The 229,141-nt window shown below is 44.8% G+C and overlaps 4 protein-coding genes, 1 long non-coding RNA gene and 2 pseudogenes across 28 annotated transcripts; 4 read left to right on the top strand and 3 right to left on the bottom strand.

Annotated features, from left to right (window-relative positions):
• Nucleotides 1-36,007: 36,007 nt before the first annotated feature.
• On the bottom strand, nucleotides 36,008-119,944 carry RHOT1 (ras homolog family member T1). 12 transcript variants are annotated; one of them, XM_028836194.2, is made up of 22 exons: nucleotides 119,747-119,944; nucleotides 88,011-88,069; nucleotides 84,902-84,983; nucleotides 83,450-83,493; nucleotides 82,804-82,857; nucleotides 82,606-82,658; nucleotides 78,534-78,642; nucleotides 78,120-78,221; nucleotides 68,955-69,053; nucleotides 68,018-68,126; nucleotides 67,156-67,276; nucleotides 64,477-64,561; nucleotides 63,958-64,103; nucleotides 62,297-62,397; nucleotides 60,461-60,591; nucleotides 59,356-59,439; nucleotides 55,338-55,457; nucleotides 54,124-54,326; nucleotides 52,979-53,074; nucleotides 51,165-51,287; nucleotides 38,834-38,977; nucleotides 36,008-37,117 (listed from the first exon to the last, which is right to left on the bottom strand). In XM_028836194.2, exons 1-22 carry the CDS (start codon nucleotides 119,820-119,822, stop codon nucleotides 37,000-37,002), a joined length of 2,259 nt encoding a protein of 752 aa, XP_028692027.1. In that variant the 5' UTR covers nucleotides 119,823-119,944; the 3' UTR covers nucleotides 36,008-36,999. The 12 variants fall into 12 exon arrangements, with proteins under 12 accessions (XP_028692027.1, XP_028692023.1, XP_028692028.1 ...); XM_028836190.2 differs by lacking the exon at nucleotides 38,834-38,977; XM_028836195.2 differs by lacking the exon at nucleotides 52,979-53,074.
• On the top strand, nucleotides 56,573-57,123 carry LOC144335433 (intraflagellar transport protein 20 homolog). The gene has a single exon (XM_077970762.1). The coding sequence runs from the start codon at nucleotides 56,717-56,719 to the stop codon at nucleotides 57,113-57,115; it is 399 nt and encodes a 132-aa protein (XP_077826888.1). The 5' UTR covers nucleotides 56,573-56,716; the 3' UTR covers nucleotides 57,116-57,123.
• On the top strand, nucleotides 106,181-119,375 carry LOC144335206 (arginine-fifty homeobox pseudogene; annotated as a pseudogene).
• Nucleotides 119,945-120,864: 920 nt separating the features above from the next.
• Nucleotides 120,865-140,599, top strand: LOC114673091 (uncharacterized). Its single transcript, XR_003723690.2, has 3 exons — nucleotides 120,865-120,997; nucleotides 125,326-125,393; nucleotides 140,475-140,599. It is a non-coding gene; the product is annotated as an uncharacterized LOC114673091 (long non-coding RNA).
• A 1,717-nt stretch (nucleotides 140,600-142,316) lies between these two features.
• On the bottom strand, nucleotides 142,317-172,364 carry RNF135 (ring finger protein 135). 4 transcript variants are annotated; one of them, XM_077970758.1, is made up of 6 exons: nucleotides 171,949-172,364; nucleotides 159,829-159,972; nucleotides 155,692-155,854; nucleotides 149,008-149,072; nucleotides 145,634-145,723; nucleotides 142,342-142,868 (listed from the first exon to the last, which is right to left on the bottom strand). In XM_077970758.1, the coding sequence occupies exons 1-6, from the start codon at nucleotides 172,327-172,329 to the stop codon at nucleotides 142,842-142,844; spliced, it is 870 nt and encodes a 289-aa protein (XP_077826884.1). In that variant the 5' UTR covers nucleotides 172,330-172,364; the 3' UTR covers nucleotides 142,342-142,841. The 4 variants fall into 4 exon arrangements, with proteins under 4 accessions (XP_014974481.3, XP_014974482.3, XP_014974483.1 ...); XM_015118995.3 differs by lacking the exon at nucleotides 149,008-149,072 and having other exon boundaries at nucleotides 142,317-142,868; nucleotides 171,647-172,364; XM_015118996.3 differs by lacking the exon at nucleotides 149,008-149,072 and having other exon boundaries at nucleotides 142,317-142,868.
• Nucleotides 172,365-188,406: 16,042 nt separating this feature from the next.
• ADAP2 (ArfGAP with dual PH domains 2) lies at nucleotides 188,407-228,147 on the bottom strand. Of its 9 annotated transcripts, XM_001112623.5 has the most exons (11): nucleotides 227,735-228,147; nucleotides 226,774-226,904; nucleotides 222,458-222,549; nucleotides 217,398-217,477; nucleotides 215,036-215,148; nucleotides 202,695-202,841; nucleotides 198,255-198,338; nucleotides 194,290-194,352; nucleotides 193,078-193,155; nucleotides 191,151-191,379; nucleotides 188,407-189,785 (listed from the first exon to the last, which is right to left on the bottom strand). In XM_001112623.5, the coding sequence occupies exons 1-11, from the start codon at nucleotides 227,826-227,828 to the stop codon at nucleotides 189,751-189,753; spliced, it is 1,146 nt and encodes a 381-aa protein (XP_001112623.2). In that variant the 5' UTR covers nucleotides 227,829-228,147; the 3' UTR covers nucleotides 188,407-189,750. The 9 variants fall into 9 exon arrangements, with proteins under 9 accessions (XP_001112623.2, XP_028692022.1, XP_077826885.1 ...); XM_028836189.2 differs by lacking the exon at nucleotides 193,078-193,155 and having other exon boundaries at nucleotides 227,735-228,131; XM_077970759.1 differs by lacking the exon at nucleotides 194,290-194,352 and having other exon boundaries at nucleotides 227,735-228,131.
• On the top strand, nucleotides 201,858-202,387 carry LOC100425072 (small ribosomal subunit protein eS27 pseudogene; annotated as a pseudogene). Its single transcript, XR_013406286.1, has one exon. The product of XR_013406286.1 is annotated as a small ribosomal subunit protein eS27 pseudogene (transcript).
• Nucleotides 228,148-229,141: the final 994 nt, after the last annotated feature.

Below are 229,141 nucleotides of genomic sequence, written 5' to 3'. Positions count from 1 at the left end.
AGAGGCTCAGGGACTTCTCCAAGAGGCATCTCGCAGTCAGTCCCCAGCCCACACCAAGGCTGTGCCCTTCCACTCCTCTTCCTTTCCTCTTCCCACCACCCACTCACTCACTAGTCCTTGCCCTCTTCCTTCCTCTCGGAAACGAAGCAGGCTCCTTTCCATTAGCGAGAGCTGCAATTAATGCAGTCGTCTTCAGAAAGCAAGCACATAACCCTGTGCCCAGGATCCGATCTGTGACCATCTCACCCAGCAATGACTGCTCCCCTTAAACACCGAGAAGGGAATTAACTTGATTCTAATTAGGTGAGTTTGCTACAGACACCAATTTTCATCTCTGTTTCAGAAAGTGTGATCATTTCAACTATTTTTGTTTCTCACCACCCTCCTCCCCATCCCTACTCTACTAACAAGTCAAGATCCTGCCAAGATTTTCTTGTAAATAAAACTGTCTGCATGGGGTGTGATTTTGAAAACAGCCTTCAGGGGACAGAAGAGAGGCTGATTTCTTTGTGGAGAGGAGCCCAGAAGGACAAGTGACTGCTGGGGCCCTGGGGCCTGTGCCTCCTGCACCCCTTGCTGTCATTTGCATGGCCTGAATGGGTGTTGGCTCTGTTATACTTAGATCTCTGGGACTAGAGAAGTGGGCCAGGAAGCCTGGTTCCAGGGGAACTGGAAGGAGAAGGGCACAGAAAAGGGTTGGCCACTCTGCTGGGATGCCCAGCCGCCCTGGACAGTGTTCTGATACCAGCTACCCATGGGAGCTGCCTCTTCATCAGCCCAGGGACAGCTCTTATCAACGTATCCAACTCTATCATCCCTTCATGGGGAAGGGAGCTTAGCAGGCTCAGTTCTGTTCCTGAACATGTATTAAGCTCCTACTAAGTACCAATGACAGGGCTTTGAGAATACAGAGGTGGATAAGACCCAGACCCTGCCCTCTAGAAATGGATAATTGGGGGTGACAGTCACATTCAACGCAAGCGTGAGTCCTGGATTCAAGGGAAGCCCAGAGGGTGTAGAACTCCAAAGGAGAGGGTCCCTGTGGGTCCGGGAAGGCTTCCCAAAGGATAAGCCTCCAGAACTAGGCAACGTGGAAAAGGTGAAGGAGGTGTTCCAGGTAGAGGGGACAGCACGGCCAGGCTTGTGAAGCAGCATCCTATGGGAGGCAAACGACAAGTGGTTTGGCATGACTGGAAACCGGAGCACGATGACCAGTCTAAAGAGCCCAGCCTGGACGGGAAGGTTGTGAGGGGCTATGAGTTTCATGGGAAAAGAGCTTGGACTTTACCTAAGGGCAATGGGGAGCCATTGAAGGATTGTGAGCAGGAGAGTAATATTTAAAATCCCTCTGGCTGTAGTGTAGAGTCTAGACAGGAGGGAGGTTGGCCTGAGCAGAGGGACATGACAGGTGCTGTCCTCTCAAGGAAGCGGTCACAAGGTCAGTAGCAGTTAGAATAAAAGGGAGAGGGGAGATGGGAAACATCCGGAAGGCTATCCTGTTCCTCCTTCTGCCCCTAGGAACATTTACCCTGCCTTGGCAGAGTGAGTTCCCAAGAGTCTCCTAAGAAGGAATTCCTGATCGCTCACCAGGATTCTTGCTTCACAGGGCGGCTTCCCTCGCCTTGGCCCTTACTGGGAGGTGATGGGTGTCTGGACTTGGAGACTGTTAGGACAAGTTGTTACATCCATCATCCTCCATGAGCCTGAGGCCACCCTTCACCTGTTGTCCTCAATGTCACCTACACCCAGCTGGTCAGGCCACTCTGCCCCTCAGCCCCAGGTGAATCTGCAACCCAGTCCCCAGCAGGCAGTAGGATATGGGGCCTGGGGCCCAGGCCTAGAAAGCTCCAGAGGATAGGAGTAGCTGGGCTCCCTGACACCTTTTGTTCTACTCTCACCTGAGATAGCCCAAGGACTGGCATATTCTGCAGCGTTTTGGGAGCAGAGGAGGGAATGAGCATGGTGTCACTTTCACTGACCAGCTACAGCGGGCAGGCACTCGTCGATGGCTGGAGGTGTGCCATGCACGGGTCCCACCCTGGAAAAACCCTTGGCGCTAATGAGAAGTGACACCAAACTGGGCCTATTGGCACTTCTCTGCTCTTCATTTTGTAAGGGCGCCACACCATGGCCTCTTTTAAGGTTCCTAACAAGACACTCGAAATCAGCGCAGAGCAGGATAAAGGGCTGGGGAAGGGTGGATCAAACTCAGTTTAGAAGGGCAGGAGCATGATGTTGAGATGAGCCTTGAAAGGGGGCAAGCTTGTGGTAGAGAGTGTGGAAGGGTTTCTAGGTAAAGGGAACCGCTGAGGCAAAGACACAGAGATAGGAAAGCTGTTGACTATGTTGGGAACCATGAAGTGGCCGGGCACAAAGTGAGGATGGCCGAGCAGGTGAGGAGCACTGTGTCGCCAGAGTCCCTGAGTGCCAGTCTGAGGAGGTTGGACCTTGCCCAGTGGGAGATAGAGAAGCAGTGATGGCTTCTCACTGGAGCAGCGTTTTAGGAAGATTAAGTTGGCGACAGCTCAGCAGTGCCATTCAGCTCACACGTGCTGAGTGTCCATTATGTGCCAGACCCCGGCCGAGGTGCTGAGAATACAAAGGGGATGAGACCCAGGCCCTGGCCTCCTGGGGGAAAATGAGGTCATCCTCTAATGACAGTCCGGTGGGATAATTTGGAGAAGACAGGAAAGAGCCTTTTGGGGGCTGAGTCTCTCGAATGCGCTCTCCAAGAGAGAAAGGAGGTTTTTTAAGGACCCGATGTTCTGGTCCTGGGAGCTGGGACATCGGCTGCCACAGAAAAGCCAGGAGTAGCTGCTGGAAGCAGGGAGAGGAAGGCAAAGGGGGCTGAGCAGTTTGTGGACACCTTGAGCTAATGAGAAGCCAGGGAAGAAACATGAAGGGCTGTAATTATTGCTCAAAGCAATGGCAGTGCCCAGAAGCGGGGTAAACAGGGCTGACTTTTTCTCCAGAACCTCTTTCACTTGGGGTTCGTTCTGACATCTCCCTCGGTCAGACCCACACTCTCTGAGCCCCTTCTCTCTCTGCAGCCAACTTAAACCTAAACTGACCTTCGTGGCACCCTGTCCCCACCTGTAGCTCCAATCTTCTGAGAAACCGGCCCTGAGCTACCGCTGTTTGCCTACCTGAGATGAAGACGTAAGTTATTTTTGACTGAGATCCAAGCCCCGGCCCTGAATTCTTTTGTCTTCCAGGAATCCCCCAGCCATGTTTGAAGTCTGCAAGTCCAAACAGCAGACGTTGCTCAGGATGGTGGAATCCGACCACCCTCCACCTCCATCTCCAGCATTTTTCCATTATCACCCACTGTCTGCCAGATCAAACAGAGCAAGACTGCTACATGGATTTCTTTCCCTTTTGTCTCTTCCTTTCACTCCAGGGCCCCCAGTTTTCTGAGTAACTTAAATCATTACTGAAAGATGTCTAGGTTCACAGACCAAACCTTTTCAAAGCAAGGCGTGGGCACCCAGAAGTTGAACTCAGAAAAGCACAGAAAAAAACTTTCCCAGTTCCAAGATTTAGCCAATCACACATTCAGGGAAATAGTCAGCTACTTTGCCAGGTCTTACCTTCCTTTCCTGTCACCTTCTTGGGGCCTGGCTGGTCCTCAGGGTCCCATTTCTGAATTCTCTTTGGGCCCCAAGACCCGTATGACCTTCACTGTGCTATAGGCAGGTCCTATCCCCTCAGTAAACCCCCTGTTCCATCTTACCCATCAGCCAGTCACAGTGGCTTACACCTATAATCCCAGCACTTTGGGAGGCCGAGGCAGGAGGATCACTTGGGTCCAGGAGTTCAAAACCAGCCTGGGCAACATAGCAAGACCCTGCCTCTGCAAAAGAATTTAAAACCTAGCCAGGTGTGGTGGCATGGGACCTATAGCTACTTGGGAGGCTGAGGTGGGAAGATCCCTTGAGCCCAGGAGTACCAGGCTGCAGTGAGCTAGAATTTCATAGCTAGGAGACTTAAATAAACAAATAAATATAAATAAAGAAGAAAATCTTGGCCAGGTGCGGTGGCTCACACCTATAATCCCAGCACTTTGGGAGGCCGAAGCAGGTGGATGACAAGGTCAGGAGATCGAGACCATCCTGGCTAACATGGTGAAACCTCGTCTCTACTAAAAATACAAAAAATTAGCCGGGCATGGTGGCACACACCTGTAGTCCCAGCTGCTCGGGAGGCTGAGGCAGGAGAATGGCGTGAACCCAGGAGGCGGAGCTTGCAGAGAGTCGAGATGGCACCACTGCACTCCAGCCAGGGCGACAGAGTGAGACTCTGTCTCAAAAAAGAAAAAAAAAGAAAAAAAGAAAATCTTGCCCATCTCTCTGATGAATGCTCTCTCCTCCACGAAGCCTTTCCTCAACTCTCCAACCCAAATGAACCACTCCTTCCTCTGAATCCCTTTTTCCTTTTGACCTTGAGTGATATCTTCTAAGTTTTATATTCCTGACACTAGAACGTACATTCCTTGCAGGGGAGGATTATGGCTTATTCAGTTTTGCATCCTTCGCAGTGCACAACATTGCATACTGTAGAAACTGAACAAATGTCTGTTTAATGAAAAACAGAGGATGCCTCTCTTGATATGACACAAAGTCTAATTAAATAGTTATTACTCTCAGCCTGCAACAAGAGACAACTTTTATGGAGAAAAAAATTCTTTTTTTTTTTTTTTTTGAGACGGAGTCTCGCTGTGTCTCCCAGGCTGGAGTGCAGTGGCGTGATCTCGGCTCACTGCAAGCTCTGCCTCCCGGGTTCACGCCATTCTCCCGCCTCAGCCTCCCAAGTAGCTGAGACTACAGGCGCCCGCCACCACGCCCGGCTAGTTTTTTGTATTTTTAGTAGAGACGGGGTTTCACCATGTTAGCCAGGATAGTCTCGATCTCCTGACCTCGTGATCCACCCGCCTCGGCCTCCCAAAGTGCTGGGATTACAGGCTTGAGCCACCGCGCCCGGCCGGAAAAAATTCTTCTGCATAATAATAATGCGCCTGTATGCTTGCTGCCTTTATTTCAAAATACTTCCGCCTTTGCCATCGCATTTCGTCCTCAAAAAGCCAGCCTTTCTGAGGTCAGCAGAACAGATACAATTGCCTCCATTTTACAAAAGGGGACACTAAAATCCCTGGGCCCAAGGGAGGTTTGATTCTCCATGCCTGTCACCAAAGTTTTTATTTAAAGAGTGAAATACAAAAGCCCCTGATGGTAGTGAGTGCCCTTGGCCGCAGCTGCTGACCACTGCCTACAGAGACTGCTTTCCCGGGGCAATTGGACAAGGCTGATTCCCAGCGCACAAACAGGGCTTGTCCAGCTGCAGGCTTGCATGAGTCAGAAACTTTGGGGGTTGTCCCTGGCTTTGTAGCTAAAGCTTCCATCGGTCTATTTATCTGCTTTGTTTCTCTCAACCTATGTGTGCAATCAGTGTCCCCAGAAAAAGAGGGAATGATCTGATTTTCTTCCCCACTGCACAGAACCAGGCACCAGAGTGTCCGACAGACTGTGGAGGGAAAGAAATGATGTGAGTCTGGTAGAGCCAAGGGTAATGAGCTGCAAGACCTGTGGCAAACCTTGACATTAGAGCTCACTGTCTACAAGCGGCAAGGATTTGGTTTTGTTAGTTTGCAGTATTATCTTTGTTTTTTTTGGTTTTGTTTTGTTTTGTTTTGTTTTGTTTTTTGGAGATGGAGTCTGGCTCTGTCAGCCAGGCTGGAGTGCGGTGGCATGATCTCAACTCACTACCACCTCTGCCTCCCAGGTTCAAGCCATTCTCCTGCCTCAGCCTCCCGAGTAGCTGGAACTACATGCATGCGTCACCATGCCAAGCTAATTTTTGTATTTTTAGTAGAGACAGGATTTCACCATGTTGGCCAGGCTGGTCTCAAACTCCTGACCTGGAGTGATCCACCCACCTCAGACTCCCAAAGTGCTGGAATTACAGGCATGCATCGCACCCGGCCTGCAGTAGCATCTTTGACTCCTAGAATGATTCTTGGCACATAGAAGGTTCACAAAAAGTATTTGCTCAATGAATGAACCTGTCCTATTTATACTTCTCCAGGCCTAGAGAAGGCCTCCCTGAGGCCAGAATCCCTGGGAAGTCTGCCCAGCGTCTAGTTTCTTAGGACTTCGTTGGTCTCCTCTGGGGAAGAACATCAATTCAGCCCAGCACCTGCTCCAGCGAGGGGCTGCAGCGAAGAATGATGTGGGGTCCACGAGGCAGGCTTTTTGATGATGAGGCTGTGGCAGCAGCAGCAGCAGCAGCAACAGCAGCAGCAGCAGCAGCAGCAGCAAGACATCCTGGAGCTCCACATTCAGTTCGGCAAGAGGCAACGGGCGCGAGGCAAGCAGCCCCGAACAGAAATGCAGGAGCAGCGGTAACAGCAGCAGCCACTGCCTGCGAGCATCAGGCAGGGGAGTGAGACAGTGGGCACTCAAATCCGTTTCCTCCATATCTCAGCCACACAGCCCAAACGAGGCTGTGTGAGAACTTCTCAGTACACATTGTAAATACCATCTGTCACACTGCCTGCCCAGACGCGGCCTTCCTCCCTGCAAAGGAAGCATTCTTTATTATTTATGCAGAATGCACCCTACTTAAGTGTTGCACCACCAGGAGAGAGAAGAAAAAGCCTGGAAGAGTCAAGGACTCCAGGGATCTGCCCTTCGGATAGCAGCTGGCTGGGAGGGCTTGGTCATCCATCTTTCTGAGGTGGGAGGTTGATTCAGTCGGGCAAGAGCACAGCCCTAGGAATTAGGCGGTCTGCATTCTCAGCTTAGTTCTCTCACCAGCTTGCTGTGTGACCTTGGGGAGGCACCTCACCCCCATGGGCCTCCATTCTTTTTCCATCTGTAAATGCAGGGGTCAGACTAGGTGATCCATGACATCCCTTCCAGCTCTAAATTCAATTGGTGTCCCTCTAACCCTTCTCTATCCTGTGCGGGCCCAGAAGCCTGTTCATCACCATTAGTTCTCCTTCCCAGCTGGCAGAGGAAATACAGTTCAGGATCTGATTTCTTTCTTTCTTTCTTTCTTTCTTTCTTTCTTTCTTTCTTTCTTTCTTTATTTCTTTCTTTTTTTTTGAGACAGAGTTTCGCTCTTGTTGCCCAGGCAGTGGAGTATAATGGCGCGATCTTGGCTCACCGCAACCTCCGCCTCCTGGGTTCAAGTGATTCTCCTGCCTCAGCCTCCTGAGTAGCTAGGATTACAGGACTGCGTCACCATGCCCGGCTAATTTTGTATTTTTAATAGAGACGGGGTTTCTCCATGTTGGTCAGGCTGGTCTTGAACTTCTGACTTCAGGGGATCCGCCCGCCTCGGCCTCCCGAAGTGCTGGGATTACAGGCGTGAGCCACCGCTCCCAGCAGGATCTGATTTCTTAGTGCCTGAGAGCAGGACAAGGGGCCAGCAGACCTAGGCTCTGTCACTGTTTAGCCTTGTAGCCCTGGGGAAGGCAGTTTCCTAATCTCAGTTTTGTCTTTTGTGAAAACAGTGGGAGGGACTAAGAGATTTCTGCCACAGAATTCATCTCTAAATTCCGTAATCCCTGATTTTCCCTTCTAAAACACTGCTGAAAACGTGTTTACAGACTGAGTCTCTAGACAAGGAGATTAGTGAGACATAGTTCTCTGCCCTCAGTGAGCTCCAAGTCAGGTGGAAAAGGCATGCTAAAAACAACTGTAAGTGCAATGTGAGAGGTACTAAGTCGAGATGGGTGCAAAGGATGTGGTGGCATTAAGGGGTCCAAGTAGGTGATGCTGGAGCTGGATCTTAGAAGATTGAGGAGGAGTTCACCAGGTGGATGGGGCCTGATGTGTTCAAGACAGAAGGAACTGCATGTACTAAGGCAGGAAGGTGTGAATCTGCATTGGAACTGCCCACTTGTCCACTATTAGGCTGACAGTGACATTCTGGGAGTTTTTGCATTGACTGCTTCCTCTCCCACCCCCTTAGAACAATCCAGTACTCCCTGGGTTAGGGGAGAGGGGACTCATGGTTGATGGCTCCATATGGCTTCCCTGCCCATGAAGTGTATCACCAAGGAGATGAGTGACTTGAGTAAGTCTCGTCTTCCACCCCCCTGTATCTGTTCTCTGAATGAAAATCAGTGAAGCAGACTGAAACTGGGGGGCTGGTTCACAGGGTCTGAAGGTGACCCACAGCTCTCCAGCCTCGCCCACCATCAGGCCGAGTCAGAGGAGGAACGTGGCAATGTGCAAAATGGGGCCCAGTGGCTGACGTGAGCCATCTCGGTTTGTTGGGCATCCTCCCCTGGGCAGCCAAAGCACGTGATCTGTCCTACAGCTGGGGTGGCCTGTTGTGGCTCCTTGGGGAGCTGTCCAAGTCCTCTGCAGAGAGATGGAGTTAACCTGTCCCTTCTGCGTGAAGGACATCCTGCAACAGAAATGCACTTCCCCCCACGCCAGCTTCTCGATGTGGTCACTGCAGCTCTGGTCTGCAGCTCTGGGCTGCAACTCACATGCCTGGCTCTGCGCACTCCAAAATACACAAGAACGGCAGAGGGGAGACGCATGCATCCGAGACATCGTTAGCTATGAGCAGCCTCATAGGCTGTGAGCCATGGGGTTAGCCAGGCTCAGGGAAAGCCTGTGAAGCAGCAGTAAACATTCTTTTGGCTTGGCTTGCTGCAACGATTTATATCCCAGGAAAAAAAGGGGCCAGAAGTCATGGAAATAACAGAAATGCTGAAGGAACTGGCACATTTGCCAGATGGTTCCTGGGGCACAATCATATTTGCAGAGGGACAGTCTGCAGCGGAGGTCCTTTCATCAGAGAGCAAAGACGCTGGCTGACCGCTCATTCATTATCCCAGGACTCCTTTGGAGGAGGGTGGTGGCTGGAGCACACCCACGCTTGTCCTTCCTTCCCGGAACCTTGAAGCTGTGGTTGCCTGAAGCTGAAGTGGCATTCGGGATTGGGCCTCTCCAAACACTCACAGCTCTGCTTCTTTAGACACCTGCCACCTGTGTCTCTTTTTCCCAACTTACACCAGCCAGTCCGTTCTCCCAACTGCCAGCTGTCATTTTCTCCTTAGTGCAACTGGCCAGATTTTAGTAAATAACACAGCTTGGGCTCTGACAATATGAATTCAGTTGTGCTGCCAGGGCTGAACTATGAGGCAGTAGGGACAAGGCTGGGACAGGCTAAGTGGGCTTGAAAATATGTATAACTGGAAGGGCATTTAAAATGATTTGCTGCATTATCACAGAATTTTCAAGAACTCATTGCTTTGGTCCTGGTATTGCATATGTCTGTGTTTGTCTCCCTCCATTAAACTAGAGACTTTTTTTTTTTTTTTTTTGAGACAGACTCTCGCTCTGTCACCCAGGCTAGAGTGCAGTGGCGCTATCTCAGCTCCCTGCAACCTTCACCTCCCGGGTTCAAGCAATTCTCCTGCCTCAACCTCCCGAGTAGCTGGAACTACAGGAGCATGCTACCACATCTAGCTTTTTTTTTTTTTTTTTTTTTTTTTGTATTTTTAGTGGAGACGGGGATTTATCATGTTGGCCAGGCTGATCTCAAACTCCTGGCCTCAAATGATCCACCTGCTTCAGCCTCCCAAAGCTGGGATTGCAGGCATAAGCCACTGCACCCAACCTAAACTAGAGATTTTGAGCAGTAGGGACAATGTCTGTCTTGGCTTTGCTACATTCTCCAGGTGGATTGGTGGTTATAACCTGAATCATGCTGATGCCCCCACAAACCTTAGTCACGGGGGTGATGGGGTGAGGGTGAGTGGACAGTCAACACAAAGGCATCACTACAAGCAGAGGCCCTATTCTTGGTGGTCAGCACCTGCCTCTGCATAAGGACAGTGTCACAGCAGCAGAGTGAGGCTGTGTGTGGTCAGCTACGTATTGAGAGGGTGCCCACCTATTAGAAATTCTGTAATGGCTTATCCATTTATTGTGACTTCTGTGTTACATCATGACCTCCTTAAGGACAGGATGTCTCTGCAATCATCTTACTTTCTCTACATCCTAGTACCATGCTTGTCAGTGTGGCATTGAGGGGTTTGGTGGAAAACGTACATATTTATTCATTTAGACTTCCATTTGCATCTGGCAGGATAACCTTCAGCAGGTTGGTTAACCTCAATAAGCCTCAGTTTCCTTTGATTTAAATGAGGCTAACATTACCCATCTTGTGAGGATGTAGGTAAAAAGGATGGGACAGTACTTGGCACAGAGTAGCTCTCAGTAAGCATTCGCTCCCCATTTCTTCCCCGCCCAGGATACTCAATACATGGAGTTGAATAAATGAATAAATTATTTCAGAGATGAATACACTTTGGCATCTTTCTTGGATATATTCACACTCCCCAAAGCCCAAATATTGCAGTTAAAAAAAAAGCATCCAACGGCCGGGTGCGGTGGCTCATGCCTGTAATCTCAGCAATTTGGGAGGCCAAGGCGGGTGGATCATTTGAGGTCAGGAGTTTGAGACCAGCCTGGCCGACATGGTGAAGCCCTGTCTCTACTAAAAATACAAAAGTTAGCCAGGTGTAGTGGTGCGCACCTATAATCCCAGTTATTCAGGAGGCTGAGGCAGGAGAATCGCTTGAGCCTGGGAGGCGGAGGTTGCAATGAGCCAAGATTGTACCAGTGCACTCCAGTTTGGGCAACAGAGTGAGACCTTGTCTCAAAAAAAAAAAAATCAACTAGGTAACCAAATTTGCAGGAGGCAGCCATCCTATACCAGGGCCTAAAATGATTTCCAGCAGATGGAGAAGCACCTCTGTTGTTTTCTAAAGGGAAATACATGTCTGAAATCCCAGCACTTTGGGAGGCTGAGGAGAGGATCATTTGAGCCCAGGAGTTTGAGACCAGCCTGGGCAACATAGTGATACTCCATCCTGACATATAAAAAATTTAAAAATTAGCTGGGCACAGTGGCAGGCACCTGTAGTCCCAGCTACTCGGAAGGTGGAGATGGGAGGCTTGTCTGAGCCTGGGAGTTCAAGGCTGCAGTGAGCTGTGTTTGCACCCCAGCACTCCAGCCTGGGTAACACAGTAAGACCTTATCTCAAAAAATAAACAAACACATAAAATAAAATAATGCAAAGAAACTACGTCAGGAAACACGACCGGATGCGGTGGCTCATGCCTGTAATCCCAGCACTTTGGGGGACTGAGGCGGGTGGATCACCTGAGGTAAGATGTTTGAGACCAGCCTGGCCAACATGGGGAAACTCCGACTACTAAAAATACAAGTATCAGCTGGGCGTGGTCGCGGGTGCCTGTAATCCCAGCTACTTGGGAGGCTGAGTAATGAGAATCGCTTGCACCCAGGAGGCAGATGTTGCAGTGAGCTGAGATTGCGCCACTGCACTCCTGCCTGGGCGACAAGAGCGAGACTCCATCTCAAAAAAAAAAAAAAGAAACGACATCAGGAAACAATGCCACAGGACCTTGTGTTTGACCTCTTTTATTTCTCTCCTTGATACAGAAAGCACCCAATTGGTGCCTAATAAATGCACACTAAAGGCTTTGCCTCCTTTGAGGTGCTGGAGCAGCGAGACTGGCTGGGAGCCACATGAAGTCCTGGAGCCACAGTGTCCTCTAGTGGGAAACTGAGGCCACAGCACTCCACAGAGTTGAAGACACACAGTGCGGTGCCAGAGCTGGGCAGTTTCCCTAAAGTGACCCGGATTAGTCTCAGTGCAGGCGCCAGGGCAGACTTCCAGGGCTGTTTTCATGCCTGGAAAAAACAAACAAACAAACAACACACTTTACAAGACGTGTTTTTCTGCACGTATTACTCAGAAAGCCATTGCAGCCACATTTGTTCCTTAAAATTCATTGTCAGTCAATTTACGGGTCTAGGAGATGATTATAGGCTAACATCACAGAAAGAAACCAGATATTTGCTGCCTCTGATGGAAGTATACAGCACCCCCTAAGTATTTTTGCTGTAGAATAGAACCTGAATCTGTTTAAGTCTCTAGATCCAATTCACAGGAAATACATTGGTCATTAATGAATAAACACATTTAGAAGAATATGTTGAATGACACCACAGGGATATGATCAGGAAAATCCATACCATAGGAAACTACAGGACAAATCTCCTAGTTTCATCATATATATGTATGTATTCATATTTGATCCTGAGTTTAAAAAATCAAGTGAAAAAAAAAACTTATTTAAAAACTTGGGGTGATCCAAACACTGTATATTTGATTTTAAGGAATTGTGGTTTTTTTTGAGACAGGGTCTTGTTCTGTTGCCAAGGTTGGAGTGCAATGGTGTCATCGTGTCTCACTGCAGCCTCGACATCCCAGGCTCAATCAATCCTCCTACCTCAGCCTTCTGGGAATCTGTCACTACAGGCCTACACCACCACGCCCAGCTAATTTTTGTATTTCTTTGTCGACATCGGGTCTTGCCATGTTGCCCAGGCTGGTCTTGAGCTCCTGAGCTCAAGCGATCTGCCCACCTTGACCTCCCAAAGTGCCAGGATGAGCCAACATGCTTGGCCAGTAGTTATTTTTAAAGTGTGAAGATGGTATTGTGGTTTGGTTTGGTTTTAAGATTCTTTATACTTTAGAGGTACACACTGAAGTATTTTCAGATGAAATAATGGGCTATCTGGGATTTGTTCAGCATAATTCCAGAGGGGGTGGGGGAACAATGAAACAGATAGACCATGTTGGGAAGTGTTGAAGTTTGGTGGTGGGTACGTGACAGATCATTATACTAGTCTACTTTTGTTTTTATTTGAACATTTTAAAAATATATATTAAAAAAAAAATCCTTACTAAGGTTTTACTTTAATTCTCTTTGAGAGCCCATAGGTAACTCCTTTAAAAGCCTTATTTTGCTGCCTCTGTGAGAAAACTATTTGACAGCTTCTGTAGGATGGGGTGTTACAGATTGCTTTCACCAAGCACATCTGAGAAGTATGGTCAGAATCGGGTGAATCGCTATGCTTTAAAACTTGAGGGTCAGGTACAGTGGCTCATGCCTGTAATCCCAAGACTTTGAGAGGCAGAGGTGGGAGGATCGCCTGAGCTTAGTATGTTCAAGTCCAGCTTGGGCAATATAAGGAGACCTCACCTCTACAAAAAAATTTAAAAAGCTGGGGGCAGGGGTGTGGGCCTCTAGTCCCAGCTACTCAGGAGGCTGAGGCAGGAAGATTGCTTGAGCCCAGGAGATGGAGGCTGCAGTGAGCCGTGATGGCACCACTGAACTCCAGCTTGGGCGACAGAGACCCTGTCTCAAAAAAATAAATAAAACGGCACCATTTGAAAGAGCTTCTGTTCTTTTATTTACCCCTGGATCATAAGGTGGGAAGAGGCCAAGAACCAGTGGACAGGTGGTTTAAGGGCGGCTTTGACAAATGCTCTGACTCGAGGAAGCCAGTCGCACCTATGCTCCAGGCAATCTCCAGACTGTCTCCATGACCCTCTCTCCTGAACAGTAACTCCTGACCAGAACTTCCCAAGAAAACCTCAGCAAGTGTATAGGTGGATTAAGCACCTCCTGCGTCCTTTGCAACCATCATTCTCCCCTCTGCACCAGCTTATATAAACACAGCTGTATCAGCAGCCCGCCAGCTGCCAACTCTCCTAGAAGATATTCGGCATTTTCCTATTCTGGCTAAAAATAAGTCTCAGGCTCTCCTGGGCATCTGCAGGTGGAGTGCTCATTCTGCCATGCTGGAGTTTTCTTAAGATGCTGGAAGAAAGAAACATGGAATTACTTGTATCATGTTCATGGCAGAAGCTCTGCTCCTTCCTTTGGGAAATGGTCACAAGCATAATTGAAGCTGAAAGGAGCCCTTCTGCCTGTCCCTAAAGGTCTTCACTAACTGGGTACTAACCTCGAACACGGCATCTGCAGACAGAGGGCATGGGTTCAAATCCCAGTCCTGCTGCTTACCTAAGTCTAGCACAGGTTCCTTAAACTCCTTTAGCCTTAGTTCTTTTATAATGGGCATGATAGTAATATCTACCTCTAGGTTATGATAAATGATATGTGAAAAGGGCTTTGGAAACAGTTCTATAAATGTGCTAATTTTTTTCCTTCTTCTTCTTTTTTTTTTTTTTTTTTTGAGACGGAGTTTCACTCTTATTGCCCAGGTTGGAGTGCAATGGTGCGATCTAGGCTCATTGCAACCTCCGCCTCCCAGGTTCAAGTGATTCTCCCGCCTTAGCCTCTTGAGTGGCTGGGATTACAGACATGCGCCACCACACCTGGGTAATTTTGTATTTTTGGTAGAGACGGGGGTTTCTCCATGTTGGTCAACTCCCGACCTCAGGTGATCTGCTTGTCTCAGCCTCCCAAAGTGCTAAGATTACAGGTGTGAGCCACCGCACCCAGCCTATTTTTTCCTTCTTATTACACTCTCCCACCCACCCCCTTGGACCAACAGGCTCTCATTTATACACTCAACAAACACTTGAGACATTTTAAGAAAAGAAAACTTCAGACCAATATCCCTCGTGAACATAGGTTCAGACATTCTTAAAATGTTGGCAAGTCAACTCTAACATATATGAATAGAATAATACATCGTGACCAAATGGGGTTAATTTAGCACAGCAACTTGGTTTAACATTTGCAAATCCATGTTGGCTGGGCATGGTGGCTCATGCCTGTAATCCCAGCACTTTGGGAGGCTGAGGCAGCAAGATTGCTTGAGCTCGGGAATTTGAGACCAGCCTGGGCAACATTATGAGACCTTATAATGAGACTTTGTTTCTAAAATGTCAGCTAGGCATCGTGGCACATGCCCATTGTACCAGCTACTTGGGAGATTGAGGTGGGAGGATTGCTTTAGCCTGGGTGATCGAGGCTGCAGTGAGCCGAGATCAAGGCTGCAGTGAGCCATGATTGCACCACTGCACTCCCGCCTGGGAGGCAGAGATCCTACCTAAAACAAAACAAAACTGAAACTATGTTATTTACCATATTAACAGACTGAAGAAGAAAAAACATACGATAATTTCAATAGATGTGGAAAATCATCTGACAAAATTCAACATCTATTTATGATAGGAACTCTCAGGTGGTTGCTGTCCCAGCAACAGCCTGAAGGTGGGCAAAGGGGGAAGGAGGGAGACCAGTTAGAAGCCTATTCCATCAATCCCAGCTAGAGAAAGACTAGGGAGAGAATTGAATCATGACGGTGGTGAGAGGTGGTCACTCTCTGATTATCTTGAAGGTAGGCCCAATAGGATTTGCTAATAGAATGACTGTAGGGAGTGAGGGAAAGAAAGTGTCCAATAAGGATGACTCAAATATTTTTGGACTGATCAACTGAAAAGCTAAAGTTGTGGTTAATAATGATGGGGAAGATGGTGGGCACAGCAGATTTTGGTGGAATAGATCAAAAGTTTAATTTTGGACATGTTGAGTTTGAGATATACATTGAGCATCCAAGGTAAGACGTCTAATAGGCAGAGGATATATGAATCCAACGATAAAGAGAGAGACCATATTTGGGCTCTAAATTTGGGAGGCTTCAGCATATAGTTGGTGTTTAAAGTTAGGAGAGAAATAAAATTACCAAAAATCTGAGAAGAGACAGAAAAAAGGTGTCAAGTACTCAGCCCTGTGTCCCTTCACCATTAAGATATCTGATAGAGAAAGACAATACAGCAAAGAAGCCCAGAAAATAGTGGCCAGCGAGGCAGAAAAAAAAACAGGAGATTGTGGAGGCCAGAAGCAGACAGTGCTCTGAGGAGAAAGGAAATGTGTCAGACACTGTTGCTGAGGGTAAGACGACGGCTGAGATTAGATGCTGTTGTTGAGGGTAAGACGGTGGCTGAGATCAGACACTGTTGTTGAGGGTAAGACGGTGGCTGAGATCAGATGCTGTTGTTGAGGGTAAGACGGTGGCTGAGATCAGATGCTGTTGCTGAGGGTAAGACAGTGGCTGAGAACCGATTGTTGAATTTGGCAATGTGGAGGACATTGGAGACCTTTACAAGAGCAGTTTCGGTATGGTAGGGGAGGCAACAAGCTGGGAGGAGCGGCTCAAGACAGAATAGGAACATCAATCTCTTCAAAAACTCTTCCAAAAAATAGAAAAGGAGAGAACACTTCCCAACTCATTCTATGAGGCCAGTATTACCATGAAAAGTGTTACTTGGGGCCGGGCGCAGTGGCTCATGCCTGTAATCCCAGCATTTTGAGAGGCCGAGGTGGGCGGATCACAAGGTCAGGAGATTGAGACCACCCTGGCTAACACAGTGAAACCCCATCTCTACTAAAAATACAAAAAATTAGCCGGGCGTGGTGGTGGGCACCTATAGTCCCAGCTACTCGGGAGGCTGAGGCAGGAAAATGGCGTGAACCCGGGAGAGGGAGGTTGCAGTGAGCTGAGATCGTGCCATTGCACTCCAGCCTGGGCGATAGAGCGAGACTCTGTCTCAAAAAAAAAAAAAAAAAAAAAAGAAAAGTGTTACTTGGATAACAAAACTAGACAGAGACATCACAAGAAAACTATACAATGATACACCTTATGCTATAGATGCAAACGTCCTCAACAAAATACTAACAAACTGAATCCAACAACATATAAAAAGAAGTATATACCATGACCAAACAGGATTTTCCCAGAAATGCGAGATTGGTTCATCATACAAAAATCAATGTAATACATATACTCTATGAATAGAATAAAGGACAAAAAACAAATGATCATTTCAGTAAACAAAAAAAAGCACTTGATAAAATCCAATGTTGCTTCATTATAAAAACACTCAACAAACTAGGAGGAGAATTGGTTTAATCTGATGAAAGACATCTGTGAAAGACCCACAGCTCAGCCTGGGCAACATGGCGAAACCCTGTCTCTACTAAAACATACAAACATTAGCCGGAGGCTGGGTGTGGTGGCTCACCCCTATAATCCCAGCACTTAGGAAGGCTGAGGCAGGCAGATTGCTTGAGGTCAGGAGTTCAAGACCAGCCTGGCCAACATAGCAAAACCCCATCTGTACTAAAAATACAAAAATTAGCTGGGCATGGTGGCACGTGCCTGTAATCCCAGCCATTCGGGAGGCTGAGACAAGAGAATTGCTTGAACCCAGGAGGCAGAGGTTGCAGTGAGCTGAGATTGTGCCACTGTACTCCAGCCTGGGTGACACAGCAAGACTCTGTATCTGAAGAAAAAAAAAAAAAAGGCTGGGCGCAGTGGCTCACGTCTGTGATTCCAGCACTTTGGGAGGCTGAGGCAGGTGGATCACGAGGTCAGGAGATCGAGACCATCCTGGCTAACATGGTGAAACTCCGTCTCTACTAAAAATACAAAAATATTAGCTGGGCTTGGTGGTGGGCGCCTGTTGTCCCATCTGCTGGGGAGGCTGAAGCAGGAGAATGATGCGAACCCGGGAGGCGGAGCTTGCAGTGAGCCAAGATTGGGCCACTGCACTCCAGCCTGGGCGACTGAGCAAGACTCCGTCTCAAAACAAATAAACAAACAAACAAAACAGAATTAGCCAGGCATGGTGGTGTGTGCCTGTGATCCCAGTCACTTGGGGGCTGGGAGGCTTGCTTGAGCCCAGGAGGCGGAGGTTGCAGTGAACCAAGATCATGCCACTGCACTACAGGCTGGATAAAAGAGCAAGACCCTGTCTCAAAAAATAAAAAAAATAAAAAAGAGAAAACCCACAGCTAACCCGTAACTTACTCCTGAAAAGACTGAATGCTTTCCCCCCTAAGAACAAAACAAGGATGTCTGCTCTTGTCATTTGTACTTAACATTGTACTGAGAGGTCTAGGCCGGGCAATTAAGAAAGAAAAATAAGTAAAAGACATACACTTTGGAAAGGAAGGAATAAAACTATCTCTAATTGCAGATGACATGGTCTTATGCATAGAAAGTCCTAGGCCTGGTGTGGTGGCTCACGCCTAATTCCAGCACTTTGGGAGACCAAGGAGGGAGGATTGCTTGAACCCAGGAGTTGGAGATCAGGCTGGGCAACATGGCAAGACTGTGTTTCCACCAAAAAAAAAAAAAAAAAAAAGGGAAAGAAAGAGTAGCCAGGCACAGTGGCTCACGTCTGTAATCCCAGTACTTTGGGGGACTGAAGCGGGCCGATCACCTGAGGTCAGGAGTTCGAGACCAGCCTGACCAACATGGAGAAACCCTGTCTCTACTAAAAATACAAAAATAAATTAGCCTGGCATGGTGGCACATGCCTGTAATCCCAGCTACTCTGGAGGCTGAGGCAGGAGAATCACTTGAACTTGGGAGGCAGAAGTTTCCATGAGCCGAGATGGAGCCATTGCACTCCAGCCTGGGTAACGAGAGCAAAACTCTGAAAAAAAAAAAAAAAAAAGGCCGGGCGCGGTGGCTCAAGCCTGTAATCCCAGCACTTTGGGAGGCCGAGACGGGCGGATCACGAGCTCAGCAGATCGAGACCATCCTGGCTAACACGGTGAAACCCCGTCTCTACTAAAAAATACAAAAAACTAGCCGGGTGAGGTGGTGGGCGCCTGTAGTCCCAGCTACTCGGGAGGCTGAGGCCGGAGAATGGCGTGAACCCGGGAGGCGGAGCTTGCAGTGAGCTGAGATCCAGCCACTGCAGTCCAGCCTGGGGGACAGAGCGAGACTCTGTCTCAAAAAAAAAAAAAAAAAAAAAAAAAAAGAAAAGAAAAGAAAAGAAAGAAAGAAAGAGAAAAAAGCTGCGTGTGGTGGCATGTGCCTGTGGTCTCAGCTACCGGGGAGGCTGAAGTGGGAGGATCACATGAGCCTGGGAGGCAGAGGTTGCAGTGAGCCGAGATCATGCCACTGTACTCCAGCCTGGGCAACAGAATGAAACCCTGTCATAAAAAAAGAAAAGAAAATTGAAAACATATGCCCATACAAAACCTTGCATGTGAATGTTTGTAGCATTACTGATAATAATGAAAAGGAGGAAACAACCCAAAATATCCATAATTTTTTTTTTTTGAGACAGAGTCTTGTTCTGTTGCCCAGGTGATCTCGGCTCACTGCAACTTCCACCTCCTGGGTTCAAGTGATTCTCATGTCTCAACTTCCCCAGTAGCTAGAATCACAGGCATGCACCACCACGCCCAGCTAATTTTCATATTTTCAGTAGAGATGGGGTTTCGCCATGTTGGTCGGGCTGGTCTCGAACTCCAGCCTCAAGTGATCTGCCTGCCTTGGTGGATCCACATATTGTATGATTCCATTTACATAAAATATTTAGAAGAGGCAAATTCGTAGAGACAGAAAGTAGATTAGTGATTACCAGGGGTTCGGAGAAAGGACTGGGGAGGGACTGCTAATGGGTACAGTTTCTTTCTGGAGTGATGAAATGAGATAGTGGTGATGGTTGCACAAGTTTGTGACTATACTAAAAAGCCACTGAATTGTACATGCTAAAAAGGTGAATTTTATGGAGTGTGAGCTATATCTCAGGTTCTGAAAAGAGACAGAATAGGAGACACTGAGGAAACTCTTTCAAGCAAGTTATAAAGGGAACAGAGAAATATGGACGAAGAGATTTTTTTTTTCATATGGGGGAAATAACTTTGTTAGTAAATCCAGAGGAAAACAAATCAAAGATCCAAGAAAGACAGGGGGAACTGTTGAAGGATGCAGACGACAGAGGGAAGAATCTAGTGCTTAACCGAAGGAGCTGCCTAGGGACAGTTTCTCTGTAGTCACAGAAGGGAAAATACAGCAGATACGTGCAAGTCTAGGTAGGTGGGCGCGCACGGGATGAGAGCTGGATGAGATTCTCTTCCAAGTGCTCTCCTTCAGAGAGCTTGGTCTGTTTTCCTTCAACATCTTGCTTATAGCCTCCTATTTCAAAACGTGCCTGCCAAGAAAGCACACTTGCTTCCAAGAAAACAAGCAAGAAATCAAACAAACCAATCCCCTAAAATCATCTACCCTGAAAGCTTTATTCCTTTTCCTCAAGACAGGGTCTTGCTCTGTCATCCAGGCACAATTATAGCTCACTGCTGGCCCCAACAGCTTTAAAAAATGAATTCCAGCCAGGGACACAGTGGCTTATGCCTGTAATCCCAGCACTTTGGGAGGCCGAGGCAGGAGGACTGCTTTAACTCAGGAATTTGAGCCTGGGCAATCTAGCAAGACCTCACCTCTTCTAAAAATTTTTTTAAACTAGTCAGGTGTGGTGGCATGTGCCTGTAGTCCCAGGTTCTTGGGAGGTTGAGGTGGGAGGATTGCCTGAGCCCGAGAGGGCGAGGCTGCAGTGAACTATGATTGTCACTGTACTCCCTGATGGGCAAGAGTGAAACCCCAACTCAAAAAAAAAAAAAAAAAAAAAAAAATTCTATCTCAAACTGGTCATTCTGAATTCTTTCAACAATGTTATTTATTTCTATGTTATTTTAATCTATTTTTGAAATTAAATTTTATTATTAAAGACTGATACTTGCTCAAATGAAATCCAAAAGGTATAGAAAGCAAATCTCTTTCCCACCTGTCCCCAGCCCTCCTCCTTGAGGCCAGTTTATTGTATATCCTCTGAGAGGTAGTCTACGCACAATTGCGTATTTATCCCTCCTCCCTTTTTCATTTATTTATTTATTTATTTATTTATTTTTGAGATGGAGTCTCACTCTGTCGCATAGGCTGGAGTGCAGTGGCGCGATCTCAGCTCACTGCAAGCTCTGCCTCCTGAGTTCATGCCCTTCTGCCTCAGCCTCCTGAGTAGCTGGGACTACAGGTGCCCGCCACCACACCCAGCTAATTTTTGTATTTTTTTCCGTAGAGACGGGATTTCACCGTGTTAGCCAGGATGGTCTCAATCTCCTGACCTTGTGATCCACCCGCTTCAGCCTCCCAAAGTGCTGGGATTACAGGCGTGAGCCACCGCGTCCGGCTCTCTCTTCCCTTTTTAAAACCATAAATAGTATCCAGACTTACCTAGTATTCTGCATCATGCTGTTTTCACTGAAGATACATCTTGGAGACTGCTTCATATCAGTACATACAGCACTGATACATTCGTTTTCATAACTGCCATGACATGGTGGTCCTAAAACATGTTCACAGAGTCCTTGATACTTCTCCTTTCAAGAGGTGGCTTGATTCCCCTCCCCAAACATGTGTGCTGGACTTAGTGACATGCTTCTGTAGAACAGAATACAGCAGAAGCAATGATGTGTGCCCTCTGAGACTAGGTCAAACAAGACAGTGTAACTTCCTCCTGTTTTCTATCTCTTGGGTCACTTGCTCTGGGATCAGCCAACTGTCATGTCATTCAAGCAGCCGTGTGAAGAGAGGCCCATGTGGTGAGAAGCTGAGGCCTCCTGCCAATGGCTACTGTGCCATCTTGGAAAGGGATCTCCCAGCCCCAGTCAAGCCTTCAGGTGACTGCAGCCCTGGTTGACAGTCTGAATACAATCTAATTAGTGACCTGGAGCCAGAATCACCCAGCTAAATTGCTCCCAAATTCCTGACCCACAGAGACTGTGAGATAACACGTTTATTTTAAGCTGCCAAGTTTTGGGATAATTTGTTACACAGCTATATATATATATATATATATATATATATATATACACTTTTTTTTGAGATAGGGTCTTGCTGTGTCACTCAGGCTAGAGGGCAGTGGCACGATCTCAACTCACTGCAACCTCTGCTTCCTCAGCTCATGAGATCCTCTCACCTCAGCACCCTGAGTAGCTGGGACTACAGGCGTACAGTTCCATGCCTGGCAAATTTTTTAATTTTTTTTGTAGAGATGGGTAGAGACCACGTTGCTCAGGCTGGTCTCGAACTCCTGGACTCAAGCAATCCGCCTGCCTTGGCCTCCCAAAGTGCTGGGATTCCAGGTGTGAGCCATCACACCCCACCAGCAATAGATAATTAAGACACGTGTTTAAGATAAATGTGTCCTATCTCCTCCATCATCCCATTTCAATATGAAAAGCCCTTGGCCAGCCATAAAGCGTGTCATGAATGTGAGGTAAAATGCTTCCTATCCCATTTTCTCTCCCCAGCTTTCTGATGGCGACCAGCACATACCTCTGAGTTTATTCACACCTGTCGCTCTCCAGTAACACAGTATGGTCTGTGGGTCTTTGAGCCAAGTGTGTGCTGGCCCATCTCATGTGCTCCCAGTTGATGATTTCCCCCAGAGATGTTGGTGTTTTCATCAGTACTTCCACCAGCAATTCTCTGGGTCGGTGTCAGAACCATGTAATAAGAAGTTTTTGAAATGTTCAGGAAGTGAAGTCAGCTAAGAAACAAATTTGGCTTTCTGAGCCCTTTCCCATCTCGCTGATCTGGGCAGGCCTCCCTGCAGTGTGGAGAGGACCTGTCAACTGTACTCTGAGAAGAAAGATTTCTTTTTTTAAAAAATCTCATCTTTTCCCTGGAGTGGAAAGGCAGCTAATAGCATTCAGATATTTTGAGATGAAACTGTTACCATGGGAATGTTTCCATATCTCTCCCTTAATAATGATGGGTAGAAACAATGAACAGTACAGCTCTTAGAATTCTAGAAATAAAGGAAACAAGGGGAGAAAAATGAAAGCTGGAAAAACAGGTCCCCCTAAAGGACTGATTACCTCACTCAAAACTCTGCTCTGGCTGCATTCTAGGTGAATGTGGGGAGTCTGTAGGGTCAGCAGTTTTTCTCCAAGGGTCGGGGTTCCCATATAGGAGGGAGATCGGTGATCCCGAGGTGGGTGGGGGGTGATTCTTCAGTATTGCTGGTAAGGGGGTGAAGCTGGTCTCTCCTGAGGCTCTGTGTGTGGGGTGAGGAGTGAAGGAGGAAAATTGAAGAGCTAACAAATCCAGATGCTTCTAAATACTTCTCCATCTTTGTCCTGGCAAGAGGTCAAAGCACTTGAGGAACTCCTCCTCCCTAGGGCCTCAGACTGTACCCTGAAAGTAGAAGCATGCTGGCACACATTTTCATCTTGCAGTTCCAGAATTTCCTATGCTGGACTGTCCTCTACAAGGGCTCAGGAATAATTTCTTAACCAGGAAGGCACCTCCTCCTCCACCCACTGCTTGAAACACTGTAGGGGTCCCCTCAGGTCATTGTCAGCTGAGGTCCTGTTTCTCTAGGACTTTGAGAAATCAAAGGACAGATGACTCATTAATGAGCAAAATAATTTATCTCCTGTGACAGGCATTTTACCTTGTCTGCCATAACCCCATACTCTCTCTTGGAAGGATTTGTTTGCCTTTATTGTTTCTACTTTTGAGAAGGGTCATCCAAATAGAGCCATCCTGCCTATAAAATGAACGGGGATCCAACCCATTAGCTGGGAATTTAAGAACTCACGTTGAGGCCGGGCGCAGTGGCTCAAGCCTGTAATCCCAGCACTTTGGGAGGCCGAGACGGGTGGATCACGAGGTCAGGAGATCGAGACCATCCTGGCTAACACGGTGAAACCCCGTCTCTACTAAAAAATACAAAAAACTAGCCGGGCGTGGTGGCGGGCGCCTGTAGTCCCAGCTACTTGGGAGGCTGAGGCAGGAGAATGGCATAAACCCGGGAGGCGGAGCTTGCAGTGAGCTGAGATTTGGCCACTGCACTCCAGCCAGGGCGACAGAACGAGACTCTGTCTCAAAAAAAAAAAAAAGAACTCATGTTGAATGTGTCAAGATAGGCACATTGGGTATCCCCTTATTGTAGGCACCCCTTAAATATCTCAAAGATGAAAGAAGTGGATACCATCCCACCAAGCACCCCTGCACAGTGTGAACTCACCTAAGGTGAGAACCGCCTGTTCACCGAAATCTTTATCTGTCAATTCCCTGCCTCCACCCCTGACCTAAGTTTGCTTGGAATGTCAGCATCTAGGGATTTCTTTTTGTTCTTGAGATCTTTAGTTAAAATACAATGTAAGCAGCACTTGAACTATTTCTTGGCGGTAGCAACTGAAAGCTAATCTTTATAGGAATGTAGTTTAAGGAGCAGAAACCATATTGGGTTGGGTGAACAACTAGAGAACGAAGTGTCTTCTTTCTCTGAAGCATCTACTGAAGCAACACATATGGTTGTCCCTGTCTCTCACACCCTCCAGAACCCACATTTTCTGTTCTAAAATTTATGATCCACAAAGAGAAAAGCAGTTTAAACATTTGATCTAGCATAAATATAAGCTCAGCAGAGGGAGCGCGGCAAGAGGTTCTAAACATAGGTGGCTCCACAGCGCAGAGAAACCAGCCAGGAGACACCCAGGCAAGCGTCCTTGGCTGACTTCCCAGGTCCCTTGGCTTTGGGCTTTCCACGGTCCTGGCCACATAAGGAAGGCTCTCTCTGCGGGTAACAGGCATCTCCTAATTCTTTCTAGCTGCCTGCTGCCCTGGTAGGACCTCTTCATTTGGGCTTGGGAGGTAATTTTTGGCAAACAGTAACTGTTACTCCCAAAATGTGGATCCTAAAATGTGGAAGAATCCTGATAACAATGTAAGATGCTACAGCTGCACCTGGATGGCGGCAGAGTTATAATCTGGTACATGTTTCAGCTGCCACTTATACATAACAGGTGAGCACGGCGTTCCTGCTGCTTGAAATGAACACCCATTCTGTTCCAAGCACATTATTACATGGCATATTTTTTTAAATTCAGCTGCACTTTGACAGTTTTTACAGAAAGTATGTGTCTCAATTTTTATATACCAAACTGGAGGAAATTTATCCAGTGAGGTGATTACTGATCTCCAGCCCCAGAACCCAGAAGCGTGAGGCACACAGGCACCTGAACTCTTCCAGGCCAAATGAAACTAACTAAACGCTCTTTTGTTTTGTTTTGTTTTGTTTTGAGACGGAGTCTCGCTCTGTCGCCCAGGCTGGAGCGCAGTGGCAAGATCTCAGCTCACTGCAAGCTCCGCCTCCCAGGTTCACGCCATTCTCCTGCCTCAGCCTCCCGAGTAGCTGGGACTACAGGTGCCCGCCACCACGCCTGGCTAATTTTTTGTATTTTTAATAGAGACGGGGTTTCACCATGTTAGCCAGGATGGTCTTGATCTCCTGACCTTGTGATCCTCCCACCTTGGCCTCTCAAAGTGCTGGGATTACAGGTGTGAGCCACCGCACCCGGCCTAAATATTCTTTATGTATGAATTGTTATGGTGCAAGGTGAACACTACCTCCTCCATAAAAGCTTTCTGGGAGCTCCTTAACAGGAGAAAATCCCCCCTCTGCTCGAATTCCCACTGCACTTGATTTTTTTTTTTTTTTTTTGAGATGGAGTCTCGCTCTGTCACCCAAGCTGTAGTGCAGTGGTGCAATCTCAGCTCACTGCAAGCTCTGCCTCCTGGGTTCAAGCGATTCTCCCACCTCAGCCTCCCGAGTAGCTGGGATTACAGGCATCTGCCATCATGCCTGGCTAATCTTTGTATTTTTGTAGAGATGGGGTTTCACCATGTTGGACAGGCTGGTCTTGAACTCCAGACCTCAGGTGATCCACCTGCCTCAGCCTCCCAAGGTGCTGGGATTACAGGCGTGAGACACTGCACCCAGCCCGTACTTGATTTTATCTCTTATAGTTCTTATTTTTCTACCAAAATACTTATTTACGTATTACTTCTCCCTATTGTATCAGAAGATCTTTGAATCAGGCACCTCCCCCATAACTATTTCATCTCTATTTCTCACAACATACAGCCCAGCACTTTATACAAAGGAGGCTCCAAGTACATATTTCTGAAGGAAAGAATGACCAAGCAGAACAGAATCCCTTGTGATAAACTAAGTGTAGCAGTAGAAGAGAGATCACTGAGCCCCGGCCAAGAGGCCTAGTTGACCAGACGACTTGAAGAAAGGCTCAGACCCCAAGTCTGAGGCCTGTGACCCCTGGCTCTGAATTGTGCAAGTTCCTGACATTCTGTCGTTGATTTTGTGGAAGCCCTTCCCCACAGCTCAGTTGTTTGAGCCAGCTCTGCAGGAAATATTTTGGTTGTCCTTTAGCTTTATTTCCTCACTCAGTCCAACAAGCTGCACTGACTTTCATAGAATTTTAAGGCAAATGGCTTAAAGTTCATTTATTTGTCCATTTACTCATTGATTCAAAACATATTTATTGAGCATCGACTATGTACCAAGTATTGTTCTAGGCCCTGAATATAAAGTGGTGATTAAGACAGTCAAAGCCCTACTCTTATAGAGCCTACGTTGAAGCAGCAGGGAGACCCTCGACAAATGAAGGAACACATGTGGAAAAGGAAGGAAGGGAGGGAAAGAGGAGAGAGAAGGAGGGAGGGACAGAAGATAGTGGGGAGGGAGGGGGAGAGGGAATCAGAGAGGGAGGGAGGAAGAAGTAAGGGAGGGAGGGAGGGAAGATGGAATGGTGGGAGGGATGGAGGATGGGAATGAGACAGGGAGGGAGGATGGAAGGGAGGGAGGGATGGAGGATGGGAACGAGAGAGGGAGGGAGGGAGGATGGAAGGGAGGGAACGAGAGAGGATGAAAGGGAGGGAGGGAGGATGGCTGGTGGTGAGATGCTGACAATCAGGGTGATGTCAGATAGAGTTTTTGTTTATTTGTTTTGAGACAGAGTCTCGCTTTGTCACCCAGGCTGGAGTTCAATGGTGTGATCTCGGCTCACTGCAACCTCTGCCACCTGGATTCTCCTGCCTCAGCCTCCCAAGTGACTGGGATTACAGGCACCCACCACCATGCCCAGCTAATTTTTGTATTTTTAGTAGAGAAGGGGTTTCACCATGTTGGTCAGGCTGGTCTTGAACTCCTGGCCTCAAGTGATCCACCCCCCTCAGCCTCCCAACATGTTGGGATTACAGGTGTGAGCCACCACACCTGACCGTCAGATTGAGTTTCTAGATGGTTTCTTTACACAGTCTGGAAAGGCTCCACTTTGAGGAGGTAACATTTAAATTGAGATGTACGTGACAAGCATGAGGCAGCTTTGCAAAAAAAGAGGGAAAAGCATTTCAAGCAGAGAATAGCCGGTGCAAAGGCTCTGAAGGAAGCAGGCAATAGGTCTGCAAACTGAGATCAGAGAAGCAGGCAAGGAACAGTGCAGTCAGGCTTTAAAAAGCAGGACAAGGGCCAGGCGCGGTGGCTCATGCCTGTAATCCCAGCACTTTGAGAGGCCGAAGCAGGCAGATCACGAGGTCCGGAGATCGAGACCATCCTGGCTAACACGGTGAAACCCCGTCTCTACAAAAAATACAAAAAATTAGCTGGGCCCACGTGGAGGTGGGTGCCTGTAATCCCAGTTACTTGGGGGGCTGAGGCAGGAGAATCGCTTGAACCCAGGAGGCAGAGGTTGCAGTGAGCTGAGATAGCGCCATTGCACTCCAGCCTGGGCGACAAGAGTGAGACTCCATCTCAAAAAAAAAAAAAAAAAAAAAAAAAAAAGTAAGAGGAAGTCAGGAAAAAGTGTAGTGAATGTGTGAAAACATATTCAGCCACTCATTCTCTAGATGGTATATAGAAGTGGCTGGGCCGGGCGCGGTGGCTCAAGCCTGTAATCCCAGCACTTTGGGAGGCCGAGACGGGCGGATCACGAGGTCAGGAGATCGAGACCATCCTGGCTAACACGGTGAAACCCCGTCTCTACTAAAAATACAAAAAAATAAGCCGGGCGAGGTGGCGGGCGCCTGTAGTCCCAGCTGCTCGGGAGGCTGAGGCAGGAGAATTGCGCGAACCCGGGAGGCAGAGCTTGCAGTGAGCGGAGATCTGGCCACTGCACTCCAGCCTGGGCGACAGAGCGAGACTCCGTCTCAAAAAAAAAAAAAAAAAAAAAAAAAGAAGTGGCTGGATGGCACTGGAATTACGGAAATCCTGGAGGCAGATTACAGAAGCAGATATGAAAAATATTAGTGACAAAACTTTATTCTAGGAGGTTCCCCCCATTAAAGCCCCTGACACAAGTACTTTTCCATTTATAAAATGTGAATAAATTTTAAGAGCATTTTTTCAAAATTAACAACTTAAGAACAATTAAAAATCATAAAAAGTGCTTTTCAAAGAGTAGTTATAGCCTTACTTCCCCTCAGTTATCTGTACCTGAAATAAACCTAACCACGTGTCTGCACTCCTCTCAATAAACACATCAATTACCTAGTGACAGCTAGCAGAAATGAAAGCAGAATGCCTCAGAGGAAATGAAAGTCTTCCAGAAAATTTGCTTTGCCAACTTTAACCCTTTTTAGTTAAAGAGATGTCAAAACTGTTTAGTGGGGTTTTTCTTTCTCTTTTTCCCCTTAGGCCTGTTTCTTTTTGTTTTTTGTTTTCACAGAATATACTGCAAATTTACCAAAGGTAGGAAAAAAAGGCCAGTCATTAGGTTGGCTCCTACAGTGGAAGGAGTACCAAACTGGGAAACAAGATACCCGGTTTCAGTCCTAGCTCGAGGACAAACTAATACTGTGGCTTTGAGTAAGTCACTTCTTGCTGTCACCTAGGCTGGAGTTCAGGGATCTGGGCTCACTGCAAGCTCCACCTCCTGGGTTCAAGCAATTCTCCTGCCTCAGCCTCCCGAGTAGCTGGGACTACAGGCACCCACCACCATGCCTGGCTAATTTTTTGTATTTTTAGTAGGGACGTGATTTCACTGTGTTAGCCAGGATGGTCTCGATCTCCTGACCTCGTAATCTGCCCGCCTCGGCCTCCCAAAGTGCTGGGATTACAGGCGTGAGAAACCGCACCCGGCCATCACTTCTCGCCTTTTTGTGCTCCCTGTATGCTATGAAAGTATGGAGTTGGACAGATGACCTTTATACTATGTAAGCTATTTAAGCTTTGAAATATTGGCTTTAAAATTTAAAGAAATATAAGAAGGATGATCACACGTTCATGCGCACAAGGGGGTAAATTCCCCAGATAACTAGAGTTCAAACTAACCATTCTCATGGGATTCCTTTACTTTCCATGTATACCAGTTACACAACTGGACAACTGAAAACAAGCATGGATGAAGTGCCAAAAGAATAGTTCCACATGAGTCCTCAGAAGAAGTGGAACCGATGCTCCCTTTACCTTCTAAGCATCAAACTGCTCTTTGAGGTTAATCCCACGGTGGCGGGTGCACCGTGCTCTTATGAGCAATATGATCAGTAAAAGTGAAAAAAATCAAACACTCCTACATCTACTCTTAGTTTTCACACAAACAAAACATGACTACAGTATTTTTAAGTTCTTCCTAATATTGAACCTTTTCACATTCCAAAACAATCAGGTAACTTTTAAAAATCATTAGTAAATGCTGCTGTGCATTTACTACTATATTTTCATCAGTTACAGGGGGTGTTTATCAAATCTGGCTGTCAGCTTCTGTACAGCACGTGAATGGTTTCCACTTTTTTGTTGCTGTTGCTGTTGAGATGGAGTCTTGCTGGAGTGCAGTGATGTAATCTCGGCTAAGTGCAACCTCTGCCTCCTGGAGTCAAGCTATTCTCCTGCCTCAGGCTCCCGAGTAGCTGGGATTATAGGCATGCACCACCACATCTGGCTAATTTTTGTATTTTTAGTAAAGAAGGGGTTTCACCACATTGCACCGGCTGGTCTCAAACTCTTGACTTCAGGTGCCCGCCTTGGCCTCCCAAAGTGCTGGGATTACAGGCGTGAGCCACCACGCCTGGCTAGTTTCCACATTTTTAGATGGTTAAGAAAATCAAAATAAGAATATTTTCTGGTACATAAAACTGACACAAAACTCACATCTCTGTGTCCATAAATGAAGTTTCATTAGAACGAAATCACTCATTTGCTTATATATTGTCTATGATTGTTTTCATGCTACAACAGAGTTAAGTAGTTGTGAAAGTCTCAAATACTTCCAATCTGGCCCTTTGCAGAAAAAGTTTGCGACTTATAACTTAAACTGCAGCCTATACATTCATGTTATCCTAATAAAACTCCTAAGAGTTGATTATAATACACTTATATGGGCTGGGCATGATGGCTCCTGCCTGTAATCAATCCCAGCACTTTGAGAGGCCGAGGTGGCAGATCACCTGAGGTCAGGAGTTCGAGACCATCCTGGCCAACATGGTGAAACCCCATCTCTACTAAAAATACAAAAATTAGGTGAGCATGGTGGCAGGCACCTGTAATCCCAGCTACTCGGGAGGCTGAGGCAGGAGAATCGTTTGAACCTGGGAGGCAGAGGTTGCAGTGAGCCAAGATCATGCCATTGCACTCCAGCCTGGGCAACAAGAGCAAAACTCTGTCTCAAAAAAATAAAAAAAAAAACTTGTATATAAACTATAAATAGGAAAATGCTGAAAGAGAAACACTGTTCTTGTGGAATTTGGAATTTTCAATGTATAAAAATAATATTGGCAATTCCTCCTTATGTGTACACAGCTGACATTCAGCTTTCAAACCCAGAAGGACTAACAATCTCTCGATTTCACCATTGGACCTCTGCAACTATCTATGCTAAAGAAGATAAAATTGGCCGGGCGTGGTAACAAAAATTAGTTGGGCATGGTGGCACATGCCTGTAATCCCGGCTACTCAGGAGGCTGAGGCGGGAGAATCACATGAAGCCGGGAGGCAGAGGTTTCAGTGAGCCGAGTGGTGCCACTGTGAGACTGTCTCAAATAAAATAAAATCTTACCTTCTGGGTAAGATACTTTCTGAACCCAAAATATCTGGGACAAACGGTCTGACAAGTCTGAGTGCCATGGGAGCAAGAGGATATTTTATGAAACTGAGATGCACTAGAGAAACCTAAAATACACAGCTGTGATACTCACAGGTCAGACTTCCACAGAGCTGAGGGCCAAGCAGGTTAACAGACACTTGCTTTCACTGACAGCGACGTTTGATAAAAAGAGTTAAAAAGACACGAATTACTTGTAACCTTAGGGGTTTAAATAAGTGTGTTATTGGACTGTGAATCTGGTAATAAAGGCATTGGAGAGGTCAAGCTGCCTGCATGGATCATTCTCATACTGTGAACATTAAATTTAGCATCTTGACATGTGGTATTTCTCAAAAAGTACCTAGTCTCAAATCAGTTTCCTAAAAACACGTGGACTGTGAAAGTATGATTCAGGAATCTGGTATGTTGGTTAAAAAAACAAATAAAAAATAAGAAGTATTAAAGTATGAAGTCAAACATGTTAATGGAACTAGATCACACACTTATTTTTAGGATTTGCACATATATTTTAAAGGCATCTTTGTATTGACTTTTACTAGTGCAATTCAGACAAAAGGGACATCAAAGCTAACCTAACAGCCAATGATGGGCCAAAAAAAAAAAAAAAAAGCCAACCCAAGTTGCATTTTGAGGGCCTGTTTAGGAAAGATTTACGCTCTACCACACAGGTCAGGCACTTACCTCTGTTTCCCTCTCTTCATTATTCAGCTGCCTTCACAGATTGGGAAAGTTCTCATTTCATTCAAGACTGGCTCATCGGCTGGGCACGGTGGCTCAAGCCTGTAATCCCAGCACTTTGGGAGGCCGAGACGGGCGGATCACAAGGTCAGGAGATCAAGACCATCCTGGCTAATCCGGTGAAACTCCGTCTCTACTAAAAAATACAAAAAACTAGCCGGGCGAGGTGGCGGGCGCCTGTAGTCCCAGCTACTCCAGAGGCTGAGGCAGGAGAATGGCGTGAACCCGGGAGGCGGAGCTTGCAGTGAGCTGAGATCCAGCCACTGCACTCCAGCCTGGGTGACAGAGTGAGACTCCATCTCAAAAAAAAAAAAAAAAAAAAAAAAGACTGGCTCATCAGTATAGTTCTTTTTTCCTTTGTTTTTTTGAGATGAGGTCTCGCTCTGTTGCCCAGGCTGAAGAGCTGTGGCGTGATCTCAGCTCACTGCAACCTCCACCTCCTGAGTTCAAGCGATTCTCCTGCCTCAGCCCGCTGGGTACCTGAGATTACAGGTGTGTGCTACCACACCCGGGTGTTTTTTTGTTTTTGTGTTTTTTTTTTTTTTTTTTTTTTTTTTTTTTGAGACGGAATCTCGCTCTGTCACCCAGGCTGGAGTGCAGTGGCCGGATCTCAGCTCACTGCAAGCTCTGCCTCCCGGGTTCATGCCATTCTCCTGCCTCAGCCTCCCGAGTAGCTGGGACTACAGACGCCCGCCACCTCGCCCGGCTAGTTTTTTGTATTTTTTTAGTAGAGACGGGGTTTCACCGTGTTAGCCAGGATGGTCTCGATCTCCTGACCTCGTGATCCGCCCGTCTCGGCCTCCCAAAGTGCTGGGATTACAGGCTTGAGCCACCGCACCCGGCCTGTTCTTGTTTTTTTTTAAATTAGAGACAGTGTTTCATCATGTTGGTCAGGCTGGTCTGAAATTCCTGATCTCAAATGATCTGCCTGCCTTGGCCTCCCAAAGTGCTGGGATTACAGGCATGAGCCACTGTGCTCGGCCTCATCAGTATATTTCTTCTTTGATGCCTTTCCCTGGCAGGTGATGTGCATATATGCACTGATACCCAAAGTCCTACCACTTTCATAGGCCATTTCAGAATGGTCATGTGCTCCCCAAATTCCTAACATACAGTGCCCACTCCTACCGTAGCATTATTAGTGCCAACAATGCGGGAAATTGCTCATTTTTTGGTCAAATGTGAAAGAGAAAGACATGAATAGCAAGAAGCAACAGACGCCTGATATAATAAATAAGGCTAAGTTACTACATTATGCTAGGACTACACACCTTCAAAGCAATGTTTCTTCACACAACTGCCTTATTATTCATTAAGACATTGTAGTAAACGGCCTCGAATTGTCCATTTGAAAGACAATGCTGAGGAGCTAGTGGTGTCGACAGGTTCCAGGCGATTCGAGCTCCAGCTAGGACGATGGAGGTTGTTTGCAACGACCATCTGGGGAAGAAGGTCCATGCTAAATGCAACACGGATGATACCATTGGGGACCTTAAGAAACCGATTGCCGGCCGGGCGCGGTGGCTCATGTCTGTTATTCCAGCACTTTGGGAGGCCGAGGTGGGTGGATCACGAGGTCAGGAGATCGAGACCATCCTGGCTAACACGGTGAAACCCCGTCTCTACTAAAAATCAAAAAATTAGCTGGGCGTGGTGGTGAGCGCCTGTAATCCCAGCCACTGGGAGGCTGAGGCAGGAGAATGGCATGAACCCAGGAGGTGGAGCTTGCAGTGAGCCCAGATTGCACCACTGCACTCCAGCCTGGGCAACAAGGCGAGACTCCGTCTCAAAAAAAAAAAAAAGAAACCGATTGCAGCCTAAACTGGTACCCGTTGGAACAAGATTGTCCTGAAGAAGTGGTACACGATTTTTAAGGACAATGTGTCTCTGGGGGACTATGAAATCCATGATGGGATGAACCTGGAGCTTTATTATCAAAAAATGAGAATGCTCTTCTTCCTACTGCCCCACTCTCCTCTCCCATCCTCACCCCCACACTGGCATAGATGCTTGTTTGTATAAGCTCACCTTAATAAAGACTTAGATGTTGAAAAAAAATTTTAAAAAAAGACAATGCTTTGGGAAGCTGAAGCAGGCAGATCACTTGAGGTCAGGAGTTTGAGACCAGCCTGGCCAACATGGTGAAACTCCGTCTCTACTAAAAATTTAAAAAAAAAAATTAGCCGGGCACGGTGGCTCACACCTGTAATCCCAGCACTTTGGGAGGCCGAAATGGGTGGATCATCTGAAGTCAGGAGTTCAAGACCAGCCTAGCCAACATGGCAAAACCCCGTCTCTACTAAAAGTACAAAAATTCGCCAGGCATGGTGATGCGTGCCTGTAATCCCAGCTCCTCGGGTGGCTGAGGCAGAAGAATTGCTGGAACCTGGGAGGTGGAGGTTTCAGGGAGCCAACATTATGCCACTGCACCCCAGCCTATGGGTAACAGAGCAAGACTGTCTCAAAAAAAAAAAAAAAAAAAAAAAAATTAGCTGGGCATGGTGGTGGGCGCCTGTAGTCCCAGCTACTAGGAGGCTGAGGTTGCAGTGAGCCATGATCGTGCCACTGCACTCTAGCCTGGGTGACAGAGCAAGACTCTGTCTCAGAAAAAAAAAAAAAAGACAATGCAACTGGTGTAAAGTGAAAGATCTCCTTTCGACTCTCAAGTTTCTATTTTCTTCATTTCTCCTTAGTATTCTTAAAGCTTGCATCTCCTGAGCAAACTGTAAAAGCCAGAAGAAGCCTTTTCTTGTATTCACATTTTCTCACATTCACTAGTCTCTAAAGTAGATGCAAAATGAAGAAAAATAGGCCAGCTCTGGTGGCTCATACCTATAATCCCAGCACTTTGGGAGGCTGAGGCAGAAGGATCACTTGAGCTCTGGAGTTTGAGACCAGCCTGTGCAACAGAGTGAGACCTCATCTCTACTAAAAGTATTTTTTTTTAATTTGCCAGGTGTGGTGGCACATGTCTGCAGTCCCAGCTACTTGGAGGCTGAGGAGGGTGGATCACTTGAGCGCACAACGTCAAGGTTGCAGTGAGCTGTGATTACGCTCTTGCATTCCAGCCCTGGCAACAGAGCAAGACTCTGTCTCGAAAAGAAAGAAAAAACCGCTATGTGCCTGTAGGTTAAAGATGAGAAAACAGTGAGCATTCCCTCTACTAATCCACCCCACCTGGAGTGATTGACAAGCGAGGAAAGGGGCTAGCTTAGCAAGGGAGTGTGTCCAGAGCAAGTGCAAGATAGGGCAGCTGCTCCCTCCCTTCTTTTGAACCAAAGAAATGTTAAGTTCCCCAAATGAAAAGATGGAGAGAGAGTATCTAAATATATAAACACACCACTCATTAACTCTTGGTAAGCTAGCTTCTTTCCTCTGCTTCTCACAAACGCAACAACCTATAAAGCATTTAAAGCAGTATTTCAGACAAACTAGAAAAGAGCTTGGAAAAAATTAACTGTCATTGCAAACTATACAACTGACATAAATTTGGTAAGTGGGAAATTCTCAGAAAATAATAAAAATGAGGAGTCAGGCCGGGTGTGGGGGCTCACACCTGTAATCCCAGCACTTTGGGAGGCTGAGATGGGAGGACTGCTTGAGCCCAGGAGTTCAAGGATGCGGTGAGCTATGATCGTGCCATGATCGTGCCACTGCACTCCAGCCTGAGCAACAGAGTGAGACCTTGTCTTATAAAAAATAAATAAAAATAAAAAATGAAGTGTCTATGTTATTTTGCAAGCTAGTAAGTGATACTGTTACTAGTTGCTCAAGAGGTGTGATCTTGTAAGAAAATGTCCCTTAGAACGGCAAAGGGGAAAAATCATGTTAAAGGAGAAAATAAACATGCAAACAACAGTAGAAACCACATTAATTAGCTATGTGAAGGGGAAAACAATTGGCCTTTTACCAGAATAGACTTCTCTACAACTTTTAAATAAATATCCTCTTACATGTATACATCGTACTTGACCGTTTTCCTAATGATTTTTTTTTTTTTTTTTTTGAGATGAAGTCTTGCTCTGTTGCCCAGGCGGAGTGTAGTGGTATGATCTCGGTTGACTGCAACCTCTGCCTCCTGGGTTCAAGCAATTCTCCTGCCTCAGCCTCCCGAGTAGCTGAGATTACAGGCATGCGCCACCACACCTGGCTAATTTCTTGTATTTTTAATGGAGACGGGTTTTTGCCGTGTTGGCCAGGCTGGTCTTGAACTCCTGACCTCAAGTGATCTGCCTGCCTCAGCCTCCCAAAGTGCTGGGATTACAGGCGTGAGGCATCACAACTGACTCAGCATTTTTTTTTTTTTTTTTGAGATGTAGTTTCACTCTTGTTGCCCAGGCTGGAGTGCAATGGCGCGATCTCAGCTCACCGCAATCTACACCTCCCAGGTTCAAACGATCTCCTGCCTCAGCCTCCCAAGTAGCTGGGATTACAGGCATGTGCCACCATGCCCAGCTAATTTTTTGTATTTAGTAGAGACAGGTTTTCACCATGTTGGTCAGGCTAGTCTCGAACTCCTGATCTCAGGTGATCCACCCACCTCGGCCTCCCAAAGTGCCGGGATTACATGATTGAGCCACCACTCCCTACTGAGTATTCCTTTTACACAAACAATTCTCAATATGAGAGACAGAAACCAGAGGACTTCACTCACATCTGTACAGAAATACTTCAGAAGACAAAAGAACTCAAGATCACAGTACACAGCAGTTATTTATTTAAATACTTGAAAAGGCGGATGATGGAAAAAATAGGTTTATCATGAGAGTTTATATTCATTAGATTTATCATTTAAAAAATTACTGCCTCTAGGTTATCCTAGCCTGATATAGAACACTTGGTGACACATGCAGTTACTGTAATAGACTATAATAGACACAGCCATTATAGAATGATTTACACTTGGGAGGAAATTCAACAGTAGTAAGGGTGACTCTTTATTTAAACTAAAAACATTGGTAATATACAAATTGGTTTTTTTTTTCATTTCATTGAAAGGGCTATAAAATTCAACATACTGACAAAAGAAGCAACATAATCACATAGATAACGTCTCTGCTAATTGCTTTTACCTTACTTCACCCTTAAAGGTGAGCTGCACACTCAGCTACACAATTTTCTAGACTGTGCGATGGCTTCAAGGCTGGCCTACCACAACTGACTGAAAAAAAGTCATGTTGGTAAGCTGACACTGCTTATGTTTTTAAAAATGGAGAGAGAATGGCAAATTGTGCCTCATGTCCTTATAGAATCCAAAGGATCATTCTGAGTAAATGTGAAATAAATAAAGTGTTCCATGAGTAAATACAATCTCTGGGCTAACTTAAACCTAGGAGAGTGAGCCAAGTGAGCACTAACAATACCATTTAGAAATGTCTAGAAACACCATTTCTAGAACTCAGCTTGGGAGACCGTATCTTACCTGAATATGTACATATATTTACAAAATATTCCCTTTTGGCCTCTGGAATTTAGCCATTTTAGTTTGGCTGTTAGCTGTTTTCTTTCCATATGCTAGCCAATACTGCAGTTATAACTATCATTAAAATACTCTTATGCATGAATTACAAATATTAATAAAGTAACTCTGCATGTATAAATATCTCAATATTTCTAGCAGAACTTAAAGCATTCAGAATGTACATAAAAGTATTTGTTTTTGGTAGGGCCAGTATTTCTTTTTATATCATCGCTGTTTCAGTAATGCTTTGTACATAGCAAAGCCCAAAACTGCAAAAACAGTAGCACCAAAACTTGCTCGAAGCCAAAACGTGGAGCTCTTGAGGTCAGCTTGTGTCACGTGCCTGTAGTCAGAAAATATAATTATTACTTAAAACATGATTAGTATGAAAACCTATACCAGTTATTTAGCAGTCTACTTTTAGGTAAGTATTAGTACACTTGTCAAGCTAATTGCATACAGTAATGTTTATCAAAAACATTGATCAATATAGCCATGTATATAATTACTTAATCATTACTTTAAGAAAATGACATAATGTAGACACTAATAAAGACAATTAGCTACTTTGTGGGAGTAGACATCCAAATTTGTAAACGTTTTTTTCACACGGGAAATAAAGAAGTTAGACAAATCAATCTAGCATTTTGTAATACCATCATGGTCCTTCAAAATGAAAATTAAGGTGGTGTTCCCACAATTTTGAGGATCATATTCATGGTTAAATAATGTGCAATCTCCTATCCCCAGGAACTGAAAGCTATTTTGTAAGCAGTTAAGTGACAAGTGACAATACTTTTCTAAGAGAAATGATTAAAGTCAACTTTGGAAACACTGAGCCTCATAAAAATTTACAAAAAACACCACCCCAAAAAACCGAAAGGGGGAGGGGAAGATTTATCAGTTTGCATTAATTTGGTTACTGCTAATTAAAGAGAAAAAAAAACAATCCCTGGTGTTAGTCAGACAGGCAGTGATAATGGTACCAACTAACGGACATAATGTAACGTGATGGATTGAAAGGCAATGACATAAAGGAAGCCATAGTATGCATGACAAGGGACAGCCTGTACCACAAACTGAGTTGTGAGCATGCTTAGTAAGTACCCTCAAGAGTCTCAAGTATGACAGCTTACCATGAAGAGGATAAAGCTCTAAAGAAAAGGTCAGAACGTTTTATTTAAATGTCACTGAAGTCTTAGTTACTAAGTGAACACAATTGAGATGATGTAGAAAACTTTAAAAATTGGCCGGGTGCAGTGGCTCATGCCTGTAATCCCAGCACTCTGGGAGGCCAAGACGGGTGGATCACCTGAGGTCAGGAGTTCGAGACTGGCCTGGCCAACATGGTGAAACCCTGTCTCTACTAAAAATATAAAAATTAGCCGGGCATGGTGGTGGGTGCCTGTAATCCCAGCTACTTGGGAGGCTGAGGCAGGAAAATTGCTTGAACCTAGGAGACAGAGGCTGCAGTGAGCCGACATGATGCCACTGCACTCTAGCCTAGGTGACAGAGTGAGACTCCATCTCAAAAAAAAAAAAAAAAAAGAAAGAAAACTTACAAAATTAAGAGCTTAGAGAGACTGTCTAGTTTAGATTATTTTATAACTAAGTTAAACAGATTTGAAGCAAAAGTCAGATATCATTAAAAGACCAAGGTACTGACATATGCCAAAGAGTTAAGAGCCAAGAATTCAAACTGCACAAAACTACTTTGCCTCAGTAACAGTCAAAGTGAACAGATTAGTTATCACAAAATAGAGTCTGTACATCCCTAGGACAAAAGTCTACAACACAAGCTAGAGTGCTCCATGCTTAACACCACAACAAAGCAAGACACAACACTCCAATTCTCACCCTCACCAGTTTCTATTTTTAAAAAAATCACTCCTCACATAATTATTTCTTACAAAGCAAAGTGATATCACAGATTCATTCCAGCTTGCAAGTTAGTTTTTCCAACAGGCAGTGTTTCATTAAAAAAAAAGTCAGAGAAGAAAACGCTTAGGTTTTTCAAGTTGGAAAAATTCCAACTAGACCAACCCATTGGAAATGTTACCTGGCTTCAAGAAAAAGTGGACCATGAGATGACTCCATGAAGATGGAATCTTCTACAGAGCTGACAGCGTGCACCTGGTGAGTAATACTGCCTTCGTCGTCTGCTAACAGCATGGCACCCCACTCAGCTACCCGGGCTCTTAACCTTTTATATACATGCATACAGTTTGCAGTTCACAGCAGAGCTCACAAAAAAGGGGACTCAAAATAACATCTCTCAATTATGCATCCCACACATAAAATTGAGTTGCCACACTATATGATGGATCTCATGTTTTCTATATTTAAAATAAATGTATTCTATAGCAAATTGCCAAACTTAAAAAAAAATCTATCTGTATGTACTCTCTCAACAAACACACACACACCCACCCCAGACAAGGAAATCTAAAGCTGTTATATATATTCTCTAAACATCCCTATGAGTCTGGTCTTGGTACATCTGAAATACCAAGTCCTCTAAACCAACACCATAAGCAGTACCTGACAACATGTAGTAACCATAAGTATTCATCAGAAATGAGGTTAACGACTATTAGTCATGAAGTTTACAGATGATTATAACTTTGGATTATCAAAAACTACAAATATATATCTGTGAAAAAATTGAGTCCAACATCCCAAACTCATAGACCACCATGGATCTATGACAAGAGTAACAAAAGTTTACAACTCCTAGTCAATGCAGATGTATAGAATTTAAAGTCAGATCACAGGCTAAAGATGCATTAGAGGTTTCTCTTCATCTTTGGTCTCCCTGTGATTATCACGCATCTGCACTGACGGATTTATTTTATTTTATTTTAAAATTTTTACATTTATTTTTTAACTTAGGAGGGAAAAAGAATTAGGATTTAAGCTAACTATAATCACATTGAAATCAATCAAAACGATTTCTCATAAATAGTCTTCAAATATGGACATCTGTTTCACAGAGCTCCCTGTGGTTTTCTGTTTGTTTGTTTATAGAGATGAAGTCTCACTATGTTGTCCAGGCTGGTCTTGAACTCCTGAGCTCAAGCAATCCTTCCACCTTGACCTCTATAACTGTTGGAACTACAGGCTGGTCTCCCCTGTGTTTTAAGACACATGAAATAATATATTCTGACTGATCTTATTGCTTAGTTTTCTTTTGCATTTCAAGATTAATATAGATACATGTTCAAGATACAGCTAGTTTAAAACTTAAGGTAAATATTAACTTATAAAATATATTTCAATGGCTCCATCAATGTTACAGTAGCTATTTAAGACAATTTTAGACATGGAAAATTACTTACAGAACTATTTTACACCTTTACCACCTGCATGTAAAGGCTGCACTACCAGGTTCTATTTATAAAAGAGAAAGCATTTAAAATGCAGGGCACACTTATCATTGCTTAACTGATACCATTTCAATAGAGAATAGTGTGGTCTCCCATGTATTCCAAAAGTATCAAAAACTAACTCATGTTTGTCCTTTCAGTTCTCAAACAGAGGCAAGTAACAGTTTCATAAAGCTTCTGGCTCATTTCTTTCTTTCTTTCTTTTTCTTTTTATTTTTTTGGAGACAGACGAATTCTCACTCTGTCGCTAGGCTGGAGTGCAGTGGCGTGATCTCAGCTCACTGCAACCTCCGCCTCCCAGGTTCAAGTGATTCTCCTGCCTCAGCCTTCCGAGTAGCTGGGACTACAGGTGCATGCCACCACGCCCAACTAATTTTTGCATTTTTAGTAGAGACAGGGTTTCACCATGTTGGCCACGACGGTCTCGATCTCCCGAACTCAAGTGATCCACCCACCTTGGCTTCCCAAAGGGCTGAGATTACAGGCGTGAGCCACCATGCCCAGCTGCTTCTGGCTCATCTCTAAACTTAAGCAGAAACAATTCTTCCACAGTTCAAAAGCATAATTCTTTCAAAATGACTTACAGAAAATACCATCTTAGAATAACTTACAGTATCTTATTGCATAGTTTTCTTTCTTTCTAAAGTTTATTTTCAAAGATAAAAAAAGTTAATATACACTCATTAGAAAATAAGGCAAAGTAAGAAAAAAAATCATTTATGTTACCCAAGGCAACAAATTAAAATGTCAGGTATTTCCTTTTAGACTTTTTTTTTTTTTTTTTTTTTTTGAGACAGAGTCTCACAATCTCAGCTCACTGCAACCTCCACCTCCCGGCTTCAAGTCATTCTTGTGCCTCAGGCTCCCGAGTAGCTGGGATTACAGGTGTGTACCACCATGCCCAGCTAATTTTTGGTATTTTTAGTAGAGATGGGTTTTCACCATGTTGACCAGGCTGGTCTCAAACTCCTGACCTCAAGTGATCTGCCTGCCTCAGCTTCCCAAAGTGCTGGGATTACAGGTGTGAGCCACTGTGACCAGCCCCTTTTAGACTTTTTCTATGTATTTTTTACATAGCTGCAAACACAGTGTGTGTATAATTCTATATATTTTTCACACTTGTTATAAGGCATGGACTTCTTCACCAATTATGGAAACATTCTAAATAGCTGGATTATATTCTATTATCCTATTGCTGGCTATCTCCTTTTGTTTTATTATTTTACTTTTCAGAGACAGCGTCTTGCTGTGTCACCCAGGCTGGATAGTGCAGTGGTACAATCCTAGCTCACCGCAGCCTTGAACTGCTGAGCTCAAGTGATCTTCCTGCTTCAGCCACATAAGTAGCTGGGACTACAGGTGTATGCTATCATGCCTGGATAATTTTCATTTTTCTTGTAGAGATGGGGTCTTGCTATGTTACACAGGCTAGTCTTGAACTCCTGGCCTCAGCCTCCCAAAGTGCTGGGATTATAGGCATAAGCCACCATGCCCAACCTGGCTATCTCCATTTATTTGTGGCTACAAAAAAAAGACTATCTTTCTACATAAAATTTTTCTCCATATTTAGGATGTTTTCATTAAGATAGACTTCCCAGAATTAAATGTTACAAGGTCAAAAACGTGTATGTGTGTCTATGTAAAAAGGGTTTTTTCTAACCTAGTTATATATCAAAATCACCAAACTTTCCTACTCTATGTGGAATAAGATCATTTAGTTAAGCAGTATGTCTTTTTACAACATTAGAAATAATGACTAACTGTTGAATATAACCCTGACTAATCATTCACAGTTTGTTAGAGCTTTCAAGTTCTTAGTTGAAAATTACTGTGTCTGGGATGTTGGCTTTCTGGCTTAGAAGTGCTGAAGGCCCATAAATATATCAGACGTCAAGTTCTCCTTGACATAGGTGTAGGAGCCAACCAACACATCTGGACTTGGGTTTTATTAAGGCCGCTACTTAATAATGCAGAGAGAAGAAAATGTTGCAAAAATTCAGGTAATAAAGAGTTAAATGAATAACTGTGTGAACAGTCACACAAGGCATATGCAGACTGGCCAAAATTCCTATGTACCTTTGCACTGAATATCTTTAGTGCAAGGGCATACAAAATACTTTTAATTAACCCTGCAACTTAAGGTGAATATAAAAACATGAACTGGCTGGGCACAGAGGCTCACACTGTAATCCCAGATCTTTGGGGGGCTGAAGTTGGAGGACTGCTTGAGGCCAGGAGTTCAAGACCAGCCTGGGCAACACAGAGGAAGGGTAAGAATTCAGAAATTGTTACCCAGATATCAATTAACCTGGTCTTAGACTGTAAGCTGTGATGCAGATGAAAAGAAAAGTTCAGTAGAAAATACTCAAAGGAAGCAAAACTGAGAGACTTTACTCAGAGGCGCTCCAGAGAGTCATTTTTATCAGTCTTCCCCACAATTTCTCAGAAATGTATTTGAATTTCCTAGTTTTCACTCCTCATCTCACCATCTTATTCTTTCCAAAATACAACTAAGAGATGTACAAATGCACTAATGTGAATGGTCTTCTAATTTTACAACTCTATCCATATATATATCTCTCAGGTATAGATTTTTAACATAATACTCTAAAACAACCAACATAACTGTAATGTGAGTGTATCTAAAGTTACCAGGGCACAGAGATATCATATTTAGCTTTTTCTTATTTGTAATTACGTATCTCAAGTTGAAAACTATACTGAGGTCACCAAACTACAGTAAATTTTTCTGTCTTTATTTATTTATTTAAAGACAGGGTCTTGCTCTTATTCAGGCTGGAATGCAGTGGCATGAACACAGCTCACTGCAGCCTCAACCTCCTGGGCTCAGGTGATCCTTCTGCCTTAGCCTCCCATGTAGCTGGGACCCCAAAAGCATGCTACCACATCTGGCTAATTTATGATTTTTTGTAGAGATGGGGGGTCTTAATACAACTTTGTTGCCCAGACTGGTCTGGAACTCCTGGGTTCACATAATCCTACTGCCTCGATCTCCAAAACTGCTGAAATTATGAGTGTGAAACACTGTGCCCAGCTCTATTTTTTTTTTTTTTCAGACGGAATCTCATTGTGTCACCCAGGCTAGAGTACAGTGGCACAAACACAGCTCACTACAGCCTTGACCTCCTGGACTCAAGCAAACCTCTCACCTCAACCTCCTATATAGCTGGGACCACAGGTGTGAGCCATCACACCCAGCTTTTTTTTTTTTTTTTTTTTTTTTGAGACGGAGTCTCGCTCTGTCACCCAGGCTAGAGTGCAGTGGCCGGATCTCAGCTCACTGCAAGCTCCGCCTCCCGGGTTTACGCCATTCTCCTGCCTCAGCCTCCCAAGAGCTGGGACTACAGGCGCCCGCCACCTCGCCCCGCTAGTTTTTTGCATTTTTTAGTAGAGATGGGGTTTCACCGTGTTAGCCAGGATGGTCTCGATCTCCTGACCTCGTGATCTGCCCGTCTCGGCCTCCCAAAGTGCTGGGATTACAGGCGTGAACCACCGCGCCCGGCCTTTTTTTTTTTTTTTTTTACTTTTTGTAGAGACAGGATCTCACTTTGTGACCTAGGCTGGTCCCGAACTCCTGAGCTCAAGTGATCCTCCTGCCTTGACCTCCCAAAGTGCTGGGATTAGAAGCATGAGCCACTGCACTTGGCCCTTTTCTATTTTCAAATATTCCACTTAAAAAAAAGTCTTCTGAGGCCGGGCATGGTGGCCCATGCCTGTAATCTCAGCATTTGGGAGGCAGAAGAAGCCAGATCACTTGAGGTCAGGAGTTCAAGATCAGCCTGGCCAACATGGTGAAACCCATCTCTACTAAAAATACAAAAAATTAGCCAGGTGTGGTGGTGCATACCTGTAATCCCAGCTACTTGGGAGCTGAGGCAGGAGAATCGCTTGAACCTGGGAGGTGGGGGTTGCAGTGAGCCGAGATAGGGCCACTGCACTCCAGCCTGGGCAACAAAGTCAGACTCTATCATAAAATAAAATAAAAAAATAAAATTAAAAAAATAAAATAAAAAATAAAATAAAATAAAATATTAGAAATTAAAAAAAAAAAAAGTCTTCTGAACTCTCTGCTTTTATTTCTCCAAATGTTTCATTCTGGTGAAGTATTTTCTTTCTTTCTTTTTTTTTTTGAGATGGAGTCTTTGCTCTGTCACCAGGTTGGAATGCAGTGGTGCGATCTCAGCTCACTGCAACCTCCGCCTCCTGGGTTCAAGCAATTCTCCTGCCTCAGCCTCCTGAGTAGCTGGGACTACAGGTGCGCACCACCACGCCCAGCTAATTTTTGTATTTTTAGTAGAGACGGGGTTTCACCATGTTGGCCAGGATGGTCTCAATCTCTTGACCTCATGATCTGCCCTCCTTGGCCTCCCGAAGTGCTGGGATTACAGGCGTGAGCCACAGTGCCTGGCCATATTTTCTATATCTACTTTTAATAATAATGCCACTATAGCTAATAACAATTTTAATAAGGACAATTCTCCTAACTGAGCCAATAGGCATAAAATATTTCAATAGGATATTTATTAGGATAAATATTTAATAGGATAAATAGGTTAAGGAATCAATATACAGTGTCTAGCAGCTTCAACACAAACCATAAGCAAGCTGTTAACTGAGCATGCCTAAATAGTAACACACTTTGGGAAAGGACACGGGTGTGTACTAATGTCAAGAAATGCTTCACCAAGCATTAGAAGAATCTGAATTTACAGATGATCATGAATACAAAGGAAATGCTCCAATATCTATATGTTAACTAGTGATACTTAAAGATCACGTAAGACAAACTTCACCTTGTCATGTCCTTTAATATATTAACCAAATGACAAAAAATTTAAAAATTATAAGAAGCAGCAGCTTACTTAATGAAATCTATTAAACTCTTGTATAACTTTAAATATATAACTATGTATACAAATTCACGAACAATCTTATAAGGACCTTCATACAAGGGAATAAATAAGTTTCATAAGAAACTAACGGGCCGGGCGCGGTGGCTCAAGCCTGTAATCCCAGCACTTTGGGAGCCGAGACGGGCGGATCACGAGGTCAGGAGATCGAGACCATCCTGGCTAACACGGTGAAACCCCGTCTCTACTAAAAAAAATACAAAAAACTAGCCGGGCGAGGTGGCGGGTGCCTGTAGTCCCAGCTACTCGGGAGGCTGAGGCAGGAGAATGGCGTGAACCCGGGAGGCGGAGCTTGCAGTGAGCTGAGATCCGGCCACTGCACTCCAGCCTGGGCGACAGAGCGAGACTCCGAGACTCCGTCTCAAAAAAAAAAAAAAAAAAAAAAAAAAAGAAACTAACGCAGGACTTCCTTGGATAAAATATTTTACTATAACGTAATATTCCAAGGACTCTTAGATTTCCAACATTTAACAACATTAAGATTTTTAGAAACCTATCCTCTTCATAAGGCAATCCTATGAAAAAGCAGTTCATTTTTGTCTGACAATATTAAAATCCTTTTTTCAACAAAGGACTCCTATATTAAGTAATGAATTTCACGCTACATAAAGGAAGAACTTGGGTGATTATTAAAGCAATATGGGTGAATGAAGTCAGTCATTAATGAATGGCTTAAATGTCACACACATATTTAATCTAAAAATACATTATAAATAGGGTAAAAAATGCAATAGGTATGCTGTCCATCACGCTTTTGGGCCTCTGTAAATACTCAGTGTGAACTATGCGCTTGGTTGTCAAACTCTAATGCTGCCATTGAACTTAAGAAGTAGCACGAACCAACAATGTATATGGCTAATGCAAATAATAAAATAGAATGAAAGAAATCCTAAAACCAAAACATGCACAAAGGAAATCATGCCCAAATAACAAACTGTAAAATAAACAATATTTGATTAAATAACAGGTTAGAGGAAGTGATGGGATTATACACAAAAACTTAGCTGGGAAGGAGATTGAGAGTATTAAAAAATTACTAAGTGACACAAACAAACAAATGAAAACAAACATCTAAAAAAAGGACAAATTAAAGTTCACGACACACTACAATCTAGAAACATTCTCATGCAAAGCAGGAGTGTTCTCAAGTCAGAGTAATAAATACTTAACAAATAAAAATCCTGGGTAGTTCAAACCAACAATCAAGCTCATCTATATATAATCACTTTCAAATTTAAAAGATATTTAAAATATAAAATATATTCAAAAGATCTTTTTCTCCAGTAATGTAATTTATACCACTTGAAATGAAAGCAGTCCCAAAGATTAAAATCATCTGACCACATGTTAATCATTCTCCAAATGTATTTAAATTCAAATAGTTCCAGTTATTCATAAATTAGTCTAAAGGAAAACATAAACCTATCCAGATCTAAGAGTGAGATCATAATTACCAAGAGAAAGATTACATGTGAGATAGATGTGTGTTTAATACTACTCTCACATGTCAAAGTCAATATACGTTCAATTAAATTGGAAATAATTTTTTTATTTCTATATTTAAAATATATAATGTTAGTAAATAAGTTCAAGAAAAAAGACAATTTTTTTCTCATAAAAGAAAAAACACTTGCAGAAATTAACCTCTTGAAACTGCCTAATTCATTATCAGGTTATATAGCACTTTTCTTTTTAGCATGAAGGACTAACATCACTGAAAATATAAGCAAAGTTAAAAAATGTTTTTCTTAGAGACATAATATTTAGAAAGATGCGTAAAAGCAGGTTCCATATCTTCTTCATTTTCAAATTTTGCCCCAGTTCACAGCAGGTTCCTATTCAAAGCAGGTACTTAAATTAAGTACTCTGAATGAATAAACCAAATCAAGGTGGGGTTAGGAGAGAGTAGGGTAATAAGAGAATGTGGCCTCAATCAAACATGTATCATATCTGGTAGCAATTTGTATTTCAGTGACCAAAATTTTTACAAGCACTCTAAAACAATTGCTGATTTGAGACCCATACTTGTCTACTAATTTAATTCTTTGCAGACATTCAATGAAACTTTTTACTTAAATAAAAATGACGGCTGGGCGAGGTGGCGCACACCTGTAATCCCAGCACTTTGGGAGCCTGAGGCGGGCAGATCACCTGAGGTCAGGAGTTCGAGACCAGTTTGAAACACGGCGAAACTAAAAATACAAAAGTTAGCCGGGCAAGGTGGCACATGCCTGTGCTCCCAGCTACTCAGGAGGCTGAGGCACAAGAATCACTTGAACCTGGGAGGTGGAGGTTGCAGTGAGCTGAGATCATGCCACTGCACTCCAGCCTGGGTGGCAGAGTGAGACTCCATCTCAAAAAACAAACAAACAAACAAACAAAGACAAGCCTTTTAGAACTGCTCTTTTACAATTCTAAATCAAACACTAAGCATGGTAGTTCTGATATCTAAAAACAAAGACTTAGGACCTAGTGGTAAGTGAGAACCCTCCACCCTCCCTATGAATAAACTACAGTGAAAAAGTTTTAAATGACTTTTACTTAATCAGTCTTTTTTGTGCTTAACATTAGGATATGTCTAACACAGGAAACCAATAGTGACCAACTAATAACAGCTGCCAAAACCTGAGAAGTTAACAGGGAAAAGTGGTTCCATTCTCATCCCACCACCCAATAACTTTTTCCAATTTTTCATGGGAAAGGAGTAAAATGGTGGTGGTGGTGATGGGACCAGAGACATTTTCATTCTGTAGGTGTCCTTTTCCTGGGCCTCCATTTTCACAACTAGGCCATACCTTAAGACTGAGGTTGCAAGCTGGTGGACCATAAGCATGCTTTGCTCTGATTAGTACTTTAAAAATTTGTTAATTAATTGCTAATCTCTAAATATCAGGAAATTTCACACCAAAGCCTTGATTTCCAGTCTCTTGTAAAACCAGAAAATCTGGCAACACCAGACCTGTACAACAACAAATGGCCAGAGCTGAGTGGTGGCTGCCTCTTTTAGACAGTGCCTGTCACAGTCCCCACCTCTCCTTGTTTCTTATACTTGGCCACCTTCATTCTTTTACATTATCCATCCAGGACCTGTGGGCACTGAGTTTTTGGCCCCCACCTACCTATCTTACTTACCTTTCATAAAGTAGAAGAAACTCCAGTATGCAGCCCCTAAAATTCCACTGTACTTCTCTTAAATAATTGAAATACTAACGGGGATAAGGAAGGAGCTGTTTGAAAAGTACACTGGATCCTCTACTTGTTGTTTTCATTCTTTCCATTCTTGATTACCAGATGTCAGGATGTGTGCTGACATTACCATTAAATTACTACCAGTTTATAAACAGGTATGACCAAAACTTACTGATTTCTCTTTGAGGGTCACTATATAATTTACTATGTGCAATTGTATTCATTTAATGCACAATCTATCCTATTTCATTTGAAAGCTAACTAAACCAATTTTATTTGAAAGCTAACTAAACCAATCTAGGAATAAAATTGTCACCAGGGACACAGACGATGAATCAATCTGTAATTATGGACAATCAAGAGTTTCTAGAATAGGTAAAAAAAAAAAAAAAAAAAAAATAGGTGGTTTGTGATCAGCAATTATGGGGAGCCAAGGTGAGTCCACCAAAATAAGATATCAAATAGATGTTGCTTGATAATTAGATAAAATTATGATATTGGTAGATCAGAGGAATATGGAAGAAATTATATACTGATTTTAGAAAAATCTTTCATGAAATATCTGATAAGATAGGAAGATAAAATGTGGGCTGGATAATAGCATATTTTTCATTGACTGAAAAATCCTTTCCCAAGAATTTTGAACCTGTCATTATACTATAGGGCTTGCTCAGTTTAGTACTCTCCCTCTTTCCAACCTCTGCGTATTCAACATCTTTTTTTTTTTATCAGTAACTTGAAAGACAGTACATATCTACCAAATTTGCAAACAGCACAATGCTTAGAGAGATATATAATGGGACAAATGACAGAAATAATGTTCGAAATGATTGAACTAGAACAAATGGATCAAAAAGAAGAATATGACATTTAATAGAGATATGTATGTATCTGCATTTAGATTTAAAGCATCAACTAAAAAATGCCAAATACACAATTAGAAAGGAGGAGACATCTGTCTCTTCATATGAAAAACATCTGACTTTAATTAACCCCAAGATAATATATGTCAACAGTGGGATGGGACTGCCAAAAAGTTAATTCATGCCCTAGACAGATGCCGTCCTAATTGTGAAACACAGCTGCCCACTGTTCTGGACTACTCACACTAGAAGTGCAACACTGCTTTCTATTCTTGGTGGCACCTTTTAAGAGGTACTGTGAAAACCTAAGGGGCTTTCAGATGAAGACAACCAGGAATGATGAGTTCACTAAACCATCTAATTTAAGAAAAGGCTGAAAGAAATGGGGATGTTCTACCTGGAGAAGAGAAAATTAGGGGAGACATGATGGCCGTCTTCAAATGCCTGAAGGATTGCTATGTTGAAGAGGGAGTAGAATAGTCGTATGTTGTTCTAAAGGGCAGAACTAAAACTAAAGAGAGAAAGTTATAGGGAAAACATTTAGTTAAAAAAAAATAATAAAAGCAAAAGCAAAAACGCTTTCCAATGAGGCAAGCCATCAGCAGATAAACAGCACTCTCTCAGGAAGGCTTGCAGGAAGGCATTCTAACAGGAGGTCAGGCCAGATGAATTCCAGAATCTCTTCCAACTCAACGATTCCCAAAACTGGAGCACCTGAGTGTTGTTTGGTTTGAACTAGCCTTGCATTTTCTGTCAGTCATCATGAGAGAATCTGTCTATGTTACTACTTTACAAGGTGCTGAAGCACAGAAGCAGAACTTTGCCACCAAATGAGTGTGGTGATCCCTTCAAAGCAGTCACCTGAGATGGTTGCATTCTTATTCCAGAGCTGCTAGTGCTCGAAACATCACTGAAACTCTTAGAATGCCTTCAAAATCAGTTTCTGACTCATAGAAGAAATAAACTCACTGTTTCACAGACATATCCACTATATTGCTGGTGGATACAAACTATGGTCATTTGATATAAAGTCTAGCCCTCAGTGAGTGTCCGAATGGTGAGCCAAATAACTGACCCATTTCTAACCAAAACTGAATATTTAGGTTGACATCCATCTTAATCCAGCCCAGCTCCCAATGACTTTTAAATGATTTCAAAAACCTAATGCATATAAATATGACATCAGGTACAAGTTAGTATTCAGCTCCTAAATGCTCAAAAAATGTAAAACTGTTTTGAACAAAGGTAGCATGATCAGAATAAGAATACAACCTTCCAAGATTATTGCTTTGAGGGAATATATGCATCCTTTTTTTTTTTCTCTTTCTTTCTTAAAAGCATATTACTTTATAGGATTACTTCATGCTTTTGGTTCAATTATAAAGACCTAAAAAACCAGTACTACAGATCTTTTTCTCTTTTCCATATTCCTTTGAGTTCTTAAAGCTGGTTATTATCCTCATGTCTAGAAACCATGTTCTTTCAAATAAACACTCCAGGTGCTTAAAAGTAAAAGTAGATTATAATTATAAATGGTTTCAAGAATAGAATATTTTTTCAAACCCAAAATACTGTTTGCATTACTATGGTTTTAATGAGATATATTATTTCAATGTAAGCTGAGTACAGTATAATATAATATCTTTCATTTAGGATCAATGTGTCTTTTCTTTACTACAAAAGTCCTAATCTATTTCTATTATTTCTATAACTCACAGCCAAAAGATTTTAATTTCCCTATACATATTATCTTTTAATAGGAACGATAATTTATTTTCCTTATGAAAAAAATCATCCAAAATCTTATTTTACAGTCCTCTAAATATACCTATTAATTTTAAAACATTATTAAGGATGCTTCCAAAACTAAACATTGTCATCACAGTGAGAATTTTAGTGGAAGTTAGTTGGGCATCAGTCAGCTTGTCTTTGTAGTGAGTATCTGTATAATAAATAGTTATCCACTTTTTTCTTTTGTATTTTAACAGAATGCCTGGTACCCAGTAAATAAAGTTAAGAACCTGTTAAGAACTGCAGTGAAGATTTTGTTCTTTACAGATTGCAGCAAGTCTGAGTTGAGGAAGTTCTGACAGATGCAAAATGTACACCTGTTGCAGGTGCACATACAGCGTAACCGGGCATGGCTGCGAAAACACACAGAAGGACAGGAGTTGAGTTCTTACTTACAAATATGGCACAAGTCAGGGCGTGCCAACTTAAAAAAAAAAAAGACTTAGGCATAAGCAACACTCTTTGTAGAAAGGAAAAGGACAGTGTGGGGCATGCTAAAGTTGTGCAGAATTCCACATTTACCAAAAACATAATAAACAGTAATAGCTTCCTCCTCCCTCCCTGTAGAAAATCTAGGGAAAATTAGCTGACACTTTTGCTTTTTTTGGAGGGGGGATGGAATTATTATTACATGGATTTTTGTGGAATAAATATGCACAGCAATAGATGGCACCCTTGTCTAAATTAATAAAAAGAAAAACTGAGTAAGCCATAAGCACCCACCAAAAGGACAAAGTTTGCTAGCGTTTAAATAACCATTCCCTCCTCCTCCTCCCTCAGCATACACACATGCCTGAAAACCAGGAAGGAGAAGAATGATAAATACACAAATGAGTCAAAAGACAAGTATATTCAACCCTGAGAAGATGTGAACAACGTCTTTACTTCATCAAGCACCCTGGCTCTCAAAGGAACTAAATCAAGGTGCTTTATAAATTTCTACTCAAATAAAATATAGGGTTGATTTCATCTGCTACCCAAAAACAGCAGCTAAATATGACCGTATGAAACTCTGGGTAAGGATGTAAAAATCAACAATGGATCCAATTGAAATTAGATATGAAATTTAGGGAGGCTTTTTGACTCCTTTCTGGTTGAGTAGAGTTGTACTAGTTGGTGCAGGCACAGGGGACAACCCATTTCACCTCAGCTCTAACTACCAAAGTAGGGGGTCTCCAATGACTGTTCAGTGGTCAGAGCCACTCATTCATACAAAGCCATCACACCACCCATGAAGAGGTACTGGCTCAGAACCCACTCAGAAGAGCACCACCTGATGAATCAATGACATCAATTCCTGTAACACCTGAACATTTTTTTATAGGCTTCTCAGTCAAAGGACTGGCCCAATCTGACTTGGCTTAGCTTGTGAGATCTGATGAGACCACAGCACACGGTGGCATGGTTGTGGCGATTAGCAGCATTCCAATAATGCCTAATTCCCAACATGAAGAAAAACAAGAATTAATTTTTAAAAAAATCTGTATAGTCTCAAGACATTCCTTTTTCATTTTTTTTTTTCATTTTTTTTTTGACTTGTGATGATGAACAAATCACTGCTACTAAGTCACTGCCAGCTGTCATACTGGAATCCATCTGTTATTTTATAAATCAAATCTGATTCTTTAACATACACAAGGCTCCACCCACCAAAAAGGAGAGATGCAAAGTATGCTTAGCAACAGGGAGATGCTTCATGAGAAGTAGTTTGGGATTAACCGTATAAACAAGTGGTCCATGTATGTACATTTATCATATAACACACACACACACACACGCGCACACACACACACAGAATTACAATAACATGTTTTAAAAATGCAGATGTAAAAACACAGTTGCAGTTACTGTAACTACAAGATTAAAGAAGTACATTTATATAGTAAGGAAGACAACGTAATATACAGTTAGGCAGCAAGCCTGACCAAGCAGTGCGTTTCTACATAATTACTAAATGTTAATTATGGCAAGAAAGGAGATTTGGTCATTTTCTAAGAAAATATCAACAAAATCCCACAGAAGTCATAAAGAAAAAGTAACTTACAAAGCAGTTTTTAGAAAGACCCAGATTTTTCTCAAATTCTCTATTCTATCAGTGTGGCCCATGTCTCGGGAGAGTCTGTCTCTGTAATGATCCTCTCTGTAGATAACATACATGAGAGTTTTAAAGCAAAGGTAAAACATAAATAAGGTTTTGGTTATTCTATAATAATAGGAATGACTTGTCTTCGAATACAAATAGAAATTCAAGGGTTTGTTGCATCTAAAAAAAGTATTAGGTAATAAAATAGCAGTAAAGTTAACTCTGACTTTAAAAATCTGTACAAATCAACACCTTTTTGAAAAATGTCAGTCTTGGTTTATAGCAATGTTTGATTATTACTCTATTTTACACTACAGTTTTTATAAGAAGAAAAATAATTTAGAGACTAACATAAGAATAAGTAGAATAAGCTATAAAGTCCTGAGAAACGCACTGCCTGAAAAACTATTTTGTTACAAAACAGAATTTATACAAACACACTACTTGAGGGAAATGCCATTAAGAACCATGCAATTTTAAGGCAGTTAGTAAACTACAGAGATGACCACAGTTATGTGCTTGTGCATATGCATGTATATATATATAATAAATGTACATGAAATTTGTGGCTCATAACACTTAATGTAAAACATTTATACAGTAGAAATTCCAATTACAACTACTCTTTACAGCACTTAAAAAAGACATATCCTGAACTCAAGCATACCCATAATTTCAACATAAATTAATAAAAGATTTTAGAAAACTTCATATACCTAAGGTCAATAACAGAAAAATGTAAAAATAAACTTTGTTCATATGAAAATGCTTTATAAGCATAAAACAACATGATGCCAACCCCATTTTATTCCAGTAAAACTATTTTTTAATGCTGGGTAGGGCGTTGTGTTTTATTGTACTATCCTATTAAGATAGTTAGAGCCTGCTCAAAAATATACAAATATTGCCAGAAGTACTGTTTATATTGTTCTATTGAGGCATTCAAACCAAACTTGCATTTACTCACATTTGTACCTTCTCATTACAAAGTATCTTTCTGTTGCTGAACAATTCCTGTGTGACAAAGATATTCCCTTCATGGCTAATAATGGCATGCAATGTTATGAACCATGCAACATGAAAATGAAGACAGAGCAAGTACTTACGGATACATGGCCATTGTTGTCAATTTAACAAAGATATCCTTACTGGGGGCATCAGCAGTATTGCAAGTGAAGGCTTGGGGTGGAGGCATTTTGTGTTTCCTGCAGAAATCAGTAGGTGAAATACTATATTCTTGTTTAACTTCATGCAGGTCTGACTTTGCAGCTACGATTAAGCAGGGTATTCTGCTGTCCATAAAGTGTTGCTATGGAATAAAAAATGAAATCAAAATCTGATAATAAGTTCAAAAATTACTATTTAATTAAATGTGAACCACACATTTCCTCCAGAGAGGCAAAGCAACAGTAGTTTCAAAGCGAAAAAATGAACCAAAAGGCAAAGATTAGCAGTAGTCTAGGTAAATTTCATATAATAAATAAGACCCAGACCACTTTTCCAATGCGGATGACAAAACAGACCTATACTGATTCTTTAGATTACAATTAAAAAAAAATGTAATTAAAAACACACATTAAACACACATTATTTTGAAATATGAAGAAATCCACCTAAATTCTTCTATAAAAACTACTTTCATTTTTTCATATCACCTCTAGTCCTTGACCACATGTATTCATATGGTGTTTGTACAGTTGCAGTCATGCTGGACATAATCACTTAAAAATGTAATACTGTGTCCTCCATATTCTTCAGAATTCAAAACCATTTTTAATTTTCCATTTATTGTTTTTAATTTATTTTTTAAATATTGTCTAATATTCCACTAGATTATTTTATCTTCAGTAAATCATCGTCCATTGTCAGCCATCTTGATTATTTCCAGTTTTTTGCTATTTCATAATCTCTAAGTGACTGATAGACTTTCTAAGCTTCAGGTTTATCCTTTTCCTCTGGCTGTTATTCTTGGTATATTTGGCAATATATAATCCATACGTACTACTCTTTTTTTTTCATCAGAGAGAAGGCAGACATATGTAACTTTAACAGCCAGGAAGACCTTGCATTAATGCAAAAGTTCTCAATCAAGAAGCACCTCAGAATCACATGTAGAAAACTTTTAGAAATATATAGGTCTGAGACTCTACCACTTTAGAACAAAACCAGAACCTTTAGGGATAGGGTAAAGATGTATGTATTTTTAAAAAGCTCCACACATGATTTTGTTGCATTTTTGTGATTAGGAAACACCACACTGCAATTCCATAAAAACTCCATATGAAGTTACATTTAGTCACAGTCTGTAGGAGCAACAAACCTTAAAAATCCTGGCACAGTATTCAAAGGATTTGGGATTGCTGACATCATATACCAGGCACACAACATCACAAATGATCTCAGCTTCAGTTAGAAATTCCGATTCTGAGATATCATGCAACTTGTAAAAGAAAAAGACAATGAAATATATAAGTATCATAATATTGATATATTAAGTCATGATAGCTTATTACTTCCTCCCCTGGACTTCCTAGCTTTAAAAGTACTGGTTAAGCATAACTTTTCGGGCCATTTTTAAAAGTAGAAAGTATAGACAAATAAGTATCTTCTGTTTCTGTAGACTAAAAATGGTGATTAAGATTCTGTGGAAGCTTAGCCAAGCACACTGACATGTGCCTGTAGTCCCAGCTACTGGGGAGGCTAAGGCAGGAGAATCGCTTGAGCCTGGAAAGCAGAGGTTACAGTGAGCCAAGATCGTGCCACTGCACTCCAGCCTGGGTGACAGAAGTGAAACCCTGTCTCAAAAAAAAAAAAAAAAAAAAAAGATTCAATGGCAGCTAGTATTAGTGAGTGACTAATGTGTGGCAGCAGACCCTCTACATGCATTGTTTACATTCTACAGAAAAGGAGACGGGCTAGAAAGATTAAGTCAGCTGCCCATGGTACACATCTAGGAAGTTATCAAATCAAAATTTGAACTCAGATATGATTCTCAAATCTATTTTCTTTCTACCACACCACCTTTTCTCCCCCACTAATCAAAAACAAAAAGCAAATAACTCTTTACAGTAAGGTCATTTTGCTCTGTTTCACTGCCACTCTTTGGTGTTTATTATAAAATTTCTTAAATATTCCATCTATGATATAATGATCTCCAACAAGAGTAAAATTCAGGGATGGGCACTGTGGCTCACACCTGTAATCCCAGCACTTTGGAAGACTGAGGTGGGCAAACTGCTTGAGCCCAGGAGTTTGAGACCAGCCCGGGATAGGGTTTCTCCATGTTGGTCAGGCTGGGGTGATCCGCCTGCCTCGGCCTCCCAAAGTTTGCTGGGATTACAGGTGTGAGCCACCACACCCGGCCCATATAACTGTCCTTCTACTGTATTTCATGGTATCTTTTCAGCCCTTCTTTTGTACTTTTTTTATTGTTTGTTTGATTTTATTGCTACTTGCAGAGCAGGGCTAACCCACAGGCAGTGTGCCTAGAGTAGCCTATACATTTTTAAGGCTAACATATTTGTTAAATATTCCCTTCCCTGGGGTCAGGAAGGTAGTGACGTCATGGGTAAACAGGTTCTGTAGCCGTGGCAGCGGCCGTGGCAGGCTGACTGGGTACCGGCTGCCGCTGACCCGGGAGAAGCTGCCTGTCTACATCAGCCTAGGCTGCAGCGCGCTGCCGCCGCTGGGCCGGCAGCCATGGCCAAGGACATCCTGGGTGAAGCAGGGCTGCACTTTGATGAACTGAACAAGCTGCGGGTGTTGGACCCAGAGGTTACCCAGCAGACCATAGAGCTGAAGGAAGAGTGCAAAGACTTTGTGGACAAAATTGGCCAGTTTCAGAAAATAGTTGGTGGTTTAATTGAGCTTGTTGATCAACTTGCAAAAGAAGCAGAAAATGAAAAGATGAAGGCCATCGGTGCTCGGAACTTGCTCAAATCTATAGCAAAGCAGAGAGAAGCTCAACAGCAGCAACTTCAAGCACTAATAGCAGAAAAGAAAATGCAGCTAGAAAGGTATCGGGTTGAATATGAAGCTTTGTGTAAAGTAGAAGCAGAACAAAATGAATTTATTGACCAATTTATTTTTCAGAAATGAACTGAAAATTTCACTTTTATAGTAGGAAGGCAAAACAAAAAAAGCCCCTCAAAACCAAAAAAACCTCTGTAGCATTCCAGCGGCTTGACCAATGACCTGTCACAAGAGGTGGCGTGTAAGGAACGCAGCCCCCTGAAGACAGCACTACAAGTCTGGGGGAGCCAGTTTTAAACATCAGTGCACAGCTGCTGCTGGTGGCCCTACAGTGTACGTTCTCACTTCTTATGCTTAATTGGAACTAAGCAGTTTGTAAACTTTCATCCTTTTTTTGTAAATTCACAAAGCTTTGGAAGGAGAATACATTTTTGTTTTCAAATGGAAAAAAAAAAAAAAAAATATTCCCTTCCCTGCTAAATAAACTTGATTCAGATTATAGGTAAACTACCAAGCATTAGCAGGATTTTCATATTAATTTCTAGTCAATAGTACAGGAAATAATTTTTTAAAAAATAGAAGTATGCAGCCATAAATAAGGAGTTCATGTCCTTTGCAGAGACATGGATGAAGTTGGAAGCCATCATTCTCAGCAAACTAACACAGGAACAGAAAACCAAACACTGCATGTTCTCACTCATAAGTGGGAGTTGAACAATGAGAATACATGGATACAGGGAGGGGCACATCACACACCGGGGCCTGTCGGGGGCTGAGGGGCAAGGGAAGGGAGAGCATTAGGACAAATACCTAGTGCATGTGGGTCTGAAAACCTAGATGATGGGTTGACCTATGCAACAAACCTGCACAAGTATCCCAGAACTTAAAGTAAAAAAAAAAAAAAAAATAGAAGTAGAAGAAAGTAAAAGGGGAGTTCATTTTTTTCACCTTTTTTGTTTTTGTTTTTGAGGTGGAGTCTCACTTTGTCGCCCAGGCTGGGACGCAGTGGCGCAATCTTGGCTCACTGCAACCTCCGCCTCCCAGGTTCACGCAATTCTCCTGCCTCAGCCTCCTAAGTACCTGGGATTACAGGCACGTGCCACCATGCCCAGCTAATTTTTGCATTTTTAGTAGAGACAAGCTTTCACCATGTTGGCCAGGCTGGTCTCGAACTCCTGACCTCAGGTGATCCACCTGACTCAGCCTCCCAAAGTGTCGGGATTACAGGCATGAGCTACTGCGCCTGGCCTAAACCTCTTTTCCTTATAAATTACCCAGTCTTAGGTAGTGTGAGCCACCACACCTGGCCCGTTTTCTTCCACTTTCTTATTGTGGTATAGCTAATGTGCAATTAAGCGTACCAATAGATGAATTTTTATTTATATCTATACCTATGCAATTATCACATAGATAAAAAGACTTAAAATTCTTTTTTTTTCCCCCTGGAGATGGAGTTTCGCTCTTGCTGCCCAGGCAGGAGTGCAATGGCATTATCTCAGCTCACCACAACCTCTGCCTCCCGGGTTCAAGCGATTCTCCTGCCTCAGCCTCCCGAGTAGCTGGGATTACAGGCATGAGCCACCATGCCCGGCTAATTTTGTATTTTTAGTAGAGACGGGGTTTTTCCATGTTGGTCAGGCTGGTCTTGAACTCCTGACCTCAGGTGCTCCACCTGCCCTGGCCTCCCAAAGTGCTGGGATTACAGGCATGAGCCACCTCGCCCAGCCAAAAAGACTTAAAATTCTAATGAATAAACCAGATGAAAAAAAATAAAATCAAGCTTGGTAGCACATGCCTGTAGTCCCAGCTCCTTGGGAGGCTGAGGTGGGAGATCCCTTGAGCCCAAGAGCTAGCCAGGACAACATAGTTAAGACTGTGTCTCTAAAGAAATTATTAAAAAATTTTGCCAGGCGCGGTGGCTCACGCCTGTAATCCCAGCACTTTGGGAGGCCGAGACGGGCGGATCACGAGGTCAGGAGATCGAGACCATCCTGGCTAACATGGTGAAACCCCGTCTCTACTAAAAAAATACAAAAAACTAGCCGGGCGAGGCGGCGGGCGCCTGTAGTCCCAGCTACTCGGGAGGCTGAGGCAGGAGAATGGCGTGAACCCGGGAGGCGGAGCTTGCAGTGAGCTGAGATCCGGCCACTGCACTCCAGCCTGGGCGACAGAGTGAGACTCCGTCTCAAAAAAATAAAAAAATAAAAAAAAATAAAAAATTTTATAATTTTCTAAAGAAATATATAAAAAAAAATCACACACAAGTTCTATATAGAGTCATTCAATTGAAGCCAATTTGTTTTCAAAGAGCCATTTTAAAATGTACCCAATAATTAGAAATTTTTGTGTGCCACAGAATTTCTTACCAACAAGTATTTCTCTTGTCCATATACATAAACAGTGTTAATCGCATAGTAGGATTTATGATCTTCACGAATTTTCTTCTGCCTCTGAAAACAGAACACCGAAAATCTCAATATCTGCAGTAACTAGTTTTCAACAATACACAAACACCTCTGTGTATATGTGCAGGTGTGTTATAAATAAAAGGGCATTCTTCCCTACACTGTGTACTACTTATCAGTATAAAGGAGATACTGATTTTATGTTTCTTAGTTCTTAAGACCTAAAATAAAAAGATGTATTTGTTCTGCATAAAGTACAAGCAGTAGCTAAAAAGGAAGGAAACTATTCCTATTACTGCAAGTATATTCTAGAGCCACCTGCTGGCAATCTTCATTATACTATAATTTGGTCTGATCGAGATGAATACCCAACTAGAAATATGTCGGCAGGGTGTGGTGGCACATGCCTGTAATCTCAGCACTTTGGGAGGCCAAGGTGGGAGGATCACTTGAGCTCAGGAGTTCAAGACCACCCTGGGCAACATGGCAAAACCCCATCTCTACTAAAAATACAAAAATTAGCTGGGCCTGGTGGTTCACGCCTGTAGTCCCAGCTGCTCTGGGGGCTGAGCTGGGAGGATCACCTAAGCCCAGATGGTTGAGGCTGCAGTGAGCCATGATCACGTCACTGAACTCCAGTCTAGCCAACAGAACAACACCTTGCCTCAAAAAAAAAAAAAAAAAAAAAAAAAGAAGAAGAAGAAGAAAAGAAATATGTCGTCTTCTTCTTACTCAAGGGAGTAGTAAGAACTAGATAACAATATTCAATTCAAAATATTTACTGTGCATTTCCTTCATGCCAAGAACTGTGTTAGGTGCTTTCACATCTATAGTCGTTTAATGCCCATTTAAACACTGGTTAAAAAAAGACAAATGAACGAGCTAATATCAATGAAACAAAGATAAAGACAGTTCAACAGGATTATTGTTACATTTAGACTGTACTTGACTAATATAGGCCATTGAGTTCTACTAATTATCTAAAAATGTCAGTGGCTACGAAAACATATAAACTTGTAAATATAAAAATTTGTTAGATAAAATTGTATTTTACAAGAACTCTCACCATTAAGTTTCTTCCAAGAAGAGCCTGAAGAACTCCACTTTTCCCACAGTTTTTCACTCCAATTACATTACATCTGAACACATTTCTTTGAGTTTGTTTTTTCTGCAGGTCTATCTTTTTATCTCTTGTTACTAAAAAAAATAATAATAATAAAAACCCACTAAATATATACCACTTAGATTCAATGAGCCTCCATTCCACCTTTTGCAAAATAGGGCATTGCTGCTTATCATTTTTATGAAGTAGTTGATCTATAAACAAACATATTGTACGACAGTCAAGCTGTATGTGAATGAAGTACATAGAATGCAGAAGGGCCCCAGTTAGTGGAAAAATGCATTTCTGAAAGTTGACTGGAACGTGAATGTCATGTAACCAAACATTTATTTCATCATAAAATAGTGTATTTTCATAAGGAAAATATTCTACAAATGAATGAAAATTACTAAGAATATAGCCAACATTATATTCCATCTAATTTTTTCTGTGATAAACTGTCACATATTATAAACTAAAAGATGCTATTTCAAATCTGCACTCTCTTGGAGCTGGATCCATAAAAGGAAAAGGGACACACACTTTGGGGTTAGCCATCCTTTCAAATGTAAACTGTAAAAGAGGCATGCCAGAAAACAATGCTGTATCATCAGGACAGCAGGTAACCCTTCCTGAGGTAAAGAGACCTCCTTAGAGCCTGGCGCGGTGGCTCACACCTGTAATCCCAGAACGGTGGGAGGCCAGGGTGGGCAGATCGCAAGGTCAAGAGATTGAGACCATCCTGGCCAACATGGTGAAACCCCATCTCTACTAAAAATACAAAAATCAGCTGGGCATGGTGGCACATGCCTGTAGTCCCAGCTATTTGGGAGGCTGAGGCAAGTGAATCGCTTGAACCCAGGAGGCGGAGGTTGCAGTGAGCCAAGATCTCGTCACTGCACTCCAGCCTGGTGACAGAGAGAGACTCTGTCTCAAACAACAACAACAACAAAACCAACAACCTCCTTAGGCTATACCTGAAGACTGAACTACAGACCTCACCAGAGATACTAGTGATAGTAGAAAAAAACCAAAAATGATAAAAATATATAATTATGGGATAGTTAAATAAGTTACAGAACATCCATATTGTGACACATTATTAACATTAAGATATATAAAGTATACTTACTGATACAGAAAGATTGGTAAACAATGTGCTGAGTGAAAGAACCTCATGGCTGGCTAGTGACTATTTTCTTATTTTCTGGTGTTGAATTAAATACTGTCTAATTGGTGAAGTATTTTAAAGGGTACCTGCTCTGTCAATTTAAGAAAGGCTGTCTTCTTGTGCTAGGGCTTCCCGTAAGATATGGCACATTTTCCACCAACAGGGATATAAGAAACTCTTGAAATGATCAGTTCCTTAACTTGCTATTTCCATACATTTGGTTTACTTTAAGTGGTGCACATTCCTTGGCAAGAATGCCTGGCTTACATTACAAGATTTGTGAAAGCTGTATTAATACAGAAAACAGTTAATAGGCATTATTTTTAATGTTTAAAGAAAATTAAAATGCAAGATCAACTGGTAAATCCTTTAATGCCCGTAGCTCTTCTTCATTTTCATCAGTGGAGTAACCCCAGGGAGTAGACTTGAAGCTAAGTCTCTACTCTTCCTTTCTTTTCATAAACAGTAAAATCAAACACCTCAACACAAAAGAAATGATCAGATCACAAGGAAAACTAATCGAGTGTAGATGGAAGACTAATGAAGATGAATTTATTCTTACTCTTTGTTACGTTTGAAAATGGAGTGCAAATCTCTAATCATGAGCTGAACAGTATCTAGATACTTACCTGTAATAGCTGAAGCTTGAGACTCTTGCTCAGTCAATATTGAATAGCCAAGATAGCCCAAATACTCCAGGCACCGCTGTACATCTAAATAAGTTGTGAGCCTACAAAAGAAAAGAATTTAAAATGTGAAAATTCCTAAATGAATATTTATGGGAAAAAAATCCAATAGCTAAAAAACTTTATGCACCACACCTAGATAATTTTTGTCTAGACTACTTTAATTTCCTATGTGCCCAACCATAGTTTTTCCTACACTGCCATTCTTTTTTTTTTTGAAAGACAGAGTCTTACTTTGTCATCCACGCTAGAGTGCAATGGCACAAACACAGCTCCCTGTAGCCTCAACCCCCTGGGTGCAAGTGATCTTCCTGCATCAGCCCCCCAAGTAGCTGGGACTATAGGCATGTGCCCCCAAGCCTGGCTAATTTATTTTTTAATTTTTAAAAATGTTTTAGTAGAGACAGGGTTTCGCCACGTTGCCTAGGCTGGTCTCGAACTCCTGATCTCAAGTGATCCATCCCCCTTGGCCTCCCAAAGTGCTAGGATTATAGGTATGAGCCACGTTGCCTGGCCCTACACTGCCATTCTTAAAGCAGAGAAGAAAAGGGAGAAGAATGCAAGATGGCGGGAAATTCCTCTCTCTACTCCATCTGCCCAGAAACACCAAGGCCACAAAGATAAGCAGTGAGTGGCTGGTAAAATCGTGATAGAGTGGGGATATTTTACGTGATCTACTTTCCAAGTTAATATAAAGTTAATATATTTTCAAATATTAGCCAGTTGAGGAATTAATAAAACACACATGAAAAAGTGACAAAGGTGGCCAGGCACAGTGGCTCATGACTGTAATCCCAGCACTTTGGGAGGCTGAAGTGGGTAGATCACCTGAGGTCAGGAGTTCCAGACCAGCCTGACCAACATGGAGAAATCCCATCTCTACTAAAAATACACAATTAGCCAGGTGTGGTGGCGCATGCCTGTAATCCCAGCTACTCGGGAGGCTGAGGTAGGAGAATCGCTTGAATCCGGGAGGCTGAGGTTGCAGTGAGCTGAGATCACACCATTGCATTCCAGCCTGGGCAACAAGAGCGAAATTCTGTTTCAAAAAAAAAAAAAAAGTGACAAAGGTGCAAAAATAATCTGAAATTAGCCTTTCTTACATATTTGAAAAAAGAAAAGATCCTAATGTTGAGTCAGTTAAGGCTAAAGCAATTATGTCACTATGCAAGACCAGAAGATTCCCTTAATACCCTAGGTATAATATCAACCATGCTATAACTAGGTTGTAGACAAATCCTCACAAAATCTTACTAAGAGTTCATTAAAGGCTAGGCGTGGTAGCTCATGCCTGTAATCCCAGCACTTTGGGAGGCTGAAGCGGGCAGATCACTTGAGGCCAGAAGTTCGAGACCAGCCTGGCCAACATGGTGAAACCCTGTCTCTACTAAAAATACATCATCCAAAATAAAACAGTCCCTTCCTGATAAATTTATAGAACATTTATAGTTCATCTTAGAGATATCAGCAGCTAATCTTGCTTAGAGGCAATTATGATTGAAGCATTTCATAAGGTCTTACAAGCTTACAAAGTAACAAATGTAATACATAATAACTTTAAACTATTTGCAACTCTAGAGGAAAGAGGTGAGCTCTATACTCACGTCCACTGGGAAAGGAATCCCTGGTAGGTTATCCAGCCTCTCTCATTGGTACAAACTGTATTATTCACATCTGGCCCCCAAGGTATGTAAGGGAAAACTTTAAATAAATCTTTAAGCTCATCAGGTGACAAAGCACAGTCTCTATCCTGAAGAAACACAAGGATACATAATGTTTAGATAGCGAAGATACTAATTTCCAACACAAAAGTCCCCCAATCTAGTAAAGCTATGCTTTTTAAAACTACTTAACAAGTGACAAGAAATTTTACATTTTATCAAGAAAATTCCTCACGTGTATATAAGAAAACCGATAAGAGAGTCTATTAGAAATTAGACATTTTCATCTTGAGAAAACAACAAAGGTAAACAGCAGAAAATATTTTTGTGAATTTTACTTAGAGAGGTTAAGCAGTTTTTGGCTATGTGACATACACATCCCATAGCTCAGGGAACAGAGTTATATCATTCACTGAAAAATATTTTGCTATATATTATGGAAAATTACAGCTAAAGGCTTACCAAATCATGCTTGTCAAAGGTGCTTTGGAGAAACAAATATGCATGATGATTTAATTCAGTAGTGCAATCAGGAGGTATTTTTAGCCTGTTGAAAAAATTCAAGAGTAAAATAAATCATTACTCAAATTTTAAAATTTAAGAAATGAATATAAAACTGCAACAAGTCTTTTGTGAGGTAATACCATCTACAAGAATATCTTCACTTGGTATCATTTAGACTTCCCAAGGAAACTCTCTGGAGTGATTTTGCCACTCTTCAGAAAAGTCATAATAATTCTCATTCCAAAGTAACAACATTTTCTTTCTTTCCCATTTTTAAATTCAGACAGGGTCTCACTGTTGCCCAGGCTACAGTACAGTGGCACGATCACAGCTCACTGCAGTCTCGACCTCCTGGGCTCAATCAATCTGCCCATCTCAGCCTCTTGAGTAGCTGGGACCACAGGCGCACACTACCATGCCTGGCTAATTTTTGTATTTTTGTAGAGATGGGGTCTCACCCCGTTGCCCAGGCTGGCTTGAACTCCTGGGCTCAAACAATCCACCCACCTTGGCCTCCCAAAGTGTTGGGATTACAGGCATGAGCCACTGTACCAGGCCCATTTTCTTAAATATCAGAAAAGCAGGTTGAAGGGAAGTAACAGAGCCAAATTTTTATTTATTTATCCACTATTCTAGCAGCAATGTGAAGGAGAGAGGAAGAAGGTTCCATAAAGATAGAGAGATTCATGTAGTAGCTCCAGGAAGTTATTTTGCAGAAAATTAAAGGCAAAGAGGATAAAAAAAACTGAAAGAGATGATTAGTGTAAGCCACAATGCCATAAGACAGGGAATTTCCCAACTGTCATACTTAAAGCAATAAGCAACCTCCCATAGAATTCATCTATTCACATAAATGACACAAGAAAAGAAAACCTTATGAGAGAGTCCTATAACAAATTCATTCATTCAGTATATATTTATTGAAAAATCTAGGAAATTAACTTGAGCCAAGATTTAGTAACTTAGTCAAAGGAAGTTTCAGTTTAGAACTGATTAATGGACTAGGAATCTAATCAGAAAGAACTTTGCTTCCTCAAAAATGGAGAAGTAAAAAATAACAGTCTTTCTGAACCATTACATAGATAGCTGGAGGTGCTATGCTAAAATAACAGAGCACCATGAAGGTAATGTGCCAATGAAAAAATGAAGAATGACTGAAAACTCTGAGGCCAGATCCTGGGAAGTCACCATCCCTGAAAAGCTCGCTTCCCTGGGATATAGAAGAGGGATCCTGCAACAAGGCAGTCTCTTGTTTGGGGATGGCACTGGGTCTATTTTTAAACAAACAGAACTTAAACATAGTATTATCAAAGGAAAATAACGGGCCAGGCATGGTGGCTCAGGCCTGTAATCCCAGCACCTTAGGAGGCTGAGGCAAGAAGATCATTTGAGGCCCCAAGATGAGCCTAGGAAATATAGTGAAACAAAGAAAGAAAAGAAAGAAAAGAAAAGAAAAGAAAAAAGGAGGGGAGGGGACGGCATTGTGGTGCACACCTATAGTCCCAGCTATTCGGAAAGCTCAGGTGGGAGGATTGCTTGAGCCATGGAGCTCAAGGTTGCAGTGAGCTAGCCAAAATGAGACGTCTCTTTAAAAAAAAAAAAGGCCGGGTGCGGTGGCTCACATCTGTAATCCCAGCACTTTGGGAGGCCGAGGCAGGCGGATCATGAGATCAGGAGATCGAGACCATCCTGGCTAACACGGTGAAACCCTGCCTCTCTAAAAATACCAAAAATTAACCAGGTGTGGTGGCGGGCGCCTATAGTCCCAGCTACTCAGGAGGCTGAGGCAGGAGAATGGCGTGAACCCGGGAGGCAGAGCTTGCGCCACTGCACTCCAGCCTGGGCGACAGAACAAAATTCCCGTCTCAAAAAAAAAAGAAAGAAAGAAGAAGAAAAAGAACCACAAATAGACCAGTCGTTTAGGAAAATACCTACTTCAACTTAAGCTGTTTAGGAAAATACCGACTTCAACTTAAGCTAAGAAGAACAGGCTATAAAACTAAGGGAGAAGAACAACGTAAGAAAAATGTTAACCAGCATATTTCTGAGATCTCTTGACTCCCAAAACAAGTTTATTGTCTAGCATCTTATTTTTCCTTCCTCAGTAAAACGAACAAAAAAAGATACTTGTAGTCTCCACAAGAAGAGGAAAAGTTTGAGTCATGAGGGAATCAGTGGTTCTCAACTGGGGATAATTTCACTTCAGAGGGCACATTTGGCAATTTCTCAACAGTTCTGGTTGTCACAACTGGAGGTATCACTGACTTCTACAGATGTGATAAACATCCTATACTGCACAGGACATCCACAACAAAAAATTGTCTGGTCCAAAATAGTGCTGAGGTTGAGAAATCCTACTATAAAGCTCTGCTATAATTCTAAAATATTCCCAATTAGCTTAAAGCCCACCTCCCCATGTGTGCTAAATCAACCTTAAAAATATTTAGCAAGTAAAATCAATTACAAGACCAAAGGTGACTAGGCATGGCTCAATGCCTGTAATCACAGCAATTTGGGAGGCCGAGGTGGGAGGATCACTTGAGCCCAGGAGTTCAAAACCAGCCTGGGCAACATAGTGAGATCCTGTCTCAATAAAAAATTTAAAAAACAAAACAAAACAAAACCAAAAGTACATACAGGGGGAACAAATATTCAGGTGTCAAATCCAGATCATCATCATAACCAAATCGTCGAAGCACAGTCCAAGTAGTTTCGTGTCTCCCTCTCTGGATAAAAAGTGTGTGTAAAAAGAGAAAACCTGAAATAAAGTAAATTAGTAAATAAAGGATACAGAGTCACATAGGAGAAAAGCATGTAACATAATGGCAAGAACTAGATTCATGAACATATGGATGCTAGCTTTGCATTGTAAAGCTCAAAACAAAACAAAATTCACAAGTATCTCAATGAAACAGCTGATTTCAGAGTTGTTTCACATATACACCCAGCTCAGCAAGAGACAGCACAGGAGGAAATGGCCAACATTACATCTCAAGGAATATACTGACATGCACAAAGTTATACAAGAGTAGTGTTCTACAGATCTTTGAGTTTATTTTTGTCATGGAAAATTCTGGTTTTCAATCTCATTAACTTCACTGTGCCTCTATAATATATTCTCCAGGGAACATTCTATACTGGTGAATTTGACCCATAGACAAAATTCCCTAAAAATAATGACTATTTAAAGGCTGTTTATGAGTAGGAAGAATTTTAAGACACTTTTTTTTTTGTTCCAGATATCTCCTTCCCTCAGGTGGACCTCTGTATCCTTGAGATCCAACCAATTTCCCCACCTCTAATTTATACTGGTAGTAAAGATGATAATCCCCAACAATGGTCTGTCCCTCCCAACTCGTAAATATCCAAATCAGACTTTAGGCATACTAGTAAATATTAACGTTTCCTTAAAGTATAAATAATGCAATAAAGACCTTCACCTTCTGCCAAATTTTGAAAATATTAAGTTTCAAAAGGGGGAAAAATACCATTCACCTACCTTTCAGGGTCAACCCACTGTCAGCCACACCATCACTTATATGTTTTCTGACTACATTCTTGACATCCTCCAGAGCTTGAGGAGCTAATGGAGTGTTGAAACAAATCCTCTAGCAAAAAACATAAAAATATATTTAAAAACAAACCAGCATTAAAACCACAAATAATATAAAATGGTAATCTACAAAGCAACATTAAATCCAATAACTGCAACCAAAGAAACATATTCTACATTAGGAATAGTCTCCACTTTGTATTATTTAAGTAAAACATGGGCCGGGCACGGTGGCTCACGCCTGTAATCCCAGCACTTTGGGAGGCTGAGGCAGGTGGATCATGAGGTCAGGAGATCGAGTCCACCCTGGCCAACATGGTGAAACCTCATCTTCACTAAAAATACAAAAATTAGCTGGGTGTGGTGGCACATGCCTGTAGTCCCAGCTACCTGGGAGGCTGAGGCAGGAGAATCACTTGAACCCAGGAGGTGGAGGTTGCAGTGAGCCAAGATTACACCATTGCACTCCAGCCTGGGTGACAGAGCGAGACTCTATCTCAAAAAACAAAAGTAAAACATGTCATACTTAGAAAGAAATATTTCCAACTCCCTCCATCCTGTATCTAAAACACAGGGCTATTTGTGTAGCTATGTTATTCAAAACTAAGAAAGCAAAATGATTCAGAGTTCAGACTCCAAGTCATCCTTAACACACCCACTTTATACCATAAAATGAAGCTACCAAATCCCCTCAATTCCTGGGCATAAGAGAGTTTTATAGACTAAGTAAAGGCATATATAGGTTGATGTGATAGTTCTATGTGAAAGAAACTTATGTTTATAACATACTGTTCTTGTTGTTTAAGCTAATACATTTTATAGCTTTCAGCAAAAAAAAAAAAAAAAAAAAGATATGCAAATATCTGAAATAAAGGACCATTACCTGAAAGAAGTTGAGTTCAGCATCATTGAGAGTACCATCATTATCTTGATCAGATATTTTAAATATACGAGTAAGGGCTTTTATACAAGCTGGTTTCATCTATAAATCATTGAGAAAAGAAGTAATTATTTAAACTGTGATTTTCATAAGCAATGCTGAGAAAAATTCTGATTGTTTTTACACAGTATCAAATACCACCAACATGAAAAAATGAACTAAAGCAAAGCCATTTACTTTTATATGCAAACCTTTTTAAGTAAATGAGGCAATATTTGCTGGGACTGATAATTGGAATGGTCAAGCTCTCCCCCTATGACCACAAATCCTTTAAGAACAGGCAAAGGAGAAGTTCATCTTTAGGAGGGATTCATTTTTCTAGTCACATAAAGAAGAACTATTTATTTATCTATATCTTCTGTCATTCCATAGACAATATGAACTGACTTATAAAACTACTAAGGACTTTCCCCTCAACTTCCGATTTCTGACCATCCACCTTCTGGTAGCAGAATGAGATTTGTTTTGATCTGTCCCCTGTGTGTATGTTAAAGCTGGAAAATAAAATACGCTCATTCACAAACAAGTGGCAAAATTATCACTAGTTAGTAAGTGTAAAAAATTTTTACTAACTTCCTAGTATAAGAATTTATACTTTAAAAAGAACTTTGCCTTTTGTGACTCTAAAACTGTTATGACTAATGCTGCTGGAAATATATTCTGACAATTTCCTTCATTTTTGTTTTATGATTCATCATGGATAGAATAAATAAATGACTATTTTAAAATAAGGCCCACATGCTTCTTCACTGTATAACCACTATAGGGTAATCACTGTCAATAATTTTGAGAATAAAACTTCAAGGAGAGCTTCGAATTTTGTCTAAGCTTGGAAATAGATCTCCTATGGTTCTACCTAAATCAGAGAAATGACATGTCAAGCTGAGGAAATATAAACTTATTAACTTACAAAATGGTAATGATGACAGCTTTGATCATGCTATCAAACTCAAATGCAGAAAAGAAATTCTTTTAAAAATAGGAAAGAAAATAATTATCTTCCAAACATACACAGATAACCCCTTCTATTCTTGTTTTAAATGGGATCTTTGGGAGAGTAATTTGATATAGTGAGAAAAAGATAAAACTTAAGATACTAAGAGATTAGAAAGAAATGAGAAAAAGAAGTCAAACATTTAGAAAGCATTTGAGGCTGGGTGTGGTGGCTCACACTTGTAATCCCAGCACTTTGGGAGGCTGAGGAGTGCAGATCACCTGAGATCAGGAGTTCGAGACCAGCCTGGCCAACATGGCGAAACCCCATCTCTACTAAAAGTAGAAAAGTTAGCTGTGTGTGGTGGCGCATGCCTGTAGTCCCAGTACTTGGGATGCTAAGGCAGGAGAATCGCTTGAACCTGGGAGGCAGAGGTTGCAGTGAGCCAAGATGGTACCACTGCACTCCAGTCTGGGAGACAAAGAAAGACTCCGTCTCAAAAAAAAGAAAGCATCTAATGGGGCTTCCTTTATAAAAGAGTACTAAATGGACTATAACATCTACAATCACAGGTGATTTATTCTTTAAAATAATGAATGGTAAGATGATGCTTCTATAAATGTGATCCTAATGTTAGACATTAAAGATTAATAAAAACTACACTGTTATATTTCATTTACTCTCCTTTAAAATAAGTTGAATAATTTAAATGTTTCCAAAAGAAGCAACAGCAAGAATAATACACAAAACAGAACCTAAAGATAACCTTTTATTTTGTCTAAGTGATTTTTCCTCACATAATAAAGGGGTACATTTTCAAAAAGTAATTTTAAGAAAAATAAACAATGTACTTTTCTTCTTCTTTTTTTTTTTTGAGACGGAATCTTGCTCTGTTGCCCAGGCTGGAGTGCAGTGGTGCAATCTTGGCTCACTGCAACCTCCGCCTCCCAGGTTCAAGCGATTCTCCTGCCTCAGCCTCCCGAGTAGCTGGGACTACAGGCATGTGCCACCACACCCAGTTAATTTTTCGTATTTTTAGTAGAGACGGGGTTTCACCATGTTAGCCAGGATAGTCTCGCTCTCCCCACCTTGTGATCTGCCTGCCTCAGCCTTCCAAAGTGCTGGGATTACAGGCATGAGCCATCACACCCAGCCAACAATATACACACTTTTCATTAAAGCTTGAAAAGAACTCTAAGGTATTGGCCCAATGTCATATTTAAAAACTAACCACCTGAAAATGTAACATCAAAAAAAGGACTACTAAAAAGTATTAAAAATTCTACTTAATAAAGCTGTAAAAAATTATGGTATTTGGCTGGATATGGTAGCTCACACACTTTGGGAGGCCAAGGCAGGCAGATCACTTGAGGCTAGAAGTTTTAGATCAGACTAGCCCACATGATGAAACCCCATCTCTGCTAAAAATACAAAAATTAGCCAGGCATGGTGGTGCACGCCTGTAATCCCAGCTACTTGGGAGGCTGAGGCAGGAGAATCGTGTGAACCTGGGAGGCAGAGGCTGCAGAGAGCTGAGATCATGCCATTGCACTCCATCCTGGGAGACAGAGTGAGACTCCATCTCGAAAAGGGAAGGGGAGGGGAAGGGAGGGGAAGGGGAGGGGGAGGGGAGGGGGAGGGGAGGGGGAGGGGAGGCGGGGAGGGAAGGGGGAGGGGAGGCGGGGAGGGGAGGCGGGGAGGGGAGGGGAGGCGGGAAACGGGAAACGAAAAGATTGTTGTTTAAATAAAAGATTCTGTTATAGGCAATTTAAAGTTTGTACTTGTGTAAAACAAGGTATAGTCTAAAAGTTGAAATTTTTACCTCTCACTCAGGTCCACCTAAGAATTGAGTAACAGATGGTGGTAGATATTTTAACTCTTATGGGATGGGGATGGGGATGAGGGATTAACAGATTAGCAGAACAAATAACAGGCCTGAGAACAAAGTAGCAATTAAAAAATTGAGAACAAACTAATAGAGGGGATTTCATATACTGCTAGGCTAAGGCCTCAGAGGTAAATCCCTGTAACAGTTCCCACAGTATTAAGACTGTTTCCCAAATTTCCTTTATCATACATAAAATACCTAGCTGAATCAGAATGGAATCTATGTATTTTGTTTTTTTGTTTTGTTTTGTTTTGTTTTCTTGACACAGAGTCTTCTCACTCCGTCGCCCAGGCTGGAGTGCAGTGGCGCAATCCCGGCTCACTGCAAGCCTCGGCCTCCTGGGTTCACGCCATCCTCCTGCTTCAGCCTCCTGAGTAGCTGGGACTACAGGCGTCTGCCATCAGGCCCAGCTAATTTTTTTGTATTTTTAGTAGAGACAGGGTTTTACCATGTTAGCCAGGATAGTCTCAATCTCCTCACCTCGTGATCCGCCCACCTTGGCCTTCCAAAGTGCTGGGATTACAGGCGTGAGCCACCGCGCCCAGCCAGAATCTATGTTTTTAACAAGTAACACCTAGTGACTATTATGATGAGGTAAGTTTGGGAAATACTGGATTCAGAGTAAATTAGAGGCCGGGCGCGGTGGCTCACGCCTGTAATCCCAGCACTTTGGGAGGCCGAGACGGGCGGATCACGAGGTCAGGAGATCAAGACCATCCTGGCTAACACAGTGAAACCCCGTCTCTACTAAAAAAATACAAAAAACTAGCCGGGCGAGGTGGTGGGCGCCTGTAGTCCCAGCTACTCGGGAGGCTGAGGCGGGAGAATGGCGTAAACCCGGGAGGCGGAGCTTGTAGTGAGCTGAAATCCGGCCACTGCACTCCAGCCTGGGCGACAGAGCGAGACTCCGTCTCAAAAAAAAAAAAAAAAGAAAAGAAAAGAACAGAGTAAATTAGAAAGAAGAATCCTAACTAAGGAAAAGTAAACCAAGAATAAGAGTAAACTAGAATCAGATTAAGGGATAACTCGAATTAATTATTTATACTAGGAGTTGGCACTTTTTCTGTAAAGGGCCACACAGCAATTTTTTAAGCTTTGGGGCCAACAGGCAAAGTTAAGCATGTCATTTAGGTACTTACATCGTAAGAAAGAAATCAAACTTCTACCAAGTTTTTCTGATAAAACTCAAAATACAACTGAGTACAGTTTTGCAACACAAATTTATTAATGAGAAGAATGAAATTGTTTTTTGGAAGGAAAACATTTTGCTTTGTTAGGGTTCAAAGTTAGTGTTGTCTACCATGAAAATTAATTGCAAATGTTTATATGTTAATGCTGATCTGTACTGACATTTTACATGTCCCATCTTTGAAAATGTCTTTTTGCACAAATATATACTGCCAATACTGGTACATATCCACAAACCTATGACTTCAATAGAACACAAGGTATTTATAAAATTATATTTGATTCTTTTCTTGATGTTTGCCTTTTAGCGTGTCATTACAATGCAGATTAATCAATTCCAGTTGAAGGTTAATGGAAACTCAATTGCATAGTTAAATGGATTACGAAATATGGAAATTTCCTTTGCATTTGCACCGATGTCTAAAAAAATGATGCTGGAACTGTAATTCGAACCTGGAAAATTTATCTGCTTTCCCATCTAAAAAAATACTTTATTATTATTTTCATGTTTTGGCATGATGGGTATGCAATGAATATAAATAAAAGGTCCTGGTACAGTGATATACATAGTACTTGAAATGCTGTCTAGGTGTGTCAGCGCAATTAGTAGTACACTCAGCAGCAGTGAGAAGAGATGAGAGTAGCACATATAAACTCTATTGAAACTACTAAACTTTGCCTTTGTAGCACGCAAACAGCCACAGATAACATAAAAGAATGACCATGGCTATGTTACAGTCAAACTTTATTTTTATGAAATCATAAAATCTGAATGTAACATAATTTTCACCTATCACAAAATATTATTTGACTTTTTTTCAATCATTTAAAAATATATGGCCAGGCACAGTGGTTCATGCCTGTAATCCCTGCACTGAGAGGCAAAGGCAGGCAGATCACCTGAGGTCAGGAGTTCGAGACCAGCCTGGCCAATGTGGTGAAACCCCCTTCTCTACCAAAAATATAAAAATTAGCCAGATGTGGTGGCACATGCCTGTAGTCCCAACAACTTGGGAGGCTGAGGTGGGAGAATCGCCTGAACTCAGTGAGCTGAGATCATACCACTGCACTCCAACCTGGGCAACACAGCAAGACTCCATCTCAAAATATATATATATAAAAATATATATATAAAATGTTTCCTTAGTGTACAGACTGTGTGAAAACAGGTGGTAGGCCAAATATGGCCCATGAGTCAGTTTGCTAACCACTCACTTATACTATAAACTTTTCCTGAAAGAGATCTGCAACTTTTTATTCTTAAAAACAATACCTCTCTCGACAAACAGAACCAAAGCAACCACCTCAAGCTGGGTGTGGTGGTGTGGTGGCTCACACTTGTAATCCCAGCTACTCAGGAGGCTGAGGCAGGAGGAGGCCAGGAGTTCAAGACCAGCTTGGGGAATATAGCAAAGACTTTTTTTTTTTTTTTTTTGAGACAACGTCTCAATCCGTAGCCCAGGCTGGAGTGCAGTGGTGCAATCTCAGCTCTCTGCAACCTCCACCTCCCAGATTCAAGCGATTCTCATGAGTGGCTGGGATTACAGGTATGCGCCACTATGCCCAGCTAATTTTTGTATTTTTAGTAGAAACGGCGTTTTGCCACGTTGGCCACGCTGGTCTCGAACTCCTGGCCTCTAGTGATCCCCCTGCCTCAGCCTCCCAAAGTGCTGGGATTACAAGCATGAGTCACTGCACCTGGCCCCTGCTTCTTAAAAGAAAAATTAACTTAAAAAAAAAAAGACAACCCAACTAAACAATGGGCAACGGCAGCTACTCAGGAAGCTGGGGCAGGAGGACTGTTTGAGGCTAGAGGTTCAAGACCACCTTGGGCAACTCAGCAAGACCCCATCTTTACAAAAAAAAATTAAAAATTAGCTGTGTGTGGTGGCATACACCTACAGTCCCAGCTACTCAGGAGGCTGAGTGGGAGGACTGCTTGGGTCCAGGAGGTTGAGGCTGCAGTGAGCCATGATCATGCCACTGTACTCCAGCCTAGATGACAGTTAGACCCTGTCTCTTTAAAACAAAAATGGGAAAGGACTTTGAATAGGCAATAGACATTTCTCCAAAGAAGATGGCCAATGAGCACATGAAAAATTACACAACATCATTAGCCATCAGGGAAATGCAAATCAAAACAATGAGATCCCAACCACATCTACTAGGATGGCTATAATAAACCAAAAAAGAAAAGTAAAATAACAAATGTGGCAAAGATGTGGAGAAACTGGAACCTTCATACACTGCTGGTGGGAATGTAAAATGGTCCAGTCATTGTGTAAAGTAGCTGCTGGTTCCTCAATATGTTAAATATACAATTACCATGTGACTCAGCAATTCAACTACTAAATGTATGCAAAAGAATTTAAAACAGGCCAGGAGTGTTGGCTCAGGCCTGTACTCCCAGCACTTTGAGAGGCTAGATGGGAGAACTGTTTGAGGCCAGGAGTTTGAGACCAGTCTGGGCAACATAGTGAGATCTTGACTTTACAAGAAAATTTAAAAATTAGCTGGGCACGGTGGCATGTGCCTGTAGTCCCAACTACTCAGGAGGCTGAGGTGGGAGGATGGCCTGAGCCTTGGAGTTTGAGGCTGCAGTGAGTTATGATCACACCACTCTGCTCCAGCCTGGGCCACAAAGCAAGATCTTGTCTCTAAATTAAAAAAAAAAAAAAAAAAAAAAGGCCAGGTATGGTGGTTCACACCTGTAATCCCAACACTTTGGGAGGCCAAGGCAGGTGGATTGCTTGAGCCTAGGAGTTTAAGACCAACCTGGGCAACATGGTGAAACCCCATCTTCTTCTAAAAATACAAAAATTAGTTGGATGTGGTGGTACACACATGTAATCCCAACTATTTGGGAGGCTGAGGTGGGAGGATTGCTGAAGCCAGGAAGTTGAGGGGGCAGTGAGCTGTGAATGCGCTACTGCACTCTAGCCTGGGCAACACAGTAAGTCCTTGACCCCCAAAAAAAAGAACAGGCCAGGAGCAGTGGCTCGTGCCTGTAATTCCAGCACTTTGGGAGGCCGAGGAAGGAGGATCACCTGAGGGTGGGTGTTCAAGACCAGCCTGACCAACGTGGAGAAACCCCATAACTACTAAAAATACAAAATTAGTAGGGTGTAGTGGCCCTTGCCTGTAATTCCAGCTACTCGGGAGGCTGAGGCAGGAGAATCACCTGAACCCAGGAGGCGGAGGTTGTGGTGAGCCAAGATTGCACCATTGTACTCCAGCCTGGGTGACAAGAGCAAAACTCTGTCTCAAAAAAAAAAAAGAAAGAAAGAGAAAAACTAGTCAGGTATGGGTAGTGTGTGCCTATACTTCCAGCTACTTGAGAGGTTTAGGTGGGATGACTGCTTGAGCCAGGATTTTGAGGTTATAGTAAGCTGTAATCATGCCACTGCACCCCCCAGCCTGGGTGACAGCAAGACCCTGTCTTCAAAAAAAAAAAAAACCAAACAAGTGTTCAAACAAAAACTTGTATTGAATGTTTACAACAGTCTATTCATAATAGCCTGAAAGTAGAAACTACTCAATATCCATCAACAGATATGGGGATAAACTAAATATGATGTATCCAGCTAGGTGTGGTGGCTCACACCTGTAATCCCAGCACTCTTGGAGGCAAAGGTAGAGGCGGGAAGATTGTTTGAGCCCAGGAGTTTGAGACCAGCCTGGGCAACATGGCAAAATCCTGTCTTTACAAAAAATAAAATGAAAAAAAACAAATCAACTGGGCACAGTGGCGAACGCCTATAGTCCTAGCTACTCCGGAGGCTAAGGCGGGAGGATCACTTGAGCCCAGGAGCTTGCGGTTGCAGTGTGCTGTGATCACACCACTGCTCTCCAGCCTGGGTGACAGAATGAGACTCTGTCTCAAAAAATAATAAAAATAAAAATAAAATAAAACCCACCAAAGACTTGGTGTATCCATAAAATGATTATCGGGCCATAAAAAGAAATGAAATACTGACACATGCTATAACGTGGATATACCTTGAAAATATTATGCTAAGTAAAAGAAGCCAGAAACAAAAGACCACATATTGTATAAGTCCATTTATATAAAATGTCCAGAGAGGCAAATCCACAGAGACAGAAGGTAGATTGGTGCTGGCCAGGGGTTGAGTAAGGGGACAATGGGGAGTGACTGCTAATTAATGGGTACAGGGTTTCTCTTTGGGGTGATGAAAACTTCTGAAATTAGAGCGTGGTGATGATTGCATAACTTTGTGAATATACTAAAAACCACGGAATTGTATAACTTTAAAAGGATGAATTTTAAGGTACTTGAAATATATCTCAAAAAGATTTAGTTTTTCAATGTCTATGGCAAAATATTAAATTTTGGATATTTCAATAAGGAGTTACTGTGTTTCTTAGCTATAAAACAAAAGCAGCTGGGCGCAGTGGCTCACGCCTGTAATCCCAGCACTTTGGGAGGCCCAGGCAGGCAGATCACTTGAGGTCAGGAGTTCAAGATCAGCCTGGGCAACATGTGAAACCCTGTCTCTATTAAAAATACAAAAATTAGCTGAGTATGGTGGCGCATGCCTGTGATCCCAGCTACTTTGGCAGGCTGAAGCATGAGAATCACTTGAACCCCAGAGGTGGAGGTTGCAGTGAGCCGAGATCCAGATCGTGCCACTGCACTCCAGCCTGAGTGACAGAGTGAGACTCTGTCTCAAAAGAAAAAAAAACAAAAACAAAAGGAGTAGTCACATTGTATTACGTTGCGCCTATGTCAAAAAACTATATAAGATTTTTGTTTGTGTGTGTTTTTCAATTTGTAGATTTTATAGTAGCAAAACAAGAAGACCATTAGCTAAGTCTTTGGACTTTTTTGTTGTTACTGTTGCCAATTCTTCTGTTTTGGCACTTCCTGAAGCAGTACTTGATTAGATTCCATTGATGTGGAAAATACTATGAATATTTAATGTGAATGTCATTGAAGAAGAGTACCTGGTAAATGTAACCATTTAATAAGCAATAAATTTAAATTTTAGCAGTTTAATCTCTACACAAATACTGAAAATCACTACCTTACTCGAGTTACTACATACACATTCCAGCCCCTATAAACATAGCCTGTTACCTCCTTCTCCTCTGGGCAGTACAGGGGCCCTGTAGGATGAAGAACAGCTTTCTGTGCATAATAAAAGAGCTCTGATATGTTCTTCAGGTTTTTCGCTGAACACTGAAAAAAATAAAATTAAAATTTTACACTCTGAAATCAATTAGGAGAGCTAAAAACAATTTTCAAACTATCACCATATGGCAAAAGAAAGATTCCTTGAAAAAAAATGAAAAATGCATCTTTGTGGACATCACAATATGAATGTCTAGAAAGAGCTCAGAGGCCAACTCCAACTTCTCTGTTTTATTTGGTTTACATGACTTTACAAAGAGCAGGAAATTTATTCCATTCCACATTGTCCCCCCTATTTAAAACCCCAATTTAGTAAGAATTCATCAAAAATAAATTTTCAAATCAAATTATGAGGCATACCTCCACACAGGTTTCTATTTCTGTATACTGGTTCATAATAGGAAGGATGGTCTCCATACTACTATATTCCACCAGATCAGATTTGTTCCCAACCAATATTAAAGGCAACCTAAAATAAACAGGGCACATTGTAATAAGGAAGGCAAAAGACATTAGATTTATATTTTAATTTACATCATAACCCATTCTAACTAAAAAGTTTTTATTTAATCTTCTCAACAACATGAACCTTCCTCTACAGTCATGTCAAGCCCCCTAGATAACATGTATTTACTCAACATGTTATCTGTTGAGCACCTATTATAAGCCACATACTGCTCCAAGTATTAAGGACACAAGACAGAAGGTCTCTACCCATTCTGTTTTGTTTTTTGTTTTCTTGAGACGGGGTCTAGCTCTGTTGTCCAGGCTGGAGTGCAGTGGCAGGAACACAGCTCACTGCAACCTCAAATTCCTATGCTCAAGTGATCCACTTGCCCTAGCCTCCCTAGTAGCTAGGACTATAGGTACAAGCCACTACACTCAGCTAATTAAAAAAAATTTTTTTGTAGAGAAGGGTCTAGCTACATTGCCTAGGCTAGTCTCAAACTTCTGGCCTCCCAAAGTGTTGGGATTATAGGCATGAGCTACCATGCCTGGGCAGATCCAGAAACCTGACCATTCCAATAGTGAAAAACAGAAAATGAGCAATAAGCAAATAAAATAATTTCCAATTCAATAAGTACTATGCAAGAAATAAACAGGGCGATAGAGTAGTGGGAAGGAGCTAGTTATGTATAATAATTAAGGAAAACCCCCTATGTAAAGGTGACATTTGAGCCAAGGGGTGAAGGATAAGATGAAATCTGCCATGTAAAGAGTCAGGGAAGAGCAAGCCAGGAGGAAGGAACAGCATGTGCAAAGGCCCCAAACTGAAAAAACATCCTGATGGGGCCAAACAACAGGAAAATGCCAGAATGGCTACAGAGTACTGAGTAAAGAGAAAAAGGTATACAATGGGGTTAGAAAGAGGATCAAAGGTCAGACACATAAGAACTTAACAAGCTGCAGTAAGGAGTGTAGGTTTTATTGTTAGTGTAAAATGGGAAGCCACTGAATGGTTCTAAGAAGGGGGTTAACATTTTTAAGTGCAGTGATTTTTAGAGCTATATACTGAAATATTTACAACATGAAAATAATATCTCTATTTGCTTCAAAATAATCTCAGCGGGAGGGGTAATAGATGAAACAAGACTGGCCATGAGTTAATTGTTGAAGCTGGATAACAGGTATGTACCTCAGTATATGTTACATTTTTTCACTAACAAATTTTTAAAAATATAATAGTAACTTGGATTACAGCAGTGACAGTAAAGATGAAAAGGAAAATATTCAAATTTCAGATATATTTTATAAGACAGAAACAGCTGATAGGTTAGATATGAAGATTGAGGGAAAAGCAGAAACCAAGAAAAATACTTAGGTTTTGGCTGGAAAAAAATGGGTAGATCTCAAAAGATAGAGAAGATTGAGGATAATTTTTTGTTTCTGTTTTTGGCAGGGAGTAGACCGGGAATTAAAGATTCTGATCTTTAATTCCTTTTTTTTTTTTTTTTGAGACGGAGTCTCGCTCTGTCACCCAGGCTGGAGTGCAGTGGCCGGATCTCAGCTCACTACAAGCTACAATGTTGTGATCTTGGCTCACTGCAACCTCCGCCTCCCGGGTTCACGCCATTCTCCTGCCTCAGCCTCCCGAGTAGCTGGGACTACAGGCGCCTGCCACCTCGCCCGGCTAAGTTTTTTTTGTATTTTTAGTAGAGACGGGGTTTCACTGTGTTAGCCAGGATGGTCTCGATCTCCTGACCTTGTGATCCGCCCATCTCGGCCTCCCAAAGTGCTGGGATTATAGGCTTGAGCCACCGTGCCCGGCTCTGATCTTTAATTCCTAAAGATCTAAAGTTAAATCTGATAAGCCTATGGGGGAAAATCTTAATGGGGATATTAAGGAGGACCAACCTAGTGGAGAACTGTTGTGAATCCTGCAAGAGAGCTTGGAGGGAAAGCAAATCATCCTGCTGGAACTCTAGACTGCAACAGAAGCACTTGAAAGCATTTAGCTTACCTAACCCTTGGTGTGCCATTATGCTTGAAAAGACTGACCACCATATAGCCCAAATATAAATTCCTAACAGAACCAGGAGGGTTTCCAAAAATGTAGTGGTTTGTAACCAAAGGTGTGCATCAGAGTAATTTATGGAGCTTAAATATATATATATATATATATATATATATATATATGTCTGGTACAGCAGCTCACGCCTGTAATCTCATCACTTTGGGAGGCCAAGGCGGAAGGATTGCTTGAGTTCTGCCAGGAGCTTAAGACTATCCTGGATGACTTAGTGAGACCCTGTTTCTACAAAAGTTTTTTAAAAATTAGAAAGGTGTGGTGGCACACACTTGCAGTCCCAGCTACTTGGGAGGCTGTCATGGTAAAGCCAAAATTTTTTAATTCAGTGGTCCAAGGTGGTGCTTGATAGATCTTAGCAAAACTGCCCTCTCTTAAAGATTCCCTCCCAGAAATGGCTCAAGGAAGAGCAAGAAAAGCAGATATTAGGAGCATATGGGTATTGGATCCCCCAAGGCAGCTCTGTCCAATACAACATTCTATGATGGTGGAAATGCTCTTTATCTCTACTCTCCATTACTGTAACCACTAGTCACATGTGGCTATGTGCACCTGAAATGTGGCTAAGTGTATCCGAGGAACAAGTTTTAGTTTTATTAATTTTAATTAATTTAAAGTTAAATCACCACAACTGACGAGAGGTTACTACATTGGACAGCACAGTTGTAAAGGGTCATTCTTTCCTTTCCACCTTGTCAAATCATCACAAAGTTAAAACCATGATAAAAGACAAGCCATACAATGCCACAGCATTGTTCACAGCACATATAATGTCATCTGTCTCCCTTCCAAAATATGTAAGACAGAGGGTTAATGACCATAGTCATATGTTTAGAACCAGATCTTTAGAGTTTCAAGGCACGAAAATGGCCAACTAAAAGATAAATCTAAAAAATTGAGAAAAGGACCAAATGTGTACAATACATAGGTATTAGTCTGATTTTCCTATTTAAAAAGATTCAGGCTGGGCACAGTAGCTCATGCCTGTAATCCCAGCACTTTGGGAGACCAAGGTGAGCAGATCATTTGAGGTCATGAGTTCGAGACCAGACTGACCAATGTGCGAAACCCTCTCTACTAAATAATACAAAAATTAGGCAGGCGTTAGTGGTACGTGCCTGTAGTGCCAGTTACTCAGGAGGCTGAAGCATGAGAATCACTTGAATCCGGGCGGTGGAGGCTGCAAGGAGCCAAGATCACGCCCCTACACTCCAGCCTGGGTGATAAAGCAAGACTCTGCCTCAAAATTAATTAATTAATTAATTAATCTGAGACTTTTCAAGCAGCAGTTTGACAAAGAGAAATGTAAGATTTATGACCAAAATAATGTTTGTTTGTTTGTTTGTTTGAGACGGAGTCTCGCTCTGTCGTGGGGCTGGAGCGCAGTGGCCGGATCTCAGCTCACTGCAAGCTCCACCTCCCGGGTTTACGCCATTCTCCTGCCTCAGCCTCCCGAGTAGCTGGGACTACAGGCGCCCGCCACCTCACCCGGCTAGTTTTTTGTATTTTTTAGTAGAGACGGAGTTTCACCGTGTGAACCAGGATGGTCTCAATCTCCTGACCTCGTGATCCGCCCGTCTTGGCCTCGCAAAGTGCTAGGATTACAGGCTTGAGCCACCGCGCCCAGCCAAAAATAATCTGTCTGAAGTTGTGAATCATTATATCAGAGTTCTGTTTCTTGCTTTGCTCTCAAGTATATTTACTGCCTCAAATGAGTCCCCCCAGCAAAGGCATGTGGGTGTGTGTACGAACAGACAGAAAAACTGACAGATAAGGCAAATATGGCAAAATCTTAACTAGTAAATTTAAGTGACGGATTTAGGGAAGGTCAGTGTACTACTTCCCGTACCTTTACTGCAAGCTTTAAACTTTTTAACATAAAAAGTTTGAGAGAGGAAAACATACCTGCTGTCTTTGTCTGTTCTTTCATTTATGAGAGGAATCCATCGACTTGTTACCTAAAATGAAAATTAACAAGCGCTTAGCCATGATGAGGATCTTTACAAAACACTCTTACCTTAGACCCCTAAAATTCTAAACTGAGGATCAACTTTGGAAGCGCTCCACTGAAACCAACTATAGTGAAAAAAAGGTCACACCTACCTTATCAATAGAATGCTTGTTGTTAACGGCATACACTATACAGATGACATTAGCCTTGAAGAAAAATTAACAAATTAGCGGTATCTAAAAATAATAAAAATGGAGACAGCACTTAATTAGCAACTTGTTAATATATTTGGGAGAAAGGAAGAAAAAATTTAAAAGTTAAAACAAAAAAACAAAAAATGAATTAGCTGGCCTCTAAGAGAAAATGTTCCTAAGGACTTAAAGCAAAAACACATACTCAGTAACAGCCATAACAACAAAGAACTGAAAAAGAACTCTTGGTAATTAAGAGAATGAAGAAGGGATGGGGTGGATCACTTGAGGCCAGGAGTTTGAGACCAGCCTGGTTAACATGGCAAAACCCTATCTCTACTAAAATACAGAAATTAGCTGGGCATGGTGGTGCATGCCTGTAATCTCAGCTACTCAGGAGGCTGAGGCATGAGAATCGCTTGAGCCTGCAAGATGGAGGTTGCAGTAAGGCAAAAAATTGCACCACTGCATTCCAGCCTGGGTGACAGTGAGACACGGTCCCAAAAAAACAAAAACAAAAAACAAAAAGAGAATGAAAAAGGCAGGCTCATAAAATCATCACTGTTTTTCTACACAAAAACCCATACCTCTGTTTTTTAAAGCTCACCTGTGATATTTCTTGATGAAGTTGTTCATCACTCTGTTCTGCTTCTACAAACGACAAAAAGTCAATGTTTCATATTGCAAACACTTTCATAAAAGCTAATGGCCAAGCTAAATTCTATGCAACACCCATCTAACATCCCTCAAAATGACATGGTATAGCAAACACAAGGGAAAGCCAAGGGAAGTAAAGGTTGAACTATGATAAGGCAGCTGGCACTGAAAGACGAGTCTCTAAAAGGATAACTCAGGCATGGAACAGCAGAAGCACTGTGTAATAAATCTAGGCCAGCATCTGATTCAGAGTTGAAAAGGGTCAGGCAAAGGACCTCAGAAATCCAAGCTAGCAGACTGGGTGCTTAAGAGTTAAAAGCTCAGACAAAGCATCTATACACACAGGATCAAAACGCAGGTGAGATTCTGGGTAATACAAGCTTAAGATCTAGATAGCAAGTGGGAGTAATAATAACCAGGACCCAGAGGCAAAACTATAGCTTGATAGTGAAGTGATGAGAATTCCCTATCTAGCATGTATCTTTAGCTAGGACTGGTCTCAATGGGTAGGTGTGCCTGTAACTCCATGGATGTGGGGATATGAATGATACAGCTAGGATAGAAAGCAAATAATTAAAGAGCAAAGCAATTACTGACATATTGATTTAGACCACCTTAGGTTACATATATCTTCCCCTAAAAATGCCTGTTACTTCTGACATATAAACTAATACCATACATGAATTCAATGGTATTTTATACTATGCTAAATAACAGGCCATATTTTTAATATCTTTCCATGTTAAGTAATCAATGGGTTAAGGCTTCAATTCTAATACTGAAGTGAATCTAATTATATGGCTATACATATTGAAGAATAATTCTGTAAATAAATCTAGTTATGAGATTGATTGTAGCAGAAGGCATTCACCTCCCTCAGCTTCCAGTACAGTGCTGTCCAACATACAGACAACGCAAGTCACATATATAGTTTTCAATTTTTTAGTAGCAACCTTTAAAAAGGTAAGTAAAAAAAGGTAAAATTAAATTTGCATTTAACCCAAAATATCAAAAATATTTAAATTTCAACATGTACTCAACAGAAAAATTAATGAAATATTTTACATCCTTTTTTCATACTAAGTCTTCAAAATCCAGTTATATTTTACACTTAACAACACATTTTAATTTAGAACAGTCACATTTCAAGTGTTCAACAGCCACAGGTATTATGGAACCCAACTTAGTAATCTGGGGACGAAGAACTGTCAGATGGAGGCACCCAGTGGGATATGGGGTAGAGGCTGACAGAGAGACATAAATGAGGTAAGAATCGTAAAGGATCATTTACTGCTACAGAGAAAAGACCACCTCTCGCAACATTTGTAGAAGCTCAGTAAGTATCTTTTTTCAAGTCTATTAAATTAACCTACACCTTCACCTACAAGAGGATATTCATTACCTGAGTAATCTACAATGTGTGTTGGAACTCTCTCTGGGGTGACATCAGCTGGAATGGTGATCTCTTCTGCCCTGGGAGGAACCTTCATTTACAAACAAATATAGAAAGAAAAAAGAAAAAACCAACCTTTCAATATTATCACTCAAACTTGTAAGAGATGATATAAATTTATCTACACAGATTGAGTATTTCTTTTCTTTCTTTCTTTCTTTCGTTTTTTTTTGAGACGGAGTCTCGCTTTGTCGCCCAGGCTGGAGTGCAGTGGTCGGATCTCAGCTCACTGCAAGCTCCGCCTCCTGTGTTCACACCATTCTCCTGCCTCAGCCTCCCGAGTAGCTGGGACTACAGGCGCCCGCCACCTCGTCCGGCTAGTTTTTTGTATTTTTTAGTAGAGACGGGGTTTCACCGTGTTAGCCAGGATGGTCTCGATCTCCTGACCTCGTGATCCACCGGTCTCGGCCTCCCAAAGTGCTGGGATTACAGGCTTGAGCCACCGTGCCCGGCCTCTTTTTTTTTTTTAACAGAGTCTCACTCTATGGCCCAGGCTGGAATGCAGTGGTGCAATCTCAGCTCACTGCAACCTCTGCTGCCTGGGTTCAAGCGATTCTCCTGCCTCAGCCTCCCGAGTAGCTGGGATTACAGGCACCTGCCACTGCGCCCAGCTAATTATTGTATTTTTAGTAGAGATGGGGTTTCACCATCTTGGCCAGGCTGGTCTTGAACTCCTGACCTTGTGATCCACCCGCCTCGGCCTCCCAAAGTACTGGGATCACAGGCTGAGTATCTCTAAGCCCAAAATTTGAAATCTGAAATGTTCCAAAATTTGAAACTTTTTAGCACTAACATGGTACTCAAAGCAAATGCTCATTGGAGTATTTCTGATTTTCAGATTAGGGAAATGCTCAACTGGTAAGTATAATGCTCATATTCCAAAATCTGAACAAATCTGAAATCTGAAACACTTCTGGTCCCAAGCATTTCAGATAAGGGATGCTCAACTTGTATTAGTCCCTCTCACCAATACCCATTTGTTGTACATGCAAGTGTTTATTTTTGTGCTTTACCACAGATGCAAATATATATTAAAACTGTATGATAAAAACATTTTTAATGCATATTTCTAACTACATAGACACAACACATTCAGGATACTTCAGATCTGACACGGACTCAAATAATTATTGAATTAATTTGGTGTTTCAGTGTTACATATTTTAAATATGTTGTTTTCATTCTATTTTGTTGAAGGCTGAAGATACTCTGCAAATGAGGAGGTATTTTAATCCAAAACAATCTGCAAATAAACCAACAGGTTATCAACATTCATTTCCTCTAGAAAATAATTGACTGGCTACATAAACCTTATGTTTGTTTGTTTTTTATTTATTTTTTGAGACAGGGTTTCGCTCTTGTTGTCTAGGCTGGAGTGCAATGGGACGATCTCAGCTCACTGCAACCTCTGCCTCTGGGTTCAAGCTATTCTCCTGCCTCAGCCTTCCAAGTAGCTGGGATTATAGGCATGCACCACCACGCCTGGCTAATTTTGTATTTTACTAGAGACGGGGTTTCACCATGTTGGCCAGGCTGGTCTTGAACTCCTGACCTCAAGTGATCCGCCCACCTCAGCCCCCCAAAGTGCTGGGATTACTGGCATGAGCCACCACATCCAGCCAAGCCTTATGTTTAATGATTCCATCTTTCACAAGGACTGAATTTTTTTTAAATTAATTAAAAACCCTTCTAGATTACTTATAATCGCTAAAAAAGTGAAAAGATAAATTTAAAAAAACCAAAAACACAAAACCCTTATCCACAATCAAGAGGACTATGCTAAAACAATTCTAAACTAAAACTCTCACAGAAAACTTTTAGATGTTATATCCAGAGTAATTATAAATTAATGTTACTGATTCTACAAATAATACATGAAAATATACTTCATTTCTTAAATTAAGTAATTACTTATTTAACCACCTTGTCTAAGAGAAAAGAGGCAAAAAATAATAATAAATAGTCTTTTGGCAGCTGTAAATGTTGAAAACACTACCACATGATACATCAAATTCTTATTTGAACAATGAAATTATACAGATATTCCTATCTAAACTAGAGTAAAAGAAGGATAAATGTAAACTGTGACACTAATGATACCTATGCAAGAAAGAGGGTAATTTGAAATTATTTTCATCCCATTGTACAAATTTCATTCCCTCTAATTATATGTTAACTTTATGTAAAGTTTAGCCAATAGCTCCTCACTCTAGAACTTCCAAAATGTAAATTTATTGCCAGTAATAATAAAACCGCCTTACTACCTTTGGTGGCACTTCCCTGCTATTAAATTCATCTCATTGAGACCCATAACAATCCTTTGAGGTAGGCAAAGGTAGAATGAGGTCGTTTCATCATTTGTGAAATGAAGCAGGTAGATCATATTAAGGGTTTTCAAATATATGTATCATAATTCTAGTGGTTCCGACAAAAACACCTCACAGACCAGGGAGTGTCAGGCAGAAGGCAAGAAGGGATTCACACCTTTCCCCTTAACTTCAACTCATGGAATGCTCATTATCTTTTTTATATTTTGGGTTTATAAGCAACATTTTATTTTTAAGAAAGGGTTATAGAGCTTATATTATATCTATATCCCTTTCAGCTTCCATTTTATAGATGAGACAACTGAGACACAGAGAGTACAAAGGTCCTAGACAAAGTCAAAGGAAGAAAATGCAAAAGACTTAGGTGAACTTAGATATAGGTTGGTTATTTATTCTATACTGTACTTCATAGACATAACTGATAAACAAATAGTAGCTTTTTAAAAAGTCCCAACTGGCAGGGCACAGTGGTACATCCCAGCACTCTGGGAAGCTGAGACAGGAGGATTGCTTGAGTCCAACAGTTGGAGGTTGCAGTGGGCTATGATGGCACCACTGCACTCCAGCCTGGGCAATAGAGTGAGACCCTGTCTCTAAACAAGGAAGAAAAAAAGTCTCAACTGTCCAAAAGAAAGCACATAACACAGGCCAAAAGAGACAGAGTTCAGTTCATTTTAATTGGATTTTGATAATTTTTTTAAAAATTTAAATATGGAAATCAAAATGTTTACCTCTTCTGGAAATTCTTCACTGACCAGAGACATAATCAGTGATGTCTTCCCCACTCTAGCTGTGAAAAGAAAAATCGTTACTTTAATAAAGTGTTTAGGTTCTACATAAGCTCAATTCGGCAACCACATAAGGAAGTTTGTTACTCATTAGCTAAAATCTAAGGCATCCAAATTATCAAGTTTTAGTATAATACTTAAAAGTATATCTTTATGTTTAGAAAAGTCACACATACTCATTGTTTTTAAAAACTTGCCAAAATATATTCTGTAAAAGCACAAATCCCTCCTAACATCCTCTACTAACATTTTAATATTCTCCCAGATTTTTCCTATACTTATATTAACTTGCAATATTTTACCACAATGGAATCATAGTTATCACACTACTTTGCAATTTTCCTTTATCACTTAATTATGCATTTGGGCAGTATTTCATGTCAGTACATAAAAACTCCTAGGAGAAGAGAAGACAAAAGTTACTGGTTAATGGGTACATAGTTTTTGTTGAGGATAATAAAAAAAAGTTTTAAGTACAGATAGTGGTGATGGTTACACAACATTATGAATAAATTTAATGTTGCTGAATTGTATACTTACAGTTAATAAGTTATATATATTTTAAACAATTTTTAAAAGCAGCAATAATAAACCCATTTTATATTTATATTTCTTAAAATTTTTTTTTTTTTTTTTTTGAGATGGAGTCTCACTGTGTTGCCTAGGCTAGAGTGCAGTGGCGCAATCTTGGCTCACTGCAATCTCCACCTCATGGGTTCATTCAAGCGATTTTCGTGCCTTAGCCTCCCAAGTGGCTGGGATTATAGGCATGTGTCACCATGTCCAGCTAATTTTTGTATTTTTAGTAGAGACAGGGTTTCCCCATGTTGGCCAGGCTGGTCTCAAACTCCTGACCTCAGGTGATCTGCCTGCCTCGGCCTCCCAAAGTGCTGGGATTACAGGCGTGAGCTACCGCGCCCAGCCATCCTGCATTATTTTTGATAGTTGTATTAGAATCCACTGTATGATGTATTATAATTTATTAAGATAAACTCTTAACAAGGAACATTGGAATGGTTTCCAAGTTTTAACTTTTTTTTTTTTTTTTTTTTTTTTGATTCAGGGTCCCACTCTGATTGCCCAAGCTGGAGTGCAGTGGTATGATTTTTTTCACTCACTGCAGCCTCGACCTCCCCAGGCTCAGGTGATTCTCCCAGCTCAGCCTCCCGAGTAGCTGGGACTACAGGCAGATGCCACTACAATCAGATAATTTTTTTGTATTTTTAATAGAGACAGGGTTTCGTTATGTTGCCCAGGCTGGTCTCAAACTCCTGGACTCAAGCAATCCACCAACCTAAGCCTCCCAAAGTGCTGGGATTACAGGTGTGAGTCACTGCACCTAGCCCTAAGTTTTCACTTTTATAAACAATGCAACAATTAGTATTTCCACAGAATAAATTCCTAGAAGTAGAACTCAAGTTAGTGCACAAGATCTTTTTTATTTTTAACTGACATTGTTAAACTATCTCCAAAAACGAAAAAACCAATTTACATCCTCGTAAACAGAATATCAGAGTGCCCATTTCTATGCATCTCTACATTCTTTCTTCCATAGAGCATCATATTTAAAGGGTTAGTAACAAGGTAAAAGCAAAGAAAGTCTCCTATTACATTTTCTATTCTAGCAATTTTTTTATACACAAACTTTAAAATCTTAACTTTTATTATGAAATTTGACTTCTATTCCTGTCACTTTCTGATCATACTGTTAGACATTCAACTCATCAACTAAATCCTTTTGTGAATCTAGAGGAAAACAGTCCACATGCTTACTAATCTCTGCCATTATCAACAAATTATAGTTTCCAAAATTAAAGTCTAAATATAAAAGAAATGAAATTTTTTGAGTTAAGAAAAGTCCCATTCCCTTCTTAAACGATTAAAAGGAAGGATGAACACAAGCCAAGTCTCTGGGAAAATAGTGAATGTCTAGAACACAGGAAGGACAGTGAAAACAGCTTAGAGAATGCTATGAACAACTGAGTACCGCTGATAGAGGGATAGATTAGATGATTTAACAGGTGTCTTCTAGCTCTGATTTCTACAGGCCTTTTCAATTGACTTGTGTAAGGTTTGGGCCTTTTTCAAATGGCTGACCACAGGTCACATTTCACAGAGTTCTGATGATGTCCATGAATCCATCATCATAGAACCGCTAGAATCTAGTTAGCAATGTCAGTTTATTCAGCTCCCCAGAAAATTTTCAGATAAAGAACCTGGGATCCAGGACAGTCATTTTCTCCAAGTCTCACTAAAAGATTAGTTGCAGATTTAAGAGAATAACCCATCTCCTGATGGTCAAGTCAATGCTTTCTCTTTATTGTGCCATACTTAACATCAAAAGGGAATGGTGACCCCTAAAGCCATGTATCAGAATAATTTATGAGGCTTATATATATAATATATATAAATAAATATATTTTTATATATAAATATTATATATATTTGTGTGTGTGTGTGTGTGTGTGTGTGTGTGTGTGTGTATATGTCTGGTGCAGCAGCTCATGCCTGTAATCCCAGCACTTTGTGAGGCTGAAGTGGGAGGACTCTTTGAGGCCAGGAGTTCCAGACCAGCCTAGGTAACATAGTGAGACCCTGTCTCTACAAAACAGTTTTTAAAAAATTAGCCAGGTGTGGTGGCACACACTTGTAGTCCCAGCTATTTGGGAGGCTGAGGCGGGAGGACTGTTTGAGCACAGGAGTTGGAGAAGACAGTGCTCCATGATCCTACCATTGTACTCCAGCTGGGGTGACAGGGTGAAACTCTGTCTGAAGGAAAAAATATATGCGTGTGTATGTGAGAGTGTGTGTGTGTGCACTTTTCCTTTGTTTTCCTTTGAGATGGGGGTCTCTGTCACCTAGGTTGGAGCATAGTGGGATGATCATAGCTCACTGTAGCCTCGAACTCTTGGGCTCAAGCAATCCTCCTGCCTTAGCCTCCTGAATAGCTAGTACTACAGGCCACGCCGCCACATCCAGTGAATTTTTTTATTCTTTGTGGGGACAGGGTCTCACCATGTTGCCCAAGATGATCTTAAACTCCTAGCCTCAAGCAATCTTCCTGTCTTGGTCTCCCAAGTTGCTGGTATTATAGGACCCAACCAAGATTTTCAGTGTAGATGAAACAGCCTTATATCAGAAGAAGATGCCATCAATAGCTAGAGAGCAGACATCAATGCCTGGTTTCAAAGCTTAAACGGATAGGCTGACTCTTGTTAGGGGCTAATGCAGGTTGCCTTTAAATTGAAGCCAGTGGTCATTTGCCATTCTGAAAATCCTAGAGCCCTTAAAAATTATGATCAATCTGGCCGGGCATGGTGGCTCGCACCTGTAATCTCAGTTACTCAGGAGGCTCCACTAAAAATACAAAAATTAACCAGGCGTTGTGGCAGGCGCCTGTAGTCCCAGCTACTCAGGAGGCTGAGGCAGGAGAATGGCATGAACCCATGAGGTGGAGTTTGCAGTGAGCCGAGATTGCACCACTGCACTCCAGCCCGGGCAACACAGCGAGACTTCAACTCAAAACAAAAAAAAAAATTATGCTCAATCTATTCTGCCTGCACTCTATACATGGAATAACAAAGCCTGGATGACAATACATCTGTTTACAGAATGGTTTACTGAATATTTTAAGCCTACTACTGAGACCAACTCCTCAAAAAAAAGACTCCTTTCAAAATATTACTGCTCACTGACAATACACCTGTTCACCCAAGAGCACTGATGGAGACGTACGAGATTATTTTTGTGCCTGCTAACCAGACATCCGGTCTGCCGTCCATGGTTCAAGGAGTAATTATAACTTTCAAGACTTATTATTTAGGCTTACTATTTACATTTTGTAAGCCTATATATAGCTACCATAGACAGTGATTCCTCTGATGGATGTGGGCAAAGTAAACTAAAAACCTTCTGGAAATAATTCACTATTCTAGATGCCATTAAGAACATTCATGATTCATGGGAGGAGATCAAAGTAACATTATCAGGAGTTTGGAAGAAGTTGGTTCCAACCCTCACATGACTTTGAGGGATTCAAGACCTCAATGAAGGAATTGCAGATATGGTGGAAATAGCAAGAAAAGAGCTAGAATTAGAAGTGAAGCCTAAAAATGTGACTAAACTACTGCAATCTCATAATAAAACTTGAACAGATTAAGAGTTTATTATGGATGAGCAAAGAATGTGGTTTCTTGAGACAGAATCTAGTGGTGAAGATGCTGTGAGCAATACTGAAATGACAACAAACGACTTGGAATATTACAAACTTAGTTGATAAAGCAGCAGTAGGGTTTGAGGGGACTGACTCCAATTCTGAAAGAAGTTCCACTGTGGGTAAAATGCTATTAAATGGCATTACATGCTACAGAGAAACCTTTAGTGAAAGGAAGAGTCAATCGATGCAGCAAACATCATAGTTGTCTTATTTTAAGAAATTGCCACAGTCACCCCAGCCTTCAGCAATCACCACCCTAAACAGTCAGCAGCCATCAACCCTGAGGCAAGACTCTCCACCAGCAAAAAGGTTACAACTCATTGAAGGCTCAGATAATCATTAGCATTTTTTGACAATCAAGTATTTTTTAATTAAGGTATGTACATTTTTTAGACATTACATTACATACTTAACAGACTACTCATAGTATGAATATAACTTTTTTTTTTAAGATAGAGTCTCGCTCTGTCACCCAAGCTGGAGTGCAGTGGCACAATCTTGGCTCACTGCAACCTCTGCCACCCAGATTCAAGGAATTTTCATGCCTCAGCCACTTGAGTGGTTGGGATTCCAAGCATGTGCCACTACGTCTGGCTAAAGTTTTTTGTATTTTTAGTAGAGATGGGGTTTCACCTTGTTGGCCATGCAGGTCTTGAACTCCTGGTCTCAGGAGATCCGCCCATCTTGGCATCCCAAAGTGCTGGGATTACAGGCATGCACCACTGCACCCAGCCTGTCAACATAACTTTTATATGCACTGGGAAACCAAAAAAATTTGTAAGCCACTTTACTGTGGCAGTGTAGAACCAAACTCACAGTATCTCTGAAGTATGCCTGTTTATTTATTTATATATGAGTACAGAGTAACAGACTCCTGTATTATCCTATTATTTTATGGTTTGTCATTATTTGGAGGCCGAAGTTCCATTTCACTTCTAAAAATGACACTTATGCAGGTATAAGTCAACATGTGCAATATGATCCCATTTTAAAGATAAATATGTTTGTGCATAGAAAAAACCCTGGATGAATATATTATACTAACAGTGGTTATCTTGAAAAACAAACACAAAATTTTTGTAACTAGAAAAGATCAGTAACTTTTTTTTTTTTTTTTTTTTTGAGACAGGGTCTCTCTCGATCACTCAGGCTGGAGTGTAGCGGCACAATCTTGGTTCACTGCAACTTCCACCTCCCAGGTTCAAGCCATTCTTGTGCCTCAGCCTCCCAAGTAGCTAGGATTACAGGTGTGTGCCACCATGCCTGGCTAATTTTTGTATTGTTGTTTTTGTTTTTGTTGTTGTTGTTGTTGTTAGTAGAGAGGGAGTTTCACCATGTTGGCCAGGCTGGTCTTGAACTCCTGGCCTGAAGTGATCTACCCGCCTCGGCCTCCCTAAGTGCTGGGATTACAGGTGTGAGCCACCACGTCCAGCTTATTTATTTTTGAGACAGGGTCTCACTCTGTCACCCAGGTTGAAGTGCAATTGTATCATCACAGCTCACTGTAGTTTTGACCTTCCAGGCTCAAATGATCCTCCCACCTCAGCCTCCTGGGTAGCTAGGACTACAGGTGTGCACTACTATACCTGGCTAATTTTCTGTATTTTTAGTAGAGACAGGGTTTCACTATGTTGCCCAGGCTGGTCTTGAATTCCTGGGCTCAAGCCATCTACCTGCCTCAGCCTCCCAAAGTGCTGGGACTACAGGTGTGAGCCACCACGCCCAGCCTCAATAAGTATTATTTTTAAAGTCCATTTTTGGTATTAAAAATTGGGATGTTAGGCTGGGCACAGTGGCTCAAACCCATAATCCCAGCACTTTGGGAGGCCAAGGCAGACAGATCATGAGGTCAAGAGATCAAGACCATCCTGGTCAACATGGTGAAACCCATCTCTATTAAAAATACAAATTGGCCGGGCGCGGTGGCTCAAGCCAGCACTTTGGGAGGCCGAGACGGGCGGATCACGAGGTCAGGAGATCGAGACCATCCTGGCTAACACGGTGAAACCCCGTCTCTACTAAAAATACAAAAAAATAAGCCGGGCGAGGTGGCGGGCGCCTGTAGTCCCAGCTGCTCGGGAGGCTGAGGCAGGAGAATGGCGCAAACCCGGGAGGTGGAGCTTGCAGTGAGCGGAGATCTGGCCACTGCACTCCAGCCTGGGCGACAGAGCGAGACTCCGTCTCAAAAAAAAAAAAAAAAAAAAAAAAAACAAATTAGCTGGGCATGGTGGCACATGCCTGTAGTCCCAGCTGCTTGGGAGGCTGAGGCAGGAGAATCGCTTGAACCTGGGAGGTGGAGGCTGCAGTGAGCCAAGATCACACCACTGCACTCCAGCCTGGCAACAAAGCGAGACTTCGTAAAAAAAAAAAAAAAAAAAAAAAAAAAATTGGGATGTTAAAGATGACACATAAATTTACCCCAAAGTTGACAGGTTAAATGCATTCTTTCATCTTTTGATAAATACTTCTTCAGCAATTCTATAAGCCAGGCACTATTCTTGATCCTAGGGATACCACTGATCATGGCCACTAGGTGGTCCTCTCTACTTTTACATTACATTGTAACAGACTTAGATAGTTATCACCAATATAGTTAACATTCTTTTTTTTTTTTTTTTTCCCTTTCTTTTTCTTTAAGATGGAGTCTTGCTCTGTTGCCTAGACTGGAGTGCAGTGGCACAATCTCAGCTTATTGCAACCTCTGCCTCCCAGGTTCAAGTGATTCTCCTGCCTCAGCCTCCCAAGTAGCTGGGATTACAGGTGCACACCACCACGCCGGCTACTTTTTGTATTTTTAGTAGAGACAGGATTTTACCATATTGGCCAGGCTGGTCTCGAACTCTTGACCTTGTGATCTGCCCACCTCGGCCTCCCAAAGTGCTGGGATTACCAGGCGTGAGCCACTACGCCCAGCCTTGGCTAACATTCCTTTCACATATCTGGATAAAAAGAAAAATTTTTTAAATGTACCATCTCCAATTCATCATTCCTCTGTATTTAGCAGTCAAGATCTGTCAAATTTTCCTTTGACATTTTTAATATTCATTCCTTCCCTCGCTGTTCCCCTATTTCCCTAATTATGGTACTTTTACTGAAAAATCTCCCAGTCCCAAATTTCCTATCCCTTTCTCCAGTCTCTCTCCTCATTAATCTACCAACAATACAAATGCTGGTCCATTTTTCTTACATGCTTTTTTCATTTTCTAACTCACCTGACCAAACACTTTCTTTGACTCTCAATTATCTACCACATCAAAATGAAATCATTCTACTGGCCTTTGAATATCATAATCTATCCCCAGCTCACCTATCTAATCTCATTTCCCACTATCCCCCACTCAATTTGCTCAAATAAGGCCATTCTGCATTGTATAAGTCCAAACAAGCCACGATAAATCCTGCCCACCTCACAGTTTCCCTCATCTAAACATCATTCCCGCTCTCCTCTCTACTTTTCCAAATGTTATTAATAATTACCTTTCAAGGATGGTTCAAATTCTACCTATAGCTCTTATTTCCTCCACTTCCTCCTCTGAACTACTTCTGTGCCACATTTCTATTAAATTATAACTTAAATTTTTTTTTTTTTTTTTTGAGACGGAGTCTCGCTCTATCGCCCAGGCTGGAGTGCAGTGGCGCGATCTCGGCTCACTGCAAGCTCTGCCTCCCGGGTTCACGCCATTCTCCTGCCTCAGCCTCCCGAGTAGCTGGGACTACAGGCGCCACCACCTCGCCCGGCTAATTTTTTTTTTGTATTTTTAGTAGAGACGGGGTTTCATTGTGTTAGCCAGGATGGTCTTGATCTCCTGACCTCGTGATCCGCCCGTCTCGGCCTCCCAAAGTGCTGGGATTACAGGCTTGAGCCACCGCGCCCGGCCAAATTATAACTTAAATTTATACCCAAGATATATACTTAATATATATGAGTCTACATTGACACAATAACCAAATATTTGGAAACACTTGGATAGTGAACAAAATTTTCCAATTTTACATGAATGGGAAAAGGGCCTCTAGCACATCAACCAGACTGAATCATCTGATTTGACTTCACCTGGCCCAAGCACAGCAGTACTGCTGTATTTTCAGCATCATCACTAAGGAAATTAGTCCCACCTCCTGGAGATTCTGGAACTACCATTCAAATATTTTCTTAACAGCAACCGGAGAACTGGGAAAAACAGGTAACTGCTGAAGCAGTTAAAATATAAACATATGCTAAAATTACTTTGTTCAATTTGTTTTTAGTAAAAAATAAAATGTTAAAATTTCAAATAATATAAAGGAGGGTGTGATATAGAATACATCTGGTCTTTGTCCCCAGCTCCTGGCACAGAGCATCAGAATCCTTTGGAATTTCCTGAATGATAGGAGTGTCTTTTATTATGAATAATGAGTCCCTTTCAACCATACTTGAGTTCATCCTAATGAGGTGACTCATATGGGGAGAAGGAGGCAACAGAGCATGCTAGCAGGGTTTTCACCAGAAAAACCAACTACATGATTAGAGGGTCAGAACTCTCAGTCCCATCCCAAAACCTCCAATGGGGAAAGACCTGGAGTCAAGCACGTGGCCAATGACTTAATCGCGTCTACCTACTGAAAACCCATATAAAAACTCTGAACATCAAAGATCAGGAGAGCTTCCTGGTTAGTGAACAGGTCAATGTACCAGGAAGGTGGTGCACACTGACCATACAGGGAAAGAAGCTCCTGAGCTCAGGACCCTTCCAGACCTTTCCCCACATACCTCTTCAATCTGGTTGTTCATTTGTATAATCGTGAATATAGCACTTTCCCGAGTTTTGTGACGCGCTCTAGTCTGAGGGGGCAGTAGGAAGCCCTGAATTTGTAGTTGGTCAGGCCACAGTGCACACTGCTGAAGTAAGGGCAATGTTGTTGGGAACTTTGCTCTTTAACTGGTGGTGAAACTGCCTTTGTAAAATTATGAATGGCAGTAAGAGAAATCTGACATAGTTGACTCCATCTTGCCTCTTTTTTTTTTTTTCTTTTTTTGAGATGGAGTCTCGCTCTGTCACCCAGGCTGGAGTGCAGTGGCCAGATCTCCGCTCACTGCAAGCTCCGCCTCCCGGGTTCACGCCATTCTCCTGCCTCAGCCTCCCGAGCAGCTGGGATTACAGGCGCCCACCACACGCCCGGCTAATTTTTTGTATTTTTAGTATAGACAGGGTTTCACCGTGTTAGCCAGGATGGGCTAGATCTCCTGACCTCGTGATCTGACCGCCTTGGCCTCCCAAAGTGCTGGGATTACAGGCGTGAGCCACCGCGCCCGGCCTCCATCTTGCTTCTAACCTCCAAGCTGTCCTTGGTCATTCCTGGGAATAAGCCAAGATAACCTTGAGAGGAATTTAAGTTTACTGTTTAATCTTAAAGCAAGAATGATAACAGCACTTCCTAAACTAAACCACCTTTGTAAAACTAATGAAAGGCCACAAGGTTAGGATTATGTGAGGGACCTGAATTCTGCTAAGATATAGGTGTAAACAATACCAACCATTGTTCCGGAGGTCAGGAGATTTGTAACTTCCCCAGTGACTCCTGTGAATAACATCACTATAGCGGAGCCTACAACTGGCATTCTGAGATTTTTTTTTGCATTTCTGGTGAAGGACTGACTCTACCAGGACCCACAACTTGTGACTCAATCGATCCTGTGGCCCCTAATCAGTGGCTGACTGAGCACATGAGGAACGTTTTCCGCATCCCTATGATTTAATCCTCAACCAAAACACCCTCCATTCTCTAGCCCCCTGCCCACCAAACTATCCTTGAAAAACCCAAACCTCTGAGCCTTCTGGGAGACTAATTTGAGTGATACATCTAGTTCTCCTGCATGGCCAGCCTTGTGTTAATTAAGTTATTTCTTTACTACAATACTGTGGTCTCAGTGAATTGGTCTGTCTGTGTAGCAGGCAGAAGAACCCACTGGGCGACTATAGTGGATCTGAAGCTAACTCTGGGTGGTGTCAGTGTTACAGGATCCTTGGGGTGTCATTTCACCAACTGGAAACTTCTGTGGCCAGTGGTGCCTTTGCTCAAGTTTTGCTCTGGCCCACTGGGCTCGTTCCACCCACTCAGCCTTGCAGGCTGTGCTCAACTCACACGACCAGCCTGGATCCCATGCCTGCCAAAGGTGAGCCAGGCACAAAGTGGTGAGGGGTGTGTGAACAAGCAAGGGGTCTGACCACTGTGCACAGCCAGGCATGCCGGCTGCTGCTGTGGGGTGGGCAGCTCCAGGTGCCAGCTTGGGTACCATCTCCCTGCAAGGCTGCAGGTGGACCAGGCGCATCACAAGCAGCTTCCACAGCTGCAATGGAGAACACAGTGGTGCCCAGAAGCTTGGCAACTCCAGGAACCACAGGGCCCCAAAGAGGGAGTCACAGCCCTGGCTAAGGGAGTTCCCAGATCTGGGCTCCCTAAAGGGCTGCAGCTCTTCTCTCCTTCTCTACGCTCTCAAGGTAGCAAGCAAGGGGCATATTTCAGCCCTGTTTGTGTTACAGCTTTTTTAGCCCCACCATTCGGCAGGTCCTGAGTTCTTGTCCTGCATCTGGGAATAATGAGGTAACAGACAAGTGGAGGATGAGCAAGACAAACAGGAGCTTTACCAAGCAACAGAACAGCTCAAAGGAAACCTACAGCGAGTACCTCCTCTCTGTAGCCAGGGTGTCCCAACAAGTGTTCAGTTCTCAGCAGAGAGGATAGCTCCTCTCTGCTTAGCATGTTGTCCCGAAGAATGTTCAGCTCTCAGCAGAGAGGGTAGTTCCTCTCTGTAGGCAGGTCATCCCGTCGTCTCTCTTTTGGTCTGGCAGAGTCCAGGGGGGCTTTTTATGGGCCTCACAGGGGAGGAAGAGTGTGCCGATTGGTCCATGGGAAGCCATGGGAGGACCCGCGCCACAGGTTCCCACACTAGTCTGCGGGATCAGCAGCCTAGCCCCTGGGCTTCAGGCCGTCCCCAGCCTGAAGGTGCGGACCTGCCCCCTTCTGCCCAGGAGCCTGTCTGCCTCCTGCTGGCATTCAAGGCGCCAAGACAGTGCCAGGGGGTACCTGCAGGCCTGCGCCAAGCTGCCCTCGGCCTCCCTCCCATGCTCGCCAGCGCCCAAAGTCTGGAGCGGGCCAAAGTGGCAGGGGTCTGGCATGTCACCACTGCCCCAAGCACGTGCACACCTGGCCAGGCTGCAACAGCACCTAGGCTTGGCCCCAACCTCACTCTGAGATCAGAACGGGTGGCAGGAGCAAGGAGAGGCCAGGCAGCAGGAGCAGACACCTCCAAGTCCACAGGCTTCCCAGGCCCCTGAGACTGCAGAGATGCTTGGGTCCACAGCCACGGCTGGGCAGCTGCAGCTGCGACTGGGAGGTGGGGCTCCTGCCTGCTTCCAGCTCCTGCCAGCTCCACGGAGCGCGGCACCGCTCAGGACCCAGCTCCACCTCGGAGCCCCTCTCTGCCCACCCCTCCGTGCCTGACCAGACTGCTCCCCTGCCAGTGGGTGACTCGGCCCGGCCCCATCATGGTGGCTCTCAGGGTATCAGGCTCCAGGGGGCTCCCAGGGGTGGGCTCTGAGGACTGCACCTCTCCTCTCCACATTTCCCCTGCAACAGCAGCAGATGAGGTACAGGTGGTGTGGCGGCCCCGGCCAACGCCGCACAAACGAACCCGATGATCTTGAGGCTGGCCCCACGAGTCCCAGCTGCACCTTCAGCAGAGTGCTCATGGGCTCCTGAGACACAGTCGGGGGACAGGTTGAGGCCACAGTGGAGGCTCTGGGCCTGGAAGCAGGTCCTGCCCAGCCATGAGAGGTGGTAATGGTGCACTCAGTTGCCTCAGGGATGCAGAGCACAGGGGTCCCACCGCCACCACTGCTGCTCCAGCAGCTGCTCCTGCTGCCACCGCCTGCGCCTCCCTGCTGCAGCCAACGGCCACTCCGGATGGCTGCCACTGCCATCATTAGAATTGAATTGAATTGTATGACACTCAGTTGGTATAGGAAAATTGGTGTTGGAACTCAGAGGGTATGTGAGCTCTGTATTTATCAAAAGAACTTACAGCTAAAATACTCACGCCTGTAATCCCAGCACTTTGGGAGGCCAAGGTGGACAGATCATGAGGTCAAGAGATAGAGACCATCCTGGCCAACAAGGTGAAACCCCATCTCTACTAAAAATACAAAAATTAGCTGGGCGTGGTGGCATGCGCTTGTAGTTCCAGCTACTAGGGAGGCTGACGCAGGAGAATCGTTTGAAACCGGGAGGCAGAGGTTGCAGTGAGCCGAAATTGCATTGCGTCCCCTACAGGCATGAGCCACTGAGCCCAGCCAACACATGTATTCTTAACTCTGATTCATGTGTGTAATATCTAGGCAACCTCCCAACATATCACCAGTGATCCCCTGAAGGACTTCTTAAACCTCCTTGATGAAAATGTGACATTTCCTGCCAGCTACTGAAGATCTCCAGAAAGATTAAGAAACAAATATTTCATTATCACCCATAGGAAACTCCTCAACGGCAGAAAACATGTCTTTCTTGTTTACTGTTGATTAACAGTAGCTCCAGCTCCCATGGCACTTAATAAATGCAGCTGTATAGCTTGGTGGTTAGGAGAACAAATTTGAAACTCAGGAAAGTGGATGATTACTTCGGAGGGAAAGAGAGGACAATGTAATGGGAAGGGAGCTTCAAATGGTTGGTAATACTTTATTTCTTAAACTGGGTGTTGGGTATTTGTCATATTATTCTTTATTACCTTTTACATAAATATTTAATCAAAAAAGAAAAGAAGAAAAAAGAACACAGGCTTTGGAACTAGACAGAATTGGGCTGAAATCTTAGTTCCAGCACTTACTTGCTGTGCTTCCTCAAGCAAGTCATCAAGCCTGTTTATTCATCTATAAAGTACTGACCGGCCTCGTAGAATTGTTAAGAGGATTAATCAAGATGAGAGCTATATAATGCTTAGCACAAGACCTGGCACACATTAAGTACACAAATGGTAAATGTCATGATGATAATCAGTTTGAATTAAAGATGTTAAAATGAGCACTGGCCTGGGTCAGAAAATCTGGATTCAGGAACCGGTTTTTGCCATTACAGTATGATCCTGAGTTACAGCTCTCTGGGCCTCAATTTTTCTCACCAGTTAAATCAGTTAACAAAAGAAAAGGTGGGGATAGGTGGACTAGATGTTATCTACATGCTTACAGCATATGCTTAAACTTCCATGGAGCACACCTAGAAAACTGGTCTGTAACATGAGAAAAAGTGCACATTAACATTAAGGGCTAGGCATGGCAGCTCATGCCCATAATCCCAGCACTTTGGGAGGCTGAGGTGAGGGGAGCACTTGAGCCCAGGAGTTCAAAACCAGCCTGGGCAACACAGCGAGACCCCGTCTCTACCAAAAATAATTTTAAAAATTAGCCAGGCGTGGTGGCGTGTGCTTGTAGTCGCAGCTACTTGGGAGGCTGAGGTAGGAGGATCACCTGAGCCCAGGAGGTTGAGGCTGCAGTGAGCCATGATCACACCACTGCACACCAGGCTGGTCCAGGCTGGGTGACACAGTGAGACCCTGTCTCAAAACACACATTCACACAACACTAGGTAAGATATAGTACCCTAGAAATGGCAGAGAGATCTGCAAACTGTGTCTGTTTTAACTGTGTGTGGGAAAGTGATTTGGCAGAAACATTCGTCTAGCTACAAGAACAAAGTAAAACTCACCAAGCCAATGTTGGGTCCCGGAATTTTCAGGTCTTGCCAACTTACGTGCAACACTTCATAACCCTTTTTCCTTAAATAACTACATTCATCCTGCCCTTGCTTAAGGTTCCAGCAACCCCAAACCGTCAGCTAGCTCAAGGTAATATTGCTGTCAACATTCATAGTAGTTCATCCTGATTCCAGATGATTATGCACGATGGAAGCAAAACACAGATGCTCCTTCACTTATGATGGGATTTCTTCCCCATAAACCCATCACAAGTTGAAAATATAAGTTAAAAACACACTTAGACCAGATGCAGTGGCTCATGTCTCTAATCCCAGCAGTTTGGGCGGCTGAGGTGGGAGAATCACTTGAGCCCAAGAGTTCAAGATTAGCCTGAACAACAAAGTAAGACCCTATGTCTACAGAAAATAAAACATTAGCCAGGCATGGTGGTGCACACCCATAGTCTCAGGTATTTGGGAGGCTAAGGTGGGAGGATCCCTGGAGCCTGGGAAGTCGAAGCTGCAGTGAGCCATGATTGAGTCACTGCACTCCAGCTGGGGCAACAGAGTGAGACCTTGTCTCAAAAAAAATTTTTTTAATGTGTTAGGATCCTCCCTGGCAACCAAAACTAAAAAAAAAAAAAAAAGAAAAGAAAGAAAGAAAATTTATTTAATGCTAGCAACACAGAAAGATAGTCCCTGACTTACCATACTTCTGTTTTTCTTTTTCTTTTCTTTTTTGAGACAGGATCTTGTTCTGTTGTCCAGGCTGCAGTGCATAGCACAATCTCGGCTTACTGCAACCTCCGCTCCCAGGTTCAAGCAATTATCCTACCTCAGCCTCCCGAGTAGCTGGGATTACAGGCATGTGCCACCATGCCCGGCTAATTTTTTTGTATTTTTAGTAAAGACAGGGTTTCTCCATGTTGGCCAGGCTGGCCTCGAACTCCTAACCTCAACTGATCCACCCACCTCAGCCTCCCAAAGTACCAGGTTTACAAGCATGAGCCACTGCACCCAGCCAATTTTTTTTTTTTAATTTCTTGTAGAGATGGGGTCTCCCTATGTTGCCCAGGCTGGCCTCAAACCCCTGAGCTCAAGTGAGTCTCTTGCCTTGGCCTCTCAAGTGCTGGGGTTACAAGCATGAGCCATTGTGCCTGGCCTGTTTTCTTTTTTTTTTTTTTTTAAGAGACAAAGTCTCACTATGTTGTGCAGGCAAGAGTACAGTTGCATGATCATAGCTCACTGCAGCTTTGAACTCCTGGGTTCAAGTGATCCTCTCGCCTCAGCTTCCCAAGTAGCTGAGACTACAGGTGCATGCCACCATACCCAGCTAATTTTAAAAATTGTTTGTACAGATAGGTTCTCATTACATTTCCCAGACTGGTCTCAAACTTCTGGCCTCAAGTTATCCTCCTGCATTGGCCTCCCAAAGTGCTGGCATTATAGGCATGAGCCACAGAGCCCAGCTACCTGGATATTTTAAATATTTCTATATTCTCATCTTTCATCTACTATATTAAGGATGGCAAAAATGAAGCTGACATTCAATAATTCAGTCCCACTCTAGGTCCTTAAGAAATGTGCCTACCTTAATATGCTTAAGACCCTGATTCTTCTCATAATCCCCTTTTCAGAATTATCTTTTTAAAATTTTGCTCATGTTCTAGCACTCTAAGGCCCTCACCAGTTTTAGAAAGAAAAAAAAATCTACCTTTTAGTCCACAGTTCAAAAAACGTTAAACAGGCCAAGTGAGGTGGGTCTCACCTGTAATCCCAGCATGCTGGGAGGCTGAGGCAGGCACATCACTTGAGCCCAGGAGTTCTAGACCAGCCTGGACAACATGGTGAAACTCCATCTCTACAAAAAATTTAAAACTTAGCCAGGCATGGCGATGCATGCCTATATTCAGGTATTTGGAAGGTTGAGATAGGAGAATCACCTGAGCCCAGGAAGTCGAAGCCACAGTGAGCCACGATCATGCCACTGCACTCCAGCCTGGACAACAGGGTGAGGCCCTGTCTCAAAAAGAAAAAAAAAAAAAAAGATAAATAATGTGATCAAAATTAAGCTGATCCCCAAACACTGAAAGTCTACTGGTTTCCAAGAAAGCACTTGTTCCTTAATCCCAATCACACAGGATTTCTTAGCAAAATTCAGGCTTTTTTTTTTTTTTTGAGACAGAGTCTCGCTCTGTCACGCAGGCTGGAGTGCACTGGCGCAATCTCGGTTCACTGCACGCTCTGCCTCCCGGGTTCACGCCATTCTCCCGCCTCAGCCTCCCGAGTAGCTGGGACCACAGGCGCCCGCCACCACACCCGGTTAATTTATTTATTTTATTTTTTTTGTATTTTTAGTAGAGTCGGGGTTTCACCTTGTTAGCCAGGATGGTCTCCATCTCCTGACCTCGTGATCCGCCCACCTCGGTCTCCCAAAGTGCTGGGATTACAGGCATAAGCCACCACGCCCAGCCCAGGCTTTCAAGATATGTTTTGTTCCCTTTGAAGTTCCCTCCCTCACCATGGCCCTTAAAACTCATCCATTCTTCCTCAACTCTCTTCTTTTTTTTTTTTTTTCAGAGCAGGAGTGGAAATTTATTTTAAAAGGCTTTATAAGAGAAAATAAATGAAAAATTTGCTTGCTAGAAACCCAAGTGGGGGCCTGAAGGTCCAAGAGAGAAAAGACCCTCATCTCTTCTTAAAACTCATTAGAACAACCTTTTTCCCAGTCGCAGTCCCCTTCTGCTTTTCCCATGGACTCCCTATATCTGCAGTGATATTTTCAGAACAGACAACAAACATTATGAGGAAATTCAGATTTCTTCACAGCTCTGCTCATTAGTCTGAAGGGCAGTTCTGGCTGCCTGTGTAGCAGCAGGCTCTTGCCAAAGTACAAACCTGCCACCAGGTCTATTCCAGCAGGGCAGGCCTCAGAGACAGGAAAGAAAACACTTTGGCAGTCGTAAAGTCGACAACAATCAAGTAGCTTTACTCACGCTTGAACAGACAGACACACAACACAGTAGTAACAAAGAGTGGGGGCAATTCTGTTTATTTATATCAGTCACTATCTTTTAAAGTGTGATTTTAAAAAATTTATTCACATCCTGCCTCATCTAGAAAAGAATTTGAGGTAATTCAGCACTTAGTACATTATAAAAAATACCATCTAGTTTGTGAAGTAATTGTACAATAAAAGACCTTTTAAAAATCAAAGAACATGAATCTCTTCCACATTAAAATCCAAGAGTGATTTCCTTTTTTTTTTTTTTTTTTTTTTGAGTCAGAGTCTTGCACTGTCGCACAGGCTGGAGTGCAACGGCGTGATCTCGGCTCACTGCAACCTCCACCTCCCGGGTTCAAGCAATTCTCCTGCCTCAGCCTCCCATGTAGCTGGGATTACAGCCACCCACCACCATGCCCGGCTAATTTTTTGTATTTTTAGTAGGTACGGGGTTTCACTGTGTTGGCCAGGCTGGTCTTGAACTCCTGACCTTGTGATCTGCCCGCCTCGGCCTCCCAAAGTGCTGGGATTACAGGCACGAGGCACTGCGCCAGGCCGTGATTTCCTTTTTTAAAAAAGTTCATTGAGAGAGAGACACACCACGCAGGACTGAAAATGGTTCGTCTAAGGGGATTCATGACAGATTTCAGAAACCATGATGAACAGAATGGCCCCAGAGAATCCCCAGCCAGACCCTTTCATCAACAGGAATGATTCCAACATGAAGGTGATACCACCACAGGATCCAGATAGTCCCAGTTTCACTCTGTCATCTAAGCTGGAGTGCAGTGGTGCAGTCTTGGCTCACTGCAGCCTCAACCTCCCAGGTTCAAGTGATCCTCCCACCTTAGCCTCCAAGAAGGTGGGACTACAGCAATATGGAGAAAGCATCAAGAACATATTTAATTCACCCGCCAACAGTATGAAGAGCTTAGGAAGTTCTGTTTAGCCAGACCATGTTCCTAGATAGAAATTTTCAGGAGAAACTAGCTTTGAAACTCAACCTACCAGAGTCAAAAGTAAAGAACACAGTGTCATGGTGAATTGGAGAGGACATGAAGATGATAACCTGGTTGTTTTCACTCAGGAGAAGCCTGGAATGCCTTCTCCAAGAACAGACCACAATCTCCTCTCTTCCCCCACTCCCGGGTTTGGTTTAGGAACCGGTGATTCAAACTGAAGCAGCAGCAGCAATCAGCAAAGCAACCAAACCAGATACCTTCCATCCAAGAAGAATGTGCCCACCTCCCCCAGAACATCCCCCAATCCTTATGCTTTTTCTCCTGTGGTTTCAGATTTCTACAGCTCCCTTCCACCTCAGCCCTTAGACTCTTTCAACTGGGCATGGAACTCTACTTTCACTGAGAGTCCCACAAGTGACTTCTAAATGCAAGATACTCAATGGGAGAGGCTTGTGGCCTCAGTTCCTGCTTTGTACTCTGATGCCTATGACATATCCCAAATCATAGAACTGTACAATCTTCCTGATAAGAATGAGATATCCAGCTATTCTTTCCACTGTCTGTATCAGTATCTCTCACTCACAAAGTACCAGGTAGGAGGACAGGGTTCCTCTCTCGGCACCTTTGCTGGTCCAGCTGTAGGCCTATCTCCCACACAAACCTGGCCCAGTATGATAAAGCATCCAGAAAACCTCCAATATGGTAGACTTTGGATTTCTCTGACCAGAGTACTAATAAATATGGACCATTTAGAAAAGAGGTCTTCTTGCCTCTTATACATGGAAAAAAAAAAGTTCATTAGCAGCAAAAGTTCAAAATTGGAGCAAGAGAGACAGATGACAGTCAATTTAGCGAAAAAAAAAAATAGCACATTTTCATCAGTATCATTTTTGTATTTCCTTTTGGAAGGGCAGTGAAATAACAGCTACTTTAATAAAGGATCAGACAAATGTGACTTGGTTAAAAAATGCTTCAGTGAATCTAAACTAGGGCTTTTTGCTCTCCTTAGGGCCTGCCTACCTAACCCTATGTGAGACTATCAAAGGAATAATAGCCGGGCGCGGTGGCTCACGCCTGTAATCCCAGCACTTTGGGAGGCCGAGGCGGGCGGATCACAAGGTCAGGAGATCGAGACCACGGTGAAACCCCGTCTCTACTAAAAATACAAAAAATTAGCCGGGCGCGGTTGTGGGCGCCTGTAGTCCCAGCTACTCGGGAGGCTGAGGCAGGAGAATGGCGTGAACCCGGGAGGCGGAGCTTGCAGTGAGCCGAGATCGCGCCACTGCACTCCAGCCTGGGCGACAGAGCGAGACTCCGTCTCAAAAAAAAAAAAAAAAAAGGAATAATAAAGCAGCAAGTGTAAAAGCCACTTTTAAGCTATTTTTAAAAAAATTAATATTTTGGCCAGGTGCAGTAGCTCACACCTGTAATAACCAGCACTTTGGGAGGCTGAGGCCTCCCTGGATCAATTGAGGCCAGGAATTCAAGACCAGCTTGGCCAACATGGCAAAACCCATCTCTACTAAAAAAATACAAAAAATTAGCCAGGCCTGATGGCGCATGCCTATAATCCCAGCTACTAGGGAGGCTGAGGCAAGAGAATCACTTGAACCCAGTAGGTGGAGGTTACAGTGAGCCGAGATCATGCCACTGCACTCCAGCCTGGGCAACAAAGCAAGACACACACACACATACACACACTCTCTCTCTTTATACACACACACACACACATATATATACTTTAGAGACGAGATTTCACTCTGTTGCCCAGGTTGGTCTGGAACTCCTGGGCTCAAGCGATTCACCTGCCTTGGCCTCCCAAAGCGCTGAGATTACAGGCATGAGCCACCACACCCAGACTACGCTAATTTTAACTGAGAAATAAATAAGAGTGCCTTAAAGATAACGAAACATTTTAGAATATTAAATTCTAAAAACTATTTAAATATGCTTAAAATCAAAAAGGTATCTTAATAATGGCAAATATGATATAAACACTGTATTTTTAACTGCTTCAGAAAATAAAGATTGTTTATGAGGAGACAAAAATCCCAAGCTCTTCTTAAATTGTACTAATTAAACTTTATATTTATTATAAAAATTATAGGACAAATGCATATAAAACATTGTATTTTATAATAAAATTTGTAACAAATAATTACAAATAAAATTTATAATAAAATGTATAAAATGTAATATAAATACATTTGATGCAAACATTTAGTATGTTATTAATATAGAGGACACAAAAATTATCCTTTATTAGCCAACCGACTAATGGCCTCTATTTCTTCTATTTTGCCTGAGAAATATTGAAGTAATCTATAAAAACTAAAAGGAAGACCACAATTATCTGCAAGGACAGAAGGCCTTCTAATCCAGTTCAATAGAATATGCCACAGTTCTGAGACTCCATGCTTCTAAGTAGGTCATCCATGGAAAACATAATTCATCACTATAGAACAAATTATCTAGATTTATCCAGGCTACAAATTTGTCTTTTCATCACATCTTTTGAACATCTAGTTTCAAATGACAGCAAATTCCTAATATTCGTGAAGCAGAAATAACATTATCTGGTTCCAATTACCACTCTACCCCATACTGGCTATTTTTCTTGATAACAAACACCCCCTGCTTCAAGTGGCAAAGAGACCTACTCCTCATTTTTATGTTTCTTTAGTAAGAAGACTTGTTGGCTCTTCCTAAGTTATTGAAATTAGAATACACTGGGGGGAGGAGGGTAACTATGGAGTTATATTTTTAACTGGAAAACTTTAGCATTTGGCGAAATAGCTAAACACTGTTCCAGAGGACAATTTCATTGCCCATATGCAGATGATGTGGCCTGCAGAACAAAAGCTATTGCTCAGCTATCCCTCTCCTTCCAACGAGATCAACACTAGTAACCAACTGGTGCAGCAAAAAAAAGGCAGCAGAGAATAGGTTTCAATACATATGTGAGGATGATATAGAAAAGACTCTGTATGTACAGAACAGACTCTTTATGCAGAATGGACTCTATGGCCAGGGATGTTTGAACTTCGGCTTTCTCTGCATTTAAAGACAGCCTAACTTCTTTTATCTAAGCACTAAATACTCATTAAGCAATTTGCATTAAAGCCTGCATGCATCAGAAGTGGGCCCAGAAAAGATCCATTTCACCACAATGGGTGTTTGAATATCCTTGGCTATAGAATATTACCTAGGTAGTAAACACAGTATAATTGAAACTGGAGCAGTTTAATCTTTTTTTTTTTTTTTTGAGACGGAATCTCACTCTGTTGCCCAGGCTGGAGTGCAGTGGCACGATCTCAGCTCACCACAACCTCTGTCTCCTGGGTTCAAGTGATTTTCTGCCTCAGCCTCCTGAGTAGCTGGGATTACAGTTGCGCACCACCACGCCCAGCTAATTTTTGTATTTTTAGTAGAGACAGCTACTAGGGAGGCTGAGGCAAGAGAATCACTTGAACCCAGGAGGTGGAGGTTATAGTGAGCCGAGATCATGCCACTGCACTCCAGCCTGTTTCACCACGTCAGTTAGGCTGGTGTCGAACTCCTGACCTTGTGATCCACCCGCCTCGGCCTCCCAAAGTGCGGGATTACAGGTGTGAGCCACCGCACCTGGACAGTTTAATCTTTAAATATCATTCCAACAAAGACCAGAATGGAAAGCAATGTAATAGGTTAAAAAAAGGCCGGGCGCGGTGGCTCAAGCCTGTAATCCCAGCACTTTGGGAGGCCGAGACGGCCAGATCACGAGGTCAGGAGATCGAGACCATCCTGGCTAACACGGTGAAACCCCGTATCTACTAAAAAATACAAAAAACTAGCCGGGCGAGGTGGCGGGTGCCTGTAGTCCCAGCTACTCGGAAGGCTGAGGCAGGAGAATGGCGTAAACCCGGGAGGCGGAGCTTGCAGTGAGCTGAGATCCGGCCACTGCACTCCAGCCTGGGCCACAAAGCGAGACTCCGTCTCAAAAAAAAAAAAAAAAAAAAAAAAAAAGTAGAGGCAGGGTCTCACTATGTTGCCCAGGTCAATCTCAAACTCCTGGGCTCAAGCAAGTCTCCTGCCTTGACCTCGCAAGTGCTGGGATTAGCAATATGGCTTTAAAATGATCTTAGGCCAGGCACAGTGGCGCATGTCTATGATCCCAGCACTTCAGGAGGCCAAGGTGAGTGGATCACTTGAGGTCAGGAGTTCAAGACCAGCCTGGCCAACATGGTGTATTTTTGTATTCTACTAAAAATACAAAAATTAGCCAGGCATGGTGGCGTGTGCCTGTAATCCCAGTTACTTGGGAGGCTGAAGCAGGAGAATCACTTGAAACCAAGAGGCTGACGCTGTAATGAGCCGAGACTGCGCCACTGCACTGCAGCCTGGATGACAGGGTGAGACTGTCTCAAAAAAATGAAAAAAGAACAGGCCAGGCATGGTGGCTCACACCTATAATCCCAGCCTTTGGGAGGCCAAGGTGGGTGGATCACTTGAGGTTGACCAGCCTGGTCAACATAGTGAAACCCTGTCTCTACTAAGAAAAAACAACAACAACAACAAAAATTAGCCAGACATGGTGGCGCATGCCTGTCATTCCAGCTACTCGGGAGGCTGAGGTTACAGTGAGCCGAGATGGCACCACTGTACTCCAGCCTGGGAAACAAACAGCCTGGGAGCAAGACCCTGTCTCAAAAAAATAATAATAATAAAGAAAGAAAAATGATCCCATTTTTATGACAGAGAGGAATGGCTGGAAAACAAGGAAAGTCTAAACAAACTGAACTAGCTTGAACTCATTCATTCTTTCAAGAAATACCTGAGTGCCTCTTTTGTGCCAGGTCTACTCTAGCCGCTGGGGATACAGCAAGAAGGAAGACAAATCCCCTGCCTTCATGACGATTCTTTTCTAGCCCAAGAGTCAGGACAACAAATGTACAAATATACATGGTTATGGGGATAATGCCTAGGTCAGAGCCTTCTTATAGAGAGAGCAATGAAGGACAGAGTAGCATAAAAGGGAAGGGCCAGATTGTGGAGGGCCTTATAGGACTGCATTAAGAAGTTTGGACTTGAGGGGGGCGGGGAGAGATAGCATTAGGAGATATACCTAATGTAAATGATGAGTTAATGGGTACAGCACACCAACATGGCACATGTTTATATATGTAACAAACCTGCACATTGTGCACATGTACCCTAGAACTTAAAGTATAATAAAAAAAAGAAGAAGTTTGGACTTTATTCTAAGTGAAAGTAGAAATCATTGGATGATACATATATTTTTTGAGACAGATTCTCACCCTGTCACCTAGGCTGGAGTGCAGGGGTGCAGTCACGGCTCACAGCAGCCTCAAACTCCTGGGCTCAGGTGATTGTCCCACCTCAGCCTCTCAAGTAGCTGGAACTGCAGGTGCATGCTACCTCACCCAGCTAATTTTTTGTATTTTTTGTAGAGATGAGGTTTCATCATGTTGCCCAGGCTGGTTTCAAAATCCTGGGCTCAATCGATCCTCCTGCCTCGGCTTCCCAAAGTGCTGAGATAATAGGCATGAGCCACCACACCTGGCACATTAGATGATTTTTAGGGGGCATAGCAGAATCTGAGATATTTTCTAAATATGAATCTGGGAGTATATATTCAGGACAGCTTGAATCTATACTCCAGGGTAAAAAAATTAAAAATAAAAAAAATAAAGATGAATCTGCCTGCTCCGTAGAAAATGGAGGAAAGCAGGAGCAGAAAGACTGGTTAAGGGAGATATTGCAAAATTCAAAGCCAAAGCCAATGGAAGTTTGAACTAGTTTGGCAGAGGTTGCAATGATAATCAGAGTTAGACAAACCAGTTAAAGAGCTGCCAGATCCATTTTAAAAGAAGGTAACAGTTCCATTTTCTTAATGAACTTAACTAGTAGAAAACAAATATATCTCAATTTAATTTAAAAAGAAGACTCCATTAAAATGAAAACTATCCTGCTTACTATTTATTTTTATTTTTATATTTTGAGACAGAGTCTCGCTCTGTCACCCAGGTTGGAGTGCAGTGGTGTGATCTCACCTCACTGTGACCTCCACCTTCTGGGTGCAAGTCATTCTCCTGCCTTAGCCTCCTGAGTAGCTGGGATTACAGGCGCATGCCACCACAGCTGACTAATTATTGTATTGTTAGTAGAGACTGGGTTTCGTCATGTTGGTCAGGCTGGTCTCAAACTCCTGACCTCAGGTGATCTGCCCACCTTGGCCTCCCAAAGTGTTGGGGTTACAGGCATGAGCAACTGCGCCCAGCCATTAAAAATTATTATTATTTTTTTTAAGAGACAGAGTCTTGCTCTGTCACCCAGGCTGAAGTACAGTGGTGTGATCATGGCTCACTGCAACCTCGACCTTCTGGGTTCAAGCAATTGTCTCACCTCAGCCTCCGCAGTAGCTAGGACTACAGGTGCAAACCACCTTGCCTAGCTAACAGTGTTGTGGTTTTTTTTTTTTTTTTTTTGAGGCGGGGTCTCACTATGTTGCCCAGGCTGGTCTCAAACTCCTGTGTTCAAGCAATCCTCCTGCCTCAGCCTCCCAAAGTGCTGGGATTACAGGAGCAAGTCACTGTGCCCAACCATTAATATTTAAATTTTCTGTAGAGACAGGATCTCATTACATTGCCCAGGTTGGTCTCGAACTCCTTGGCCTCAAGTGATCCTCCTGCTTCAGCCTCCCGGAGTGCTTGGAATACAGGTATGAGCCACCTCAGCCAGCTGTGTGGGTGCACTATTAAAGTGTTTTTTTTTTTTTATTTTATTTATTTATTTTTTTTTTGAGGCAGAGTCTCGCTCTGCCGCCCAGGTTGGAGTGCAGTGGCCAGATCTCAGCTCACTGCAAGCTCCGCCTCCCGGGTTCACGCCATTCTCCGGCCTCAGCCTCCCGAGTAGCTGGGACTACAGGCGCCCGCCACCTCGCCTGGCTAGTTTTTTGTATTTTTAGTAGAGACGGGGTTTCACCGTGTTAGCCAGGATGGTCTCGATCTCCTGACCTCGTGATCCGCCCGTCTCGGCCTCCCAAAGTGCTGGGATTACAGGCTTGAGCCACCGCGCCCGGCCTAAGTGTTTTTTTTTTAGACAGAGTCTTGCTCTGTTGCCCAGGCCGGCACGTCTAGGCTCACTGCAACCTCCTCCTCCTCCTCCAGGGTTCAAGCGATTCTCCTGCTTCAGCCTCCAGAGTAGCTGGGACTACAGGTGTGTGCCACCACACCCGGCTAATTTTTGTATTTTTAGTAGAGGCGGGGTTTCACCATGTTGGCCAGGTTCGTCTCGAACTCCTGACCTCAAGTGATCTGCCTGCCTTGGCCTCCCAAAGTGCTGGGATTACAGGTATGAGCCACCATGTCCATCAGATTTTAAAAATTTTGTTTGTTTATTTATATTAGACAGAGTCTCACTCTGTCACTCAGGCTAGAGTCCAGTGGCATGATCTCAGTCACTGCAACCTCCACCTCCCGGGTTCAAGTAATTCTCCTGCCTCAGCCTCCCGAGTAGCTGGGATCACAGGCGCACACCACCATGCCTGGCTAATTTTTGTATTTTTAGTAAAGACAAGGTTTCACCATGTTGGCCAGGCTGGTCTCGAACTCCTGACCTCAGGTGATCCACCTGCCTCGGCCTCCCAAAGTGCTGGCAGTACAGGCATGAGCCACCATGCCCAGTCTGTTTTTATTTTTTTGAGAGAGGCTATTGTTCTATTACCTAGGCTAGAGCACCATGGCACAATCTCATCTCACTGTAGCCTTGACCTCCCAGGCTCAAGCAATCCTCCCATTTCAGCCTCCTAAGTAGCTGGGACTAGAGGCACGTGCCACCATGCCGAGCTAATTTTTTCTATTTTCTGTAAAGACGAGGTCTTGCTATGTTGTCCAGGCTGGTCTCAAACTCCTCGGGCTCAAGCTATCCTCCTGCCTTGGCCTCCTAAAGTGCTGGGATTACAAGTGTGAGCCACCGTGCCTGGCCTTGTTTTTTTTGTTGTTGTTGACACAGGGTCTTTACCCAGGCTGGAGTGTAGTGGCACAAACATGGCTCACCAAAGCCTCAACCTTCCGGGCCTAAGTAATCCTCTTGTCTCAACCTCCTAAGTAGCTGGAACCACAAGTGTGTGCCACCATGCCTAGCTAATTTTTTTAAATTTTATTTTATGTAGAGATGGAGAATCGCCATGTTGCCTAGGCTGATCTTTAACTCCCAGGCTCAAGCGATCCTCCCACCTTAGACTCCCAAAGTGTTAGGATAACAGGCGTTAGCCACTGCACCTGGCAAAATGTTGTTTTGTTTAAGGAATAGTAGCTGACTTTTGATTTGGCCTGATTTGTATTTGGTTTGTTCAATAATTAAGATGCGGGCCGGGCACGGTGGCTCATGCCTATAATCCCAGCACTTTGGGAGGCAGAGGTGGGCGGACCACCTGAGTTTGGGAGATCAAGACAATCCTGGCTACCATGGTGAAACCCCGTCTCTAGTAAAAATGCAAAAAATTAGCCAGGCGTGGTGAAACATGCCTGTGATCCCAGCTACTAAGGAGGCTGAGGCAGGAGAATCGCTTGAACCCAGGAGGTAGAGGTTGCGGTGAGCCCAGATCACGCCATTGCACTCCAGCCTGAGCAACAAGAGCGAAACTCCATCTAAAAATAAATAAATAAGTAAGATGCAGATAATATTTAAAACACTTTGGCTTTCTTTGCAAATAAATACCTTTATATATATATATATATAAATAGTAACTTCTTTGATCTAAGCACTAAACAATCATTAAGCAATTAGTTAGCATTAAAGCCTGGATAGATGAGAAGCGGGCCAAGAAAAGATCCATTTCACCTCAACAGTACAGCATAATGGTTTAGTCAACATAATGTTGAAACCATTCACAACTATTTCAGAGCTTTGGTGAATGATGCTGCTACTATGGTTCAGAGAAAGACACTGACAGCAACAAAATATCACTGTGCAACTACTGAAGTGATAGTGAATGAATGAACAGGCTTTACAACAATACTTCTTTTTCTTTGCTTTTCCTGTTCCTCTCAATTAACCATGTTAAAACTACATCTGAAAACTAGACTCGCTCAAACAGGTAAGTAATAACTCAAATCACCACTACTTTTTTCTAATGTCAAAAGATATTAGATATATTCCAGGTATACTAGAATATACCTAGCTTTTTTTTTTTTTTTTTTTTTTGAGACAGAGTCTCACTCTGTCGCCCAGGCTGGAGTGCAGTGGCACGATCTCGGCTCACTGAAACCTCCACCTCCTGGGTTCACATCATTCTCTTGCCTCAGCCTCCCAAGTAGCTGGGATTATAGGCATGGGAAACCACAACTGGCTAGTTTGGTATTTTTAGTAGAGATGGGGTTTCATCATGTTAGTCACACTGGTCTTGAACTCCTGACCTCAGGTGATCCACCTGTGTTGGCCTCCCAAAGTGCTGGGATTACAGGCGTGAACCACCGCGCCCCGCCAAGACCTAGCATTTAAAAGTGATACACCTAGGCTAACAGCTGCCAAATACTTACGTCAAATCTCACAAAGTAAAGCTTCTAACACTTCCTCCCAAAATATCAGCCTTTAAAATTAAAATTACATATTCTGATTAAGAGTAACTCTATTTCGGCCGGGCGCGGTGGCTCACGCCTGTAATCCCAGCACTTTGCGAGGCCAAGGCGGGTGGATCACAAGGTCAGGAGATCGAGACCAGGTGAAACCCCGTCTCTACTAAAAATACAAAAAATTAGCCGGGCGCGGTGGCAGGTGCCTGTAGTCCCAGCTACTTGGGAGGCTGAGGCAGGAGAATGGCAGGAACCCGGGAGGCGGAGCTTGCAGTGAGCCGAGATCGCACCACTGCACTCCAGCCAGGGGGACAGAGCGAGACTCCGTCTCAAAAAAAAAAAAAAAAAGAGTAACTCTATTTCTAATATTTTTAAATGTGAAAAATAACATGTATGATTGATGGCCTAAGGTTTTTGGTACCATTCTTTAAGAAAAGTGTCTTCGACCAGCCTGGCCAACATGGTGAAACCCCGTCTCTACTAAAAATACAAAAATTAGCCAAGCATGGTGGCACACACCTGTAATCCCAGCTACTCGGGAGGCTGAGGCAGGAGAATCGCTTGGACCTGGGAGGCAGAGGTTGCAGTGAGCCAAGATCACGCCACTGCACTCCAGCCTGGGCATCAGAGTGAGACTCGATCTCAAAAAAAGAAAAAACAAGTGTCTTCCTGTGGCTGACCATGGTGGCCATCACCTGTAGTCTCAACTACTCTGCAGGCTGAGGTAGGAGGAATCACTTGAGCCCAACAGGTCGAGGCTGTGGTACACTATGATCATTCCTGTGAACAGCTACTGAACTCTAGCCTGGGCAACATAGTGAGGACCCATCTCTTTAAAAACAAACAAACAAAAAAAGGGCTAGGCGCAGTGGCTCACGCCTGTAATCCCAGCACTGTGGGAGGCTGAGTCAGGGGGAACACGAGGTCAGGATTTCAAGAGCAGCCTGGCCAACATGGTGAAACTCTGTCTCAACTAAAGATATAAAAAATTAGCTGGGCGTGGTGGCACGCGCCTGTGTCCCCAGCTACTCGGGAGGTTGGGGCAGGAGAATCGCTTGAACCCAGGAGGCACAGGTTGCAGTGAGCCGAGATCACGCCACCACACTCCAGCCCAGAAGACAGACAGACAGACAGACAGAAATAAAGAAAGAAAGGAAGAAAGAAAGGAAGAAAGAAAGGAAGAAAGAAAGGAAGAAAGAAAGGAAGAAAGAAAAGAAAAAGGAAAGAAAGGTTTCTTTCTCAAAAACTAATGCTTTCTCTTGTGTCAAGTTGCTCACTATAATCAGAAAACTCTAGCACATACATATAGTTTTACCAACTTTCTTTTTTTTTTTTTTTTTTTTGAGACGGAGTCTCACGCTGTTGCCCAGGCTGGAGTGCAGTGGCGCGATCTCGGCTCACTGCAAGCTCCGCCTCCTGGGTTCACGCCATTCTCCTGCCTCAGCCTCCTGAGTAGCTAGGACTACAGGCGCCCGCCACCGCGCCCGGCTAATTTTTTGTATTTTTAGTAGAGACGGGGTTTAGTTTTACCAACTTTCTTATTGCTTTCTACAGAACGTGGATCATAAGTTTTCTAACAAATTTTGAATCCTTTCATGTATTCCTAAATAATACTGTTAATGTTTTTATTTATTTATTTATTTATTTTGAGACGGAGTCTCTCTCTGTTGTGCAGGCTGGAGTGCAGTGGCATGATCTTGGCTCACTGCAACCTCCGCCTCCCGGCTTTAAGCAATTCTCCTGCCTCAGCCTCCTGAGTAGCTGGGACTACAGGCGCGCACCACCATGCCCAAATAATTTTTGTATTTTTAGTAGAGACAGGGTTTCACCATGTTGGCCAGGATTGTCTCTATCTTGACATCGTGATCCTCCCGCCTCGGGCTCCCAAAGTGCTGGGATTACAGGCGTGAGTCAGAACACCCGGCCCAAGTAATACTGCTAATGATTTAACCTACACGTCCTAAGGATGACATATTATTTGTATGTATAACACTTCTATTTAGATTTGTGTGTGTGTGTGTGTGAGACAGTCTCACTCTGTCACCCAGGTTAGAGTGCAGTGGTGCGATCTCAGCTCACTGCAACTTCCATCTCCTGGATTCAAGTGATTCTCCTGCATTAGCCTCTCTAGCAGCTGGGATTACAGGAATCCACCACCACACCCAGCTAATATTTGTATTTTTAGTAGAGATGGGATTTCACCATGTTGGGCAGGCTGGTCTCCAACTCCTGACCTGAGGTGATCCACCTGCCTCAGTCTCCCAAAGTGCTGGGATTACAGATGTGAGCCACCATACCCAGCCTATTTAGATGTTTTACACACTAACGATATTCAAAATATTGATCCTATATTCAAAAATAAATCCAAAACATAGACTCTATTTTTTAAAAAATGAGTATTAAAAATTATTATACTATAAAACTATTTCATGGCCAAGTAAGGTGGCTCACACCTGTAATCCCTGCACTTTGGGAGGCTGAGACGGACAGATCACCTGAGGTCAGGAATTTGAGACCAGCTTGGCCAACATGGTAAAACCTCATCTCTACTAAAAATACAAAAAAAAAAAATTAGGCGTGGTGACATGTGCCTTTAGTCCCAGCTACTTGGGAGGCTGAAGTGGGAGAATCTCCTGAACCCGGGAGGCGGAAGTTGCAGTGAGCCAAGATCACGGCACTGAACTCCAGCCTCGGTGACAGAGCGAGGCGCTGTCTCAAAACAACAACAACAACAAACTATTTCATCATATATTTGAGGATCTGGTTTTTTAAGCAAGTCGTCTACTCACTTTCCCTACCTTGCTCCAAAAGCATAAGCAGGAATCATATATTAAATAACACCTTCCTGAACTTTGTCAAGGAAGTCCGTGAAAAATACAGATTAAGATATAGTTATAAATAAAAATTAAAATTTACAACTGCAAATCAAAAAGTAAACTATGGCTGGCTAAGCTTACCCCTAAATTCTAATTCTAAAGGAAGATTTCTCCAAACAGCAGGTGGATGAAATTTCAATGAACATCAAAGAACGCTACAGAAGAGGGTAAAAAATGTGTTAACTTTCCTTGGGAGTCCATCATGGTGACCCTGAGGGGTTACTAAGAATGAAATAATGATTTAGAATAGAATGCTTCGAAACAGCAATGGCAGAGTATTAACAAATGTATTAACACTTTAAAACAAACAATCCAGTTGTCCCCGGCCCACTTTCTTATTTTAGTCCTAGCACATGAGTCACATAACTTGCAGACTGATAACAAGAAGTCCCCGCTGCTGTGTCCTCATGTCAGTGACAGAGGCAACTCTCCTTTATTATATTTTCAAAAGGTGAAATGTATGAAATTTCTGGGTGGGGGGAGATACCAAATGTCTGTGTGCCTATAGTTATTAATAAGTTAACTACCAAGTAATTACGGAAAAAATAATGCTTAAAAAGAGGGCAAAGATTAGGCTTTAGGGTAACAATAATTGGACCCTCCCCAGATAATTCTAATTCATTGAACGCTTGCATAACTCGAAGTTGAGAAAAAATTTTTGAGGAAATATCTCGAGTACCAGAAGTTAGTCCAATGCAAAGTACAAGTGCTACTAAAAAGGATCCGGCCCTTTCCACTACTCACATCTTAATGTAATGCATAAAGGGAGCGAAGACTGCGAGTGCCCAAAAAGATGCAGAAACCTGACCTTGCCCACAAGTCGAATAGTTCTGCACCCCTCCCCCAGCTTCCCCGGGAGCCGGTTCACGCAATCCCAATTGGTCAGTCTGCTTATTCCAGCACCTGCCTGGCAGTGACAAGGGAATCTCCAGGGGAAGACGAGAAGCTCTGAAAGGAGGCGGCCTGGGAAACTGTGAGGCCCAGAAGTACAGGGTTTGAAAAGGAAAAGGAGAGAACCTTCGAAGGGATGAGGTCGGGCGGTTAGGGGCTAATGGGAACATGGCTTGCGAGGACGGCTGGGGAACAGGGAAAGGAGATCTCTGGAGGGCCCAGGTGAGGTGACAGGATGAGGGCCGCCGGCGGGCAGCCAAAAGAGAAGAGCGAAGGGGCTGGAAGGCCTAGAAACACACGCGGAGAGAGGCGAGAGGAGCTGTGAGGCGCGAGAAGGGCCCAGGCTGCAAAGGTTAGCGCTGCAGGGGCGACAGGGGCTGCAGGGGCAGGGAGGGCAGGGACTCAGGGGCCGGCCCTAGAGCGTGGACTCACGTTCTCCCACCAGCAGGATCCGCACGTCTTTCTTCATGTCGGCGGCTCTCGGGGGCCGGCCTCCGCCCGCACGCATGGAGTGGACTCCTCTCACCGGGAGCGCCCACCCCACGGCGCCACCTGCCAGCCTCTTCGGCCGCCGAGGCCCGCCGTGCCGCCCCCTCAGTTGCTTCCCTGCAAGAGAGCTGGGACAGCACCAGCTCCGCCTCCTCCGGCCCAGCGGGCGGCGGCGGCGGGGACGACGGCACGCGGCGAGGGACACGGGCTTTCGGAACGCGAACGCTCTCAGCGCCGGAACAGCGTTCCCGCGGCCACGCAGCCGCAGCGCAGGCCCAGGGAGCCTCACCCACCCTCCTCTGGGCACCGCGACCCGGGAGACGCTTGGGCCCGGAATTTGAATGGCGGATTCCCTGGTTTAACCCCATTTATTTTATAGACAGGGACAGAAATTCCCTGTTCAAAGTCACATAGCTAGAGCTTGGCAGTGACTCAGAGCAGGGATCTTCTCACCAGACTCTAAACTCTGGGAGAGCAGCAATCTGCTTGCATGGTTTTCGGTTGCGTCCCCACGTTATTGGACAGAGCCCTCAGAAAATGCTTTAGAATAGGGCGACTGGCTCCCAGGATCCGGCGCTTTCCACTTTCGAAAGCCCGTCACACTAGTTGCTTTTGCCTGTGATGCTTGTAAAATACGATTATAAGATTCGTTTTTATGCTGTGTGAACAGACTCCTTTCTTTATAACCAAACTAAGTGACTTTTTTTTCTGTCTCTGTAGTTTATTTTATGGCAGGGTTTTCGGATACTCTACTCAGGCTTACCCGGCGTAATGCTAGACACGGAGGTGGCACTGGATAATAAACTCTAAATGATTTTTCTAACATTGCCTTAATTTTCTCTTGACCCTCTCCATCTGGAGGAATTTGTTGCTACATGCTTAATGTTTGGTACACGATGAGAAAATACACACACACACACACGCGCGCGCGTGCGAATATGCGTCACATCCCTAATGCTTGGCACACAGTGGGAAATATAAAACACATAAATTAATGAGGAGGCACTATCTGTGCATAATGTACCTTTTTTCTATCTTAAATATTACATAATGAACATTTAAAGGGAATGAAATGTGCCTAATACCAATCTCCCTTTCGCGTAGAAGTCACGTGGTCTCTTGCAGCAGTTAAGAGTTGCTGGCAAATTTCCTGGGTTTGAATCTCGGCTCCACATAATAGCTCTGTGATCCTAAGTAAGTGCTTTTATTTTTACTTCTCTCAGCCACTGTTTCTTCTTCTGTAGCATGGAAATAATGATGATAATACCTTCCTCTTGAGATGGTTGTTAGTAATAAATACCATAATACTTGTCAAGCAGTTGATACAGTGCCAGACTCAAGAGTGTGTGCCCTACTGATCTCAGCTATCATTATTATCATATTAAAAAGTTATTAAAAAGTTTTAATCCACAGGTTTTTTTGTTTTTTGTTTTTTGTTTTTTTTGAAACTGAGTCTTGCTCTGTTGCCCAGACTGGTGTGCAGTGGCGCCATCTCGGCTCACTGCAAGCTCCGCCTCCTGGGTTCATGCCATTCTCCTGCCTCAGCCTCCCGAGTAGCTGGGACTGCCGGTGCCCGCCACCACACCCGGCTAATTTTTTTGTATTTTTAGTAGAGACGGGGTTTCACCATGTTAGCCAGGATGGTCTCGATCTCCTGAATGGAAATGTGAAGTTCAGGAGGCTTGGTTACCTGATCTTTCAGGGAAAAGTAGCCCTCAGAATTTTAGTGTTACAAAATGTTTGAGTTGGAAGAACCCTGATAGAGCTCCTATTCCAATCCCATTACTCTGTAGATAAGAAAAGCAAGGCCCACAGAGACACAGTGACCTGGCACAGATGGCATGGCTGAGGCTGAGCTTTGTTCTGCCATTCCTAGTGCATACTCTAGGGCAACTCATGTCACCTAGTTGTGCCTCAGTTTCCTCTCTACCAAGTGAAGGCTATGATCTCTTCCTTATGAAGTTGTTTGGAGGAGCTCATAAAATAATGTATTTTATGTGAATAATGTATTTCATATGAGTAATGTAATGAACTATAAATCTTTTTCCTTAAAAAAAAAAAGTTATACAAATATCAGAGCACAGAGGACAAAAGCCTTTTACAGAGGGGCAAATTATTTAGGGCACTGCTTGCACCACACAGCTTTGTGAAGAATCTCGGAGCTAGCCTAGGAGCTCTCAATCAGCGTTGCCAGTTAATGACAATGTTGTTTCATTGGGGCTTCTCCAGGAGGGTGAGCAGTAACAAGGTCTTCATGGGGTTGTAGATGTGTACTGGGTAATGTCTGGTAGGCAGGGGCTGGGAAAAAGCATTTATTTAGAGGGATATCACAGAGATAATATTGCAAAGAACTCCTTTGTAAATAAAACTTACTTAAAAATCCATATCCAGTCAGGTATGCTGTTTCAACACCTATAATCCCAAAGCTTGGGGTAGCTGAGGTGGGAGGAGCTCTTGAGGCCAGGAGTTCAAGACAAGAAACATCGAAACCCCATCTCTACAAAAAATAAACAAATTAGCTGGGCGTGGTGGCATGCACCTGTAGTTCTAGCTGGGAGGCTGAGGTGGGAGGATCACTGGAGACCAGGAGTTGGAGGCTGCAGTGGGCTATGATCGCACCATTGCACTCAAGCCTGGGTGACGGAGCCAGAGTCTGTCTCTAAATTAAAAAAAATAAAAATCTGACTAGGGCACAATAGCTCACACCTGTAATCCTAGCACTTTGGGAGGCCGAGGTGGGAGGATCACTTGCGCTCAGGAGTTTGAGAGCAGCCTGGCCAACATAGCGAAAACCCGCCTCTACTAAAAATACAAAAGTTAGCTGGGTGTGGTGGCGCATGCCTGTAATCCCAGCTATTCGGGAGGCTGAGGCAGGAGAATCGCTTGAACCCAGGAGGTGGAGGTTGTAGTGAGCTGAGATCACACCACTGCAGTCCAGCCTGGGTGACAGAGTGAGACTCCATCTCAGAAAAAAAAAAAAAAAAACCTAACTCAATAACTGCAGAAAAGAGGCAACATCAAGCACTTTCAGCGAGCAATGGATATGGTTTGGTACAAACTGAGGCCAGCACTTGCTAAAGTTGGGGAGAGGGAGTCTGGTATGCCAGGGTTTGCCTCCCCTGCAATGTAAGTTTCTTTATACAGTCCGCAGCCATCTCCTGATCATCTATACGTCTGCCAGTTTGACTCCCTAACTTGCCTTAAACCTTATGCCCTCCTTATGATGTTAACAAATGTCCACTAGGGGTCACTCTGATGTTCTCCTGGAGACAGCACAGGTCGGTGGTTAAAGCAGGGAAGCTTGGCTGGGGATGAGAGGATTGCTTGAGCCCAGGAGTTCGAGACCTGCCTGAATAACATAGGGAGACCCTGTCTCTACAAAAGAATTTTAAAGAATTAAGCCGGGCGCCGTGGCTCACGCCTGTAATCCCAGCACTTTGGGAGACCGAGGTGGACAGATCACCTGAGGCCAGGAGTTCGAAACTAGCCTGGCCAACATGGCGAAATCCTGTCTTCACTAAAAATACAAAACTTAGCTGGATGTGGTGGTGGGCGCCTGTAATCCCAGCTACTTGGAAGGCTGAAGCATGAGAATCTCTTGAACCCGGGAGGCGGAGTTGCAGTGAGCCGACATCGCATCACTGCACTCCAGCCTGGGGGATAAAGTGAGACTCTGTCTCAAAAACAGAAAAGAAAAGAAAAATTAAAGAATTAATTGGATGTGGTGGCACACATCTGTAGTCCCAGCCACATGGGAGGATTGCTTGAGCCTAGGAGGTCGAGACTGCAGTGAGTTGTGATCGTACCACTGCACTCCAGTCTGGGTGACAGAGTAAGACCCCATTTCTTAAAAACAACAACAACAAAGACTAAGGACGCTGCTAGGTCTGAACATCAATCGTGCCTGTTACTAGCTGTGCATCATTGGACAGATTATTTAACTTCTCTGTGCCTCAACTGCCAAATGGGAATAACAATAGGACATACCTCATGAGATTGTTATGAAGATTAAATTAGTTAATGTAATAGGAAAGGCCAGGCATGGTGGCTAACGCCTGTAATCCCGGCACTTGGGAGGACGAGGTGGAAGGATCGCCTGAGGTCAGGAGTTCGAGACCAGCCTGGCCAACATGGTGAAACCCCATCTCTTCTAAAAATACAAAAATTAGCCAGGCATGGTGGTGGGCACCTGTAATCCCAGCTACTCAGGAGCTGAGGCAGAGAATCACTTGAGCCCGGGAGGTAGAGGTTACAGTGAGCTGAGATCATGCCACTGCACTCCAGCCTGGGCAACACAGCGAAGACTCCATCTCAAAAAAAAAAAAAAAACTTATTAGCCAGGAGTAATGGCATGCACCTGTAGTCCCAGCTACCTGGGATGCTGAGGTGGTCGATCACTTGAGCCTAGGAGGTCAAGGCTGCAATGAGCTGTGATTGTGCCACTACACTCCAGATTGGGTGACAGAGCAAGACCCTGTCTCAAAAAAAAAAAAAAAAAAAAATAGCTGAGGTGGGAGGATCTCTTGAGGCCAGGAGTTCAAGACCAGCCTGAGAAACATCGAAACCCCATCTCTACAAAAAACAAATTAGCTGGGCATGGTGGCATGCACCTGTAGTTCCAGGTGGGAGGCTGAGGTGGGAGGATCACTGGAGACCAGGAGTTGGAGGCTGCAGTGAGCAATGATCGCACCACTGTACTCAAGCCTGGTGAGATATATATATATATATTAGGAAAACACTTAGATTTGTGCCTGGTGTGTGGTCAGTGATATATAAATGTTGGAAGAGGGAGATAGGAAAGACACACTCCTTGTTCATTGGCAGATAATGAAGAAATATTCCAGGGAGGATGCAAATAGGGAGGTTTAGTCTCCCCCTTCCCACCCACACATCAAATAAAATAAATTATAAGGGATGTAGCTTCTGTACACCTCTCTGAGCCTGAGGACAGAGCTTCATGATGACACATACTGCAGCAAATCATAAGCCAAAGAATGGAGTTGTTGGCAGTGAATTTACTGTTGGGATATTGCAGATTGATTACAATGTATTAAATAGATTGGATAAGGCCAAGAGGACAGATTGGTATCTAGAAGGCACTGATGGAATTTTCCTCTAGAATGCCAGGAAGGAGCTCTACCCTCACAATACAGGCTTCATGCCTCCTCAACTGTGCAGGGGAGGAGGTCAGAGCAAAGTACTTTCACCAGGAGATAAGAGGATCCATCTTTATGCCTAGCAGCACAGCCTCTCTCTGAGTTCCAGGACAGCAGAACACCCAGGGCCGTGGGTAGGCCTGCTGGGAGAAGATAAAGTATGTGTTAAATGACTGACATTGGGTGGGAACAGGCGCCCCACCTCTGATTGGTGAGTTAGACACAGTCCTGGGCAGGAGACCAAATAAGACTTGGCTTGGCATCGGTCCCATGCTTCAGATGCATCTATCTTTGGTCTTTCAAGTTAAACCCAAAGCAACATCCATCATCTGTGCTTTCTTCACTTTCGTGTCCCATTCCTTCCAGGATGCCTTCCTCCTTTTCCTGGCAGGCCCACTCTGGTGGAGTGGAAAAATCCAATGCTTTGATACCAGGTAAATGCTGTATTTTATCTTGCCTTTCAACACACTCGTTCTTGGTTCATTGTTCAAACATCCATGTCTTTGGCATAGTCAGTCACAAGGGTCGGTCTCTAGAGGACATGGATCCTGCCTGTTTGCTTGATTTGGCTTGAAGGTACATCACTCAGCACAATTACTTATTAAAAGGTATTTGATCATAACTGTCAGTGTTGAAAGGAAATTTCCAGACAAGAGCTTCATCTGTTAATGAAGCTGCATCCAGTCTTCTTTTTAATTTTCTTGAGCTCCTTTCAGATAAATTGGAAAACAAATACCCTCAATTAAGACAATTGATATTGCAGGGCGCAGTGGCTCACGCCTGTAATCCCAGCACTTGGGGAGGCCAAGGCGGGTGGATCATGAGGTCAGGAGATCAAGACCATCCTGGCTAACATGGTGAAACCCTGTCTCTACTAAAAATACAAAAAATTAGCCAAGTGTAGTTGTGGGCGCCTATAGTCCCAGCTACTCGGGAGGCTGAGGCAAGAGAATGGCACGAACCCGGAAGGCGGAGTTTGCAGTGAGCGGAGATAGCATCACTGTACTCCAGCCTGGGTGACAGAGCGAGACTCCATCTCAAAAAAAAAGAAAAAAAAAGACATAATTGATATTAAGAAGCCTACCCCCAAATGGCCTGAATTTCTATGGAGTGATTAAGAGCATGATTATCTCCAATACTTTACTAGCTGTGTAATACTGACTAACAATGTTGGGCAAGTGACTGACATCTCTTAAAAACATAAACCTCATCTGCAAAATGGAGCTATTTCATAGGACTCTTCTGAGGATTAAATAAAATGCTGCAGGTAAAGCATTCATCACATTGCTTAAAATGTAGTACATGCTCACATATCACCCTTAACAGCTACATTTTAAATTAGGAATTTATTTGCTGATTTACATCATCTTCCCAAGGGCAAATTGATTAGCCTGTCCACCAAATTGTAAACTCTGAAAGGCAAAAACGCATTTAATTTTTAATCACTTTAGAGACATTAAAAATTTCGCTGACTTCTTTTTTTGTTTGAGACAGAATCTCACTCTGTCACCCAGGATGGAGTACAGTGGTGCAATCTAGACTCACTGAAACCTCCACCCCACCCCCACTCTTCCATCCCCCACCCCTGGGCTCAAGCAATCCTCCCACCTCCGCCTCCTGAGTAGCTGGGACTACAGGCATGCACCACTATGCCCAGCTAATTTTTTCTTTTTTTGTATTTTTTGTAGAGACAGGGTTTTTATCATGTTGCCCAGGCTGATCCTGAACTGGGTTCAAGTGATCCACCTGCCTCGGCCTCCCAAAGTGCTGGCATTACAGACATCAGCCACCTGGCCTGCTGACTTTTTAAAAAATCTTTTATACATGCATACACACACAGAAATATATGTACATTCTCAAGATTTATTTAGACCACAATCCATTTCTGCCAAACAAAAAAATTCCATGGAATGGTACATTTATAATTTATTTTCTTGCTCTTCTGTAAAGCAAGAAACAAATTATCATCTCTGTTTACCTCTGCAAAGAAATCATCAGAATTAAATATAAGAAAATAATTCAAAAGAAAAAATATAAATAGATAAATATGTACAGTCAGCCCTCCATATCCATGAGTTCTACATCTGTGGATTCAACCAAATGGGGATGCAAAATACAATATTCTCAGAATGCAGAACCCATGGTTACAGAGGCTTACTTTTCACATCCAGGGTTTCAGCAGGGCCAACTACAGGACCTGAGCATCCTCAGATGTTGGTATTCAAGGGGATCCTGGAACTAATTCCCCTTCAGTATCGAGGGATGACCATGTATATATATAGTCATGCACCGCACAACATTTTGGTCAGTGATGGACCACATATATGAAAGTGGTCCCATTAGATTATAAACTGTATTTTTTACTGTATCTTTTCTGTGTTTAGATACGTTTTGATACACAAATGCTCACCATTGTGTTACTGTTGCCTACAGTAGTCAGTGTAGTAACATGCTGTACAGGTTCATATGGTTTTATGGCATTGAGCACTTAACCTGTGGGATCGCCAGGTGTCAGAATTAAATTGAATTATAAGACATCCAGCCAATGTCTGTTACAGAATTGCTTGTTTTGTGTGTGAGGGAAAAAACTCACACATATCTGGTATCAAAAGTGTTGTGCTGAATGACTGTGTCAAAGAATAGGAAAAAGACACTTTGGGCTGGGTGGGGTGGCTCATGCCTCCAATCCTAGCATTTTGGGAGACCGAGGAGGGCAGATCACTTGAGGCCTGGAACTTGCAACCAGCCTGGGCAATATGACGAAATCCTATCTCTATAAAAGATACGATAATTATCCAGGCATGGTGGCACATGCCTGTAGTCCCAGGTACTCAGGAGGCTGAGGCAGGAGGATCATTTGAGCCCAGGATGTGGAGGTTGCAGTGAGCTGAGATCGTGCCACTGCACTCCAGCCTGGGTGACAGAGTAAGACTTGTCTCCAAAAAAAAAAGACACTTTGGGTTTCTTTTTCCTTGATATCTCAAATACATATATTATGTTTGTTATCAACAGATATATATATAGATATAGATATTCTGTATAAGCAACACTACATGCTTTAAAAATGTTAAAAAATTGAAAAATGTACAATTTTAGAGGAATAGCTAAATTAAGTATGACATAACATGATTGGAATTTATGCAGTCATTTAAATTAGTGACTGTTAGAGAGATGGAAAAGTATTTACAAAATAAATGAGAATATAGAAATATAAAACTATATACAATTATGACTATGTAAAAACCATTTGATCTATTCATTTATGCAACTTTAACCTTCTAGACTTTTTAAATTTTGAACTTTTACAAGCATGCTCCTGTGTTACTCAGATAATAAAAACTAATGGATTTACATAAATATTAGATAAGAGCACAAATGAAGAAAAAAGTATGTTAAAGATCATAAATTAATTTTAGTACAACATCTTTTGTACAATTTCAAAGTTTATTGATTTATTTTTATTTATTATCTTTTTTTTTTTTTTGATGGAGTCTTGCTCTGTTGCCCACACTGGAGCGCAGTGGTGTGATCTCGGCTCACTGCAACCTCTGCCTCCTGGGTTCAAGCGATTCTCCTCCCTCAGCCTCCCAAGTAGCTGAGATTATAGGCATGCACCACCATGCCCGGCTAATTTTCATATTTTTTAGTAGAGACGGGGTTTCGCTATGTTGGCCAGGCTGGTCTTGAACACCTGACCTCAGGTGATCTGCCTGCCTCGGCCTCAGAAAGTGCTGGAATTACAGACGTGAGCCACTGCGTCCGGCCTTTTTTTTTTTTTTTTTTTTTGAGACGGAGTCTCTGTTGCCCAGGCTGGAGTGCAGTGGTGTGATCTTGGCTCACTGCAACCTCCACCTCCCAGGTTCAAGCGATTCTCCTGCCTCAGCCTCCCGAGTAGCTGGAATTACAGACGCCCACCACCACGCCCGGCTAATTTTTGCATTTTTAGTAGAGACGGGGTTTCACCATGTTGGCCAGGCTGGTCTCAAACTCCTGACCTCAGGTGATCTGCCCGCCTCAGCCTCCCAAAGTGCTGGGATTACAGGCATGAGCCACCATGCCCAGCCCAGCCTTTTTTCTGAGACAGAGTCTCAAGTCTTGCTCTGTTGCCCAAGTTGGAGTGCAGAGGCGCAATCTCAGCTCACTGCAGCCTCTGCCTCCCAGGTTCAAGTCATTCTCCTGTCTTGGCCTCCCTAGTAGCTGGGATTACAGGTGCGTGTTACCACACCTGGCTAATTTTTGTATTTTTAGTCTGGTCTCGAACTTCTAACCTCAAGTGATCCACCCGTCTCAGACTCCCAAAGTGCTGGGATTACAGGTGTGAGCCACCACACCCGGCCCAGAGTTAATTTAATAATTATGTTTTTTTTTTTTTTTTTTTTTTTTTTTTTTTTTTTTTGAGACGGAGTCTTGCTCTGTCGCCCAGGCTGGAGTGCAGTGGCCGGATCTCAGCTCACTGCAAGCCCCGCCTCCCGGGTTCACGCCATTCTCCTGCCTCAGCCTCCCGAGTAGCTGGGACTACAGGCGCCCGCCACCTCGCCCGGCTAGTTTTTTGTATTTTTTAGTAGAGACGGGGTTTCACCGTGTTAGCCAGGATGGTCTCGATTTTCTGACCTCGTGATCCACCCGTCTCGGCCTCCCAAAGTGCTGGGATTACAGGCTTGAGCCACCGCGCCCGGCCAATAATTATGTATTTTAAACTAAGTAGAAATATTTAGAAGGATAGCAATGCTTTAAGTGAAATATTAATGTAGGATATCATGTTTATTAAGTCATTCAACTAAGTTACTAAGTTCCAGTATGCTTAAGGCTCTGTGCTAGGTGCTAGGGACATAGTAATGAACAACATAGATTTATCGAGGCAGGCAAATTGTGAACAAGGAAGTTCATCTTTACACATCCATATTTCTTCTCACTAGAATCCTCCAAATCATTCCCTATTTGCCCTAACCACCCCTTCCAAAAACCTTCCCTAAGAGGTATATCTCATAATCTAAATCTCCTCTGCCTTCCTCCTCCCCACCCCATCGATAGCCCGTGCTAGCCTGGCCTGTGTGATTGTGTCCCATTCCTTCTAGCAATCTGCTGTCCCTGCTTGGCTGTGTTAATAGATCACCCCAGGTGACGTAATGCTTTAACTAAGCAGAACCACAAATATCCCCAGAAAGCTCTTAGGAAAATGAGTGGCTTTCCTGTCCCTATCCCTACTATTATGGGTCAGCTTTGATTTGATCTAAACTTGCTGTGCCCACGTCATGTTAGACTCAGTAAGTGAAAGATGCCAGTTCTCCTGGCGGAAACCAGATCTGTATATGCACTCTGGGAAAACATAGCTTTCAACTGTGTCTTCACTCTGGACAAGAGGAGGACACTCCAGGCAAAGCAAACTGCATGCAAAGGTACGTGGTGTGAGGCAAAGCAAGGGGGCTAGGGTGGAGGGTGTATGTGGGAGAATGGCAGGAAATGAGGGCTGGGGCAGATAAGAGTAGAGAGGTAGGGAAGTCGAACTGTAAGCACTGGTGGTCACAGTGGTGAATCTTAAGCAGAGAAGTGACATGATCTGATTTGTGTTTTGGAAAGCTCATAGTAGCAGAATTAGGAGGATGAATAGGGAAGGGGTTCTGACTGGAGTTACAAGGGCTCCATGATATCATGAAATATATATATTTGATCTTCCTCTTGTTTCCTGATATGGAGCTCCTAAAACCCTTGGCATCTCTGGACTGATGAGTGTCTTTTGGATACCAATTAAATGACTAGAGGCTGGGGGCCCTGAGAGAGCTTCAGGATGGGGACTGGTCACTGGAAAGATCAAGGCAAGATTAAAGTGTTGGGACTTTCAGCCCCACCTCTGGAGAGGAGAAGGGAGCTGAAGGTTAGTTGATCACCAGTGACCAATGATTTAATCAATTGTGCCTACAGAATGAAGCTTCCATAAACACTCCAAAGGAGTAAGTTTGGAGAGCTTCCAAATAGCTGAACATCTGGAGGTGCCTGGAGGGTGGTGAGCCGGGAGACAGCATGGGAACTCCGTGCCCTTCCCACATGCCTTGCCATATGCATCTCTTCTATTTGCCAGTTCATTTGTTTCCTTCTTTTTTTTTTTTTTTTTCTTTTTTTGTTGAGACGGAATCTCGCTCTGTCGCCCAGGCTGGAGTGCAGTGGCCGGATCTCAGCTCACTGCAAGCTCTGCCTCCCGGGTTTACACCATTCTCCTGCCTCAGCCTCCCAAGTAGCTGGGACTACAGGTGCCCGCCACCTCGCCTGGCTAGTTTTTTGTATTTTTTTTAGTAGAGACGGGGTTTCACTGTGTTAGCCAGGATGGTCTCGATCTCCTGACCTCGTGATCCGCCCGTCTCGGCCTCCCAAAGTGCTGGGATTACAGGCTTGAGCCACCGCGCCCGGCCCCTTCTTTTTTTTTTTTTTTTTGAGACAGGGTGTTGTTCTGTCACCCAGTCTGGAGTGCAGTGCTGCACTCACGGCTCACTAAGCATTCTTAACCTCCTGGGCTCAAGTGATCCTCCTACTTCAGCCTCCTGAAGAACTGGGACTACAGAACTGGGCACCACCATGCCTGGCTAATTCCTTAAAATTTTTTTGTAGAGATGATGTCTCACTGTGTTGCGCAAGCTGGTCTCAAACTCCTGTGCTCAAGTGACCTTCCTGCCTCAGCCTCCCAAAGTGCTGGGATTGCAGGTGTGAGCCACTGTGCCCAGCCCATCTGCATCTTTTGTAATATCCTTTATAATACATGGGTAAACATAAGCATTTTCCTGAGTTCTGTGAGCTGCTGTAGCAAATTAATCTAACACAAAGAAGGGGTTGTGGGAACGCCAATTTATAGCCGTCAATCACAAGCACAGACCACAACCTGGGGCTTGTGATTGGAATCTGAAGTAGGGACAGTCTTGCGGGACTGAGTCCTCAACCTATGGGATCTGACAGTATGTTCTGGTCGATAGTGTCAGAATTGAACTCAATTATAGGATACCTAGCTGGTCTCTGCTATAGAATTGCTTGCTTGGTGTGTGGGGAAATAATTCCCATACATCTGGGTTAACGGAAGCATTCTATGTTGAGAAGAGAGTACAGAATAGGAAACACAGCACTTTGGCCGGATGCGGTGGCTCACACCTATAATCCCAGCACTTTGGGAGGCTGAGGTGGGCGGATCACCTGAGGTCAGGAGTTCGAGACCAGCCTGGCCAACATGGCAAAACCCCGTCTCTACTAAAAATACAAAAAAATTAGCTGGGCATGGTGGTGTGTGCCTATAATCCCAGCCACCTAGGAGGCTGAGGCAGTAGAAGAATCGCTTGAACCCAGGACATGGAGGTTGCAGTGAGATGAGATCACGCCACTGCACTTCAGCCTGGCCAACACAGCAAGACTGTCTCCAAATAAAATAATCCAGGAGAGGCTGGGCGCAGTGGCTCATACCTGTAATCTCAGCAGTTTGGAAGGCTAAGGTGGGTGCATCGCTTGAATCCAGAAGTTTGAGACCAGCCTGAGCAACATGATGAAACCCCATCTCTATTAATACATACATACATATATACATAAAATCATCCAGGAGAGAAGAGATAAGAGTCTGAACCCAGAGTGTTGATAAACAGGGAAGAGCAGGGGCCAGAGCTGAGATGGTTTGAGGAGGTGGAATCAAGTGTCGGACCCTGTTGCCTAATTGATACGAAAAGCAGTCAAAGAAAAGAACCTACAGTTACTCCCAAACATTATATCCTGGAGACTGCCCCTGACTAAATCCATGAGGTTCTCTCCCACAGGGCATATTGATTTTGAAAAATAAAAGTGAAACACTTCAGTGGGGAAGGAGAGAAGACACAGTCCTTCATTGAGATAATACAGCCGTAAAAGAATGAGACCTCTGGTGAAAGTCATGTCTCTGGAGAGAAGAAGAAGGAACTATCGCTCCAGACCAATCTCTTAGAATCATGTTTCCCAAAGTGGTAAAACAAGAGATCACTGTAGATGGAGCGAGGACATTGAGAAACAGTGACTCTCGAGTGTAGGAAGTCTTTCCCTTTTCTCTTATCTTTGGATCCTAAGTCAAGATGAAAACAAGGGCTCCTGAGCAAGCCTCCGGTCCAGAGCCTCAGACAGAGGACAATAGTAAGCTAGTCACATTGTTGCCGTTTCCTGGAAACATGTTTAGAGTTGCCCCTGTACCTAAAACACATGACTCTGGTTTCCATCTATATAAGTTCAAATGTTTTTTGTGGGTTTTTTTGAGATGGAGTCTTGCTCTGTCTCCCAGGCTGGAGTGCGGTGACGCGATCTAGGCTCAGCAAGCTCCACCCTCCGGGTTCACGCCATTCTCCTGCCTCGGCCTCCTGAGTAGCTGGGACTACAGGCGCCTGCCACCATGCCTGGCTAATTTTTTTTGTATGTATTTTTAGTAGAGACGAGGTTTCACCATTTTAGCCAGGATGGTCTCAATCTCCTGACCTCGTGATCCGCCTGCCTCCGCCTCCCAAAGTGCTGGGATTACAGGCGTGAGCCACCGTGCCCGGCCTAAATGTTTATTTTTAAAATTGGCCGGACAGGGTAGCTTATGCCTGTAATCCTAGCACTTTGGGAGGCCTAGGCAGGTGGCTCAAGTGAGGTCAGGAGTTTGAGACCAGCCTAGCCAACATGGTAAAACCCTGTCTCTCCTAAAAATACAAAAATTAGCAAGGTGTGTTGGTGGGCACCTGTGATCCTAGCTACTTGGGAGGCTGAGGCAGGAGAATCGCTTGAACCTGGGAGGCGGAGGTTGCAGTGAGCCGAGATCACACCACTGCACTCCAATCTGGGCAACAGAGAGACTCTGTATCAAATAAATAAATAAAATAAAAGTATGTGAGGAGGGAAAAGTGAGTTGACTTAAGAAAAAATATTAAGTTGCCGGGCGCGGTGGCTCAAGCCTGTAATCCCAGCACTTTGGGAGGCCGAGGCGGGTGGATCACGAGGTCAGGAGATCGAGACTATCCTGGCTAACATGGTGAAACCCCGTCTCTACTAAAAATACAAAAAACTAGCCGGGCGTGGTGGCGGGCGCCTGTAGTCTCAGCTACTTGGGAGGCTGAGGCGGGAGAATGGCGTGAACCCGGGAAGCGGAGCTTGCAGTGAGCCGAGATCACGCCACTGCACTCCAGCCTGGGAGACACAGCAAGACTCCGTCTCAAAAAAAAAAGAAAAAATATTAAGTAAATTATGGTACAAGAGATCTGAAAAGCTGTTAAGAATCATCCAGTTGGCACATGAACAGCTGAAGACTGGGAAACGCTGTCCTTAAAAAAATCCTGTGGCTAATTAGGAAGGCAAATCCCAAATCAAAATAAACCTTCAGCATGACGTAAATACTACAATTAAAGAGGAAGTCTGCAGTCTTTGAAAGGACAGTCACGCAGCGGTTAGGGTTTTCAGGAGTCATGAATGAGGATGAATTTGGAGTCTGGGGCTAAGGGCTCAAGCAGAGTTAGGGGTGATGGAGCTAAGCATACACCAAGGAAGATCCTCGATTTCCTGTCAAAAGTCCCAAGTTCCCTGGGGAAGGCCTTTCTCCCTTAACCAGGGCAAGGGGGCCTGAGACGTCTCCTCAGATTTCTCAGGCATTGATTGATTTTGTGTTTTGTTGCTGAAATCAGCTGGAAAAAAAGGTCTTCAAATTAAACTTTTCCAGGAAAAAAAAAAGTAAGCCACACACAGTGGCTCACATCTATAAAAATCCAGCACTTTGGGAGGGTGAAGTGGAAGGATGGCTTCAGTCTAGGAGTTTGAGACCAGCCTGGGCAACATAGGGAGAACGTGTGTCTACAAAACATAAAAAATTTAGCTGGGTGTGGTGGCTCATGCCTGTAGTCCCAGCTACTCAGGAGGCTGAGGTAGGAGGATCACTTGAGCCCGGGAGGTCAAGGTTGCAGTGAGCCATAATGACACCACTGCACTCCAGCCTAGGTGACAGAGCAAGACACTGTCTCAAAAATAAAATAAAATAGGCTGGGTGCAGTGGCTCACACCTGTAATCCCTCCACTTTGGGAGGCCGAGGCAGGCACATCACCTGAGGTCAGGAGTTCGAGACCAGCCTGGCCAACATGGCGAAACCCCATCTCTACTAAAAATACAAAAAATAGCTGGGCATGGTGGCCCATGCCTGTAGTCCCAGCTACTTGGGAGGCTGAGGCAGGAGAATAGCTTGAACCCCGGAGGCAGAGGTCACAGTAAGCCGAGATCCTGCCACTGCACTCCAACCTGGGTGACAGAGCGAGACTCTGTCTCAAAAAAATAATAATAACATAAAATTGGCTGGGCGCGGTGGCTCATGCGGGTGGATCACAAGGTCAGGAGATTGAGACCATCCTGGCTAACATAATGAAACCCCATCTCTACTAAAAATACAAAAAATTAGGCAGGCATGGTGGTGGGTACCTGTAGTCCCAGCTACTCATGAGGCTGAAGCAGGAGAATGGCATGAACCCAGGAGACGGAGCTTGCAGTGAGCTGAGATTGCGCCACTGCACTCCAGCCAGGGTGACAGAGCAAGACTCTGTCTAAAAAATAAATAACATAAAATGAAATAAAAATAAGGCCAGCACAGTGGCTCACCCCTGTAATCCCAGCACTCTGGGAGACCAAGATGGGTGGATCACTTGAGGTCAGGAGTTCAAGACCAGCTTGGCCAACATTGCGAAACCCGGTCTCTACTAAAAGTATAAAAAATTAGGCAGGCGTGATGGCACGTGAGGCAGGAGAATCACTTCAACCTGAGAGATGGAGGTTGCAGTGAGCCAAGATTGTGCCACTGCACTCCAGCCTAGGCAACAGAGTGAGACTGTCTCAAAAACAAAACAAAACAGCATTTGAGAGAGAAGCAAGGAACAGATAGATATAACTATTTTAGAGGTTTCCTCAAGCCTAACAAGATGGTGGCTTCCTGCTTAGCAGGTGGTCTTCCAGGAACCCAAAGCCCCGGATCCAATAGTGGGTTCGACAGAACTATCCAGCAGCTGCCTCACCAGAGTGTGTGAGTGGAAGAGAAGAGAGAAAGAGAGAAGCAGCCCACAGCACTGATGAGGACACTCCATTCTCCCCAACCCCCAGGAGAAAAAGCACTTAAGAGAGACAAGGCCTCACAGAAAACAAATTTTTTAGAACAGTGTCCCCAGATAGCACAAGAAGCTGCCAAAGGAGTTCCTGGTGCTCTCCCATGAGGCTGTGTGTCTCTCCTACAGACTGAATGTTTGTGTTCTCCCAAAATTCATGTACTGAAATCCTAACCCCAAATGTGACGGTACTGGGAGGTGATTAGGTCATGAAGATAGAGGCTTCATGAATGAGATTAGTGACTGTAATCCCAGCACTTTGGGAGGCTGAGGTGGGTGGATCACCAGAGATCAGGAGTTCAAGACCAGCCTAGCCAACACCATGAAACCGTCTGTACTAAAAAATACAAAAATAAGCCAGGTGTGGTGGCGGGCACCTGTAATCCCAGCTACTCCGGAGGCTGTGGCAGAGAGAATTGCTTGAACCTGGGAGGCAGATGTTGCAGTAAGCCAAGATCACTTCACTCCGTCCTGGATGACAGAGTGAGACTCTGACTCAAAAAAAAAAAAAAAAAAAAAAAGGGAGGTGGGGGAACTCCTGAGTGCTCCCTCACTAGACACCAAATCTGCCAGCACCTTGATTTTGGACTCCCCAGCCTCCAGAACTGTGATAAATAAAATTCTTTTCTTTTCTTTCTTTCTTTTTATTTGCTTTTCTCTTTTTTCTTCTCCCCCCTCTCTCTTCCTCTCTCTTGCTCTCTCTCTCCCTCCCTCCTCTCTCTCTCTTTGTTTCTTTTAGACGGTCTTGCTCTGTCACCCAGGCTGGAGTGCAGTGGCATGATCACAGCTCACTACAGCCTTGACCTCCTGGGCCCATGCAGTCCTCCAGCCTCAGTCTCCGGAGTCGCTGAGACTCCAGGCACATGCCATCACACTCAGCCAATATAAAGATTTTGTGGAGATGGGGTCTGTTTGTTGTCCAGGCTGGTCTCAAACTCCTGGGCTCAAGTGTTGCTCCTGCTTTGGCCTCCCAGAGTGCTGGGATTGCAGGAGTGAGTCACCATACTCAGCTGAGAAATACATTTCTGGTTTTTGTAAGCCACCCAGTCTATGGCAGTCTGTTATAGTAGCCCGAATGGACTGAGACAGTCCCCAGGGAAAGTCTTTCTGGCTTGGTCCACGGGCAGATGATTTCCTCACCCCCACAGTGCAGACCCCAGTGACAGGTCCTCATCCACTGGCATTTCAGCTTTAGTTATTCTCCTTTGGAGATTTTACGTTTTGTTTGAGGGAAGGACACTATTTTCTACAGTGTCCTGGAAGAGATACGCTGACACAAAGTGCAAGCCAAAAGCAAAGGAATCAAAAGTGATAGCCTTCCTTCCTTTCCTATCTTTCTGATTCTAGTGCTCTGGCTCCAGTCTGGGGACATCATGTGGCCAGCAGATAAAACCAACACTCGCAGAGGCCTCATTGCAATACATACTGTCTGAGAGGACAATATTTAACCAAAGAACCTCAAGAGGCTAAAACCCTGCACTCCAAACTCTGAATCTTGACTCAAAAGGCAAACATCAAAGTAACTCTGGGTGAGAAGATAAAAGCTCCATGATGCAGAAAGTGAGGGCCCATAGCTTCTTTTTATTTATTTGTTTATTTATTTTTGAGACAGAGTCTCGCTCTGTCTGCCAGGCTGGAGTGCAGTTGTGTAATCTCGGCTCACTGCAACCTCCATCTCCTGGGTTCAAGCGGTTCTCCTGCCCCAGCCTCCCAAGTAGCTGGGACTACAGGTGCCCGCCATCATGCCCAGATAATTTTTGTATTTTTAGTAGAGATGGGGTTTCACCATATTGGCCAGGCTGGTCTTGAACTCTTGACCTTGTGGTCCGCCTGCCTCAGCCTCCCAAAGTGCTAGGATTACAGGCGTGAGCCACTGCGCCCAGCCTTATTTATTTATTTTTGAGACAGAGTCTCGATTATCACCCAGGCTGGAGTACAGTGGCACAATCATGGCTCACTGCAACCTCCGCCTCCCGGGCTCAAGCGGTTCTCCTGCCTCAGCGTCCAAATAGCTGGGATTACAGGTGCGTGCTACTATGCCCAGCTAATTTTTGTATTTTTAGTAGAGACAAGTTTTCACCATGTTAAGTAGGCTGGTCTCGAACTCCTGACCTCAGGTGAACCATCCACCTCAGCCTCCAAAAGTGCTGAGATTATAGGTGTGAGCCACCACACCCGGCCACGCATAGCTTCTTAGTGGTCACTTGGCACAAACAGGGAACCCCTGTCCCTGCTTAGACAACTCAAGGCCACTATATTAAGGACAACCACCAAAATCAGAAAGAAAGGGTACCTCATGACTTTAGGGCTAGCTGTGTCCCATCAAAGCGGAAGGCCAGGTCCTGGCCTTAGCATAGGACCTTATCGGAGAGTAACAAGGGGAGAGGCTTCAGAGTGAGAAAACCGGTCAGGCGTGGTGGCTCAAACCTGTAATCCCAGAACTTTGGGAGGCCGAGGCAGGTAGATCACTTGAGGTCAGGAATTCGAGACCAGGCTGGACAACATGGTAAAACCCTGTCTCTCCTAAAAATACAAAAATTAGCCGAGCATGGGGGTGCACACCTATAATCCCACCTACTTGGGAGGCTGAGGCACGAGAATCACTTGAACCCTGGAGGCGTAAGTTGCAGTGAGCCGAGATCACACCACTGCACTCCAGCCTGAGCGACAGAGCAAGACTTTAAAAAAAAAAGGAAAGAAAAAAAAGTGAGAAAACTAGGCCTGGTTTCAGCTCTGCCATGACTGGCTGATCAACCCTGGACAAACCACCACGCGTGTCCCAGCCTCTGCTTCCTTACGCATCAACAAGAAGGTAATAATGCCCATCACACAGGGCAGTGGTGAGGCTCAGAAAGCATATTAGTAGACCATGTGGAAGAATTCTGCTTGCCCCTGTTTTGAAGGAGCGATTAACCATGTATAGAAATTAGGCGTGAATCTCAGGATGATAAAGGCCAAGGTGGGTGATATTAAGATGCAATTCCGTCATTGCTGCTGTGATTATCATCACCCTTGTATTCTTCCGATTTCCTCACCTCCAACTTTATTTAATGCTTTCAGCAACCCTGTGAGGAAGGTAAGGACGGGCAAATAATTATGATGTCCATTTTAGAGGGGAAAGAAAGGCAAGAAGAGTTTATACTGTCAAATGCTGCCTGGCTGGTTTGCATGACAGGGCTTTCTCTTCAACCTAGTTCAGGAGCTGAACGTCCCCATCTTCAGAATAGGTACAAGTCAACAGCAGAGCTCTTATATGGATGAATTGTAAGACAAAAAAAAAAAAAAAAGAGAAAGAGAGACATGTATATTAGGAGATAAGAGACATCAAATAATGGGTATGAGGGTTCTTTCTGGGGGTGATGACAATATCCTAAAATTAGATTATGGTGATGGTTTTACAACTCTGTAAATACAGTAAAAAACATATATTTGTACACCTTAAGTGAATTTCATAGAATGTAAATTATATGTCAGCCAGGCGCAGTGGCTCGCGCCTGTAATCCTAGCACTTTGGGAGGCTGAGGTAGGCTGATTGCTTGAGCTCAGGAGTTCGAGACCAGCCTGGGCAACATGGTGAAACCCCATCTCTACTAAAAATGCAAAAATTAGCTGGGCGTGGTGGCGCATGCCTGTAATCCCAGCTGCTCGGGAGGCTGAGGATCACTTGAACCCGGGAGGCAGAGGTTGCAGTGAGCCAAGATTCACACCACTGTACTCCAGCTTGGGTGACAATGTGAGACCCTGTCTCCAAAATAAAATAAATAAATAAATAATATTCCCAACAAAGCTGTTAAAGGAAAGGACATACCATTTTTTTTAATGGGCAAGATGAAACTACTGTGGCTATGGATGCATATTTGAGTGATAAAACTCTAAAGAAATGCAAGGAAGTGATTGGTGTGAAAGTCAAGACTCCTTTCAGGCACAGGGAGGGTTTTGTGATTAGAATGGGGCACAGGAAGGAGCTTCTGGGGCGGGTAGTAGGTTCTATTTCTTGACGTGAATGATAGTTACAAGGGTATTTACCTTATAATAACTCATTAAGCTCCACATGTTTCATGTAGTTTTCTGTATCTGTTTTCTTATACAATAAAATGGTTGTTAAAAATAGGGGAAATCAAGTATGAAATAACACCCTGTGTCAGACATACTGTAGGGTGGCCCCCGTGAGCCCCACTTCCTGGCATTCATGTCCTTCTGTAATCCCCTCGCCTGGAGTGTGGGTGGTACCGTGACTTGCTTCTAATCAACAGAAGGCAAAGGCAATGGGATGTACATGATTACGTGTTTATGTGGTTATGCTATGTGAGATTTTTTTTTTAATTTATTTATTATTATTATACTTTAAGTTGTAGGGTACATGTGCATAACGTGCAGGTTTGTTAGCTATGTGAGATTTTGTGTCATCTGGCTAGGATACCCTCTCCCTTGTTGGCTTTGAGGAAGCAAGCAGCTGTGTTGCAAAGGCCTATGGAGTAAGGAACTGAGGGTGGTCTCCAGCCAACAACCAGAAAGAAACTGAGGCCCTCAGTCCGGCAACTCACAAGGAACTGAAGGCTGCCAACAACCATGTGAGTTTGGAGGCAGATCCTTCCTCATTCGAGCCTCTGATGACCCTGTGTCCCCAGATGACATGTTGACTGCAGCTTGTAAAACTCCGATGTAGGAGCTCAGCTAAGCTATGCCCTGACTCCTGACTCACAGAAAGTGTGAAATAATATATATGTGTTATTTTAAACCATTAAATTTGTGGCAATATTCTTCATAGCGATTGATAAGTAGCAAATTGTGTTTAGAGATCCTCTGAGACTGTCCTCAGGTTCAGTGATTCCCTAGAAGGACTCACAGAATTCAGCAAAGCTGTTGTACTCATGGTTACAGTTTATTACAGTGAAAGGCTACAGATTAAAATCAGCAATGAAGAAAGGCACAGGAGGCAAGGTCCAAGAGAACTTCCAATTATCCTCTCCTGGCAGAGTCTTCAGGATAATGCTTAATTCTCCCAGCAATGATGTGTGGACACAATGATGTGTGCACAGAGTATTACCAACCAGGGTAGCTCAGCCATACCTTGGTGTCTAGGGCTTTTACTGGAGATTGGTCACATAGGCATGCTTCACTGCCCACATGGCTGACTTAGTCTCCTCAGCTTGACCTTGCAAGGTCAAGCTAATACTTATTTATTTATTTATTTATTTTTTTGGAGACGGAGTCTCGCTCTGTCGCCCAGGCTGGAGTGCAGTGGCCGGATCTCAGCTCACTGCAAGCTCCGCCTCCCAGGTCTACGCCATTCTCCTGCCTCAGCCTCCCGAGTAGCTGGGACTACAGGCGCCCGTCACCTCGCCTGGCTAGTTTTTTGTATTTTTTAGTAGAGACGGGGTTTCACTGTGTTAGCCAGGATGGTCTCGATCTCCTGACCTCGTGATCCGCCCGTCTCGGCCTCCCAAAGTGCTGGGATTACAGGCTTGAGCCACCGCGCCCGGCTAGGTCAAGCTAATACTGCATGGCCCAAGGCCCACAGGTAAACAAAAACACTCTTATCAGGCAGGATATTCTAATGGCTTAGAGGTTATCTCCCAGGAGCCGGGCAGGGGCCTGTCCTTTATTTGGAATGTCCAGGGTTCAAACATCCCAAGTTCATCCTGTATCACACAAAAGGATTAACTTCAAAAGTGGTATTCTTGGCCAGGTGTTGTGGCTCACACCTGTAATCCAGCACCTTGGGAGGCTGAGGTGGGAGGACTGCTTAAGGCCAGGAATTCGACGCCAGCCTGGGCAACCTAGGGAGATCCAATCGCTATTGTAATTTTTCTTAAAAGTGGTATTCTTCGAGACTCTGTCTCAAAAAAAAAAAAACCAAAAAAAAAAAAACAAAAAAACGGCCGGGCGCGGTGGCTCACGCCTGTAATCCCAGCACTTTGGGAGGCCGAGGCGGGCGGATCACAAGGTCAGGAGATCGAGACCATCCTGGCTAACACGGTGAAACCCCGTCTCTACTAAAAATGCAAAAAATTAGCCGGGCGAGGCGGCGGGCGCCTGTAGTCCCAGCTACTCGGGAGGCTGAGGCAGGAGGAGAATGGCGTAAACCCGGGAGGCGGAGCTTGCAGTGAGCCGAGATCGCGCCACTGCACTCCAGCCTGGGCGACTAAGCGAGACTCTGTCTCAAAAAAAAAAATAAATAAATAAAATAAAATAAAAGTGGTATTCTGAAGTTACTACCCTGATTGATGACAGGGAGAGAGACCAGGAAACCACTGTGTTGTAATCCCTGAGGAAACCTTACACCTTTACTTGCTTTATTATCAGGTGGTTTCCAGGATGTAAGCCATACAGCCAGAAGGCAGGGTGCAGAGGAGAGGCGGCAGAGATGGTACACTCGTACAGAAGCTTCTCCTGATTGTCCACCGAATAGAAGGCAAGCTTCCCCTCCTCAAGGTTCAGCCAGATGCCCACCACCCCAGGTCTGTCTGAGCCAAGGACAGTTTCCTTGACCATGTGCCATGCAGAGAGCTGGTTAGTCCCCTTCCATTCCACACAACAAGAGTCCATAGTCCTTCCCAGGACCTGGTCACGGCTCATCTCCCAGGAAGCCACCCCAACTGCCCAGTGGCTGCAGTTCCTAGTGTCCACTTCCCAGTAATGCTTTCCAGAAAAGAGGGCCTGGGAACACAAGACCTGGCTGGTAGAAAACCTCTCACAGCTCCAGCGATAGGGTTGTGGGCGGTGAGACACAGTCACTGTACGGGAATCCGTGGACACCTCCAGGCTGCAGGAAAGGCTCTTCAAGTTAAAGGTTGGATGGATGGCCCCTTTGGGAAAAAAAAAAGAATACCAAGAACATGGCCAGTCATCTTTTGACCATCCATGCTAAGAAGTCTGGGAATAGCAAAAAGCAACTTTGTATCTTTTGGTGTGATGTTTCACTCACACTGGCATTAAAATTATTCGGTGGGATGTTTCACTCACACTGGCATTAAAATTATTTGGTGTGATGTTTCACTCACACTGGCATTAAAATTATTCGGTGTGATGTTTCACTCACACTGGCATTAAAATTATTCGGTGGGATGTTTCACTCACACTGGCATTAAAATTATTTGGTGTGACGTTTCACTCACACTGGCATTAAAATTGGTACATCACCCAACAGAAAGAAATGATAAATGTTTCAGATGATAGATAAGCTAACTACCTTGATCTGATCACTATGCATCATATGTATTAAAACATCACTATGTATCCCATAAATATGTACAATGACTACATTTATTTATTTTAAAAATTTATTTAGAAAAGAAGCAGGATTTTGCCATGTTTCCCAGGCTGGTGTTGAACTCCTGAGCTCCAGCAATCCTGCCATCTCAGCCTCCCAAAGTGCTGCGATTACAGGCATGAGCCACTGCACCCAGACTATACAATTATTATATGTCAATTTTAAAAATCAGGCCAGCCCGGCGCGGTGGCTCACGCCTCTAATCCCAGCACTTTGGGAGGCCGAGGCAGGCAGATCACAAGGTCAGGAGATCAAGACCATCCTGACTAACACGGTGAAACCCTGTCTCTACTAAAAACACAAAAAATTAGCCAGGCATGGTGGTAGGCTCCTGTAGCAGAGCTTGCAGTGAGCCGAGATCACGCCACTGCACTCTAGCCTGGGCGACAGAGCGAGGCTCCGTCTCAAAAAAAAAAAAAAAAAAAATTAGCTGGGCATAGTAGCTCATGCCTGTAATCCCAGCTACTCGGGAGGCTGAGGCAGGAAAATTGCTTGAGCCTGGGAGGCAGAGGTTGCAGTGAGCCAAGATGTGCCACTGCACTCCAGCCTGGGGAACAGAGAAGATTTTGTCTCAAAAACAAAACAAAACAAAACAAACAAACAAACAAACGGCGGCCCACGCCTATTATCCCAGCACTTTGGGAGGCTGAGGCGGGCAGATCACGAGGTCAGGAGTTTGAGACCAGCCATGGCTAACCTGGTGAAACCCCGTTTCTACTAAAAATACAAAAAATTAGCCAGGCATGGTAGCACATGCCTGTAATCCCAGCTACTCGGGAGGCTGAGGCAGGGGAATCATTTGAACCCAGGAGCCAGAGGTTGCAGTGAGCCGAGATCGTGCCATTGCACTCCAGCTTGGGCAACAAGAGCGAAACTCCTTCTCAAAAAAAAAAAAAAAAAAAAATTCAAGCCAGGCACAGTGGCTCATGCCTGGAATCCCAGCACTTTGAGAGGCTGAGGTGGGAGGATCACTTGAGGCGAGGAGTTCCAGACCAGCCTGGGCAACATAGAGAGACCCTGTCTCTACAAAAATAAGCAAGCAAACAACAAAAAATTGGTACATTGACTTGCAATTTTCTATACATACCTCTGATATTATTATATCAACAATACCCCTTTCCCATATTAATTTTTACTAACCCACTAGTCATCTTTTAGGAAGCCCTCTTGGCATCCCACCCAGCAAAGTCATCTCTTGCTTTTCTCAACACCTCTGGTGCTTTATGTGTTCTCTCATGATACTTACCAGCTTCTATCTATCTATCTATCTACCTACCTACCTACCTACCTACCTACCTATATATATATATTTTTTGAGACAGAGTTTTGCTCTTGTTGCCCAGGCTGGAGTGCAATGGCACGATCTCAGCTCACCACAACCTCTGCCTCCCAGGTTCAAGCAATTCTCCTGCGTTGGCCTCCAGAGAAGCTGTGATTACAGACATGCACCACCATGCCTGGCTAATTTTGTATTTTTAGTAGAGACGGGGTTTCTCCATGTTGGCCAGGCTGGTCTCGAACTCCCGACCTCAAGTGATCCACCTGCCTCGGCCTCCCAAAGTGCTGGGATTATAGGCATGAGCCACCGTGCCTGGCCCATCTTCTATCTATCTAGCTGTTTATACCTTCCCAGTTAAACTGAAACTTCCTGATGAAGGACCATATCTTATTCACTTTGTATATTTAATACGGTTTCCTATTGAGTGAATAAATTGCTAACTCTTATAAAACATGACTACTCTAGGTGTTTTACTCATACTCACTCACTTAACCCTCATAGCAATCCCGCAAGAGAAGTACTATATTATCTCCGTTTTACAGATGAGGAAACCCAGGCTCTAGGAGTTTAAGTGACTTGTTCAAGATCACACAGCTAGTTAGTGGAGCTGCTGGGCTTCAAACCCAAGCAGTCTGGCTCCGGGATCCATGCTCTTAAGGACTGTCCCAGACTGAGATGGCAGAAATATCTCAGCAGGTTTAGGAAAAGGCAGTTGGTTGTAGTTGGTGGCCACAGCACAGATGCAGAAATACCTCAGCAGGTTTGGGTATTTGGCTGTAGTTGGTGGCCACAGCAGAGAGGCTCAAAGGTTGGCTGGACTCTTGAGTGCTCTTGGATCTAGAGTCTCAACCTGCTTTGCCTTTGCAATCAGCTCCCCTCGTGGAGGGACCTAGTATAGGGAACACACTCATGTGCAGTAAGCCAAGGAGTGGCCCTAGCAGTAGGGAGATGGACATACGATGTTCTCGAAGCTCTGCTCCACAGCAAGCCAAACCCAGGTTTAAAGTGGACCACATACTTACACTGAGCAAACTGAGAAGCTCTCTTGAGTGCAGGGTGGCTCTGGTCAGGCAATGGGCATGAGGAGGAAGATGGGGCTTCCGGGAGTTCTCCTAAATAACAAAAAAATTAAGAGAGGAAAGTCCCATCAGAAAAAGGCAAACTGAAGGTATCCAAACATCATGATCAGGGCACATGGCTTGTCTTCTTATCATCTGCACATTTTTCAGTGTCAGGACCGGATCAGGCAGAGGCAGTGCCTGTAGCCCGGGTATGTGCACCTCCATGTTCTCACTGTGGACTTTTCACTCTTTCTTCACTAAGCTCTCAGCTCCTTGCTGGGAAAGATCTCGTCCATCTATGTGTTCTAAGCACCAAGCCCCATACCAGCCCCACAGATAGAAGGTATTTTATGCACACTCATAAAATAAAATTAACTAACACAGTTCCAGGGGATTGCAGCACCCTAACACCTAGAATATCCAGGATCCCCAAGTCAATGCTTTAAACAGGTGTTAAACTGGGTAACATGAGTTGGTGTGAAACTCATCACCACTGCTGACACCTCCTAATTCCCTCTCAATGTGCTAAAGTTTAATTATTAACTTAAAGCAGTCATCTGTGCTAGAGTGCAATGACCACGTCAGGCAGATAAGTAAGGGAAGTCCTAGAGTGCAGACTTTGAAGGCAAAATCTTGTCCTATTTGTATCTTGAAGTGACAGCAGCTGAAGTGAATCTAAGACTCTGCCTGAGAAGAGACAAAAGACCTTGTCTAGGGTGTGCTTGTGATAACTTAGGTCATGAGAGCAAGAGAGCTGCCTGTCAAGAGGTCATCCTCAAAGTTCAGGTGGGAACTGAAGCAATCCATGTGTCCATAGAAAGAGAAATGGATAAAGAAATGTGATGTATACATACAATGGAATATTATTTAACCTTAAAAAGTAACAAATTATGGCAGGGCGTGGTGGCTCACACCTGTAATCCCAGCACTTTGGGAGGCCAAGGCGGGCAGATCACAAGGTCAGGAGTTCAAGACCAGCCTGGCCAATATGGTGAAACCCCATCTCTACTAAAAATACAAAAATTAGCCAGGTGTGGTGGCACGCGGCTGTAGTTCCAGCTACTTGGGAAGCTGAGGCAGGAGAATCGCTTGAACCCGGGAGGCGGAGGTTGCAGTGAGCCGAGATCATGACACTGACTCCAGCCTGGGCGACAAAGCGAGACTCCATCTCAAAAAAAAGGTAATGAATTCTGGCTAGACACGGTGGCTCATGCCTGTAATCCCAGCACTTTGGGAGGCTGAGATGGGCAGATCACCTGAGGTCAGGAGTTCCAGACCTCCCTGGCCAACATGGCAAAACCCTGTTGCTACTAAAAATACACACACACAAACACACACACACACACACACAAAATTAGTCAGGGGTGGCAGCACATGCCTATAATCCCAGCTACTACTCAGGAGGCAGAGGTGGGAGAATCGCTTGAATCCAGGAGGCACAGGTTGCAGTGAGTTGAGATCGTGCCACTGCACTCCAGCCTGGATGATAGAGCAAGACTCCATCTCAAACAACAAAAAAAAAGTAACAAATTCTGATATATGCTACAACATAGGTGAGCTTGGGGAACATTACACTAAGTGAAGTAAACCTCTCACACACAAATATTGTATGATTCCACTCACATGAGGTATCTAGAATAGTCAAATTCATAGACAGAAAGTGGAATAGTGGTTGCTGGGTGTGAGGGGGTTGAGGGAATGTGGAATTGTTGCTTAATGGATATAGTTTCAATTCTGCAACATGAAGCAAGGCATGGTGGCCCATGCTTATAGTCCCAGCTAGTTAGGAGGCTGAGGCAGGAGGATCACTTGAGGCCAGGAGTTCCAGACCAGCCTGGGCAACATAATGAGACCCTGTCTCTACAAAACAATTCTTTTTTTTTTTTTTTTTTTTTTTTTGAGATGGACCGCTCTGTCGCCCAGGCTGGAGTGCAGTGGCGCAATCTCAGCTCACTGCAAGCTCCACCTCCAGGGTTCACACCATTCTCCTGCCTCAGCCGCCCGAGTAGCTGGGACTACGGACGCCTGCCACCACACCCGGCTAATTGTTTGTATTTTTAGTAGAGACAAGGTTTCACCATGTTAGCCAGGATGGTCTCGATCTCCTGATCTTGTGATCCGCCCACCTCGGCCTCCCAAAGTGCTGGGATTACAGGCCAAACAATTCTTTAAATAGCTGAACATGGCGGTGTGAGCCTACAGTCCTGGCTACTGGGGAGGCTGAAGCAGGAGGACTGAGGTTACAGTGAGCCATGGTTGTGCCACTGTACTCTAGCCTGGGCAACAAAGTAAGACCTATCCCTAAAATTAAAATTAAAGTTACAGGTCAGGCACAGTGGCTCACACCTGTAATCCCAGCACTTTGGGAGGCCAAGACAGGTGGATCACCTGAGCCCAGGAGTTCAAGACCAGCCTGGCCAACATGGCGTAACCCTGTCTCCACTAAAAATACAAAACGAATTAGCCAGGTGTGGTGGTGGATGCCTGTAATGCCAGCTACTCCGGAGGCTGAGGCAGGAGAATCGTTTGAACCCAGGAGGTGGAGGTTGCAGTGAGCCAAGATCGTGCCATTGCATTCCAGCCTGGGCAACAAGAGTGAAACTCCATATCAAAAAAAAAAAAAATTAAAGTTACAAAAAAGAAAATGATCTGGAGATTGGTTATATGATAATGTAAGCACACTTAACAGTACTGAGCTCTGAGCTGCCTACATTTTTGTTGTTGTAGCCAAGGCTGGAGTGCAGTGGCTCGATTTCCGCTCACTACAACTTCTGCCTCCCAGGCTCAAGTGATACTCCCACTTCAGCCTCCCAAGTAGCTGGGACTACAGGCGTGCGCCACCACAGCAGGCTAGTTTTTGTATTTTTGGTAGAGAAGTGGGTCTCACTGTTACCCAGGCTGCTCTTGAACTCCTGGACTCAGGTGATGTGCCCACCTCAACCTCCCAAAGTGCTGTGATTACAGGCGTGAGCCACTGCACCTGACTGAGCTGCCTACTTGAAAACAGTCAATTTTATGTTATATATATTTTCACCACAATTTAGAAAAACACAAACTTCAGATGAATATCACTGTTCTCCTATTTAGCTGATAGGATTGTTACTTATTGTTAATTAGTGTTTTTAAAATGTTTGACTGGGCACAGTGGCTCACGCCTGTAATCCCAACAATTTTGGGAAGTTGAGTCAGGAGGATCACTTGAGCCCAAGGGTGGGAGACCAGCCTGGGCAACATGGCAAAACCCCATCTCTACAAAAAGTACAAAAAAATTAGCTGAGTGTGGTGGCACACGCCTGTATTCCCAGCTACTTGGGAGTCTTCGGCGGGAAGATCACCTGAGCCTGGGAGATTGAGGCTGCAGTGACTGCGCCACTGCACTCCAGCCTGGGTAACAAAGAACCTGTCTCAAAATAAAAAAATTAATTAATTAATTAATTCAGCAGAATGCAGATTATAAACAAAAGAAAAAGAAAGGAAAAAAATTTTTATAAACGTTTGCAAGACCTACTGAAGTTATTTACTTTTTTTTTTTAATTAACACTCCCTAATACTTTTATCTCTATTGATGAGAGAAATAATCTACACTTAACCATGGAAAAACTGATAATTTTCCAAAGAATCATGGTTATCCAGTTAAGAGCAACATTTTAAGCAGAGCAATATCCTTAAACATGAAAATGCTATGAGATATGTCTATAAAGTGGCACTATGCAAATCTTATTTAAAATTCGCTAGGGGCTCAGTGTGGTGGTTCATGCCTATAATCCCAGCGCTTTGGGAGCCAAAGCACAAGGATTGCTGGAGGCTAGGAGATCAACACCAGCCTGGGCAATAAAGTGAGATCCCTGTCTCTATTTAAAAAACAAATAAGGCCAGGCGCAGTGGCTCACGCCTGTAATCCCAGCACTTTAGGAGGCTGAGGCAGGCAGATCACCTGAGGTCAGGAGTTTAAGACCAGCCCGGCCAACATGGTGAAACCCCGTCTCTACTAAAAATACAAAAATTAACCAGATGTGGTGGTGGCAGCTTGTAATCCCAGCTGCTCAGGAGGCTGAGGTAGGAGAATCGCTTGAACCCGGGAGGCAGAGGCTGTGGTGAGCCGAAATCATGCCACTGCACTCCAGCCTGGGCGACAGAGCGAAACTCTGTCTCAAAAATAATAACAATAATAATAAACAAATAAAACAAAATGCACTAGGATACATGCTGAGATATACTTGAAATGAGTCAAAGGTTTAAATGTAAAACATGAAACCACAGATTTAAATGTAAACTGTAAAAGTAAAAACACACACATATACCTGAGAAAATTCCTTTCTAAACTTCAGGGGGTTGAGTTTTCTAACTAAAACTTAAAATCTACAATGCATAAAAGAAAAAACGAATAAAATTTACTACACGAAAATAGAAGCAAGACCTCTTCTCCACAAAAAAATAAACAAAAAATTAACTGAGCGTGGTAGCGCCACCTGCAGTCCCACCTACTCAAGGAGCTAAGATGAACTAATTGCTTGAGCCCAGGAGTTCCAGGCCAGCCTAGGCAACATAGCAAAACCCTGTCTCTCCCCAAAACACAAGAATTAGCCGGGCGCGCTGACATGTGCCTGCGGTCCCAGCTACTCAGGAGGCTAAGGAGGGAGGATCACTTGAGCCTGGGAGGTCAAGGCTGGGGTGAGCCATGATCGCACCACTGCACTCCAGCCTGGGCAACAAAGTAAAACCTTGTCTCAAAAAAATAAAAAAGAAATATTTAGAGCCCAGGAATTGCCACAGCACTCTAGTCAACCAGTCTAGGCAACAGAACAAGACCCTGTCTCCTGTCTCTAAAAAAAAAAAATTGAGGCCAGGCATGGTGGTTCACACCTGTAATCCCAGCACTTTGGCAGGCAGAGATAGAAGGATTGCTTGAGCCTAGGAGTTTGAGACCAGCCTGGGCAAAACAGTGAGATTTCATCTCTATAAAAAATTATGTAAAGGCCAGGCGCGGTGGCTCATTCCTGTGTAATCCCAACACGTTGGGAGGCCAAAGCAGGTGGATCACCTGAGGTCAGGAGTTTGAGACCAGCCTGACCAACATGGAGAAACCCTGTCTCTACTAAAAATATAAAAATTAGCCAGGTGTGGTGCCACAGGCCTGTAATCTCAGCTACTTGGGAGACTAAGGCAGGAGAATCGTTTGAACCCGGGAGACAGATGTTGCAGTGAGCCAGGTCACACTTTTGCACTTTAGCCTGGGCAACAAGAGCGAAACTCCTTAAAAAAAAAAAAAAAAAATTATATAAATTTAAAAATGTCTATATGGCATTATAAAACCTGTAAAAGATACATAAAAAGACAAATGACATATTAAGAAACAAAATTTGCAATTCATATAACAAATAAAAGGTTAATCTCTTTAATTTACAAAGAGCTCCTAAATGTCAATTTTTAGAAGACCAATAACACAAGATATGAAAGACAATTCATGGAGAAACACAAATTAAAAGTGTAGTATAGGCCGGGCATGGTGGCTCATGCCTGTAATCCCAGCACTTTGGGAGACCAAGGGAAGCAGATCACCTGAGGTCAGGAGTTCGAGACCAGCCTGACCAACATGGCAAAACCCCGCCTCTACTAAAAGTACAAAAATTAGTCAGGCCTGGTGGCGGTGCCTGTAAGCCCAGCTACTCAGGAGGCTGAGGCAGGAGAATCACTTGAACCTGGGAGACAGAGGTCGCAGCGTGCTGAGATCGCCCCACTGTGCTCCAACCTGGATGACAAGAACAAGATTCAGTCTCAAAAAAAACAAAAAACAAAAAAAACCCAAAAACGTGCAGTATACTCTCACATCAATATATTTTCTTGAGTCACAGTTTCATTCTTATTGCCCAGGCTGGAGGACAATGGCACAGTCTTGGCTCACTACAACCTCTGCCTGCCGGGTTCAAGCGATTCTCCTGCCTCAACCTCCCAAGTATCTGGGATTACAGGCACCCACCACCAAGACTGGCTAATTTCACATCAATATTTTCACCCATGAGATTGGTTTAAAAAAAAAAAAGGAGGCCGGGCGCGGTGGCTCAAGCCTGTAATCCCAGCACTTTGGGAGGCCGAGGCGGGCGGATCACGAGGTCAGGAGATCAAGACCATCCTGGCTAACCCGGTGAAACCCTGTCTCTACTAAAAAATACAAAAAAACTAGCCGGGCGAGGTGGCGGGCGCCTGTAGTCCCAGCTGCTCGGGAGGCTGAGGCAGGAGAATGGCGTGAACCCGGGAGGCAGAGCTTGCAGTGAGCTGAGATCTGGCCACTGCACTCCAGCCTGGGCGACAGAGCGAGACTCCGTCTCAAAAAAAAAAAAAAAAGGCAAATGTCTGCCAACACACTCAGTTGGCAGGTTGGGGACACACACTTTTTCTGTGGGAGTAAAGACTGGTATAACCCAACAGGAGGGTGATTTAGCAATGTATATCAAAATGACAAATGAATTCACCCTATGACCCAGCTAGCTTCACTACAATTTGAGCTACAATTATATCTGCACCCATATGAAACAATGTACACGCAGTTATTGATTTTAGCATTATTTGTCACTGTAAACAATTGGAAACAATCATGCATTCACCTGTAGAGGACTGAGTAAATAAATATTGGCATACCCAGATATTAGAATACTGAGCAGCTGTAAAAGGGAAAATGCGGCCGGGCGCGGCGGCTCATGCCTGTAATCCCAGCACTTTGGGAGGCCAAGGCAGGTGGATCACAAGGTCAGGAGATCGAGACCATCTTGGCTAACACGGTGAAACCCCGTCTCTACTAAAAATACAAAAAATTAGCCAGGCGTGGTGGCGGGCGCCTGTAGTCCCAGCTACTCAGGAGGCCGAGGCAGGAGAATGAGTGATCCCAGGAGGCAAAGCTTGCAGTGAGCCAAGATCACACCACTGCACTCCAGCCTGGGCAACACAGCAAGACTCCGTCTCAAAAAAAAAAAGGGGGGGGCGCGGAAATGCTCTAGGTACTAAAAAAAGCAAAGAAAAAATGTCCTAAGTACTGTACTGTAAAATGAAGATTAAGTAAAAGACAAAAGCAAAATGCAGGATAATATACATAATGTGCTATCTTTTGTGTATAAAAAAAAGATTGGGAGAAAGAAGAATATAAATTCATATTCGCTGACATTTGCATAAATAACTTCTGAACACTCAAAAAACTGTAATAACAGTGGTACACTGAGATGAGAGAATGGGGCAATTGGCAAGGATGGAAGAGAGATTGGGCTGTGTGCCCTTTTTATACTGTTCGTTGTTTTGTTTTTTTTTGAGATGGAGCTTCGCTCTTGTCACCCATACTGGAGTGCAGTGGCTCACTGCAACCTCCGCCTTCCGGGTTCAAGTGATTTTCCTGCCTAAGCCTCTGGAGTAGCTGGCACTACTGGAGCGTGCCACCACATCTGGCTAATTTTTTGTAGTTTTAGTAGAGACGGGGTTTCACCATGTTGGCCAGGCTGGTCTCGAACTCCTGACCTCAGGTGATCCACCTGCCTCGGCCTCACAGTGCTGGGATTACAGGCATGAGCCACGGCGCCCAGTCCTGTTTTGATTTTTGAATGAGAAATTTTAAATGTAACCCCCCAAAATTTAAAAATTGATCTTAAATTTGTATAAATAAATAAAATCACTAAGGAACCCAACCTAAGTTTAGAAGCACACAGGATACAAAGGTGCTTCCTTCTCAGATAATTTTTGGAACAATAAACTGCTCTCTAATTGTTTTCCTTAAGAAACTTTTCCCAAGGAATCATGCTTCTCCATTTACATAAGAAATGATTCTTCTTCTTCTTCTTCTTTTTTTTTTTTTTTTTTGAGACAGAGTTTCATTCTTGTTGCCTAGGCTAGAGTACAATGGTGTAACCTCTGCCTCCCAGGTTCAAGTGATTCTTGTGCCTCCACCTCCTGAGTAGCTGGGATTACAGGCACCCGCCACCACGTCCAGCTAATTTTTGTGTTTTTAGTAGAGACAGGGTTTCGCCAGGTTGACCGGGCTGGTCTTGAACTCTTGGCCTCAGGTGATCCACCCGCCTCAGTCTCCCAAAGTGCTGGGATTACAGGCATGAGCCACTGCGCCGGCCAGAAATGATTTTTAAAGTAGCATAAGATTGTTTAAATATGAAAATATAAAGGATATAAAAGCTATCAGAAGAGGAAAAGCTATAGAAGAAATGCCTCTAAAGCATATGAAGCTAGCAGTGGCCAGAGCAGGAGGAAGAACCCTGGGAGACCAGATAGAGCTAACGTCTAATGTCTGACAAGAAGGTGTTAGTTATTTTTCAATAACTCTGGAAGAACAACAGAGAAACTACAGGACCAGGACAGAAAAGTTCTTTTCTATATTATACTATTTAATATTAACATTAACACACTCCCCAGAGATTATATCTTTTTTTTTTTTTTTTTTTTTTTGAGATGGAGTCTCGCTCTGTCGCCCAGGCTGGAGTGCAGTGGCGCGATCTCGGCTCACTGCAAGCTCCGCCTCCCGGGTTCACGCCATTCTCCTGCCTCAGCCTCCCGAGTAGCTGGGACTACAGGCGCCCACAACCGCGCCCGGCTAATTTTTTGTATTTTTAGTAGAGACGGGGTTTCACCGTGGTCTCGATCTCCTGACCTTGTGATCCGCCCGCCTCAGCCTCCCAAAGTGCTGGGATTACAGGCGTGAGCCACCGCGCCCGGCTGGAGATTATATCTTGATAGACTGTATCAAGAACTAGTTACAAAGTGGCATGCTGGTTTCATTTGTTTGTAGACAAGATCTCCCTCTGTTGCCCAGGATGGAATGCAGTGGCATAATCACTCAGCCTTGAACCCCTGGCTCAAGTGATCCTCCAGCCTTAGCCTACAGAGTAGCTGGGACTACAGGTGTGCACCAACACATCTGGTTATTTTTTATTTTTTGTAGAGACAGGATCTCTCTCCATTGTCCAGGCTGGTCTCGAACTCCTGGCCTCAAGAGATCCTCTCACCTCAGCCTCCCAAAGCACTGGGATTACAGGCATGAGCCACCGCACTTGGCCTATATGCTTTGTTAAGAAAGACATTTACAGCCAGGTGCGGTGGCTCACACCTGTAATCCTAGCACTTTGGGAGGCTGAGGCGAGCCTTGAGGTCAGGAGTTCGAGATCAGCCTGTCCAACATGGTGAAACTCTGTCTCTACTTTAAAATAAAAAAAAGAAAAGAAAAAAAAAAAAACCCCGTGAAAATTAGCCAGGCATGGTGGCGCACGCCTGTAATTCCAGCCAAGATCGCACCACTGCACTCAAGCCTGGGTGACGGAGTGAGACTCTGTCTCAAAATAAAACAAAAACAAAAACAAAATAATTTAAAAAAAAAAAAAAAAAGGTAGACATTTACTAGTTAAAAATTTAAGGCTGGGCACGGTGGCTCACGCCTGTAATCCCAGCACTGTGGGAGGCTGAGGAGGGCAGATCATGAGGTCAGGAGATCGAGACCAGCCTGGCCAACATGGTGAAACCCCATCTCTACCAAAAACACAAAAAATTAGCCAAGCATGGTGGCGGCGCCTGTAGTCCCAGCTACTCGCGAGGCTGAGGCAAGAGAATGGCCTGAACCAGGAGGCAGAGCTTGCAGTGAGCCGAGATGGCGCCACTGCCCTCCAGCCTGCGCGACACAGCGAGACTTCATCTCAAAAAAAAAAAAAAAAGAAAAAAAGAAAAAAAAAATTTTTAAGTGGCCTTTTCAGAATCTCTGCAGTAAGATAACACACTTGATCAGTAAGGACCTGGGTGCATGGATCTTCAAAAATGAGTTTCTATCTATTAAGGACTTGTGATACATCACACCTTCAGTCATTGCCAAAAACATTCAGCCACAAAATCACTTCAGCCCACCCCTACCTGATTCATGACACCACAGTGGTAATACAGTGGGACTCTGGGATCCTATCCCCAGAGAACAAAGCCATGGAGCACTTTGCCACTCCCTGCAACTTCCATATTTAATCATCCTCCAATAAGTAAGATCAGCTCACCCTGCGTTTGTGCTTCAGGAGCCTCTTTCCGGGCGACGTTTTCTCGTAATTTTTCCTGAATTTCTTCTAGGTCTTGGAGAATATCTCTGATTCTCCCTGCAGCTGTGTCGGAAATCAACAGCTTTGGAGAAGTAATGGAAAGATCCACCCCAGAAGAAAAAACCTATTGATGAATCATTTAAAACTGAATAAATGGAAGTCCCCTATGCAGTCTATCAACTATTATATTCAAGTTCTTTTATTCATCTATAATTTTCTATGTAATTCCCAGCAAGTTTTTTTTTGTTTTTTTGTTTTTTTGTTTTTTTTTTGAGACGGAGTCTCGCTCTGTTGCCCAGGCTGGAGTGCAGTGGCGCGATCTCGGCTCACTGCAAGCTCCGCCTCCTGGGTTTACGCCATTCTCCTGCCTCAGCCTCCGGAGTAGCTGGGACTACAGGCGCCCGCCACCGCGCCCGGCTAATTTTTTGTATTTTTAGTAGAGACGGGGTTTCACCATGGTCTCGATCTCCTGACCTTGTGATCCGCCCGCCTCGGCCTCCCAAAGTGCTGGGATTACAGGCGTGAGCCACCGCGCCCGGCCCAGCAAGTTTTTAAAAACAAAATTAGGCCCTCAAAAAATATGCCTTGAAAACAATCTGGAATAATACATAACTACAGCAAAAATATCAAAGAGTGGTTATTTCTGGGTGATGGGGTTATGGAGCATTTTAATTTGCTTTATTTAATGCTATGTGTTTTCTAATATTTTGCACAATAAACATGGATTTCTTAGGTAATACCAAAAAAGTTTTAACATTTTTAGGCACATCTTTTTTTTTTTTTTTTTTTTTTTTTTTGAGACGGAATCTCGCTCTGTCACCCAGGCTGGAGTGCAGTGGCCGGATCTCAGCTCACTGCAAGCTCCGCCTCCCAGGTTTACGCCATTCTCCTGCCTCAGCCTCCCAAGTAGCTGGGACTGCAGGCGCCCGCCACCTCGCCCGGCTAGTTTTTTATATATTTTAGTAGAGACGGGGTTTCATCGTGTTAGCCAGGATGGTCTCGATCTCCTGACCTCATGATCCGCCCGTCTCGGCCTCCCAAAGTGCTGGGATTACAGGCTTGAGCCACCGCGCCCGGCCTTTAGGCACATCTTGTAGGGGCTTTATAAAATAAATACTACAGATAGTTACTGAGATAAACCATGGAGGTCAGAATAAACTTTTCAGCTGGGTGTGGTGGCTCACACCTATAATCCCAGCTACATGGAGGGTGAGGCAGGAGAATCACTTGAATCTGGAAGGTAGAGGTTGTAGTGAGCTGAGAAGATCATGCCACTGCACTACAGCCTGAGTGACAGAGCGAGATTCCATTTCAAAAAAAAAAAAAAAGAACGTTTTCCCACCTCTATCATTATATCATGTCGCTTCCCAAGAGCTACCTCTCAAATTGCCTGCATCTAGGTCCTGCTTGCTGGGGCCTCCAACACATGCTCCCTGATTTTCTTTAGCCTCAGGTCCTGTTCTTCCCCAATACAGCCCTTTATCTACTTACCAACTTCAACCCCTGACTTTCCTTCCCACCTTTGCATAATCCACTCCCCATTCTTTCCACCAATCAAAATATGGTAGTATTACACTTATTGAGTGTCTTCTACATGCTAGGTATTGCCCTTCTCTCATTTGCATAACAACCTCACAAAGTAGGTTTAGCAACCTGTAAAGAATCTCCATTTTACAAAAGAAGATGAAGTTCATGAAGGTTAACTAAATTGCCACAGTTAATTATAACAGCCCACATTTTAACATTGCTTAAGCACTTTTTTATACCTCTTTTAATCCTCACAATAAACCAATGATGTGGCAGGCCCTGTATCATTATTTCTATATTACAGATAGGAACCTGAGATGCAGATGGATGAAGTGACTTGCCCAAGGTCCTAATACTAGTGAATGACAATGTCAAGTCTGAAAGTCAGACTTTCCTTTTTTTTTTCTGAGACGGAGTTTCACTCTGTTTCCCAGGCTGGAGGGCAGTGGCGCGATCTTGGCTCACTGTAAACTCCGCTTCCCAGGTTCACGCCATTCTCTTGCCTCAGCCTCCTTAGTAGCTGGGACTACAGGTGCCTACCACCAGCCCAGCTAATTTTTTGTATTTTTAGTAGAGTCAGAGTTTCACCACATTAGCCAGGATGGTCTCAATCTCCTGACCTTGTGATTTGCCCGTCTCGGCCTCCCAAAGTGCTGGGATTACAGGCGTGAGCCACCACACCCGGCCGGACTCTCAGACTTTCTATCCCAACACGTCGCATCTCTGAAGATGCATTTATTTATACATTCAGTGGGTATTTGTTGAGCCCCTACTATAAGTGGGTACTTGGGTACTGTGCTAGTGCCTGGGGACACAATGGTGGACAAAAGAACAAAAGCATCAGCCAGGCGCAGTGGCGCACACCTGTAATCCCAGCACTTTGAGAGGCTGAGGCAGGTGGATCACAAGATCGGGAGTTTGAGGCCAGCCTGGCCAATATGGTGAAACCCCATCTCTACTAAAAATACAAAAATTAGCCAGGCGTGGTGGCAGGCACCTGTAGTACAAGCTACTCAGGAGGCTGAGGCAAGAGAATCACTTGAAGCTGGGAGGCGGAGGTTGCAATGAGCTGAGATGGCACCACTGCACTCCAGCCTGGCAACAGAGCAAGACTCTGTCTCAAAAAAAAAAAAAAAAAAAATCAAAAGTCCCTATTCTCATGAAGTTGAGAGTCCAGTGCAGGAAAAGGGAGGGGGACAGACATTAATATAGAGTATGGCACAAGTCATTACAAAGGTGCAATGGTGATAACTACTACAAATGAAAGGTACATGGAGTCCTCAGAGCCTCTAATGGGGGGATTTGATTTGTTTAAGGAAATCAGTGAAGGCTTCTCTCTGAAGAAATGATGTTCTAGCTAGGATCTGAAGGATGAGCAAGTATTACCTAAGTGATGGAGGAAAAGGAGAGCATTCCATGAAGGGTGCCCTGTAGTGGGAAGACGCGAGACACATTGGAGGGACTGTGCAGAGAGTGCAGCTGGAGCTCACAGAGCCAGGCGGCATGAGCAGAGATGAGATTTGAGAGGCAGACAGAGATGGAATCCTACAGGGCTTTGTTGGTCCTGTGAGGATTTGGGTCTTACTCCTGAGCAAACTGATGTAATTTGAATGTTTTAAGCAGATGAGTTACATTTTCAGATTGATGTTTGTGGTAGTCACTGTGATGACCGTGAGGAAAACAGACTAGAAGAGGGAGAGTGGAGCATTTGGAAGGCTATGACAGCAATCCAGGCATAAAATTATCAGAGGCTGGGATTAGAGAAGTCTCAAAGGAGCTCGAGAATAAGTAAATAGATTTGAGAGGTAATTAGGCAGGTCTTAAAGCTACAATATGCTGCATATTAGGGTAAGGGAGAAGAAGGTAACATGATTTCCAGGTCTCTGGCTTGTGTACTTGGAAAGATAATGGGGCCAGTATTGAGACAAAAATCCCAGAAAAGGAGCAGCTTAGGACACGTTAAGTGTGATGCTTTGAGATACCCAAGAAGAAAAGATGAGAAGGAAGACATAGCAGCCTAGTGCTCAGAGAAGGCTCCAGCCTGGAGCTATTATTTGTGCACAGAGGTGGTCATTACAGCCATGGATACAGGGAAGACTACCTGGAGGGGAGATAAAGGGACTTACAACTCAGCCTTGAGGAAGTCCAGCATTTAATTCCTGAGCAGAGGAGAGACAGCCTGTAAACAGACTGAGAAGGATCAGCCAGAGAGAGGTGGGGGAAAGCCAAAAGACTCCTGTCCCAAAAGCTAAGAATGAAGGTGTGGTCCACTGTGTCAAAGGCTACTGAAAGGTCAATGAAGACAGGCACCAGAATGTCTATAGGATTTACACAGAGGTCATTGGTGATCTTAGAGATAGCTGGTTAGGTGGAGTGACCCTAGCCCACTTGAAGCTTCCCAACATTACCTCAAGCATCCCAAATGTCCAATCATCCATGTCTGGTAGTAAAGAGAACAATAAAAGATTGAGACTTGTTGCTTCAGCTTCAAACATATTCATGTTGTTCCAGTTGAAAGCAATCCCTAGCCCTATTCCCTCCCACATCCTTTCCTTTCCCAGTGGAGCCTACCTTGCCCAGGATGCTCAGTTCATTGTCTGGTCCAGATTCTGATAGGGGCCTCTGATTCTGCAGGCTCCTGACAATGTCTACAAGATGTTCCACCAGCTCTGTCAGCTCCTGACCAACTTCTGTGATGCTCTTCTCTACTGCCACCTTTAAAACAGCAAAGTTCAGGTCCTGGGTTCTATAAAACTGGACCCAGGAACCACCACTAGACAGAGGGAGTCATAAATACTGTAGTAATGACATAAAAACAGACATACAGACCAATGGAATAGAACAGAGTACCCAGAAATAAACTCTCACATATACAGTTAAATGATTTTTGACAAAGGTGCCAAGACCATTCAACGGGGAAAGGACAGTTTTTTCAACAAATTGTACTGTGAAAATTGGATATATCTATATGCAAAAGAATATGGTTGGACCCTTACGTAACATCATATACGAAAACTAACTCAAAATGGATCAAAGACCTAAATGTAAGACCTAAAATAATACAAGTCTTAGAAAAAAAATAGGGCAAAATTTATGACATTGGATTTGGCAATGATTTATTGTACATGACACTAAAAGCACACACAATGAAAGAAAAAAGGAGGCTGGGTGCGGTGGCTCACGCCGGTAATCCCAGCACTTTGGGAGGCCGAGGTGGGTAGATAATGAGGTCAGGAGATCGAGACCATCCTGGCTAACACGGTGAAACCCGTCTCTACTAAAAATACAAAACACTAGCCGGGCGTGGTGGCGGGCTCCTGTAGTCCCAGCTACTCAGGAGGCTGAGGCAGGAGAATGGTGTGAACCCGGAAGGCGGAGCTTTCAGTGAGCTGAGATGGAGCCGCTGCACTCTAGCCTGGGAGACAGCAAGGCTCCGTCTCAAAAAAAAAAGAAAGAAAAAAAGAGACAAACTGGACTGCATGAAATGTTTAAACATTTGTGCATCAAAAGACACTAACAAAAGAGTAAAAAGGCAATCCACAAAATGGAGAAAATATTTGCAAATCATACATCTGATAAGGCATTAATACCGAGAATATACAGAGAATTTCTAAAACCAACAATGAAAACATATCACTGCCGCTTGCTTGGTTGGTAAAACAAACAAACAAGCAAAAACCCATAAACAACTGAATTTTGAAATGGGCAAAGAACTTGAATAGACATTTCTCCAAAGAAGATATACAAATCACCAATAAGCACATGAATAGACACTCAAGATCACTAATCAGTAGGGAAATGCAAATCAAAACATACAGTGAGATACCACTTCACACTCATTAGGTTGGCTACTATAAAAAAAAAAAAAAAAAAAAAAAAAAAAACAGAAAATAACAAATGTTGATGGTGTGGGAAGATTGGAACCCTCTGCACTGTTGGTGGGAATGATATATGGTACAGCCACTATGGAAGACAGAATGGTGGTTGCTCAAAATATTAAAAATAGGCTGGGTGCAGTAGCTCATGGCTGTAATCCCAGCACTTTGGGAGGCTGAGGCGGGTGGATCACCTGAGGTCAAGAGTTCAAGCTCATCCTGGCCAACTTAGTGAAACCCCATCTCTACTAAAAATACAAAAATTAGCCAGGCGTGGTGGTGGGCATCTGTAATCCCAGCTACTTGGGAGGCTGAAGCAAGAAAATCGCTTGAACCCAGGAGATGGAGGTTGTAGTGAGCCGAGTTCATGCCACTGCACTCAGGACTGCGTGACAGAGCCATCTCAAAAATACATATACATATATATATTTTTTTTTATTATTATTATTTATATATATATTTTCTAGGTCACATTAAGTGTGATGCTTTGAGATACCGAAGAAGAAAAGATGAGAAGGAAGACATAGCAGCCTAGTGCTCAGAGAAGGCTCTAGCCTGGAGCTATTATTTGTGCATAGAGATGGTCATTAAAGCCATGGATACAGGGAAGACTACCTGGAGGGGAGATAAAGGGACTTACAACTCAGCCTTGAGGAAGTCCAGCATTTAATTCCTGAGCAGAGGAGAGACAGCCTGTAAACTGAGAAGGATCAGCCAGAGAGAGGTGGGGGAAAGCCAAAAGACTCCTGTCCCAAAAGCTAAGAATGAAGGTGTGGTCCACTGTGTCAAAGGCTACTGAAAGGTCAATGAAGACAGGCACCAGAATGTCCATAGGATTTACATAGAGTTTACATAGAGGTCACTGGTGATCTTAGAGATAGCTGGCTAGGTGGAATGATCCTATATATAGTGATCCCATATATATATATATATATATAAGAATTACCATACGATTTAGCAATTCAACTTCTGGATATATAAGAATTGAAAACAGGATCTCAAAGAGCTTCATAAACTGATGTCCATAGCAGCATTATTCCCAATAGCTAAAACATGGAAGCAACCCAAGTGTCTGCAGACAAATGAATAAGCAAAAAGTGGCATACACGTACAATAGAATATTACTCAGCCTTAAAAAGGAAGGGAACTCTGACATATGCTACAACATAAATAACCCTCGAAGACATTATGCTAAGTGAAATAAGCCAGTCACAAAAACACAGATACTGTATGATTCAACTTATATGAGGTATTTAGAGTAGTACAAATCAGAGACAGAAATTAGAATGATGGTTGCCACAGGCTGGGGGAAGAGGAAATGGAGAATTTTAATGTGCTCCTAGAATTCCACTTTTGCAAGATGAAAAGAGTTATGGTACCCTGAAGAGCCAGTCATGTTAATTTAACATTTTTTAGTTATGGAAATGATGGTAGTGATGGTTTCACAACATTATGAATGCATTTCATATCACCCAACTGTATACTTAAAAATGGTTTAGGGCCAGAGAGAAGTGGGGGAAAGCCAGGAGACTTAAGGGTGGAAAGAGGCAGAGCAAGATAGCCAAATAGAAGGCTCCATTGAGCATCCCTCCCACAAGAACACCAAATTTAACAACTACACAAAAAAGCACCTTCATAAGAACCAGAAATCAGGGGTACTCACAGTACCTGGTTTTAACTTTACATATAGAAAGAGGCACTGAAGAGGGTAGGAAAAACAGTCTTGAATTACCAATGCCATCCATATCCCATGTGGCAGGGGCAACACGGCACAGAGAATCTGTGCACTCGGGAAAGGGAGAGCATGGTGATAAAGAGAATAGAGAAACTTTGCCTTGTCACATCACAAAGCAAAACTGGGCTGAACTCCGCTGACGCCTACCCACAGCGGGAGCATTTAGATCAGTCCTAGCCAGAGAGGAATCAAATCACCCACTCCAGTGATTGGAACCTGAGTTCTGGCAAGCTTCTCCACTGTCGGCTGAAGTGCTCTGGGGCTCTAAATAAACTTGAATGGCAGGCTAGGCCACAAGGACTGCAACTCCTAGGCAAGTCCCTAGTGTTGAGATGGGTCTCTGGACCCACCCAGAGCCTGGGTGAATGTGCCACCATGAAGGGAAGGACACAAGCCTGGCTGGCTTTGCCATCTGCTGATTATAGAGCCCTAGGTCCTTAAGTGAATATAGGTGGTAGCCAGATAGTGGTTACAAAGGGGATTGGGTGAGACACAGTGCTGTGCTGGCTTTAGGTCTGACCCCGTGCAGTCCTAGTGGTCATGGCCACAAGGTGCTTGCGTCAGCCCACCTCCAGCTCCAGGCAGCTTAGCACACACACACACTGTTGTGGAGAAGTACGAGAAGAGAACAAGAATCTCTGCCTGGTAATCCAGAGAATTCTTCTGGATCTTATACAAGACCACCAAGGTGGCACCTCTAGTAGTCTGCAAGAGTCACAGCTTTACTGGGCTTGGGGTGCCCCCTAATGCAGATACAGATCACAACACTGAAGTCCTTTCAAATACCTGGAAAGCCTTCCCAAGAAGGACAGGTACAAACAAGCCCAGACTGTGAAGACTACAATAAATAACTAACTCTTCAATGCCCAGGCACTGACAAACATCCACAAGCATCAAGACCATTCAGGAAAACATGACCCCACCGAACTAAGTCAGTCACCAAGAACCAATTTGGGAGAAACAGAGATATGTGACCTTTCAGACAGATAATTCAAAATAGCTGTTTTAAGAAAACTCGAAGAATTTCAAGATAACAGAGAAGGAATTCAGAATTCTATCAGATAAATTTTAAATAATTGAAATAATTAAAAAGAATCAAGCAGAAATTCTGGAATCCGGAAATGCAACTGACATACTGAAGAATGCATCAGAGTCTGCATCAATAGCAAAATTGATCAAGTATTAGAAAGAATTGGTGAGCTTGAATTCAGGCTATTTGAAAATACACAGTAAGGGCTGGCGCAGTGGCTCACACCTGTAATCCCAGCACTTTGGGAGGCCAAGGCAGGCGGATCACAAGGTCAGGAGATCGAGACCACAGTGAAACCCCGTCTCTACTAAAAATACAAAAAATTAGCTGGGCGCAGTGGCAGGTGCCTGTAGTCCCAGCTACTCAGGAGGCTGAGGCAGGAGAATGGCATGAAACCAGGAGGCGGAGCTTGCAGTGAGCCGAGATTGCGCCACTGCACTCCAGCCTAGGCAACAGAGCAAGACTCCGTCTCAAAAATAAATACATAAATAAAATAAAAATAATAAAAAAAGAAAATACACTGTAAGAGGAGACAAAAGAAACAAGAAAAAAAAAAAAAAAGAGAATGAAACATGCCTACAAGATCTAGAAAATAGCCTCAAAGGGGCAAATCTAAAAATTATTGGCCTTAAGAGGAGGTAGAGAAAGAAATAGTGGTAGAAAGTTTATTCAAAGAAATAATAGCACAGAACTTCCCAAATCTAGAGAAAGACATCCATATCTACATACAAGAAAGTTATAGAACACCAAGCAGATTCAACCCAAAGAAGACTACATGAAGGCATTTAATAATAAAACTCCCAAAGGTTAAGGATAACGAAAGGGTCCTAAAGCAGCAAGAGAAAATAAATAACATATAATGGAGTTCCAACACATCTGAAGGTAGACCTTTCAGTGGAAACCTTATAGGCCAGGAGAGAGTGGCATGACATGTAAAGTGCTGAAGGAAAAAACTTTTACCCTAGAAAACTATAATTTGTGAAACTAGCTTTGAAACATGAAGGAGAAATACTCTCCCAGACAAACAAAAGCTGAGGGATTTTATCAACACCAGACCTGTCCTACAAGAAATGGTAAAGGGAATACTTCAATCAAATAGAAAAAGCCAGGCGCAGTGTCTCACACTTGTAATCCCAGCACTTTGGGAGGCCGAGGCGGGATCACCTGCGGTCAGGAGTTCCAGACTAGCCTTGCCAACATGGTGAAACCCCATCTCTACTAAAAATACAAAAATTAGCCGGGTGTGGTGGTGGGCACCTGTAATCCCAGCTACTCTAGAGGCTGCAGAGGGAGAATCACTTGAACCCAGGAGGTGGCCTGTAATCCCAGCACTTTGGGAGGCTAAGGTGGGCAGATCACTTGAGGTCAGGAGTTCAAGACCAGCCTGGCCAACATGGTGAAATGCTGTCTCTACTAAAAATACAAAATTTAGCTGGGCATGACGGCGCATGCCTGTAGTCCCAGCTACTCGGGAGGCTGAGGCAGGAGAATTGCTTGAACCCAGGAGGTGGAGGCTGCAGTGAGCCGAGATCATGCCACTGCACTCCAGCCTGGGCAACAGAGTAAAACTCTGTCTCAAAACAAAACAAAACAAAAACCTCACTAGTAATAGTAAGGTCACAGAAAACCAATCAAAAATAATAACTACAACTTTCAAAGATATAGATAGTATAATAAGATATACACAGAAATAACAAAAAGTTAAATAGCAGGGGATGAATTTAAAGTGTAGAGCTTTTATTAGTTTTCTTTTTGCTTGTTAGGTAGTTTATGCAAGCAGTATCAAGTTGTTATCAGCTTAAAACAATAGGTTATAAGATACTACTTGCAAGCCTCATGGTAATCTCAAATCAAAAATCATATAATGGATACACAAAAAATAAAAAGCAAGAAATTAAATCATAGCACCAGAGAAAATCATATTCATTTAAAGGAAGACAGAAAAGAAGGGAAGAAGGAAGAGAAGACCATAAAACAAAACAACCAAAGAACAAACAACAAAATGGCAAGAATTATTACCAATAATAACATTGAATATAAACGGTCAAAAATCTTCAATCAAAAGACATAGAGTGGTTGACTGGATTAAAAAAACAAGATCCAATGGTCTATTCCCTACAAGAAACACACTTCATCTATAGACATATATAGACTGAAAATAAAGGGATGGAAAAATATATCCCATGGCAATGGAAGCCAAAAAAGAGCAGGATTAGCTATACGTATATCAGACAAATAGGTTTCAAAACAAAATCTATAAGAAGAGACAAAGAAAGTCATTTTATAATGATGGAGTCAATTCAGTAAGAAGATATAACAACTGTAAATATATATGCACCAACACTAGAGCACCCAGACATATAAAGCAAATATGACTAGAGCTAAAGAGAAGATAGACTCCAATACAATAACAGCTGTAGACTTCAACAACCCACTTTCAGCACTGAACAAATTATTCAGACAGAAAAGTAACAAGGAAATATTGGACTTAATCTGTACTATAGATCAAATGGACCTAATAGATATTTACAGAACATTTACATTCATGCTGCAGAATACACATGGATCTTTTCCTCAGCTCATGATCATTCTCAAGGATAGGTCACAAAACCTAAGACCTAACATATGTCAGGTCAGAAAACAAGTCTTAAAACATTCAAAAACATTGAAATAGGCCGGGTACGGTGGCTCATGCCTGTAATCCCAGCACTTTGGGAGGCCGAGGTGGGTGGATCACGAGATCAAGACCATCCTGGCCAACATGGTGAAACCCTGTCTCTACTAAAAATACAAAAATTAGCCAGGTGTGGTGGCGTGTGCCTGTAATCCCAGTTGCTGAGGAGACTGAGGCAGGAGAATCACTTGAACCCAGGAGGCAGAGGTTGCAAAGACTAGAGATGATGCTACTGCACTCCAGCCTGGCGACAGAGCAAGACTCCATCTCAAAAAAAAAAAAAAAAAATTGAAATAATACCAAGTATCTTCTCTGACTATGGAGAAAACTAGTCAATGGAGTAAAACTAGAAATCAATAATGAGGAATTTTGAAAACTATACAAACCCAAGGAAATTAAACAATATGCTCCTGAATGACCAGTGGGTCAATGAAAAAATTAAGAAGGAAATTTAAAAATTTCTTTTAAAACGGGTGCAGTGGCTCATGCCTGTAATCCCAGCACTTTGGGAGGCCGAGGCCAGTGGATCAGAAGGTCAAGAGATCTAGACCATCCTGGCTAACATGGTGAAACCCCGTCTCTACTAAAAATACAAAAATTAGCTGGGCATGGTGGCGGGCACCTGTAGTCCCAGCTAATCGGAAGGCTGAGCCAGGAGAATCACTTGAACCCAGGAGGTGTAGGTTGCCGTGAGCCAAGATCGCGCCACTGCACTCCAGCCTGGCAACAGAGTGAGACTCTGTGTGAAAAACACAAAAATTTTTTTAGTATTCATTTTTTTTTACATGTGACTTTTTATATTTATCATCTCTCAACTTTGTAGGTATGAACAGGCAGAAGAGCCAGAATTGAAGCTTGGAGCCCAAACTTGGGATTCCAAAATGGGGTAGAAGTCATATATGTTAGGATCTCGGCAGCAGCCAAAATGGACTATTCTGTGGCCCACGAGGTCATTTGCAGGGACCTTGAGGGTACAGGATGAGTTGGAATGAGGGTACCCGATGACCCGTGTACACCAAGCCAATCAGACGAGCAGTGTTGGGCAATCTGGGTAGTGTGTCTGCATTTCTCAGGCCGACACTGGTGGTGACTCCACCCTCCAGTATTGGCGGTTGTGGAGTTTTTGCTTGTTTTTGCTGAATATGCTTTTATTTGGCTTTCTTGAGGTTTGCTCTGTGGTTCTTGATCCATACCTGGAGTAGTATTGGGCGTATGTCTATTTTTGAGGCCATTTATTTCTGAGGGCTGGGGTTTGGGTATGGGTTCTCATCGAACAAGATGTTCAGATCTTCCAGTTGCTTCTCAGTGAACATGGTTCGTTTCCTGTGTGAATGCATCTGGTCCTTGCCGTTAGAAAGATCCTCTGAGCCTGGCATCTTCTAATCCAGATGTGTGCCTGGGCTCAGGTCCAGGGATAAGTAGTATCCTTTTTTTAAGGGGAGACAGGATGTTGCTCTGTTGCCCATGCTGGAGTGCAGTGACATGAAAACAGCTCACAGCAGCCTCAGCCTCCTGGGTTCAAGTGTTCCTCCCACCTCAGCCTCGAAAGTGGCTGGGATCACAGCCATGTGTCATCACACCTAGCTACTTTTTTCTTTTTTTTTTCAGCGGGTCTCATAGTTTCTCTTTTCTTTTTTTTTTTTTTATTGGGTCTGACCATGCTGCCCAGGCTGGTCTTGAACTCCTGGGCTTAAGCAATCCTCCTGCTTCTGCCTCCCAAAGTGCTAGGATTATAAGTGTGAGCCACAACAATCAGCCTGAAAAATTTCTTAAAATAAATTATAATGGGCCTAGTGCAGTGGCTCACACCTGTAATCCCAGCACTTTGGGAGGCCGAGGCAGGTGGATCACCTGAGGTCAGGAGTTTGAGACCAGCCTAGCCAACATGGTGAAACCTTGTCTCTAAAAAATACAAAAATAAGCCAGGGGTGGTGTTGGGCGCCGGTAACCCCAGCTACTCAGGAGGCTGAGGTAGGAGAATCGCTTGAACCCGGGAGATGGAGGTTGCAGTGAGCTGAGATCGTGCCACTGTACTCTAGCCTAGGTGACAGAACAAGAGTCTGTCTCAAAAAATATAATAATAATAATAATAATAATAATAATAAAGGAATAACATAGCTAGGAATAAATTTAATGAAAGAGGTGAAAGACTTACACACTTAAAACTACAAAAAAATCACTGAAGGAATTATAGACCCAAATAAAAATAAATAAAAACACATTCTGTGTTTTAGGGAAAGAAGACTTAATATTGTTAAGATGTCAATACTACCCAAAGTGATCTACAGATTCAACATAATCCCTATCAAAATTCCAACAGCCTATTTTGTAGAAATGGAAAAGCCAATCTTCAAATTCAGATGGAATTGCAAGGAGTTCTGAATAACAAAAACAATCCTGGAAAAAAAAAAAAAAGTCAAAGAACTCACACTTCCCAATTTTCTAAATTTACTAAAAAGTTGTAGTAATCAAAATAGTGTGGTACTAGCGTAAGTACAGACATATAGACCAATGGAATAAAATGGAATGTCCAGAAGTAAAACTATACATTTATTTTGAGACAGGGTCTCACTCCATCGCCCAGGCTAGAGTGCAGTGGTACAATCATGGCTCACTGCAGCCTCAAACTCTCAGCTTGGGTGATTTCTCCTACCTCAGCCTCCCAGATACCTGGGACTACAGGCACATGCCACCATGCCCTGATACTTTTTTGTATTTTTCTTTTTTTTTTTTTTTTTTTGAGACGGAGTCTCGCTCTGTCGCCCAGGCTGGAGTGCAGTGGCGCGATCTCGGCTCACTGCAAGCTCCGCCTCCTGGGTTTACGCCATTCTCCTGCCTCAGCCTCCTGAGTAGCTGGGACTACAGGCGCCCGCCACCGCGCCCGGCTAATTTTTTGTATTTTTAGTAGAGACGGGGTTTCACCGTGGTCTCGATCTCCTGACCTTGTGATCCGCCCGCCTCGGCCTCCCAAAGTGCTGGGATTACAGGCGTGAGCCACCGCGCCCGGCCACTTTTTTGTATTTTTCTAGAGATGGGGTTTCACCATGTTGCCTAGGCTGGTCTGGAACTTCTGGGCTCAAGCAATCCTCCCACCTTGGCCTCCCAAAGTGCTGGGATTACAGGTGTGAACCACACGCCTGGCCTGGCCAAATGATTTGTTGACAAGGATGCCAAGTCTAATCACTGGAGAATAGACTCTTCAACAAATGGTACCAAGACAATTGGATTTCCACTACAAAAGAATGAAGTTGGACCCCTAATTCACATCATATACAAAAATTAACTTAAAATTGACCAATTACCTAAATGTAAGCTAAAACCATAAAACTCTTAGAAGAGGCTGGCACGGTGGCTCATGCCTGTAATCCCAGCACTTTGGGAGGCCAAGGCGGGCAGATCACTTGAGGTCAGGAGTTCAAGACCAGCCTGGCCAAAATGGTGAAACCTCATCTCTACTAAAACTACAAAAAGTAGCCAGGTGTGGTGGCAGGCGCCTGTAATCCCAGGTACTTGGGAGGCTGAAGCAGGAGAATTGCTTGAACCTTGGAGGTGGAGGCTGCAGTGAGCTGAGATCGTGCCACTGCACTCCATCCCTGGGAACTGAGCGAGACACTGACTCAATTAAAAAAAAAAAAAAAAAAAAAAAAAAAAAAACCAAACCAAACCAAAACAAAAAAACTCTTAGGAGAAAACATAGGGGTAAATCTTCATGAACTGAGATTTGGCAATGAATCTGTAAATATGACAACAGAAGCACAAGCAACAACAACAACAAAAAACAACAAATAAAAATTAAATTTAAAACTTTTGCGCATCAAAGGATACCACTGAGAAAGTGACAACTCTTAGAATGGGAGAATATATATTTGATAATATATCTGTGAGTCATATCTAATTCGATATCCAGAATATAGAAGGAATCTCTAAAACTCAACAACAAAAAGATAAACCCAATTTTACAATGGTCAAAGGACTTGAATGGACATTTCTGCAATGAAGATCTACAAATGACCAACAAGAACAAGAAAAGATAGGCAACATCATTAGTCATTAAGGAAATCCAGATCAAAATCACAATGAGGCAGGGTGCAGTGGCTCACGCCTGTAATTCCAGCACTTTGGGAGGCCAAGGAGGGCAGATCACAAGGTCAAGAGATCGAGACCATCCTGGCCAACATGGTGAAAACCCATCTCTACTGAAAATACAAAAATTACCTGAGTGGGGTGGTGAGCACCTGTAGTCCCAGCTACTCCAGACACTGAGGCAGGAGAATCACTTGAACCTGGGAGGCGGAGTCTGCATTGAGCAGAGATCGCCCCACTGCACTCCAGCCTGGCCACAGAGCAAGACTTCAGCTCAAAAAAGGAAATATATGTATGTGTATATATATGTGGCACATCCACCCAATGGAATATGATTCAGCCCCATAAAAGGAATAATGTTCTAACACATGCTACAACATGAATGAACCTTGAAAACACTATGCTAAGTGAAAGAAACCTGGCACAAAGGGACAAACATTGAACGATTCCAGTTATATGAAATATCTAGAACAGGCAAACTCAGAAACAGAAAGTAGCTTAGATGTGAGCAGGGGCTAGCGGGAGGGGAAATAAGGAGTTACTGCTTAACGAGTACAGAGTTTCTGTTTATGATGATTAAAGAGTTCTGGAAACAGCAGGGATAGTTGCACAACAGGAAATGTATCTGTCACTGAATTGTACACTTTAAAATGGTTAAAATGAGGTTGGACGCGGTGGCTCACGCCTGTAATCCCAGCACTTTGGGAGGCCGAGGCGGGTGGATCACCTGAGGTCAGGAGTTCGAGACCAGCCTGGCCAACACGAAGAAACCCCGTCTCTACTAAAAATACAAAAATTAGCCAGGTGTGATGGTTCACGCCCGTAGTACCAGCTACTCCGGAAGCTGAGGCAGGAGAATCGCTTGAACCTGGGAGGCGGAGGTTGCAGTGAGACGATCACGCCACTACACTCCATCCAGACAGAGCGAGATTCTGTCTCAAAAAAAAAAAAGAAGGTTAAAATTACAAGTTTTAATGTTATACACATCTTACCACAATTTTACAACTGTCAGAGAAAGAGACCGAAGATCGATTGGGAAGAAGTTGAAATATGCCAAGGCGTGTAGCAGCTAGGTTGACAGGCTTTCGGGAGATGGGGAATTTGGTTTTTTCCCGCTTCTTCATACTTTTATGAACTTTCCAAAGTTCCTCCCAAAAGCGGGAGTCGACTTTTAGACTGAGAAAAGGAACGTAAAAGTAGAACGGCTGGGGAAAGGGATTCGAGCCACAGGGGAAGAGGGCAGGCTGCGGGCAGCCGGGGGGCGCGAGGGGAGCTGCGGGACCGGCCTCCCTACCCGCGGCAGTGCCGGGCGGCGCCGGGGCCTGGGGGTCAGGCTGGAGCCGGGACTGGAGCCGGGGCCGGGGCAAGCGGCAGAGTTGGAGCCCGCCTCCAGCTCGCGTGCGGCGCGGCGGTACTTGTCGGCCAGGTCCTGCAGTAGCGTGTTCTTCCGCAGCCGAGGCTGCTGCGCGGCGCCCTCCCGGCAGGTGGGGCAGGCCCAGCGGCGCCCGGCGCCGCGCGCGCCCCACAGGCCCTCCAGGCAGTGGCGGCAGAAGCTGTGGCCGCAGGGCAGCGTGGCGGGCCAGTCCAGCAGCTCCTGGCAGATGATGCAGCCCAGGTCGTCCTCGGCTAGCCATACGGGGACAGCGGAGCCCGGGCCCTTGCCCAAGCCCGCCATGGCGACCAGGCGGCCGGGGCGCAGATGTCAGGGTTGAGCCGAGTCCGCCCGCGACCGCGTCTCCTCAGGCTCCTCCCTCGCCCTGCCTCTTCCCCTTTCCCTCCTCCTCTTCTCAGCAGCCTTTTCCCCTCCTTCCTTGGGGCCACCCAGTCTCCTTCCTCCAGTCCTGCTGAAAGCGGACTTAGAGCCTCCACTGCCCAGCTCGAAAGGCAGAGCTGATCTTAAGTGGCGGCCTCTTGCCCTGGGAAACCAACTTGCCGCGAGCCACTGGGAACCCGCGGATGTCTCCAAGATTCCCTTTAGCTGGATGTCCCCCCATTAAGATGCAGCACCGTTGGACGTCTTCTAACGTTGGCTAATAAATAAATAAATAAACAACAAATAGATGCAACACCGACAACTCTTGGGAGGAGAGGACTGCATTCAGGAGCTCATTTATGAGAATGAGCCCACGAGGCGTCATTCAGCTCCTCTAACAAGTAGCAGGGGATTAAAGATCACCGATGCACAGCCACAGGGAGCGTCTTCAAAAATGTTGATGTTCGGGCCCCGCTCGCAGGGAGTCTGATTTCATTGTCTTGGGTGGAGCACGGATGTTTTATAAAACCTCCCTCAGATGATTCTGACGTGCCTTCAAGGTTGAGTGAGCGACCCCTGGACTTTTAAACTCGCGGTTATAATTCGCGCTGTGTCCTTACTGCCCTCTGCGGGATGTAAGAGCATTCCCCAATAGACACGCGGACAAAATACTAGAAAGTGTTTTCCTGATATGGCACGCCTGGCACTTGTGGGGCTTGCGTTCTCTCCCAACTCATTCACTTCGCATCCCAGTCCTAAGCGCATTGCAACCAGAAAATGTTAGAGCTAAAAGAGCACCACGTCGTCCCGGATGACCTAAAGAGGTTAAAAAAAAAAAAAAAAGAATTTCTAGGCTCTCATGGTAACAATGAAGCGTCAGAGACTAAAACCCACAATTCCCCATCTGTTGAAATGAACTAACAATGTCTCATGCTTTACTTTATCCTTCCTTTCTCGCCTGGGCTCAAAGTAGGTATCAGATAATACAAGTTTGTAGCTGACCTTTGGATCACTTGAGGTCAGGAGTTCAAGACCAGCCTGGCCAACATGGTGAACCCCCATCTCTACTAAAAATACAAAAAAAAAAAAACAAAAAAACAGAAAAAACAGAAAGAAACAAGCCAGGCGTCGTGGCGCATGCCTGTAATCCCAGCTACTCGGGAGGCTGAGGCAGGATAATCACTTGAACCTGGGAGGCGGAGGTTTCAGTAAGCCAAGATTGCGCCACTGCATCCCCAGCCTGGGCGACATAGGGAGACTCTGTCTCACAAAAAAAAAAAAAAAAGAAAGAAAAAGAAAAAAAAATAGATGAAGGGTTTGTGGTTATTTTCTTTTTTTTTTTTTTTTTTTTGAGACGGAGTCTGGCTCTGTTGCCCGGGCTGGAGTGCAGTGGCTGGATCTTAGCTCACTGCAAGCTCCGCCTCCCGGGTTTACGCCATTCTCCTGTCTCAGCCTCCCAAGTACCTGGGACTACAGGCACCGCCACCTCGCCCGGCTAGTTTTTTGTATTTTTAGTAGAGACAGGGTTTCACCGTGTTAGCCAGGATGGTCTCGATCTCCTGACCTCGTGATCCGCCCGTCTCGGCCTCCCAAAGTGCTGGGATTACAGGCTTGAGCCACCGCGCAGGGCCTGTGGTTATTTTCAATACCGGAAGTGTCATGGAGTAGGCAGCACAGCTCATCAACGTTTCCAGTGCTTTCCCTTTCTGGGGACATGGTAGGACTGGCACTTACCTGACCCACTTGAAACACACAGCGGTAATAACATGTTACTTCCCACCAGCTTTAAAGGCGACTGAGCCAGCCATTGTATCGCTTTCTGCCAGCTGCCCCAACTATGGAGATGAAACCATCATCCAGTGACCCGGGTCACTGATTGGCTAAGATGAGCAGACTCCTTGCCGACGCACCCTAGGATACATAGTAAGGGGAGAAGAAAATTAGGATGTATTCAGGTTACTGAGATTTAATGGGCGTGTGCTGCTGCAGCATAACCTAGCCTGTCCTGACCTGGATCTTGTTCCAGAGTCTGCGCATTGAAGTAACATTGTAGCTTCTAAGAGCCTCTCTTTTTTTTTCTGTAAAACGGGCATGATACTAAACAATTAAACATGCTCAGATCTTCCAACTTAAAAAATAAAATCACTGGTGGGGCGTGGTGGCTCATGCCTGTAATCCCAGCACTTTGGGAGGCTGAGGCAGGTGGATTGCCTGAGCTCAGGAGTTCGAGACCTGCCTGAACAACATGGTAAAACCCTGTCTCTACAAAAAAATATATATATACAAAAATTACCCAGACATGGTGGTGCAGGCCTGTGGTCCCAGCTACTCAGGGGACTGAGGTGGGAGGATTGCTTGAGCTGGGGAGGTGGAGGCTGTAGTGAGCCATGAGAGCTCAGGAGGTCAAGACTGTGGTTAGCTGTGATCGCACCACTTCACTCCAGCCTGAGGAAGGAGCTAGACATAGTCTCAAAAAAATAAAAATTAAAACATAAAATAAAATCACCTTTCACCTAAGCCTCCCTGGAGCCAGCTCTCCTCTTTTCCATTTCACAGCCAAGTTCCTGTAAAGAATGGGTTAACCGGTAGTTTTCAAACTTTTTTTCTTGGACACTCCCTAAAAGTTTTATGCAAAATCATGCAATGGTTATAAGAAAGGGGGAAGGGGCAGAGTGGTCAGCTCTGGTAGTAAAAATATATTAGCAAATTCTTCATTTACAGATTTTTTTTTTTTTTTTTTTTTTTTTTTTTTTTTTTTTTGAGATGGAGTCTCACTTTGTTGCCCAGGCTGGAGTGGAGTGGAGTGGCGCAATCTTGTCTCACTGCAACCTCCACCACACAGGTTCAAACCATTCTCCTGCCTCAGCCTCCGGAGTAGCTGGGATTACCGGCACTCACCACCATGCCCGGCTAATTTTGTATTTTTAGTAGAGATGGGGTTTCCCCATGTTGATGGGGTTTCTCCATGTTGGCCAGGCTTGTCTCGAACTCCTGACCTCAGGTGGTCCACCCACCTCATCCTCCCAAGTACTAGGATTACAGGCGTGAGCCATCGCACCCAGCCTACATCAGAAATTTTGTCATTTTTGGCCGGGTGCGGTGGCTCACGCCTGTAATCACAGGACTTTGGGAGGCCGAGGCAGGCAGATCATGAGGTCAGGAGTTCTAAAAATACAAAAAAAAAAAAAAAATTAGCTGGGCATGGTTGCGGGCACCTGTAATCTCAGCTATTCAGGAGGCTGAGGCAGGAGAATCGTTTGAACCCGGGAGCCGGAAGTTGCCATGAGCCGAGATGGCGCCAATACACTCCAACCTGGGCAACAGGGCGAGACTCTGTCTCAAAAAAAAACACAAAGAAATGTTGTCAATCTTTTATCTTTCTGAACTTGTATTTCCATTCCATTTTCTCCACAGAATTACATTCCAAAGCAATATATTTCATGCATGAAAGTGTTTTTATCACTTCTCTGCAACAAAAGTATGTATATGTGCCGGGCGCGGTGGCTCACGCCAGTAATCCCAGCGCTTTGGGAGGCCGAGGCGGGCGGATCACAAGGTCAGGAGATCGAGACCACGGTGAAACCCCGTCTCTACTAAAAATACAAAAAATTAGCCGGGCGCGGTTGTGGGCGCCTGTAGTTCCAGCTACTCGGGAGGCTGAGGCAGGAGAATGGCGTGAACCCGGGAGGCGGAGCTTGCAGTGAGCCGAGATCGCGCCACTGCACTCTAGCCTGGGCGACAGAGCGAGACTCCGTCTCAAAAAAAAAAAAAAAAAAAAGTATGTATATGTATTAAACTTCTAATTCTTTTTAACTTCCTATGACAAAAAGCCTCTCGTTAAATTTTTTCCCCTGGATTGAATTATCAATATAATTACTATTAGCAGTCAAACAAAAGAAAACTATGCTGCAATTTATATAAATAACTTTTTTTTTTTTTTTTTTTTTTTTTTGAGACGGAGTCTCGCTCTGTCGCCCACGCTGGAGTGCAGTGGCCGGATCTCAGCTCACTGCAAGCTCCGCCTCGCGGGTTTACGCCATTCTCCTGCCTCAGCCTCCCGAGTAGCTGGGACTACAGGCGCCCACCACCTCGCCCGGCTAGTTTTTTGCATTTTTTAGTAGAGACGGGGTTTCACCGTGTTAGCCAGGATGGTCTGGATCTCCTGACCCAGTGATCCGCCTCTCTCGGCCTCCCAAAGTGCTGGGATTACAGGCTTGAGCCACCGTGCCCGGCTATAAATAACTTTTAAAGAGAGTAAACATTTTATTGGAATGATAGCTATTAATAAGACAGATGGGCTCGTTTCTTTCAAAAATGCATTTATGCCCAGGCACGGTGGCTCAAATCTGTAATCCCAACACTTTGAGAGGCCAAGGCGAGCGGATCACTTGAGGTCAGCAGTTTGAAACCAGCCTGGCCAACCTGGTGAAACCCTGCCTCTACCAAAAAATACAAAAATTAGCTGGGCATGGTGGCCTGAGGTCCCAGCTACTCCGGAGGCTGAGGCAGAATGGCTGGAACCCAGGAGATGGAGGTTGTAGTAAGCTGAGATGGCACCATTGCACTCCAGTCTGGGCCACAGAGCAAGACTCTGTCAAAAAAAAGCATTTATCTGGGAATGAACATTATTTAATGATAGAATTAGACAAGGTTTCGCAATAAATTCTATTTCCTTTATGTTTTTATGAGTGTGCTGAGAAACTTTGTTCACATGTAAAAATCGATGACAAAATTGTCACTCATTTTCATATTTTTTGAGATATCTGCAAAAAAGTCACATAGTGATAATCTCTCAACTGACAACTTGATTTGATTTTTCTTTAATTTTTTGTTTAAAGCAAGAATTTGAAACACTTGTGTTACAAAAGTCATTAGAAGTATTCCCTTTCTCATTTTCTGGGTGGTGGTGTAACGTGGCTGACTCCATCTTGCTGCTAGCCTCACAGGCTGGCTGTCTTCGCTCATTCTTAGGGTAGGCCATGCTAACCGTGGAAGGAATTTAGTTTACAGTTTAACTTAGAAGTCAGGATGATAATAGTCCCTCCCTAAAACTAATCCTCTCCTTATTGAGGGGGCTGAAACCACCTTTGTAAAACTATTGAGAGGCCACAAAATTAAGTTTATGGGAGGGGCCTGAATTCTGCTGACATGTTGACATAATTTCTATAATCCCTGACATTCAGGAGTTATGTAGCCAGAAGTCACAAGATTTGTGGCTTCTTCCATTGCCCCTATAGATAACATCACTATTGTAGAATCTAAGATTGGTCATTGGAGATGTTTTCCAGACTTACACCACCAGGACTGGTGGCTTGTGACTCAGTTGGCCCTGCAGCCTCACCCAGAGGTGGACTCAGTTCATGAGGACTATTCTCCACATCCCTAATGACTGCATCCCCAGTCAATCAGCAGCATCCATCCCCTAGTCCCCTGCCCACCAAACTGAAAAACCATGACCTCCAGCCTTTGGGGAGACTGATAACTCCACTTCTCCCACAAGGCCAACCTCACCTTAATGTTAATTAAACTCTTTCTTTACTGTTCTGCCTGTGCAGTGGGCAGGAAGAACCCGTTGGGTGCTTACAATATGCCAAAAAGACTGCCAAGGTTTAGCAAATGACTATCAATTAAAAGTAATTACACTTTAACTTAAGAGACACTGTGTTTACTGATATACTCAGAAAGGACTGGGAAAATTAGAATATTGTTTATTTTAATACATCATTGTCAATCTAATATTTTTTGGAAAGGTGTTTGTTTTTTTGTTTTTTTTTTGAGACGGAGTCTCGCTCTGTCGCCCAGGCTGGAGTGCAGTGGCCGGATCTCAGCTCACTGCAAGCTCCGCCTCCCGGGTTTACGCCATTCTCCTGCCTCAGCCTCCCGAGTAGCTGGGACTACAGGCGCCCACCACCTCGCCCGGCTAGTTTTTTGCATTTTTTAGTAGAGACGGGGTTTCACCGTGTTAGCCAGGATGGTCTCAATCTCCTGACCTCGTGATCCGCCCGTCTCGGCCTCCCAAAGTGCTGGGATTACAGGCTTGAGCCACCGCGCCCGGCCTGGAAAGGTGTTTTTATGTTATGTATTTGAAATATATATACACACATACATATATGTATACGTATATATATGTATTTTTTTGTTTTGTTTTGTTGGGTTTTTTTTTGTTTTTTGAGACAGGGTCTCTGTTGCCCAGGCTGGAGTGCAGTGGTGTGATCTCTGATTACTGCAGCCTGGAGCTCCCAGGCTCAAGCCATCACTTCAGTCCCACAAATAGCTGGGACTACAAGCATATGCCACCATGCCCTGTTATTGTTTTTTTTTTTGAGACGGAGTTTCGCTCTTGTTGCCCAGGCTGGAGTGCAACAGTGCGATCTCTGGCTCACTGCAACCTCCGCCTCCTGGGTTCAAGCAAGTCTCCTGCCTCAGCCTCCTGAGCAGCTGGGATTACAGGCATGTGCCACCATACCCGGCTAATTTTGTATTTTTAGTAGAGACGGGGTTTCTCCATGTTGGTAAGCGTGGTCTCGAACTCCCAACCTCAGGTGATCCGCCCGCCTCGGCCTCCCAAATTGCTGGGATTACAGGCGTGAGCCACCGCGCCTGGCTCTGTTATTGTATTTTTTTTGTAAAGGCCAGGTTTTACCATGTTGCCCAGGCTGATCTCAAACTCCATACTCAAGCAATTCTCCCACCTTGGCCTCCCAAAGGGCTGGGATTACAGGCTTGAGTCACCATGCCTAGCCCTGAAATTTTTCTATTCAAGTACATGTGTTAACACCCATCCCTGTGACACTAGGTTCCAATGCTAAATTAGATTAAAAAATTCAGAGCCAGGGGCAATGCCTCACACCTGTAATCCCAGCATTTTGGGAGGCTGAAGCGGACAGATCACCTGAGGCCAGGAGTTTAAGACCAGCCTGGCCAACATAGTGAAACCTCATCTCTACTAAAAACAGAAAAATTAGCCGGGCGTGGTGGCACACACCTGTAATCCCAGCTACTTGGGAGGCTGAGGCAGGAGAACTGCTTGAACCTGGGAAGTGGAGGTTGCAGTGAGCCAAGACTGCACCACTGTACTCGAACCTGGGTGACAAAGCAAGACTCTGTCTAAAAAAATAATAATAAGAAGAAGAAGAAGAAATGATGAGGCGCTTGAGTTTGTGTGCTGGATGAAATAAGGCACACTGCCATTAACATGTGTTTGTTTGTTTGTTTGTTTTGAGACAGTCTTGCTCTGTTGCCCAGGCTGGAGTGCACTGGCACAATATTGGCTCACTGCAAACTCTGCCTCTTGGGCTTAAGCGGTCTTGTGCCTCAACTTTCCAAAGTGCTGGGATTACAGGCGTGGACCACCACACTCAGCCTAACATGTCCTATCAGTTTATTTTCTCTGTTTTTACTAAATATTTTCAGGGACAAAGCACTTTTTGTCAAGGGACAGAAGAGATCATTAACCTTCCATCATTCTTACTTCCACGCCACATCATAATAAATGAATTCAAATGCCCAAACATAAGCCGAAACACCACTTAAAACAATTTTTTTTGTAGAGACGATCTTGAATGCTATGCTGTCCAGGCTGGCCTCAAACTCCTGGCCTCAAGCGATCCTCCTTTCGTGGCCTACAAAGTGCTGGGATTATAGATGTGAACCATCACATCTGGCCTCACCCCATTTTTTTCTCACACCATTATTAATGCCAAACTTTGTCAGCAACAAAAGTCAGCAAAAAACAAAGAAAGTCATAAACCCTAACCTTTTTTTTTTTTTTTTTTTTTGAGACGGAGTCTCGCTCTGTCACCCAGGCTGGAGTGCAGTGGCCGGATCTCAGCTCACTGCAAGCTCCGCCTCCCGGGTTTACACCGTTCTCCTGCCTCAGCGTCCCGAGTAGCTGGGACTACAGGCGCCTGCCACCTCGCCCGGCTAAGTTTTTGTATTTTTAGTAGAGACGGGGTTTCACTGTGTTAGCCAGGATGGTCTCGATCTCCTGACCTCGTGATCCGCCCATCTCGGCCTCCCAAAGTGCTGGGATTACAGGCTTGAGCCACCGCGCCCGGCTTTTTTTTTTTTTTTTTTTTTTTTTTGAGACGGAGTCTCGCTCTGTTGCCCAGGCTGGAGTGCAGTGGCCGGATCTCAGCTCACTGTAAGCTCTGCCTCCCGGATTTAGGTGATTCTCCTGCCTCAGCCTCTGCAGTAGCTGGGACTACAGGCGCCTGCCACCTCGCCCGGCTAGTTTTTTTTTTTTTGTATTTTTTAGTAGAGACGGAGTTTCACCGTGTTAGCCAGGATGGTCTCGATCTCCTGACCTCGTGATCCGCCCGTCTCGGCCTCCCAAAGTGCTAGGATTACAGGCTTGAGCCACCGCGCCCGGCCATAAACCCTAACCTTAATGCCTTGATTAAAGAAGCCTTCACTGACACTGTTACAGAATGAAAAACTATGGACTGGCAGAAAATATTTCCAAATCCATGTCTGTATTCATAGTATCCAGGATATATGAAGAACTCTCAAAATTCAACAATAGAAAAAACAAACCATCCAATTCTTTTTTTTTTTTTTTTTTGAGACAGAGTCTCTCTGTGTCACCCAGGCTGAAGTGCAGTGGTGCGATCTCGGCTCACTGTAAGCTCTGCCTCTCAGGTTCATGCCATTCTCCTGCCTCAGCCTCCCGAGTAGCTGAAACTACAGGCGCACACCACTACGCCCGGCTAATTTTTTGCATTCTTAGTAGAGACGGTGTTTCACCATGTTAGCCAGGATGGTCTCAATCTCCTGACCTCATGATCCTCCCGCCTCAGCCTCCCAAAGTGCTGGGATTACAGGCATAAGCCACCGCGCCTGACTCAAACCACCCAATTTTTTAAAAAGGCAAGCAGGGCACTGTGTCACACGCCTGTAGTTCCAGCTATTCAGGAGGCTGAGGCAGAAGGATCTGTTGAGGTGAGGGGTCTGTGGATGTAGTATGCCATGATCACATCTGTGAATAGCCACTGTGCTCCAACCTGGGCAACATAGTGAGACCAGATCTCAAAAAAAGAAAAAAAAAAGTTAGAGAATTGAATGGTCACTTCATCAAAGAAGATATAAGATTGGCCAATAAGCACATAATAGGTCTTCGAGATTATCAGTCACTAGGGAAATGCATATTAGAACCATAATAAAATACTACTCCATACCTATCAGAACAGTTAAAATAAAAAATGCTGACAACACCAACTGTTGGTGATAGAGTAACTGGAACTCTCATACATTGCTAGTGAAATGTAAAGTAGTACAGCCACCAGGAACGTTTGTAATAAAATTAAGCATGTATCTAACCAAATGTTGATACCTATTGTGATACCTCGGTTCTTTTTTTTTTTTTTTTTTTTTTTTTTTTGAGACAGAGTCTCGTTCTGTCGCCCAGGCTGGAGTGCAATGGCCGGATCTCAGCTCACTGCAAGCTCCGCCTCCCGGGTTTACACCATTCTCCTGCCTCAGCCTCCCAAGTAGCTGGGACTACAGGCACCCGCCACCTCGCCCGGCTAGTTTTCTGCATTTTTTTTAGTAGAGACGGGGTTTTACCGTGTTAGCCAGGATGGTCTCGATCTCCTGACCTCGTGATCCACCCGTCTCGGCCTCCCAAAGTGCTGGGATTACAGGCTTGAGCCACCGCGCCCAGCCTTAGATACCTAGGTTCTTATCTTCTTAGTTTAAAATAATTTAGACCAGACACGGTGGCTCATGCCTGTAATCCCAGCACTTTGGGAGGCCGAGGCGGGCGGATCACGAGGTCAGGAGATCAAGACCATCCTGGCTAACACGGTGAAACCTCATCTCTACTAAAAATACAATAAATTAGCCGGGCATGGTGGCGGGCGCCTGTAGTCCCAACTACACAGGGGGCTGAGGCAGAAGAATGGCATGAACCCAGGAGGCGGAGCTTGCAGTGAGCTGAGATTGTGCCACTGCATTCCAGCCTGGGTGACAGAGCGAGACTAGACTCTGTCTCAAAAAAAAAAAAAAAAAAAAAAAGAAAAAGAAAAAGAATTTAAACAAGAGACACACAGCAAAAGAAGTGCAGCATAGGCCGGGCGCAGTGGCTCATGCCTGTAATCCCAGCACTTTGGGAGGCCAAGGCGGGCGGATCATGAGGTCAGGAGTTCAAGATCATCCTGGCCAACGTGGTGAAACCCCGTCTCTACTAAAAACACAAAAAATTAGCTGGACATGGTGGTGGGCGCCTGTAGTCCCAGCTACTTGGGAGGCTGAGGCAGGAGAATGGCATGAACCTCGGGGGAAAAAAAAAGTGCAGCATAGAGTAAGAGTAATTTACTGTAAAGGAGAAAGAGTATTTTGAAAGTTAAGGGCAGAATGGACAGCACACTGAGAGAGAGAGGATTCAGGGCAGGCTGCTTGTTTAAGGATGAGACAGCAAAAACTGGCACTAAGGACACTCCCTTTATGGGAGTCTTACGTGATTATTCCTAAGGAAGTGGAAAGAGGCGTAAGCATGTTCTGGGTGGTCTTCTGGGTGCACATGCACAGTAGTTTACACGCTTGTCCGTACATCACATGTTTCATTACCATCTTAAATGTCCACCTGGGGGTGTATTTTTTACGATTAAAATGAGCAAAGGGTCAGTTTGAGACCAGGTAAAATCAAAGTGTGCATGCTCTCAGGGCCGAGCGCGGTGGCTCACACCTGTAATTCCAGCACTTTGGGAGGCCGAGGTGGGTGGATCACACAAGGTCAGGAGTTTGAGACCAGCCCAGCCAACGTGATGAAACCCCGTCTCTACTAAAAATACAAAAATTATCTGGACATGGTGGTGTGCGTCTGTGGACCCAGCTACCCAGGAGGCTGAGGCAGAAGAATTGCTTGAACCTGGGAGGCAGAGGTTGCAGTGAGCCGCACTCCAGTCTAGGTGACAGAGCAAGACTCCATCTCAGAAAAAGAAAAGAAAAGAAACACACAAAAAAAACCCCAAAGTGTGCATGCTGTCTACATGAGAAATTCCCTACTGCAGATAGCTTTGTTTGAATAAGCTCAATTACATTGCGAATGCTGAGGCTTATTGCATTGACTGAATAGTCACCACAATTGCTATGTCCCGAGAACAAGATTACTTCCTTGACTACCTACCCCACATCAATATGAACCAGAAGTCCCATACCTGGAGACTGTGGTATGTATGAATAATTTGTTCCTTTTTAGTGCTAAGCAGCATTCCATTGGATAAACAAGCTATAGTACATTCATACAGTGGAATACTACTTAGCAATAAGGAAAGATGTATTGACACATGCAGTGACTTGGATGAATCTCTTTTTTTTTTTTTTTTTTTTTTTTTTTTTTGAGACGGAGTCTCGCTCTGTAGCCCAGGCTGGAGTGCAGTGGCCGGATCTCAGCTCACTGCAAGCTCCGCCTCCCGGGTTCCCACCATTCTCCTGCCTCAGCCTCCCGAGTAGCTGGGACTACAGGCGCCCGCCACCTCGCCCGGCTAGGTTTTTGTATTTCTTAGTAGAGACAGGGTTTCACCGTGTTATCCAGGATGGTCTCGATCTCCTGACCTCGTGATCCACCCGTCTCGGCCTCCCAAAGTGCTGGGATTACAGGCTTGAGCCACCGCGCCCGGCCACTTGGATGAATCTCAAAGGTATCATGTGCTGTGAAAGAATCCAGTCTTTAAAAATTACATATTAAATGATTCCATGTATATGGAATTTTCGAAAATACAGTCTATAATGATGAACAGATCAATGGTTGCCACGGGGCAGGGGAAGGGTGTGGCTATAAGGGAGTTTTTGGGTGTGAAATAAACTGGTCTTTGCTGAAGCAGGGTCTCACTTTGTCACCCAGGCTGGAGTGCAGTGGTGAGACCATAGCTCACTGCAGCCTTGAATTCCCAGGCTTAAGTGGGAGTTCAGCCTCTTGAGTAGCTGGGACTACAGGCACATGCCACCATGCCTGGCTATTTTTGTTTTCTATTTTTTTGAGACAGAGTCTCGTTCTGTCGCCAGGCTGGAGTGCAGTGGTGCAATCTCGGCTCACTGCAACCTCCGCCTCCTGGGTTCAAGTGATTCTCCTCCCTCAGCTTCCTGAGTAGCTGGGACTACAGGCATGCGCCACCACGCTCAGCTAATTTTTGTATTTTTAGTAGAGATGGGGTTTCACCATGTTGGCCAGGATAGTCTTGATTTCCTGACCTCGTGATCGCCACCACACCTGGCCTTTTTTTGTTTTTTGTAGAGACAGGATCTCATTACATTACATTGCCCAGGCTGGTCTTAGCCTCAAGTGATCCTCCTGCCTTGGCCTCCCAAAGTGTTGGGATTACAGGTGTGAGCCACCACGTCTGGCCTGTTCTTTACTCTGTGGTGGTGATTATATGGATCCATATATATGTTAAAACACAGAACAGTACAAAGAAAGAGAAACTCGCCGGGCGCGGTGGCTCAAGCCTGTAATCCCAGCACTTTGGGAGGTCGAGACGGGCGGATCACGAGGTCAGGAGATCGAGACCATCCTGGCTAACCCGGTGAAACCCCGTCTCTACTAAAAAATACAAAAAAAACTAGGCGGGCGAGGCGGCGGACGCCTGTAGTCCCAGCTACTCGGGAGGCTGAGGCAGGAGAATGGCGTGAACCCGGGAGGCGGAGCTTGCAGTGAGCTGAGATCCGGCCACTGCACTCCAGCCTGGGCGACAGAGCGAGACTCCGTCTCAAAAAAAAAAAAAAAAAAAAAAGAAAGAGAAACTCAACTTCACTATATAACTTAAAAATAAAAATTTAAAAAGAAGGCTTAATTGTCATTAATATTTCAAATTACTTATTTACTTGACATGCCAGATATTTTTACGTCCTAATGTGATTTGAGATGGGTGAGAAGTATGCCTTTTTCTTCTAAATAGTTGAAGAATGTGTAGGAAAGCAATGGGAAAGGAGAGCTGGTATGATGCCTCTGACATGGGCCTACAATTACATATTACTATGGCGTCTGTGAGTTATTGAAATGACCTATCAATTGGTATGTTTCATACTTATACTCTAGATTGCTGTTTTTTTAAAAAAAAAAATTCAAACCTGATTATGTCCCTCCCCCGTTTACTGCCTTCGTGCTGGAAATCTAAATACCTTAAAATAGTTTATAAAGGCGCAGTGGCTCACGCCTGTAATCCCAACACTTTGGGAGGCTGAGGCGGGCAGATCACCTGAGGCCAGGAGTTCAAGACAAGCCTGGCCAACATGGCAAAACCTTGTCTCTACTGAAAATACAAAAAATTAGCTGAGCATAGTGGTGGGCACCTGTAATCCCAGCTACTCGGGAAGCTGAGGCAGGAGAATTGCTTGAACCTGGGAGGCAGAGGTTGCAGTGAGCCGAGATCGCACCATTGCACTCCAGCCTGGGGGACAAGAGCGAAACTCTGTCTCAAAAAAAAAAAAAAAAAAAAAAAGTTTATAAAGTCCTGCATGATCTGCTGCCAGCCACTTCAAAGTCATCTGGGCCAGGCGCGGTGGCTCAAGCCTGTAATCCCAGCACTTTGGGAGGCCGAGGTGGGTGGATCATGAGGTCAGGAGATCGAGACCATCCTGGCTAACACGTGAAACCCCGTCTCTACTAAAAAAATACAAAAATTAGCCGGGAGCGGTGGCGGGCGCCTGTAGTCCCAGCTACTCGGGAGGCTGAGGCAGGAGAATGGCGTGAACCCGGGAGGTGGAGCTTGCAGTGAGCTGAGATCCGGCCACTGCACTCCAGCCTGGGAGACAGAGCGAGACTCCGCCTCAAAAAAAAAAAAAAAAAAAAAAAAAGAGTATAGAAGTATACTCTTCCTTGAGGAAGAAATCATCCAAAACTAAGCACTCCATTTCGTTGGGACTTTATCTCTTGTGTCTGTTCTTTCCCACCCTTAGAATCCCAGTTTGCCTCTTCAAGTAGCTTTGTTACTGCCTGTCTACCTCTCATTCTTCTCCTCTAGACCATAAGTTCCTTGAGGGCAGGACCGTGCCTTTATTAATTTCCTCATCCCCAGAACTTAGCAGAGTACACCCAACAGAGTTTACAGGTGGTGAAAGAGGAAGACAAGTAAACCGGCCCTTAATGCACAACCCAGCAAGTGTCCTTGAAAATGCAGATTTTCAAGGTGCATCCAGAGCCAGAGGAGATAGAGAGGACTCACCTCCCTATCTGGGCAGTCGAGAAGCTTCAGGAAGGACACAGGCTGATGCATTGCTTATCCTTTGATTGGGGGATCCAAAGGGAAGTCCCATAAAATGCATATTTATTTATTTATTTATTTTGAGACAGGGTCTCACTCTGTCACCCAGGCTGAGTGCAGTGGTGCAATCAGGGGTCACAGTAGCCATGACCTCCCTGGCTGAAGTGATCCTCTCACATCAGTGTCCTGAGTAGCTGGGATTACAGGCATGCACTACCATGTCCAGCTAATTTTTTTTTCTTTGTAGAGATGGGATCTCACTATGTTGCCCAGGCTGCTCTTGAACTCTGGGTCTCAATCCTCTTGCCTCAGCCTCCCAAAGGGCTGGGATTATGGGCATAAACCATCACACCCAGCCACAGAGAGTCTCTTAGAGACCCTCCCAGCTCCTTAGGTCTCCATTGAAGCGAAGAGAGAACATCCAGTGTATTTCTGCGTGTTGCTTGAAGACAGAGGAAAGGAACAACAAGTCACAGCGCAGGGGCCTTGGCACTCTGTTTCTCTAACATTTCAGCCATTTCAGATTTCAATCAGTTCCTTTTTTTTTTTTTTTTTTGATATGGAGTCTCGCTCTGTCACCCAAGCTGGAGTGCCATGGCACAATCTCGGCTCACTGCAACCTCTGCCTCCCACATTCAAGCGATTCTCCTGCCTCAGCCTCCTGAGTAGCTGGGATTACAGGCACCCACCACCACGCCCAGCTAATTTTTGTGTTTTTAGTAGAAACGGGGTTTCACCATGTTGGTCAGGCTGGTCTTGAACTTCTGACCTCATGATCCGCCTGCATTGGCCTCCCAAAGTGCTGGGATTACAGGTGTGAGCCACCGCACCGGGCCTCACTCAGTTCCTTTTTTCCATCTTGGGACCTTTGAGCATTCCATTTCCTCTGCTTAGAGTGCTTCCTCACCCTCTTCCTTTAGACTAACCTCTAAGCAGCTTGAAGGTTTCAACTTACATGTCACTTTCGGGAGAGGAAGGAGGCTTCCCTCGCCCCCGAACTAGGCTAAGCCCCATCACCACACAGCCCCACAGCAGCCTGCTCTTCCCCTTTCTGAACACTCACTTCACTGTGCTGCCTGTTAAGAGGCTGCCTCTCCAGCGCTCTGCGATCTGTCACAGCAGGGACCATGTCATCTTTGCCTATTCACAGGGCCTAGCACAGAGCCTGGCACCTGAGAGGTAGTCAGAAATACTTGTTATTACTTTGAATTTCAATAGTTAGTGTAACTTCATTTTAAATAGAAAAATCAAGGCACAGAGGTGGGGAAGTGAATATTCCAGTGGCTTCGGGTTGGTTGCAGGGCCGCACTCAGAGCCTGGGCTGGATCTGCCTCTGCCTCCAATAGCACTGTGTCTCTTCAGTTTTTTGTTTTTGTTTTTGAGACAGGGTCTTGCTCTGTCACTTAGGTTGGAGTGCAGTGGCACGATCACAGTTCACTTTTTTTTTGTTTTTTTTCAGATGGAGTCTAGTTCTGTCACCGAGGCTGGAGTGAAGTGGCGTGATCTTGACTCACCACAACCTCCGTCTCCTCGGTTCAAGCAATTCTTCTGCCTCAGCCTCCCGAGTACCTGGGACTACAGGTGCGCGCCACCATGCCTGGCTAATTTTTGTATTTTTTTAGTAGAGATGAGGTTTCACCATATTGGCCAGGCTGGTCTGGAACTCCTGTCCTCAAGTGATCCACCCGCCTCGGCCTCCCAAAGTGCTGGGATTACAGGAATGAACCTCCACACCCAGCCATTTCGCCCGCCTGGGCGAAAGAGCAAGACTCCATCTCAAAACAAACAAACAAAAAAAGAATCAATTGCATTCACATTTTATCCCTAAATATTTCAGTGTGTATCTCCTAAGAAAAAGAACATTCCGCTATACAAATACAGCACAATTATCACAACATTACAATACTATTAATATACACATTCATATTCAAATTTCCCAGTTATCTCAATTATGTCCTTTTCAGCTATTTTTTTTTTCCAGGACCAATCAAGAACCATGAATTGCTTTTGGTTGCCATATCTTATTCTCCTTTTTTTCTTTTCTTGAGGCAGAGTCTCAAAAAAAGTACAGTGGCGTGATCTTGGCTCACTGCAACCTCGGCCTCCTAAGCTCCAACGATTCTCCTGCCTCAGCCTCCTGAGTAGCTGGGATTACAGGCATGCGCCACCAAGCCCAGCTAATTTTTGTATTTTTAGTAGAGACAGGGTTTCACCATGTTGGCCAGGCTGGTCTCAAACTCCTGACCTCAAGTGATTTGCCCAGCTAGGCCTCCCAAAATGCTGGGATTACAGGCTTGAGTCACTGCGCCTGGCCTAGCCTCCTTTAATATAGAACAGTTCTCAGACTACTTTATCTTTCACAATATTGACTACTTTCTCTTTTTTTTTTTGAGATAGAGTCTTGCTGTGTTACCAGGCTGGAGTGTAGTGGTGCAATTTTGGCTCACTGCAATCTCCACCCCCGGGTTCAAGCGATTCTCCTGCCTCAGCCTCCCAAGTAGCTGGGACTACAGGAGTGCACCACCACATCCAGCTAATTTTTGTATTTTCAGTAAGGATGGGGTTTCACCATGTTGGCCAGGATGGTCTTGATATCCTGACTTCACGATCCGTCCACCTTGGCCTCCCAAAGTGCTGGGATTGCAGATGTGAGCCATTGCACCTAGCCGTTGAGTATTTTATCTTTCACTCTTCATTTTTGAAGAGTCCGGGTCAGATGTTTAGCAGAATGCCCCTAATGTGGATTTGTCTGATTATTTCCTCATGGTTAGATTCAGATTAAACTTTTTTTTTTTTAACAAGATGCCACTTGCATGATGCTGTGGGTGCCTTTTCATTGCAATGCCTCCATTCCAGATGTGAGAAAGTTCTGGGCCTGTAGGCATTTCAAGCCTGGGTGTATATGGGGGAGGAGGGGATAGATGTTCGTTTATGTACCAGATCCTCAGATCCCTGGGGTGTGTTGGGGGGAAGGCTCAGGGAGCTGATGGATAAAGCCACAGCTTCAGTCCTGGCAGAGTTCACTGCCAGGGATGGCTGCTGACTGCGGGGCACTGATGGTGGGCAGCCAGGGTCGAGGTGCGAACTTCTCCTTCCTACAAGGCGCTCCAGGTGTTCAGTGGCAGCCAGTCCCTCAGTTAATGGGTCACCTGCTGCTGCGGCCACTCTCTGTTGATGCAGCTACAAGGGAAATGAAGAGGGCTGAGGGAGGTGGCCATGCCAATGCTGTTCTGTGGAGGAGAGGGACAGCAAAGGGACAGGTGTACAAAGACAGAGGAAGCCATGGCCGGGCGCAGTGGCTCACGCCTGTAATCCCAGCACTTTGGGAGGCCGAGGCAGGTGGATCACTTGAGCTCAGGAGTTCGAGACCAGCCTGGGCAACATGGTGAAACTCTGTCTCTACCAAAAATACAAAATAAATTAGCTGGATGTGGTGTCACGAGCCTGTAGTCCCAGCTACTTGGGAGGCTGAGGTGAGAGGATTGCCTGAGCCCAGGAAGAGGAGATTGCAGTGAGCTGAGATCGCACCACTGTACTTCAGCCTGGGTGACAGTGCAAGATCCCGTCTCGAAAAATGAAAATTAAAAAAAAATAACACGAAAACAGAGGGAGCCTCTGAATAAAAAACAGAATGAAAGAGTAAGGGCCAGGGCATCAGAGGGGATGCACACACCAGCAAAGGAGAGAAAAGTGGAGGGACAGAGACAGAGAGAAACCAAGAGACTCATAAATGGCAGCCCATAGAGAAAAGAAAGCACCAGCTGATATGCCTCACTCACAATTTGCAAGTCCCTTTCTGAGGTTCTCTGGCTTTGGCCTTTGTGGGACAGTCAAGAGAGTCTGTGTTTATATCGGTCAGACTCAAAGGGCACAAGTGTTTCCCCCAAGGGGCTGTGCGGGGGTCACCTGCTCAGTCTGTATTTTTCCAAACACAGAAATTCTCCTTTGTGCCCCAGAAGCCAGGCCCTGGGCCAGCAGTTTCCTGCCGGAGCTTGGCATGTCTCCTCCTTTTTCACAGGGCTGTCAGCACTGAGGAAGGCCTACTGGTAAAGAGGAGCAGGAGACAGGCAGACAGAAGGGAGGACTCGGAGAAAAGAAGCCACTAGAAATAGCCTTCCCTCTGGAGTGGGGAGGAATCCAAAAATCCCAGGAGCTGCCCAGCGGGTATGACCTTAGCTAATAATAACAGGCCAGGGTTTTCTCACGAGAAAAAGGATCAGCATAGAGGAGGGTGGAGGGAAAGAGAAGCTGCTCAGCCCCCACACTGCGAGGGGTACAGACGGTACCCGGGGGTTCTGCCAGGGCCAAACTCCTCTAAAAGCTCCTGGGGAAGGGCTTTGTTACGGGAACCCAGGGTGGACAGAGTAGACTTTTTGGCAATAATGGTATGTCTGTGCTTTTCTTTCTCAGGAAGAAAAGACAGTGAAAAGAGCATAGTCAGGAATCAAGACTCTTTTGTGGCATCACAGCTGAACCTAAGTGAAAAAGCACCTTTCTGCCCTCTGCCCTTGGCCAAAAGAACACCCTTCAGTTCCTGCTTCTTACTGAGGCGGTTGAGGAGCGTCAAGGGGCTGGACAGGACACCCCGCAAACTTTCCAGCCATTCCTGCTGCTCCTTCTCGTTGGGGCAAGTGAGGACATATCTCCGCTCTGGGGTGACAATGGTGAGTCCAGCTTTCCAGCGATTTCCTCGGATGCCCTTGGGCAGGTCTTCATAGACTTCATATCCCTGCTCCTTGTTCCCCAGAAAAACCTGGCCCTGCTCGAAGGCATCCTGAAAATGGAGGGTACGGGGTCATCAGAGGGTGCCCCCAGGGCAGAGGGGCCCTGCAGCCCTGACAGCCTCCAAGCTCTATTTTGGGAAGGGGGTATGAGGTCCCTGCTGGGATTTCTGCTGAGTGGGACCCAGAATGTGAAAGATCAAAACCCTAAAATAAATCATACACGTCATCTGTTGAAAAGATACTGAGGGTGGGCCTGATAGTTCATGCCTATAATCCTAGCACTTTGGGAAGCCAAGGCAGAGAATTGTTTGAGGCCAGGAATATGAGACCAACCTGGGCAATATAGTGAGACCCCTTCTCTGCAAAAAAAAATTTATTAATTATTATTATGAATTGTTTTTGGAGACAGGGTCTCACTCTGTCACCCAGGCTGGAAGTGCAGTGGCACAATCATGGTTCATCCCAGCCTCAACCTCCCAGGCTCAGGCGATCCTCCCACCTCAGCCTCCCAAGCAGCTAGGACTACAGGCATGCGCCACCACACCTGGCTAATTTTAAAGATTCTTTCCTTTTCTTTTTCTTTTTTTTTTTTTGAGACGGAGTCTCGCTCTGCGCCCAGGCTGGAGTGCAATGGTGTGATCTCGGCTCCCTGCACCCTCTGCTTCCAGGTTCAAGTGATTCTCCTGCCTCAGCCTCCTGAGTAACTGGGATTACAGGCACGCACCACCATGTCCGACTAATTTTTGTATTTTTAGTAGAGACGGGGTTTCACCATGTTGGTCAGGCTGGTCTTGAACTCCTGACCTCATGATCTGCCCGCCTCGGCCTCCCAAAGTGCTGGGTTTACAGACGTGAGCCACCATGCCCGGCCTTAAGTTTCTTGTAGAGATGGGATCTCATTATATTGCGCAGGCTGGTCTCGAACTTCTGGGCTCAAGTGATCCTCCTGCCTCAGCCTCCCAAAGTACTGGGATTACAGGCAAGAGCCAGAGCACCCAGCCCTACCTTTTTTTTTTTTTTTTTTTAAATTAGCTGGGCATGGTGGTACATGCCTGTATTCTGAGCTACTCGGGAGGCTGAGGCAGGAAGATAACTTGGGCCCAGAAGTTCAAGGTTGCAATGAGCTGTGATTGTGCCACTGCATTCCAGCCTGGGTGACAGAGAGAGACTCTGTCTCTAAAAAAATAAATAAGTGATACCTAACATTTATGGAGCACCTATTAAAATCAGCATCAGGAATTACAATGCTTTATAGTAACTTAAATAGCCATCATGGCAACCTCTGGGGAAGGCATTCTTATTAAGCCTGTTTTTCAGAGGAGGAAACTAAGGCACAGAGGGCTAAGTACTCGGCTCAAGGCAACACTACTACAAGTAGCAGGGCTGAGACCAGAGCCCAGACAGCCAGGTTCTAGAGTCCACCACACTCCTAACCACTACACATCACGGCCTCTTGGTTAGAAGTGAGCCCTGGAGACTAGAGGAAGAAATACACCTCATTTAACTACCATGGGCAGCATTTTGGATACTCATAATGGACTTCCTGAAAGCGAGGGGAAAGAAGCTTCATGCCACAGGAGATTACTTCAAGAGCAACAAAAACAAGGGGTAGAAGTTTTCCTCTCAGGGTTTCTCTAGCTCTGGGGCTCTGGGAGATGTGTTTATCCATAGCTTTCACATAGTTTCAGACAAGCACTACCCAGTTCTGTCTGAGGAAGCCCTGGGGAGGGAGCAGGAGTGGCTCTTACCAGTGGGTTCTTGTAATAGAGCAGCCTCCGCTCATGGCAATCCAGGGCGAACCACCTTTTCTTGAAAGGTTCTCTCTGCTGCAAAAGAGGGAACCTCTTACCATGGATGACCAAGTCAGTTTCTGAGGATAGAGATCAGGGGCCAGCCCAGGCCAGACCAAGGGAGCTGGCCAGTCCCACTGGTTCTCCAGCCCAGCCTCCTCAGTCAGACATCCTAGTGCTTCTCCCTGGGGCCTGGAGAGGAGCCCTCAGGCACTGAAGGTTCTGCCCATTACTCTTCCAACCCCACCATACCCTCTACCAGCTTCACCCTGCTGCCTCCAGGTGCCGCCTTGACTTGGAAGAGGTACTTTCCTCTTTCTCAGGCGGTGGACAAAGAAGCCGGAGAAAAAGGAAGTTGGGGAAAATCAGAAGTGGCTACTGCTTGGCAAGGCTGAAAGTGCTGGCCTTGGCCAAATTGTAACCTAGGTCAGGGAGAGAAAGCCCGGCAACAAGAACCACGCGGAGGGGCTGCGCCTCTCTGAAAACAACGCTTTGACTGCTTTTTCCGCCTGCCCAAGGCTTGCTTTCACGATTGCCTAACACAGGGGTATCCAATCTTTTGCCTTCCCTGGGCCACATTGGAAGAATTGTCTTGGGCCACACATAAAATACACTAAACTAATGATAGCTGGTGAGCTTAAAACAAAAAAATCGCAAAAATATCTCATAATGTTTTAAGAAAGTTCACGAATTTGGCTGGGCGTGGTGACTCATGCCTGTAATCCCAGCACTTTGGGAGGCTGAGGTGGGCAGAGGTCGGGAGTTTGAGACCAGCCTGGCCAACATGGTGAAATCCCGTCTCTACTAAAATTACAAAAATTAGCCAGTCATGGCGGTGGGCACCTGTAATCCCAGCTACTCAGGAGTCTGAGGCAGGAGAATCGCTTGAATCCGGGAGGTGGAGGTTGCAGTGAGCCAAGATCACACCACTGCACTCCGCCTGGGTGACAGTGCAAGACTCTGTCTCAAAAAAATTTAAAAAAGAAAGTTTACGAAGTTGTGTTGGGCCTCATTCCAAGCTGTCCTGGGCAGCATGCGGCCCGTGGGCTGTCGGTTGGACAAACTTGGCCTAACACCTTTCACTGTTCTCTTAACTGTCATCCCATAAACACATTAAACCTTTTGTGTACATTAAGCCACGTAAGTCCCCCAGGGAGTGGTAGAAGGTACCTTTGGCCCAGTCTTTTCCATGAAGCCTTGTTTGAGGTAGTTCCTGGTGAGGAATGGCACGAGCTGTGGAAGAGACAGACACTGACCCCCAACTCACACCCCAGAGCTCCAGGTTCCCGCCTGGCTCCCGACAAAGGGGAAGTTTGAAATGGGGAAGGGTGTATGCTCATGGCTCATGGTACTATATTTGGAAAGTGCAATGGACATAATATTAATATTTCACAGAGCCAGTCGACAGCACCCCAGATGTTTGCAGAACTTAGTGGCACGGCCAAGTTTTGGTTTAAGGACTCCTTCAGTAACCCCAGGACATAGGCAAGGCTCTGCAGAGACCCTCTTGGTGTCAGGGAACATGTTCTAAGGGTCCACTTTGCGTCAGGCTCCGGTTGCAATTCTCAATCACCCTGCGAGGTGGGTATCACCAGCCTCATTACACATCTGAAGAAACCAGGCCACAGAGAAGGGGCTGGGGATTTTCCTAAAGTCACAGCACTGGTAGCGCGAAGAGCTGAGATTCATGCCCAGGGCCGATGACACTAGACTGTACTCCTACCACTACACTAGGGTGCTAAAGTATAAACATGCCAGGGCCCTCTGAGCAGGACCCTGGGAAAGGCGTGGTCATTGGTCAGAGTTCTGACACAGAGCAACAAGAAAATGACGCGAGAGGCTGGGCGCGGTGGCTCACGTCTGTAATCCCAGCACTTTGGGAGGCCCAGGCAGGTGGATCACTTGAAGCCAGGAGTTTGAGACTAGCCTGGCCAACATGGTGAAACCCCATCTCTACTATAAATACAAAAATTAGCTGGGCATGGTGGTGTGCACTTGTAATCCCAGCTACTCAGTAGGCTGAGGCAAAAGGATCCCTTGAACCCGGGAGGCAGAGGTTGCTGTGAGCTGAGATGGTGCCATTGCACTCCAGTCTGGGTGACAGAGGGAGACTCCGTCTCAAAAAAAAAAAAAAAGAAAAAAAGAAAGAAAAGAAAATGATGCCAGAGTGGACAGAGAAAGTTCTGAAGCAGAAGTCGGGAGACCTGGTTCTAACTCCAGTTCTGGCCTCCACCAGCTGCATTACCTTTGTAAGACCTTCTGTCTCATGAGGCCTTATGTCTCCCCTGTGTGATAAACAACCTGGATCATGTGATCCCCAGAATCCCTTCCAGCCTGTCAGCCTATACTCAGAGATGTTTCCAGGGGTTGATGATGGCCTCCTATGCTCCCAGGCATCAACCTGGAAAGTCTAGAGCTTCAAATGACAGTCCAGGCTTCAAAGAACAGAGAGGCTCCTCCAGAGCTCCAGGGCCCAGGGCAGAGGCACAGGGGAAGTGAGGTCTGGGGAACAGCTACGGGAAGTTTAAAAGGGGGAAAGTTGTGAGCCAAAAATGAAAATATAGGTCAGATGCAGTGGCTCACACCTGTAGTCCCAGCACTTTGGGAGGCCGAGGTAGGAGGATTGCTTGAGGCCAGAAGTTCGAGACCAGCCCGGGCAACATAAGTGAGATACCATCTCTACAAAAAATAAAAAATTTTTTTAAATGTAAGAAAGAAAATATAAACTGTACTACTCTCCTCATCCTAAAATACATTCACTAGGCTTTAATTCTTCCATTTGGAGAAAACAGATGGAGTCCCGAACTGCTCAGTATTCTGAATTTGAGTCAGCACAGAGCAAGCAGAGGCCTAGGGAAATCATTGGGAGAAAAAGGAAAATCACATGGCTGGAGCACTGCTTCCTATACTTCAGATGCTTGGCTCGCTGGAGTCTCACAACAGCCCTAGAAAGTAGGTACTATCACCTAGGCAAGTCACCTCACCTCTCTGGGCCTGGATCATCTGTCACCATGGCAACAATACCTACTTTCTCCGAAGTCCAAAAGACCATATGCACTTATTACAGGACCACAGACCCCACTGGGATGCCCTGGATTTCCAACATGTGGATCCTAAAGCCTGAGCCAGGCCTGGTGATTGCTCAGAACCTCACACCATACACAGACATTAAATGGGAAGAAAGACACGGGATGGATATCGGGTACTGACAGTGGATGAGAGCGGCAGGGGAACATTGAGGATGTTGACTGAAGAGCAATTTCTTTTACACATGTCAGCAAAGATGGGCAACTTGCCCAGATTAAATAAGGCTGAGCATCTGCACTTTGTCCTCCTTCCTCATAGTCAGCAGTCAGCACCCTCCACTCCCCACCCATGGGAGCCAGCATTAACCAGTTCTGGGTGCAAACTCAGCAGACTGACTCAAGGGCTCTGACTCGGGCCTTACTGGAATTGCTCCCAGACAGCTGCCATCTCAGCATATCCTTGGGCCTGGAGGGGACCCTATTCCAAACAACTGGCTCCCTACAAACCTTGGAATTAAGGAGTATTTAGGCTTTCAAGGACGCTCTAGGCCAGGCGTGGTGGCTCACGCCTGTAATCCCAGCACTTTGGGAGGCCGAGGCGGGCGGATCATGAGGTCAGGAGATCGAGACCATCCTGGCGAACATGGTGAAACCCCGTTTCTACTAAAAATACAAAAAAATTAGCTGGGCGTGATGGTGGGTGCCTGTAGTCCCAGCTTCTAGGGAGGCTGAGGCAGGAGAATGGTAGGAACCCGGGAGGCAGCGGAGCTTGCAGTGAGCGGAGATCGTGCCACTGCACTCCAGCCTGGGCGACACAGCGAGACTCCGTCTCAAAAAAAAAAAAAAAAAAAAAAAAAGGAAGCTCTAATGGTTGAGATTAAGAAAATCCCAGCATTAAAATGGTTTTCCACCCCCATCACTTATAAAATCCTCTTAGAGGGGAGCCTCTTGAAGAGGACCAGAGTATAGAATCTCAGAGCCGGAAGGGACCCTGAAGATGACCTGGACTAACTGCCATCTTACCAATCTGGAAACAGAAGCTCAGAGAGGTGCCAGGATCTGCAGGGGTCACACAGAAAGTGAGCAATAGAGCACCCCTGGGAGCCCAGGCTTCCTGGCTCAAGGCAGCATCCTCTGCCCCACACCATGCGGGCCTCCCTGGCCCAGCCTGAAATAGGGAGATGAAGGCCCCAGAAGTCTGGAGACAACCAAAATGAGGTTCTCGGCTCCCCATCATGTTGGCCACGAAGGGCATACCTGCTCCTGTTGCAATTGTAATGGGGAGGATCCCAGGCTTTCCCAAGCCCAGAGCATCACAGGGCAAAGCGGGGATGTTACAAAGGGAAGCGCACCTTTGGTTATTCACCTGCCCTTCCTGGGACTGTGTATCACATCAGTGAAATGGAAATAATCACCCCTGCCCGGCTGCCATTTCACAAGACAAAACGGGCTCAAAGCACTCTGTAAGCAGTATGTTAGGGATCATTTGTACATTTTAGAGGGAGAAGGGGTCAGAAAGAGATGACCAAATGCTGAGCCCCTTGACACTCCTCTGAAGGCGAGAAACTGACCTGCTTTTGGGAGGCTGCCTTGTCATATGTGAGGCTGTAACCCCCCAGGCTCCCCTGGAGAATGCCTTGGGTTTCCCTCTGAGCTACCCAGCCCTCAACCTCGAGGTCTTACCTGCAAACAAACCTAGTCTGGCTTCTTTGGTTTCTTTTTTTTTTTTTTGAGATGGAGTCTTGCTCTGTCACCCAGGCTGGAGTGTAGTGGCGCCATCTCGGCTCACTGCAAGCTCCGCCTCCCGGTTTCATGCCATTCTCCTGCCTCAGCCTCCCAAGTAGCTGGAATTACAGGTGCCCGCCACCACATCCAGCTAATTTTTTTGTATTTTTAGTAGAGATGGGGTTTCACCATGCTAGCCAGGATGGTCTCGATCTCCTGACCTCGTGATCCGCCCGCCTCGGCCTCCCAAAGTGCTGGGATTACAGGCGTGAGCCACCATGCCCAGCCCTAGTCTGGCTTCTGAGTGTCTTCGAGGTCAACAGACAAGGAAAGAAGGAGATGGCCGAGAGGAGATTCAGAAATTGGGGTCCACATTTAGCTCACCTCAGACTCCGGGAGTTCAGGAAAAGCCAATTTTAGATACTGCAGACGGGCTGCACGCAGGGCATTGAACCAGTCCACTATCTCCTGCCGAGAGAAGTGCACAGGACACACACACAGCAGTGAGATGGGGTGGGTGGGAGGCTGCGTCTGGTGGCGGGAAGCTAGCTGGGCATTGCGTGTGGAGCGCATGTATTCAGCGCCTGCACACACCCCACAGCTTGGCTCAGGGGCATCCAGGCAGGACTGTCTCAGAGCCTGGTGGGCTAACCCGAGCAAACAGGAAGCCTCTGACAGGGATAACCCCAGAGCCCCAGAAAAGGATCGGGTGAACTGCACAGGAGTTCTGCAATGGCCTCAGACAGTGCTTTTCACTTTCTAATGCGTACAAAATCTCCTGAGGCTCTTGTTAAAATGCAGAGGCATGTGCAGTAGGTTTGGAATGGGGCCCAAGACTCTGCATTCCTAACACGCTCTCAGGTGATATGATGCTGCTAGTCAGTGGAATACACTCTAAGGAGAAAGGTTCTAGGAAATCATTGTCCTCAGATGTCAAAGATTGGCATTTGGGTGGGGAGCAGGTGTGCCTGGGGATGCTCCTCTGATGAGGATGCTTATGGCAACTTAGGCCAAAGCTGGCTTGGTCCCTTCTGCTGTCACTCTGAAAGAACATGTCCCTCAGCAGCCTGGGCCACCTTCATCTCCCACCTAGACAACCATGTACCTAGCTGGCCTTGATCAGCTGTTCTCCAATTGACCCTCTCATGGCAACCAGAGTGATTTTTTTTCTTTTTTTTTAGACGGAGTCTCGCTCTGTTGCCCAGGCTGGAGTGCAGTGGCGTGATCTCGGCTCACTGTGACCTCTGCCTCCCAGGTTCACGCCATTCTCCTGCCTCAGCCTCCTGAGTAGCTGGGACTACAGGCACCTGCCACCATGTCCAGCTAATTTTTGTATTTTTAGTAGAGACGGGGTTTCACTGTGTTAGCCAGGATGGTCTCAATCTCCTGACCTCATGATCCGCCTGCCTTGGCCTCCCAAAGTGCTGGGATTACAGGCGTGAGCCACCACGCCTGGCCTGCAGATTTTCTAATTACAAATCTAATCAGTCTGACTTGGAGTCCTGTCTACTACCCTCAGAAAAAAAAAAAGTCTTAAGTTCTTTACTATGACTGCTGTCTGAGCTCCTTCCATGCAAAACTATATGCAATTCTCCCAACACCTACTGCTCCTTCGTCTTGGGACATTCTGCTTAGCCCGCTCCATCCCACACACACCTTTTACGTAAAACATTCTACTTCTCCCACAGGTTAGTTCTGATGTTGTAATAGATAGATTTTTGGTGCTTGCTCAGCCCAAGTCCTGCTTCTGTGAGAACTACCCCACCTATCTTCACCCAACCCCAGTTGCAGCCCCATTTACTGCTGTGATCCTGCCCCTGCTTAACAGCAGCTGGACCAGGCCTGGACCAATACAGAGGCTGGACTGGGCTTATCAGATTCCTTCTCCCAGGAATTTGGAATTGGAAGAGACTAAAAGGCTTGTTCAAATAGTGGTAGTTTGTGATTTTGATACAATATGATGACTGAGAAAGTCATTTGAATATGGTTTCAAAGGAATGAAACCATTTCCCTTTCTCTCTCATAGGCGAAGCACACAGGCCTAGGATTCCAGGGGTCTGTGCTCTCTTGTCCTGGGGTTCACTAAGGACCCTCTGGCCAGGTGCGGTGACTCATGCCTGTAATCCCAGCAGTCTGGGAGGCTGAGGCGGGTGGATCACCTGAGGTCAGGAGTTTGAGACCAGCCTGACCAACATGGTGAAACCCCATCTCTACTAAAAATACAAAATTAGCCAGGTATGGTGGTGCATGCCTGTAATCCCAGCTACTCAAGAGGCTGAGGCTGGAGAATTGCTTGAACCTGGGAGGCAGAGGTTGCAGCGAGCTGAGATTGTGCCACTGCACTCCAGTCTGGGCAACAGAGCAAGACTCCTTCTCCAAAAAAAAAAAAAAAAAAAGAACCTTCTTAGGTGTCAGGCACTAAGGGAATGGGGCCAGCCCAGAAAAGGCATGCCTAGGCCTTCACGTTGGAAGGTCTCTCCAGTCACAATCTGGTGATCCTGGTGCCAAGTCCAACCTGCATACCTGTTTGTTTGGCTCCTGAAGTTTTGTTTGTTTCAATCCTCCATGCAGGTTTTCCTGTTTGCCACAGCCCCCTCCCCACCCCTTATGCCCGTCTACTTAGTTTTTAAATCACCCCCTGACTCCTGCAGGCAGGAATCTGGAGTCCTCATTTATGCCCATCTAACAGACAGGCTGGGGCATCCAGCACAAGAGAAGAACGGCCAGACCCAGGTTGTCAGAGGCACCATACTGGGCAGATAGGAGGGAGCTGGGTATCCTAAGTGCCAGAGACCTTGGGTGCCTCCGTAAAAGTCCTTGTGGCAGTGGTTGGCATGGAGAGGGGGCTAGGGGGGCCGTGGTGCTACGGCCCCTTGGGAAGGTCTAGTCCCTGCATCTGGTTCCTGCCTCCTGCTGCCAAGGGTCCTCCCTACAGCAGAGGCACATGGCGGGTAAAGTGGGTGCAGGGCTCGGGAACCATTGGCTGTGGCCCCGAGCAAGTTACTAACATGTCCATGACTCAGTAACGGGGGCTTATTTTGAGGATTAAGAAATGATGGACAGCAATCACCAAAAGCAGTGCCCAGGGGAGTTAATACATGGTCACAAAATGTCAGCACCCACCTTCATCCACCCCCACTTAGTATCTCTGTCCCCTGCCTAGTCCTGAGACCCTGCTCAGGACCTGACCCAGCTTATTCTCTTATATTGGTCTGCTCATCTCTGACTGGGCTGATTTCCTGGACTATTAAATAGTGCTTCTCAGTGGCTCACCCCTGTAATTCCAGCACTTTGGGAGGCCGAGGTGGGCAGATCACTTGAGGTCAGGAATTCAAGACCAGCCCGGCCAACATGGTGAAACCCTGTGTCTACTAAAAATAAAAAAAAATTAAAAAAAAAAATTGCTGAGTGTGATCTCAGCTACTCAGGAGGCTGAGGCAGGAGGATCGCTTGAACCCTGAAGGTGGAGTTTGCAGTGAGCCGAAATCGCGCCACTGCACTCCAGCCTGGGCAACAGAGCGAGTTTTGTCTCCAAAGGAAAAAAAATAGTGCTTCTCAAACTTAAATGTGCACAAGACTCACCTGGGATCCTGTTAAAATGCAGTTTCTTTTTCTTTTTTCTTTTTTCTTTTTTTTTTTTTTGAGGCGGAGTCTTGCTCTGTCACCCAGGCTGGAGTGCAGTGGCGCCATCTCGGCTCACTGCAAGCTCCATCTCCTGGGTTCATTGCCATTCTCCTGCCTCAGCCTCCCGAGTAGCTGGGACTACAGGCGCCCGCCCCCACGCCCAGCTAATTTTTTGGTATTTTTAGTAGAGACTCGGTTTCACCATGTTAGCCAGGATGGTCTCGATCTCCTGACCTCATGATCCGCCCACCTCGGCCTCCCAAAGTGCTGGGATTACAGCGCCCTCCCCACCAGTTGAGGCTGGTCTCAAACTCCTGGGTTCAAGTGATCCACCTGCCTTGGCCTCCCAAAGTTCTGGGATTACAGGCAAAAGCTACCATGCTCAGCCTTGAGACTATTTTTAACAAGCTCCTGGGTGATGCCAATGCTGTTGGACCAGGACCACATGTTGAGAAGCAGCGTCCTGGGGCGCACTGCCGCTTGACTGTCTATCAGTTCCTCCCCTGTATTCAAAACCTCTGGCCTGCCTTTCCGGCGGTGACGACCGACCCACATGAGAACATGCCTCTCGCAAAGGATCTCCTTCATCCCTCCCCAGAAGAGGAGAAGAGGAAACACAAGAAGAAACGCCTGGTGCAGAGCCCCAATTCCTACTTCATGGATGTGAAATGCCCAGGATGCTATAAAATCACCATGGTCTTTAGCCATGCACAAACCGTAGTTTTGTGTGTTGGCTGCTCCACTGTCCTCTGCCAGCCTACAGGAGGAAAAGCAAGGCTTACAGAAGGATGTTCCTTTAGGAGGAAGCAGCACTAAAGGCACTCTGAATCAAGATGAGTGGGAAACCATCTCAATAAACACATTTTGGATAAAAAATAAATAAATAAATAAAATAATCTCTGGCCCTACCTGGCTTTGCATTCCTGGGCATAGTCACTTCTGTAACTGGACTTTCATTGGTGGCTGTGCACTGTTCAGATACAGCCATGGTACTTGCCAGGTTCCTCTCTCTGATCTCACCCTGCCCTCCTCATATCTGCGTCTCAGACTGGGAAGTGACGATAGATTAAGGCAAATGGTAGCAGAAAATCTCTAGAGGCAGCTGAGCACAGCACCAGTGAGCAGGGAAGGTGGTGAGCTGCACCTGCCAAGTCCTGGGGTGCGAGCTGGAGGTGGAGGTGGCAACTCCAGTCGTCTCACCTTCCCACTTTCATGATACACAAACAGGTTCCTGATGTGGCCATCTCTCCTGTAGGTGATCTGCAGCCCGTGGGGGTGCCCTATCTTCTCTGTCTGGAAGGTGGCATTCAAGTCCTTAATGCTGATGACAGCTTTGGGGTTTTTACCCTGAAAGAGAGAGAGAGAAAGAAAGATGCTGACAGTCCACAGGGTGACTTTTGGTCAACTTTCACCAAGGCCTTCATGCAAACAAACATCAATTTGTAAATATAAGGGTTTTAAATGTTCTTGCTCTCATATCAAAATTCACAGATACTGGCCGGATGCGGTGGCTCACGCCTGTAATCCCAGTACTTTGGGAGACCAAGGCGGGTGGATCACGAGGTCAGGAGTTCGAGACCAGCCTGGCCAACTTGGTAAAACCCTGTCTCTGCTAAAAATACAGAAATTAGCTAGGCATGGTGGTAGGCGCCTGCAATCCCAGTGACTCGGGAGACTGAGGCAAGAGAGTGGTTTGAACCTGGGAGGCGGAGGTTGCAGTGAGCTGAGATTGTGCCACTGCACTCTAGCCACCACACCTGGCTAATTTTTGTATTTTTAAGTAGAGACGGGTTTTCGCTATGTTGGCCAGACTGCTCATGAACTCCTGACCTCAGGTGATCCACCCGCCTTGGCCTACCAAAGTGCTGGAATCATAGGTATGAGCCACTGCGCCTAGTCTATCGTTCTCTTCTTTGTGTCCCTGGGTACTCAACGTTTAGCTTCCATTTATAAGTTAGAACATTTGGTTTTCTGTCCCTTTGTTAGTTACTTAAGATAATATTCTCCAGATCAATCCATGTTGCTGCAAAGAACATGATCTCATTCTTTTCTTTGTTTTTATCTTTGTTTTGTTTCGCTTTTGTTGCCCAGGCTGGAGTGCAGTGGGATGATCTTGGCTCACTGCAACCTCTGTCTCCCAGGTTCAAGGGATTCTCCTGCCTCAGCCTCCCAAGTAGCTGGGATTACAGACACGTGCCACCACATCCAGCTAATTTTTTGTATTTTTAGTAGAAACGGGGTTTCACTATGTTAGCCAGGCTGGTCTCAAACTCCTGATCTCAGGTGATCTGCCCGCCTCAGCCTCCCAAAGTGCTGGGATTACCGGCGTGAGCCATCACCCCTAACCAATCTCGTTCTTTTTATTTATTTTTGAGATAGAGTCTCGCTCTGTTGCCCGGGTTGAAGTGCAAAGGCGTGATCTCGGCTCATTGCAACCTCCACCTCCCAGATTCTAACCATTCTCCTGCCTCAGCCTCCTGAGTAGCTGGGATTATAGGCGTGCGCCACCACATCTGGCTAATTTTTGTATTTTTAATAGAGATGGGGTTTGACCATGTTGGTCAGGCTGGTCTCGAACTCCTGACCTTGTGATCTACCTGCCTCGTCTCCCAAATGCTGGGATTACAGGCATGACCCACCGTGCCCGGCCAATCTCCTTCTTTTTTATGGCTGTGTAGTATTCTATGTACCACATTTCCATTATCCAGTCCACCACTGATGGGCACCTAGGCTGATTCCATGTTTTTGTTATTGTAAATAGTGCTGCGATGAGCATATGTGTACATGTGTCTTTATAGTAGAATTATCTCTTTTTTCTTTTCTTTCTTTTTTTTTGAGACGGAGTTTCACTGTTGTTGCCCAGGCTGGAGTACAATGGAGCAATCTTGGCTCACTGCAACCTCCACCTCCCGGGTTCAAGCGATTCTCCTGCCTCAGCCTCCCAAGTCACTGAGATTACAGAGATGTGCCACCATGCCTGGCTAATTTTGTATTTTTAGTAGAGACAGGGTTTCTCCATGTTGGTCAGGCTGATCTCGAACTCCTGACCTCAGGTGATCCACTGGCCTCTGCCTCCCAAATTGCTAGGATTACAGGCGTGAGCCACCGCATCTGGCCTATAGTAGAATTATTTCTGTTGCTTTGGGTATATACCCAGTAATGGGATTGCTGGGTCAAATGTTAGTTCTGTTTTAAGTTCTTTGAGAAGTCTCCAAACTGCTTTCCACAGTGGCTGAACTAATTTACATCCTTGCCACAAGTGTGTAAACATTTCCTTTTCTCTACAACCTCACCAGTATCTGTTACTTTTTTACTTTTTGATAATAGTCATTCTGACTGGTATAAATGGTATCTCAGTGTGGTTTTGACTTACATTTCTCTGATTAGTGATGTTGAACATTTTTTCATTTGCTTGTTGGCCACGTGTATGTCTTCTTGGAAGAAGTGTCTGTACACATCTTTTGCCCATTTTAATGAGGTTGTTTTTTGCTTTCAACATTATATTTTTGAGGTCTACCCGTGCTGTGATACAGCAGTCTAGTTTTCTCTTATAAATGACTATACCAGGCCGGGCGCGGTGGCTCACGCCTGTAATCCCAGCACTTTGGGAGGCCGAGGCGGGCGGATCACAAGGTCAGGAGATCGAGACCACGGTGAAACCCCGTCTCTACTAAAAATACAAAAAATTAGCCGGGCGTGGTGGTGGGCGCCTGTAGTCCCAGCTACTCAGGAGGCTGAGGCAGGAGAATGGCGTAAACCCAGGAGGCGGAGCTTGCAGTGAGACGAGATCGCGCCACTGCACTCCAGCCTGGGCGACAGAGGGAGACTCCGTCTCAAAAAAAAAAAAAAAAAAAAAAAAAAAAATGACTATACCAAAAGTTATCAATCTATCTTCTGTTAATAGATACATTGAGATTGTTCCTGATTTTTTGCTATCATAAGTAATGTTGCAGTCAGTTTGTGCCCTGGTACACATATGTGAGTGTATCTGTGGGTCACAGTGTATGCTTAGAAATGGAATTGCTGCCGGGCGCGGTGGCTCAAGCCTGTAATCCCAGCACTTTGGGAGGCCGAGGCGGGTGGATCACGAGGTCAGGAGATCGAGACTATCCTGGCTAACATGGTGAAACCCCGTCTCTACTAAAAATACAAAAAAAAAAAAACTAGCCGGGCGTGGTGGCGGGCGCCTGTAGTCTCAGCTACTTGGGAGGCTGAGGCGGGAGAATGGCGTGAACCCGGGAGGTGGAGCTTGCAGTGAGCCGAGATCACGCCACTGCACTCCAGCCTGGGAGACACAGCGAGACTCCGTCTCAAAAAAAAAAAAAAAAAAAATGAAATGGAATTGCTAGATTACAGTTATATACATCTTCACTTACTAGAGACTGACAAATTATTCTGCTGAATGGCTCAACAGTGATTGTACCAATATTTGCTTCCATCAATGAAATAGAATAATTCCCCTTTCCCCATACACTCACCAACACTTGACACTACCAGATTACAAAATTTTTGCCAATATGATAGGTATGGAATTGTATCTCATTATTAATTTTCACTTAATCAACATTTATTGAGGTGTAGTTTAGAAACAATAAACTGTATTCATATTAAGAATATAGTTTGGGCTGGGCACGGTGGCTCAAGCCTGTAATCCCAGCACTTTTGGAGGCCGAGACGGGTGGATCACGAGGTCAGGAGATCGAGACCATCCTGGCTAACACAGTGAAACCCCATCTCTACTAAAAATACAAAAAATTAGCTGGGCATGGTGGCGGGCACCTGTAGTCCCATCCACTCGGGAGGCTGGGGCAGGAGAACGGCGTGAACCCAGGAGGTGGAGCTTGCAGTGAGCCAAGATCATGCCACTGTACTCCAGCCTGGGTGACAGAGCAAGACTCCATCTCAAAAAAGAAAAAAAAGAAAGAGTATAGTTTGAGCCAGGCACAGTGGCTCACACCTGTTATCCCAGCACTTTGGGAGTCTGAGGTGAGTGAATCATGAGGTTAAGAGATCGAGACCATCCTGGCCAACAGGGTGAAACTCTGTCTCTACTAAAAATACAAAAATTCGCTGGGTGTGGTGGCACATGCCTGTAGTCCCAGCTACTAGTGAGGCTGAGGAAGGAGAATCCTTGAACCCGGAAGGCAGAGGTTGCAGTGAGCCAAGATCGTTCCACTGCACTCTAGCCTGGTGACAGAGCAAGACTCCGTCTCGGGGAAAAAAAATATATATATAGAGAGAGAGAGTTTGATTTTTGACAAATGTATATACCCATGTATCCACCACAACAATCAAGATATAAAACATAATTAATCATCCTAAATATCACCCCAAAATAGTTCACTCATCCCCCTTCACAGAATCTCTACCCCATTCCAACACCAGATAACCACTTACTTGTCTTCTATCAGTATAGTTTTGCCTGTTCTAAAATTTCATATAAATGAGATCATATAATACTCTTAAACAAGGGGACTTAGAAAAGTTCATAGAAAACACATAGTATGAAAACACTATGCATGAATTTCAAATTGTTTTGCACCAAAATAAACTCATACTAACTTGTTATAACATGTCTGAATGGGATTTCGTTTGCGGCACTAAGAAGCGTAAGACATCAACTTGAAAACAGTCCCTTTCAGAGCAATGTGAATTCTGCTAAAATTGAAGCAAGAAGAAACATCAACATTTATGGTGAAGCTTGGATGTAAGAATGGTGAAATCACTGATGCTTTCAGAAAAGTTTATGGGGACAAATCCCCAAAGAAATTAGCAGCTTACAAATGGATAACTTGTTAAGGAGGGACAAGATGATGTGGAAGATGGCGCCTGCAGCAGCAGACCATCTACATCAATTTGCAAGGAAAAAAATCATATTGTTCATGCCCTAATTGCAGCAGACCATCTACATCAATTTGCAAGGAAAAAAATCATCTTGTTCATGCCCTAATTGAAGAGAAGCAAAAATTAACAGCACAAACAATAGCTAACACCACAGATACCTCAATTGGTGCAGCTCACACAAATCTGACTGAAAAATTAAAGTTGGACAAACTTTCCACTCAATGGGTGCCAATGCCATCACACCCAGATCAGTTGCAGACAAGAGCAGAGTTTTCAATGGAAATTTTAAACAAGTGAGATCAAGATCCTGAGGCATTTCTTTGAAGAATTATAACAGGAGATGAAAAATGGCTTTACCAGTATGATCCTGAAGACAAAGCACAATCAAAGCAATGGTTACTGAGAGGTGGAAGTGGTCCTGTCATAGCAAAAGCAGACCAGTCAAGAACAAAGGCCATGGCAACAGTTTTCTGGGGGATGCTCAAGGCATTTTGCTTGTTGACTTTCTTTTTTTTTTTTTTTTTTTTTTTGAGACGGAGTCTCGCTGTGTCTCCCAGGCTGGAGTGCAGTGGCGTGATCTCGGCTCACTGCAAGCTCCGCCTCCCAGGTTCACGCCATTCTCCCGCCTCAGCCTCCCAAGTAGCTGAGACTACAGGCGCCCGCCACCACGCCCGGCTAGTTTTTTTTTTTTTTGTATTTTTTAGTAGAGACGGGGTTTCACCATGTTAGCCAGGATAGTCTCGATCTCCTGACCTCGTGATCCACCCGCCTCGGCCTCCCAAAGTGCTGGGATTACAGGCTTGAGCCACCGCGCCCGGCCTGCTTGTTGACTTTCTAGAGGGCCAAAGAACAATAACATCTGCTCATTATGAGAGTGTTTTGAGAAAGTTAGCCAAAGCTTCAGCAGAAAAACATCTGAGAAAGCTTCACCAGAGAGTCCTTCTCCCCCACGACAATGCTTCAGCTACATTTCTCTCATCAAACCAGGGCAATTTTGTGAGAGCTTCAATGGGAAGTCATTATGCATCCATCTTACCGTCCAAATTCGGCTTCTTCTAACTTTTTTTCGTTTTCTAGTCTTAAAAAATCTGTAAAGGCGGCCGAGTGTGGTGGCTCATGCCTATAATCCCAGCACTCTGGGAGACCAAGGTGGGTGAATCACTTGAGGTCAGGAGTTCAAGTCCAGCCTGGCCAACGTGGTGAAACCCCATCTCTACTAAAAATACAAAAATTAGCCCAGCGTGGTGGTGGATGCCTGTAATCCCCGCTGCTGGGGAGGCTGAGGCAGGACAATCACTTGAACCTGGGAGGCAAAGGTTGCAGTAAGCCAAGATCGTGCCACTGTACTCCAGCCTGGGTGACGAAGTGAGACCCCATCTCAAAAAAAAAAAAAAATCTGTAAAGGGTACCCACCTTTCTTCAGTTAATAGTGTAAAAAAAAAAGGCCAGGCGTGGTGGCTCATGTCTGTTATCCTAGCACTTCGGGAGGCTAAGGCTGGTAGATTAGATTGCTTGAGTTCAGGAGTTCAAGACTAACCTGGGCAACATGACGAAACCCTGTCTCTGCCAAAAAATACAAAAATTAGCCAGGCATGGTGGTGTGTGCCTGAAATCCCAGCTACTCAGGAGGCTGAGGTGGAAGGATCGCTTGAGCCTGGGAGGTTGAGGCTGCAGTGAGCTAGAATTGTACCACTGCACTCCAGCCTTGGTGAAAGAGCAAGACCCTGTCTCAAACAACGGCAGAAAAAACAAAATGTAAAAAAGACTGCATTGTCATGGTTAAATTTCCAGGACCCTCAATTGCTTGGGGATGGACTAAATGGCTGGTGTCATCACTTATAAAAGTGTCTTGACCTTGATGGAGCTTATGTTAAGAAATAAAGTTTATATATTTATTTATTTATTTTTATTATTATTTTTATTTATTTATTTATTTATTTTGAGACGGAGTCTTGCTCTGTCACCCAGGCTGAGTGCAGTGGTGCGATCTCTGCTCACTGCAAGCTCCGCCTCCCGGGTTCATGCCATTCTCCTGCCTCAGCCTCCAGAGTACCTGGCTAATTTTTTTGTATTTTTAGTAGAGACGGGGTTTCATCATGTTAGCCAAGATGGTCTCGATCTCCTGACCTTGTGATCTGCCCACCTTGACCTCCCAAAGTGCTGGGATTACAGGTGTGAGCCACCGCGCCCGGCCAATTTTTTTTTTTTTTTTTTAGATGGAATCTTGCTCTTTCACCCAGGCTGGAGTGCAGTGGCGCAATCTTAGCTCACTGCAACCTCCAGCCTCCCAGGTTCAAGCAATTCTTGTGCCTCAGCTTCTCCAGTAGCTGGGATTACAGACATGCACCACCACACCCAGCAAAGCTTTGTATTTTTAGTAGAGATGGGGTTTCACCATGTTGGCCAGGCTGCTCATGAACTCTGGACCTCAATTGATCCAACTGACTCGGTCTCTCAAAGTGCTGGGATTACAGGCGTGAGCCACCAAGCCCGGCCTCCAAAGACTTTTTTAAGCGCTTTGTATAGAGCTTCAGGCATTTTTTTTTTTTTTGAGTTTCACTCTCTTTATACTTCATTTCCTTTTTTGTATTACCCAAAAGTTTTACCTTAAAATTAGTTACCTTTATGATTTTAAAATATCCACTCTGGGAAGTAAATAAATAAGAACACAGGGAGCCTATCCTATTTTTGGACTATTCTGGACTGAACTGGTGTAGGACTGAAAACCAGATCAACTTTTTTCAACCAGTGATGAGGCCCTGTCCGAGAGGCCAGCTCACAGCAGCTGCTGGGGTTTGGTGACCTTTCCTAACTGCAGTAGCGCTTTCTCTTCCTGCCTTTTGTACCATTTCAGCAAAAATGTTGAAAAAGCCACATTCTTCAGTGCTTTACACTGAAGACTGAGAAAAAATTCTTCCTCTAACTTGGAAGGTAAAGATTCTTCATCCCTTAACATTTTTCACTTGGTCCTAGACTGTGGCCACATTGGACAGATTTTTTTTTTATTATTTGTGCAAATTTATGGGGTACATGTGAAATTTTGCTACATGTATATAATGTGTAGTGATCAAGTCAGGATATTTAGGGTGTTGGTCACCTGAGTATTTTTGTTAAGTATAGTTATCCCACTCTGGCATCAAATACTAAATTTATTCCTTCCACCTTACAATATGTTTGTACCCTTTAACCCACTTCTCTTCATCCTCCCTTCTCCTCCCCATAAACAGACCTTTTAGCATTACTCTGGTCTGCCTAGAAAAGCAACAGGGGAAATACATAATAATTCTACATATAGGAAATAGAGTAAGGTGAAGGCTAAAGTGCTCAGAGCTTATCCTTCACTTACTTTGTTGGCCACAATTTCACATTCTCTTTGCTGAAAACTTCTTATCTTTCTGTCCTTTAAATACTGGAATGCCCCAGGGCTCAATGGGCTAGATGGTCTCCAAAGATGGCGTTCACCAAGTCTTTCCCTCCCAGTGTGTACATGACACTCTATCCATGAAGAGCTTGAATCTATTTCCCCTCCCCCTGAATCAGGGCTTGTTGCATGACTTGCTTTGACCAATAGAATGAAGCTCCTGGTTAGCCTTCCAGAGGTCTGGTAGCATTTACTTTTGTTTAGGGAAGTCAGCAGCCAAACCACAAGAAAGCTTGAGCTAGACTCCTGAATGAGGAAGAGAAAGCAACCATATAGAGCACACCAAGGCACCAGACATTAGTGAAAGCTTTGGATCTCTGGCCAGCTAAGGGCAGCAGAGTAGCCCAGCTGATGCCACATGGAGTACACTAGAACAGCCGAGGCCTGCTCAAATTCCTGACCCATAGGATTGTGAGAAATAGTAAATTGATATTTTAAGCCATTAAGTTTTAGGATGGTTTGTTACTCAGCAACAAATAACCAAAATACTCAGTCCTTGAACACCTTTTTCCTGCTTAGGTGATCCTAGCCAGTCCCATTACTAAACCAGTCTACATGCTGACGACTCCAGTTCCAAACTCTCTCCAAGCCTCCAAATCATACATCCAACTTCTGTCACTTGGATTTAGAATTCAGGAAACATACATCCAACTTCTTTCCCCATGTCTCTACTGGATGACTAATAGGCATCTCAAAATAAAAAGGACTTTTGAGCATCTCCTTAGGGGTCTAAGTCTTTGCCACCTTAGTAAATAGCAAATCTATTCCTGTAGTTTTGTAGAGCAAAAATCTGGGAATCATCCTTGATTCCTCTTACTCTCACACCCCACATCCAATCCTTCAATAAATTCTATTGCCTCTACTTCCAAAATATATCCAGAATCTGACCACTTCTAACCATCCTGGTCAGATCCACCACTCTTCTTCATGTTGGGTTATTGCAACAGCTTCCTGACTAATTTCTCTGCCTCCACTCTGGCCTCCTTCCTTCCTACTCACCCTAGCAGCAGCCAGCGTGCTGCTTTTAAAAAGCTTAAGTCAGGCTGGGTGCAGTGGCTCATGCCTGTAATCCTAGCATTTTGGGAGGCTGAGGCAGGCAGATCACATGAGGTCAGGAGTTCTAAATCAGCCTGGTAAACATGGTGAAACTCTGTCTCTACCAAAAATACAAAAATTAGCCAGGTGTGGTGGTGCACGCCTGTAGTCCCAGCTACTGGGGAGGTTGAGGCAGGAGAATCGCTTGAACCCAGGAGGCGGAGGTCACAGTGAGCAGAGATCACACCATTGCACTCCAATCTGAGCGACAGAGTGAAATCCCATCTCAAAAAATAAATAAATAGGCCGGGCGCGGCAGCTCACGCCTGTAATCCCAGCACTTTGGGAGGGTAAGGCGGGTGGATCACGAGGTCAAGAATTCAAGACCAGCCTGGCCAAGATGGTGGAACCCTGTGTACTAAAAATACAAAAACTAGCTTGGCATAGTGGCAGGCGCCTGTAATCCCAGCTACTCGAGAGGCTGAGGCAAAGAATTGCTTGAACCCGGGAGGCACAGGTTGCAGTGAGCTGAGATCGCGCCACTGCACTCTGCACTAGGCGACAAAGCGAGACTCCATCTCAAATCAATCAGTCAATCAAAAGCTTAAGTCAAATAATATCACTTCTCAGCTCAAAATCCTCCAATTGTTTCCCATCTCACTCAGTAAAATCCAAAAGCCCAAATTTTTGCAAATCATACATGTGTAAGTGACTTGTATCTAGAATATATGAAGAACTATTACAATTTAATAATAAAGAGGCAAATAACCTAATTAAAATATGGGGAAAGGATCTGTGTTGGCTAGGATGGTCTCGATCTCTTGACCTCGTGATCCGCCCACTTCGGACTCCAAAAGTGCTGGAATTACAGGCGTGAGCCACCGTGCCCAACCAATATGGGGAAAGGATCTGAATAGACATTTCTTTTTTTTTTTTTTTTTTTTTTTTGAGACGGAGTCTCGCTCTGTCGCCCAGGCTGGAGTGCAGTGGCCGGATCTCAGCTCACTGCAAGCTCCGCCTCCCGGGTTCACGCCATTCTCCTGCCTCAGCCTCCCGAGTAGCTGGGACTACAGGCGCCCGCCACCTCGCCCGGCTAGTTTTTTGTATTTTTTAGTAGAGACAGAGTTTCACCGGGTTAGCCAGGATGGTCTCGATCTCCTGACCTCATGATCCGCCCGTCTCGGCCTCCCAAAGTGCTGGGATTACAGGCTTGAGCCACCGCGCCCGGCCCTGAATAGACATTTCTACAAATAAGATATACAAATGGCCAATAAGCACATTAAAAAGATGCTCAACATCATTTGCCATGTGGGAAACACCAATCAAAACCACAGTGAAATACGACTTCATACCAACAAAGATGGCTATAATAAAAAAAAACAGATAGGGGCCTGGTGCAGCAGCTCACATCTATAATCCTAGTACTTTGGGAGGCTGAGGCGGAGGATTGCTTGAAGCCAGGAGTTTGAGAACAGCCTAGGCAACAAGGCAAAACCCTATCTCTACAAAAATAAATAAGTAAATAAAAATTAGCTGGGTGGAGTGGTATGCATCTGCAATCCCAGTGCTTTGAGAGCCCAGAGCAGGAGGAGAGCTTGAGGCCAATAATTTAAGGTTGCAGTGAGCTATGATTGCACCACTGCACTCCAGCCTGGCCAACAGAGGAAGACCCTGTCCCTAAAAAAATAAATAAAATAAAATAATAAAATAAAATAAAATGAAAAAAACCAGATTAGGCAAATCCATAGAGACAGAAAGCAGGTTGTTGGTTGCCTAGGGCTAGTGGTGGGGTGAGGCAAGGGATTACAGCTAAGGGATAAGGGGTTTAAAGTTTTTAACTGACTTGTGGTGATAGTTGCACTACTCTGTGAATATACTAAAAGTCAATTGACTGCATACTTTAAATGGGTGAATTATATGGTATGTGAATTATATCTCAATAAACTGTTACCAAAAGAAATCCCGTCTTGCTGTGACCTACAAGGCCCTCCACCATGTGACTTCATCTCCCTCCACCCTTTTCCTTGCTCACTCTGCACAAGTTACTCTGCCCTCCTTGATGCCCTATACCCAACAAACACACTTCTAGCTCAGGGCTGGGGCTGCAGCTTATGGTTAGGTAGTTTGTGCACTGTGTAAAAAGCTCCTAGCTGGCTGGTCACTGCAAACCAGGCTTCTGATTTTTGAGACTGGGCCCCAGGGGCTGCACCCTCTTACAGGGATCATCTTTCTCAAATCGGTGCAAAGGTGTAGGTGTTTGACCATACCCGTGCTCAGGGCTTCTGCACACACTGTTGCTCCCACTTCTACTCCTCCCCCACATAGCCATGTCACTCAATGCTCACATTTGTTCAGTTATCTGTTCAAATGTCACCAGAGAGGCCTTCCGTGATCACTCTGCCGCAGCACTCCCTAACTCCCTGACACACTCTCATTGTTCTCTATCTTCTCACTCTCTGCTTTTTTACCTTTTTTTTTTTTTCTTTTTGAGACAGGGTGTCACTCTGTCACCCAAGCTAGAGTACAGTGGCACAGCCTCAGCTCAATGCAGCCTCGACTTCCCATGCTCAAGCAATTCTCCCACCTCAGACTCCCTAGTAGCTGGGACTACAGGCATGCGCCACCATGCAAAAGGGCATGTGCTTGACCCAGCTAATGTTTGTATTTTTTGTAGAGATGGGGTTTCACCATGTTGCCCAGGCTGATCTCAAACTCCTGAACTCAAGCAATCCCCCTGCCTCAACCTCTTCCTAAAGTGCTGGGATTACAGGTGTGAGCTACTGTGCGCAGCCGCTTCTATTTTACTTTATAAAACTATTGCCTCCTGGTATATTATATATTGACGTGTTGATTGTGGAGTTCTTTCCTTTCACTAGACTGAAAGCTCCCTGCGAACAAGAGTTTTGTTTAGTTCCCTGCTGTATCCTCAGTGCCTAGAATAATGTCTAGCACACAATAGATACTCAATAAATGTTTCTTAAGTGAATGAATAAATGAAGCAAAACCAAGTGGTCATCAAAGGCTTAAACATGGACCTGTCTAAGCCGATTCTAGGTGGACAGAAATTGTGATTTTTAGTGGGCTGGTTTACTGTATAACCAAGGAAAAGTAGCCAAATGTTGTGCCTAACTCTCAGGGGCTGAGATTATCTACAAGAAAAGGCACCACTGATTAGAATGTAGACCTTAGTTGAGTGAGAGTGCTCAGGAAGGCACCTGCTCTCGTTGGTCTGGCATCTTACCCCTTCTTTTGTGTAGTACTTCAGGAGGCCTTCTCTTGCCAGAAGTACAAACCTCCTTCTCAGAAACTGTGAGTTGTCCCTTCCTCGCTTCCACAGGAATCCTTCTCGGTTACCTTAAGCAGCAAGGATGACAAAGAGTGAACACATGTGACCTTAAGATGCACAAGCAGCTCAGGAATCTCTGAGGTTCTCAAGGGTGGAATGAGCCTTCCATCTGCTGCCAAAATATCTCCACTCAAACTTCCCTATTTCAGCTGCAGTACACGAGGATCCCATCTGGGGCCAATTTTGTGATGTCTTCTCACTTCAGGGGCACTTCCCACTGCCTAAAACCTTCCTTCCTTGACCTTCTGTGTATCAGGCTGTCTCATAAGAAGACCCTTAAGAAGGCAAAGTCCTGAGATACTGGACTGATTCTGAAAGACACCTAAATACATAATCAATACATATGGTCCTGCCCAACTTCTTGTTGACATCAACCTAATGAGACTTTAGAAATAAGGCCGGGCAGTGGCTCACGTCTGTAATCCCAGCACTTTGGGAGGCCGAGGCGGGCGGATCACGAAGTCAGGAGTTCAAGACCAGCCTGACCAACATGGTGAAACCCCGTCTCTACTAAAAATACAAAATTTAGCTGGGGATGGTGGCACATGCCTGTAATCCCAGCTACTCAGGAGACTGAGGCAGGAGAATCACTTGAACCTGGGAGGGGGAGATTGCAGTGAGCCAAGATTGCGCCACTGTACTCCAGTCTGGGTGCCAGAGTGAGACTCCATCTCGGGGGGAAAAAAAAAAGAAAAGAAAGAAACAGTGAGTGCCCTCCAGGCATCTGCTGGTTTGAAGAATAATTTATGGGCTGGGTGCAATGGCTCACGCCTGTAATCTTGACACTTTGGGAGGCCAAGTCAGACAGATCATTTGAGGTTGGAGTTCGAGATCAGCCTGGCCAACATGGCAAAACCCTGTCTCTCCTAAAAATATAAAAATTAGCCAGGTGTGGTGGTGCATGCCTGTAATCCCAGCTACTCGGGAGACTGAGGCACGAGAATCACTTGAACCTGGGATGTGGAAGTTGCAGTGAGCCGAGATCATGCCACTGCACTCCAGCCTGGGTAACAGAGTGAGACTCTGACTCGATAAATAAATACATAATAAATAGAATCATTTGTGGTCCTGGTAGCCAGGAGAGCTGAGCACTGCCTTTGGCCCTCTAAGAATGGTTTTGTCTACTTTACTGTCTGGGTCAGAGTCAGCTTGGACTCAGGACAGGAGGGGTGAAACTGCCACAGATCCAGGGCCACAGAAGAGGTTGTACCCTGCACAATGGTCGAAAGGGAGGCTGAATTTAAGCCCATGCTCCTCACCAAGCCTTGAATTTAAGCCTGTGAATTTAAGCACATGGAACAAAGTTCACCAGGAGCAGGGACATCTTTTCCTAATTGGTTTATCCAGTGGAGGAGTCTTCCTGCAATTTATATTAAGAGTCTGACGCTGGGCGCGGTGGCTCACACCTGTAATCCCAGAACTTTGGGAGGCTGAGGTGGGCAGATCATGAGGTCAGGAGTTCAAGACCAGCCTGGCCAACATGGTGAAACCCCGTCTCTACTAAAAATACAAAAACTAGCCAAGCATGATGCTGTAATCCCAGCTACTCAGGAGGTTGAGGCAGGAGAATCGCTTGAATCCGGGAGGCAGAGGCTGCAGTGAGCTGAGATCATGCCACTGCACTCCACCCTGGGCAACAAGAGCATGACTCCATCTCAAAAAAAAAAAAAAAAAGAAAGAAAGAAAAGAAAAAGAGTCTGGCTGGGCACAGTGGCTCACGCCTGTAATCTCAGCACTTTGGGAGGCCAAAGTGGGAGGATCACTTGAGTTCAGGAGTTCAAGACCAGCTTAGGCAACATGGTGAAACCCCATCTCTACCAAAAAAAAAAAAAAAATACCCACAATAATTTGCCAGGTATGGTGGCATGTGCCTGTAGACCCAGCTAGTTGGGAGGCTGAGATGGGAGGATCATGTGAGCCTGGGAGACTGAAGCTGCAGTGAGCTGTGATCGTGCCACTGCACTCCAAGCTGGACAACAGAGTAAGACCCTGTCTCAAAAAAAAAAAAAGAGTCTGTACACACTTGTGACCCTGCAAAGACCTGAGACAAATATGCTTCTCTGCTACTCAGAGCATAAAGCCCCATGAGCTGATGTGTTGTTATTTCAAATTCAGAAGAACCCACACTTTGGCCTCTGCGGCCAGAGTGAGAACAGCAGGCATCTCTTGGATGGATCCTGCTCCTAATATTGAGGCACTTTGTCTTTCTAGAGCTCATTAAAACATAGATTTCAAAAGATGATGGAAATAACTTTACCTGGGAGTGAGATGGTTTCCCCGTCAGCCATAAATTCCCGTCTCTCATACTTAGCTCGAATCCATTGTTCCTTTAAGACCCTAAAAAGAGAGAGCCTGTGGTCAGCTGCGTTTGATGCATTCTCTTTTTTTTTTTTTTTTTTGAGACAGGGTCTCACTCTGTTGCCCAGGCTGGAGTAGAGTGGTGTGATCATGGCTCACTGTAGCCTAGACCTCCTAGGCCCAGGCGATCCTCCCACCTCAGCCTCTTAAGTAGCTGGGAACACAAGCATGCACCACCACACCCGGCTAATTTTTAAATTTTTGTAGAGATGGGGGTCTCCCTATATTGCCTAAGCTGGTCTTGTACTCCAGGGCTCAAGCGATCCTCCTGCTTCAGCCTCCCAAAGTGCTGGGATTACCATCATGCCTGGACTGATGCATTCTTTTCCAAGACCTTGCAGTTGAGTGTGGGTACATCACAGCAGTGCCGCACTGCCTGCTCCAGCTACCTAGGATTCCTCAGTCTCCGTACTATTAATATTCGGGGTTGGAGAATTCCTTGTTGTGCTGTCCTGTGGGTTGCCCCATGCTCCATAGAATGTTTAGCAGCATTTCTGGCCTCCACCCGTTGGATGCCAGTAGAACCCCTCCCCAGCTGTGGTACCCAAAAATGTCTTCAGGCATTGCCAAATGTCCTCTGGGGGAATTATTTCTCCCAGTGGGCTATTTGAGAACCACTGAGCTGTTCCAACCCCAGTGTCAGCTCTCTAGGTCAATGAAACAGATACTGGCTCCCCTGGACCATCGACACCGCCTGCTCCCGCTGCGTGTTCATGAGCTTCGGCAGGAGAGTCCAGGAGCCTCTTCCTGTGCCTGCCCATGAAGTCTGGGCAGGCTACACTGGACAGAGTAGTCATCTTAGGATCTGACCACCTGCGACCTGGTCTCACTCTATCATTTATCCACCATGTGACCATAAGCAAGTTACCCAACTCCTCTGAATTTGGGGAATGGGCCACTATTGTTATACTCACTTAGCCCTCCGGGTTGTTGAGAGGTTTAAATGTATATAAAGGGCCTAGCACCTACTCAGCACATAGTAGGTGTTTAATGTGACCTCAATCTGAAATTGTCATCCACGAGTCCTGCAGAAAAATCATGCAGCCGAGAGTGGAGTTATGTTCATTGTTTGGTTCCCGCTCACTTTTTCCAGGGAAATGTTCCAAGGTGTATATGACCTTACCCCATAACCACAAGAATGACTAGAGCTGGGCATCTGGCCCAACCTGGTAGGTCAGAGCTCTTTGCTGCTCTGGGCTGTGTGGACCGACAGGGGCAAAAGTGAAGGAGACACTGATGGAGCTTTCTCCAGAGCCACGCTGGAAGGTATAGCCTGGCACCTGCTTGTGGCCTTGCTGCCAGCTGTGTGAAGGAAGCCTGGCTGAGAGAAGGAGGGGAGAGAGCCAGAGACAGTGTGAGAGACCTGAAGGTGTTTGAGCTCCTGGCTCGGTCCTTCCTGAGGCCAGCTCCACCACTGTCCTTCTGGTGGTCTCATCCCCAGAACCCATAAAATCATCTTTTTCTTATGCTGGTTTAAATTGGGTTTCTGGCCAGGTGCAGTGGCTCACACTTGTAATCCCAGCACTTTGGGAGGCCAAGGCAGGCAGATCACTTGAGGTCAGGAGTTCAAGACCAGCCTGGCCAACATAGTGAAACCCCGGCTCTACCAAAAATATAAAAATTAGCTGGGCATGGTGGCACGTGCCTGTAATCCCAGCTACTTGGGAAGCTGACACAGGACAATCGCTTGAACCCACAAGGCAGAGGTTGCAGTAAGCTGAGACTGTGCTACTGTACTCCAGCCTGGGTGAAAGAGCAAGACTTTGTCTCAAAAATAAATAAATACATAAATAAATACAGTTTCTGATACTTATAATCAAGAGTCCAGGCTGGGCATGGTAACTCATGCCTGTAATCCCAGCACTTTGGGAGGCCAAGGCAGGCAGATGGCTTGAGCTCAGCTCAGGAGTTTGAGACCAGCCTGGGCAACATGATGAAACCTCATCTCTACAAAAATAAAAACAAACAAAAATACAAAAATTAACCGGGCGTGGTGGCATGCACCTGTAGTCCTGGCTACTTGGGTGGTTGAGGTGGGAGGAGCACTTGAGCCGAGGAGGTCGGGGCTGCAGTGAGCCACGATTGTGCCACTGAACTCCAGCCTGGGCAACAGAGTGAAACCTTATCTCTATATAGGAAGAAAGAAAGAAAGAGAGAAAGAGAGAAAGAGAAAGAAAGCGAGAGAGTCCTTCCTAGTGCACAGCCCACATATCATTGAGGAGAATCACCTGGCCCACCATGAGGGTGGAAACCTGGACACCAGATCAGAGCTGAGAGAAGGAATGGAGACCAAGGGCCACCCATCTTGGTCCTGGAGGTGGCCATTAGTACTCAGATAAAAAGGGTTAAAGTGCAGGGCTGCTGCTGGAGTCATGGCGAGTAATGTCTGTGTAGTGCCGGCAGGAAGCCTAGCACAGAGCAGGTGTTTACTGAGCGGTTGGAGCAAAGGGCAGAGTGGCAGCAGCGAGCCAAGATGAGACAGGCCCTCTCAAGTTGAGCCAGCACACCCCAAAACTGGCCATGGACAGGTAGCATTCTGAAGCAGACACGGTGAAATGGATTCAAACCAGTGTGTCGGGTGGCATGTGAAAGGTTCTGTGTAAGTTATCTCATGTAATCTCTACAACTATGCTATGATGCAGGCATCATTGTCTACATTTCAGAGATGAGGATGTCGACAATCAGAGAGATTTGCTGACTTGCCCACGTCCTCACAGCTAGGTCACAGTAGAGCTGGGAAACAAAACTGAGGTCTTCCAGGTAGAAAGCTGTTCTTCTCCAGCCACTCCAGAGTACGTTACTAGCTCTTAATTGTCCAAGCACTGAGAAATTACAAGACCACTAGGTATGGCTATATAGTCTGTGTGCTGCCCAAAAGCACCTTGCTGAGGCTCGGCAGCTGAAATGCAGCTGCTTTCTGTTTGCCAGACATACCCCCTATGAGGCTGGGTCAGCCTAAAGGGATTCCTTCTCCCCATTTACACAAGGCACTGTCTAGCAGCCCTGGTGGCGAGTCTAAGTCCCTGGGAAGGAGTCTCAGGCTCAGGCAGTCAGATCTGCAGAGGTCCAGGGCGACTAGGTACCAGTACCACACTAACCCTCACCTCCAGGGGACCTGAAACCTCTTGCTGCTTCAAAGTGCCCCTCTTATATTGAATTCTCCCAATGCCATGACACAGTCACCCAGGCCCTGGTGTCAGACAGGCTAGACCAGTTCTGCCTCCACAAACCTCAGGTTTTTTCATCTATAGCATAAGGATAATAGCAGTACTTGTAGGGTTGTTGAGAGAATTAAACAAACACATGCACATAAGCATTTTGCACAGGACCTAGTACTTAAGCAAAGCTCAATAATATTAGTAGCTTTTTTTTCTTTTGAGACAAAGTCTTACTCTGTTGCCCAAGCTAGAGGGCAGTGGAGTGATCTCTGCTCACTGCAACCTCCATCTCCCGAATTCAAGCGATTCTCCTGCCTTAGCCTCCCGAGTAGCTAGGACTATAGGCACACACCACCATGCCCAGTTAATTTTTTTATTTTTAGTAGAGACGGGGTTTCACTATGTTGGCCAGGCTGGTCTTGAACTCCTGGCCTCAAGCGATCCGCCCGCCTTGGCCTCCCAAAGTGCTGGGATTACAGGCGTGAGCCACCACACCTGGCCTTTTTTTTTTTTTTTTTCCTGAGACAGAGTCTTGTTCTGTTGCCCAGGCTGGAGTGCAGTGGAGCGATCTTGGCTCAATGCACCCTCTGCCCCCGGGTTCAAACAATTCTCGTGCCTTAGCCTCCCAAGTAGCTGGGACTACAGGCATGAGCCACTGCATCCAGCCAGTAGCTACTTTTTTTTTTTTTTTTTTTTTTAATGCTAGGTCTCACTCTGTCACTCATACTAGAGGGCAGTGACACATGTGATCCTAGCTCACTGCAATCTGGGCTCAAGCAATCCCCCTACCTCAGTCTTCTTAGTAGCTCAGACTATAGGCACGTGCCACTATGCCCCGGCTAAGTTTATTTTATTTTATTTTTTGTAGAGACAGGGTCTTGTTATGTTGCTCAGGCTGGCATTGAACTCCTGTCTTCAAGCGATCCTCCCACCTCAGCCTCCCAAAGTGCTAGGATTACAGGCACTGGCCATTGTGCATGGCTATTATTCTTATTTTTTGGTTATTATTTAGGGATCTGCAGCTCAGGCAAGTTGTTCAGAGCCAACCCGAGCTGAGGTGGTAGAGCCCTGGACATATTTCTCACCTTTTTTTTTTTTTTTTTTTTGAGACGGGGTCTCGCTGTGTTGCCCAGACTGGAGTGCAGTGGTGCTATCTCGGCTCACTGCAAGCTCTGCCTCCTGGGTTCACACTATTCTCCTGCCTCAGCCTCCCAGTAGCTGGGACTATGGGCGCCTGCCACCACACCCAGCTAAAATTTTTTTGTATTTTTAGTAGAGACAGGGTTTCACCGTGTTAGCCAGGATGGTCTCTATCCCCTGACCTTGTGATCTGCCCGCCTCGGCCTCCCAAAGTGCTGGGATTACAGGCTTGAGCCACCGTGCCTGACCAGCCCTAGACATATTTCTCTAAAGAAAGTAGCTGAAACACACTTGGTCTAGTAAGATATTAGTGTTTATCCCCTCTACCAAGTTAGCCACCATCTGTAAGCTATAAGAATGTCACCGGCAGAGATCATAGAGAAAAATCATAGAGATCATAGAGAAAAATCCTCCGTTTAAGAGCTGTGGAAACTGAGACCCAGAGAAAGGAAGAGACACGCCCAAGCAATAGAGGCAGAAAGAGGCTTATATCAGTCTTCCTATGTGCTCTTTGTGATGGTATCCAGTGCTTTCCTGCATCTACCTGCGCACCAGGCCCATAGAAGAGACCACCACAGATGAAGACATCAAAGATGGAGAGGGGGAGGAGGTGGAACCAGGACAGCCCCCTCACCCAGTCCCTAAGGAATCACCCACTCACAGGCAGTCGTTGGCCTGGGGGATATAGTAGAAAGCTGGGACTCTGGCTTCGAACTTGGCCTTCACACGGAGGTTCCCATTGTGGGTCATAAACTGCAAGACAACAGCAACTTGAGGTAATATTAGACCTTGAAAAAACGTGAAATGAAACTATGAGGCTGCTGACTTAGGCTGAGTCAGAAGAAACTGCCTCCAAGAAGGAGATGTCCCACTGGGCTTGGTCATCCATACTGCCGGGAAGCCCCAGCCTGTAACAATCACGGGCAGATATAACCATGCCTCATATGGGCAGGACTCCACAGTGCTCACACATCAGCTCACTGGGTCCTCTCAGCCGTTTTCATATCACTGTACCCATTTTACAGATGAGTCAACTGAGGCTCAGACAGGTTCGGTTACTTGTTCAAGGAAACACAGCTATAAGTGGAGAACTGGGATTTGAACCCAGACCTGACTCCAAAGCTCACATTCTTCCTATCATGCCTTCCACAGATGGCTAGGACCCATAGCAGCCCTGAAAGTCTACAGGAGATAAATGTACCTGGAGGATGGAAGAAGTGGGTGCTGGGTTCACGGAGTGCATAGGTCAGGATGATTAGTAGGGCCCTTTGGCACCCAAGAGACCCAGAGGCTGATGCACCAAAAGTGACCCTGGCAGCAGTGGCATAGCTAGTATGAGGGCAGAAGTGGGAAGAAACACCAGGTGTTTAATTCACATGGCTTGGGCATCTCCTTTGCAGGAGAGGAGCATTGCTCCTCTTTTCCTCTGCAGGGGCTGCTAGGCTGTATCGCCAGCTTTGGATCCCAACAGAGCAGGATTCAAATCCTGACTGCCATTTATTTGATAAGTGACCCTGAGAGTCTCACCTGTAAAAATGAAGAAAATGGCCAGGTAGAGTGGCTCACACCTGTAATCCCAGCACTGTGGGAGGCCAAGGCTGGGGATCACTTGAGGTCAGCAGTTTGAGACTAGCCTGACCAACATGGTGAAACCTTGTCTCTACTAAAAAATTACAAAAATTAGCCAAGACACAGAAGGGTGAGGCAGGATACTTGCTTGAACCTGGGAGGCAGAGGTTGCAATGAGCCAAAACTGTGGCACTGCCCTCAAGCCTAGGCATGTCGCTGCCCTCAAGCCGAGATTCTGTCTCAAATAAATAAATAAATTAGCCAGGTGTGGTGGTGCACACCTGTAATCCTAGCTATTTGGGAGGCTGAGGCACAAGAATTGCTTGAACCTGGGAGGAGGAGGTTGCAGTGAGCCAAGATCACACCACTGCACTCCAACCTGGGCAACAGAGTGAGTAAGACTCCATCTCAAAAAAAAAAAAAGAAAAAAAGAAAAAAGAAAGAAAGAGAGAAAGAAAGAAAGAAAGAAAGAAAGAAAGAAAGAAAGAAAGAAAGAAAGAAAGAAAGAAAGAAAGAGAGAGAGAGAGAAAGAAAGAAAGAAAAAGAAAGAAAGAAAGAAAGAAAGAAAGAAAGAAAGAAAGAAAGAAAGAAAGAAAGAAAGAAAGAGAAAGAGAAGAAGAAGGAGGAGGAGGAGGAGGAGGAAGAAGAAGAAAATATAACAGGGAGTTGGGTGCTGTGGCTCACACCTGTAATCCCAGCACTTTGGGAGGCTGAGGCAGGTCGATCACCTCAGGTCAGGAGTTCGAGACCAGCCTGGTCAACATGGTGAAACCCTATCTCTACTAAAAATACAAAAAATTAGCTGGGCATGGTGGCAGGCGCCTGTAATCCCAGCTACTCAGGAGGCTGAGGCAGGAGAATCGCTTGAACCAAGGAGGTGGAGATTGCAGTGAGCTGAGATTGAGCCACGCACTGCACTCCAGCCTGGGTGACAGAGTGAGACGCCATCTCAAAAAACAAAACAAAACAAAACAAAACAAAATGCTGAGCGCGGTGGCTCACGCCTGTAATCCCAGCACTTTGGGAGGCCAAAGCAGGCGGATCACCTAAGGTCATGAGTTTGAGACCAGCCTGACCAACAGGGTGAAACCCTGTCTCTAGTAAAAATTCTACGAAAAATACAAAATTAGCCAAGCGTGGTGGTGCATGCCTATAATCCTAGCTACTCGGGAGACTGAGGCACAACAATCACTTGAACCCCAGAGGCAGAGGTTGCAGTGAGCCAAGATCGCACCATTGCACTCCAGCCTGGGCAACAAGAGTGAAATTCCGTCTCGAAAAAAAAAAAAAGAAAGAAAGAAAAAAGAAAATATAACATGGGAGTTATAAGGTGCAAATAAAATCCTTCAGGTTTATGTGCTGGTTTACTGGTTTCCAGCCTTTCTCCCACACTAGAATGTAAGCTCTGTATGGCCAGGGACCTTATCTTGTTCATTGTTCTCTCCTAAGACCCAGTACATAGTAAGGTCACACTAAAGCCTCCAGTCCAGTGCTGTCTAGCACAGTACCTGGCACAGAGTGGGCACTCAGTAAACGTCAGCCTGCTTCCCCAATAGTCCTGGAAACCCTCAGCCAGCCCGCACAGTGCAAAACTGCCTGCTCTCTGGAGGTTTTCTGACCAAAATGGAATTCCCATGCAGGGTGAGGGTATCTTCCACCCCCAGAGGGCAGAAGAGCAAAGTGGTCCTCTTTCTGCCTAGGGGGAAAGGAGGAGGACTTTAGACCACAAATCAGGTTATTTCCCTTCCCCCAGTGCAAGACTTCACTAATCATAACTTTTTTGTTTGTTTGTTTGTTTTGAGGCAGGGTCTCACTCTCACCCAGGCTGGAGTGCAGTGGTGCGATCCTGGCTCATTGCAGCCACACCCTTATAGGCTCAGGTGATGTTCCCACCCCAGCCTCCCAAGTATCTGGGATGACAGGCACATGCCACCACACCCAGCTAGTTTTTATATTTTTTGTAAAGACAAGGTTTCACCATGTTGCCCAGGCTGCCCTTGAACTTCTGGGCTCAAGCGATCAACCAGCCTCAGCCTCCAAAATGCTGGGATTATAGGTGTGAGCCACCACACTCGTCCAACAGCAACTGTTAACTGACTACTTTTTTTTTTTTTTTTTTTTTTTTTTTGAGACGGAGTCTCGCTCTGTCACCCAGGCTGGAGTGCTGTGGCCGGATCTCAGCTCACTGCAAGCTCCGCCTCCCGGGTTCCCGCCATTCTCCTGCCTCAGCCTCCTGAGTAGCTGGGACTACAGGCGCCCGCCACCTCACCCGGCTAGTTTTTTTGTATTTTTTAGTAGAGACGGGGTTTCACCGTGTTAGCCAGGATGGTCTCGATCTCCTGACCTCGTGATCCGCCCGTCTCGGCCTCCCAAAGTGCTGGGATTACAGGCTTGAGCCACCGCGCCCGGCCGACTGACTACTTTTTTTGTGTCTGGACTGAGGTTACAATCATCTTCACAGCAGTGTTGTGAAATTGGTGGTGGTGGCCAGGCGCAGTGGCTCATGCCTGTAATCCCAGCACTTTGGGAGGCCGAGGTGGGTGGATTACCCAAGGTCAGGAGTTCGAGACCAGCCTGACCAACATGGCAAAACCCCCATCTCTACTAAAAATTAATACAAAAATTAGCTGGGCGTGGTGGTGGGTGCCTGTAATCCCAGCTACTCAGGGGGCTGAGGCAGGAGAATTGCTTGAACCCCAGAGGCAGAGGTTGCATTGAGCCGAGATTGCGCCATTGCACTCCAGCCTGGGCGACAAGAGCAAAACTCCGTCTCAAAAAAAAAAAAAAAAAGGAAGAAAGAAAAAAAAGAGAAATGGTGGTATCCCTTGAATACAGATGTGGAAACTGAGGGTCCACAGCTAGGTCTAAGTGCCTAGCTCAGGGCCTCCCAGTTTATAGGTAAGCAAATGATGGCCAGGAGCAGTGGCTCAGGCCTGTAATCCCTGCACTTTCGGAGGCCGGGGTGGTGGATCACCTGAGGTCAGGAGTTCCAGACCAGCATGACCAACATGGTGAAACCTCGTCTCTACTAAATACAAAAAAATTAGCCGGGCGTGGTGGCACGCGCCTGTAATCCCAGCTGCTTGAGAAGCTGAGGCAGGAGAATTACTTGAACCCGGGAGGCGGCAGTTGCAGGCAGCCAAGATTGCTCCACTGCACTCCAGCCTGGACAACACAGCAAAACTCCGTCTCAAAAAAAAAAAAGAAAAAAAAAGTCAGCACATGATGGAGCCAGAATTTGAACTCAGGGCCTCTGTCTAAGCTGCCATCATATAGGCTGTGTTTCCTCTGGCTAGATTTGCCCCTATCTGGGTCTCAGTTTCCCCCTCTGTAGAACGGGAGCCCCCTGCCCATTGGCTCCACTCCAGCTCCGCAGTTCCACGGCTCTCCACGGGCATGCCTTTCTACCTCCACAATACTGTCGTCCCAGAAGTCAAGACGCACGGATTTAACTCTGCTGATGTCAGGGAAGTTACGGTGGACACCGCAGCAGTTGAGACAGATGAAGATCCCCAGCTTGTAAGAGGCCCAGTCGGGATCTGCAGGGGGAGAGGTAGGAGAGGAGCTGAGCAGAAAGCGCGGCGAAGAAACCAGGGCTGGGCTTGGGGCGCTGGGGCAGGCGGGTGCCCCTTCTCCCACCTAAGGCGAACTAAGCGGCCAGCCTGACACTTTCTGGTTAGACCACCGGCCGCTGCGCGGCGACCGGGGTGAAGATCCTGGAAGCAGTCCAGGGTGCGGGGAGAGAGTCTGAGGTGGCGCGACGTGGAAGTGACGGGACTCAGAGGGAACCGAGAGGAGGGCGCTGGGGGCACACCGCGGGACTCGGCGCGGAGCTGCAGGTTGGGAAGCTGAGTCAGGGGGCCCTCGGCGTCAGCGGGGTGGGGCGCTGGGGAGTCCTTCGGGGGGCGTCCGGGAGCGGGCAGGGGGGTACAGGACGATAGGGGGCCTGGGCCCGACCTCTAGCTCTAGCTGGGATGTCTGAGTCTGAGGGCTGGGGGCGCGCCTGGAAGCGCAGACACGGAGAGCCCGGACCCAGGTGGTCGGGTGCCTGGCCAGGGAAGAGAGCGGGACCAGCAGGGCTCCCGGCTGCCGGCTGTCGTGTCGGGGTCCAAGCACGTGGGAAGATCCGCGTCTGGTCCCGCAAGGGGAGCGGAGCCTGGGCTCGGAGGGGCCGGGGCCGGGTGCGGAGAAGGCCCTCGGGGCTCGGGTGAGAGGTTCACGATGTGGGTGGGAGGGGTCCGGGCCCGCAGGTCCCACGTCTGGGTCCAGCGGGGGCCGAGGGCGGGACCCGGTAGTGCGGAGGGGAGGAGTCGGGTGGGCCAGGGGTCCGGCCGGGGGTCTCGCGCTGCCCGCGCTGCCGCGCCCTTACCTGCCGCCCCGCAGTCGGCGCAGTACGCGTTGCCTGTGTCGGGCGCCCGCAGCAGCTCCAGCAGCCGCTTCTTGTTGGGCTCGCGGTCGCCCATGGCCGGCCCGGCGGGCTCAGCGGGGCTCAGCCCATGGCCCGTGCGCTCGGCCCGGCAGGTGGAGAGGGACCCGGTCGCAGCGCCTCAGCCAGGTCCGGGAGGCCGCCAGCCCCGCCCCGCCCCGCCCCGCCCCGTCAGGACTGTCCGCCCCTCCCTCGGCGGGTCCAGTCCGGCCCCGAGCTCCGCCGACGCGCGGGGAGGGACAGGAGCACGCAACTTGGAGTCTAACACACTGGCCCGAGATCAAACCGTGGCTTGTCACTTGGTAGCTGCGAGACTGTGCACAACCTATTCAACCTCTCTGGGTCTCAGTTTCCACGTCTAGGAAAGAGGAACAAGGGCATATGTCTGCATCTCAGCGCTTCTTGGAAACCAGAATCTAACTTCTGGTAAAACGTTCTGTTAATGTAAGATCTTACATCTATTTGGAGACGTATTTATATGCAAATGCAACCTCCTCAGGAAGCCCTCTGTGATACCCAGCCTGGAGTAATCTCTCTAGCCTCTGGGCCTCCAAGAATACTGTTGTAGTATCTGTCAATTTCTTTTGGCTCTGAGCACTTTCTATCTACCTTGCATCACGGTTATTTATATACTTGTGTTAATTCCACTCTCTGAACCCAGACACATACACATGCCTACACCAGGGAGTTTGACGTCCGCAGTTTTATGTCTGTATTCCATATAGCTCCTATAAATGATACCTGCACATTTTTAGAAGTCCAACTAATAGTCGCATGATTTTGTTCACCAAAAAAGTGTGGTTTCACCAAGGTGGACACAGCCAGGCACTTTAACCTGTGAAGTTCCATCACGGTGAGGCTAAGGCAGGGTATAGGTGGTCTTAAATTCCAGCATTTCATTAATCCTCTTTCCCTCTCCCCCATCTTTGTTAATCCTTGACATCATCTTCAGTGACTCATGGGCCTCCTGGTGAAATACATACTGCACATACTTGCCATCTCCTCTGTAGGTTAATACCTGTCTATCATAGGCATATGGCTTAATGCATCTGTGTATTATGCATCTGATAGACAGGTGTTAACCTTCAGCATAAAATCAGGTTTCCATCCTGGTGAATTGCAGCTGATGTTTTAGCTGACCTGCCCACACTCCCATTCAACATACATGCGGGCACAAGCACACACGTGCACACACACGCACAGCAGTATGGTGTAATGGAATGAATTCAGGAATCCAGAAATTCAGGCTTTAAACGTCGACTCCTTCATTTCCACATTTCCCAACTGTTCGTCTCTGGGCAAGTTCCTTCACTTCTCTGAGCCTCCGAACCCTCAACTGTAAAATGAAGA

The sequence above is a fragment of the Macaca mulatta genome, chromosome 16 (genome assembly GCF_049350105.2).
Source record: "Macaca mulatta isolate MMU2019108-1 chromosome 16, T2T-MMU8v2.0, whole genome shotgun sequence".
Classification (NCBI taxonomy): Eukaryota; Metazoa; Chordata; class Mammalia; order Primates; family Cercopithecidae; genus Macaca; species Macaca mulatta.
Note: the sequence above shows the minus strand (reverse complement) of the source record. Positions and strands in the feature narration are given on the sequence as shown.

What these genes read in the sequence shown, in the direction of transcription:
- LOC144335433 (XM_077970762.1), top strand. Translation starts at nt 56,717, where the DNA reads ATGGCCAAGGACATCCTGGGTGAAGCAGGGCTGCACTTTGATGAACTG.
- RHOT1 (XM_028836194.2), bottom strand. Translation starts at nt 119,822, where the DNA reads ATGCGTGCGGGCGGAGGCCGGCCCCCGAGAGCCGCCGACATGAAGAAA. An exon ending in CAGTGGGTTGACCCTGAAAG is followed by an intron (nt 67,277 to 68,017) that starts GTAGGTGAATGG and finishes ACTTTATTTCAG; the next exon opens with GTTTTCTCTTTTTACACACA. An exon ending in CCACTTTTTCTTGAAGCCAG is followed by an intron (nt 37,118 to 38,833) that starts GTAACATTTCCA and finishes TTCTGACTACAG; the next exon opens with GCACGTGACACAAGCTGACC.
- RNF135 (XM_015118995.3), bottom strand. Translation starts at nt 172,288, where the DNA reads ATGGCTAGCCGAGGACGACCTGGGCTGCATCATCTGCCAGGAGCTGCT. An exon ending in CTGACAGTTGTAAAATTGTG is followed by an intron (nt 159,973 to 171,646) that starts GTAAGATGTGTA and finishes GCTGTTTTAAAG; the next exon opens with GTGGCAGTAGAGAAGAGCAT. An exon ending in AGCTTCTCAGTTTGCTCAGT is followed by an intron (nt 142,869 to 145,633) that starts GTAAGTATGTGG and finishes TTTTTCCCAAAG; the next exon opens with GGGCCATCCATCCAACCTTT.
- ADAP2 (XM_015118993.3), bottom strand. Translation starts at nt 227,828, where the DNA reads ATGGGCGACCGCGAGCCCAACAAGAAGCGGCTGCTGGAGCTGCTGCGG. An exon ending in CGCCGACTGCGGGGCGGCAG is followed by an intron (nt 226,905 to 227,734) that starts GTAAGGGCGCGG and finishes CTCCCCCTGCAG; the next exon opens with ATCCCGACTGGGCCTCTTAC. An exon ending in GGGACGACAGTATTGTGGAG is followed by an intron (nt 222,550 to 226,773) that starts GTAGAAAGGCAT and finishes GTTGTCTTGCAG; the next exon opens with TTTATGACCCACAATGGGAA.